We start from the raw sequence: 243,966 nt of genomic DNA, 5'->3' as shown, positions 1-243,966 counted from the left end.
CCCGCCCACGCTCCAAGGCCCGCATTCAACTTTGGCCTATGGACCTCCGAGGCCCACCCCAACCAGACCACGGAGCGCACGCGGCGAGACCGGAGCCTTCGAGCCTCCCCTCCAGGATCCCGATTCTCCCGCCACCCGTGGCCTTCCCTGCCCCAACCCCGACTCCCTGAGGGCTGGAAGATTCGGGTTGGCCTTCGGGCACGACGACTTGACTTTAAGGGTCCGGAACTAGGGGCGGGGGCGGGCGCGGTGCCTGGGTGCAAACTCTAGCCCAGGTCCCGCGCTCCTCCGGTGGGCTGCCCCAGCCTGGCGCGCAAGTGAGTGAGATGCCTGGCTTGGGGAGGATCAAGCAGGCAGAGAGGCTCGCCTAAATGCGCTAGGCCCACGCAGAAGGTCCTTGGGAGTTTAGGGAGTGTCAGGGACACTGCCCAGGATAGAGGATGCGCCTTGAGCAGGACCTGGAAGGGGAGCAGACGGGGGAAGGAGAACGTTTTCAGCGGCGCCAGCGCGCACCTACGGCCTGGCTGGGGTGCTGAGGCTGGGCCAGACCTTCTGTGCTCTCTGCCCCCTGCACTCCTCTACTATCTCCTGGGAAGGACCGTGGCCACTCCCCACAACCCCACTGCCCCAGTGTCTGAAGACCAGCCTGCTGACCGGGTCCTTCCCCTGACTCCCCCCAGTGGTGGCTGGAGGACGTTGTCTCAACCTGCCTCTAACCCAGAGAGCCCAGCACTTCAGTTTTTCTCCAACAGCATCACCATAAACGCTGGATTTGCTGACCACATGGCTGATCATGACCACCTGCCCTGTACCCACCCAGGCTTCTGGTCAGGAGAGAGGCGGGGAGGAGCTGCCCCCTCCCTGCGTCCACCATCACTCCTGGCCTGGGATCAGGGCAAGTTATAAATGGGGCCCTCTTTCTCCCTGTCCCTCTCCAGGAGGATACTCTGGGGACCACCCACCCTCATCCCTCCCCCACAGGAAGGGGATTGGAGAGGCTGTCCTGGCTCCTTTTCCCCCAACCTGTCTCATCCAAGACCGTGAGCCTGGGGGGTTGGGCTCCCTTCAGCGGACCAAGGGCTTCTGGGAGGAGGCCACCCGCCATGTCAGCGGATTGATTAAAGTCATTGTGAGGATTTTTTTAACATTTAATTTACCAGGCACGCCGAGGCTGGTCAGAGCTGTCCCCGGGGAAATCTAGACCAAGGGAGCAAAACAGAAAAAACCTCCTACCATTCAGCAGAGCCCCTGTGATGGGATTAATTGCCGGAACTCGGCTTCCAATCAGACCACAGGCAGCAATGTTTCAGGGAGGGAGGAGGACATGAGGCTTCAGTGGTCAGATTCCTTCCCTGGGTGCTTGGAGCCCAGGGCCCTCCACATCGCCATCTCTCCCCAACCTGCCGGTGCTGGTGAGGAGCCCACCCCCCCCCCACCTCTCCACACCTTCATGTCTCCATGCATGATGAGGTAGAGGGTACCCTCCAGAGCCCAGACCACCCCTGTCCACGTCCTTTCAGCCTGCAGGGAGAGAGCTAGGAGGCATCCCAGACACGCTCCCATGGAAACTGAAAACCTGGCAGAGGTGTCTGCGGTAGTGGAAAACAGGTAGAAATGACCAATCCTTACTTCATCCTTGGTGACAGTCGGACGGCAGGTGGACCCGGGACACGGACAGGCACAGCTGTGGGTAACCCCCATCTAGGCACCGAGGAAGGAGAGCTAAGCAGATTCCTAGCACAATTAGTGCCTGAAGAATATTTTAGTTTATAGTATTACTACTCAGCTATTTCCTTTTATATTATCCTTTATGTATAATCATATATTAGTTTATAGAATGAGTGCCTGAAGAATATCCTACTAATCTGTTATTTCCATATATATAATTATATTTTAGTTCATAGTCGGAGGAATGCCTAGAGCAGACACGGTACAGAGCACGATTTAGGGAAAAACAGTTATACCAGGACAAGAACCCATGGCCCAGGCGGCAGCGTTCAGTATCGTAAAGATACCCGCTGTGTGGCAGGCCTGGAGCAAGAGCCACTCCTCCTGATAAAGGAGTTGTAGGACCTTGCTCCAGTTCTTGTGGAAGGCTGCCCTCAGACCGGCAATCCCACAAGCCTCCGAGGGCTTAAAACCCCTCCGGTATAATCTCGCCTTGGTGACTGAACTTTATCAGCTCTTGTTACTGTGCTGGCTCAAAAGCAGCTTCCTATAGAACTCACTGGAAGCTGCCAGCAGGTGGCGGTAACCCCGTCAGCTCTGCCGCTGCTGTGTGCGTCAAATCGTCCTCCTGTAGAGATTCTTAGAAGTAGCCTGCTCCTAGACAAGAGATGTTGCACACTGCACCCTCTTCACTGCGCACAGCCCACCTCCATGCCTCGGGGACCTAATGGGGGTGGACCCCTTGTTTATTGCTCACGACCCTATGACTATCCTTAAAGATGACCTCACTCACTACCCTGCCCCCTAACCTATCCCCAGTAAATACAGATGCCTCGGGACGTTCAGGCCTCACCTGTCTGTGCTTATAGGTGGCGTGGCCCCCCTGCGCCCAGCTGCGCTTTCCTTGGTCATGTCCTGTCTCTTTATTTCTTGTATCCTGTGCCTCAGCACAGCGATAGGGGACACCCCGCGACCCTACAACAGCACTGTGCGGCACAGCCCCGTTCGCCTTTGCACAGAAGGTTTATGCCTGTGAGGGCCAGGGCCTTTCCTGGGACAGACACAAGAAACAGGTAACAATTGTTCTCTCTGGAGAGAGAGTGGGGGTGCAGCTAGGGAGAGGCTTCACTTCCATTTTACAGCCCTCTGCATGGTTTTTGCTTCTGTGCGTTTTTTAACCATCCTGTTTAGCGTTTAGTAAAGAGGTAAGGAAGGGTTACAGGGCCTAAACTGTCCACAGTACAATGCTCCGAGACCCATGGCCCTAGGAACACTCAGGAACATCAGACAGACCCTCATCCTCGCCAAGAGTTGGGGGGATGGGAAAAAGCCCTTCCTCACCTCAAGGAGGCCTCAGGACACTCCTCATGTTTTCCCGAGCTTGACCAGCTCACTGGGCTCCCTGCCTACCCAGCCCTCCCGGAGCCCAGGACCATGTCTGGGTGCAGGAGAGAGAGTGCCTCAGGAGGGCCGCCACAGGGGAGGCCAACCCAGCTCAGGGCAGGGCCACCTGGTCAAGCAAGGCCCCTCCTCCCCAGCACCAAGGGCAGGCTTCGGGCTGTCACTGCAGCAGTTCAGAGGGCATCTGAGTGCCTGAGGGAGGGTGGCCGGCCGTGGGGTTTAGCCAGCACCGCATGTTCTCCGGACCAGGCTCTGTCTTACCCACTTGGTGATATCCACTCATTTAATCTGCACAACAGTGCTAGGCGCGGGGATTGTCTGATCACCGTTTTACAGATGAGGAAATGAGGTCCAGAGTGGGGAGGTCAGTCTCCAGGTTTCTGCTCCTAAGCCCTTTGTTTATAGCCTCCTCCTCCCTTCCCCCAGAGCCTGGCCTCAGGAGTGCAGCTGCTGAGCAAGGGACCCAGCCCTGGCCTTGGAACCAGGACGGCCCAGGATCGAGGGCCGGTCAGCTCTGAACCAAGCTGTGGGAGCCCAGCCAGGATCCCACGGAGGACCCTGTGCTAAGGGTTTGTTAAGTAGGGAGAGACTAGGGACACTCACTGGGCCCTGAAGACGTCACCTTGTGCCAGAGGAGCCCCAGGTCCGGCACAGAGGACAGCCCAGGACGCGTGGCTTCAGCACCTTGGTCAGCACCAGGAGGGGGCTTCAGCGGGCAAGGGTAGCTGGGGAGGGGGGATGAGGGAGTGTCCTGGGGCGTCAAGCTCTCCATTAGTCATTCGCTCATTCACCCTTTCAATTCAGTCATCCTGGAGTTGTCCTTGACTCCTGCTTGCTCACCGCCCCCACATCAGATCTGTCCCCACCACCCTAATGGAATGTCAGCCCCTGGAGGGGATTCTGCAATGCCATGCCCGCTTCAGCACAGCCGCCAGGTGAGCCTTTAAGAAGGTAGTGGGCTCCTTCCACTTCTCAGCCCTGGCTGACCCCTCTCTGCCGCTCTGCCCCCAACACATTCCACTCCAACCCCAAGGGCCTCCTCACTGTTCCCAACGTGCAGCCACCCCGACTTGACTGTTTGCCCCACCGTTCCCACTGCCTGGGAGGGGTCTTCCCCCAGACTTCCACATGCCTGCCTTTCTCCAAGCCCTTCCTTTTCCTTTATTGAAATAGGGTCTTGCTCTGTCACCCAGGCTGGAGTGCAGTGGCACAATCATAGCTCACTGCAGCCTTGACCTCCCAGTCTAAACCGATCCTCCCACCTCAGCCTTCTGAGTAGCTGGGACCACAGGCACACGCCACCACACTCAGATAACTTTTTTAAATTTTTTTGTAGAGACCAGGTTTCACTATGTTGCCTGGGCTGGTCTCTAACTCCTGGGCTCAAGCTCAAGCAATCCTCCTGCCTCAGTCTCACAAAGTGCTGGGGTTATAGGCGTGAGCCATCATGCCTTTTTTCTTTTTCTTTTTTTTTTCTTTTTTTTTTTTTGATGGAGGATCTCTCTGTCTCCCAGGCTGGAGTGCAATGGCACAATCTCTGCTCACCGCAACCTCCACCTCCTGGGTTCAAGCAATTCTCCTGCCTCAGCCTCCTGAGTAGCTGGGATTACAGATGTGCACCACCACACCTGGCTAATTTTGTATTTTTAGCAGAGACGGGGTTTCTCCATGTCAATCAGGGTGGTCTCGAACTCCCGACCTCAGGTGGTCTGCCCACCTCGGCCTCCCAAAGTGCTGGGACTGCAGGCGTGAGCCACCGCGCCTGGCCCCACCAGGCCTTTTCTAAGCCAATCTTTCCCTACCAGCCTTATGTAAAATGCCAGGCCCTCCCTGCACTCTACAGCCCCACCCAGGTTTCCTGTCCCTCCTTAGCACTTACCAGGAGCTGACTTAGATGTTTCTTACTTGTCTACTGTATTATCCCTCATCCCCTTTAGAATATCAGCTCACTGAGGGCAGGAAAGGTTTGGTTGAGCATCGGGTACAGCATTGACGCTCATTCACTTTTGTTGAAAAAATAAAGGAATGCATGAACCCCAGGCTTGTTCTCTGTGCCACCAGGTCCTGCCACATTCCCCCTGCAGAGGGGCTCCTGTCCTTCCCGCCCCAGCCTTGTCCCGACCCTACCACACCCCCACCCTAGATCTCTGCTCTGGCCCCCTCACTGGCCCTACCCCCTCACTGGCCCCACCCTGGCTTCTCCCACCCCGTCCCCACCACACTGCACCTCAAGGCTGCAGGGCCAGATCCCACCCCAGGATACGTTGCCCAGGCCCCCGCAGCCCAGCCCTAAGTCAGCCAGGCTGACCTCATGGGACCTGCAAGACAGTGTGTGGCTCCCAGCTGCCCCAGTCTGAGGACACTTCCTGGGCCCAGGTGGAAGCATTCCTGATCAACCTGCACCTTCTCTGTTCCCCTGGCAGAAGTGCACGTAGCACCAAGCGGTCTCCAAAACTCCCAGCAAGTGCCCTCACCACCAGCAGGGAGAGCCCTGGCCACCAGCCCAGCCCGCAAGGCCCACAGCCTGGATCTCTCCTCACCGTGCTTGGCTCCCCTCCCCCGTCCTCCACAGGATCCGACTCCCTGAACCCCTCTCCATGCCCACAGCACTCAAGCCCTGGCAGGACACCGGAGTCCCTACCTCTCAGTCACATCTGGAATGGAGACACTGCCACTTGTGGCCAGCAGATGGCACACTTTGGCCACAGTCTGTGGCCAGAGGAAGCTGAAGAGCTCTCTTGGTCCAGTTCCCCTTTTATGCAGATAGGAAAACTGAGGCCCTGAGAGAGTGAGGGTGCACCAGGGCCTGGAACCTAGGGCTCACCCTCAAGGCCCACGAGACCGCCCTGTGGCTTCACCAGCGTCCCTCTGTGTTCTCCCCACCTCACCTAACAGGCCTTGGCTCATCTAACCCCATACCCCTTACTTCCTTCTCCCTCCTATTCCTGCCTCTTCTCCCTCTACTCCTTGTAGGCTGGGCTCAGTCTCCAGCTTGAGGACAGGCAGTGACTGGGCAGAAGGACACATGGGTGAGGAGTCTTACCGAGTCCCCAGGCACCTTGGCTGACAGTGCAAGCCGCAAAACTTTGGGAAACCCCCTAGCACAGGTGCAGTGCCTGGACAGCCTCACCGCCATGCCAGAAGTGGCTCCACTGCTTCCTGAAGAGCCCAGGGGTGAATCTCATACAAAACTCCCAGCCTCCCTCAGCTCTGGATCTCCAGGGACCAAGGCTGGACATGAAGGCAGCCTCATGAGTAGAGGCTGTGTGGTGTGTGTGTGTGTGTGTGTGTGCGCGCGTGCGTGTGTGTGTCTGTGTGTCTGTGTGAGAATGTGACGTACACAAGAGTGTAGAGCATTGATGTACCACACAGAGAGTGAGGTGCTGAATCAGTGAAGATGGGAATGCAGAGGGTGCCACTCCCTGCAGACTGTAGGGTCCAGCCAACACCATTAACCACATCAAAGACACCACACATTTCAGAAGCTACCATCCCATGGCCAAACAGGATATGGCATCTCCAAAACTAGTCCAGGGCATGATGGTGGAATTTCCTCAGAGAAGGAAAATATTGACTTCCATGAACTTAAGTGCAGAGACAATTCAGAGGACAATTTAAAAAGCACTTGGAAAATAAAAATATAACAAATAAAATTCAAGACAGAGGTTGAAAGATAAAATTTTTAAAAACCTCTCAGAAAGTAAAGAAAAAAGAGTTGGAAAATGAGATGGGAGCATTTTTTGAATTATAGAGTTAGAGTAGGAAATTCAGTGCCTGAATCACTGAGTTCCTGAGAAGGACAGAAAAAATAATGAGTGAAGGAATAATGCAGAAACATTTTCGCAGAACTAAGAGCTAGAAATCTTCAATGCTCAGAACAAGAAAAGGGTGGTGGCGGGGGGCAGGCAGGGAAGGCCAACATCTTGAAATTTCAAAATAACACCAGGAACAAACGGAAATACTAAAAGCTTCTGGGGCTGAGAGGAGGAAGGTGGATCAGGAAGCCGACTGACAGATATATGACTGCTCAACGGAAACAATAAAAACGAGATGATGGACTTTAGTGTCCAAAACTGAGGGAAAATGATTTCCTGTCTAGAATTCTATACCCAGCTAAACTATTAATATCAGCTTAGCATAAAAGTAAAGACAGAAAGGTTTGCCTTTGACTTTTTCTCTTTATTTTTTTTTTCATTTTTTAAGATGGAGTTTCACTCTTATTGCCCAAGCTGGAGTGCAATGGCACAATCTCGGTTCACTGCAACCTTTGCCTCCCAGGTTCAAGTGATTCTCCTGCCTCAGCCCCCCAAGTAGCTAGGATTATAGACCCGCACCACCATACCCAGCTAATTTTTTTTGTTCGTTTGTATTTTTAGTAGAGATGGAGTTTCACCACGTTGGCCAAACTGGCCTCAAACTCCTGACCTCAGGTAGGTCCACCCACCTTAGCCTCCCAAAGTGCTGGGATTACAGGCATGAGCCACAGTGCCCCGCTGATTTTTCTCTTTCTTAAAGTTCTTGGATAATGGACTTCCCCACAGCAAGAAACTAAACCCAAGGAAAAAGGGGAGGTGGAATCAAGGAGATGAGAGCTAACCCAAGGAAGTGGTGAATGGAGATTAAGGATATCCGCTGAACTGCAGTCCCAAGAAGTCCATAGTGGAGCAAGCATTAACCACTCTCTATAGGTAGGGAAAAAGAAAATAAGGAAGGAATTAGATTACTTGTTGTATTTGAACACATTTTGAAGAGATTTAAACTTCTAGCAATTATCATGGGGCTGAGCACAGTGGCTCATCCGTGTAATCTCAGTTCTTTGGGGGACCAAGGCAGGAGGATCATTTGTGGCCAGGAGTTCAAGATCAGCCTGGACAACGTAGTAACACCTTGACTCAACAACAACAGAAAACTAAAATTAGGCATGGTGGTGTGCGACTGTAGTCTCAGCTACTCGGGAGGCTAAGGCCAGAGGGTTGCTTGAGCCCAGGAGTTTGAGGCTGCAGTGAACTAAAAATCACACCACTATACTCTAGCCTGGTGACAGAGCAAGACTCCATCTCAAAAAAAAAAAAAAATCAAAGAGCATTGGAATTATTCACAATACAAAAAATAATTATGCCAACTTTAAAATAAAACATTTTTTAAGTTGAAAGCTGTATCAGAAAAGCACTGTGATCATAGTATGCACAAGGCTCAGCTGTGAATCATCTTTACATAGCTGACAATCCTAATGTAAACTGAATGCTGATTTAATCAAAAATTGTGGCCAAGTTATAAAATGATAGGAGTAGGGTCGACAGAGAAAATGGTGAGAGTGATATAAAATCCTCAGCCTCGATAGTAGATCCCTAGAAAGGACATAAAACTGGAAAGTAAAAATTGCAGGAAAGTGGGTTACTTGGAATACAGAAGGAAATAGGCAAAGCAGCTAAAAGAGGTCACTGCCAAGAAGCAGGACTCGGGGTGGGAGCAGGTGGGGCAGGAGGCTTCTGTTTTTCCTCCAACACTTATGCTCACTTGACTTCTTAAATTATATGCTGTTTAAATTTCATTTTAAAGTAATTATTTGCTTAATTTAAATATGTAGATATATACTTCTCAGTAACTCCTAGAAGAAATCCCAATGGAAATTATAAAGAAGGCAAGTAAATGAATACTACATATCACCATGTGTGGTCTGACACCGAAGTGGTTCTCAAAGGAAAATTAAATCTTTACATGTGTCTATTATAAGACAAGAAGGAGTATTCATAAAGAATAAATAACACTTTGGGAGGCTGAGGCAGGTGGATCACCTAAGGGCAGCAGTTCAAGACCAGCCTGGCCAACATGGTGAAACCCTGTCTCTACTGAAAATACAAAACTTAGCTGGGCATGGTGGCTTGCACCTGTAATCCCAGCTACTCAGGAAGCTGAGGCAGGAGAATTACTTAAACCTGGGAAGCAGAGGTTGCAGTGAGCCAAGATCGTGCCACTGTACTCCAGCCTGGGCAACAGAGCAAGACTTTGTCTCAAAAACAAATAAATAAAAAGACTAAATAAGCCAGACTTTGCAAAATGTGCTACCAAGTGCTGCCTTAGCCATGGAGTGCTGCTTAGCCTGTGTATTGGGGTGTCTTTCCAATAAACTACTCAGTCAGGATGATTTGGGCAAAATTTTAACTGGAACTAAAGGAAGGCTGGCAAAGAGTGAGGTGGGGGATGGGGAATCCCTGGAGAGGTCCCTCAGAAGGGACTGAGCTGGCTATATTACTTAGACACCATCAGTGGCCACTTCTAAAGGTAGCCTGTGTCCTGCATGGTACTTCTGCTGACCCCAAGCCTTCAGGGAAGTTGTTTGAGTAGAGGAAACGCTACATACACGTGCAACTTGCTTATGATCGGGGAGCACTCGTCCCATCCCTGAGCCAGCTGGTGCATCTAAGCCCCTAGTAGGTGGTGTGAGGAGTCTGGCAGATCTCTCGCTCTAAAGGAAAGCATAACAGAGGGCATGGCAGAAGCCACCAGGGCGTACCTGCAACAACATTGGCAGGCCCTGGGGACAGCCACAAATGTCTCAGGAAAAGAAATGTGGTTTTTTAGAAAAATGTCAACAGTCTACAAGTAGGAGTAGGAGCCAGCGTTCTTGGGGTAATAAGGAGATGGGTAAAGACTTTCACTCTGGGCCAAGATAAAGGAACAGAGACCAGATTTATACTCCCAGCCGAAATAACTCAAACATTGGACAAACTGCATGAAACACCAGTTTACAGGCATTGTCTATCAGGCAGGACAGGCGAGTGAACCCTGAGAGCAGGGAAACAAAGGTGAGCCCTGATCGCCCCAGCCCATCGCCTGGAGAAAGGACAGGCCTCAGCATGAGAAAGGAGGACCCAGGAGGGGCCCACAGGTGCCCCTAAACAGGGGAGACACAGTTGAAAGTATGGAAAGACAAGGGTGGCTAGAGAATACAGAACAGAGTCAGCACAAAAACTTAGCTCTGGAGATCTGCAGAGGGCGCCCCTTGAATCTTCAGCTGAGTATGGATCAACTCATGAGGGTTCATAAACTAACCAAGGCTTTGGACAAAAGTACCGGAAAGGGGCTGAGGGGAAGCTGCCCATATTCCAAACCATGCTGGGAGCTAAAGCAGGTATTTGTATAGCTATGTTCATAGCAGCATTACAGTAGCCAACAGGTGGAAGCAACCCAAATGTCTACCAGTGGATGAATGGATAACAAAATGTGGTATATCCATGCAACGGAATATTACTCAGCCTTAAAAAGGAAGAAAATTCTGACACATAGTACAACATGGATGAGTCTTGAAGTTGCTATGGTAAGTGAAATAAGCCAGTCACAAAAGGACACATACCACAGGATTTCATTGAGATAAGGTCCTTAGAGTCATCAAATTCATAGGGACAGAAAGGAGAATGATGGTTGCCAGGGGCTGGGGAAGGGGAAATGAGGAGGAGTTGTTTGCAAGATAGATGATAGATCAAATTTCAAATGTGTCAATAATCATAATAAATGTAAATGGTCTAACATCTCAATTAAAAGGCAGAGATTGTCTGACCAAAAAAAATAATAATAAGATCCAACACTGTGCTACCTACTAAAAAAGAAGTTTAAATGTAAAAAGAGAAATAGGTTAAAAGTAAAAGGATACCAAAAAAAAATTAACACTAATCAAAAGAAAGCTGGAGTGCCTATATTAACAACAAAAAGGTAAATTTCAGAGCAAAGAATATAATCAAGGATAAAGAAAGCAATTTCATAACAGTAAAAGGCTTATTTGAAGAACAGGACATAAAAATTATAAATGTTTATTCACCATATAACAGGCATCCAGAAATACATGAAGCAAAAATGAATAGAACTGAAAGGAGAAATGGGCAAATCCACAGTTATAGTTGGATACTTGAACACTCCTCTCTCAGTAACTGAAAAAACTGCTAGACAGAAAATTGCAAGGATACAGCTGGCTTGAACACCACTATCAATCAAGTTACCGTAGTTGACATTTATAGAACAGTGCTCCCAATGACAGTAAAATACACATTATTTTTCAGTACATGCAGAACATTTACCAAAATAAAACATATTATGGGTCATAAAACAAGTGCAATAAACTTAATATGACTCCAGTAATACAGAGTACGGTTTCTGACTATGATGGAATTAAATTAAAAATCAATATCTGAAAGAGATTGAGAAAATTTCAAAATATTTTGAAACTAAATTATACACTCCCAGGCCAGGCATGGTGGCTCATGCCTGTAATCCCAGTACTTTGGGAGGCCAAGGTTGGTATATCACCTGAGCCCAAGAGTTTAAGACCAGCCTGGGCAACATGACAAAACCCCATGTCTACAAAATACACAAAAATTATCCAGGCATGATGGCACACACCTGTAGTCCCAGCTACTCCAGCAGCTGAGGTGGAAGGATTGCTTGAGCCTGGGAGGTAGAAGTTGTGGTGAGTCAAGATTGTGCCACTGCACTCCAACCTGGGAAACAGACTGAGACTCATCAAAAAAAAAAAAGAAAAAGAAGGAAGAAGGAAGGGAGGGAGGAAGGGAGGGAGGGAAAGAAGAAAGAAAGAAAGAAAGAAAGAAAGAAAGGAAGGAAGGAAGGAAGGAAGGAAGGAAGGAAGGAAGGAAAGAAAGAGGGAAAGAGAGAGAGAAAGAAAAGAAAAGAAAAAGAATACACACACACTTCTAGATAATCCAAATGTCAAAGAAAAATTCAAAAGGGGAATTAGCAAGTATTTTAAAGTGAATGAACCTGAAAGCACAATATATCTAAATTTGTGTAATGGAGCTAAAGCAGTGCTTAGAGGAAAATTTATAGCACTAAAACGTCTATATTAGAAAAGATGAAAGGTCATATATCAGTGACCTCAGCTTCTACCTTAAGAAACTAGAAAAAGAAGTTGAGGCGATGTTGGTCAGATGATTCAAAATTTCAGTTAGGAGGAATAGGTTCTAGAGATCTATTGTATAACATAGTAACTAGTTAATAACAATGTATTGAACTTTTGAAAATTGCTAAGGACGTGTTCTCACCACAAAAAAAAGATTAAGTATGTAAAGTAATGCATACGTTGATTGGCTTACGTATACGTACGTTGATTGGCTTGATTTAGGCATCCCATAATGTATATGTATTTCAAAACAACATATTGTACATAATAAATATATACAATTTTATGTGTCAAATAAATAAAATGTTAAAAAAAGAAACCAGGAAAAGAGAGCAAATAAAAGTCAGAGTCAGGAGAAGAAAGGAAATAATAAAGATCAAAGTGGAAATCATTAGGGTAGAAAACAGAAAAATTACAGAGAAAATCAATAAAACCAAAAGCTGGCTCTTTCCAAAAATTGATAAAAATTATAAACCTCCGTCCAGATGGGTCAAGAAAAAAAGAGAAAACATGTCATCAACATTAAGAATGAGAAATGGTACATCACCACAGAGTCTACAGATATTAAAAGATAATAATGGAATAGAATGCATAACTTTATATCAATAAATTCAACAATTTAGACTAAATAAATCCTGTGAAAAGGCACGAACTGCTAAAACTCACTCACGAAGAAATAGATATGCTGAATGGTCCTCCATCCAGGAAGTATGTTGAATTTGCAGTTCCTTCCAACAAAGAAAACTCCAGGGCTGGGAGGAGTCGGGGAAGGAGAGAGGGATCACAAGGGCTGGATGGGCCCTGCAGGCAGCTGTGGTTGGTCTGTTTATCATCTCCACTGTGGTCACGGTTTCACAGGTGTGCATATATGTCAAGAGTCATCAAGCTGTAGCCTGTGCACTTTACGTCGATGACGTTTTAATAAACCCAAGAAAAATAGTGACACCTCCCACAAAGGCCGGAGAGCTCAAGACAGCTTTTTCTCTATGTGCCTCCCAGTGCAACTTTGCTCCCCGGCAGCCTCAGAACCACAAGCAGATACTCAGAAACCCAGTCACAGTGGCCCCGCAGCCCTGTGACAGGTCTGCTTTCCCATGGGGCTTACCTAGTCACCTAGGAAGGAGCCATCATCTGTCCTCTCTCTGATGATTCTCAACTGCAAACACATTGCTGTGGCCCGAGTGCTTGTGCCTTCAAAATTCATGTTGAAACGTAATCCCCGGCGCAACGGGACTAAGAGCTGAGGCCTTCAGCAGCTGACGAGGCCGTGAGAGCTGGACCCCATGGGCGGGATCTGTGCCTTATGAAAGGGCATGAGGGGGTGAGTTTGCCCTGCCCATCCTCTCTGCCCTTCATGCCTCCTGTCATATGAGGACACGGCGTCCCTCCCCTCCAGGGGACGTACACAAGGCACCAAACCGGAGGCAGAGACTGAGGCCTCACAAGCTATAGAACCTTCCAGCACCTTGAACTTGGACTTCCAGCCTCCAGATCGGTAAGATAAATTTCTCGTGGTTCTTTACAAATTACCCATCTCAGAGGTTTCGTTACAGCAGCACGAACGGCCTGAGACCCACATATACACCCGGATTCCGTGAGCCTCGAGTGGGCACCCCCAGACCCTGGCCTGGCAGGCTACCTGTGCATTGGGGGCTATGGACTCTTCTGGGGAAGGACAGAGAGGCTAAGATGCAAATTCTACGCTGGGCTCCTGCTCCCAGGGGAGTAGAGGCCAGGACACCACCCACGGCCACAGCTTCAGGCCTGTCTCCCCTTCCCCCAGCCCGTCTCTCTTCCTGAGGCCTCTCACCTAAGACAGCTGCCGTCAGCCTTGGGCATTTATCAGGCTCACCTGGGAACTCGGTGAAGACACAGATCCCTGCCGACTGCCCATCCTACTCACCGAGCCTGGGCCTCTGCGGTGAGTCAGAACCCCTGCCTTCCCATACTGGTTTAGCTACTTTAACAGAGACCAAAATAACAGCAGCTTTAAAAGGCACAAGGTTCCTTCTCTTATGGAAAAGACAAGCTGTTCGGCTGTCCAGATGGGCAGGGCAGCGTGTGCATGAGCTGGTCCAGGTAGGGTGATCAGCAGTCCCGGTTTGCCCCAGACTCAGAAGATCACAAGAACCTTTCAGTGCCAAATCTGGAAAAACCCAGGCACACTTGGACAGGCTGGTCAGCCTTGTGCCGGGATGCTGTGCCCTCCCCCGGCGTGGCCCTCCAGTGACACAGCCGCACGGCTCAATGCCATGGTGCCCAGTTCCACCCAGAAGTTTCATCCACCTCTATTCATACTCCCCCGGGCAGAACTGTGGCACATGTCCCTGCCAGCAGCCCAGGAGCCCTGCATGCCCAGCTTCCCTTCGGGAATTCCATGGCTGAAGGAATGGACCCTAAGGAGCCATCCCCCACCTGAGTCAGGGGCAGAGGCTGGAGAGGCCGCAGTGGAGAGGTTGGGCTGCTGGGAAGCACAGTTCTACCCTCAGCAAAGTAGGGGCCTGTCCTCCTGGTGTCCTCAGGGACCAAGCGGGGGCCTGTTGTGAGACCACACCTCATGGCCACCTGGGCCTTCCATTGGTCCTCCAAGGCCCTGACTGAAATTCGGCCTCTCCAGGGATCCCCCATCGGCCCTCCCACCATGTCAGCTCCGGTGACAGCTTTTGCTCTGCCCAGCTGAGCACTCAGGGGGTTTGCTGCATCATCTCAGAGGAACTTCCATCTAGCTCCACGTCATCCTACAAAAGGAAGAAACAGGTGTTCCGAGGGGATAAGGGCCTTTCCAAGGTCACTTGCTAATAGGCATAGGGCTGGAGTTTGAATGCACAATGGACTCTGGGTCCCCTGTAACAGGGGCAGGGAGGGTGGAGGAAGGTGCCTCTCTCTCTTCAACCCCTCTGCCCTCCCACCTTGCCCATTCTCCTGGCCAACTCCCCAGGGCCAGCCTACAGGCTCCAGCGGGAATGGGTAGGAGCCAGTAGAGACCAGTGCCATGGGTGGGGGCGGGGTGGCAGGCGCAGGCTGGAGCTCCTGAAAGTGGGGCCCACAGGAGCCCAGCCCTTTCCCCACCCTGGGTCCTCGAGGTAGTGCAGCTCAAACCCAAGGCGGGGCGTCTGGCCCAGTGGCCCAGGAGAGGTCACTGCGATGAGCAAGCTGGCGGCAGGGGCTGAGGAGGGGCCTCCTCGGAGAACAAAGTGCCAGAGGCAGAATTGAGGCTGGGGGCGGGGGTGCACCTCGGGAAAGGACCAGGCCACTGCCCCTCCACCAACCATCCTGGTTTCTGCTTCTCTGAGGTTAGAAGGAAATGGGTGGTTTGCTTACGAGGGAGAAACCACACTGAAGCCTGGGGGAAGGACAAGTGACCCCAGGGACACAGTGGTGCTTTGGAACGTGTTTATTGTCAGTCTAAAATGTACAGACGCACTCCAAACAGAATGCTTCCACGCTGCAGCTCAGGGACACAGCCGCCACCCCCCACCTGAGCCTCAGCCCCTCTCACGGGGCTGCTGAGGGTTGAGGGCCCATGCAGAGGGCGTGGGGGAACGTGCTTGTAAAATGAAATGGCCATAAGGAGCCGCGGTGGTCAGCGGGCAGCAGCTGGGCAAGACACTCCGGCCCCTCCAATGCCAGAGACCCGCTGGGCACTCCCACAGCCCCAGGCTCTGAAGTCAGAGCGAGAGAGGTGGCCACAGTGGTATTTTCTGGGCAACAGGGGAGGTGCTGGCCAGTGGTGGATGCCCCCCCAGGAACTCCACTCCCTGGGTGGCCAGGGGACTCTGCTGTCCTGCAGCTGACCCTTTCCCGGAGCAGCCCTCCACAGTCACCTCCTGCCTCCTCACATCAACCCCCCATGTGTGCAGGTGGGGCTCAGAGAGGGCAGGTGACTGGCCCAAGGCCACCCCAGCAGGCCTCAAACCCAGGCCTGTCTGATCCATCTCCTGGGATGACCCACAGCTCTCTAATCACTGGGTGAGGAGGTGGGGACTGGAAGGGACCCTCCACCACAGAGGACACAGCAGCCCAGGCAGCACCAGGCAGAAAACCCTCGTCCCTGGCTGGAGGTGGGGACAGATTCGACCCTCTGCTGAGCCCCTCCCAGGGCCGCCTGTGGCTTCACACCCAGACTGGCGCCCAGACCTCTCCGGTGGGCGCCACCACGAGGCCCAAGGAGACTCTGGCGCAGGCACCTGACATCGTGGGCGCCGCTTCTCTTCTACCTGGCTATGGTCTCCAAACTTCCTCCCCACTCCCAGTTTCTGTGCCTCGAGGTCCTTCAGGCGTTTAAAGCACACTCATAGGAGCCGCGCAGCGCGCCCCAAGGCCTCGGAGAGAGGAGAAGCTCCGGGGAGTGGGCAGCGGGAACCGCCGGCTGGCCAGCAGGGTGCGGCAGCTCCCCGGAAGCGCTGGGCAAGGAGCGCTGCTCAACCCTGCGGGCCCACCGCCAGGTCCTCGCTGGGAATCTCACGGAGTTTCGAGGTGGGGGCCCTCGGGGCGCAGGAGGGCGGCGGCGGCGTCTGCAGGCGGGCAGCGCGCCAGGAGCGTGGGCGACCAGCGCGCCCCCAACCCCGGCGGTTCCCGGAGCTCAGCGCGGCCACGCCCGGCCACCTCCCTGCAGCACAGGGCTCTGAAGCCGAGGGTCTACCCCGGCAGCAGGCGGGGCCGGCCAGGGCCCGGGGGCTGCGCGGCGCGGCGCTAGGGGCTGCCGGCCTGGAGCGCGGAGCCGGCCCGTGGGCTCCCCTGGGTTGGTCGCCGGCGCGCCCCCGGCTGTGACTCTTGACTCCAGGTCCCGCGCGGGACGCTGCGTGGCTGTCGCTGTCGCCGTCGCCGGGCCCGCCGGGTCTAGTGGTCCTAAACATTTCACAATTGCGCCACAGAACTGTTGAACTGTTAAGAACCACTGGACCCAGCGCGCGAGTCCGCGACACCGTCGGTTTGCCGAGCTGCGGAGAGACAAGCCCCGACGCCCTCGGGACCGCCCGCGGACCCCGGGGGACCCGCCCCTGCGCCCGGATCCCCGCCGGCCGAGCGCCCCCGGACCCGCTGCAGCCACCCAGCCCCGACGCCGCCCCGGACGCCTCAGACGCCCCGGCCCGGCGCAACAGGGGATCCCGGCCGCCGAGTCCAGCCCCGCCGCGTCTTCGCCGGCCCCGACGTCCCCTCGTCCCGCGAGCCCCGCGTGGCAGGCGGCTGCGCTCCAAGCGGCAGCCGCCAGCGCGGCGGCGCCTTTTTATGCCGCGCGGCCGCCCTTCCCGGCGCCGGAATGCGCCCGCGCCGCGCTGGCCCAACCGGTTTTTCCGGGCGGGGCGGCTCCGGGCCCGCAGGTCCCGCGACAGATCCTCCACGGCCCGGGACCTGCTCCGCGCGCCCGCGCGGGGGTGGCCCTGACTCAGCGGCCGCCCCGCCCCGCCCGGCGCCCTCGCCTCCAGCGCCTGGCCTGGGCGCACCTGGCCTCCCGGGGTCGGGGTCCCCGCCGGGCAGCGCCCGCACTGTCTGGTCTGGGCCTGGGGCGCTCGGGCGCACGGAGGGCCCGGGGCTCCACCTTAGCCGCGTCGGGGTCCAGGGCGGCCGGGGCAGGTGAAGACCAGGCCCGACGGGAGCCCAGGGCTGGGCCTGCCCCTCTGGGTGTGGGGCGGCTGGACACACCCACCGCGGCCCCTCTCACTTCAAAGGGAACTTCGTGGGAGGGGGAAGGGGAGGGAAAGAGAAAGTGAAACTGGAGGGAGGGAGGGAGGGAGGGGACTGTCCAGCAGGTTTCTGCTTCTCAGCCCCTGAACCCCAACGCGGCAGCCCACGGGGTGGGGGGGAGCCCGGTACCTGCCTCCTCATTTCCCACGCGGGGGAGGGGCGCCCTGCCCCCTCACGCATCAGGAGCCTGCATCTCGCTCCCCTGACACACAGCCCAGCCCCGAACGAACACCCTGGCGCAGCTGGCCCTGCCGGCCCTGCCCACTTAGTCACCTGGAGGTGTCCCGGCCTGACCAGTGGCGCCTCCCGGGGACTCTGTTTCAGCAGAACGCAGCAGTTGAGGGGAGGGCTCCGGCTCTAGGAAGTACAGAGAAGGAGGGGGAGGTGACCCGCTTAAGCACTTGCCCCAGGTCTGGAGCCACTGCTGTGCCTGTGCAGTGCTGGGCAGCAGGGCGGTGACACGCCATCCCACCGCCGTCCAGCCAGGAGCCCAGCGGCCTCTGTGCCCAGGGGCCAAGGTCGACCCCAGATCAGAACACAGCCTGCGGACCCGAGGGACCCCTAGACATTTCCACACGTGCTGTGTGTGGCTTAACTATGGCAGCCGCCCTGGAAAGGGAATCAGAAAGGTTTTGTCATTTCCATTTTGCAGTTGGGGAAACTGAGGCCCAGGGAGGGACAGTGACTTCCGGGGATTCCACAGCTCTTGGTGGTAGAGAGGGGACAACAGGCCTTGGCATCGCTGCATCTGTGGGTCTCAGGGCCTGTGTGTGGCATCCGAGCGGCTGCGGCATGGAGGTGGGGGTAGAAGTAGGGACACGGGGGCTTGAGATCCAGAACAGGAGCTTGGGAGCTCCTCCCCCTCCACAGCTGCAGGGGCAGGAAGAACCCAGCTCTCCTCTGTCACCCAGGCTGGAGTGCGGCGGTGCGATCATGGCTCACCACAACCTCCATCTCCCTGGTTCAAGCGATTCTCCCACCTCAGCCTCCAGGTAGCTGGGACCACAGAAAAAAAACACCACACCTGGCTAATTTTTGAATTTGTTTTTTAGAGACAGGACTTTCGCCATGGTGGCTGTTCTCAAACTCCTGAGCTCAAGCTATCCACCTCCCTCGGCCTCTCTCCCAAAGTGCTGGGATTACAGGCGTGCCTGGCCACCTCTCCTATTCTTAATTCTAAGCCCTGGTCTAGCCTAGTCCTGGCAGACTCCTCCTGACACACAGCCACCTGGGTGGGCTCTCCTTGCCCAGCAAACATGGCTCCCGTGCCCAGCATCCAAGGGCACTGATGAGAGAGGACAGGGAGAAGCTGACGAGCGCCAGCACCCGTGGTCCCCACCAGCCGCAGGAAACAGTGGTGTGTGACCAGAAGGGGAACTTCCTCGCGTGCATGAGAAGTCTGGTTACCTCCAGCAGGGGAGGCGCGGCCCTGGAGGGCCCTCAACTAAGGAGTCTGATTTTAGGATAGAAAATGCTGATTAGGAAGACGGTAGCCATGATGGAGAGGTGCTTCCCAGGGATAGCCCTGAGATCCGGGTGATTTGAGGTGGGCTGTAGGAAGCAAGGCCTTCCCCAGCGTGAAATTACCAGGTGTGAGCGACGCCGCCCCGCTGTGGGGAGGTGGGTCCCATGCGCACCGGGCACCCGGCTGTGCCTCGTTCCTGCGTCTCCCACGGCCTCATGCCACAGCAAGAGTCGAGGGGGCCCTGATTCACAGCCCCGCTCTGCCCTGTGCCAACACAGAGCCCTGGGCACAGCACGGGGCCACTCCATGCCTTAGCTTCCTTGGCCATGAAGTGGGAGAGGCAAGGACCCAGTGCCCTCCAGGGCACACAGTGGGGGCGAAACACACCGACATGGGCCAGGACACCACGCTCCAAGCCTGTCTGTCATGACTGTTCCCGCTGCACACCAGAGATCCAGAGGCCTCGGGGCCAGGTCACTGCCCCTCGAAGAGTCCAGGGAGCCCTGAGCAGCGGCCCTGCACCCCCTGTCACTTCTGGGTGATTGCAGAGGAGTCCCCTTACCCAGGGACCCTCTGACCTCTCCCCAAGGGCCACAAAACAGCCCCCAAGGAAGCTCCCAGACTCAAGCCTATGATTCTTCATAGCCCCCTGAGACACTGGCCAGTCCTGGGCTCCCTGTGGTAGGGCCCTGCACCCCACGAGGCTTTGGAGGGTCTGAAAATGGAGGTGTGGCCTCCTCCTCCAGCCCTGTGAGGAGCACTCCCCATCCGCCCAGCCCCTCCCCAGCCCCTGTGGTCCTCAAGCCATCTCTGCCAAACTCCGTCAGTGACCCAGTTGGAGAAAGGCCAGCTTGGCAAGTGCTCCCTGTGGGACACGCAGGCTGAGTGGCCCTTTCCACACTGCGGGACACTCACCCCAGGCATCAGCGGCTGTGTCTACACTGGCAGGTTGGCACCTGCTCTGGGAGGGTGCTGCCATGTGGGCTACAGTGAGCCACCTGCAGCTTTCACAACCTGGGGCTCCCAGGGCCTGGAACAGTGCTGAGCGGGGTGGTGTGAGTGACAGGTTCTGCCCAGCCCTCGGGACCGAGCGCCAATCAGGTGGTCTCCCCAGTCCCCACCTGCCCCAGGTGTTTTGTCCAGCTGTCCCACTGCCTCCCGAAAGGCCCTCCGAGGGTCCTGGCCGTCCCGGGACAGCAGAGGCTCCTGGCTCTCGGGCGCTGTACCACCCTCCCTGCCCCTGCAGACCCCCACGGGCCTCACCGGGGTGTGGAGTGAGGGCCTCCCCAGCCCCGCCATGCCATGCTCTCATGGCGTCACCTTGTTGTGCAAGGCCCAGGCACACCCGTGTCGGGGTGAGGACAGCAAGGATGCGGGCGGCAGTGCCAGCCAGGCTTGGGAACCAGGCTGAGGAGCCCGGGGTGTGCCTGGGTGCCAAGGACCAGTTCTGGAGTCTCACTTTTGCCCTCCTGGACCTCCAGTTCAGGGACCAGCCAGAGGGACAGACAGGAACCGTCCCTGGACAGGTTGAGAGGCCTGGCGGGAGGCAGCTCCCGGGCTCCTCACACCAGCGAGAAGGGGTCAGGGGCTGGGGGTGGCAGCAGGGAGTCCCTGACAATCCCAGGCCCGTGCATGCACACATGGCGGGAGCCAGGGGTCCACAACCCCGATTTCAGCCCCAGCTGAAAGAAGGCACAAAGCCACCCCGCAGCACCCACCTGCCCAGGCTGTGCCAACAGGCCGGCCCAGGTCACCCCTTCCCCTGCAGAGTGGCCTGGCTCACGGTGGAGGCTGTCAGGAGCTTCAGGCAGAGGAGGGGCCAGAAGGGTCCCGAGGGGCCCCCCTGACATTCACAGGCTTCTGCAGCGCTTGGAGCCCTGGTGTGGCCCTGGCCTGAGATGGGGGCCGGGTGCAGCGAAGCTGGGGTGACAGAAAACCAGACAGCAACTAGGATGGGGCTGTGAGGACTAGAGTTAAGCAGGAGCAGCATGCTTGGCCAGGGGCTGGAGGGCTGCCTGGAGGAGGTGACTTCAAGCTCCAGAAAGAAGGTGCAGGAGGTGAGGAGATGGGCAGAGGGTGTCTGGAGGAAGGACCAGCCTGAACAAAGGCAGGGCGGCAGGAAGGGGGAGGGGAGAGGCTGGGAAAGGAAGGCCGGCTTGGCTGCTTGGCCAAGTCACCTCCCCGAGCACTGCCCCACCCAGCTCACACTCACAGCTGCCTCGGGAAGGATGGGCCAAGTGCCCCCCTCACCCCCACAGAGCCCGGGCCTGCCTCCACACACAGCCACAGTCCAGACCCAGACAGACCCACTCAGAACCAGGCTCTGGGGACCTGGGGAGGAGATGCCCAGAGACTTTATTGCCATTCTGCCCAACAAAGGCCTTCAGGCATTGCCTGAGAACAGGCTGGGAAGCAGCCCCAGCAGGGGGTCATGCCTGAGACCCTCCAGCAGGTCACAGGAGGAAGGAATGGCTTACACTGCAGCAGGAGGGCTTCGGGTTAGACACCAGGCAGCACTTCCTGAAAACATGAGGGCTTATAACATGTGGAGGCCCAAGTAGTGTGCGAAGGCAGGGCAGAGAGACAAGCCCAGGCACCCAGTCTCTGCAGCACAGCCCAAGAGCCAGAGCAAACCCAGCGTGAGACTATGGGAGGGCCGTGCGACCGAGTGGGCATGGGGGTGTCAGCTGGGAACTGGCCTGGGAGGCAGGTGGAAGCACGCAGCCTCAGCGGCCCGGTGGGCAGGGCGCGGGGGCAGGGGTGGGTAAGAGGATGCTGAGCCCTGGCTGGGCCCTCAGTGCTCGGGTCTGCTCAGTTCCTTCAGGAAGCCCTCCCTCTAAACCGTGTTCCGCCCCAGACACCCCAGGAGGGGCTCTGCAGACCCCAGACTGGCTGGGATCCATCTCAGCCTCCCGCCTCTGTCCCCGTTGGTCACACCCCTGAGCCAGGATCCAGCCACACATACCAGAAGCTGGTTGCGGGGTGTCAGCCCCGCCTGGGTGGGGACTTACTGGGCCTGGGGTCTGGGCACCCTCCAGACTCTGTAGAAAGGCCACCACTGCCAGGTTTCCAGCTGCCTCAGCCTATGGGGAAGCAGTGGGGAGGGGCTGCCTTGGGCCACTACCAGCAGCTGGCCCAAGGATCCCCGTCCCCAGGACTTCCTTCCCTGCCCCAGCCCACACACACAGGGCCCCAGCAGCTCCTGTACTGTCTCATCCCCACTGCTCAGGGCTCCGAGAAGGGGACAGCGTCCCATGGTCCTGCTCGGGGAGGGCTGGGCATTTGGGGATGGGGCAAAGGGGCAGCTGGTGAATTGTCCGGGTGTCCTTCCCGGAGGTGGCAGCCTTTGGAGAGGCTGCAGGGGGAGGGGGCACTCACCACGTGCAGGGCGCTGTGCCCGTCATAACCCGGCTGCCCCAGGTCAGCCCCTGCCTGCCACCACACCTCCAGGCCTTTGAGGTCAGCCCTGGATGCCAGCCTGGGGGTGGGACAGAGGAGGAATTGTTGGGGTCCGCTGGGCACCTGTCCATCTGCCCACCTGCTTGTGCCCCAGGTGCCCTGGACGCTCTTACAAAGCCAGCCCCAGACAGCTGACCCAGTAGTGGCCTGGTCCTGGGGCAGGAGTCACTGGGGCGATGGGGCAGCCTGGATTCTGGTGTCACCCAGTGGGTGGCACTGTGACTCAGGTCAAGTGTGCACCTGCACACGCACACAGACACACCTGAACACGTGCACACACAGGAGCCTGCGCACACACACATGCACGCCCCACGCTAGTTTCACATTTCACAACACTGTTTTTCCCCGGGCAGGGTCCACAGAGGAGGAACGAATGTTCCTCTGAAGCAGCCCAGTGTTTCAGAGAGGGGGACACAGGAGCCCTGGGATGGCGGTTGGGCCTGGACCCTGGCCAACTGCACGGGGTTCCTGGCTGGGACAGGGGTCTGGGCCCACCTGCCCAGGATTGGCAAGCCAGGCCCTCACCAGCTCCTCCTCACCCTGCCACCCTCCTGAGAAGAACCCACTCCCCACCTGGGGAGGCCAGGAGCAGGCTAGGTGGGGACCCAGCAGAGAGGGCCTCAACCTGGTGTGCAGTGGGGGAAGTGGCCTGGTGAGAGAGGGGCTGCCCCCTCCTCTGGAGGGCCCTTAGGGACTCTGCTCCAACCCAGGAAACAGCGGCAGCCCTGCAGTGAGTCCTCTGGATGGTCCCATTGGCCCCTCCTGAACTCACCCCAAGAGGCCAAACCCCACAAACACACCGGCCCCTAGGAAGGCCTGGCTGAGGGGCTCATGTCCACCCAGCGGCTTGGGCTGGCCAGGCCCACTTCCCAGCAGAGTCCTGGACCAGGGTTCTGGTTCCAGCTCCCACATGACCTGACTACTGCCTCAGTTTCCCCATCTGTCAATGGAGCCAACAAGACCTGCCTAGAGTGCAAATCTGGACCGAGTCACCCCAGACATCCCTTCAAAGGCAAGCCCAGGGGTTGTGGGCCCATCCCAGAGGAGGAGCCAGGGCTGCTGGTCCACCCACTCACCACCCAGCCAGTCCACCGAGCCTCCGCCAGCACCCGCTACCCAAGCCTGGGACCCGAACTTGCAGGGACACACCTGACACGCGAAGCATCCCCACCCCGGCCACCACCTGCACCCGGCCCAGGTCCCCTCCTGCCTCTGACTCTCCCTTTGGGTCCCTCGGAGCCATCCTGGCCTCAAGCAGCCCAGGCCGGGCACAGGAGGCAGCACCAAGTCACCAGGCACAAGGTGGGGGAGGGGGACGCGCCTCTGGCTGCCACAGAGATCCCTGCAGCACTGCCCCACCTCCACTCAGCCCCACAACCAATGCCCGCACCGAGGGCCTCCCTGCGCCTCGGTCTCCCCAACAATAACATGACGTCAGAAGCCCTGAGCCTGCCTCGGTGGGCACTCAGGCAGCATGTGGTCGGAAGGCACGTTGGCCACTGGTGCCATGAGGCCAGCAGGTGGGGGCTGGGCCTAGGTCAGCTTATCCCAGGACAGGAACCACACTGGGGAGAACAGAGCTCACGAGACCTGTCACCTGCTCCCCTGTGCCCCACCTGCCCCAACCTCCCCAAATGCAGCCCCGGCCACCCTCCAGCCATAGCCCAGTCCCCCTCACACCGGACCGCCAATTCCCATACCCCTCCTCAAGGCCGCCACCCATACACACACGCGCGCACACACACCCTTGCTGGACTGTTCGCTCAGCTGGGAACAACCCCTTCCCCTGCCCCATGCCATGGTGCAGGGCAGACACCTCTTCCCCGATGGTGCAGGCGAGGTCAGCGGGCCTCTCCTCTGAAGCCCCCACACCCTGATGACTTGTCCCTCCCAGTGGGTCTGGCTTCCCTTCCCCGAGCGGTGTCCCCCACATCCCTGAAGGCACAGGTGCTCTAGCCGAGCTCACCTGCATAGCTCCGTCCCTGCCTCCTCCAGCTCCTGGGCAGACAGGGAGGCCCCGGCCGCCCGCAGCAACCCAACGATGCCCGGATGCCTGCGTAAGAAGGAGTGTGCTGACCTTCTGCTCTGGCCAGCCCAGCCCTGCTGCATCTCACCCAGGAGCCAGCAGGGCTCATGTCCTGTGCATGGGGACAGGGACCTGCCTTCCCGGGACCCCAAAGCCCGAGCCTCAGACAAGGGCCCATCCCCCTAATTCTCTGCCCCGGCCCATGTGACATCATCTCGGGGTCCCACCACCTCCATTTGTCCAGGATACCTTCCTAGGACAGCTCAGGTCTGCAAGGAGTGGGGGTCAACTCTTCGGCACCCCCGCACCCAGCCCCACAGGGGAGGGCATTGGCTCCTCCCAGCTCGGTCTCCCCCACCCATCTCAAGGGAGAGCCCAGCCTAGAGGACAGCCTCACAGGAGCTGGCGGGCCTCACTGCACACCCAAACGCTGATCATGTCCCCTGACCTCCTCGGCCAGGCCCAGGGAACACCGAATCAATCGTGCTGACTGCCCTTGGGGTGGGGTGGGGGCGGGAGCCTGGTCAGTGGAGTCTGTGGGGGTGGGGGCGGGGCTCCAGCAAGGCCTTGGAGCAGAGGCACAAAGGCCCGAAGCCACATAGTCCGTTGGATGGGGTGACCTAAGCACTGTGCCATCGTCGCTGACCGCGACCCCACCTCTGCCAAGCAGCACAAATCCCCGCCCCCCATCACCCCACCGTTAGGAGGCTGGGAAGAGGTGTGAGACGGTAGCCTCCCCAAAGTGCACTTGGGCACAGCAGGGCCAGGCAGGCGGCCTCTGGGAGCCTGGCGGGGGAGTGAGGCTGGGAGACCGGTGGGGAGGCTGCTGTGAGCCTGGTCCTGTGAGTCAGGAGGGGACGAGGGGGCGGGACGGTGTGAGCTCCCCTCCTCACCACCCACCCACGCCCAAGGACGCCCCGTCCAGGATCTCCAGGCTGGAGCACCTTCACAGCCCCTCTCCCTCCTGTCCACCCCCCTGTTATCTCCTGTTGTTTTGAGTACCCCGTCAATGCTCACAGGCCCTGGAAAGTACCTTCTAGGCCAGTCCTCCCTTCAGAAAGGGCGCCACACCCCACCCCAGGGCTCACTGCTGGGGAGGGGACCCACGACTGGGCACCTCAGGGTCACATGGCCTGCGCTCCTCTCCACGGACTCCTGAGTACTCCCTCCCCGCAAAGAACCCAGGGTCCTGCAGGCCCAGGGGGAATCTCCAGGAGTCCTGGGGTCTCCGAGCAGGCATGTGGGTGTGGGCACTGGCGCCGGCAGACAGGCCCTCCGCCTTCCCAGGCCCAGGCTGCTGGACGAAGGGGGAAATGACCCCATCCCAGCAGTGCCGGCCCCGCCCCCCTCCGCAGGGCACGTGCGCGCACTCTGCCTCTGTCGCTGCTCTGGGTTAGGGAACAGACACCTGCCAGGGCTTGCTGGGTGGGGCCAGGGACTCCCACATGCAGGGGCTGGACCTGTCTTCCAGGCCCCGAGTGGCCTGTCGCACCCCAGATCTGCCGCCAACTAGCCTGCTTCTTACTTACCCTGTCTGGCTACTGGGCCAGGGCCTTCTGCCCCACCTCCACCCCAACCCCCCATACCCACAGGCGCACGGGGATGACTCGGGGAACACCTGGGCACCCCCCGGCTTCGTCCATACCATTGCTGTTTTCTGAAAACTCTAGGTGGGGTGTTACTGGGCCCCGGGCTGGGTGGGCGGCCTTTAGGAAGCAGGCGTCCTCAGCCTCTCCCAGCGCAGCCTCAGGAGGCTGTGTGAACACAGGAACTCTTGGCCTCTCTGTGCCCAGTACCTGCCCCGAACAGCCAGCAGCAGCGGGCTGAGGCCGTCTGTGTCCCGCGCGTTCACGTCCACACCTCCCTGCAGCAGCATGGCGACTGCCTCTGTGCGCCCTCCGCGGGCAGCCGTGTGCAGCGGGGTTTGGCCATTAAAGTCCACCAGGCTCAGGTCACTGCCCTGGGGTGACACGAGGACATGCGACCCCTGAGCGAGGGCCGGGCAGGGCCAGGTAGGCCATGGGGAGGGTGGAGTCCCTCTGAGGATGGGGCCCAGCACAGCCCCCGTGCCCACCCTCAAAGCCACAGCGAGACCCCGCCAGCTGGCAGGACGGCCCCACTGCCCAGTCTGGCAGACGAGGGCTTAGTGTGGTCAGTGGGTGGATGAGAGGCCTTCCTGCCTGCAGGGGTCCAGAGCTCCCGGGCCAGGCTGGCTGGGGCTGGACCCCGGGTGGGGGAGGCTCACCAGTTCCACCAGTGCCCGCAGCACCTCCAGGTCACCGGCTTGGGCGGCAGCACAGGCCAGGCTGGGTATCAGGGCGCTCCGCAGGGCATCTGCCTCCTGGGTGGGGAAGGCAGCACCCTGGAAGCCACACCTCCCTCTGGCGTCCGACAGAACCGGCGGTCCCTGGTGCTGTCCACCCTGGTCCCCCTGCCAGCCAACACACAGGGGGCCGAGGAGCCCAGGGTGTGGGCGAGAAGGAACCAGAGCTGCCACGTCGGAAGGCATGGGCTTGAGCCTCACTACCCCACACCGCCCAGGCCCACCTAGGACCCCTGCCCCGGGAGCCAAGGCCAGGCCATGAGGCCACCATCCCGCCCTGTCTTCACCAGGTGTGTGGCCTGCCACTCACCCTCCAAGACTCTCCCACCTGTCCCCACCGCTGCTGGAACAGAATCATAAGCGTGAGGGGAGCGTGAGAAGGAGAGCCAGGCCCCTCCCCTGGAAGAAAGGCCCTGCTCCGACAGCTGCACCTTCCCAGAAGAGCCACCTGCCCCGAGCACCTGGCATCCAGGAGCTCCCCAAGATGCCAGAAGGCTCGGGTCCTGGCAGAGGCCCCACAGGTGCCACCATGCCCAGTGGGCATGGCATGGCCTGGTGACCAGGCTGCCGCCTCTGGCCCGCCTCCATAGAGCATTCAGGCCCCATGCAGCCGCCCTAACAACACCACACATGCCAGCCCCTTCCATCTGCCCATCACCCACTCCAGCAGTTGCAGCAAATGGCTCACAAGACAGGTCCATCCCTGCATGGGGGAAACTGAGGCACTGAGATCTGGGGCAGGACCCCAGGCAGTGGGGAGCAAGGCTGTCTGGCCCGCCAGGCCCCATGTCAGGCCTGGATGCTTGACCCAGTAGCCAAGGGGGCATTTGTAGGGTGCACAGAGGCCCCATCCCCCTCAGACCCCAGGCCTTGAAAACACCCCTTCCTAGGACTAGACACCCCAGTTGTGCAGAGGACATGCTCAAACGCTAACCCTCATCTCCGGGTTCAGGTGGGGGCCGGGAACCCCTGATGCTCAGAGCCTGAAAGAGCCCAGAGCAAGTACCCCCCGCCCCCGACACCCACCCGTCTCCCGGACAGGCAGCTCCCCAGGCAGCCCACACTAAGGCACTGCTGCCAGTCAGAAGGCAGCGGCCTGCCAAGCCCTGGCCCCGGGGTCCCTGCTGCGTGCCCACCGCCTGGTCCTTCCTGCATGCTCCCCCATGGACCCTGCAACTCCTCCTCCTGGGCCCCAGAACCCGGGTGTGCCTGGCTGTTTGGGCTGGAATGATGGCTACAGGGGTTCATGGGTGCCTGGTGCGTCCCGGGGGACCAACAGGGTGTACAGCCCCCAGCTGCCACTCAGGCCCACATGCCACACCATTACCTGGCCACCGCTCAGAGTGAGGAGCCAGGAGACCCCACAGCCCAGCGCGGTGCCCTGCAGTGAGGGCCAGCGCTCCTCCGCCGAGGGCGGCGTCATCTCCCCACGAAGGTCCTTGGCCAGCAGCTGGGGAAGAGAACAGAGGCGAAGTGGCTCCGGGAGGGCCGGACGAGCAGCCCAGAATATCCTGGAGGGCCAGGCTCCCGGGGCACAGGTGGGGGTGCCCTCGGCCTGAGCCTCGGCCATGTGTGCTCCATCCCTCGGGTCCCCTCTCAGGGCCAGACCCACTCCCCAGCCCTACCAGCTCAGGGGCTCCAGGGGCCCCAAAGGCCTCTGCCCAGCCCCAGGGGCTGGCAGCCCAAGGGTCTGGGGCCAGCTGGGTCTGAGCCCTACCCTCCGGGAAGAGTGGAGGCAGGGGAGGGTTTCCTGGCGACAGTTTGGAGAGCCTCAGTTCTCAGCGCAGGCTGAGAAGGCACCAGGACAGGTGGAGCCTGGGCTGGGGGTCAAGTGAGGGCTGGAGGGCACCTGGGCCCAGATGGGGCCACATCCCTCCCTTCCCAAGCAGGGCACGCCCTGGGCCGGCCCGTCTCTTCCTTCGTCACCCCAGGCATGCCCCTGGGAGCCAGCTGACACACGTGTGCACACCGAGAGGACCCCACAGCACCTCCTTCCTGTCATCCAGGCTCAGCCCCGGCTGGCCCAGCACATACGACAGCTTGGCCAGGGCAGCCTCTGACGTCATGTCGAAGCCTGAGACGACGCCGGCTTCCACCATGGCCTGCAAGGAGGGGGCATGTGGGCAGGAAGGGCGCTCGCCTCGGCCCGAAGCCTGTGACGGGGGGTCAGAGCCCACCCTGCCATCCTCTTCCCCACTAGGCCCCGCTCTCTCAGTCCTACCATGCCTGCGGCATAGTCCGCGGTCACAGTGCCCTGGAGGCAGTGGGTACAATTGACAATGACCAGGCCGCGCCCGGTCGCCACCCTCAGCTCCTGCAGCAGGTCAGGCTTGCCGGGTGCGTTCCCTGAGCCGAAGGTCTCCATGACCACGCCCTTCATGGGAGGCTGCAGGAACGCCCGAACCTGTGGGGCGGTGGGGGCTGCATGGTGAGGGTCTCTGCCCTGGGCACCACTGAGGCCTGCCCTGTGCCCTCCCAAGGAGAGGGACCCCAAGCCAGAAGCAGCTGGTGCCCACTCTGCTCCCAGGATAGTGGGGCTCCCAGCAGGCAGGCATGGCTGCTGCCATCTGGAGGGGTTGCTCCCCCCACATTCTCCCAAAGCGCTGCCCTATCTGTGGGGACGAAGGCCTTATGTAGCAGAACACCGCGGAAACATTTCAGAGAGGTGGGAGAGGAGCTGAGAAGGCCATCAGAGGCCCCGGCGCTAACACCCCTGCCCAGCACAGCAGGGGGGCCGAGCCAGCTGGGATCTGGGGGAGGAGTGCCACCCACCAGGCCCACATGGAGGACCCGCTCGTCTGGCTACGAGCTGCACACCAGCCCTGTCCGCTCCCTGAAGGCTGGAAAGCACCGAGCACAGGAGAAGGGGGACAAGGGATGGGGACAAGGGACGGGACGGGGACCAGGGATAGGGGACAGGGCCTTGGGCCAGTGGGCCACACTGCGGACATCTCAGGTCCATGTGGGGTCTTCACTGGCTGGTGAGGGCCCCAGGGAGCCTGGGAGCCATGGGAGCTGCAGAGGGCTGGGGATCAGGGCCACAGGGCAGGAGGGCCAGGGCAGTCCCTACCAGGGCAGCGGGGATCCCGGGGTAGAGGCGCAGCAGCCCCACATCCTGCTCCATGCTGCCACGCACCACCAGCTCGGCCTTTCTGCCAACCCTCCGCACCAGCTCCCTGTTGACTGCGGGGACAAGGGAGGGCCTATGTGGCACCTACAGGTCTCCCACCAGCCGAGCAGGAGACCCTCTGCACAGCTGCCTCCTCCCTTGCTTTCAGAGCCCCGAGAGCCTTGGAACCTCAGCGCCACCCCCACCCTGCCTCCTCTCCCACAGGCAAATCCCCCCAGGCCTCGGCGCACTCCACACTGTGCCCAGCTCCACAGCATGCACGGGACTGAGGAGGAGGCGCTTGCCGGCCAGCGAGAGACCCACGGCCGAGCAATGGGTGAGGCAGCCTTAAGGGTGATGGCCAGGGAACCTCTGCTGGCCAGGCGAGGGGGCAGGAGGGTCCCGCAGAACTGGAGGTCCAGCTGCATCTTGCAGGCTGCGTGGGGCTTCAGGTGGGCGCTGCAGAGGCAGGTGGGCAGGCGGGCCCAGCTGGGGAGCCACCGGCACTCACTGCGCTCGGTCACACGCGTGGGGCAGCATCATCGGGCCAGCCAGCCTCCTCCACCCCTAGCCAGGCCCCACTGTGCCCACTGCCCACCCAGTCAGTGGATGAGTGAGTGGATGAGTGAGTGAGTGGATGAGTGAGTGGATGAGTGAGTGGATGAGTGAGTGGATGAGTGGGTGGATGAATGAGTGGATGAGTGAGTGGTGAGTGAGTGGATGAATGAGTGGATGAGTGAGTGGATGAATGAGTGGATGAGTGAGTGGATGAGTGAGTGGATGAGTAAATGGATGAGTGAGGGGATGAGTGAGTGGTGAGTGGATGAATGAATGAGTGGATGAGTGAGTGGTGAGTGGATGAATGAATGAGTGGATGAGTGAGTGGTGAGTGGATGAATGAATGAGTGGATGAGTGAGTGGTGAGTGGATGAGTGAGTGGATGGATGAGTGGATGAATGAGTGGATGAGTGAGTGGATGAGTAAATGGATGAGTGAGTGGATGAGTGAGTGGATGAATGAGTGGATGAGTGAGTGGATGGATGAGTGGATGAGTGAGTGGATGAGTGAGTGGATGAGTAAATGGATGAGTGAGTGGATGGATGAGTGGATGAGTGAGTGGGTGAGTGAGTGGATGAATGAGTGGATAAGTGAGTGGATGAGTGAGTGGTGAGTGGATGAATGAATGAGTGGATGCATGAGTAGATGAGTGGATGAGTGCATAGATGGATGAGTGAGTGGTGAGTGAGTGGGTGAGTGAGTGGATGAATGGTCTTTCGGACCCCTCACCTCTGGGGCGAGAAGGCCTCCAGCTGATTCACCCCAAAATCCTAATATGTGCCCATCACCTCCTCCCCACACCCAGGGCAGGTGTTGGCGGTGGTGCAGGGCCCAGGGAAACGGGAGGGGGTGGATATATGGGGCAGTGCCCCTCAAACCCGGCGATGCAGAGGAGCTCCCAGAGGGCCCGCCTGTCCTCGAGCTGAAGGCCGCCGCTCTGGCAGCGCTCGACCCCCAGGGCTCTCCCAACCTTCCCACTCCGCTGTGGGTTGGGGTGGGGGGCTGATGCCACAAGCCCAGCCCCCAAACCCTCAGAGGCCAGCGTGGAGGATGGGGTCCGTTCCCTCAGCCCCTATGCAAACTCACAGAAACCTCCCTCTGAGCAGGGCCAGACACCAGGACTCCCACCACACTGTGGGGCATCAGAGCCTGCCCAGGGCAGTCAGCATCCTGGAGGCCCGAGAGCCCAGCCCAGAGAAACCGAGGCCTGGGGTGGGGAAGGGCCTGGGCACCTGGAGAGCCCGGCACAGTGCCAGCACAGGAACCCGGGCAGCGGGACCCCCGCACAGGGCTCTTCCCCCGCCCACAGGTGGATGTCCACCCACGTGCCCCCGGCCGCTTCTGCCAGAGCAGCTTGCATGTGATAAAAGGACTTTCCTGGCATGGTGTAGTTGAAGGGGGGAGATGTGGGGTGCTGGGGATGGGGGGAGCAGGGACCTGGCCGTGAGCCCAACCCCATCAGAGGCCATGGCATCAGCCACAGACCCACGCGAAAGCGACAAGACGTCCTTTAACTAAGGGTGCGCGTCTCAGCTGGACAAGCAGATGAGGCGTCCGCGGCGGGGAGGAGAGGCACTGCTGCCATCAGCAAAGCACTGTGGCTGCAGGGGGGCTACGCGGGGACAAAGAGGGCCACGCCCGCCCTGCACTCAGCCTCACCTCCTGAGAGCCTGTGGAGGCCACCCCTGAAGCCCCGGTCCTTGCCACTCAGGCCTCCTGGAGGTCAAGGGAATGACTGCCCCATGCCCAGGGGCAGGGAGGAGGTGGTGGCCCTATGGCCAGGCAAGGCCTGCTGGCTCGGCCCCTGTGCCCCCAGGAGGGGCATGGCCCTGTTTCATAGGGAACTTAGCGCAAGAGCCAAAGGGTGTAGTCTGGGACCTCAAAGCTGGATGTGGCACAGCTGGGGCGGCTGGGACGTGTCTGGGAGGGAGGTGGCTTCTCCCAGTGCACGAGAAGGGCTCTGGGGCTCTGCACTGGGGTGACCACAGCTGGTGAGTGACAGGCCAGTCCTGACCCCACAGCAATGCTCCCTTCTCCACTCTCCTCTGCTCCAAGGCCCCCAGCAGGGTGGGCCAGGGCCAGGGTTCAGCACAGAAGGGTAAGGGTGCTGGATGTGGCTGGGGGTGACAGTGTGGTCTCCTCGGACACAGGGAAAGGACAGGGCCAGCAGGCCTCCCTGAAGCCTCCCACACATCCCCCCACTGTGTGGCACCAAGCAGACTGCGCCAGGAGCACCAAGCCCGCCCGAGACTCCGGGACCAGCCCAGCCCTCACTTCCCAGACAATAGGTAAAAAGCCCAGGACAAGCCTTTGACAGGGTGCTGGCAGCCAGCACCCCGGCCCAGGCTGGCGTCGCTACCCCAGCGGGCTCAGGGAGGGTGGGGGTGCGCATTGCCAAGCCATGCCTCTCCCCAAGGGCCTCAGCAGCTACGCCCTGGGCAAGGCCTGGGCTTTCTCAACACCAGGTGCCGGAACCAGCCCGGCAGCCTGGCATCAGGTTCCCACAGCCACCTGCACGTGGGAAACACTCGGGGGGTGGGGGCTGGGGCTGGGGCAGCCTCCCATCCACCCAGCCTTCATGCTGTGCCCAGGAGCTGCTCTGCCACCTCGGGCCTGAGGTCAGTGAGACTTGAGCCTCGCGGCCTGCCCAGGCTTGGCACGGGTGCTGGCGGAGTCCCTGGAACCCAGAGCATGGGCCTCTGTGCCCTATGGGCGGGGTCCACCCACCAGCAGAAACTCCACTCTGAGCCCCAGATAAGGTGTGAGTCAGGCGCCATGGAGGAGCCGGGACCACAGCGCAGCCACCCACACCTCTAGCTGCTCCCTCTCCCTGGGCTGGAGGGGCCGCATACCTTCATCCAGCATGGGCAAGCAAGCATGTACCCCACCAGCACCCGCTCACAAGCCACCTCCTCCAAGAAGCCTTGTGGGCTGCCCCGGCCCTCAGTGAACACGTGGGCCCCGGCCCAGGCCCCTGAGACCCGGTGCTGTAACGTGTCAGACACGCGGATGTGTACTGGCCTCACACTCCCTAGAAGGTGCTGGAGCCAGCAGCAGGAAGAAGGCACCGGGTGAGAGCCGGGACAGGAGTCAGCCCGCAGGCCTGCGTTGGTGCCTCCCCGTGGGAGCCTGCCTCAGTTTCTCGCCTGTAGAGCCAGGCATTTTCCTCTGTCCTGTCCTGCTGAGGGGCCAGATTTCAGACGCACAGCTTGTCTTGAGAACCAAAGACTCTGGGTGCTTGTCCACAGGCCAGGGCAGAACCGAGGTGGGCCAAGTTCCAGCCAGGCACGGTGCCCTTTAATTCTGCCAAGTCGCAGCCACCAGCTCCCTGCAGCAGCCCTTCCCTGGCACCGGCCCTGGGCAGGCACCTGGCCCTGCTCTCGCCGGGCTTACTTGTGACATCAGCACCCATGGTGGCCAGAGGTGGCAGGTTCGGGGAGCAGAAGGCCGCAAACCTCCGAGTGTCCACCTTGGTCGTCCGGTTGCCCCGAAACAGCTGATTCTGGAAGAAGAGGCACACCTGCAGGACGGGAGCCACGGGGCTCAGAGAGACCATCAGCCTGTCCCCAACCCCCCGCCTTCAGCTTCCTCCCTGCCATCAATGGGGTGCTCAGACCCAGTGGGAGGCGGGACTATAACCCCACCCACCGCAGGCAGAGACCCTCCTGGGAGCAGGTAGCACCAGCCTCAGGCCCTTCCCTGCCCTGCCACCTAGCCCCAGGCCAACCAGAGCCCTCAGGGGCCTGGGAACCCCCAGGCCTTGGGTGTGCAGTGACTGGGCAGCAGGAGGGGCGCCGTCCTTCCCTCCCTTCCCGCCTGCCCACTGCCCCCACCCCTGCTCCTTAGGGAGCCCAGGACCTCGTCTCAAAGGTGCAGCGGGCGTGGCTAATCTGGAGGCCACCGCCCATGGCGAATGGGAGTCCCCCAGACCCCTGCTGGGCGTCGGGCTCTAGTCAAGCTGCTCAATGGCCTTGGGTAAAGCCCCACCCCAGAGTGGGGAGGTCTCGGTACACATCTTCCTGGGACACCACATGGAACAGGGAAAGGCGTGCAAGAGGGAAATGGCGCCCTTCGAAGCCATGATGGCTGCCTGTTTTAATGGAAACTTACATACGTATCTCTAACGTAAATATCCCTGATATCAGGCCTAGAAGACAGCGCACCCAGCTATTGGCAGTGGCGTCTGGGGAGGGGCTGGAGGACTTTGTTTCCCGGCTGTTCTCCGGAACCCGCCCCTGCCCCGCCTCCACTTGCACCAGGGTGGGTACCTCTGGAATCACATACTGGCCGGCCATGAGCAGTGCGCCCAGCAGGTTCTCACGGCCGTCGCTCCACAGGGCGTGGATGGGCACCTGGGGGAGAGGCCGGGGAGGAAGCCCGTGATGCCCAGCTCTTCTCTCTAGGAAGACCCCCAGGCCGAGCCCAGGAAACCTGGGCAGGGTGTGGGGAAGAGCAGGACAGGCAGGGCTTGGACTGCAATACACAGCCTGGGGATGGGAGTACTGGGGACGGGCGCTCAGAGCAGCTGGGCAGTAAGCCCGTCTCCAAGGCCGCCAGCCACAGCTGTCCCTGAGGACGATGCCAGCCTGCACCCAGGGCCTCAACCCGCCCACCAGCTCCCTCTACAGGTCCAAGTGCCCAGTGCTGTCAGCAAGGGCCAGCAGGTCCCCATACTGGAGAACGCATCACAGGCCTCCCACCCCAGCTGCCCAGCCTGGCTGCCTGGCCCTCGGGACAGATCCCTCACTATCCCAGCAGAACTGTGGGCTGAGTGGACGGTGATAGGGTGAGGGCTGGGTGGGCTGGGATGGGGAGGAACTGCCGGGGATGCCAGGCACAGTGCCCCTCCCGCAGCTGCCTCTGTCTGGCATGGGCAACTGTGCCCTGTGGGTGACTGAGCAGTACATCCCAGGAGGGCACAGGTGGGCAGAACTGCCTCGGGGGGCGGCGTGTCTCTGCACAGGTCCTCAGGGGGAGGTGGCCTGGCAGTGGTCAGTGCAGGGCCTCTGGAGGGAGAGAGCCCTGGCCAGGGGCGGCAGTCCTGGGTCCTGGGACCACCCTGGCTCAGCCCTCACGTGGTTCGTGGCTGTGGGTGAGCCCCTGGCCCATGAGCCTCAGTTTCCCCAACGCAGGCCAACATCAGGGTTAGGAAAACACACGTGTGAATGTTCCTGGGGCCTGTGTGCCCTTGGTCCCCATGGAAAGGCCCAGGGAACATTCTGCTCTCCTGGGGCTAGGGAAGGTCTGGGAAGAGGAGAAGCAGCCTGAGCTCTGTCCCTCCTGAGCCCCGTCCCTCCTGAGCCCTGTCCCTCCGTCTTGGGCTCCGGGGCAGGAGGCACTGCTCTGACGCTAACAGGTGTGTGCAGCTGGCCCCAGGAGACCCTGGAGGGAAGAGGGAGATGGCGCCGGGCAAGCAGAAAGGAGTGACTGAGCCGCCTCCCCGGAGACACCCGGCGGACCTCCTAGGAGGGCCTCCTTGGAGCTTTCTGGAGCTGCCACCAAGCTCAAAGGGACATGGGTACCGGTTCCCCACATGAGATCTCGGCCTCAGCTGTGGGAAAGGATCCCAGAGGGCCCAGGTGCCCATTGCCACCCACAGGCAGCGGGGACCCCAGTCGGCCCCCAGCAGACTGCCACCCACAGGCAGCGGGGACCCCAGTCGGCCCCCAGCAGACCTCCCTGGAACCTCCCCGCAAATCCAGTTTACAGAACACGCCACTGGCCGTGGCTTGTGGGATTTGTGCAGGGTGAGGGTGAGGGAGGCGGGGAAATCGTGTGCCAGGGGCCCCAGGATGGCATCACCTGGAACCATAGTGGGTGGAGAAAAGAGAGGGGCCCAGGCAGGGTGACCAGAGAGGGCAGAGAGAGGGGCCCAGGCTGCTCTGTGGCCACCTTGCTGCGCTGACGTCGAGGTGGGCAGCAGCTTCGAGGAAGCATCGGGGGGAGAGGAAGGGATGCCTGGTGCCCCCAGGGCGGAGGTGGGCCTGGCTCTGGGTGCTCTGGGGCCTCACAGCTCCCAGGGCCACCAGCAAGAGAGGACTCCAGCCCTGGGGCAGGTGGCACTGGCACCCGGGTGGGACCTGAGCAGTCAGAGCCCCAGCACCGGCCCTGCAGCAGCCTCCTCAGAAGCTGCTGGGCTGAGCAGGAAGCTCACGGTCCCGCAGCGCCAACCTGCCCTGTGGCCTCAGGAGGCCCCGATTCCTAGGAGCCCTGGGCCCCTGGGGTTACCTGGGCTCCGGTGAGGACGACGGTCTTCTGCAGGTCCTCCAGCATGAAAGACAGCACGGAGGCGGCGAAGGCCATGGTGTCCGTGCCGTGGATGACCACAAAGCCGTGGTACTGCTCGTAGTGTCTCTGCAGGAGGGGTGAGCTCAGGCAGGCCGGCCCCTCAGGGAGCGGGTGTGGGGGAGGGTGCAGCAGCGGGAGAGGGCCCAGAGGCGGAGGGGGGACTGGGGGAGGCGCCCATGGCACCCCGGCCCGGAAGGCCCATCTCTGGAAGGTGAGCCCCTGGCGTGGGGTCCTGGGACCCCCACACTCTCCCTGCCCCGAGGCTTCTGTGCCACTCAGGTGCGCCCACCACGTTGGGGCTCCCCTCACAGCACGCAAGAATGGGTCCCTCCGAGGGGCCTCTGTGCATTCCCCAAGGGTGGGAGTGCCTCTCGATGGCAGCAGGGGGCTGTGGAGGTACATGAGCCTCGCAGCCCAGAGCACAGGTCAGGCGGACACAACGGTAGGAACAGGGACCCCTGCAGGGTCCAGTCACCGCCATGGCCAGGAGCCAGCAGGTTGCCTGAATCTGGACCTGGGCAGGTGGGCAGGACACTGAAGGGCAGCAGTGAGGCTGGCCATGCAGGGACGTCCTCCAGCACCACCCCCCGGAGGGTGGCTAGCCCAGGCAATGGCTGCCAGGGCACCGTTCCAAGAGCCCAGAGCCCCATACCAAGCCTGGGCCTCCTGGTGGGCCATTGAAAGACCAAGCATTGCAGGCCTGGGAACTGCAGAGGAGCTGAGGTGGAGGAGGGGAAGGGCACCCTCTGCTGGCCACTCATGGAAAGACGGCAGGCTGGGCCACCTGCACTGAGAAGACCTTTGTGAGGCTGGGCAGGGTCCGTCCCTGCAGCAAGAATGGCAGGGCACCTCGGTGGGCCTCGAATGCAGTCAGGCCTGGCCTGTGGGGGCTGCCGGCCACAAATGGAGCAGCCTGTCCTGGTGGTGCTGCCCCCCACCCCGCTGCTGGGCAGGGGGAGCCCAGATGTTCCCACTCAAGGGAGCAGGGGGTTTGTAAGGGAAGCAGGTGAGAATTGGGACTGGAGGGGCAGGAAGCTCCCACCCAGTGGAGGCAGCTCAGGTAACACGGCAGTGTCCTATGATGGCAGAGAATGGAGAAGGGAAGCTGATGGGGGGGTGGTTCTGCCTGCGGGAGAGGGGGCAGTTCTGCCTGCAGGGTGAGCACACAGGTCGCTATAAACCACAAGACTCTGCCAGAGGCGCTGTGGTCCTAAACCCACCAAGACCCCAACTGGGAAGGGGACAGACAGAGGGCAGTGAGCAGGTCACCGGCCAGGTACCAGGAGCTTGTCTGCCCTCGAGGTAGCATTGCACACCATACCCCAGGTACTAACACGGACAGGCTAAGACAGCTGTTCCCACTGTGTCCTCGCCTGGAAGTCACCCTATACGCCCATCCACAGCTTGCATGGAGAGGGCCTCAGAGCCTTGCCCCCAGCTCTGACACGTGGACCCTGCCCTTTCCTGAAGCTGCCATTTCCAGGTGCTCCCAGATCCCAGGCTGGGCACGCCGACTCCACCCCAGACCCTGCAGCTCCTCGCCTGTCCCAGAGTGTTTCTGCAGGCCACTGCCCATCCACCAGCCCCGCCCAGCCCCGCCCATACCCGCAGCTCCCCAACACTCCACAGCCCCACCCACAACACAACCCCACCCACACAGCCCCACCCACTCCCCACAGCCACACCCATACAACACAGCCACACCCATACTCCACAGCCCCGCCCACATTCCATAGTCCTGCCCACATTCCACAGCCTCACCCACTCTCCACAGCCCCACCCACTCAGCCCCACCCACACAACACAGCCACACCCAAACACAGCCCCACCCACACAACACAGCCCCGCCCACACTCTATAGTCCCGCCCACTCCTCACAGCCCCACCCACACTCCACAGCCCCACCCACACTCCACAGCCCCACCCACTCTCCACAGCCCTGCCCACACTCCATAGTCCTGCCCATAGGCCACAGCCCCACCCACTCTCCGCAGCCCCATCCACACCCCACAGCCCCATCCACACCCCACAGCCCCGCCCACACCCCACAGCCCCACCCAGCACTCCCCAGCCCTACTACCTCGATAGTCTGGGCAACGCGAACCCACTCAGTGATGGTCATGTCACTGGAGTCGAAGAGGGGCTGGCACTCCAGCACGGTATAGAGGATCCTCTGGTTGGGGCTGGCCGGGCTGCGGAACGGGAGCAGTAGGAGGAACAGCAGGCTCCAGCTCTGCACCTCCTCCTGCTCTAAATCCCCTGACCCGCTCTGTCCCCTCTGGCTGAGCTGGGGCCCCTACACCAAGGGTTCTGCACACAGCAAGTTCTCAGCATTGCAGCTACAGGGCGCAGCACCCCTCCCACCTGAAGCCCCCCCCACCTGAAGCCCCCTCTCCCACCTGAAGCCCCCCTCCCACCTGGAGCCCCTCACAGGGGTGAGGACTTGGGCCAGGATGGGACGCTTCGACACTAGCCCCCACCCAGGCAGGAGAGGATGCCTGGAGGAAGCTGGCCTGCGTTGACGGCGGCAGTCAGCCACCACGAGGGCGACTGCCAGTTCACCCCAGCTGTGTGTGGGTCAGTTCAGGGAACCAGGCCCAGAGCTGAGAAATGGAGGGACCTCCCTGCAGAGGGCAAGGCCGCCTGGGACAGCTGGCTCCTGAGGTACAGGGTCCCTGGGCAAGGCCTCCTGGGACAGCCAGCTCCTGAGGTACAGGGTCCCTAGACAGGGGCACCGCCATCACACTTGCCGAACCAGCCTGGCTGGGGGTGTGGAAGGAGGGTGACCGGGGAGGGTGGGACCAGGCACAGGGGCACCCGCAGGCCCTGCCCTCCTCCCAGAGCTCTGCGAGGTTCAGGCGCTGGTGGAAGGCGGCTGCTGGTCAGTCCTAAAGCCCCCTAAGCTGCAGGGATGTCGGAGATGGGGGTGAGCAAATGGCTCATGTGGGCCTGGCCAGCGGTGCCCAGCCTCGGGATCGGCGCCCCCAGCAGCCATGCTCTGCCCAGGCCTGTGAGGAGCCCACACTCACGGCAGCACCAGGGTGTCCTCAGGGAGGCCGAGGGCTCGGGCGTGCTCCTCATCATGGAACATGGGCAGCGTCCTCAGGGTGGCAGCCAGGCCCGTCCCAGGCACGAGCACTGTAGGCAGAGTCCAGGTGGAGAGTGGGGTCAGGGGCCGGCAGCCACGGCCTCCTCCTCACTGAGGGGCGGGACTAGAGCTGGTGGAATGGGGCTCCAGCCTCATGAAAGTTAGAGACTGAGAGGAAGGGCTATGCCCGCCCTGGGACCCCAGAGTGAGGGCTGCTGACCCCTGTTTAGAAGCCATCGCTTCCTGCCTCGGAGCCCTTGGTGATTCCTCATTTCGCACCCGGACAGCCCCAGGAGCTCTGCCCAGGTCTCCAGCGGCTCCACCCAGGCTCTGCCCCAACCCCTTCTCCAAATGCTCAGCCCACACTCCCCATGAAGACCCCCGGGGCTCAGTCTTGGCCTCACTGTGGATGTGCTGTGGGATCCGCCTGGAAGTCCTGCCTCGTCCCCACTTCTCACACAGTAGGTGCCTCAAGGCCCAGATTAGGGCACCACCACCAGAAAGCCCTCCCAGATGCCCAGGCTGTAGTGCTGTTCCCACGTGCTCCCTCACTGGCCCTCAAGCTCCCAGAGGGCACGGGCTGTGTGTGACTCCCCCAGCTCCCAGGCCCGGAGGGGCTAGCAAACAGCGAGTACACAGACAGGGTGGCCCCACCCCCCGCAGCTCTGCCACCTTCCCGCAGTCTCTGAGTCTCAGTTCTGTCCCCTGAATGGACACCTGGCCACACCACTCATTCCCTTGGGCCAGCCGCTCAGTACAAAGCCCTGACCTCACAGCCACCCCTCCAGGGCCTCCAGCCAACCCCAAAGCCCCCTCCTGGCCCTCCCTTCCCTCCCCTAGCAGCAATGCCCCATCCTGTGCTGCAGCCGCAGCCAGGCACCTGCTTCCCCCTGCCTTCTGCAGCCATACCCATCTCCTGTCACTGGTTCACAAATTAACCCCAAAACTGGGCGTTAAAGCAGCCCCCTCTAATATCCCTCCAGCTGTGCCCCTCCCCGCCGTCCCCCCTCCACCGCTGGGTTCAGCCAGGTCTCCACATCTCCGACTGCTAAGTCGCTGGCCCTGGAACACCGGCCCATTGGCCCCGTGGAGGTTTGCGACACTCACGGTCTCCCCTGGCCTTGCACGAAGCCCCATGGGCCCCCGGGGACATTTCTGGAGGAGTGGATGATGCAGGTCGGCTGCTGACAAAATCATCCTGCCAGCAGGCTCAGCCAGCAGACGGGGGAGCCCGCGTGTGTTTGCCCGTCCAGCCTCTGAGGCGCCAAGGGCACAGCCAGGACACGGGCTGCGGGAACACAGGCCTGGACTCGCCGCCTGGTGAACCCCAAGGGCCCAACCTCAGACCCCAGGCATCCGGGGGCTCAGCATCCACCCCACACCAGTGTCCAGGTGTCCCCGTCTCATGTGTGGAAAACATGCGCCTCTAGTCCCAAGTACTCGGGAGGCTGAGGCGGGAGAATCGCTTGAACCTGGCAGGCGGAGGCTGTAGTGAGCCGAGATCACACCACCGCACTCCAGCCTGGGTGACAGAGTGAGACTGTCTCAAAAAAAAATTAAATCAATACATAAAAATAAAAAAGATGCCCACATCTCAATCCTCTGCACCTGTGGGTGTCACCTCATATGGAAGCGTCTTTGCAATGTGATTATATTAGGGGCTGTGAGGTGGAAGGTGGCCCTGGACTGTCCAGGTGGGACCTAAATGCCTCTCATGTTTCCTTACAGGAGGGAGGCCACACGGCACCGGCAGGCGGGCCACACGGAGGAGAAGGCCGTGTGACGACGGGGCAGAGCGGCCCTTGGAGATGCTGGCCTGGATGACTGCAGTGATGCAGCCACCACGCAGTGGAGGTGGCAGGGTGGCTCCTCCGCAGAGCCTCGAGAGGGACTGGAGCCCTGTGGCACCTTGGCTCAGCCCGGGGAAACCCCTCTCAGGCCCCAGCCTCCAGAACCAAGAATGAACATCGGCGGTGTTCAACCACCCGGCACGGTGGCCGCAGGAAACGAAATGTCACTCTCCATCCTCCGGCAGGTGAAGCTGGGGTGTCTGTGGAAGTCTGTGGACCCGCTCGTGGGAAGGTGGAGGGGGCACGCTCACGTTGTGCAAGGTGACTCGTGGGGCAGCGGCTTCCGGGAGCTTTGAGAACCCTGCAGAGCGGTGACACAGCCAGGCTGGAGGAGGACGTGGGCCCTGCTTTCCCTGCCGGGGAGGTGTGGGCACACAGATGAAACTGGCCAAAGACAGACTAAACTGCCTTGGTGTCCTCTTCTCTCTGAGCAAAACTCTGCACGTGTGCTTTCGCAGGGGTTGTTTTGGCTCATGCCTGTAATCCCAGGGGAGGCTGACGCAGGACGATGATTTGATCCCAGGAGCTCTGGGCAATTTCTTTTTTTTTTCTTTTTTTGTTTTTGAGATAGAGTCTCACTCTGTTGCCTCCAACCCCAGGGCTCAAGCGATTCTCGATTCTCCTGCCTCAGCCTCCCGAGTAGCCGGGATTATAGGCATGTGCCACCACACCTGGCTAATTTTCTATTTTTAGTAGGGACGAGGTTTCACCTTGTTGGCCGGGCTGGTCTCAAACTCCTGACCTCAAGTGATCTGCCTGCCTTGGCTTCCCAAATTGTCGGAATTACAGGCATGAGCCACCGTGCCCGGCCAAATTCAAACCTATACTGTCGCCAGTAAATTTTTCTTGCCAAGCTGCGAGTGGGCCACTTTCCGATGCTGGGGCTCCGATCCACCCCCCAGCAGTCAGTTACGAGCGTCAGCAGCCATTCCAACGGGTGTGTAGGGTACCAATTTGTTTTGTTTGTTTGAGACAGGGTCTCGCTCTGTCCCGCAGGCTGGAGTGCAGTGGCACTATCTCGGCTCACTGCAACCTCCGCCTCCCGGGTTCAAAGCAATTCTCCTGCCTCAGCCTCCCCAGTAGCTGGGACCACAGGTGCCCACCACCACATCTGGCTATTTTTTTTTTTTTTTTTTTTTTTTTTGTATTTTTAGTAGAGACAGGGTTTCACCATGTTGTCCATGGCTGGTCTAGAACTTCTGACCTCAAGTGATCCGCCCACGTCGGCCTCCCAAAGTGCTGGGATTACAGGCGTGAGCCATCGCGCCTGGTCAGTCACTCCCTCATCAGGGAGACAGTGGAGGCCAGATCTTTTATTGTTTTAAATAAACACCGGCTCTCACATCTAACTCTGATTTCGTAACTTGTATTACTTTCTCAATGAGGGCCTTCCAAAAGCTTCAAGAGCTCCAGAATCTGAACCATCCGGCCCCTGCCTGGGACCTCTTCCCCAGCCCAGCCAGGCAGGTGCCTGAGTTCGCTGGCGACCCGGAAACTCCTAGGCCCCCTGCCAAGCACCTGGAAGGGAGGCTCTGCTCACTAGGACAGTGGGTGCCGTGAAGTCAAGCTTAGGCATAGAGGCTGTGAACATGCAGCACCCATTCGGGAAGGAGGGCCAGGCCAAGAGCAGAGGCCACTGCAGTGACCGAGAAGCCACGGGCATCCTCCACCGACAGTCTCGGCTGCTGGGACCCTTGTGGCCAGTGGGCAGGGAGCTGCTCTTAGCTGCCTGGCCCCAAAGCTCTGCCCTCCCTGCTGTGCCTGCCAGGAGCCAGGCTCAGGAGGGACTCGGGCAGGCCAGCAAGCAGGTGGGGGTTCTCAGCTTGCACAGGAAGCCTTCAAATTTCTCGGCTGCGCAGAACGTGGCCACTGATGCCACCTTGGACTTGGGGTTATCAGCTCTTTGTGGATTCACCATACCCTTTGACCTGTGATACCCTAGATGAACTCAGAGAAGAGGTGGGTCTAGGGCTGTGCCCGCTGGCATCGCTTCTGCCCTCCCTGAACTCTGGCAGGGCTCCAGGTGTGCAGCGTTCCACCCACAGGCCACTGTTGACCAGCAGGCGCAGAAGGCATTCCAACAGCAACCAGGCAGCTTTACTGTGGCAAACCCACCACTCCCCTCGCACCTCCCCGGGAAGGCCAGAGCCCATGTCAGCAGTGCGGAGGGAATAAATCACTGATGTCCGGCGGGGCTGGACCTCAGCACTCATGGGGGCATGGAGGGGCCTGGCTCCCTCCCTGGCCTGTGAGTCCTGCCCTCCCTCCTGGAAGCCTCATCACTTCCCACACCGTGAGGCTCTGCACATCCCAGAAGGATGCCCGACTGCCGTCACACAGCAGAGCTGGCCCAAGGGCCCCTGGTCTCCCACAGCTCCCGCCCCTGGCTTCCCCACTGCTCCATGGCTGTGGGTGGCCCCCTCATCAGGGAGACAGTGGAGGCCAGATCTCCTGTCTTCCTCCTTCATCCTCTGGGCTGAGCCCATGTGCTCCCTAGAAGCCTTTCTGAAGTGGAGAGGGTGAGCAGTGAGGATGCCAGCCACAGGGGCACAGGAGGGCCTGGGTCTGACAGCAGCTTCCTCCTGGAAGCCGGCAGTGTGGAGCCAGGAGATGCTGCCTCCTCCTGTGATAAGAGAGACCCTCGCCTTCACAGAGGTTCTTGACGCTTGCCCTCGCTGGCTGGGACAGGCTGGCTGCTCGGAGCTCACGAGAGCTCGGGAGGGGCCCGTTCCTGCAGGTTCCTGGAAGCAGACGCCCCACATGGGTCAGCTAGCAACTGCTGGGGGTGACCTCAGAACCACACGAGGACAGGCTGCTGAGCACAAGCCAGGGCCTGCTGGCCTCCTCCTCTGTCCGGAGCCTGGCGACCCAGTGCACAGAGCACCGAGGGCTCTCAGGAGGCTGCTTCAGGCCTGAAGACTGGCTCCCCACACCCAGTTTCCAGCATTGAAGTCTCTCGTTCCCCACCCAGACACGGGACCTCACAGCCAGAAACACGGTGCACGCGTGTGAGTGTGCCCACAGGTTGCTGCAGTGAGCACGCGGGGACCGGCACGACGGGTGTGGGGGGGTTGCAGTCAGAGTCCGCCTGGCCCTGCAGCTCCAGCCACTCAAGACCTTTGTGTTGAGCTCAACGAAACTGCAGTTGGTCAAACACCAAGCCTGGAGGGGTAGCATCAGGGGCATCAGATGAGGCCCGGAGTCCACGGGTCTAGTCCCCACTGGGGCAGCTCTGGCCAGCTTCAGCCCGCTGGGCTCCCCCACTCTCTCCTGGCCCTCTCCCACCTTTGTCCTGCAGGCCTTGTGTCCTCAGAGAAGCCCTCCCTGGGCCACCCCAAAACTCCACGCCACCCACACACTGGGCCCTGGCAAATCCCGCCCCTGGGACTAGCTCCTTAATGCATGCCATCCCTTCAATGGCAGCCTCTGTCACTGGCTTGAGGGCCAAGCACAGGAGCCGTGTCACTCTGTCAGTGGAGTGTCACACAGGAGCGTTTGCCAAGCTGTCAATGACTTTGTCCCAGTCACAGGCAGAGGGAGAGGGCAGAATAGGCTCCCGGTAGCTGGACAGCCACGTTCCTGGTGCCTGCGCCCCTTGCAGGCGAGCCCCGCTGGGCTTTGTCTCCTGGGCTGGGCACGGAGTGGGCCTCCCAAGGGGTCTGCACCGGCCACAGTGCGGCGGGGTGGCCAGGAGGGGCAGCTGCGAGGGAACAGGCCGTGAGAATGGATAGGGAAAGGAGGGGCCGGGAAGTGGTTGGCAGACTGGCAAGGGACAAGAGAATGTTCTGGTCCTGCCAGGGGAGGCCCTGGGGCTCTGGCAGAGCCAGAGAGGGTTCCAGCTGCCTCAGCAGTGAAAACTGCGGTGGGCACAAGCAGGAGTGTGCAGAGAGGGGCTAGCCCGGGCAGCAGGGAGTGGGAGGAGGAGGAGCTGAAAGGGCTCCCGAGGGAAAGGCAGCCAGTGGACCGTGGAGGGTTGCAGAGGTTGGAGAAGGGCTGAGGGGGCTGTCCTGGCCCAGGGGAGGGAGCACCCCACATCACAGCAGCACCCGCGTAGGGGCCCCAGACTCCTCCTGGGAGCACCCGGGCATTCTGGGGGCTCCAGTGCAACCGTCCTCTCCCCATCCTGGTGGCCTCAGGTTTCCCAAGCTACCAACCTTCCTGTGCCCAGCCCAGGCTGGCAGTACCATGTGCAGTCTCATGGAGCTCAGCGCCTGTCCCAGGCACTGACCCCACCCAGGCAGAACTCAGCCCAGGTGCAATTGCTGGTCTCTGATCAACCAGGTCCATGCCGGGGCAGAGGAAGCAGGCTCTGAGGCCACCTTGGGTGTGAACGTGTGTGTCCCCGCAGGTGCCAGGCACCATTGCCGGACCAGGACCCCAGGGGATGGGGACAGCCTGCCGGGTGTCGCTGGTGAGGGGTCCTCGAAGCCTCCTCAGCCTTCTGGGCTTGTGTGTCCAGGGCAGGGGAAGCAGGTGATACCCTGGGGCCCTCCCGCCCCATATTCCAGGGCTCCGGGGCGCTGGCCCTGAGGGGCGCAGTGGCAGCCCAGGGGGCCTGGCCCCAGGGTCACAAGGCGCTCCGGAGAGCACCGCCACCGCGAGGACAGGCCGCGCCCTCTCTCCAGGTGGCGGCTCCAAACGCCGGGACGGCGGTGGCCCTGGAAAGGCCGGACCGAAGGAGAGGTACCCCAGCCCGCACCCCCCAGCCCCTCCACATCCATCCAGGTGCGGATCTGCCTCCCCCACGGCTCCCCTGGGTGGAGGACCGCCCAAGATTCCCGCCCCCGCCCGGGGCACCGGGTCGGACTCACCGCCCAGCTCGCTCCGCATGCCGATGGTGCCGCCGGTGTAGACGGCCAGCAGCCTCCGCTCGGGCCCCACCGCGCGCGCCATACCGACCGGGGACCGCGGGAGTGGACGGGGGTGCGGCGGGGACGCGGGGCCTGCGGGACTCAGGGACTGCGGGGAGGCGGCCCGGGGCGCGGAGGGCACCCTGGGAGGGCGGGGCCGGCGGGGGCGCCCCGGGGATGGGGCAGGACCTGGGGCGGGGCGGGTCCCGGGAACTGTCCAGGGTGGGAGAGAGGCGGGGCCTGGCGGGATCGGGGCCAACGGGGGACGCCTGCCTTCCCGGGGCTTTCTCTCAGTACCCGGGAAAGTCAGGTCTGCCCTCCGCAATGGCGGTTTTATAACTTTAATAACTTTAGCAGTTTTCATAAACCACCCAGGTAAATAATTAAAATAAATGTAATGAAATCAATACTCGTAAACAAACGTAATTTTGAATCTAAAGTTAAACAACAGATATCTCATTATTTGGATATTTTCCCAAAAATCAAAAAGGTATTTTAATTTTTTTTTTTTTTTTTTTATTGAGACACAGTCCTGCTCTGTTGCCAGGCAGGAGTGCAGTGGCCCAATCTCAGTTCACTGCAACCTCTGCCTCCCAGGTTCAAGTGATTCTCCTGCCTCAACCTCCCGAGTAGCTGGGATTACAGGCACCTGCCACCATGCCCAGCTAATTGTTGTATTTGTAGTAGAGACGGGTTTCACCATGTTGGAAACAGATGCTCGGTGCTGCACTGAGACAAAGGCTGTCTCGGCAAGGCAATTTGACTTTCTGCAGAAAGGGTGCTCCTGTTAGCCATCTTCCTGGGAGAGTGCAGTGAACAAAGGAAAGCAGACATATACACCTTTTACGCATTTGGGGTGGTCCTTACTGCTGTGTCTGAGCTCCCCTGGTTGGAGCTAGACCTCATAATCTAAACTAAAACTGAGTGGCTAATAACTTAAAACTTTTCTAAACAGGTAAAAGCAACGGAGAACAAAAAGGAAGTCTAGATAAGGAAGGGGCATAGGCTGCAAGCTGGGACACACCTGTGAGCTCGTCCAGCACAGATACCTGGGTTAAAGTACCAGGACAAAGAACCTATCACATGCCTGTGAGCACATCTAACAGCTATGTAGGAAAGGGCTTAAGGACAGCTACTAAAAGCAAGACAGCTTTGACAAAGTGTTTAAAACTATTATTTCTAACACTCACGACTATTCTTTAACAAGAACGGAAACTTTGAAGAGGAACTTTTCTACCTCCCGCAGTCTCGATCTCTTGACCTCGTGATCCACCCGCCTCAGCCTCCCCAAGTGCCAGGATTACAGGTGTGAGCCACCGTGACTGGTCAAAAAAATTTTTCTTATAGAAGAAAGAATCTTGTATGATAAATTCTTGTCCTAAATCAAATTAACTTGTTGTTTAAAAAGAGGGATGTTTAGGACAAGTCAGAAACTTGAGGCATGTCAGAGATTGTGTAAGTCATGAAATAATTTATGAAAGGGAATTTATGCAAGAAATGTTGTACAATTGAAGGTGATGAGGCCTCCTAAATGCTTCATAAAAAGCCACTATAACTCTTAGCTGCTAGGGAAGGCCCAGGACACATGGAGTTAAATGCTGGAATCAGCCAGATGTCACCTGCCCTTCTGTCTAAGTCCCAGCCTTCACACCTAGTACAGCATTAAAGTCCCAGACTTACCAAGGTTTTCACCAAAAGTAAAGGTTGCTAAGAGTTAAAAGTATAACGCATTTAGAACTCCTGAAGAACATGAAAGGTGTGTAAGGAAAGTAAAATATACTTTTGGTAAAAAGATGAGGAGGAGGCATGAGAATGTGGATTTTCACCTAGATTAAAAGGTTAAAAGATTGTTCTAAGTTGGATAAGATAAAAATGAAGGTTTAAGCAAGCTGTGAAAGGTTAATTGTAAAGGAAATTCTGTGTGTAAACATACTCGCTAAAGTTAAAGGGGTATCAGCCAGTTTTTCTGTAAATTAAGCATTAAAATAAAAGCACAATGGGCTGCTCTTAGAACACTAACGTGCTCTTTGACAAAAATCGTATTGGTGTATAAAAGGTCTATGAAAATCTAACCTTATGGTCAAACATTAAAATTGGATAAATGTATCTATAAGGTCTTATTAAAAATTGGGGTTACCATGAATAGTACACTAATGTAAAGGTGAGATTTGGCTTATTTGGTATTAAAGTCATGCGGAAAGCCTTGTCAAATATAAAATGGCATGTGGCTTTCTTCGAGCTCCGTTTGTATAAATGTGTTATTGGTATGTGTTCCAAAGTCACAGGAGACTCCTATAATTCTGATACATCTTAGTGTACGTTATCTGCAGTAATTATAACTGTTATGTGAAAATTACTGTGTGCTACAGGGTAACGTGCCCTTGCAATTGTGCCTTTGACCACGGCTGCCCTGAAACTCTCTGTCACCCATAAACCATTGCGTCTTGTTCTTCCCTCTCCAGAAGGTGGTTTTATACGCAGCTGCAGAGCTCTAACAGGTGCTCTTGAAAGCAGGTTTCTGATAACTTTAGAGATTGTGACATCAGAATAGAGGAAAAACGTTCTGGACTCTTGAACTAAAACATTCATTAATATCAATCAGGTCAAGAATTAACTGCATGAACGGAACTAACAGGAGACCGGAGTGACCTTTTGAACTTAAGTTGTTTTTGTTTTTTTTTTGAGACAGTGTTTCACTCTTGTTGCCCAGGCTGGAGTGCAATGGCGTGATCTCAGCTCACTGCAACCTCCGCCTCCCAGGCTCAAGTGATTCTCCTGCCTCGGCCTCCCTAGTAGCCGGTATTGCAGGCATGTGCCACCACACCTGGCTAATTTTGTATTTTTAATAGAGACGGGATTTCTCCATGTTGGTCAGGCTGGTCTCAAACTCCTGACCTTAGGTGATCCACCCACCTCGGCCTCCCAAAGTGCTGGGCTTACAGGTGTGAGCCAATGCACCCTGCCTACGTATTCTTAAGTTATGGCAATGTAACTTTTGCATAAGTGCAATAAAAATCTGTATTTTGTGTAAGTGCAATAAAAATCTGCTTCTTTTATAACTGAACACAATTGGAGAAACTGGGTATTTTCCCAGGGCTTTGACTGGAATGGCACGCTCTCTTCTGAGGAATCAAACTTGCCTTATGAAGCCAATAAGGCCGTTGGAAATTGGCCTCACACTCTGTGCACACAGTTCCTGAACAGGGTTCTGACCTGTGGTGAGTAAAGAATGCCACTTTCTGACAGGCCAGGAACCCAAGTTATCCTGGATCCTCGAGGAAAGGAATTAGCCCAACTTACAGGTATTTAATGGTACAAAGCCATAGCTGGGCATGGGCTTTAAGAAGGTCTTATCTCAGATTCCTTCTAAGGAACAAAGTTCCATCAAAGCCAATTTAAAAGGCCTAGATAAAACATGATTATACTTGACGCACTGTATACAAACAATCAGGTGTAATAAAGCAAAGTGTAATACACCAAGTGTAATAAAGCAAACCAGTCCTACCATGATTTGTCTTTTAATAAAAATGGGAAAACTGGAAAGAGAAAAATGATGTTTCACAAACCACAGTTACACTATTGTTAAATTCTAGTCTTGCCTCGTGGTCTTCAGTGTTTATTATTTTCTACAGTTTGGATTAAATTCTAATTTTTCTGGCTACAAGTCTCCAAAATAATGTTTTCAGTTTTTTTCCTTGTTTTTTTTCCCATTTTTCCTAAGGAGAAATCACTGAAACCTAAGCTATGCTTTCTTAAAGGCCTGTGAACTGAAGACTAGACTAGATTACAGGCAGCAGGCACGGCCTCTGATTAGAACAAATCACCCTCTTCCACTCCCGCACTGGGTTCAGTGCCCCACAGCAATGACGCCCCCCCGCCAAGCAGGAAGTAGCCAGAAAGAACACGGCGCCCCTCGTCCTTTTATAACTATAGAGTCTGACTGACAGACAAGAGATCACCATCTTGGACAAACACTGCCATTTTAAGTTCCCTTTGATTAAAAACGGCTAAAGTCAACACGACCATAAACCTCAAGTAACATCTCCAACCTGAAACACGCCACCCCCGAGATGACCTCCCCTCCGACCAGAGACATTCGATCCCGACAATAAACTTTCCCTCACATAGAAACATGCTAAGCTTGCGGTAAGCCCCCACCTTCCTAAACCCTTAAAGATCCTTAGTCTGTGAGATCGCTCTTGACCGAAATTGGCCAGAAGTCCCTCTCAGGTTTATTCTCCAAAATAAACCTGTCTTTGACTGTTGAGAAACTTCTCACGTTCCTTTCCTTTTTTTTTTTTTTTTTGAGACAGAGTCTCATTCTGTCACCAGGCTGGAGTGCAGTGGTGCCATCTTGGCTCACTGCAACCTCCGCCTCCTGGGTTCAGGTGATTCTCCTGTCTCAGCCTCCCGAGTAGTTGGGACCACAGGTGTGCACCAGCATGCCCAGCTAATTTTTATATTTTTAATAGAGATGGGGTTTCACCACGTTGACCAGGCTGGTCTCAATCTCTTGACCTCATGATCCACCTGCCTCGGCCTCCCAAAGCGCTGGGATTACAGGCATGAGCCACCATGCCCGGCCATCTTTCCTCTTTCTTTAACTGTTACAGAGCCCACCCTGCTTCACTCCCCTGAGAGCTCAGGAGGGCAGGGCCGTGGTGGGTACAGGGTCCCAGGAGGGTCCCAAGCTGCAGGCTTGATCCCAGGTGGAGGGAAGACCCACCGCCTCCTCACCTCCTGGGACCTTGACTGCCCAGGGTACTGAGGCACTTCGGTGGGAAACTGTGTTGCCCCCACAAGGGGCCAGCATTTGACACTGATTCCATAGAATTATTATTATTTGAGATGGAGTCTTGCTCTGTTGTCTAGGCTGGAGTGCAATAGCACCATCTTGGCTCACTGCAGCCTCCACCTCCCAATTCTCATCCCCCCAGATAGCTGGTCTCATCCCCCCAATAGCCTGGGCTAGGGAAGCTCTTCCACGTGTGCTCACCTGCATCCCTGTCTCGCCCTTTTTGGGGAACCACCCTTTAACAACCCGCCTGCCACTGTAAATCCCAGGAAACCATGTTTGGGGCCAGGCAGCCTTCACTGGCGGTAATCCCCACTGGAGTGGCTTTTCTCCCAGGTGTCAGGAGCCCCGTCAGGTTTCTGCTGTCAAAACCTTGCAAGCACCAGGCTGGACGCTGCAGCTCGGCCTGCAGACACCTCTGGCCTTTGGACGGCTCCGCTGTCCCGCTTTGCCTTTGCCTGCATCCACCTACGCCTGCAGTGTCCTCGGACGGAGCCTTCCATGCGACACGTGTTGAAGGCTGGCTCTGTGCCAGGTGCCTCCTAGGCATGGGGGACGCCACCCCGTCCTCCTGAGTGTACCTGCCGGGATGGGGGCTACAACAGACAAAAATGCCAGTGTCTGGCGGTGGCAGTGCCCTGAGGAACACTCAGGGAACAGAGTGACAGGCAGTGCTGTTTACAACAGGGTGGCCAGGGAAGTCCTCTCCGAAGGGGTGGCATTGGAGCAAGGCCAGCATGCCAGGCAGGGACAGGATGCCAGGTGGGGACAGGTGCTGAGGCCCAAGGCGGGAGCGAGCGTGGCCCCAAAGTGCCCAGGTCAGTGGGGCAACAGCACTCGGAGGGAGGGGACGTCCACTGAGTGACTGTGGTGCCAGGCGAGGACTCTCTATCTAACCCCGCAGGTGAACGCCAGCCCTGCCAAGGGTCAGGCTGGTTTGTTTTAGCCTCTGGCTACTGTGTGCAGAGAGACTGAGACATGAATGGGGTCGGGAGGGCTTTGGGCAGGACGGGGAGGGCCTGGGGGCGGGGATGTGGGAAGTGGGAGGGCCGAGAGCACAGGTCGGAGCTTGCGGGGACCAGGTGAAGAGGTGAGGCAAGGTGACTCTCCTGTCTTTAGCCAGAGCAGCCACGGGATGGGACCGTCCTTACTGAGAAAGCGGGGGCTGCAGTGGGGCTTGGGGCTGGGCAGAGGGAAGCAAGGTATGTTGAATGCGTTCTGCTTGGAGGCCACCTGGGCAGGTCCAAGGACACTCAGTGTGTGTCCTGCGGTCAGCGGCACAGGGACAGCACTAAAAGTCATGGCAACAGTGAGGGGTCAGCAGAGACAAAGGACCCAGTCCGGGCCTGGACATTCCAGCCTCGGAGGCCAGGAGGAAGAGAGAACCCAGGACCGTGAGGGAAGCCCAGGAAGTGATCTGCACGTGAAGGCCCGGGGCTTGGCAACGGAGGGCCAGAAGCTGGCCGTGCGTGAAGCAAGGCGGAGGCTGCTGCGGCCTCACCCCGGGTGAGGGGAGGGGACAAACGTCCCCCTGGAGGGACACTCGGCCATCATCGTGGTGCCTGCTGCTGCAGGAAACGCTCCCCCCAGGGGCTGGGGTAAAAAGGTGCCGGTGTGCCAGCTGTTCCCCGGCTCCTGCCCTCTGGCTCCCAGTCCAGTGTCCCCAAACTCCCCTCTTCCCCTGAACAGGCAGTGCCAGGAGTGCGTCCAGGGAACCTGGGCAGCCCCAGCCAAGCCCTCAGGTTCTGCCCACCCCGCCTTTATCAGTTTTATTTCTGATTGTTGAGAAAAAGCATTTCCTTGGCCACCCAGAGGTCTCCTCATCCCCTCTTCTCTCTCACTTCCCGTCTACACCCTCCCCAATGGCCCCCCTTAAACACAGCGCAGGAGAGCTCTCGGTGGGACCCTCCCAGAGCGTGTAGAAAATCCACCCCGACCCCAGCCCACCCAGAGGGACATCTGCCATTTGACAGCGCTCCATGGTCCGGGCCGCCCTACAGCCCTGCCGACTTGTTCCCCTCCCGGCCCACCTTTTCTGCACCCCTTCTTCTAGAGCAGGGTCCCCGGATGTGGCCCCCACGCCAGCAGCAGCACCTGGAGGCCATGGAAGCCAAAGCACAGGCCCCGACGGTGACTCCGGGTGGGGCCCAGGAGTCCAGGCTCTGACCCTGTGCCGGGTGATGCTGATACAAGTGCACATCTGGGAACCGCTGGTCTAGAACAAAGGCCGGCAAACCAGGGCGTGACCCCCAGACCTGGCACACCTGTTTGTGTAAGCACAGTTTCCTTGGAACAGCCACGCCCACTCATTTCTGATGTGTTTCGGAGATGCCGGGGGACAGGCCCCCATGGCCACGCTGTGGCTGGTCTTCCAGAGGCAGAGACGCGGGAGGAGGCGCCCGAGAGCTGAGCAAGGGGCACACCCCGCATGCTCCTGCCTACCCTCAGCCATTTACTGCGGGAGGCCTTGGTCCAGGGTGATCATCTCCACCCTGAAGCTGGGGGACCTCAGGTCACAAGCTCTGCTCTTCCATCCCCAGCTCCACACAAACAAGCCAAGACTCCTCCAGGCGAGGCGAGGCACAGTGCTGAGGCCGCTGGTGAGGTACGCAGTCCCCCCACCCCGGGTTCTGGCCGTAGCAGTGGGCCTGAGAAGGGAGGCTGGGAGGCCGCGCGTCTTAAGCTGCTCAGGCTTTGCCGCTTGCCCTCCACTGCCAGCCTTCACGGCACTGCCTAGGGGCCGGGCGCTGTTGCAGTCACCCTGCAAATCCAGGCACATCTCACCCCTGTAACCACACTGAGGCAGAGGATGATATTCCTTTTGGCGAGTGAGGGAACTGAGGCACACAGAGGGTCCCACAGCAGGTGAGCGCTACACTGGGCTTGTGGACACCACGTGGGTTCCTGACACTGTGCCCAAGTAGGGGCTGGCCCAGCCTGGGCCAGTGGGCTGGGGGGCGAACAGAGGTGTGTGGGGGCCCCAGAGAGAGGAAGCCTAAGAAACTTTCGTTTGGGGAAGAAGTCTTGGGGCCTGGGCAGGGAACTGTGTAGAGCTGGGCCATCTTCGGCAGAAGGCCGGACCCCAGGGGAGTGTGGGAACGCGAGGAAGGGTCACCATGTGAGCTAGGATCGCACCACTGCACTTCAGCCTGGCAACAGACCGAGCCCGTCTCATAAATAAATGAACAAGCACAAAGCACTTGAACAGACATTTCTCCAAAGATGATAGACAGATGGCCAAGAAGCATGTGAGAAGATGTCTGCTCAACATCACTAATCACCAGAGAAATGCAAATCAAAGCCACGTGGTGTCACCACCTTTTGGGATGGCTACTATCCAAAAAAAAAAAAAAAAAGTGTCTGTAAGGACATGGAGACACTGGAATTTGTTCTGGTGCACTGCTGGTGGGATGATAAAATGGTGCAGCCACTATGGAAACAGTCTAGGGGCTCCTCAGGAAATTAAAATTAGAACCACCATAGGATTCAGCAATTCATCTGAGAACACAGACAAAAGATTGGAAAGGAAGGTCTCAAAGAGACATCTGCACACCCACGTTCACAGCAGCACTGTTCACAAAAGCCAAGAGGTGGAAGCAACCTCCATGCCATCCACAGTCGAGCAGATAAGCGAAGTGGTATATACACAGAAAAGGAAGGAAATCCTCCCGCGTGCTACCACGTAGGGTATGCTAAGTGAAATAAGCCAATCACAGAAAGACAAATACAGATGTTTACAACGGATTATGTTCAATAAACCCATCATAAGTCAAAAAATCATTAAGTTCAACTGTGGTAAATTAGGGACCTTCTGTACAACGTGATCCCACTTACGTGGGGTGCCAGATGCTGTGGTCCGAATGCATCCCCCTAAACTCACTTGTTGGAAACTTAATCCCCAGTGCAACAGTGTTTGGAAGTGGGGACCTTTAGGAGATGGTTAGGTCATGAGGACAAGCCCTCGTGAATGAGTTAATGCCACTATAAAAAGACCTGACAGGGAGTTTTCCCCTTCTGCCACGTGAGAACACAGCCTTCAAGGTGCCATCTTGGAAGCAGAGACCGGATCCTCACCAGACGCCAGATGCCAGCTCCTTGATCTTGGACTTCCCAGCCTCCAGAACTGTGAGAAATAAATCTCTGTTATTTATAAATTACCCACTCTCAGGTATTCTGTTACAGCAACTCAAAACGGACCGACTCTCTGAGGAGCCAAACATACCGAGACAGAAAGTGGAATGTTGGCTGCCAGGGCTGGGAGGAGGAGGGACTGAGAAGCTGCTTCCTAGGTGCAGAGTTTCAGATCTGCAAGATGCTAAAGTTCCAGGATCCCTTGCCAACAAGGTGAATATACTTAACACTACTGAACTGTACACTTAAAAGCAGTAATGTTTTCTGCCACAATAAAAAAAAAAAGTGAGCAGGCAAGGATGGGCTAAAAGAAAATGTTCTCAAGACATATGCCAGACAAAGGACTCCCACAGCTCAATTAAAATACAATCAACTCCCCAAAACAGGGCACAAGGCTTGAGCAGATACTTCACAAAAGAAGATAAGGGCAAATTTTAACATAAAAGTTTGGGGACCAGGTGTGGTGGCTCATGCCTGTAAACCTAGCACCAGAAGGCAAAGGCAGGAAGACGGACTGAGCCCAGGAGTTGGAGACCAGCCTGGGAAACACAGAGGAAGTTTTTCTCTACAAAAATTAAAAACTAGCTGGGTGTGGTGGTGCACACCTGTAGGCCCAGCTGCTCAGGAGGCCGAGACAGGAGGATCTCTTGAACCCAGGAAGTGAATCACACCACTGCACTCCAGCCTAGGCGACAGAGCAAGACCCTGTCGATAAAAAAAATAAAAATATGTTTAGTTGAAGGGAACTAACTACTGAGAAGGCTAGAAACATGCCTAAAGCATACAGGAGAGAGGCGCAGCAGGCACTGCCCCCAGGATCGGACAACACCCATGTAACAAACTTGGAAGAGCCCTGCTCCCACACCCCAGACTGAGACCCAGACCTCTTTGAAGACAGAGTGCCTAAGGCCACGGAATGGCCAGAGGTGCAAAGGCTGGGCCTGGGGGGCTGGAAGCTGCTGATTGCTGAGACGAGACGTGCTGGGAAGCCACCTGCTGGCAAGAAGCACCAGAAACAGGAAGAGGCGCCCCTTCTCGTGCAGTGTCCCTCCAGTGCCCTCTGCTGGCAATGCCTAACATTGCATCAGCTGGGAAAGACGGCAAAGAAGGGTGGATTGACAGCTGAGAGATTCAAGCTCCAACTGGCACCGAACTTCAGTTTTACAACCACTTTAGAAAATTTGGTAGTTTCTTACAAGATTAAACAACCACCTGTTCCATGACCCAGTAATCCCACAACTCTTAGGGAGTTATCCAAGAGAAACAAAAATATATATCTACAAAGACTTGTTCACAGAAATTTTATTCATAATGGGCAAAAGTGAAAACAATCCGATGCCCATCAGTAGAATAAAGAAATGTGTGTGTGTGTGTGTGTCTGTGTGCGTGTAATTTTTTTTTTTTTGACATGGAGTCTCTCTGTTGCCCCAGTTGGAGTCCAGTGGCATAATCTCAGCTCACTGCAACCTCTACCTCCCAGGTTCAAGCGATTCTCCTGCCTCAGCCTCCTGAGTAGCTGGGATTACAGGGGGGCACACCACCACGTCCGGCTAATTTTTGTATTTTTGGGAGAGACAATGGTTCACCATGTTGGCCAGGCTGGTCTTGAACTCCTGCCCTCAGGTGATCCACCTGCCTCAGCCTCCCAAAGTGCTAGGATTACAGGCATGAGCCACCGTGCCCAGCCAAGAAACTGGTATATTTATACCATGGAAAAAAAAGAACAAATTATGGATGTAAACATGTATGTGAGTCTGTTTTGTGCTAACATGATTAAAACTCAAACGAACATTACATTGAGCAAAAGCAGCCTGATTTATAAAAGAGTACGTACTGTAGGATTCCACTTAGATAAACTTTTACAACAATCAAAACTACTCTATAAGCCAGGCACAGTGGCTCACGCCTGTACTCCCAGCATTTTGGGAGGCCAAAGCAGGCGGATCACTTGGGCTCAGGAGTTTGAGAACAACCTGGCCAACATGCTGAAACCTCATCGCTACTAAAAATACAAAAATTAGCCAGGCATGGTGGCGTGACCCTATAATCCCAGCTACTCGGGAGGCTGAGGCAGGAGAATTGCTTGAACCCAGGAGGTGAAGGTTGTGGTGAGCTGAGATCACACCACTGCACTCCAGCCTGGGTAACAGAGCAAGACTCTCTCAAAACAAAACAAATCTATAGTGAAAGTAATCAGAAGCGTGGTTGTATATATGGGACTTTCTGTGGTGATGGAAATATTCTGTTGTCCTAGTGGAGGTGTGGTCGCATGGGTGTATCAATTCATCAATGTTCACTGAACTAGAATTCAGACCTGTACATTTCTCTGTATGTAAATTATGCCTCAAACATTTTAAAGGGGAAATAAGAATCTGATCTGAAGCTATCTGAAAACGGAAGGAGGCAACACAGACTATCATTGCTCAAGTTCTATTTCTTACCCTACGCTACCCTTTAGTTTTATACAACCCCAAATCAAAAGTTGTTGTAACGAACCTAAACGACCAATAATAAACAACAAAACTCTTAATCTAACGGCTCTCCAAATTCTTTTTCTTGTAAGCAAACACTGAAAATGTTATTAGAACTTGCTTCTTTCTCCATTGGTTCGTATTACACAGGCTTACATATGCAGCTAGAATAGGCAAATGCAAGCGTACTTTCTCCTTTTGTTTTGGTTTTGAGACAAGGTCTTGCTCTATCACCCAGGCTGGAGTGCAGTGGCACGATCATAGCTCACTGCAGCCTCCAACTCCCGGGCTCAAGCAATCCTCCCACCTCAGCCTCCCAAGTAGCTGGGACAACAGGCACATACCACCACACTTGGCGATTTTATTTTTCTGCAGATGGGGTCTCACTATATTGCCCAGACTGGTCTCAAACTCCTGGGCTCAAGCCATTCTTCTGCCTTGGCCTCCCAAAGTGCTAGGATTACAGGCATGAACCACTATGCCCAGTGTCTTTGTAAACTTTTTTTTTTCTTTTTATAGATTTAGGGGCTACAGATACAGTTTTTTTACATGAATATGTTGCCAAGTGAAGTCTGGGCTCTCAGTGTAACTGTCACTTTAATAAAAATGTACATTATACCCAATAGGCAATTTCTCATCCCTCTCCCGCATCCCACCCTTCCACCTTTTCCAAATCCTTTCTAAATATGCCTCATGAAGTTGGAAGGAGCTAGGCTTTCTTAACTTGCCATTATTTCCAATCAATGTTTCCAATTGTTGGGGGTTTTCTTCAGTTCTGAGATATTTGCTACTACCGATAGTTTGCAAGCTAGTATATACAAAAACTTGGCCTTTTGCCTACAAAGTCAAACGCTGCAGAGGCAGAACCTGCAGTTCGAAGAGAAATGGGCTAGATGGCAGTGCTGTTCTCTCAGTGACACCTCAGTTTACGTGGGGGGAAACGTGCCCTACTCTTGAACTGGTTCACTAAAGCTCAAGTATAAGGAGCTCATTATAAAATACAACTTAAGCAGAAAATATTACGTAAGTGATTCTACGCCCCTTTCTAATTACAGATCTTCAGAAACACAGTCTAACTTAAGACTCCCCTAAAGTCTCTGCCAGTCAGATTTCCACATTATGCTACTGCCATGCACATCACCACACCTAGAGGACAGCGGTTCCGTAAGATGATGACACATTTTCCTTGTACTTTTTTCCATGGTGTTACAATTGCCTACAGTATTTAGCAGTCACATGCTATGGAGGTTCTTAGCATAGAGGAAGAGGCTACAGCAGACAGCCTAGGTGTGTCAGACACTGTACCATCTGGGTTTGCGTAAGTGCACTCCATGACGTTCACACAACAAAATCACTTGATGGCACCGTTCTCAGAACATATCCCTGTCAAGCGACACACAACTGCACTTCTCTGAGGTTATAATGGCATCTTTCTCTCGCTTAAAAACCCTGCTCAAGTGAATGTACTGAGATAGTTATTCCAATACAGAAATGAATCCACAGAATAATCAAGACCCTGCCCAAGCGTCACCTAGGGTGGCGCTTCCTCGCCCTGGGTGGCGCTTCCTCACCTAGGGTCTGGGTGGCGCTTCCTCACCCAGCGTGGCGCCTCCTCGCCCAGGGTGGCGCCTCCTCGCCCAGGGTGGTGCTTCCTCACCCTGGTACTTCGTTTCAGCATCTGCTACTGCACTCTAGCTTCCTAGTGAGGCTTAATGTGACGTTAGGAACTGGGTCGTGTACATCTTCTGTATTCCTTAGAGTGGTTACTCTATGGTGGAGGGAGACGATGCTTAATAAATGCTTTCTTACCTGAATTCTGATTACTGAGGTACCACCTGTGCTTCTAAACGGAAGCAAGCCTGAACCCTTCATGGCAGTGAGTAGGTTTGGGTCGAGTCGCTTTGAGCTTAGACAGTTCTGAATAAATAGCCTGGAAGCAAACATCCGCGAGCACGTGCAGTCCAGGTACCTCGTGTACCGTGGTCTCCAATGCCCACTTTCCATACTCCATCTGCAGCTTAGCACTTTGTGATTGGATGTGTATTGTTTTGATTTCTTGGGTTTTTAGTATATACTGTATTAAACAGGAACTATGGCTGCTTGTAACACAGACGAAACATAACAGAGGCTTTGAAAAGTTAATTTCTCTCCCGCATAAAAGAGGCCTGCAGGTAGGCAGTCCAGGCTGGCGGGACGGCTCCATGGCTGAGAGGAAATGATGGTTTCCATTCTTAAGGTCCTCTCAAAGTTGAAGGTGGCTGCTCAAGCACCAGCCATCAGGTATGCATTCCAGGGAAGAGGCAGGAAGACATCTAAAGGAACGAAGGGGCCCATACCACCTGTCTCCCTCTTAAGTGGTGAGGCTTTGACCACTTCCTGCTTTCATCTCATTGGTCAGAACTAGCCACATGGCCATGTCTAGCTGCAAGAGATGGTGGGAAGTGTAATCTCTTAGCAAGGCATACTGCTGCCTTCTCAACAAAACCAGATTGTCACAGAAGAGGAAAGGGGGAAAAACATATTATAAATTCTGCCACAGATAACAACTCATGGATTTAAGTGTCTTTGGTGGGTAAATGTGATCAGATGCATGCATTTGCATAATCATGTTCCCATCTATCCATGGCTCACCCTCTCCCTCTACCCTCATCACCACCCAGTTCCACCATCGCCCATCTCGGATGACTGAGGTCATTATCTAGAACATATCCTTCCACGTTGTTCTCTGTGCTCTTAATTCCATCCCAACACACATAAGCACGTACACAAACAGATACATCTGTGTGGGTTTGCTGGGTTTTTTTTTTTTTTTTTTTTTTTAAGACAGAGTCTGGCTCTGTTGCCCAGGCTGGAGTATAGTGGCATGATCTTGGCTCATTGCAACCTCTGCCGCTGGGTTCAAGCTATTTTCCTGCCTCAGCCTCCCAAGTAGGTGGGATTACAGGCACATGCCACCTCACCCAGCTAATTTTTTGTATTTTTAGTAGGGACAAAGTTTCACCATATTGGCTGGGCTGGTCTTGAACTCCTGACCTCAAATGATTTGCCCACCTCAGCCTCCCAAAGTGCTGGGATTACAGGCGTAAGCCACTGCGCTGGGCCTGGTTACTGATGTTCAGGAAGACAGTTGCACACTTTCGCGTCTTTCTCCTCTCACTTGCCGTACCTCATGGACACCCTTTCAGGCCAGCAGCTGCAACTCTCAACTCATTCTTCACGTGGCTGCATGGTATTCCTTGGCATTGACCGCTGTAACGTGTTTACCATTTCCTTTTGAGCGACATTCATCATTTCTAGTGTTCAGTTATTAAATGTACAGTTGTCCTGACATATCTAAGTCAAAGTAAGTCAGTTTTTATTTTTACATTTTTATGCCTGTAATTTTCACAGATGTTGGCAGATTGATTTCCAGAAGAAACTGAAAGACTTCATACATTTACCAGCACTATGCAAGAATTTCTTCCCTCCACCTCCCCAACAAGAAGCCACACAGCTCTTCTGAAAATCTTGCCAGTCTGTAGGTATAAAGCTCACCGATTTCTGATTCCCTTACTACTAAGGAATTTGAGCATTTTCACGTTAGTCATTCAGACAGTCGTTCATGTAATTGTCCTGTTTTCCTATTTGACTCATGTTCTTGCCTGACAGTTTTTAAAAAGTTCGTTTCTCAGATGGAGTCTTGCTATGTCACGCAGGCTAGAATGCAACGGTGTATTAACGGCTCACTGCAGCCTCAAACTCTTGGACTCAAGCAATCCTCCAGCTTCAGTCTCCTGAGATATGGGGACTACAGGCACTCACTACCTGTAATTTTTTTTTAAGACATCAGGTCTCAGCCAGGCACAGTGGCTCACACCTATAATCCCAGCACTTTGGGAGGCCAAGGTGGGCAGATCACTTGAGGTCAGGAGTTTGAGACCAGCCTGGCCAAATGGTGAAACCCCATCTGTACTAAAAAAAAATACAAAAATTAGCCCAGTGTGGTGACAGACACCTGTAGTCCCAGCTACTCGGGAGGGTGAGGCACGAGACTTGCTTGAACCCAGGAGGTGGAAGTTGCAGTGAGCCAAGATTGTGCCATTGCACTCCAGCCTGGGTGATAGAGCGATACTCCATCTTAAAAAAAGAAAAAAGAAAAAAGAGGTATCAGGTCTCATTGTGTTGCCCAGGTTCATCTTGAACTCCTGACTTCAAGCAGTTCTCCTGCTTTGGCCTCCCAAAGTGCTGGGATCACAGGTGACAGCCACTACTCGGAGCCTTGCCTGACAATTTTTAAAAAGGCTTTTGTGTATTATATATTAACCCATTGTCATTTGCATCAGTCTATCCAGTCCAACCTATCTACTGATCAGTTACGGTATCTTTTGCTATATGAAGTTTTTTAAATGTTACACAGCCAAACATGGGTATCTTTTGCCATATGGAGTTTTAATGCATATGTAGTCAAATATGTTTTATCTTTTTATACAGCTTCTGATTTTCCAATCTAGGTTAATATACCTAAAATATGCATATAGTAGGATTCTATTCTTAGGCTTTTATTCATCTGTACAAGTTTTGGGATACTTTTTATCCAGTTCCCAAAAGGCATTGTTGACATTCTAATCGGAATTACATTTTCATAGTAACTTGGGAGAGTTGACAAAAAAATGGTATGAAATCTTCTCAGCTATGCTTTTTCAGGGGTCTGGATTTGATTTATTTATTTATTTATTTATTTATTTAGAGGTGGAGTTTCACTCTTGGCGTCCAGGCTGGAGTGCAGTGGTACAATCTCAGCTCACTGCAACCTCTGTCTCCAGGGTTCAAGTGATTCTCTTGCCTCAGCCTCCAGAGTAGCTGGGATAATAGGTTTATGCCACCACGCCAGCTAATTTTTGTGTTTTTAGTAGACATGGAGTTTCACCACATTGGCCAGGCTGGTCTTGAACTCCTGACCTCAGGTGATCTGCTCGCCTCAGCCTCCCGAAGTGATGGGATCACAGGCGTGAGCCACCTGTGGTTAAATAACAGCCAATTTTATATCTTCCAATAAGATCTCAGTTTTCTTCATTTAGATGTAGGTCCTACACCTCTATTCTAAAACACCTTTTTTTTTCCACGACATACACAGAATGTTTTTTCCATTGCTAGGTTCTTGCTGCCATAGAGGAGAAAGCCATGACTTTTGTAGCTTTAGCTTATATCCGGAAGTCATACCCAAGTATCTATTACAGCAGGGGTCTTCCAGGTTGTACAGAATTATTATTCACACAGCAAGCCCAATACTGCTCTCCTGAGAAAGGTCTGCTTCCAAAGTTGACCCTTGATTGGCATCCAGGAGCCTGAATTTTAGGAGGGTTCCCACCATTCTCTAACTGACATGGATATCCCATTGTGCCTCAACTATCTGAATAAACAATGTGGCCTATGCTGAACTGGGAGTCTGGAATTTGGTACATGCTAGGCAGAGGGTTCCTATGGGGCCAGTCTCCAATAAAAATGTGGACAGTGAGACTGCGATGAGCTCCCCTGGCACCCAACCCTTCACCCACATTATCACAACACACTGCTGGACAAACTAAGCATGTCCTGTGTGACTCCCCTGCCAGAGGACCTATTTTTCTCTGCTCTTCATCCCGTGTCTTTTCCTTTTGATTTTTCTCCACATCCTTTCACTATAATAAATCTCACCCGTGAACACACTACATACTAAGTCCTGCGAGTCCTGGTGAGTTACTGAACCTGGGGTGGACCTGGGCATCCCCAATACGTGCATGCCTCAGACCAATGTTACGTCAGTTATTCCATCTTTCTTTTCTGATTACAACTGCTGGGACTTCAAGTCGCTGTCAAGTAATAGCAATGGTAGACAAACCTGAGCAGTTTCTAATTTTAACTGAAATGGCTTTAATGTTTTGCCACTTAAAAGAATGTTTACCATTGTTTTTGTTTGTTTTCATCACATTTCAGTACGGGCAGTCCTTACTTTACATGGGTGTGACAGGCACACTCTTCTGTTACCATAGTTGAGTAACATCGACCCCCCAACAGCACCATTCAAGTACCGGTGACCTTGGCACACAACCCTGAGAAGCCACATGAAAAGCAAGCCGCGCTGCCAACTCCTCAACCCACAAATGCGCAAACCACAGGTGTGCATCACGCTCTGTAACCCATCCCGTCACTTCTTTCAAAGCCCGTCAGAAATTGGCCACTGAGCACCCGCTATTCAGCTCACACAGAAGTTTACTGCCTCCTTGCCTCCCAGCGATAAGCCCACATGGCAGTTTAGGAAAATGGGAAGACGGAACCGGTCCACAAAGGTGAAAATGCAGCAAAGAAATGAAATGCGATTGCCTTGGAAGTGACATTTGAATCAAACCTAAGTGAGGTCACAGAGGAAACAGCTGAGGGAGGGAACGTGGACATTGCTGCTGACCAGGGGCCCGAGTGGTGCAGTCAGAGAGGCTGAGGGGGGCAGGCTGTCCACATAAATGAGTGTATTAGGGTGCTCTAAAGGGACAGAACTAACAGGATGTATGTATACATGAAGGGGGGTTATTAGGAGAACTGACTCACATGATCACAAGGTGAAGTCCCACAGCGGGCTGTCTGCAAGCTGAGAAGCAAGGAAGCCAGTCCACGTCCCCAGATCTCAAAAGCAGGGAAACCAACAGTGCAGCATTGTCTGTGACCAAGGCCAAAAAGTGCCTGCAAACCACTGGTGAGTCCAAGAGCCAAAAAGCTGAAGCACTCGGAGCCCTTGTCTGTGACCAAGGCCAAAAAGCACCTGTGAACCACTGGTGAGTCCAAGGCCAAAAAGCGCCTGTGAACCACTGGTGAGTCCAAGGCCAAAAAGCGCCTGTGAACCACTGGTGAGTCCAAGAACCAAAAAGGGCCTGCAAACCACTGGTGAGTCCAAGGCCAAAACGCGCCTGCAAACCACTGGTGAGTCCAAGGCCAAAAAGTGCCTACAAACCACTGGTGAGTCCAAGAGCCAAAAAGCTGAAGCACTTGGAGCGCCCAACATGGGACAAGGATGAAGGCTGGAAGACTCAGTAAGTCTCTCATTCCACTTGATTTGGCCTGCTTGATTCTAACATGCTGGCAGCTGATTAGATGCTGCCTATGCAGACTGAGGGTGGGTCTGCCTCTCCCAGTCGACTGATTCAAATCTTAATCTCCTTTGGCAACACCCTCACAGACACACCCAGGAACAATACTTTGCACCAATCCTTCAATCCAATAAAATTGACACTCAATACTAACCCTCACAATGAGCAAACAGTTGCGACGAGAAGGATGTAGACAGACACGGGGGTGTGATGCCAGCAAAAAACCTCACACAAAAGAACTCTGGGAGATAGATATTTTGCAACACCGGATGTGCAAAGGATAAAATGTTGAAAGCTGATCCAACCAGAAAGAAGCATGGCAGCTCAGCTTACCAGGGCCCAGAGAAGATGCTCGGCCAGAAGCGGAAGTTGTAGCATGAGGAGGTGGAGCCAAGCGCTGTGCAAACTGCTACTGACAGGCCTTTACAAAGAGACAAAATGCTTTAATCCCAATGTCTCTAATGTTTCAAATCACAGTGTGTAAATACATTAGTCTTACTGCTCTTTTCGTTTCTCTACACATTTGAAACCAGTTAACAGGCAGTGGGAGTTTTTACTGCACTGCTTCACAGGTGATGGAGCAGCCGCTCCTCATTAAGTGTGCCCTGCATAGTTCTGGCTTGCAGGACAACCATTTTTATAATCCTGGCCCTCCACACAATGCAAAAACTACTGGAGCTTTTTCCTACTTCCATTTTCCATGTTACATTTCTTCTTTTGAGTTAGGAATGGGTGCTAAACCTCAAATGAATGCCTTTTCAGTATCCACTGATAGCAGCATATGATTTTCCTGCCGTATCTACATTGGGCTTAGCCAATGATTCTGGTTACAGGTAAAGCTCATGGGACACCCGCAGGTGCATGTCCAGGCTGGACTGGAGGCCTCGTACACCCGCTGCTGCTCAGAGGTGCATTGAGAAAAAAACTTACGGCTGCAGGGTGAAGAATGAAAGAGGCAGCAATTCGAAATGAGGAAACTCCACCAACAAGGCACCCTGACTCCAAAATCACTTCCCTGCTGACATGGCTTGGCTGCGTGTCCCCACCCAAATGTCATGTTGAATTGCAATCCCTAATGTTGGGGGAGGGACCGGGTGGGAGGTGACTGGATCATGGGGGCGGATTCCCCCTTGCTGTTCTCGTGATAGTGAGTTCTCATGAGATCTGGTTGTTTAGTATGCAGCACCTCCCCCTTCACCTTCTCTCTCCCGCTCCACCATGTGAAGACTGTATCTGCTTCCCCTTCACCTTTCCTGAGGCCTCCCCAGCCATGCTTCCTCTACAGCCTGCAGAACTGCAGGCCAATTAAACGTTTATTATCCCCAAGTTACCCAGTCAGGTATGACTTTAGAGCAGTGTGAGAATGAGTGAATACTGAAAACTGGTACCAAAGAAGAGGGGTATTGCGAAAAAGATGCCTGAAAATATGGAAGTGGGTAATAGGAAAAGGTTGGAACAGTCTGGAGGCTTCAGAAGAAAACAGGAATATGGAGAGTTTGGAACTTCCCAGAGAATTGCTGAATGGTTGTGGCCAAAATGCTGACAGTGACATGGAAAGTCAAGTCTAGGCAGAGGTGGTCTCAGATGGAGATGAGGAACTTGTCGGGAACTGGAGTAAAGGTCACTCTTGCTATGCTTTAGCAGACAGACTGGCAGCCCTGTGTCCCTGCTCTAGAGATCTGTGGAGCTTTGAACTTGAGAGAAGTGATTTAGGGTATCTTGTGGAAGAAATTTCTAAGTAGCAAGATGTGGCCTGGTTGCTTCTAAAAGCCTATACTCATTTGCATAAACAAATAAATGACCTGAAACTAGAACTTAAATTTAAAAGGGAAGCAGAACATAAAAGTTTGGACATTTTGCAGCCTGAACATGCAGTTAAAAAAAAAAGTTTCCTGGGGGCAAAGTCAAGGCTGCAGAAATTTGCAGAAGAGGAGCCAAATGTTAAAAGCCAAGACAAAAGGAAAGATGCCTCCAAGGCACCTCAGAGACCTTCACTGCAGCTCCTCTAGGCACAGGCCTGCAGGACTAGGAGGGAAAATCGGTTTCGTGGACCGGATCCAGGGCCCCACTGCTCTGTGCAGCCTCAGGCCATGGCACCATGTGTCCCAGCCACTCCAGCTCCAGCCATGGCTACAAGGGACCAAGGGACAGCTCTGGCCATTGCTTCAGAGGGTGCAAGCCCCAAGCTTTGGTGGCTTCCACATGGTGTTGGGCATTGTGGGTGGGCGGAAGAGTTGAGGGTTGGAAGCCTCCACTTAGATTTCAGATAATGTATGGGAACACCTGGACGTCACCTGGACGTCCAGGCAGAAGTCTGCCTGGGCTTCTGTGCAGCCTGCAGGTGCACAGGAGTCAAGAATTGAGGTTTGGGATCCTCTGCCTAGATTTCAGAGGATGTATGGAAATGCCTGCATGTCCAGGCAGAGGTGTGCTGTGGGGGTGAAGCCCCCATGGAGAACTTACTAGGGCAGCGCAAAGGGGAAATGTGGGGTTGGAGCCTCCACAACAGTCCCCACTGGGACACTGCCTAGCAGAGCTGTGAGAAGAGGGCCCCCATCCTCCAGACTCCAGAATGGCAGATCCACCAAGAGGTTGCGCCATGTGCCTGGAAAAGCCACAGGCACTCAATGCCAGGCTGTGAACCCTGCAGCAGAGCCACAGAGGCAGAGCTGCCCAAGGCCTTGGGAGCCCAGCCTTTGCATCAGTGCGGCCTGCATGTGAGACATGGAGTAAAAGGAGACCAATTTAGAGCTTTAGAATTTAATGATGACCTGCTGGGCTTAGACTGGCATGGAGCCTGTAGCCTCTGTTTTGACCAATTTCTCTCTTTTGGAATGGCAGCATTTATCCAATGCCTGTACTCACCTTGTGTTTTGGAACTAACTAACTTGTTTTTTGTTTTACAGGCTCATAGGTGGAAGGGATTTGCCTTGTCTCAGATGAGATTCTGGACTTGGACTTTTGAGTTAAAGATGGAATGAGTTAAGACTCTAAAGGACTATTGGGAAGGCAAGATTGGTTTTGAAATGTGAGTTTAACACATATGAATCAGTATTATACCAATGATGAATTTTCACTGAAAAAGTATTTTCTTAAATGAATCGTACTAAGTCAGTTTACTTCCTTGTTCAATTTTCTAAACAAAGTAGTTTCTGCTTTTTATGTTTTCTTTCTAAAATTTCCTAAAAGATTTTTCATTGGGTTAATTCTCTTCCAGACAAGCTTTGGGGAGGCAAGTTCTGCCTATGTTTTTATTGGTTAGAGCTTCTGTGTATGGATTATCTTTGGGAGCCATTATTTTCCTGGGTCAAATATTACAAAGATGGCTGCTGTCTCCATTTTTAGATAGTAACCACTATCACTGGCTGTGGTTTTAGGATTATTCCTGTCAAGCTTACTTTTCCCCAGGTTAATTGTAACAGTTTTCAATGTCACCATTAAATGAATTCTTCAATTTTCTATAATACATTTTATCATTATCTGCTGTATTTTGTGTTTTCTACCAACTAGGAATGATATCAACGATGGGGCTGTATCTATCTCCTGGCTAAGCCAAAAAAGGGTTGCACCAAGTACCAAGGACAGGTGGTGAAGTGCCCTTCAGCAGAGCTGAAGACAAGGAGACGAGCTGAGGCTCAGTGGACCACCCTCCCCACCCCGTTGGCAAAACAAAACCAACAAAAACACTAAACCTACCAGCCAGTGCCTGTCAGGAGATGGGGTTCGCTCTACAGAAAAACAATGAGAATACATTTAAAAAATGACGAAAGCGACAACATGGACACATCTGGAGCATTAAGTTAGATGAAATAGGCAGACACACAAACCCTGCATGATCTCACTCTCATGTGGAACCTACAACAGCTGATCTCATAGGCAGACAGAGCAGAATGGTGGTTACCAGAGCTTGGGCGGTTGCAGGGGGTGCAACAGGGAGAGATGTTGGTCAACGATTATATAATTACAAGGGGCAGGATGTCCAGAACAGGCACATGTATAAAGACAGAACAGGCAAAACACAAAGACAAAGCAGAGAAGTGACTGCCTGAGGTCAAGGGTGAGGCTGGGGCGGGGAAAGGGTGGAGAAGGGAGAAGCTGGGATGACCTCAAATGGTTCCAGAGATTCTTTCTCAAGGGATGAAAATGCTCTCATGTTGATTGTGGAGATGGCTGCAGAACTCTGTGAGCATACTAAAATCTCTGGACCAGATACTTTTAAATAGGTGAATTTTATGGTGTATGAATTCTATCTCAATAAAGCTGTTTTTGTTTTTTGGTTTTTCTTTAAAGAAGGAAAACAATGTAAAGGACCTGGCTTCAAAAACACCAGGCTCTGCACCCCTGAGTTCTTCTCACTGGCTAGTGCTAATCAGCTGTGGTACTCACTCTTCCACAACTTCACTGCTAATTTTATAACATCATTATCACCACCAAGAAAAGCATCAGGCCAAATAAAGATGCTCATTGGTGGTTTAGAAATCAAACACCGTGGCTGGGCATGGTGGCTCATGTCTGTAATCCCAGCACTTTGGAAGACTGAGGCGGGTGGATCATGAGGTCAGGAGTTCAAGACCAGCCTGGCCAAGATGGTGAAAACCTATCTCTACTAAAAATACAAAAATTAGCAGGGCATGGTGGCCAGCACCTATAATCCCAGCTGCTCAGGAGGCTGAGGCAGAGAATTGCTTGAACCCGGAAGGCAGAGGCTGCAGTGAGTCGAGATCACACCACTGCATTCCAGCCTGGGTGACAGAGTAAGATTCCATCTCAAGAAAAAAAGAAAAGAAAGAAAGAAATCAAACATCTTAGCACTGGTTCTGGACACTCCAGGAAGTGCCAGCACCCAGACGTCCACATACTCCCTTGTCCCCTGGCAGGAAAGGGTTTCTAACAGTGGACATCAAGAGACGAGAGGCAGAATTCTGCCCCGCCCCGGAGTGACAGTGTACAGACTTTAGGGTACCACACACCACTTGGCTGTGGTGTATAATCCTTCTAATGTGCTATTGGATTTGGTTGCTAGCACTGTGCTGAGGATTTGTCAATCTACATTCATAAAAACATTGGTCTGCAGATTTCTTGCAGTATCTTTGACTTTGGTATCAGGGTAGTGCTGGCCTCATAGAATGTGTTAGGAAGTGTCTCTTCTGTTCATTTTTTGGAAGAGTTTGAACAGGACTGGAGTCAATTCTTCTTTAATGTTTCACAGAACGTCTGGTGGTGGAGCTGTCTGTTCCTGGACTTTGGTGGGAGAATTTTGATCACTGACTCAATTATTGTTCTTGTTATAAGTCTTTTGAGATCTTCTATTTCTTCTTGGGTAAGTTTGGATAATTTACGTGTTTCTAGAAATTTGTCTAATTTGTCCACTTCACCTAGATTTTCTAATTTGTTAGTGTTTATAGTATTCTCTTATAATCCTTTTAATAGTTCTGTAAGGTTGGTGGTAAGGTACCTGCTTTAATTTCTGATTTTAATTATTTTGAACTTCAGTTTCTTAGTCTAGCTAAAAGTTGGGATCCTGGCCAGGTACAGTGGCTCACGCCTATAATCCCAGCACTTTGGGAGTCTGAGGTGGGCAGACCACCTGAGGTCCGGAGTTCAAGACCAGCTTGACCAATATGGAGAAACCCCATCTCTATTAAAAAACTAACCAGGCATGGTGGCGCATGCCTGTCATCCAAGCTGCTGGTGGCTGAGGCAGGAGAATCGCTTAAACCCGGGAGGATGGAAGTTGCAGTGAGCCAAGATCACTCCATTGCACTCCAGCCTTGACAACAAGAGCAAAACTCCGTCTCAAAAAAAAAGAAAAGAAAAGGAAAAAAAAGGAGTTGGGATCCTTACCTCACCCCATATACAAAAATTAACACAAAATGAATCAATGCCTTAATATAAAAATTTAAACTATTAGAATTATTAGAGGAAAACATAGGAGTAAACCTTCATGAACCTGGATTTGGCAATGGATTAACACCAAAAGCAAGAGCAACTAAAGGAAAATTGGATTTCATCAAAATTAAAAACTTTTGTGCATCGAAGGGTCTATCAATAATTTTTAAAAGACACTTTACAGAATAGGAGAAAATATCTGTAAATCACATATCTGATAAGAGTGTAATATCCAGAATGTATACAGCACTCGTATCACTCAACAAAAAGACAAATCAATTTAAAAATAGCCACTGGGGCCAGGTATGGTGGCTCACGCCTGTAATCCCAGCACTTAGGGAGGCTAAGGCAGGACGACTGCTTGAGCTCAGGAGTCTAAGACCATCCTGGGCAACAGAGTAAGACCTGGTCTCTACCGAAAAAAAAAAATTTAGCCCGGCATGGTGGTGCATGCCTGTAGTCCTAGGTACTCTGGAGGTTGAGATGAGAGGATCACTTGAGCCTGGGAGACTGAGGCTGCAGTGAGCTGTGACTATGCCACTGCACTCTAGCCTGGGTGACAGAGTAAAACCCTGCCTCAAACAAACAAACAAAAAAAGTCACAGGACTTGAACAGGTATTTCTCCACAGAAGACACACAAGTAGCCAAGAAGCACATGAAAGACGATCATTATCACTGGGGATTAGGGAAATGCACATGAAAACCACAATAAGATATGCATACCCATTAGAATGGTTTTCATTTTTTTTAAAAAGGGGGAAACCAAGAAGTGCTGTCAAAGCTGTAGAGAAATGGAAATCCTCAGACACTGCTGGGGGGAATGTAAAATGGTATGGCCAGTTTGATGTCTCCTCCAAAAGTTAAACATAAAGACATAATCTATGAAATGAGAAACAGACCATCTGAATAGGCCTACATCTACTCAAAAACTGAATCAGTATTAAATAACATTCCAAGAAAGAAAACACTAGGCCCAAATGGTTTCACTGTGAATTCAATCAAACGTTCAGGGAAAAAAATGATACCAATTATCTATGATCTTTCCAGAAAAAGCAGCAGAAGGAATACTTTCAAATTCATTTTAGAAGGTCACCATTACCCTAATACTAAAACCAGATAAAGCCTTTGCCAGAAAGGAAAATCACAGATCAGTATCTCTCACGATCCTAGAGGGAAAAATCGTCAACAAACAAAGGTTGGCAAATAACATAGATGAGCAAGTAGAAGCCAACGAAGTTTTTAAAAATTATACACCACAATCAAGTGGGACTTACTCCAGTTATGCAAGGCATGTCATCATCCAAAAATCAGTGTAAACCATCACATCCGCAAGGCCAAAGAAGAAAAATCATACAATCATATCAACAGATGCAAAAAAAGCATTCGACAAAATCCAAAACCCACTCGTGATTTTAAAAACTCTCAGCAGGCTGGGCGTGGTGGCTCAAGCCTGTAATCGCAGCACTTTGGGAGGCCGAGGAGGGTGGATCACGAGGTCAAGAGATCGAGACCATCCTGGTCAACATAGTGAAACCCCGTCTCTACTAAAAATACAGAAAATTAGCTGGGCATGGTGGCGCGTGCCTGTAATCACAGCTACTCGGGAGGCTGAGGCAGGAGAATTGCCTGAACCCAGGAGGAGGAGGTTGCGGTGAGCCGAGATCGCGCCATTGCACTCCAGCCTGGGTAACAAGAGCGAAACTCCGTCTCAAAAAAAAAAAAAAAAAAAAAAAAAACTCTCAGCAAACCAGAAAAGAGAATGTCCTTAATATAAGAAAAGCCATTTACGAAAAACCCACAACTAACATCATATTCAATCTCAATGAAGGATGACTGAAATCTTTATTCGTAAGCCAGAAACAAGGCAAGGAGATCTCCTTTCACCACTCCTAGTCTACACTGTTCTGGAAGTCCCAGCTGACAAAGTAAGACAAGATAAAAGAAACAAAAGGTAAAACTCTCTTTGTTCACAGATGATATGCTTGTTTATGCAGAAAATCTCAAAGAATCCATTTTGAAAAATCCTCCTGGAATGAATAGGCGATTATAGCAAAGTTGCAGGATACAAGGTTAATATGCCAGAGTCAATTGCTTTCCTGTATTTCAGCAATGAACAATTGAAATTTGAAATTTAAAACATAGTACCATTTGCATTAGCACTAAAAAAGAGAAATACTTAGGTACAAATACAATAAAAGATATATAAGATTTATATGCAGAAAATCACAAAACTCTGATCAAAGATACCAAAGATCTACAGAAATGAAGAGATACTCTATGTTCTTGGATAGGAAGACCCACTATTATTAAGATGTTAGTTCTTCCGAAGGTGATTTACAGATTCAACAGAATCCAAACAAAAATATTTTGTGATATTAAACTCATTTCAAAATGTTTATGGAGAGTAAAAAGACCCAGAATAGCCAACACAGTACTGAAGAACAAGACGGTTTAAGATCAACATTACCCAACTTCAAGACTTACTATAGAGCTACCATAATCAACACAGTGTGGCATCGGTGAAAAACAGACAGACAAATGGAACATAACAGAGGCCCCAAAGACATATACACACAAATACAGTCAACTGATCTTTGACAAAGGAGCAAAAGGCAATTCAATGGAGAAAATACAGACTTTTCAACAAATGGTGCTGAAACAACTGGGCATCCACATAGAGAAAAATCAATCTAGACGCAGACCTTACACCTTTTACAAAACTAACTCAAAATGGATCACAGACCTAAATGTAAAATGCCAGCCACAAAACTTCTAGAAGAAAACAGAGGACCTGTGTGACCTTGGATTTCACAAGTTTTTAGTTATACCACCAAAAGCATGACCAAAAGAAAAAAAAGTTAACTTGGAAATTATTGAAATTAAAAATATCAGCCGGGCATGGTGGTTCACACCTGTAATCTAGTACTCTGGGAGGCTAAGACAGGCAGAATTACCTGAGGTCAGGAGTTCAAGACCAGCCTGGCCAACATGGTGAAATCCCGTCTCTACTAAAAATACAAAAACAGCCGGATGTGGTGGCATGCACCTGTAATCCCAGCTACTTGGGAGGCTGAGGCAGAATAACTGCTTGAACCCTGGAGGCAGAGGTTACGGTGAGCCAAGATCATGCCAGTGTACTCCAGCCTGGGCCACAGAGTGAGACTGTCTCAAAAAAAAAAAAAAAAAAATTAAAACATCTACTATGTGAAAGGCATTAAGAGAATGAAAAGCCACATACTGGAAGAAAATATATGCAAAAAAATATGATAAAGATTGTCATTCAAAATATACAAAGAACTCTTAATTAAAATTCAACAAGAAGAAGACAAACAACCCAATTAAAATGGGCAAAAGATCTGAATAGACACCTATCAAAGAATATATACAAATGGTAAATAATCATATGAAAAGATGCTCAACATCACATGTCATTTGGAAACTGCAAATTAAAACAGTAACAAAATACCACTACACATCTATTAGGATGGCAAAGATCCAAAGCACTCACACTAAACGCTGATGACATGAAGCAAAAGGAATCCTCATCCACTGCTGGTGGGAACACAAAATGGTACAGCCACTTTGGAAGAAAGTCTGACAGTCTCTTACAAAGCTAAACACACTCTTACCATATGATCTAGCAATTGCATTCCTTGGTATTTACCCAAATGAGCCGAAAGCTAATGCCTATGCAAAAACCTACACACAAATGTTCATAGCAGATTTATTCAAATTGCCAAAAACTAGAAATAGACAAGTAGCCAATTAGCATTGATAATTTTTATTGCTGGAATATTATTCAGCAATAAAAATTAGTTACTGAGTCTTGAAAAGATATGGAGGAACCTTAAATACACATTGCTAAGGGAAATAAACCAGTCTGAAATGCTTCCATATTATATTTGAACTATTAATGTATGTCATTCTGAAAAGGGTAAACCTGTGGAGACAGTAAAAAGATTGGTGGTGGCCAACGGGAAGGGATAAGGGGGCAGGATGAACAGGTGGAGCACAGGAGACTTTTAGGGCAATGAAACTATTCTGTATGATACTGTAATGGTAGATAGGTGACATCAGGCATCTGTCAAAATCCACAGAAGGTAAAGCACGGAGTAAACCCTGAGGATGTAAACTATGTGCTTTAGTTAACAATAATGTATCAATGTCGGTTCATCAACTGTAACAAATGTACCACATTAACATAAGATGTTAATAACAGGGGAATTGTGTGGAGAAGAGAGGTACAGGGGAAATCTCCATACTATATGCTCAGTTTTTCTGTAAAACTAAAACTGCCCTAAAAAAAAAATGTCTGTTAATCAACTTCTAAAAATAATATGCTAACTGAAGTTCCAGAACAGGCAAAACTAATCTGTGGAGAAAATACTCAGAACTGGCTGCTTCTCTGTGAGAGGCTGCCTAGGAAGGGATATAAGGGAATTTTCTGAAGTGATGATAATGTCCTGTATCTTGGAGTTTGTTCTATTCACTAGTACTCACTGGACAAACTTAAGATTTACATATTTCACTGCATATACATTTCACAAAAAAAGAAAAAGAAAAAAGGAAATGAACACTGTAGTTAATACATGCTAAAGCATTTAAGGAAAGTGTAATGCTTTGAAGTTTACTTTGAAATGCATCAAAAAACAAGATGGATTGAAGAACAGAGAAAGTGATAAATAAGCGATAAACAAGTAAGATGGTAATGGTAAAATCTAGGTGGTGAATATGCTGATGTTCACTGTAAAATTAACTTTGCTTAAAATAACATTTACAATAGCAACAAAAATGTGAAATACTTAGGAATAAAACAGTAGTGAGAAAAATTAAAGAAGAGCTAAATAAATGGTGAACGATACCTTGTTCATCAATTTTTAAGATGTGGTCTCCAAATAATCATAGACTCAACACAATCTCAACTGGAATTCCAGCTAGCAGTTTTACAGAAATTCACAGTCTGAGCCCAAACTTTATATGGCAAGGTAAAGATCTAGAATACTAAAACAATTTTGAAAAAAAAATTTGGAGGACTTCCACAATCTTATTTCAAGACTTAGCTTTTTTTTAAAAAAAAATCTTATTTCAAAACTTACCTTTGTTGCCCAGGCTGGAGTTGACAGCGTGACCTGGGCTCACTGCAACCTCCGCCTCCTGGGTTCAAGCAATTCTCCTCCCTCAGCCTCCAGGGCAGCTGGGACTACAGGCGCACGCTGTCATGCAAGGCTAATTTTTGTATTTTAGTAGAGATAGGGTTTCACCATGTTGCCCAGGCTGGTGGTGAACTCCCGAGCTCTGGCAATCCTCCCGCCTCAGCCTACCAAAGTGCTGGGATTACAGGCATAAGCCACTGCACCTGGCCCAAGACTTAGCATTTTAAGCTGCAATAATCAAGACTGTACGGCAATGCTGTTTTAAGGACAAACATATAAACCAATGTAACAGAAGAGAATCCAGTTGTGAGCATATATGGTCAACTGATTTTTTACAAAGTTTTCAAGGTAATTGAATGTTGGGTCAAAGTATATTCTTCTCAACGAATGTATGGAAAAACAAATCAACCTCTCATCACCATTGATCCCCCTCCCCCGCAAAACACAAAATAACCAAAAAAATTAAAAATAAAACTTGAGTTTTATAGCCCAAATATAAAAGTTTTATAGCCAAAATATAAAAGCTAAAACTATGGAACTTCTGAAAGAACACTGTAAGGCCGGTGCCTCCTTGGGAGCCGAATGGACATGCCCTTCTCTCTTCGTGCCTAAAAACTACATCATCATACTGAGCACATTGCTCAGCATTTGCCCTCTACACGCAGGCTCCCCTTGCCCATGTCCGCATTCCAATCTCAGTCCTGCACCTGCCATAAATTTTGAAAAGGCCTGCCAAGAGCCTGCCCTATGGTAGCTCCCCCGTACATCCTCGGCCAGCCCCTCGTCCGTGCTCACTCCCTTCATACCCAATGGAAATGCCCCCGCTTTGTTCACCTCGCCCATCCCCAGTCTTTTAATACCCAATAGAACTACCTTGTCTTTGTTTCCCCCACAGTCAATCAGCCACTTCTACTCCCTATAAAACCCCACGCCCCAAGAAGAGAAGCACGACTTCTCTGGCCCCTTCTCGGACCATAGAACCTCGCCCGGGAGCCGAATAAATTGGCTTTTAATTTCCTCACTCCGGTCTCTGTTTCCTCATTGAGCTCGGCGGAAAGTCTAACAAACACTTAGTGGGCAATCTTTGCAGTCCTTATATGTAAATTTTACCTCAATAAATTTGATGTACAAAATCAAACCATTAGAGTACTATAAGTAAATATAGTAGATATTTCTAATAATCTCAAACCAGGGGGAAGACTTTTTGAGAAGGCATAAAAATTCATAAACTACATGGCAAGATCAATTTTAACACAAAGAAAGCCTGGCAAAAGATATACAGAGTTTATATCCAAGGAGAAGCCAATGATCCTAGCATCTGAGGGTGCTCAGCCTCACCCATGAGGAGAAACTCCAGACTACTCATCTGCCAGAGAGAAAGGGCATCTCCTAAGTGTCCAACACTGTCCTAACTCGGAGGGTGAGATTCTAGAATGGACTGTCCTATACTGCTGCGGGAGTGTGTGTTCTATGGAGAGCGATGTGGCAACATCTAGGAATTGAGAGATTTACTAAATGCCCTCTGACCCAGCAATCCCAATCCTAGGAATTTATTTTATAACAACTTACACACATGTGAGAGGACAGGTGTACAGGACGTCCACTGCAACACTACGTACAATAGTAAGAGTAGAAACTACCCAAGTGCCCGTTGCAAGGGAAGCATTAATTATGAAACATTAATAAAATATAACCATGAAGCACTTAAAAAGAATGAGGCACATCTTTGTGTAGGGATCTAGCAGTGCAATCCATAAAAAACAGTGAAAAGTCACAGTCGAGATCAGCGTGTGCAGTATGCAAGCACTCATGAAAAAAAAGAAGCCTGTGTCCATACGTGAAGAGAGGAGCTCCGTAAGGACCCAGAAGACACTGGCTGGATTCACTTCCTGAGGTCACCAGGACACATAACCACAAACTGAGGGCTTACAACAGAAATGGATTCTCACAGTTCTGGAGACCAGAATTCCCACACCAAGGTGTCCAAGGCCCACATGCCCTCCAAAGGCACTGGGGAGAGCCTAGCCTAGCCTGGCCTGGCCTGGCCTTTCCCAGCCTCCGGCAGGCCCAGGACTTCCATGGCTGCGGCCACATGGCTGCAATCTCAGCCTCTGCCTTCACTGGCCTTCTCCTCTATCAGGACACTTTTCATTGGCTTCAGTCCCATCCTAAACCCAAGACAATCATCCCATTTTGAGATCCTTAACTCAGTCGCACTGGCGAAGACCCTTTTCCCAAATATGGTCACATTTATAGGGAGTTGTAGGGTTTGGACATGGACACAGCCCCAGGTTATGTCAGCCTCTGAGACCCAAGCTCAAGTCTGATGCTTGTTTTCATAAATCAAGTTTTACAGGAACACGGCCTGCTCATTTGTTTATGGTGACTCCTGAGCTTCGAATGCAAAGCTGAACAGCAGCAGCAGTAACCACACGGCCCACAAAGCAAAAACCAGAGTGCACACTCCCGTCCCGCCGCTTGACTCAGTCTCACAGTTGCCTGACGCATTTGAGCACTATCTACCTCTACCCGCTGCTCCCTGAGTGCAGTGAAACCTGGGCTGCTTTGCGCACAGTGGATCTTCAGCATCCGTGACAGTGTGTGAAACACGACGTGCTGACGGGTTGCACACAGGGTCAAATGACTGCTCTGAGGAGCACTAGGGCTGGGCATGAGAGAGACTTCACTAGAGACCCTTTTCTTTTCTTTTTTTTTTTTGAGACGAAGTCTTGCTCTGTCACCAGGCTGGAGTGCAGTGGCACAATCTCTGCTCACTGCAACCTTCGCCTCCTGGGTCCAAGCGATTCTTCCGCCTCAGCCTCCTGAGTAGCTGGGACCACAGGCACGTGCCACCACACCTGGCTAATTTTTGTATTTTTAGTAGAGACAGGGTTTCATCATGGCCAGAATGGTCTCGATCTCTTGACCTCGTGATCCACCCGCCTCGGCCAGAGACCCTTTTCAAATGTCTTCATTTTACATCACAGCATGTATTATTACACTAAAAATGTTAATATATTTAAATATGAGGAGAATTTTGCAAATGAAAAACCAGGCAAGTACCCTCATATAAAGATAGATAAGGAGGGCAATACAGTCGGAGTGGTACCACTGGTTTTGCAGAAGCTAATTTTCTTTACTATCTACAAATCCATGTTATAAAGCACAATGACTGACCTGGCCAGTGATACTGGTGTGACCGTGCGGGGAGAGAGGACAGAAGGTGCACAACAGTGGAAGACAGCCAATATTCATCCACTGCTCAACAGCGGATGGTTAAGGTGGCAATCACGAAAAAGTAGAACAAAAAAGTTCCTCAGCAAGATGAAAGCAAACCCGGAAAAATACAGGTAAGAGTTAGTATGGTTTCCTTTGAGGGTTGGGTATTACTGTTTTTGTTTTTAACAAGCCTCTTGGTATTTTTTTTTTTTTTTTTGAGACAGAGTCTTGCTCTGTTGCTCAGGCTGGAGTCCAGTGGCGTGATCTCAGCTCACTGCAACCTCCACCTCCTGGATTTAAGCAATTCTCCGCCTCAACCTCCTAGGTAGCTGGGATTACAGGGATGTGCCATCACACCTGGCTAATTTTTTGTATTTTTAGTAGAGACAGGGTTTCACCATCTTGGCCAAGCTGATCTTGAACTCCTGGCCTCATGATCCACTCACCTCGGCCTCCCAAAGTGCTGGGGTTACAAGTGTGAGCAACCATGCCCGGCTAATTCTTTTTTTTTTTTTTTGAGACAGGGTCTTGCTCCAGGCTGTAGTGTAGAGGTGCAATCACAGCTCACTGCAGCCTTCAACTCCTGGGCTCAGGCAATCCTCCCACCTCGGCCTCCTAAAGTGCTAGGATTTACAGGTGTGAGCTACTGCACCTGGCCTAAATTTTTAACCACTTACTAAGTTTGGTTAAAAAGCAAACAGAGGCTGGGTAAGGTAACTCATGCCTGTAATCCCAGCACTTGTGGAGGCTGAGGCGGGCAGATCACCTGAGGTTGGGAGTTCGAGAGCAGCCTAATCAACATGGAGAAACCCGTCTCTCCTAAAAATACAGAATTAGCCGAGCATGGTGGCACACGTCTGTAATTCCAGCTACTCGGGAGGCTGAGGCGGGAGAATCTCTTGAACCTGGGAGGCAGAGGTTGTGGTGAACCAAGATCATGCTATTGAACTCCAGGCTGGGCAACAAGAGCGAAACTCTGTCTCAAAAATAAATAAATAAATTTTTAAAAATAAAATAAAATAAAATAAAATAAAAAGCAAACAGAAGGAGTGTTTGACTGTTGTGAGTGTCCCCTACTGCTAAGGCCACACATAGTAACTTTGCGCACCATGGACCAAGAAGTACTCACAGGCCGGCAGAGCAAGGAGAAAATCTAATCAAAGCATCTGCTGCCTTCCCCAGAGGGCTTTCTGATGACGGGCAAAAACTTCACCTTAAAGCTGAACTAAGCCTTGGATACGCTCAAAACCTTCCAAAAGTTCTCCGTGTGTGTGTTAACTTGGTATGACCACCTCCTGTCTAAAGCTGGGAAGCACATTCCCCAGAAGGCCAGGACAGTGGCCCAGTGACAGAGGCACAGTGCTGCCCGGTTACCACATCTGCTTGGCAGTCTTCCCGCTTGGCATCTGCTAGCTTCCTGCTGCTGGCCAGCAAACCCACAGAGGCCCAGCACAGCACCAGTGCTCCCCCAGATATGACGACAGCTTCCCAGAGCTCTGACCCCACGCTGATGCCCACACACACATGCTTCTCCTGTTTCCTCACAATCTTCAAGCTGTCCACTTGGGACAAGTTGGTTTAAGCAGAGCATTTCTCTGATTCTGCAACTTCCCTCTCATGTGTGCAAGCTCAGGGCGTCTTTCACTGCTGTATTTACAACAGCTCTGCTCTTCTGACCAAATCCTGACTGATGTGCGCTGAGTTTCTAAAAGAGGTCTATATTCCTGTGTCAATTTTATAAATTCAGATTTTTTAGAACTAAATACATCTTAACCTCCTCTGACTAAAAACTGTCAGAAACAGAAATTTCATCTAATGCTTTTATTGTTTTAACACAGATAAGCTATGGCCAGGTAATCTCTGATTTCCAAAATGTAAACCAAAAAGAACTAGAACTCAACTTAGTCTTACCTAAATTAGATATTTTCCCTCATGGAAAAAAAAATCAGAAAATACTACATGCTTTTTAAGTTTTTTCTTGTACTCCTGGTTTAAATCACTGTAACAGAATAAAATATGTAAGCACATGCTGGAACTTTACATCTAAGGTTAGCTACTCATTTTTACCTTAATAAGTTTAAGGCAAAATATAGTCTTCTTTCAGAACAATTTTCCCCAAAATATTTAATACAGTGATTTTGTTTCTAGAAAAGACTAGACTTTCCAATCGTTCTCACCTGAACAAAAACACCATTCTCTGACTACCACCAAAGAGAAAAGAAGAAGGAAAGAAAAGGCCTTTCGGATGCAGTGGGCACAGACTGTAATGCCAGACAGAGGAAAGTCAGTGTGCGGAGGGAGCCTGGAATCCACCCTCCGTGGCTTCCTGAGGGTGTGCTGGAGACCGCCCGCGGGCACGCTCAGGTGCCGAGCACAACCAGTTTGTGGAGCTGGTAGAGAAAGGTGTTCTTCCCTCGGCTGCTCTCCCAGTCAGCCTGGTCCATGATCAGCTTTGGATCAACCTAATGGGGTAGACAAGAGCATCAGTTAGGCTCTGTGACAGGGCTTTTCCAGACATAAAAAACACATGCATTAACATACAGGATGCACAAAGTATAATTCAGTTCTCCAAAAGTATTTACAGAACACTTGTCTACTCTCACACTCACACTGTATGTCTGATGATTCATTTTTAATTTCATGTTTAAATAACCCCATTAAAGATGGACAAAAGGCATGAACACTTCTCAAAAGAAGACATTCAAGGGCCAAAAAAATTTTAAATGCTCCACACATCACCAATTATCAAAGAAGTGCAAATCGAAACCACAAAATGTCATCTCACACCAGTCAGAATAGCTATTATTAAAATGTCAAAAAAACAACAGATGCTGGCAAGCCTGCGGAGAAAAGAGAATGCTTATACAGCATTGGTGGGAATATAAATTCGTTGAGTCACTGTGGAAAGCAGTTTGGAGATTTCTCAAGGATCTTAAACGGAACTACCATTTGATCCAGCAATTCCATTACTGAGTATATATCCAAAAGAAAACAAAGTGTTCTACCGAAAAGGCACGTGCAGTCACATATTCACCACAGCATATTCACCACAGCACTACGCACAATAGCAAAGACATGGAATCAGCCCAGATGCCCATCAGCAGTGGACTGGATAAAGAAGATGTGCTACACATATACTGTGTGATACTACAAAGTCATTAAAAAGAATGAAATTGTGTAACCGGGATGCAGCTAGAGGTCATTACCCTAAGCAAATTGACCCAGGAACAGAAAACCAAATACTGCATGTTCTCACCTAAAAGTGGAGCTAAACACTGAGTACTCACGGACATAGAACAAGAGATATTGGGGACTACTAGATGGGGGAAGGAGGCAAGGACTGAAAAGCTACCTACTGGGTACTATGCTTAGTACCTGGGTGACGGGATCAATTGTACTTCAAACCTCAGCATTACGTCACATACCCAGGTAACAAAAGCCACACATGTACCCCTTGAATCTAACATAAAAGTTGAAAACAAACAAATCCATGATTAATACTATGGAAAGTTTTATTGAGAAATCTCCCATGCATGCCTATGTAAATGTGGACAGTAATTGCATTATAGGTCTTGAAAACATGGAAGTTTTCTAAAACACACTAACCTCAAAGTGAAATTCTGTTTTCAAATGAAGTCCTGCTAGTTCATCACCCTCAGACGCTCCAACTGAGCCTGATGGCCACAAGGGTTGGTACGGCCGCCCCTCTCCTTGCCCACAGAGCCCACACAATCCAGTCAGCTGCTAGGATCAGCTCTGGGGTCTCTAAAGAGGGACCCAGGCGCAGGGCACAAGGGGAGCAGGCTAGCCTCATAGTGGGAGCAACCTTTAGGCACAGGATGGGACACAGCCCCCAGAAGCAGAGCCTCACTTAGATCACCAAAGGGGAGAGGAAAGACTGTCTCTGCTGCTTTATATCTAAAGACATCCTTGGCTCTAGAATTAAATCTCCAAACTCCTCTGGGCTCCTTTCTCTGAAATCACGTTTTATTCCATTTCTAGCCCTACAGACTGGGAGTATCAGGGAGCCTATGAAGGGCTTTGTCCTTCTTCACCATTCAGCTATGGCCCTTGAAAATTCCTTCATTGAAGCCTGCATCCCCACTGTGATGGTATTTGGAGATAGGGCCTCTGGGAGGTGATAAGGGTTAGATGAGGTCACAAGGGTGGGGCCTCCAGGATGGGATTTGTGCCCTAAGAGAGGGTTTCTTTCTTTCACGTGAGGACACAGCGAGAAGGTGGCCATCAGCAGGTGTCCCTCACAAGTAACCACAAACTGGCACCTGCCCTAGGACTTCCAGCCACCAGAGCTGTGAGAACAAATGTCTGCTGTTCCTAAGCCCCTACACACGGTGGCACTGTGACAGCAGCCCAAGCAGACGGAGACAACAACCAGTGCAGCCTGAAAGCCACCAAGCCAGCCACGTGGCAGGAACAGCCAAGGCACATTTTATGAAGACCACCAAGAGCAGAAGGGTCCAATCCAGTCAGACACCAGTATAACTCACTGCCCGTGAGCGTCTCCAGTCAGACACCAGTATAACTCACTGCCCGTGAGCATCTCCAGTCAGACACCAGTATAACTCACTGCCCGTGAGCGTCTCCAGTCAAACACCAGTATAACTCACTGCCCGTGAGCGTCTCCAGTCAGACACCAGTATAACTCACTGCCCGTGAGCGTCTCCAGTCAGACACCAGTATAACTCACTGCCCGTGAGCTGGGAAAAAAACAATACCAGGCAGTGAGTTATACTGGTGTCTGACTCTTTGCCGAGGCATCACATAGAGGACACTGTGCAGAAACAGCCTGTCTGGTCTGAGACATCTGCCGCTGACTCCCAAAGCCATCCACTTTGCCTACTGTCTCTGCCCTCTCGGACCCTTGGCCAGCCCTGGCTCTGAACCCTGGGTCTGCCCAGGGCCCATCCCCTCCTCCGTGTGGCCTCTGCTTACATAGCAGCCTGTGTCCCACTCACCTGATTCCATTCATAGGGCTTTTCATGCCACCTGGGAACAATCTTCTTTCTTGGTTTTGACTGACAGAACAAACTATAATTTTTTTTAAAAAAAAGGAAATTATATTAATATATTAGTAACCAAACACGCTGCTGTGATTTTTAAATGATTTAAATTCTATATATTTCCCACAGAATTAGAACTACAATAAACTGTTTAAAGGTCAACATTTACACAGTTATGATCGGAAAATATTTTAATCTATAGCTTATTCAAAAGCAGAAAGAAATGGAGTGCTGCAGATCTGTAAGACCAAGTCTTGTCTCTGCGTTCCCTTAGCAACCAGCACTGCACATCACTGCATGAATGAGTCAAGTTCTCTGAAATGTAACAGGACATTTTGTACCATTAGCTCTGAAGCAGTCATGACAAGTTGGAAATATAAAAAAAGAGGGAATTTGAGCAATGAGGGAGTAAAGAGTTCTGCAGAGCCTCTCCCCCTGAAAAAAACTATAAAACAAGGCAATATTATAAAAACAACAACAACCATTTGAAGGCTCTGGAAATTAACCAACGCAAACAAGTTGAGGAGCATTCATTCATAACAAATTGCCGGCTCCGGGTGAGAACAGTGGAGTATGCGGAGTTATTGCTGAGGTAGGGGCCGCTCCCACCCCATACACCTGCCCCCGAGCCCAGCACCACAGCACTCCCAGGGCCACGAAGGCTATGTGATCTGGAGCAGAGGATGAAAAAGCCTCAGACCTTGACTTGCAGCACTGTCAGTAAAAACAGCAATGCAGGAAACAGATGGGGAAAGCCTATAGCTTTCCAGCCTCAGGCCACATTCTGCTTGGGGCCAGCAGCAGACCGGAAGACCCAGAAGGGAAGGGGGAGACCCTGGAAAGGAGGGTGCCACAGAGGGAGAGCAGGCCCTCTACATATCCCTGACTGATGGAAGGGTGCACGCATGGGAAAAACCTGGGAAGCTATGGGAAAAATAGAAGCCAGGGAAGAATTAAAAAGTGCCTGAACTACCTGAATTGAACCTTAGAAAGACTGGGGGGAAAAAAAAGTGCCTGGACTTGGAGTGCACTTTCCAACCCATACTTAGCTCCACTGGCAGACAGCAGAAGCCTTCGGGGCAGTATTTAAGCACAACTTCTGATTGATCCTGATTGATCACTGGCTGAGTGCTAAGCTGTGCAGATACAAGGACAACACCTAGGAAACTAGGCTACAAAATAAAATAAGAATCAACAAAACAAAACAGGAGCTGGGCGTGGTCTCACACGCCTGTAGTCCCACCTACTCAGAAGGCTGAGGAGGGAGGATTGCCTGAGCCCAGGAGCTCAAGGCTACAGTGAGCCACGATCACACCACTGCACTCCAGCTTAGGCAACAAAGTGAGCCTTTGTTTCTATAAAAATTAAAATTAAAAACGTAACAAAACCCAGAACCCAGATGTCAGTGATCTCACATCATGGGGGATGGACTTACACGTTAAATCTAGCATGTTTCTAAAGTGAAACAAACTAAACTAACAACCAAATCCAAAAACAACAGCTCTGGGGGAACTGCTCCAGTACATCATCTAAAGTACCCAATTTCCACCAAAAACGGAGGAGATGTCAAAGACACAGGACTGTGTGGCCCACACACAAAACAGCGGCCAGTAGAAGCTGAGTGCATGGCCAGGTGTGGGCTCAGCACTCAAAGACCTCAAGGCAGCCACTGTAAACAGGTGCTAAGAATTTTTTTAAAAAATAGGATGACCATGAGTCAGAGATAATCTCAATAAAAATTAAAAACTACCAAAGATTCAAAAGAAATCCTAGAGTTGAAAAGTACAATGACTGAAATGGAAAATTATCTGCAGCACATCCACATTGGTCTGAGATGAAATAATAAAGGATCAGTAAGCTTAAGATCAACAGAAATTAACCAGTCTGAAACACAAAGAGGAAAAAGACTGAAGAAGAAGGACCAGAGCCTCAAAGACCAGTGAGGCAGTGTGGACTGTGTTAGCGTGTGTTTAACACTAGCGCACTAACGGACGTGCAAAGCAACGTCTCCCTAAAGGAGAAGAGAGCAGGCACGACGCAGAAAAGATATTTGAAAAAATTCAAACACACAAATATACTGTTAAGTAAAAGGATAGAAGAAGCTTGCTATGCAAATGGTAGCTAAAGAGAGGCTGAGGTAGTTATATTAGTATCAAACAAAATAGACCTTAAAACAAGAAGTATTACTAGAGAGAGAAAGCTTTCATAATGATAATGATCCTGTGTGTAGGAAATCCTAAGGAATCCACAGCAACTACTAGAATATACAAGTTTAACAAGGTCACAGGATAAAAGACCAATATATAAAAATCAACTATTCCTTTGTAAAAAAAAAAAAAAAAATTAAGAAAATTTCATTCACAATAGCATTAAAAGGATTAAAATATTTAAAAACAACGACAGTGCAAGACCTGCACACTGAGAATTCTAAAACAGTGTTAAGAGAAATTAAAGATCCAAATGAGCAGACACTCCGTCTTTATGGACTGGATGGCTCACGATCGTCAGGACGGCGATTCTCCCCAGACTGACTCATAGGTCCCACAGAACCCCATCACAATTCTAACAAGGCTTTTCATGCAAGCTGACGAGCTGATCCTAAAATTTATGTGGAAAAGAATATAAAAGAGTAAAATAATTTTGAAAACAACAAAACAGGAGGACTAACGCTACAGCAATCAAGACGGTATATAGCACAGTACAGAGATAAGATATAAAATAATAGAACAAAACAGAAAGCCCAACAAAAACCCTTTACATTTACAGCCAGTTGATTTTTAACCAAGGTAACAAGGCAATTCAATGGGAAAGGTATAGCTCTTCAGCAAATGATGTCATCACAACTAGATATTCATATGCAAAAGTGACTTTAGGCTCTTATATCACACGCCATATACAAAATCATCTCACAATGGATCAAAAGCCTAAACATAAAAAGCAAATTTAAAAAAGAGAGAAAATGATTGTGACCTCAAGTTTAGCAAGAATTTTTTTTAGATATAACACCAAAAGCATAATTCATTTTTTAAAAAATACAGTAGTGTCTTAGTCCATTTTCCCTTGTTATAACAGAAGATCAAAGAGTGGGTCACTTATGAAGATAAGAAATTTCTTTCTCACAGTTCTGGAGCTGGGAAGCGCAGGAGCACAGCTCTAGCACCTGGCCTGGGCCTTTTTGCTGCATCATGACATGGCAGAGGGGCAAGTGAGTACTTGAGACAGGAGAGGCGCCGGAGCAGACCTACTTTACAACAATCCATATTCTCTTGATAACTAACCCTCTCACAATAATAACATGAGTCCAACCACCTCTTATTACGCCCCACCTTCCAGCACTGCTGCATTGGGTATTAGGTTGCAAACACATCACATTCAAACCACAGCAAGTAGATTTCATTAAAATCAAAACTTGTGTTCTTTGGAAGACATCATTAAAATAAGAAGACAAGCTACACAATGGAGAAACTAATTCCAAATTACTTACCCAATAAAAGACATGTATTTAAAATTTTTAAAACTTTCTACAACTCAATAATGAAAAGACAAATTTAAAAATGGGCAAAAGATCTGAACAGACATTTCACCGAAAAAAAAGATAAATGACTGCTAAGAGGAACAGAAAAAGTTGCTCTACATCATTAGTCATTAAGAAAATAAAAATTAATACCACAGTCAGATACTACCATACCCACCAGACTGACTGCCGTAAAAACACACTGACACTGCCGCATGCTGATGAGAATGTGGAGAAGCCAGAGCCATCCTATGCTGCTGGTAGGAATGTAATATGGTACAGCTACTTTGGAAAACTGTTTGGTCTTTTTTTTTCCAGTTGGAGTTTTGCTCTTGTCACCCAAGCTAGAGTACAATGGCGCAATCTCGGCTCACTGCAACCTCTGCCTCCTGGGTTTGAGCAATTCTCCTGCCTCGGCCTCCCAAGTAGCTGGGGTTACAGGCATGCACCACCATGCCCAACTACTTTTTGTATTTTTAGTAGAGACAGGGTTTTACCATGTTGGTCAGGATGGTCTCAAACTCCTGACCTCATGTGATCTGCCCACCTCAGCCTCCCGAAGTGCTGGGATTACAGGTGTGAGCCACTGTGTCCAGCCCCGGCCATTTCTTAAAAGATTAACATAAACCTACCAATACAACCCACCAACTCCACTCATAGATATCTACCCGAGAGAGAAAAATACATGTTCACCAAAAGACTGTATGTGACTATCCATAGCAGCTTTCTTCATAATGGCCAAATACTGGAAATAATCCAAATATTTTAACAATTGGTGAATGGATAAACAAAATGTGGCATATACAGTGAAATATTATTTAGTAAAAAGAAACATGATACAACATGGATAAACCTAAAAAAACACTAAGCTAGTGAAAGAAGCCAGATTTTACAATTGAAATGTGATGCCACCCATATAAAAACGTCAGAGAAGGCAGACCTGTAAACGGGAAGCAGATCAGCGGCTCCTGGGGCGGGGTGGGAGCAGGGCTGCGTGCAAACCTGCGATCCTAAACACAGTTCTACTGAGGTGTACTTTACATACCCTACAATTCATCAACTTTAAGCACACAATTTTTTAGTTTTAGTAAATTTATGGGGCTGTACAAATAATGGCACATTCTGTTTTAATATATTAGTCAAGCAGGTGGCATCTGTTGCCTGCTACCAAGTAGAAGACGGGGCACCCCTGCATCTTGTCTTGGAGTCGCCAAGGAAAACACACGTAGTCAGGCCCTGGCTGGAACAAACCTTTACTTACAGAGAGAGGAGACAGGACAGGATCAGCTCCAGTGATTGGCACCAGTCCCTGTGGCCAGTGGGTACCTCCAGGAAGACAAGGCAGGGCCCAGCCTGCAGGCCCCTCTCTTGTGTGACAGCAGGGGAGCCCGGTCCCATCCCTGCAATGGTGGGATCGGCCAGGTACCATATAACACACAGGATTAAGCAGGGCAGAGTCTGAATCAGGGAAAGATCTTCCCACACACATGGCAACAAGCCCCGCACAGGCTGCGAGGACCCTTAATCTTACGGGAAGGAAGCATTCCAGGCCCACAGCCTGTTCTCACATGGCAGACAGAGGATCAATAGCTGTATGTGTGAGACTGCCTTTTCCGACAATACTTATGAGTAAACTTCTTTGAATGACAGAAATGCTGAAAAGCCAGGTTGTGTTGATGGATTGCACAACTATAAATTCACTAGAGTCACTGAACTGTTAAAACAAACAAACCAATACCTATCTATGGCATAAAAGTCAGGATGCAGTTACCCTTGTCTTGGGGGTAGGGAGTGATGGTGGCTATAACTACACCTGCACACCCTAAGGACCACCTGGGCTCTGACCCAGCTGCTGGCCACATGGGTGTGTATCTGTGCACTTCATGTACGTTAAACTTCAACTCAAATTTTATATAAAAATATTTTTCTGGCTGAGGGCAGTGGCTCATGCCTGTAATCCCAGCACTTTGGGAGGCTGAGGCAGGTGGTTCACCTGAGGTCAAGAGTTCGAGACCAGCCTGATCAACATGGTGAAACCCCCGTCTCTACTAAAAACACAAAAATTAGCCAGGCATGGTGGTGGACACCTGTCGTCCCAGCTACTTGGGAGGCTGAGGCAGGAGAATCGCTTGAACCCAGGAGGTGGAAGTGGCAGTGAGCTGAGATGACCAAAGCAAGACTCTGTCTCAAAAATAATATATGTATTTTTTTTACCAGCATGGGCAACATAGCAAGACCTCATCTATACAAAAAATTTAAAAAATTAGCCAGGGGTGGTGGTGTGCACCTGTAGTCCCCATTACTGGGGAGAGGCTGAGGCAGGAGGATCATGTGTGCCCGAAAGTTGGAGCTGCAGTGAGCCATGATCACACCAGTGCATTCAGCTTGGTCAAGAGAGTGAGGCCCTGTCTCTAAAAATAAATAAATGATGGAAAATATTTTTATATAAAAGAAAATGAAGAGAGAAAATTAAAACTGGCCTTTCTCACAATTTCTAAAACAGCTATATATACCTTTTTTAAACTGCTTATTAAACTAAAAGAAACCAACCCAAAAGGCATAGGAAGGAGAGAAGTGTCACCATGATACCAGATGCCACCTACTCTCACACAGCTCCAGGTCCCAGGCAAGGAAGGACCAGGCCCTGGCCTGGGAGACTGGCTCTGGGGCAGGAGCACAGGATTGGGTAGGTGGAATGCTAGCTTCTCCTCCACCACCACTCCCACTCATGTTGGCCTTCCCGGGGCCCTCAAGCTGCCTTGGGCTCATGGGCTACACCAAGAGGAGCCCTTGCCTCTGCATTCTGGTTTAGCCCATGGAGAGTCCAGCAAGAGGTAAGAGACAAGGGAGTGAGGTAAGGATGCTCCTTCTCTCACCTCCCCTACACAGGGGCTCAAGAGAGGCCCAGCTCCGTAAGGCCCAGTCCTGCAGGCCACATTCCCCCCATCCCTAAGGCACCCACTGAAAATGGTGGGCAACACATTACCCACCGTGGCTTCCCATGCCCTGCCCACGCTGTCTGCAATGATCCCTTCAAGGGACGTACAAACACAGGACAGGAGTGCTGCTCTCCACAAGAAGAGTGTGTCTGCATTTTGATGCCTCCCAGTGCTGTCTCCAGCACTGGCACTCCACTTCGGGTGATGGACATGTCATACTGCCTACACAATTCAAAACAGCCACGATCAAGGCAGCTGAGAAAGTCGACTGGGAAGGAAAGAAGCCCACATCATTGCACAGCTTACCCTAAAAGCTTCTGACGGGCATTATCCTGAAGCTGCGCAACTCTCTCTGGCCCAAGATACTTGCATCCATTTGGTCTGTCACAGACTAGCTTGTTAACAGCCGCCCTGAGAATATTAACCTGTAAATAAACAGCAACATAAACACTCATATGGCTCCACCGTAACTGAATTTCATCTCATGTTAAACAATCCATAGCATTCAGGGTGAGTATTCTCTACCATCAATATGGTTTATCCACTTGCCTTCTGAAGGCATCTGGACTGCTCTCAGCTTTTAGCAATTATGAATAAAGTTGCATTTGACATTCACATATAAGTTCTATATGAATGCTAGTTTTCAAATATCTTGAATAAATACCTACAGATGGGATTCCTGGGTCATACGGTAGATGCAGGCTTCACTTCACATGAAACTGTCTTCTAAAATAGAGTAACTAATCTGCGTTCCCAACAGCAATGAACAAAAGGTCCCCAGTCCCCCTGCAGCACATCCTTGCCATTGCTGGTTCCCATCAGGTTTTGGACTTTTGCCATTCCAATAGGTACGTGGTGGTATCTCATGGGAGTCTTCATTTGCATTTTCTTAATGACATGGGCTTAGCATCTTTTCATGTGTCTATTGCTACCTGTGTTTTAACTGTGTTGCTTGTTTTCTTAGAATTGAGTTTTCAAAGTTCCTTACGTATTGTGGATACAAGTTACGTATCAGATAGGCACTTTGTAAATATTTTCTCCTAGTGTGCACCTTGTCTTTCCTTCCTCTTAAGAGGATCTTTTACAGAACAAAAGTTTTTAATTTCGATAAATTCTAACGTATCAATTTCCCCTTCACAGATTCTGCTTTGGGTGTTGTATTTACAAACTCATGCCACACCCAAAGTCACACCGATTTTCTGAATTTGCTCGTAGACCTTTAATCGTTTTACATTTTCCCATTAGGTCTACGGCTTAAGGAGTATTTTCAAGCCCATAAGCCCCTTCCTGTGACCGGGCAATCACAACTTAACAGCTGCAGAGACAACACCGACACCTGCCCCCAGATCATCAGCAGCTGTCTCCTCAGCTCCTCCTGCCCCCTCCCCGTCCCTTCAGTGTGGTGTGTCAACCACACCTGTCTCATGGAACTTCTAAGAAAGAAAGGTGATTGAGTACTTAGAGAGTAGCATTTCTCTATTTGTGGTGAAGGATCAGTTTTGATTTTCCTACTTTGTAAAATGCAACAAAAATAAATGACTGTAACAATGAAAGATTTTTAATGTATACAATATGAGCCCACATTTCTCATTATTAGATTCAAATGACATACAAGTACTTTGTGCACTTGTTACAGCTTCCCGTCTACCTCTGCCATCTCGCCCCAGAGCTACTGTGGTGCCCAGACAATGCTGCAAGCAGCTCAGCTCCAGGCCTCCACTCAGCATGGTCCCAGGGCTAGGAGAAGGGCAGGGGGCAGAACCTTGTGTCCTCGTTTCTCATTCCAAGTCAGGAAGTGGAACTAGCAAAGATGTTTTTGGAGAGAGACCCACAGCAGCCCTATGGCCCTGCTGTGGTTTAACTGATTGCCCAGAAAAGCTTACTATGATATGGAATGAGGGATTCAGAGAGCACCATCTATCAGGAAGCTACTTTTCACAGGAAAGATACGTCAAATTGCAAGTTGAGGAGCAGTCCTCCAGGAGGGCGACCCCAGGAGGTACAAGGAATGTGGGCATCTCCAGGACCAAAGGTCTGCACCACAAGCTCCATGGCAGACTCTGCACTCACTGTCAGGTAAGCAAAACCAGAGATGGGGTTTTGGCGCCATGATGCTGCGCCGCCCTTACCTCGACAACGTCCTCCACACTGAACTGAACATCAAATGCAAGCTCCATGTCATGCTCAGGCAGTATGGGGGCCCCTGTAGTTGGATTCCACCCCAAACCACAAAGGGCTCCAGTGTAGCATTTGCCATCGGGATCGATCCTAAATGGAATGTTTTCAGAAGACTACATTATTTCAGAATTGTTACACTACGTGTTTTACATGTAAAACTTGACCAATACAATTATCCTGAATTCTGCCAGCCCTAGTACAGCTATTAATTTCATTTGTACATTTTTTCTGCCAGTTTTTACAATAGAAATATATAGGTATAAAATATATATTTATAAGGATAGTATTTTTATTAATACTTAATACTTAATTTTTATTAATACTTTATTAAGTTTCTAATATGGTAGATAAGATAATGAAAAGAGTATTTTATCAAGAATGGGGTTTCTTTCCCCCTACCTTCAGATTCCTTCCATGGGTTAAATTCTTACTAGGGAGATTTCTGGAGAAAGGGCTACACACATATTTATGACTTGTGAAACAAGTCTAGCGCTTAGCTTAGTAAAAGCCTAAAAAAGTCTGTTCTACCTTCTAATCCTAAAACAATGGTGCACAAAGTTTTGTATCCCAGTTTTATCACCACCTTCCTCTGAGCACTGACACGCCCTGTCACTTTTATCACTCCCTAAATCTGTTAGCCTCTCCATTGCTGCTGCCATCAGCTTGGTCCAAGTCACCACCATTTTTAACCTGAACTTGGTAACAAATTTCTGACCAATTCCCCATCTCTTACTCCTGCTACTTCCTATCTTGTTTCCATAGCACACACAGGGGTAGCTTTTCAGAACAAATCCAATAATATTACTCCCTTGCCTAAGGCGTCTCAGTAGTTTCCAACCACACTGGATTACAGCAGGCCTACAAGCCACAGTATGACCCCGGCTCCGCTCGGCTATTCTGAGTCATCTCAGGCGCACCTCACCTGCCAGGCTCCAGCTCCTCTGGCTTCCTGTGGGCCTCTCTCAGCCTAAGAGCACAGATCCCTCCTACCCTCTCCTGAGATAGGCCCTTCCTCCCACACCTCCTCCCGTCTCCCTCACAGAGCCCCCCAGAGCACTCTGCCCACCAGTTCTCATTTCCAGGCATTGTTATGGGCAGGGCCTCAGCTCAAATAGGTTCAATAAGTAAGTATGCAATAAACAAACAGATATTCATATTGAATGCCTTTTAAAATATTTTCCTAATTTTGACATTTAGTCAATTCAGATTTTTTCCCATTATCTACACCAATTAGTTTTTTCCAGCTTTACTGGAGCATAACTGACAAAAATTATAAATATTTAAGATGCACATGATGGCATTTTTTGTTTTATTTGAGACAAGGTTTCACTGTCATCCAGGCTGGAGTGCAGTGGTGTGATCTTGGCTCACTGCAGCCTCAACGTCCTGGGTTCAATGACCTTCCTGCCTCAGGCTCCTGAGTAGCTAGGATTACAGGAGCGAGCCCCCATACCCAGTGACTACAATTTTTTAAAACTATGAAATAGTTCATAAACACGCTGTTGTAAGCCACACAGAATGTTAGTATACAGTATGGCAGACTATATCTTCCAAAGATGGCGACCCTAGCAGCTCTCACCTCCTTCCTGTTCTTACAATGGGAAGCAGACACCTTCCAGCAATGAACTGGGTTGGTGATTCTGCACCTTCCGTCTAGATGCAACTGTGACTACGGAAAACTCACACCGTGTGGCTTCTGCAGCTACGTTACAAAAGGTGACACAATCTTGGTGATCTGCTTAGGCTTTGTGTCTCCACCCAAATCTCATCCTGAATTGTAGTTCCCATAATTCCCATGTGTCACGGGGAGGGACCCTCTGGAAGGTAATTAATCATGAGGGTAACCACCCTCTCATGATCTAGTGATGGTGAGTGAATTCTCAGAAGATCTGATTTTTTTTTTTAATGTATTCATTTTACTTTAGGTGCATACTATATCTGGCATTTCTCCCCATGTTATCCCTCCCCACCCTCCCCTTCCTCCCCACCCCCTGCTGTCTCTCCCCTACCTCACCCCCCAACTGCCCCCAGTGTGTGATGCTCCTCTCCCTGAGTCCACATGTTCTCGTTGTTCAACATCCACCTATGAGTGAGAACATACGGTGTTTGGCCTTCTGTTCTTGTGTCAGTTTGGTGAGAATGATGGTTTCCAGATTCATCCAAGTCCCTACAAAGGACACGAACTCATCAATTTTTATGGCTGTGTAGTATTCCATGGTGTATATGTGCCACATTTCCTTTGTCCAGTCTATCATTGTTGAGCATGTGGGTTGGTTCCAGGTCTTTGCTATTGTACACAGGGCTGCAATGAACATAGGTGTGCATGTGTCTTTATAGTAGAACGATTTATAGTTCTTTGGGTATATACCCAGTAATGGGACTGCTGGGTCAAATGGAATTTCTGTTTCTAGGTCCTTGAGAAATTGCCACACTGTCTTCCACATTGAACTAATTTACACTCCCACCAACTGTGTAAGAGTGTTCCTATTTCTCCACATCCTCTCCAGCATCTGCTGTCTCCAGATTTTTTAATGATCGCCATTCTAACTGGCATGACATGATATCTCAGTGTGGTTTTGATTTGCATTTCTCTAATGACCAGGGATGATGAGCATTTTTTCATATGTTTGTTGGCCTCATATATGTCTTCTTTTGAAAAGTGTCTGTGCGTATCCTTCACCCACTTTTGAATGGGGTTTTTCTTTCTTGTGTATCTGTTTTAGTTCTTTGTAGATTCTGGATGTTAGCCCTTTGTCTGATGGGTAGATTGCAAAAAATTTTTTCCATTCTGTTCATTGCCAATTCACTCTAATGATGGTTTCTTTTGCTATACAGAAGCTCTGGAGTTTTAATTAGATCACATTTGTCTATCTTGGCTTTTATTGCCATTGCTTTTGGTGTTTTAGTCATGAAGTCCTTGCCTATGCCTATATCCTGGCTGGTTTTGCCTACGTTTTCTTCTAGTGTTTTTATGATGTTAGGTTTTATGTTTAAATCTTTGATCCATCTGGAGTTAATTTTAGTGCAAGGTGACAGGTAGGGGTCCAGTTTCTGCTTTCTGCACATTGCTAGACAGTTTTCCCAACACCATTTATTAAACATGGAGTCATTTCCCCATAGCTTGTTTTTGGTGGGTTTGTCAAAAATCAGATGGTTGTATATGTGTGGTGTTTCTTCTGGGGCCTCTGTTCTGTTCCATTGGTCTATGTCTCTGTTTTGGTACCAGTACCATGATGTTTTGATTACTGTAGCCTTGAAGTATAGTTTGAAGTCTGACAGTGTGATGCCTCCAGCTTTGTTCCTTTTGCTTAGGATTGTCTTGGCTATGAGGGCTCTTTTTTGGTTCCATATGAAGTTTAAAGTGGTCTTCTCCAGTTCTGTGAAGAAGGTCATTGGGTATCTTGATGGGGATAGCGTTGAATCTATAGATTACTTTGGGCAGTATGGCCATTTTCACGATATTGATTCTTCCTAACCATGAGCATGGAATGTTTCTCCATCTGTTTGTGTCCTCTCTTATTTCCTTGAGCAGTGGTTTGTAGCTCTCCTTGAAGAGGTCCTTTACCTTCTTTGTTAGTTGTATTCCTAGGTATTTTATTCTCTTTATAGCAATTGTGAATGAGAGCTCGCTCTTGATTTGGCTGTTTGTCTGTTATTGGTATACAGGAATGCTTGTGATTTCTGCACATTGATTTTGTATCCTGAGACTTTGCTGAAGTTGCTTATCAGTTTGAGAAGATTTTGGGCTGAGATGATGGGGTCTTCTAGATATACAATCATGTCATCTGCAAATAGAGACAGTTTGATTTCCTCCTTTCCTAATTAAATACCCTTTATATCTTTTTCTTGCCTGATTGCTCTGGCTAGAACTTCCAATACTATGTTGAATAGGAGTGGTGAGAGAGGGCATCCTTGTCTACTAATGCCTGATTTCAAAGGGAATTCTTCCAGCTTTTGCCCGTTCAGTATGATATTGGCTGTAGGTGTGTCATATACAGCTTTTATCATTTTATGGTATGTTCCATCAATATCTAGTTTATTGAGGGTTTTTAGCATGAAGGGCTGTTGAATTTTATAGAAGGCCTTCTCTGCATCTATTGAGGCAATCATGTGGTTTTTGTCTTTGGTTCTGTTTATGTGATGGATTACATTTATGGATTTGCGGATGTTGAACCAGCCTTGCATCCCCGGGATGAAGCCTACTTGGTCGTGATGGATAAGCTTCTTGATGTGCTGTTGCCATCTGTTTGCCAGTATTTTATTGAAGATTTTTGCATCGATGTTATTTATGGATATTGGCCTGAAGTTTTCTTTTTTAGTTGAGTCTTTGCCTGGTTTTGGTATCAGGATGATGCTGGTCTCATAAGTTGTTAGGGAGGATTCCCTCCTTTTGTATTGTTTGATACAGTTTCAGAAGGAATGGAACCAGCTCCTGTTTGTACGTCTGGTAGAATTTGGCTGTGAACCCATCTGGACCTGGACTTTTTTTGGTTGGTAGGCTATTGATTGCTGCCTCTACTTCAGCCCTTGTCATTGGTCTATTCAGGGTTTCAACTTCCTCCTGGTTTAGTCTTGGTAGACTACAAGTGTCTAGGAATTTATCCATTTCTTCCTAGTTTACTGGTTTATGTGAGTAGAGCTGTTTGTAGTAATCTCTGATGGTAGTTTGTATTTCTGTGGAATCTGTGGTGATATTCCCTTTATCGTTTTTTATTGCATCTATTTGATTCTTCTCCCTTTTCTTTTTTATTAATCTGGCTAGTGGTCTATTTTGTTGATCTTTTCAAAAAGCCAGCTCCTGGATTTATTGATTTTTTGAAGGGTTTTTTGTGTCTCTATCTCCTTCAGTTCTGCTCTTAGTTATTTCTTGTCTTCTGCTAGCTTTTGAGTTTTTTGATCTTACTCCTCTCGCTCTTTCAATTTTGATGATAGGGTGTCAATTTTAGATCTTTCCTCTCTTCTCTGGATAGGCATTTATTGCTATAAATTTCCCTCTCAACACTGCTTTAAATGTGTCCCAGAGATTCTGGTAAGTTGTGTCTTCATTCTGGTTGGTTTTGAAGAACATCTTTATTTCTGCCTCATTTCATTGTTTATCCAGTCGACACTCAGAGCAAGTTGTTCACTTTCCAAGTGGTTGTGCAGGTTTGAGTGTGTTTCTTAATCCTGAGTTCTAGTCTGATTGCACTGTGGTCTGATAGACTGTTTGTTATGATTTCTGTTCTTTTGCATTTGCTGAGGAGTGATTTGCTTCCAATGATGTGGTCAATTTTAGAGTAAGTGCAATGTGGTACTGAGAAAAATGTATATTCTGTGGATTTGGGGTGGAGCGTTCTGTATATGTCTATTAGGTCTGCTTGGTCCAGCTCTGCATTCAAGTCCTGGATATACTTGTTAATTTTCTGTCTCATTTATCTGTCTAATATTGACAGTGGAGTGTTGAAGTCTCCCACTATTATTGTGTAGGAGTCTAACTCTCATTTTAGGTCATTAAGAACTTGCTTTATGTATCTGGGTGCTCCTATGTTGGGGGCGTATATATTTAGAATAGTTAGCTCTTCCTGTTGGATTGATCCTTTTACCATTATGTAGTGTCCTTCTTTGTCTCTTTTGATCTTTGTTGGTTTGAAGTCCATTTTATCAGAGACTAGGATTACAACCCCTGCTTTTTTTTGTTCTCCATTTGCTTGGTAAATCTTCTTCCATCCCTTTATTTTGAGTCTACGTGTGTCTTTGTACATGAGATGGGCTTCCTGAATACAGCAGACCCATGGGTTCTGACTTTTTATACAGTTTGCCAGTCTGTGTCTTTTGACTGGGGCGTCTAGGCCATTTACATTCAATGTTAATATTGTTATGCATGAATTTGATCCTGCCATTTTGTTACTGGCTGGTTTTCTTTCCCATTAGTTGATTCATTTTCTTCATTGCATTTTTGGTCTTGGCCAACTGGTTTGCTTTTGCAGTGACTGGTACTTGTTCCTTTCCATGCTTAGTGTTTCTTTCAGGAGCTCTTGTAGGACAGGTCTGGTGGTGACAAAATCTCTCAATAATTGCTTGTCTGTAAAGGATTTTATTTCTCCTTCACTTACAAAGCTTAGTTTGGCTGGATATGAGATTCTGGGTTGAAAGTTCTTTTCTTTAAGGATGTTGAATATTAGGGCCAGGCGCGGTGGCTCACGCCTATAATCCTAGCACTTTGGGAGGCCGAGACGGGTGGATCACGAGGTCAAGAGATCGAGACCATCCCGGTCAACATGGTGAAACCCCGTCTCTACTAAAAATACAAAAAATTAGCTGGGCATGGTGGTGCGTGCCTGTAATCCCAGCTACTCAGGAGGCTGAGGCAGGAGAATTGCCTGAACCCAGGAGGCGGAGGTTGCGGTGAGCTGAGATCGCGCCTTTGCACTCCAGCCTGGGTAACAAGAGCGAAACTCCGTCTCAAAAAAAAAAAAGGATGTTGAATATTGGCCCCGACTGTCTTCTGGCTTGTAGGGTTTCTGCCGAGAGATCTGCTTTATGTCTGATTGGCTTACCTCTGTGAGTGACCTGACCTTTCTCTCTGGCTGCCCTTAGCATTTTTTCCTTCATTTCAACCCTGGTGAATTGGACAATTATGTGCCTTGCTCTTCTTGAGGAATATCTTTACGGAGTTCTCTGTATTTCTCACTGTCTTGCTAGGCTTGGGAAGTTCTCCTGGATAATATCCTGGAGCGTGTTTTCCAGCTTGGATTCATTCTCCCCATCATATTCAGGTACACCAATCAAGTGTAGATTAGGTTTTTTCACATAATCTCATATTTCTTGAAGGCTTTGTTCATTTCTTTTCACTTTTTTCTCTTGTCTTGTCTTCTCTTTTTATTTCATTGAGTTGATCTTCAATCTCTGATATCCTTTCTTCTGCTTGATCGATTTGGCTACTAAAACTTGTGTTTGCTTCACATAGTTCTCGTGCTGTGTTTTTCAACTCCATCAAGTTGTTTATGTTCTTCTCTAAGCTGGTTATTCTATTTAGCATTTCGTCTAACCTTATTTCAAGGTTTTTGGTTTTTTTGCATTGAGTTAGAATGTGTTCCTTTAGCTCTGAAGTTTGTTATTATCCACCTTCTGAAGCCTGTTTCTGTCAATTCGTCACACTTCGCGGTCAAGTTGTGATCCTGTGTTGCTGAGGAGTTGTGATCCCTTAAAGGAGAAGAGGTGTTCTGGTCCTTGATGGTTTCATCTTTTTTGTGCTGGTTTTTCCCCATCTTTGTGGATTTACCTGGCTGTCATGTCAGGCAGCTGCTTGATGAGGTCGCTTGTCTGCCTGTGGAGGCGCTACTGGGTTTCCATGGACTCCTTCAGGTTACTAGGGAAGCTTCCTGTGTCTTCTTTGTTTATACTGGGAGATTAGGCTCGCCTCTTCCACTGACCTGTAGGCGCTGCTGGGTTGTCAAGAATGCCGTCCCATTGCTACGTAGGCTTCCTGTGTTTTTTGTTAAAACATGTAGCCCAGTCCCACCCCTCTAGTGGTGGGTTGTGCCCTTCCTCCACTGGGCTGGATCATTCAGGGTTCATCTCAGACTGTGGCACTTGCTACGCAACCCACTAGAGTCAGAGCTTCAGCCCTCTGGGGTTTGTAGGGGAGGGTAGGGACCCACCCAGCCGCACCCAGCCATCTCCCCCTTTCAGCTTCCTCTTCTCCCCCCACCCCCCCACCCCCCACCCCGCTGTCATGGGGTAGGGAGATGCCCAGCTCCCTCTCCGTCCGGGTAGGGGGAGGGGGCCATAGCTCAGTCTGCAGGCTCTTATTCAACTCCGTGCTTGTAATTCCCAGCGCTTGACTGGCAAAGATCCCTTGTTCTGTGTACTGCTGAGGCTTTGGGGAAAGCGCTGTATCTGGACCAGAGTGCCAGAGGGGGGCCTCCGACTCGCCAGTCAGATGCACTTTCTGGGTGAAGCAGCACCCTCCCCGCCTCGGTCTGCCCTGAGTGGGCTTTGCTCACCATGGGACCAGCCCTGTTGCAATGTACCTGTTACCTCGGTTGGAGCTAGGAGATCTCTGAATATCTGCATCTCTCTTGCTGGGTGTTGTGCGCTGGAGTTGTATCTAATCAGCCATCTTAGATCTCCACTTGATCTGATGGTTTTATAAGGGGTTTTTCCTCTTTTTGCTCAGTACTTCTCTTTGCTGCCACTATGTGAAGAAGGATGTGTTTGCTTCCCCTTCCACCATGATTGTAAGTTTCCTGCAGCCTCCCCAGTCCTGCAGAACTGTGAGTCAATTAAACCTCTTTCCTTTATAATTTACCCAGTCTTGGGCATGTCTTTATTAGCAGTGTGAAAACAAACTAATATACTGGATGCAGTGGCTTACGCCTGTAATCCCAACATTTTGGGAGGCAGAGGCAGGTGGATCACTTGAGGCCAGGAGTTCGAGACCAGCCTGGCTAACATGGTGAAACCCCATCTCTACTAAAAATACAAAAATTAGCTGGCATGGTGGTGCACACCTGTAATCTCAGCTACCTCAGAGGCAGTGGTGGGAGGATCACTTGGAGGCAGAGGTTACCGTGAGCTGAGATGGTGCCACTGCATTCTAGCCTGGGTGACAGACTGAGACTCTATCTCAAAAAAAAAAAAAAAAGTAACAGCTGTCATCTGGCTCATTCTCAGGACTCTTGGCACCAACCCACGATGCTGAGGAAGCCCAAACTAGCCTACAGAGAGACCACTTCTGGAGGTCCTCATGGAGAGTAACTGAGGCCTCCAGCCAGCAGCAACCACCAGATGTGAGCCTGGACACCCACCTGCCTTCAAATCTTTCAGCTGGAGGCCCCAATGTAGGTAGCACAACAAGCCATCCCTGTGTGCCCTGACATAGTTCCTCACCCACAGAATCAAAGAAGGCTGCTGTAGCTCAGTCAAGTTTTGGGGTAATTTGTTTCTAGCCATAGTAGCTGGAACACCCAGTTAAACAGTGAAAGTCTCCTTTCAATCTACCCTCATTTGTTTTTTTTTTTTTAATTTTTGTGGGTACATAGTAAGTGTATATATTAATTGTTAAGTTTTAATTGATAGAACTTCTTGTTGTTGTTTAAAGATTACCCCAATCCTCTCATGCCTGTTCAGAAGCAACACCATCCCAGGGTTACAGCACTGCCCTCAACACGTGACTTATCCTCTAAACCACAGCCAGAATTTGGTAGTCTCCCCAATAGTAAAATCTGGCTCCAAGAACCAAGGGAAGGAGGTAAGTACAGTGTTCTCGTCACTGCACCAAGTAGAACATGTTCTCAGATGTCTACTCCCATCCTGGAGGTTCCAGGCTCTGCTACCATGGAGCATTCTGCTCTCCCAGGGAGGTAGCCTCCACAAGGTACACAATGATGATGCCACTGAATCTAGGCTGACACCATCAACTATTCCAACTGTTCAGGGAAAACACCTCGAGGAAGGGGCAGCAAGAGAAGTGAAGCACTCCAGGGACAGACGTGTGGTGGATCAGCTCCACAATGGAAGCAAAAGGAAATTTGGTACCAAGGTTCAGTCACCCTGAGTTACTGAGGGGCCAGTTACAAGTGAAGGTCACATGGCAGGAAGAACAGAGAGGAGACAAAACAGCAGCTAGGCCAGTCCACAGCCAGGTGCAAGGAAGAGACAGTGGCCTCCACTTACATGTCTCTGCTTACGAATGGGGGTTAACCACATATCCCCTTTCCTTTTTTAAATTAAAAATCAAGATAAAATTTTCTGTTTATCTTCCTTTCCTGCCACTATTATACAAAGAGTATGTTAGAGGTGGCAAAAAATGATCACTTAGTGGTAAAGTTTAATCAGTTGTGACAGGATAGTGACACACGTGGAGGGAGAACAGACTTTACTCAGAGACTGCGGGTTTCGTGTTTAACAAGGGGGGCCAGGACAGCCTCTAGCACAGCAGTCAGACACCCCCCCCAAACAGGAGACGAGTCCCATGCGGGTGTGCGTGAAGAGAGGTGGCTCACAAATGGAAGCAGACGGGCAAGGGTGCACGGCCTGGCAGTGGCTCTCAGGAGCTGTGGGCTCTAGAGGACAGCTACCCTCCGGAGCGTATCTAAGACACAGTGATGGGATCCCTGGGCCAGGTCTGTCCTGAAGATCCCCTCCTGCTTGCTGCAGAGAACTGAATATTCAAAGTGAAAGGAAAGGAGAATGCTCATCCCATATCAAACAGCTCTCATCTTCCAAAGTTTCTCAAAAACGATTGTTACTCAACAAATAAAAAAACAAAAAACAAAAAACCTCCAACCTGGGAGACAGAGTGAGACCCTGTCTAAAAAGAAAATAAAAAACAAACAACAAAACCAAACTTATATAACTACTCAGAGGCAGGCAGAGTTGGGAGGAAAATCCACCAGGCCCCTCTGCTGCCTTTCTGAAAGTCACCTAGTTCAGCCTATGGATTCAAAGACAACTAGTCTTAGGCACACTGTCACATAAACCATCCCAAATCTGGCTCATTTCAGTTAATTCAACAACATGAATATAAACCACCCGGCAAAGCACTGTGCATTGTTATATATAATCTTCTCCTATTAAGCTTCTGCTTTTTCCAGAAAGATGGTGTTTTAAATACCAAGTATGTCAGTATTTCTTGAACATCTACAACCTAAACACTTGCACTCTGGAGTTTGAAAAATAACACACCACATTATTCAAATTCTCAAAAGCTGGTGTTTAAAAGAGGTGAAGCAGGAGCTTTGTCTAGTTGACAAGGCAAGCGGGCCATCCACAGTGACAGGAGGGGAATGGAGCTACTTCTGTATTAGCCAAGTCTCAGGCCGGCATGTGCCCAGTGTGCTGTTTGCTCCTGAGATAATCCCACTTCTACGCATGGTTCCTCCACATCTGTCTCCCCCACAAGGGCTCTAAGATATCTGAATTTACAGAGATATTTATCACATCATTACTGCAAAATTAGACAGGCCAAATTTCAACAATTAAAGGTATACTAAATCCTTTAAGAACAAGAGCCGCTCAGAAACAAGTGCACGTATAAATAAAACAGGGTGGTATCTTTGTAAGTCATCATACACCCATTCAGTAATATATGATGCAATTATCAAAATGGATATTTACTAAGATATCATAATATCAAAAAACTCGATTTTTGTGGAAAAAGAATACAGCATAACAAGAATCTAAAATAAAAATAAAATGTGTACATACATATCAACTTAAAATAAGTATACTAAATATCGAAGTTTAAATCTATAAATTTTAAAATGTGTTAATTTTTCCCATTCAGCTTTTTCTAAGTTGTGTGTGTGTGTGTGTGTGCACGCGCGCACACAAGCGCGCGCATTTTTTTGAGATGGAGTCTCACACTATCACCCAGGCTGGAGTCCAATGGTGCAATCTCGGCTCACTGCAACCTCCACCTAGCAGGTTCAAGCGATTCTCCTACCTCAGCCTCCCAAGTAGCTGGGATTACAGGTGCCCACTACCATGCCTGGCTAATTTTTTATATTTTTTGTGGAGATGGGGTTTCACTGCGTTGGCCAGGCTGGTCTCGAACTCCTGACCTCATGATCTGCCCGCCTCAGCCTCCCAAAGTGCTGGGATTACAGGTGTGAGCCACCGCGCCCGGCAATAAGTAGCATATATTTTTATGAAAAAATATTGTTAAAACTGAAAAAAAAGCACTACACATTCTGAGATTGCACTATCAGATTCTGAACAGGTACAATGGCAGAGAGGACTGAGCAAACGGTGGGTCCCTCCACCTGCCTTGACTGAACTCAGCCCCCTAGGTCTATGGACCACCCCCCATGCTCACCAGCTGACTAGAAAAGAAGAAAAGGGTAGCTTTCCATGCCCCCGACTCCTGAAGTGCTACCAGGCCTCTACTGCAGTCTTGTCATGGCCATTTCCATCCTGCCCAGCAGAATGTGGGTTCCTAAAGCCCAAATATTACTCCTTTTCTAGCCACCCCGCCCCCGCTCCACTAAAGCCCAGGTTAGTGGTTTCCCCACAGGGAATGCTCTGTCAATCCCTAGTGTGCAAACAACACCTTACAAAGCGGCAGCCCCCACTGTGAGGGTGCCTCCAAGAGCTCTGCCATATCATCACACACTCGTCTCTATCAAACTCTCTGGGAGAAATCCTGGCTTAATCATGGCACTAAGAAGAGCCACAATCTGCTGGCAATCTGCCTTCTAATCTCATGGTTACCACAAGAAGCAGGACTGATGGGTTCTTGTTCCCAACTGGTCACCAGAAAACTTGGAATCACATTCACCGCCCATTAACAATGGCATGTCCATCACCATGACATTTATTTTCAGCCTCATTCCTAGCTCCTCCATTGTAAATTTTGCCCCACTTTTGCCTCAAGCTCCTAGGTGACACTGTATGTACCTTTACAAGCTTTTTGAGCTTCTTTCGAAATCAGCCCAAGTGTAAATATATCTATAACAATACAGGATTCACTCCAAGCAGCAAGACCTGCTATGGTCAGCTTCCATAAAGGCTTTCTTTCCAAACAGAGCAAGGAGAGGCACCCATTTTTCGCACCCAGGTTCTTATTTTACAAAGCCCACAGAAAAGATGGACGCCCATACCTTAACTCCATCACTGGTGCGAATAACATGCTGAGGAGAGCCGGGAGGCCAGGGATGGGAGGCATCAGAGAAGTTTCTCTCAGCAGCATCGTAGATCCTGTTCAAGTCACGCTCAGTCAACGCGGGGCACTAACTCGCACTGCTCAGGGTGGTGTTCCCTCCCAGCCCGCTCCCACTCATCTGCAGGCATCCCCTCCTCTGCCGAGTCTGCCCTGTCCCCACAGGCCCACCCCAATAGTAAAGGACTCCCTGTTCTCTGTTCCCACAGCACGTTACAGAGACACTCCACTATGGTGCTTAGGCTTTTACCCCACTTGGGGATAACTCTATTTGGTTACTCTTTGCATCAGGCTATTGGGTTTTTCCCAGAGCCAAGAGCTTGAATGTATTCTACTTTGAAGCCAAGCAGGGTGGAAGGAATGAAAGATCCAGGAGTCAATTATTAATACTTCCCACATCCTTGTATAAAAGGAAAAGTGAGAATGTTCCACTGCTTAAACTCACACCAGCCAAAGCACTCAGAAAATGGCCTAAAAGAACAGCAGGAAGTGTAGATTTGTCCATCAGTTATAGGATAAATTGTTCCTAGTAGCTGAAGTCAGGGTAAAGAAAAAAAGAGAGGACAAGGTATGAAGAGAAGCCTTAAATTACCGGTCGTGTTGATGGACAGGGAAGCCGCAACCAGCATCCTCTGGTGCAGGTCTTCAGGGGCATCACTGATAATGACAGAGTTGATGCTCTCCTTCTCAATCCAAACACACCTAAAAGGCAGGAGCACCAGGACATGGAGTGACTGATCCACCAACCAGGCAATGTGCTCTGCCAACTCACAAGCAACCCATTCCAAAAACACAAATGGGCAACCGCGATGACAGATGGGAAGAAATATTTAACTCCTCACTCTCCTGCACATCTCCTTTCACTGGACCACCTTTTCACACAGGAGTCCTCAAGCTGGTCCTCAGCTCTCTTTTCTCTCTACTCCTTCCTGCGTGATGCCAACCACTCCTTGGCTTAGGAACCACCCACACGCTGTGGATGACTGAACCTCTACCTCTGCTCGAGACCCTCTGTCCTGCACTGCCAACCCATAGGGGCCATCACCTGCATCCTGGCAGAGGAAACTGAGTGTGGCCCACCTCACAGTTCCTCCATCACCTCTCAGCAGAAGCCTGCCACAGTCCCAGCAAGGGCACCCTTTATTCTTCCTGTTCCCTCATCACTGACTCTAATGCAGCTCCAGCCTTCTGCTTCCGCTTTGAAAGCGCTGGTGAAGCTGCTTCTGTACCTCCTGCCATAGACTCAGTCTCCCATCTTCCCACCCTGGATTACAGCAGGGACCAGCCTCAGAAGCATGTTCCTGCCTGAGATCTTTCTATTCTGAAATCCAATGCTGGCTTCACACTAGGGCTCCTGAGACTGTAAGCACAGGCAGTTCCACAGCGGCCTTGTGGAAATGCAGGCTGGTTTGTAAGGCCCAAGGGGACCTGAGCATCTGCATTTCCAATGCGCTCCCGGGAGGACATTTTGAGAAGCCAAGGCTTACCCAAAGGCATCATTCTAAAATGCACACAGTAAGGCTCATCAACCCTTTCAGGATGAAGTCTACAAAGCTTGCCCTCATCTGCCACAAGCTCTGCATCGCCCTTCCCCCTACCCAATTCTCCAATCATACTAAACTTACTTGAGTTCCTCACATGTGCAAAGTCTGAAGCTCGGACCTATGCACTTGCCAGTGGAGCCACCCTCATCCCACCTCCCCTCTCTTCCTCCAACGCCTGCACCTTGGCTGATGCCTCTGCATCCACCAAGCCTCAGATTTCTCTGGAAAAGCTCCATGGTCTTCCAAGGGTGGCTGGCACCCACTAGATACTTTCATGATGTTCTGTGCCCTCATCAAGAGCCCTATCACCCTGTATTGTTGTTACCAACTTCCCCTACGTCTCCCCAATTGGATCCATAATGTTCACGAAGACAAACAACCGCTTCTCGTTCACTACTGTTTGCTCCAAACCACACACTGCTCCTGACACACAGTGGGCACTCACAGCTTTGCTGGATAACAATTGTAACAAGAACAGAAAAAAAAATGTAGTCTCTGATAAAAGATATGTCTTATGTAGAACGGCTTTCACATGAGAGAGAGAATACCTCAAATCAGGAGCTGGCAGAGAATGAGAGGTTAGAAAAGATAACACATTCCAACAGTTTAGATATAAAGATACATTATTTTCTGATGAGGTCTATAAATAGAAAAGCAGAGAAAAAAAATTCATGGAAAACTGCAATTCATCATACCTGAATTTGGATATTCTGGTCAAGCTATGGCACCTCAGCTCATAAGGGTTAAAAGGCCCGTGAAGTATCACCTGCGTGCACAAAATGCAGGAAGCGTCACCAACAAACAAGACAGCACCTAACATGAACTTTTAAAACGCAAAAGTCAGCTCAATCTTCAAAGAAAAAAAGACATCTCATTCATAACGTCCTCACGATTCAGTCAAGAAAAAGTGCCTTAAAGAAGGTATTTTTCTGGGATGTAGCTGATTCTCTTCAATGATTTCACTAACATTCCTCGATATATATGTTTAAGAAAGCCTTTGAACAACAACAACAAAAATCACTGACAAATAATTTAGTAAAAATACTATTATTTCAATTGCAGCAGATCCACGCAGGTGCATAGGCAGACCTGAGCCCACACAGCCAGAGGCTGGGGAAACAGAGTGGAGTCCCTGAACCAGGGGACATCCCAGCCAGCCCTATTCTCCAAGCAGGCGGGTAGCACCAGCTCCAACGGCCAGCCAGGGAGTCCAAGGCTGGGGCCAGTCCTCTGAGTTCACTCGCTGTGTTTCCTTCAGTCTGACAAAAAAGCAGGTGTCAGGACGGTTTAAAAAAAAAATAACTAGTCAAAGCTTCTCTCTAAACCCCACTAAACACTAAACTCTAGGGTTTTTTCTTATTATAATAGGATCCATTATGAGAAAAGTAACAGCATTAAAAACCAGAAAAGAAAAAACCACCACGACGACTGACTACAACTCCTAGCATATAAATGTAGAATGACACTAAGCTTTTAAATTATATTTTAAAACTCCTACAATCACCTTATAGCCTGGAGTACCCAGTTTATTGGAAGAAAAGCTCTCTAACAAAATCCGGATGAGGTATTTCTCGTCGTCTTTCACGGGAGTGGGCACAGAGCCATCTGTCATGTTTTCTACTGACTTGGAAAAGAGGCCCTTGAGAACTTCATGGCTTTGCTGAACAAACAAGAAAAGTTTGTTTTGTTTAAAAAAAAAAAAAAAAGATTACAAGCACTTTCTTCCAAACTAATCAAAATATTTCATAGGCACAGTCTTACTCTGATTTCTATGTCATTAATTAAAGTATAGGGAAATAATGTTATCAAGTTCATTTTAAGAGTCAAACAAAAGAAATAAGAAAAGACTTAGAACCTTATTTCTTCAAACAAAAGAAATCAGACAGCCTTTGTGACATTTAGCCGTTAGAGAATTTAAGAGAAATAAACTTTTTTTACAGTTTTTACAGTTTTTTGGGTTTTTTGAGACAGAGTCTCACTCTTGTCATCCAGGCTGGAGTGCAGTGGTGCAATCTCAGCTCACTGCAACCTCTGCCTCCTGGGTTCAAGCAATTCTCCTGCCTTAGCCTTCCGAGTAGCTAGGATTATAGGTGCCCACCACCACGCCAGGCTAATTTTTGGAATTTTCAGTAGAGATGGGGTTTCACCCTGTTGGTCAGGCTGGTCTTGAACTGCTGACCTCAGGTGATCCGCCCACCTAGACCTCCCAAAGTGCTGAGACTACAGGTGTGAGCCACCACACCCAGCCTACAGTTTTTTTTAATTTTCTTTTTTCTTCTCTTACTATCATTCCCAAGAAAGAAACATTTTTACAGGACTTTTTAATATATAAAATTTTGGTTTTACACTGGAAATATTAACATAATTTCCTGAAGTGTTTTTATACAAATTAAATACAGAATTTAACCAGCGCTCTGGCTAACATTTTGCTAGACTGTCCTTTCCTGATTCCCAGCACTCTTCACTCCCAGCAGAAATAAGAGGAGTAAAATAAAGGACCTTCAACATCGATTTCAAAAATGGCCTCTCTCAACTGATGCAGAAAAAGCACTTGATAAAATTCAACATTACTTCAAGATAAAAAAAATTCTCAGCGAATTAAGTATAGAATAAACATACCTCAACACAAGAAAGGCCATACATGACAAACTCACAGCAAACATCATACTAGAGGGAAAAGCTGACATCTTTTCCTCTAAGAACTAAAACAAGACATGGATGCCCACTTTTACCATTTATATTCAACATAGTACTGGAAGTCCTAGCCAGAGAAATCAGGCAAGAGGAAGAGAAGAAAAGATATCCAAATTGGAAAACAGCAAGTCAAAATGTCCCTCTCTGCAGATAATATGATCTTGTATATAGAAAAATCTAAAGACTCTACCAAAAAACTCTTAGAGCCAATAAATGAATTCAGACAAGTTGCAGGATACAGAAATCAGCATACAAAAATCAGTAGCATTTCTATACACCAATAACTAGCTAAAAAAAGACATCAAGAAAGCAATCCCATTTACAATACCTACAAAAATAAAATGAAATACCTAGGAATAAAATGAAAACTACAAAATACCAATTAAAGTAACTGAAGAGGACACAAACAAATAAGACATCCCATGTTTATGAACTGGAAGAATTTATATTGCTAAAATGACCATACTATCCAAAGCAAGCTACAGATTCAATACAACTCCAATCAAAATACCAATGACATTCTTCACAGAAATAGAAAAAACAATCCTAAAGTTCACATGGAACCATAAAAGACCCCAAAAGCCAAAGCAATCCTGAGCAAAAAGAACAAAACAAGAGGCATCATGGTACCCGACTTAGAAACACACTACGAAGCTATGGTAACCATAACAGTATTATACTGGCATAAAAACAGACACACAGATGACCAATAGAACAGAACAGAGAACCCATAAACAAAGCCACACATTTACAGACAACTGATTTTCAACAAAGCCTCCAAGAACATTCACTGGGGAAAGGATAGTCTCTTCAATAAATGGTGCTGGGAAAACTGGACATTCAAATGCAGAAGAGTAAAACTAAACTCCTATCTCTTGCCATATATAAAAATCAACTCAAAATGGGTTAAAGACTTAAATGTAAAATCTAAAACTATAAAAACTACTAGAGGAAAACAAGGAGAAGTACTTTAGCAGACTGATCTAGGCAAGGATTTTATGGCCAAGACTTCAAAAGCAGAGGGAACAAAGAGCAGACAAATGGAACTATATTACACTAAAACCTTCTGCATAGTGAAGGAAACAAACAACAGAATGAAGAGACAACGCAGAACAGGAGAAAATGTTTGCAAACTACTCATCCGACAAAGGACTAATATCCAGAATATACAAGGAACTCAAAGAGCAAAAAAGCAAATAATCCAATTAAAAAATGGGCAAAGGATCTGAATAGACATTTCTTAAAAGAAGACAAAGAGGCCAGGTGCCTGTAATCCCAGCACTTCGGGAGACTGAGACAGGCAAATCACCTGAGGTCAGGAGTTCAAACTAGCCTGACCAACATGGAGAAACCCTGTCTCTACTAAAAATACAAAATTAGGCTAGGCGAGGTGGCTCACACCTGTAATCCCAGCACTTTGGGAGGCCGAGGTGAGTGGATCATCTGAGGTCAGGAATTCAAGACCAGCCTGGCCAACATGGTGAAATCCCATTTCTACTAAAAATAACAAACAAACCAAAAAAAGGCCAGGTGTGGTGACAGATGCCTGTAATCCCATCTACTCAGGAGGATGAGGCAGGAAAATCACTTGAACCCAGGAGGCAGAGGTTGCAGTGAGCCAAGATCGTACCACTGCACTCTAGCCTGGGTGACAGAGTGAAACTCCATCTCTCTATATACATATATGTATTTTGTATACACACACAAAATTAGCCGGGTATGGTGGTGCATCCCTGTAATCCCAGCTACTCGGGAGGCTAACGCAGGAGAATCACTTGAACCTGGCAGGCAGGTCAGTTGCAGTGAACTGAGATCACATCATTGCACTCCAGCCTGGGCAACAAGAGTGAAACTCTGTCTCAAAAAAAAAAAAAAAAAGACATACAAATAACCAACAAATATATGGAAATTATCAACAACACTAATTATCAGGGAAATTCAAATCAAAACCATAATGAGAGATATCATCTTACCCTAGTTCGAATGGCTATTATCAAAAAGACAAAGTAAATGCTGGTAAGGATGCTAAGAAAAGGGAATTCTTATATACTCTTGGTGGGAAGGTAAATTATTACAGTCTTTATTGAAAACAGTGTGAAGGTTACTCAAAAAACTAAAAACAGCAGGAACATACAATCCAGCAACCCCACTACTGGGTATTTATCCAAAGGAAAGGAAATCAGTACATCAGAGATATCCGTACCCCCAGGATGACTGCAGACTGGTCACAATAGTCAGGATATGGAACCAACCTAGGTGTCCGTCAACAGATGAATGGATAATCAAAATATAGCATATACAAAATAAAATACCATTCAGCCACCAAAGGAAAAAATCCTATCATTCTTGGCAACATGGTTGAGCCTGGAGGACGGTATGTCAAGCAAAATAAGTCAGACACAGAAAGATAAACATGACATGTTCTCACTTATGTGTGGGAGCTAAAAAAAAAAATTGAACTTATGGAAATGGAGAGTAGGACTGTGGGTATTAGAGGCTAGGAAGGACAGGGGAAGGGGAGGACAGAGAGAAATTGGTTAACAAACACAAAATTACAGCTAGACTGGAGGAATAAGTTCTTGGGGTCAGTATGGCTACCTATAATGTGTATTTTCAAAAAGCAGAAGAAAGGTCTTCTATGTTTACAACACAAAGAGATAATATCTGACGGGACAGATTTGCTAATCAACCTCAATTGATCATTACACATTATATACACATATCAAAATATCATTCTATATCCCATAAAGATGTACAATTATTGTGTGTCAACTGAAAAAGGAAAAAAGTGGCCTCTCAAATGTGCAGATCATGAAAAATAACTCTAACACTAATTTCGAAAGAAATCGTTGAAAGAAGTTTTGAAATGCTTGAAATATTTGAAATATTTTATTAACTACTTCCATTAGGGAGATAAATCTTGGAATCCATTTTTAAAACTCCTCATATATAGAACGTTTTCAAATCTATCCTAAGAAGATAAAAAGCTGAATAGGAGGCTGGGTACAGTGGCTCACACTTGTAACCCTAGTCCTTTGAGAGGCTAAGGCAGGAGGATCCCTTGAGCCCAGGAGTTTGAGACCAACCTGGGTGACACAGGGAGACCCTGTCTCTACTTAAAAAAAAAAAAACTAATTTTTAAAAAGAAATAAAAAAGCTAAATAGGAGACCAACAAAAACAATACCCAGCCACCATAATTTTGTCTCAGAGAAATCTAGAAGACATTTAAATTGGTGCCACTAGTCTTAACACAAGTACAGCACAGCAAATGGTGAAGAGGAACACTGTCTGCCTCCTCCTATCTCAGTGTCCACAGAGGAAGGAAAGCCCGCCCCATTTTCTCACACAAACACGTGCTCCAGCAAGGGCAACAGCACACACCTTGGACTCATAGGACTCCTCCGTGAGCTCAGCATAGCCCTGCCGGATGAGGACGTCTCTTACGTTGATAGCATCCTGGACCCCCGAGTACTGGTACGCATCCACATGCAGGACGTTGTGCACCACAGAGAAGACCTTCACAAGAAGGGTGCAGCCGCTCACCAGAGAGGCAAACCACTGGCTGGCCCCGTCACTCCAGTGCTCGCCACAAACAAGAGACTTTGCCGATGGTCTCATTTTGCAAATCTTAAATTCCAAAGCCTACAGGACAGAAGGGCACAGCTCAAATAGCTTTATAAATGAGCAAAACACTCATCCCAAATACCACTGAAAACAGACCTTGTTCAGCTATCTTCAACAGTGTTCTCATAAAAGTCCTAATAAAACCAATTTGGGGTGGTGAGAACTTCCTAAAGAAGCTTGACTATGCTTTTTAACAATAACGATGAACATTTAGAATAATTTTTAGGTTGTCTTCGTACTGATGGTAAGGGCATGTGTGACTATGTCTCTGGCCTACCTAAAAAGTCTGTCTGGTTTTAACATAACCAGAAAACTTAGAAACAGTATTAGAAAATACTACTGGATTAAAACAGCAACTTTATTTTTTTTGCTAAATCTGAAACCTTTTACATATGTTTTGAAAAGCAGAAACCAAATTTGGTTAGTGTGACAAAACAAGTCCCTTCTCTGTCCTAGGCCTTAGCTCCGCTATCTGCAAGTCGAGGCGGGGCACCACAGGACCCTGGAATCCTATCTAGCATTCAGCATTCATTCACTAGAGTCTTCTCTATCTTACCTGGAAAGGAAGTTCAAGAAATTGACAGGGAATCTCCATCAAAAGATGTAGATCTACATGAGACCTATTGCCATAATCTACAAAGAATACCTAAAAAATAAAGCAAGGATACAGTTTAATATGGGGTCAAAAACAATGTCCTACCTGAGCAATAGCAATAGAGCAGTCTGCTCCAATCCTACAGTTATAGAGTTCTTAGAGTAACCTGAGCTTAAATCCACATATCAATGAGGGAAACAGACTACTTTGCTAACCGTAATTATTTTAAATTTAATTTCCACCTATAATTATAAAAGATATTTGATAAACTGCTGTATGTCTGTCTCATTTCCCTTCCAGTGACTCGTTACAGAAAAACATACCTCAGCAGAATTTCCAGAAACATAAAGGACTTGAGCCCTAAAGTAGCTTTGTTTGCCAAAAACAGCAAAAGGTGCCAGACAGACCAAGTCTGGATGTGGGTGAGTGGGCAAGGGCATCAATGTCAGTTGGTTGATTTCAGCAGTAAGCTTTTTCAGAATCTCTGCGTTTTTCTCATCAATCCTATATCCCCAAAAGTGTCCCACTTCAACCACCTAAAAAGGAAGAGGAGGAGCGGAGATGAAATATAGAAAGGACTTTCGTTAAGGAGGAAAATGAGCTTGAATTAGAGCTGACACCCTACGCTGCACCACATCTCAGCAGCATGCTCCTTGGAACGTAAGTATTCTATAGGTTTTTAATAGGTGTTTGTAAGACAAAAAGAGGGGGTCCCCTGGTAAACTCAGGTAAGGAAATGTGTGAAAGATATTCTTTCCTTGGAGGTACAAGACTCATTCTCACATAAAGGTTCTGAGATCATACAATCATTTCAGTCAGGCACAGCGGCTCACACCTGTAATCCCAGTACTCTGGGAGGCAGAGGTGGACAGACCACTTGAGGTCAGGAGTTCGAGACCAGCCTGGCCAATGTGGTGAAACCCCTTATCTACTAAAAGCACAAAAATTAGTTGGGCATGGTGGCACACACCTGTAATCCCAGCTACTTGGGAGACTGAGGCAGGACAATCGCTTGAACCAAGAAGGCAGCCGTTGCACTGAGCAGATATTGCACCTCTACACTCCAGTTTGGGTGACACAGCAAGACTCTGTCTCAAAAATATACGTACTTTTTTTCCCTCTAACATGTATCTTGTTAAATCTGATTATTTCAGCATTTTAAATGTACTTGATATTTTAAAAATTAACTTTGATTCTAGAATGTTTCATTTTCCATTTTAGCCACATTTCAAATTTAACAAGTACAGTGATAATTCAAGCTCACCCACATTAACAAGATTACCAATGTGCACAAGTTGTGTGTGTGTGTGTGTGTGTGTGTGTAAACTTCCTGTACATAACATGATGATTTTAGATTAAGAAGGAAAAGCTCAATTACTTCATCCTTACCTCGGTGACATCAATAGTTAGAAGGAGATCTCTAACTGTCTGGGACCTGTCTGATGTGTTAAGTGAAACTTGCATAGGGTCTACCGTCTGCTTCTGAAAGTCCACATTCACCCTATGTAATATGAATTTAAAAAAAATAAAAATAAAATTTGATAAGGAAAACACATTTACATATGCGAAATTATCACTTGAACTATTCTAATATTTCTACAAGGAAAGAACATTTTAATAAAATACCTAAGCCAGAGATGACAAATTTGATTTCATCTCAAACATTAATTTCTGCTGGCTTCTGAAGGGCTCTGGAAGGGGCACACACCCCAACAATTATATACACCCCTCCAGGAATACATTATGAAGGACAAGACTCTCAGGGAATATCTACGTTCAAGGGTATACATTCTAAATCTCAGACCTGCGATGTTACCTAACTTGTGTTTTCAAATGTGCACCATGACCTTCAGAAAAGTAGAAAAATCCATGCTTGGCTTGATGCTACATTAGAAAACAAACACGTGATTTTCCAACAAACCCCGAAAATATAATTTTCCCTTAAAGGCTAAAGATAGTAAATGCTAAACAACTGAAATACAAAAGATAAATTTGATAGAAAACAAAAATTTCCTTCCCTAATACTTTATTCTGAAATGAAGAGAATTATAAGAAAGATTGTGATCCAACTCTTTTCCTGATCTCCAGACCCATTTTTTATGAGTGACTCAGGCAATGAGTGACTCCCTGGCATTCAATCACAAAAGTAAACTGAGTCTGACCTCACTAGAGCAGGAGAGGTCTTCTCTACATGAAGGACTGAACCCACTACACTCCCAAATTCTCAGAAACCAAGTCACACACTAGGTGAAGTCAGATGGAACAGATTTCCCTTCCTCCACCAACTCCTCAGATTCCTATTAAGTTCCTCTTGAAACTGAAAACTCTACAATTAAGAAATAATAAACGAGACTTCCCACACACGTGATTATGGGGATATGGCCAAAAGGCAAGCAATCTGTCAAAAATATCATGGGTGACTTAGTGTGATCTAAGAGAAGACCCACCAGGGTGATGGCAGCTGCATGCAGCAAGGTGCCCCTGCCCTGGGCTGAGGAGCCCTACAGACAGCCCCAGCCCTGCACCACTCTCTGGGTGGGCACAGGAAAGATGTCGTTTGGCAAGGAAAGGTAGCTTGCACTGGTAAGCAACTAGGTGCCCCCAGCTGCATCCATTATGTCCCACTGTCTGCTGTGTTGAGGACAAAGAATATTCCACATTGCTTAAAAAGAGAATTCTCAAAAGAAAATGCATAATCCTATCTAGGAAGAAATGAAATTAACATTAGATTTAATCCCTACCATTTAAACTAAAATTTACATAAAATGATATCACTTAATCCTCTCAACAGCCTTCAACATTTTTTTTTTGAGACAGAGTCTCACTCTGTCACCCAGGCTGGAACCTCCACCTCCTAGGTTTAAGCAATTCTCCTGCCTCAGCCTCCCACACAGCTGGAATTACAGGCACCTACCACTACACCCAGCTAATTTTTTGTATGTTTAGTAGAGACGGGGTTTCACCATGTTGGCCAGACTGGTTCTGAACTCCTGACCTCAAGTGATCCACCCGCCTTGGCCTCCCAAAGTGTTAGGATTACAGGTGTGAGCCACCGCGCCCAGCCGGTATCATTTCTATTAAACAGAAAAAAACTGAGGTTCAGAGAGGTTAGGTAATGTGTCCAAGTACACACAGTGAGGAGATGATGCAACCAGGATTCAACAGCAGCTCCACCCGGCCACAACAGTGTTTTTTTTTGTTTGTTTGTTTGTTTTTTTAAAGATAGTGTCTTGTTCTGTCACCAAGGCTGGAGTGCAGTGGTGCGATCTCAACTGACTGTAAGCTCTACCTTCCAGGTTCAAGAAATTTTTCTGCCTCAGCCTCCTTAGTAGCTGGGATTACAGGCGTGTGCCATCAAGCCCAGCTAATTTTTGTATTTTTAGTACAGATGGGGTTTCACCACACTGGCCAGGCTGGTCTCAAACTCCTGGCCTCAAATGATCCGCCTGCCTCAGCTTCCCCAAGTGCTGAGATTACAGGGGTGAGCCACTGCATCCAGCCAAGCCAGTGCTTTTAACATGAGCTGAAGCAAGGTCAGATCGATAGCCATTTTAAAATAATATCTGAAAATGTGAAAGCAGGTAGAGCGTGTCTGCCGCCTCCCTCCCGAAAATACCTTGTGTTCCTGAGCTTTGAGATATTCCTGCCTTGCACCTTCCCTTCAATTTCCTCTGCAGAATGAATGTTGAGCTCAAGTGAAACTTTTAGTTGAGACATCTTAATTGCCATATACACTGCAGGAAGGGTTTTAAATCTCTCTGTTGGATTTCGTGAAAATTCCACAAAGGCTCTGCTCCACAAATGTAAATTTAAAAATAAATATATCAGGCATCTGATTTTAAAAAACTGCATATTCATTTCTCTCAAGATTAGACAGAAATTCTGTCACATCTCTCCTCAAAATGCCAGTAACTCTTCAATCTGTAATTAATCAATAACGTTTACTAATTTCTCCAATAGAAATTAATTTAAGAGAAATAAAAGTTACAATGACATGTCATTAAACCAAAACCGAGCATCATCCTTGTACAGTATAATGCAGAATAAACACTAAAGTCACATGCAATTTTGGGCTAAGAAATCTTACTTCATAATTACTTTCATAATTACAAAAGCATTTTCATGATTATAACAGAATGTCTTTCTTTATTCTCTTAAAATAAAACAGATACAGAAAACCACACAAATGTATGGCTCAGTGATCTTTGTAATCCCCCTTCAAAAGAACTATTAAATTTATTACCAAGGGATACAGTCTCGATCTATGTCCCTGCCCAAATCACATGTCCAATTGTAATCCCCAATATTGGAGGAGGGGGTTGGTGGGAGGTGACCGGATCATGGGCGAGGATTTCCCCTTGCTGTTCTCGTGATAGTGAGTGAGTTCTCACGAGATCTGGTTATTTAAAAGTGTACAGCACCTCCCCCCTGCTTTCTTCCTCCCACTCCAGCCGTGTAAAACGTGCCAGCTTCCCCTTCATCTTTCACCGTGATTGTAAGTTTCCTGAGGCCTCCCCAGAAGCAGCAGCCTATAGAGCCTGCAGAACCATGAGCCAATTAAACCTCTTTTCTTTATAAATTACCCAGTTTCAGGCATTTCTTTGTAGCACTGCAAGAACAGAATAAAACACCAAGTAATGTTGATAAATGCCCTCCCTTGCCCCAGCCCACATTTCCATGTCCCATTCCAGTCCCCTCTCTGGGGCATGAGTAGCAGGCATGGAGCAAAAGGTGCCTGCTGGATGTGCCAGGCATAAGAAGACAGTGTCAAGTTTACCTTGCTTTGCATGCATGTTCTAATGCTCCTGGGTCCCCACATCATCACAGAGCCACAAAAACAAACCTGGGCCCCTTTCACTACTATAAAAATCTTCCTGTAGTGAGATCTCTCCTGGAAACACCCTCAGCAGTTTGGAAAGATGTCCAGCAGGAAAGGTGTGTGGAGCAAGTACATGAATGGACCCTGACCCACTCCACCTTCCCCCGCCCTCCTTCACGCTCCATCCTCTTCACTCATAAATGTATGCCTTTTCCTTCCACCCACTGCCTGATTCATGCACTTCTGCTTTATCTCCTTTCTTTAGAGTCTCTCCTAAGACTCCTTTGAAGTAATTTTAAACTCCAGACCTCAGCATCTGCTCTTCATAGCTCCATCCTCCCCAGTATCCAGGCTGGAAAGCCAGATTACTCTTGGGCTCCTCTCTCTTCTTTGCCCGCCACATGCAAACACCAGCCAAATCCAAGACATCCTCCTTCCCATCTGTTGCCTCTTTTTTCACGTCAAATACCACCATTCTGGCTTCACATCTCAGTATCTCTGCTTTGGACTACTGCTAAGACTGAAGGCCGGCTTCTTCTCCTGTCTCAACCTTCCCCTTATCCCTGAGTAAGGTCCATAAAACACAGTTCTGGTCAGAACACTCAAAGGACTCCAAGTCCCCATCTAGTCATGTTCACACTCATCAATCTGCCACAGAAGACTGTCCCAAAGTCAGCATCTGACCTCTTCAAAACAGACTCCATCCGACACAGCAGCTCCACCCAAATGGCTGCCAGCTATGTGTACACAGTCTCGGCTTTCCACCATCAAGATCAGTTCATGCCTGCCTCCCGCTGAAACACCACCCTGACCCTGCTGCACCACCCCTGCACTGGCCACCACACCAGCCCAAGACCTCACAACCCTCCAACGTCCACTCGAGGACGTCTCAAATGAATGTTACTGCTCTGACACTGGGGCCTAGATAGAATGTCTTCTTCTGCCCTTCTGGGGCCCTCCCATGACTTCTCCCAGCAGGCAAATGTCTGAAACTAATTTGTCTCTCCACTCCTACCATGAAGTTGAAAGCTTCTTATGAGAGAATATGATGTGTCCATGTACCCTCTGCACCTCACAGAGTGCTACATGAAGTCAGCCCTCCTCTGTGCCAAAAGAAATACAGCTCTTATTCTTTAAATCATTCTATCTTCCTTTGCCTTTCCTGAATCCCAAGAACTGGTACTGGTATAACCAGAAAGAATACTGTTACTTTCCCAAAAAAAAAATTGGTATGACATTTGTATTAGGACTAGAAAGCTGGAAATATGAAGAATGAAAAAATACAGTTAAATACCTATAAAAAAAGGTCCCACACAGGCTGGGCACAGTGGCTTATGCCTGTAATCCCAGCACTTTGGGAGGCCGAGGCAGGCAGATCACCTGAGGTCAGCAGTTTGAGACCAGCCTAACCAACATGGAGAAACACTGTCTCTACTAAAAATACAAAAATTAGCCGGGCATGGTGGTGCATGCCTGTAATCCCAACTACTCAGGAGGCTGAGGCAGGAGAATCGCTTGAACCCAACAGGCAAAGGTTGCAGTGAGCAGAGATTGTCCCATTGCACTCCAGCCTGGGCAACAAGAGCGAAACTTAGTCTCAAAATAAAAGAAAAAGAAAAAGAAATTAGGTCCCAGACAGTAAGAACAAGAAACAAACACAGAACCCAATCCAGTTGTAAAGATGAGTGAACAAAAAGATGCTGCAATCTTATGGGAGCCAAGACTTCTGACCACTCAAATCAGTCAAAGGAGCATCATGCAGAACCGGAACCTCACCCAGCTGAGTGGACACACAATATTCAGGAATGAGTTTAGCTGTGTGATTCCAGCTTTAAGTAAGTGACTTTATACATGTGACTCAGAATCTTACTATAATTTACATCAGAATATTTAAGAAAAGTTCAGACACTACAAGTTTAATTCATTAATTCTCTAGTCAAAACACTTAGGAAGGTTTTGCTTGTAAGGGAGTTGTGTGTTTGTCTCATGAGGCATTTACAGGCCTATAAAGAAAATCAATATATTAGATTGAAAGTTCATAGAAATGGAACTTAAAATGCTGGAGAGAATTACTCCAAACTGAAAACTGACTTAATGTTCAACCTGAGTGAATTGGACATTAAAGAAAAAGTGTTTGTTCTTATTTACAAAGCTTTGTCAAATTAAATAAAAATTTCTACAACATTTACAGAACACTGGAAAAAACTTCTAACTTTAAACATTAAAAACTTTAAGCTTTTTGGTACATAAACATTTCCTGTTAGAAATAAAAACTCGGTGATACTCCAAAACACACCATTTGTTCCTTACATGCAGTAAGTCGGGCCAAACTGAGTTTTCACAATGTTTGCCTTCCAAAAATATTCAAAACCTATCTGCCTTAGATAACTATAAACAGATACACTCTACTTTGGAGCATCTTCATGGCCCACAAAATAACTCTTCCTAATGACTCACTGAGAAAATCTGAGGACAGGTGCATGAAAGTGAAGATCACTTTCAGAGAATCTGCCTTAGCATCACACAGAGTTACTGAGCCTTCTTGGAGTGACCACGCTTGACCACCAACCGGCAGCTTAGTTCCTTTAAGAGGCCACTTAGCAGAAAGAGAAGATAAATTGCTTCTGACTGTAAGATAAACCAAAGCTACCCTCTGAAAGCCAACTGCAGCAGCCCATAGGAAGACCCATTTCCATGGGTACTCCGTTGTAAGAATCAGCATCTGTAAACATTTGAAACTTTATGCCTTTCATAATTGCAGCTGACTACAAAAATATACTACTTACTTTGCACCATCAAATACAATGGATTTGACTTGACCACATTGTCTAAAGAGAGACTGTAGTTGTTTACAGTAAAGAAATCCATAGGGAGGAATGTGTTTCAACTGTAAAACATAACACAAAATCAGAGCAGATTATTAGAGCTAACAAAATAGCTTCAATAGTCACGAGCTCAAAGCTGCTGCACACTGTTTTAGTTTCTAAAAACATAATTTACTATCTTTAACCATAATATATAAACTCTACAGATCAGTGCATTTAATGACTTTTAAATTATAACTAAGTTCTATAATAAATATGTTAAATAAAGGCTAATTCTACCCCTGTTAAAATAATGTAAGTCGCTCATCCTAATTCCAGCACTTTAGGAGGCTGAGGCGGGCAGATCATGAGGTCAAGAGATCAAGATCATCCTGGCCAACATGGTGAAACCCTGTCTCTACTGAAAATACAAAAATTAGCTGGGCGTGGTGGTACATGCCTGTAGTCCCAGCTACTCGGGAAGCTGAGGCAGGAAAATCACTTGAACCCGGGAGGTGAAGGTTGCAGTGAGCCGAGATCGTGCCACTGCACTCCAGCACTTCAGCCTGACGACAGAGTGAGACTCTGTCTCAAAAAAAAAAAAAAAAAAGTGTAAGTCTAACACAGCAGAATTAAGATTTGTTTTCTTCTGTTTTATCTTCCCTTAAAATAATCAAGCTTATTAAATACTTTTTTTTAAAACAGATTTCTACATAAGGAATAATGGGAACGTAAGCTTTAAAGGAAAATGTCTAACTAATGAGAGAAGTGGGCATTTCCTCATCACCATAGCAGAAGGACAAAATAGCACATGATCAAATTGGCACTGATCTTTATTGTATAAACTCTCAAGGCACCACAGTGGGTTTCTGCAAAGCCCTCCCAGCACTCCATACATTCCCCGGACCAGGGCCACCCCTGTGCCAGCCCAGCTTTGCACGGAGCTCCGTGACAGGACAGGCATAAGTGAAGGCATGGGCTGGGACTCAGATCCAGTTAGTTCCTGTCTCCTCACTCCCTGAATCTGTGTATCTCCTTAGGCAAGTTACAGAGTTGCCCAGGGATCCAACTGCCACATCATGAAATAAGAATGACATGAGAAATCCCCAACTCAAAGGGTGGGGTGAGGCGCAGAGAAGAATAAAAAGTACCTAACACACAGTCTCTCAAGTGCTAAGTAAAGCTAGCTATTATTTAGCTTTTATTATGCATACACTAGGTAATTTGGAGCCTCCAGAGTGCATGTGACTAGGCTGCCTGTGGTCGAGGGATGCAGGCACAGCTGCTGGACGTCTGAGGAAGAGTACTACAGAACCCTTCCAGTCGTGCACAGCTGAGGGAAGAAAACCATCAAGCGGCAGAGGGGTGAGACAGGAAGCCAAGCAGAGAGCTTAATCAACCCTGAGGGCCAACAAAAGCACAGGTGCCAATCAAATGATCCTCAGTAGCTATAAAAAGTAATGACTTCCTTTTAAAATCCCTTCCACAGGTATCAAGTGTATCTCTCATCTCCAGCATGAGCACCAGTTCATTTCGGCGCTTATTAAAGACCTCCAACTGTAATCTCAAGTCATCTGCGCCCCTTCCTCATGAACTCTTTATTTCTTCAGGATTAGCAGGGATGGTGTAACAATAACCAGAATAAAAGCTGGCAATGACTGAGCGCATATGACATGACACAAACGAACTTCAAGTGCTTCTCATCCCCCCTTATCAGATACAGGCACATACTGGAACCAAGTGATCCAAAACAGTCCAGTCTCAGATGCTTTATTCCAGTGTGCTGGACGTCATATCATGCTGGGTTGAGACTAGTACACTGGTGAGAATGACTGATAAAACAATGCCATTACTTCACGAAAATAAATTTCTTTTTCTGGCTGCTGGGCTTTAAACAACTGGGTCGCAAATGTGAATTCAATAGTCAGGGCCTGTGGCTGATCATTAGATATGCCCAAAGTACACACCACTTAAATGCTGATTTCTAGGCCATACTTTCTAGCTCAAATCTCATGGGACCTCAGATCTGAATTTCAACAAATATAAATAAAATAAGCACTCTCTAGGTGGTTCTGTCGGGCATCCAGGTCGGAGGATAGGTGGCTTAAGCCACAGCATTCAGTTGCCAACCAATAACATTTTATTTTGTATAAAATGAAGTTGTGAATTAAGAAAATGTTCTTAAACTTGTAAGTGCTTTAAATCCTTCAACACAGCACATGATCAAATCAACATTGACCTTGAACGTATAAACTCTCAAGGCTTCCTTGTAAGGCCAGATCTGTAGAAAGGGAGGCAAGAGACTGAGGGACAAGTAGATGGTACATGAAAAGGCCAAACAAGCCTAATATTCCCTCCAGGGGAAAATTCACTTAGGACTCACAAAAACAGAAACAATTAGAAAATGAAAACGTTTTTACCAACCATACCCCAGGGAGGGCTACCTGCCCCCTGCACCTACCATGACAGTTGTCTTGGGGTCCTTGCCAGCCAGCTCCCTCACCGCCATCTCCTCATCGGGCTGTCCAAAAGTAAAGTAATTTGGATAGAAAGCACCTGCCAATACAACCTGGAAAAGAAACTTATTTTCATGAAGTAATGGCGTTGTTTTATCAGTCATTCTCACCAGCATACTAATCTCAACCCAGCATGATATGACATCTACAAGACCTTTCACCAACTAAGCAGAAAGTCACAATTCTGGTAATTTCATCTAACAGAAACACTCAAAATGAAACACTTTTTTTCACCTAACAGAAACGTCTTTCTTCAAAAGAGCTTGAGTACTCCTTAGAATGAGGTTTAGGAACAGCAAGTTGAACAAGGATGCAAACCATTCTCCACACAAAGCCTCAGGGGTTGGCCAACTTTCTCCACTTCTCCCCACACACATCTGTGTGTGAGGCACTCTCTCAGATGTTCAGATAAAACTCCAATTGGAACACTCAGACTTAGGGCAGCAGGCTGGCATCCACTGTTCACCTCTAATATGCACTCTGCAAAGAGTCCCTTCTTCAATAAAAATATACCCAATTTCAAACACACCCACCAAAGACTCTCCCCCAGCCTTAGGACAATTTTACATCCGGGAAGACACTTGCACATTCCCAGCACACCCAGTTTATAGGCATCTACCTCAATTCTGTATGCGTCAGCCAGTCCTTCTAGGAAACCCTACAGCAGAGGCAGTCTCCACCTGGCAGGACACACTTCCCTCGCTCGCTACATGCATCTAACTACTAGTCATCTGAATCCGTGACCTCCAAAGTTAAAATAATATTTTCAGCGTAGGGGAATAGCTACATATACTGAATATGAAGAGCACTTCACTTTCTTAAAAACTAAAACAGAAGGATTTCTCCTGAAGCAGTGATAACACAGGTACTCTACAGAAATACTTTCCTAGAAATTAGAAATGGGTCTGAATCAATTAAATATTAATAAATAAAATAAACAATAAATACTCTCTAGGTGAATCATCGACTCAATGACACAAATAATGCAAACCATGAAAAACAAGAATGTTTCCTGGTTCCCAAACACAGTATAAACACGATGGACCTAAAATCTCCTTTGAGGCGTGGTTCGTATCAGAAAGCAGGAGTTAAGTGCCTCTTCAACTATGAGACCTTGTAAGCACAAAGAATCAGGAAAAAACTATCCAGGAAATTCCAGCACACCTGTAGAATGAATCGCTGCTTATATATATACTCTTGGTCCATGACAGGTCGCCGAGAATCAACATGCATGTTGAACTGTGAGATTCTATTCTTCAATTCTTCATATAATTCAGCCACCTAAGAAAAATACATTGAAATCTGATGTCTTAAAGGTACATTTGTTATCAGAGCAGTAAAAACACTAGAAAGTAAGTGCACACTGGGTAAAGTATAAACACATCTACAGGATGAAATACTGCAGCTAATTAAGAATCATCTTTTGGCTGTGTGCAGTAACTTGCCTATAACCCCAGTACTTTGGGAAGTCAAGGCAGGGAGATTTTTAGAGACAAGATCTTGCTGTATTCCCCAGGCAAGACAGTGCAATGGCTATTCACAGGCACATTCCCACTACTGATCAACACAGGAGCTTTGACCTGCTCCCTTTCCAACTTAGGCGGGTTCATCCCTCCTTAAGCAACATGGTGGTCCCTCACTCCCAAGAGGTCACTATATCAATGTTGAGCTTAATGCAATACCCAATCGGCATGGCGCACTACAGCCCAGAACTCCTATGCTCAAGTGATCCTCCTGCCTCAGCCTCCCAAGCAGCTGGCAATACAGGCATGTGCCATCATGCCTGGCAAGAATCACCTTACTAGAAATTAATTAATAAGTAATGTTAAAGATGAACAATGTAACACTCATAGAAAATACCAGAATACATAACTATATATGCTCTATGATCTGTTTATAAACACATACCCCTGGCCAGGCATGGTGGCTCACGCCTGTAACTGCAGCAATTTGGGAGGCCGAGGCAGGCGGATCACAAGGTCAAGGGATCAAGACCATCCCGACCAACACAATGAAATCCATCTCTACTAAAAATACAAAAATTAGCTGGGTGTGGTGGCAGGCGCTTGTAGTCCCAGCTACTCAGGAGGCTGAGGCAGGAGAATCCAGGAGGCAGAGGTTGCAGTGAGCCAAGACTGAGCCACTGCACTCCAGCCTGCGGGCAGAGCTAGACTCCGTCTCAAAAAAAAAAAAAAAAGTGATATTAAGGCTAGGTGTGGTGGCTCACGCCTATAATCCAGCACTATGGGAGGCCGAGGCAGGTGGATCATCCTGAGGTCAGGAGTTTGAGACCAGTCTGGCCAACATGGTGAAACCCTATCTCTACTAAAAATACAAAAAATTAGCCAGTGTGGTGGTGGGCACCTGTAATCCCAGCCACACAGGAGGCTGAGACAGGAGAATCGCTTGAACCTAGGAGGCAGAGGTTGTAGTGAGCTGAGATCATGCCACTGCACTGCAGCCTGGGTGACAAGAGTGAAACTCCATCTCACACACAAAAAAAGTTATATTATGCTACAATTAATTTTTTAAAATGTGTAATGAACTTAGTGTAGCCCAAGTCTGCAGTGTTGATCAGTTCTAAAGTAGCGTGCAGTGATGTCCTGGGCCTTCACATTCCCTCACTGCTCACTCACTGACTCACCCACAGCTGCAAGCTCTATTCATTTTGTATGCCATTTTTATCTTTTACACCAGCAATCCCTAACCCTTTTAGCACCAGGGACCGGTTTCATGAAAGACAATTTTCCCACAGACCAGGGTGGGTGGAGATGGTTTCAGGACGAAACTGTTCCACCTGAGATCAGGCATTAGTCATATTCTCATAAGGCGAATATGGCCCAGGAGTTGGGAAACCCAGTTTTAGGCCATATTTTTATTGCGTCTTTTCTGTTTAGATATGTTTAGGTACACAAATACTTACCGTTTTGTTGTAATTGCCTACAGAGTTCAATACAGTCACATGCTGTACAGGTTTGCAGCCTAGAAGCCACAGGCTATACTATACGGCCTAGGCGTGTAGTGGGCCATACCATCTAGGTCTGTGTAAGTACCTTCTACGCTGTTTGCACAAGGACAAAACCATGTCATTACTCATTTCTCGGAATGTATCCCTGTCATTAAGTAATGCAAGATTGTATTCGCAGGTTAAAAAAATAAAATACCATATCTTCATCTTTTTTTTTTCCCAAGACAGGGTCTCACTCTAACACCTGGGCTAGGGTACACTGATGCAATCACGGCTCACTGAAGCTTCTACCTCCCCCAGGCTCATGCAAACCTCTCATCTCAGCTTCCCCAGTAGCTGCAACTACAGGTGTAAGTCGCCACACCCAATCTGTTTATCTTGACATATACTGAAAAGATATAACAAGACTATACGACCGTTCCTCATTAAACTATGTATAGGGAAAAAATATTCCTTAACTTGAAAAGGAATATTTATTAGAAACCCAAGTAGTTATACTGAAAGGTGAAAACACCAGAGACACTCCTACTCAACTCGGAAACAGGCAGGAAATACACTTCTTGAAATACTCATTACTACCCACGTACTTAATACGTGTTACTTCATAAATATTTGATAAGTCAACCTTATTTGTATCTATTTTGTCAAAAAACTTAACTTACCTCTCTAATTCTCTTGATCTGAATGTAATTTAACCGTCCCCAATCAAGTTCATCCTTTAAATATATAAGAGCAGAATACTCAATATTAAGGTAATAAATCAGTTTAATTTAGCTACTTTAATACATATGCTTCATCCAAAAATTTAATGATTAATGTAAATTACTGAGCTATTAAACATGTACTCAATGTTGACTGTGGCACTTCCTGGCCAGGTATATCCAATTTTACACCGAAGCCATAAAGCATAATACCCAACCATCAACACAATACAGAAATTCTTCTGAGTTCACCTGTCTCAAAAATTAAAGGTAGTCATAACTTGATTATCTTCAGAAAAGATGTCTGACAAACTATACACCAACAAGAAAAACAATACAGCTGAGTCTTTAAAAGACTTTGAACAGCTAACTCATGTACGTATTGGTAGAGATATATCTAGGCACAGCAAATCTCAACACAGAAACGACAGACCTATAAACAGTCTGTTGAACCAAATAAGTTTAGAAGAACAAAGCCTGACTAAAAAAAGAATAAAATCGAAGCTAACAGATTACATTTCTTTTAAGCCCATTATCTAAAAGAGCTGAAAACAGAAAACAGCAGGCACACGGCTCTCAATTTTGAACTGACACCCAGTTCAACCCAGTACCTACAGCGACGAAACACTCACAGCCAAAGGGGCTGCAGACACCACAGCAAGATCAGTACAACCAACGTGGGGCCGCGAAACAAGCCCCACAGCTCCAGCACAGGCCTGAGAGCTAGCAGCCTCCCAAGAAGCAATGGAAGCAAAAGGACCGGTCTATGGAGATTATGGTCTGCCACTCTTGGGACAGCCGTGCGAGCACTGTCTACAAGTGACCTGGACTCCAGCCACAGGCAGCCCCATCATGATTCACATGCTATGACCGTGCCAAGACAGAGTCCTTCTCTGATCACTCACAGCCACCTACAAAGCAGCAGGAAAGGGCTCACCAACCTTTGGGTGCCGCAACTCCCCTCTCTGTCTGCACGCCTTCCATGTCTGAAAATAAAGGATCCAAAGTTTCAAAATAATGTGCTGGCTAACTGAATTTTTTCAGTCCAGTTTCAACAAACTGCTGAAAACTTATAAATTTAATGTTTTCAATTTCATAAAATTGGACTTCTATCTCCCCCACTTCTTCCAGCACAGTTAATTTAACACTGGACACCAATAACCCTAATAATACTTTCAAGAGATAAAACATTGTCTCTCTCTCTCTCTACCTCATACGTTTGTGGTACGAAAATGTACTAATAATCTGTGGTGGCTGCTTTCATGGTTTACACAACAGAAAACTTACTCTAAATGCCTCAACAAGTGCAATACAGTCACTCTTGCTACTGCCAGAGAAATTCACTTTGTTCCTATAAACAGATAACAAACAGTGTTATTCAATACCATTAAAATACAGTGACACTTTAAAATATGAATGTTCAGTCAGTACCTATATCCATCGAGATGCTGCCGAAAGGGCATTGCAAAAAAATTCTTCAAAGAAAGAGCTGCCGCTAACAATAAAAAATAAACAAGAAGAATGTGAGACTGTGAGAGTGGTATATATAAACTTCCCATTGGCATTGATTTGTTCTCACACTTACCTATGATAAGACACTCATCTAGACATCCAAATACATGTCCAAGGACGATGAGTTTACCAAGCTGCTGATTTACCGGAAGCTGGGCTAAAACTCTTCCTAAGAAGGTCAATTCACCATCATGGGGGTTTTCATCCTCTCTCTGCCCACTCACTGCAAGTGCCCCAACCTTTATAAAATAAAATTAGTGTTATGAGCAAGCACTGACTTATGCATACTTTTTCCCCTGAAGGTGGAGAGTCCAAAACAGGAAATGAAGACCAAATTTTGGTGAAGAAGGTTTTAAGTCCATTTATGAAAGGTTGACATGCAACAAAACAAAACTTTTTAAATTTGCCCTTGAAACTTAGAACACATTTCACTATTTTTTTTTGAAGTATGATACGGGAGGTAACACTAAAGGACTTTCACAAAAGTCTACTCACCTCACCTCACTCTTGAACAAACATGGGACACACAGTACTAAGTGAAGGATCTCCCAGCTGCCACTGTCAACAAAACCTTACTGAACTATGTATGGGGAAAAAACGTCCCTAACTTGACACAATGTATTTCACAGAAACCCAAGCAGGTATCATATTTAAAGGCAGCCAAGTGTGGTGGCTCACACCTCAGTCCAAGCTACTTGGGAGGCCATAGTGGAAGGGTCACTTGAGCCCAGAGTTTGAGGCTACAGTAAACCATAATTGCATCACTACACTCCAGCCTAGGCGATAGGGCAAGACCCTGTCAATCAATCAATCAATCAAAATAAAGAAGGGAAAACACAGAGGCATCCTCAACTTCGAAGGTCATAAGCAGAACATCCACAGCCCCAGCATAGTAAGCACACTAGGATACAGCTTATACCAAGGCCTCAGTTACAAGTTCAAAGACCAGAGTATGAGTCAGGTGTGCAATCAAAGAATCCCAAGTAGGAAGAGCAGAGTTTCCAGGAAAGAAAGCCAGGAGGCGGCTAAGGAACAGAGTTAGCAGGGAAGTGAGGCGAAGACTGAGGGAGCCACAGTGGGAGAACAGAGCTCTACAGATCCCCGCTCTGACCCCACCACTCACCACTAACAACAAACAGCAAGCCAGAGGTGCTGAGCAGCAGGCAGTGGAGAGGTAAGGGAGCAGGAGTTGTGTGTTTCAGGAAGACGACTAGCAAAGCTGGCCTGACCAACGCATACAGAACCCAGACACCTTGGTCATTACACATGCTTTTTCAAGCAAATGTTGATTATTTACAACAGTCAAGATAACTTAAAGATATCCATATTATGAAATTTAGGTTCCCATTACAAAAAAACTTAGCTTTCCCCAACAGTACTAACCATCAGGCAGTCCTACCTCCTTTAGTAGAAGGATGGTGCGCTCAATGTCACTCAGACCAGGTGGGGAAAGGGCAGTGGCCAGCAGAGCTCTCGGCTCACCCATGTCGAGTAATTTCACTTTCAAGACAGTGCTTCCTAATGGACAACGCTGAAAAGAACCAAGCCTGAGATTAGAAATAATAACATAACTAAATCAATTAGCCAATTCACATAACCAGTGCTTCAGAGGGAAAGAGGGGCATAGAAGGAGAAGAGAGAAGAAAGAAACATGGAGAGTGCTGAGGGAGGGAGAGAAGAGGGGAGAGAAGGAGAAAGAACAGGAGAGAAAGAGAAGGAGAAAGACAAAGATGGGGAGAGAGAAAGGAAGAGAAAAGAGGAAAACGGGCTGAAAAGTGAGTGGGAAAGCAAGAAAGCAGGGAGAGGGAAAGAAGAAAAAAGAAGAGGAAGCCAAAGGAAGGGGAGAGACACAGAAAAGAGGAAGGAAAAAAGCTGATCCCACAATTACTCATTATAAAGGGACAGAGAAAACAGCAGCATTTAAAGACAATCCTATTACGGAGCCCACAGATACCAGAAAAAACCCTCTCATTAAAACTGTAAAATGTGGGTAACACCCTAGACAGCAGTCTGATGCCATAATCAATAGTGAGCCCAGACCAGGAGTGAGGAGGAATGTGGCCAGACAAGGATTTTTCTGGAATAAAAATTAGATGACACTGAAAATTATATTACTGAGACTGTTTGGCAAAACTATCTATAAGAAATTAACTTTGACACTTTGGGAGTCCCAGGCGGGTGGATCACAAGGTCAGGAGTTCGAGACCAGTCTGGCCAACATAGTGAAACCCCATCTCTACTAAAAACACAAAAAATTAGCTGAGTGTGGTAGTGTGCACCTGTAATCCCAGCTACTGGGGAGGCTGAGGCAGAAGAATCACATGAACCTGGGAAACGGAGGTTGCAGTGAGCTGAGATCGCACCATTGTACTCCAGCCCAGGTGACAGTGTGAGACTCTGTCTCAAAAAAAATTTTTTTAATTAAAAAAAATGTTTTTAAATTAACTTTGACAAGCTGCCAGCCACCCTGCATTATGTGACCAAGTGAGGAATAAGCAGAGGGCTCAGAACCAAAGCTGGCCCATGGAGACCAAGACAGAAACTGTTACTCTCTTGTGACTCCATCATCTATGGAGTAGCAACTCTTTTATCCTAAACACATAATAAAATTGTCCAAGGAAAGAGAGTGGACAGAGGGGTAAGAGGGAGTCTTAATTCACAATGACCAAAGTGAATTACCAACATCTCAGGAACAACATGATCAGGTATGGAGTTGTCCCAGAAATCCTTGTGTACCAGCCGGTAACAGTATCCTCTAGACACTCGTCCAGCACGGCCTTCAGAGGAGAGATGTGCAAACAGTGTTTGGCATTAATTACTTTAACATCAGCATAAAGATATATATTTTAATGGCCATTAAATATTAATTAAGTGAAGCCTTAAGCATCTTCTACAGACTATGTCAGTAAAACCTTAGAATACATTAGTGTATTCTTAATAAATTATTCTTATTTTAAATGTTATTCTAAATAAGAATGACGATCCTAAAAAATTAGAATAAATTAGAATAAGACTAAATGCTGACTTCTACCTAGTGACCAATGTAAAATCCAATGCATACTTCTGTAGAAAACAACCTTGGCCCAATATGCAACAGAAACCAAGTACACACTTCTTGAAAATGCACAGTTCATAACAGAAAGTCACGAGGTTGGTGACAGGCCCTACAATGCCATTAAGAAGGCTGTCTCAGCAGCTTATGCTTCCTATGGCTTCTGCCACCCACCCATCCTCGCCCCGCTGCAAAGCACCCTCTCAGCTACCAGCCACCCCGCATTATGTGACCAAGTGAGGAACAAGCAGAGGGCTCAGAACCAAAGCTGGCCCATGGGGACCATGACAGAAACTGTTACTCTCTAGTGACTCCATCACCTACGGAGTAGCAACTCTTTTATCCTAACATGTAATAAAATTGTTGAAGGAAAGAGAGTGGATGGAGGGGTAGGAGGGAGTCTTAAAATGCAGCTTTAAAAGAAATGGGGCAACCCAGAAAGCATTCCTTCTCCACCTGTGGGGATCCCTGCTGCCCCGTCTGCCTTCCCAGGCATCCCCCTCGCTGCCAGGAGACTGTGGAGAATCTGGGCTTCCTCCTCCACCACCACCCACCTTATGTGCAAATGACAGGATGATCTAAGAAAACCCCAAGGCATCACAAAAACAAACAAACAAACAAAAGCCCTCCAAAAACTACTAAGTTAATGCAGCAAAGACACAGGATACAAGATCAACACACAAAAATCAACCATATGTCCAGCTACTAGTAATGAACATGTAGAAACCAAAACTGAAACACAATGTCATTTACAATCACTTTAAGCCAAATGAAATACTGAGGCATAAATCTAAACAGCACATACAGGATGTATACTCTATATACATTACACACTGCTGATGAAAGCAACAGAAGATGGCCTAAATAGAGACGCATACAGCATTCAGAGACTGGAAGATTCAGCATAGTCATTATGTCAGTTTTCCACATTTTCATCTATGGGTTTAACCTAATTCCTATCAAAATCACAAAACTTTTTTGGTATCTGTAGACAAGCTTATTTAGAAATCTATCCGGCAAGGCCAATGACTTAGAACATTGAAAGCCATTTAGAAAGTGAAGAATAAAGTAGGAGGAATCACTCTGATGTAACAACTTACCCTACAGTAATCAAGGCAGTAGAGTGCTGGTGGAGGGAGAGAGAAAGAGCAACGGGACAGAACCAAGAACCCAGAAACAGACCCTGCAAGCACACGCAAGGAATTTGCTTTACAAAAATGAAAATGCAATTTATATTTTAAATATTTTTTTATTTTCTGTATAGCATGATGCTTTGGTATTTTTAAAAACCCTTGTGGTTGGGATGAGACTGCCCCTTCCCAAGACTAGCCAATTCTTAGAGCCAAGGGCCCAGCCAGGAACATGTCTTTGATATGTAAAACTAACCAGAGCCATACGTCCTCTACATGGACTGTACACCCAGGAGGCAACATTCCTCTGCCTTAATCACCCCAGGACCAGATGCCAAAAACCAGGGATCACCACCCCTACTATCCAAAGTCCACTGAAATTATTCCAAATGGTTACTAGAAAATGTGTTCTCTCATGAGTCATTCATTAAAAAAAAGTCTCCAGGGGTGGAAGTGCTTGTTTCACTAGACAAGCTATAAAATAGTTAAATAAATATTACAGATAAAATAGCATTAGACAAAACTAACTAGATTGTCTTAGTCAAAGGAATTGCACATTGATGACAATCAGATCCACTTCAGTAAAAAACAGAAAGTAATCCCTTACAAAATAAGTCACTAAAAGGCTCCTATGCACTTGATAAGAGAGCCTCATGTATCTTCTGCTACTAAACTCTAATATGACTAAATGCCACAAGACTTTAATACATTATACCAAAATATATTTCACCAGGTAAAAAAAGGTTTTCATGGTCCACCAACTAAGGACAATCATATACTTCACAATCTAAAACCCAAAGATTGACTCTTCTAAAAACAACATCAGGAAAAGACTGTACTTGCCATCAACTACAAAACTTTGGGATCTCAAAGCTTAAGTTCATAATCTCACAAATTAGAAGAGCCCCTCCAGACTCTCAAAACTATACACCCATTAGAAACCTTAAGGTAACGCTAACCAAAAAAACTTTCTCCCCAAAAGCAGACAACATCCCAGATGCGAACAGCTTACCCAAGATCACAAATGAAGACTTCTCTATCACGAGACTCTTAACCTCTAATTTTTTTCCCCTTGTTTCTGCCTCTATAAACAATAATATAAATAGCAACCTCCCTTAAAAAGGAGGTTATTATATACACTCATGGGGTATATTTTTTCAATAAGATTTCATAGCCAACCTTATACATGGACTATCTTATGCCTTAATAAACAAAAGATAAAGGGTAGATATAGAAACAAAATTTTAACAGCACCTTTGTTAATCCATAATCAGTCAGAAACAAAACACTGGTTCACCGCTCTTGACCTACATCACGGCTTAAAGAAAACACTGCCAAGAAGCCTTCACCCTCTAGATAGATATAATTAGTTAGGTCTCTTTTCCCATGGTTTAGAGTAAATGAGACTATAATTAAATATGTATCCCTCCTAATAGGCTCTAGAATAGATTCTACTACAAAGCCTCTGATTACACAACAGACTTCTTTAAATTCTCTTGCTAAAGTTGTGCTAGGTAATAAAATTGCTCTAGATTACTTACTGACTAGACCAGGGAAAAAACAACAACATACAGTTGCTGACACTACTTATTACACATGGATAAATACATCAGATATTATAAAGACTCAGTTGCAGAAGATAAGCAAACAGGCTGTTTGGTTAAAATGAGTAAACTCTTTATCTGACTCATTCTTTGATCTATTTAATTTTCATTGGTTTGGTTCATGGAAGCCCTGGCTAAAGAACGTATTCCAAACTTTTGGTATTATCCTCCTAATAGTCGTAATAGTAGTCTCCCTGGTACACTGTATTCTCTCAAAAGTTTTAAATGTTTACATACAGCCATCTATAAAATGCCAGCTGAGTGTGGTGGCTCACACTTGTAATCCCAGCACTTTGGGAGCCTGAGGCAGGAGGATCACTTGTGTCCTGTCTGGACAACACAGCAAGAGCCTGGGCAACACAGTGAGGTCCCTGTCTCCACAAAAAAATAAAAAATTAGCTGAGTGTGGTGGCACACACCTGTAGTCTCAGCCACTTGGGAGGCTGAGGTGGGAGGATTGCTTGAGCCTGGGAGGTTGAGGCCGCAGTGAGCCATGATCATGTCACTGCACTCCAGCCTGAGTGACAGAACAAGACCTTGTCTCAAAAATAAATTTTAAAAAATGTCAGTCACTCCTTCACTTAAAACAGCAAAACCTAAAAAAAAAATTAAAAATTAAAAGTGTGACCATGAAAAACACCATAGCCCATAAATAACATGAGACTAAAAACCCAAAATGACCAAAATGACAGTAACTGAGAGTGGCACTAAAGCCCCAAGTTTTGGTCACACTCTCATCTAAGTAAAACCTGACCAAAAGGAGGAAATTGTTAAACAAAATAACGAGAGGCTATTGTTTTGGACTAAATTCGGACACTAGGCTTCAACAGAGCAGGCTAATCCAAAATGAAGTCACTCATACTAAATGAAAATAATCAAACTAAAACTTCTAAAAAAAAAAAACACGGATAGATGCTAAAACAGACCAACTTGTTTTCTTCTATTAATAAAAACAAAAAATCCCAACACACAGAGGTCCCCTCCACTCTAACCCTTACAAAAAGTAACTTAAAGTCCTTGTTGCCACCTGACAAAACTCACTGTTCTGCTATTTCCCAGTGAGACTTGAGACCAAATAAACACATTTACAATGGTGACAAAGTGACATTAATGCCTAAGGTTTTGGTCAACCTCTTAATCTTGACAGGTTGACCAAAGGGGAAAATTGTTAAATTGAGCTTAGCCTAAAGATACCTCCTTACACATTTTAAGTTAAGCTTAAAAGTCCCTCTGCACATAGTAAACTGTAACCTAACTAGATGTGTGAACAGACTATACCCACTCTTATGCCAGTCACCAAGTTTCAGCCGATCAAAGGCAACCAACTGCTCAAATCGCGCCCAGCTGTAATCAACGTGGCCATTTCTGTACCTCGCTTCCATTTTCTACGTGTCACTTTCCTCTTTCTGTCCATAAATCTTCCTTGACCATGCAACAGCACCAGAGTCTCTCTAAACCTCTTCTGGTTCAGGGGCAGCCCCATTTGCAAATTGTTCTTTAAAACTCTGTTAAATTTGTCTAAAATTTTTTTCTTTTCTTTTTTTTTCCAAAACAGTATCTCACTCTAGTCACCCAGGCTGGAGTGCAGTGGCGCAACCATGGCTCACTGCATCAACCTCCCAGGCTCAATCAATCCTCCCACCTCAGACTCCTGAGTAGCCGGGAGTACAGGCACACGCCATCATCCCTGGCTAATTTTTGTATTTTTTATAGAGATAAGGTTTTGCCATGTTGCCCATGCTGATCTCAAACTCCTGGACTCAAGCAATCTGCCCACCTCATTCTCCCAAAGTGCTGAGATTACAAGAATGAGCCACTGTGTCTAACCAAAAAAAAATTTTTAACAGTGGTGCTGGCAAGGGTATGGAAAAATAGATCTCACACATTGCTGATGGAATGTAAAATAACACAGCCACCATGGAACAAGTTTGCAGTAGTTTCTTATAAAACTAAACAGATTTACCACATGACCCAGTAATTATATTCTTGGGTTTTTATACCAGAGGAATGAGAAAACTTATGGCCACACCAAAACCTGTACACGAATCTTCACAGCTGCTTTATTCTTATGGCAAGAATTGGAAAAACCTCAAATGTCCTTAAACAGGTAAATGTTCAGTGGAATACTCCTTAGTAATAAAAAGAAATGAACCACCGATACATGCAGCTTGTACTGGCTTAGATGGCTCCTAAGAACATTATGGTAAGTAGAAAAACCCAATCTCAAAAGGTCACATACTGCATGATTCCATTTTCTAACATCCCGGAAATGACAAAGCTGCAGAGATGAAGATGGGTCACTAGCTGGCAGGCAGAATGTTCAGGGCAGGTATGGCTGCGAGGGAGCAGCACAGGGCCACCCCTGCACAGCAGTGGGACAGGATAGTTCTGTGTTCTCATCACAGTAGTGGTTACACAAACCTACACATGGGATCAAACTGCAGAGAACCACACACACAGTACATGTAAAACTGTGAAACAAGGTATATACTGACACAGTGTAACAGTGTAACAGTGTTTCCTGGTTGACTGTACTTATAAAGATGTCCCATTCCAGGGGAAGATGAAGGAAGGATTCAAGGGAATCTATGTACTATCTTTGCAATATCTTGTAAAGGAAGAAATTTTATAATAAATATATTTCTAATTATAGAAATTTTGAACATACAAAAGGTAGACAAGAGATAAAACTCCTAGAATCCCAAGACTGATCCAAAGATAACCACTTTTAACATTTTTGTATATTTATTTCTAGTCATTTTTAAAGCATAGTTTTTTGGTAAGTTTAAGGGAGAAAGAGGGTAAACATAGTGAGGTGATTACAGCTTAATATCCTTTTTTCTCTTAAGTTTATAATAATATGTAACTTGACATAAGGTTTTTCCAAAGTGATGAGAGACAGAGTCTCACTCTGTCTCCCAGGCTGGAGTGCAGTATGAGCGATCTCAGCTCACTTCAGCCTCCACCTCCCAGGCTCAAGTGATACTCCCACTTCACCCTCCTGAGTACCTGGGACCACAGCATGAGTATGCACCACCAGGCCCAGCTAATCTTTTGTGTTTCTGGTAGAGATGGAGTTTTGCCACGTTGTCCAAGCTGGTCTCGAACGCCTAAGCTCAGGCAATCTACCCACCTCGGTCTCTCAGAGTACTAGAATTACAGGTATGGCCACCACACCTGGCCTCTGTGACCATATTTTAACGGGTGCTTAGTCATTCTCTTAACCCCTCTCTAGCCGAGTCATTTCAGGGGAGGCAATATAACAAAAAGGTTCAGAATGTAGACCAATGCCAGATTTCTGGGTTCAAACCTCATTCCCATCTCTTCCTAGTATAACCTTGAGCAAGCTACTATTCCTATGTGTCTCAGCTGCTTCACTAAGAAATGAGAATCTTAATTAGCATACTATGTACACACTTACCTCACAGGGTTGTTAGGAAGATTAAATGAATCAATAAAATATTTAGAAGAATGTCTGGCATATGGTAAACATTCAATCAATGTTGCCTTTATTATGTTGGGGGGTGTATTTAGTATTCTGTATTCTTGAAATCGTCTTTTATCTACCCTTCCCAAAAGGTTCTCTAAAAAACAAACAAAAAAATAAGCCACTTCTCAGTCTGCACTGAGAACACTGTCCCCTGAAATCGGTTCTTGTCACAGGTGATCTTAACAACCTGTCCCAGGTATGCCAAGAATATACCTCCACTGTGGTCAAAGCATCCCAAGACCCAAAAAGTGACCCCACACCCTCATCTTTGCCCAGTGATACATGCGGTTGATACAGCAAATCTGGAACTCTCTGCGAAACCACTTCAGGAAAACTAACCCTAGGAAGATCAAAGTTAAACAGAAATCAGATCATCAAAAATTACTGAAGTGGGCCAGGCATGGCAGCTCACATCTGTAATCTCAGAACTTTGGTAGGCTTGAGGCGGGCGGATCACCTCAGGCCGGGAGCTCGAGACCAGCCTGGCCAACATGGAGACCCCATCTCTACTAAGAATACAAAAATCAGCTGGGCATGGTGATGTGCACCTGTAATCCCAGCTACTCAGGAGGCTGAGGCAAGGGAATTGCTTGAACCTGGGAGGCAGAGGTTGCAGTGAGACAAAAATCACACCACTGTACTCCAGCCTGGGCGACAAGAGCAAGACTCCATCTCAAAAAAAAAAAAAATTACTGAAGTGATCCACTTGGTTTCCATAGTTCTTCACCAATAATTGCTTAATTTCACTTTGGGAAAAAATATAGTGTCAGGATGATGGGGTTTATCCATTATGTACAAAGACCTCATGCATTAGAAGAGAGGAGAAGCATGGATTTAAATGGACTCTCTGACAAATATGGGAAGCCATTGCTAAAAACTTAAAACTAGTTCCAAGAAAGAAAATAGCTGAGTAAACATAAAAGTGCAAAAAAAGAATATATTTTTAAAAAACACCTGAATGTGCCACTGAGTCACCACTGACTCGCGATTGTGCTTTAACACAAATGTCTTACCTTTTCTCTGATTACAGCTGGTTTTAGAGGCCCAACTCAATCGCAGACTCTGATAATTAGTATCTTCATCACAGACCAGTGTTCTAGTTAAACAAAAATCTATAACTGCCATTAAAAAAAAGGGAATGTAAACACCACGCTAATAAGAAATCATTGCATAAAACATCACAATGCATAATGATAAGCCCATTTGAAACACGCAGCCATAAGAACTAGTAGACAGGCAGAAACGTCTGGCCGCACACTGACCGCTCCTTCTGCCCGGGACAGGGAGCTGGTGGTCACACCCTTTCTTGCTGACTATTGGGAGTCTCTGGGTGTAAAGAATGGCCTACCTGGACTGCACCCAAAAGAGTAACGTTCTCCAAAAGAGCACCATTACAACAGCAGTACAGAAGAGCAACTGATGCACGGGACTACCAGAATTCAAATCCCGCATCTATGTGTGTGCCTGTGGGCGGTTCTGGGTGTCTGGGTACGTGTGCGTCTGTTTGGATGGGTGTGTGTGTCTGCATGTGTGCATCTGTATGTGTGAGTGTGTGTGCGTGTGCCTGGCTGGATAAGCTGCCGACTATCTCTGTGCTTTGCTCTCCTCATTGGTGGCCTGCCTCCTCCCCTCTACCACCCCTTTCCCCTCACACAGCCTAAGCACTGGGGATCTCCCGTTGGCAACACTCGCTCCCCTAGGCCACCTCTTCACTTACTGCCCCATTTCCTCTACCCCACTACAGCAAAGCACCTGTGGAATGTTGTCTGCCACCACTGGTTCTGGGTTCACCTCTTCCCATTCTTTCTTGAGCCCATTCCAAGCAGATACTTGCTTCCACCAAAGCTGCTCTCGTCAAGGTCACTGACAACAGCCCGCTGGGTGCTCCCCCTGACCCCCCATGGGCATCTGATGCACTCCTCCACTCCATCCCCTCAAGACCCTTTCCCACTGGGTGTCTAGGCCTCTGTGCTCACTGGCTTTCCTCCCACTGCCCTGGAGGCCCCTCTGCAGCTCTTATTGCCCACCTTTAAACACCAGGGCCACCCTCCCTCTGTGCATTTCCAGAAGAGCTCGGCCAGGTTCCTAGCTTCCAACGTTAGTCACTGGCTGATGCCCCCGCCACCCGCTCCCTGGCCCTGGTCTCCAGGCTCACACAGCCAGTTTCTTCCACGACACCTCCATCTGAGTATCTAATTGACCTGTACCTGAAATTATAAAGACCTTTTTACCTGCCGAGCATCTCTCTCTCTCACCAGGATATAGCAGCCAAGAGGACTGGACTTTGTCTTATTCACCAGTGTACTGCCAGCATTGAGAAGAGTGCCTGGCACATGCATTAGGTTTTCAAATATAAATTATTGAATGTAGAAAACTCATTGATTAAGCAATTTCACAAAGTAATCAGAGACACATTTGCAGAAGACCAGATGACAAAGTGGCCTGCTCCAGAGTTGACATGGTGTCCTGCTAAGCAACCTTCAGAACTGAGATGGCCTGAGCTCTTCCCCACACCTGCCTCCCTCCAGTCACAGAACTCCATCTGGCAGTCCCAAAGCTGTTTCTCACAAGCCCCAGTGGAATACCCTGAATACTTCCTGCAACCCAGCTTGCCCTAAAGCATGAAATGGTGTACTCAGAGGAGGTGGTGGTGAATCGAGTATGGGAGAAACCACGTAAACCTACTTTCCTAAATTTTGTCTTCCAAAATGGGAAGAGATGGGGAGGAAGAGAAGAACAATTCCTGAGTGAGGTGAATAAGCCAATAAATACAGTACCATAGTTTATGCCAGGAGGTGAAGCGGAGAAGTATCTTACCGTATTTGACATCTGGAACTGTGACAGAACTCTCTGCAATATTGGTGGACAGAATAATCTGTTAAACATCAAAGAAAAAAAGCTGACGTTCCTACTATATTCTGGACATCATTAGGCAAAGTTTTAAAAAATGCAAAAATTATTTTAAAGCTTCTGAATGTAAATACTGAACTCGGATTTCAAAATTAGCCATTTTTCTATTTTATACACACCACAACTCATCAAGAAGCCCCTGATGAATGGAAAACCAGCCACATACAACACAGCAGGAGCTTAAACACAGGCAGACAAGACACAGGCAAAGAGAGCTGTTCCTGACCGCTGCTATGGTAGCTGCTATGCTAGGGTGGAGAGGGGTCCAGGAATTGCCCCAGGGCAAAAGGCATAACCAGGTTTCTAGAAGAAGGGTTATAGCTTGTACTTGCCCTAGAATACCACCCAAGGCTGCCCCTGGGGATTCCAAAGCAATCAAGGGGAATAGGCTGTCAGCTCAGGGTCCCTGATCACCTCAAGCAGCTCTAGAAGGGTCTTGTTAAAACAACTCCATCATTCACACATAATATGAGATTTTGAAAATCCTCGTGAAGCGGCACCTAGAATATGGCTACTAACTAGAGTCACCAGAGTGGTTTCAGGGACGTCAGATCAGTCCCAAAGTTGGAGAAACGCTAAAGAAGAATTAAAAGGTATCACAATTCCTGAATTGAGGAAATAAAAAAATCTTAGCTTTTTAGCAAACTGATTTACAAAATAAAACACAAAACTAAACAACGTATCTGGCTCATTAGGTAAATTTTTTTGTTTTTTGTTTTTTGAGACAGAGTTTCACTCTGTTGCCCAGGCTGGAGTGCGGTGACATGGTCTCAGCTCACTGCAACCTCCGTCTCCTGGGTTCAAGCAATTCTTCTGCCTCAGCCTCCCAAGTAACTGGGACTACAGATGTGCACCACCACGCCTGGCTAACTTTTGTATTTTTAGTAGAGACGCGGTTTCACCATATTGGCCAGGCTGGTCTCAAACTCCTGAGCTTGTGATCTGTCCGTCTCGTCCTCCCAAAGTGCTGGAATTACAGGCATAAGCCACCATGCCCGGCCAAGGTACCTATTTAAGTGACTAACCACCAAGTACAGAATACACTGCTGAAATGTGAAACTTTTTTCTTTTATTCATTTTACTTTTTGAGACAGAGTCTTGTTCTGTCAACCAGGCTGGAGTGCATTGGTGTGCTCTTGGCTCACTGCAGCCTCGACCTCACAGACACAAGCCTCCCACCTCAGCCTCCCAAGTAGCTGGGACTACTGATGTGTGCCACAACACCCAGGTAATCTGTATATTTTTTGTAGAGACAGGGGTTTCACCATGCCACCCGGGCTGGTCTCAAACTCCTGAACTCAAACAATTCACCCACCTCAGCCTCCCAAACTGCTGGAAACATAGGCATGATGCACAACACCTGGGAAATTTTTTTTCATGAGTAGAGTCTCTAAGGAAAATTTACCTAAAGTGCTCAGAACTTGTCTTCCCAGTTTTCCTACCTTTCTGTACCCAGGCACTGGACTTAAAAATATATTATTCTGTTCTTCTAAAGCCACACTTGAATGAAGTGGATAGACCTGCAACCTAAGAAATTACTAAAATAAAACATCCATAAAGAATAGATATACATGAGATACAAAAATAAATACTGAGATAATTAAAATTATTAAAGACAGAAACAATGCAATGGTTTAGAAGTAAGAATACAGCTATATCATTTTCAACATACCTTTTATGAACCAGGTTGGTGAGAAGTTCATGCATATAGTTTATTTCAGCCAGACCTGGGGAAGGAAAAAGTAGAAGAGGGAAATAAACACGTTTGTATTTACTGCTAGACATCAACCTTTAAATTGAAATGGTATATCTTTCAAAGAAGGCCCTACCAGTTTGACTTTTTTATCCTCTTTGCCTAAATATGCCAGAAATACAAGTAAAAGTACACAGTGACATTGATTAGTAGTAACTCAAAAATATGGGGAAAAACCATATTTTTCCAGTTTTCCTTTACACAGTAGTGATTCCCTGTGGGTGTTGGCTGTATGATAATTTTTATATTTTTCCCCCCAGATTTTACAAATTTTCTATAATAAGCATGCAAAATCTTTACAATCAAAAAATATCATTTTTAAAGTCTTGGTCATGAGGATGTGCTAAACCATTTCTAACAGGCCTCCGCCTGTCTGCTGAAAGCTAGGCTAGCATGTGCTTTTGCCTCACCCTGATTCTCAAATCTGAGTCTGTTATGGGTTGAACTGTGTCCCCTAAAAAGACGTATTGAAGTCCTAACCTCAGTAATCTGGAATGTGGAGTTATTTCGATAGAGTCATTGCAGATGTAATTAGTTAAGATGAAGTTATATTAAGATGAAGGCCACAGGGTGGGCCCTTCATCCAAAACGACTGGTGTCCATACAAGAAGGGAAGAGGCGCAGACACACAGGGAATGCCGTGTGACCACAGGGACAGGAGTGATGCAGCCACAGGTCAGGGAGCACCAGGGACTGACGGCCACTACTAGGAGCTGGAAGGAGAAAGAGGCTCAGAAAGAGCATGGCCCTTCTGACAACTTGATTTTGAACACTTAGCCTCCAAACCAGGAAGAGAATAAATGACTTCTTTTATGCCACTTCGTTGCAGCAGCCCTAGAAAACTAATACAGAACTGTTCATAAGAGATCAGTTAACACATAAACATGTATCAAACTTGAATTCACATGAACATATTAAAAAGACAGCAGTCCTAAATGTAAAATATCACTTATAAATATTTTCTTCAGCCAATGTTTAGCAGGTAAAAACTTATTTATCAGCCAGGAGCAGTGGCTCACGCCTGTAATCCCAACACTTTGGGAGGCCGAGGCAGGTCGATCACTTGAGCCTGACAACATAGCCTTGGCAACATAGTGAAACCCTGTCTCTACAAAAAAATACCAAAAAAAAAAAAAAAAAAAAATTGGCCACACATAAGGGTGCACGTCCACAGTCCCAGATACTTGAGAGGCTGAGGTGGAACTATCACTTCACCCCAGGAGGTAAAGGCTACAGGGAGTCAGGGTCACACCACTATACTCCAGCCTGGGCAACGGAGCAAGACGCTTTCTAAAAATAAATAAATAAAAATAATAAAAAGTATTTGTCTCATGTTAGGTAATCTTAAGCTAGTATCAACATGGCTCTACTTTGGTGATTTTTTTCCCTCTTACTACAATATTATCGACTACAGTAGTCATTTGATAAACATTTTCCAGGGCAAATATAACACCACCCCACTGTCAGCTAACAGCTGCTCCCTGCATGTGAACAAATCCTTGTTGCCTAAGCAAAACATGACAAAAGTCTGAAACTCACGTTGCATTCCAAAATTAAATAAGCGATTTTCATTGCATGTTTTTCATTCTCTATTACTGTAAGAACAAATCCGCTCATGCTCTATGTATTACAACAGAAATATCTGAATTATTGTTATAATGTTTCATCAAGCTATACCACTTGATTAAAAAATCAAGTAATTTTGAAAAAGTACAATTCAACATAAATTCATCTTTTCAGAAAGGTATTTTAAAAGCCTGTTTTCTCAAACACTGAGGAAGCAACTCAAGGATGACTCTAATGATTCTCATGGTATTAACGGTATGTTTTACTATTACTAAGTAAGTTTTCAAGGCAAACTGATGAGTCACCTCATATTTATAACCATGTATGCAAAATGTAAATTTAACAAAGCCAAATATTTTACTGGAAATTTTGAAGGTGGCAAGACTGCCTTCAAAAAGATGAACTTTGGCTGGGCATGGTGGTGCCTGCCTGTAATCCCAGCTATTCGGGAGGCTGAGGTAGAAGAATCGCTTGAATCCACAAGGCGGAGGTTGCAGTGAGCCGAGATTGCGTCACTGTACTCTAGCCGGGGCAACAGAGAGAGACTGTCTTAAAAAACAACAACGACGACAAAATTTTGAACTCTTAATTATTAATAAGAAATATTTTTAGAAATACAAGGGTTATAATAAAAAGCCAAACTGAAAGTTACATTTGTTCACATGTTCAAAGTGTAAAAAGAATAAAGCCCTGTGGAGAATAGCATTTTCATAATCTGCATTAGGCACAAACTTAGCCTCTCTCCAGAGTATTATGATTCCAAGTCACAAAATTATGACACTCTTACCTGGCAAAAACACCAACACGCTGCTTCGCTCCGACACAAACTGGGCAACTGCCCAGGCCTTCTTCCTGTTAAAAATGTAATGTGCACAAATATTAACAAAGGCTATAGCAGCTACTGCTTCTCTACAATCTTAATATTACAAGCTTTTAATCCTGAAGGGCTCGTACAGTCATCCAAAGTAATGCTCTTCATTTTGCCTAAGAAAACATAGAAGCCTAAAGAGATGAGAAACATCCAAGGCCCCATGGTCATTCAGGGGACCTTAAGCCTTTTGATTCATTATTTTCTCCTATCAAAACTTACCATCTGCAGAAGTTTTCCTTGAAATTTAGTTATTGTAATCCAGAACTTCAAAGTAAAAATCATTTAAAATAACTACAAGCAAAAGTTAAACTTTCAGGAGTCTAAACTACTATTAGAAAGAATTTGTACAGACCAAAATCTCAAATCATCTACTCGCCTCCCTGCCACTGTCAATATATTTACTTTTGTGTGAATTTAGAACTTTCACTCCTTCATAAACCTGTGAGCCCTTCCTACATGCCAGGCCCTTCTCTGTGCAGTCAGGATACAGCAGTAACAAGACAGACAAGCTCCCTGCTCTTTGGAGCTTACATTCTAACTGGAGAGACAGACAAGAAACAAGAAACAGGCAAGGCACCTTCAGTTTAGCAGTAAGACCTAAAAGAAACACACGGGAAACACGATAAGCAGTGCTAAGGGAGGGTATGTGTGTGGAGTGCTCTCAGTAGGGTTGGCTGGGAGAGATCTCTCTGGAGAAGCAATGGGAGCTGAGGAGGTAGCCATGGAAAAGCCATGCAGTGTCAATTCAGGCAATGCCTGGGAACAGTCACTACAAAGGAGAAAGGGGTGTGAGGGGTAAACCAGCGTCCATGGTCACTGCTCCTGCTGCTCATCCATCTCTCCCTGTGAGCTGTTGAGATTTACTCAGGGTGGCTGGCAAAATGTTAGCAAAATATTAGGGAAATTATAGATTAGTCTCAAACCTTTTGGAAGGCAGAAAGGTTTTATTGGGACAGGTTAAAGGCAGCCGATCTGTTATGTTAGAGAAAAGATACGGATGATAAAAGGCTTTCCCAGTTTAAATCTATTTATCCCACCTCCCTTTGTTTACTCCTGTAAACTCTGTGCTCATCTGAGATGTTTATTACCACCTGCAGACGTTTGGCGTGCTATGATGGGTATTACATCAGGGTCACCACCTCGTCCCTATCTTTTTCCTAACATAATGGACCAGCTGCCCTCAACCTGTCCAATAAAACCTTTCGGCCTTCCAAAAGGTTTGAGACTAATGTATAACTTTCCCTAATATTTTGCTAATATTTTGCCAGCTACCCCGAATGAATCTCAACAGTGAGCCACACCTATGGCCTGAGGTGGCAACCACCACCATAAAAAACACAGGCCTGCTTTGTAGATGGGCCTGCATGGGATGCTGGCAATAGCCAGGGGTGAACACCCACTGCATCACAGCCCCACCCAGAGGAGAGGCTCACACATAGTGAGCGGGGAAGGGAGCTCTCCCAGTGAGCAGAGATCAGGCAGTCCATCTGGTGGTACCACTTCTTGTGGAAGGACACATGTCCATGAGATTGGGTTCACCCCAATCAACAGACAGAGGCTAACAGCTTGGTCAGCTGGTCACGGATGTGGAAATGACAAGATTGATAATAAGGAGATCTGATGTAGAGGTATCAATAAATGCCCACAAGGCAGTCACAGTAGAGGAGTCTTTCAGTCACCAGATGGGCAGGAGGCCCTGCCTGTGGACATGGGCCAGCCTCCTCCTCCAGTCCCCCTAGGGTTGGACGATGCAGAGTAGCCAGGTAGCAGGAATGAAGGCTTGCATACAAACTCAACACTTTCCAGAGATGAGGCTCATCTGGCTGCTACCACTGCTGAGTGCCAACCACACAACAGGAAGGACCAGTGCCCAGTCCCAAATATGGCACATTCCCTGGGGGACCAGCCCAACCAGCTGATGACAGGTTGATTCCAACATGAAGGAGATACTGATTCACCCTCATGTAAATAGATACAGATGCTATTCTGGATTCAGATCTGCCTTCTCTGCACCTAAAGCTTCTGTCATACCCCCATCCATGGACCAACAGATGCCTTTCTTGCTTCCATTGTTTCCTGCACAGCATGGCCTCCTGCCACAGTTTAGTGGTCAATGGACTCATGAAATTCAGTGGTATTACCATGCACCCAAAAGCAGCTGGCTTAAAAGAATGACGAAAATGCCTATTAAAGGCTCAGTTATTGTGCCAGTCCCACAGGAAGTCATAAATGCCATAAATAATGAAATTCAAAGACAAGGTAAAATCTTGAAAGCAGCAAGAGAAAAATGACATGCCACATACAAAGAAAACCCCAATAAGATTAACAGCTGAATTATCAGCAGAAACAATGGAAGTCAGAAAGCAGTGGGATGACACATTCAAAGTGCTCAAAGAAAAACAACTGTCAATCAAGATTCCTATATTCGCCGGGCGCGGTGGCTCAGGCCTGTAATCCCAGCACTTTGGGAGGCCGAGGCGGGTGGATCACGAGGTCAAGAGATAAGACCATCCTGGTCAACATGGTGAAATCCCGTCTCTACTAAAAATACAAAAAATTAGCTGGGGATGGTGGCGCGTGCCTGTAATCCCAGCTACTCGGGAGGCTGAGGCAGGAGAATTGCCTGAACCCAGGAGGCGGAGGTTGCGGTGAGCCGAGATCGCGCCATTGTACTCCAGCCTGGGTAACAAGAGCGAAACTCCATCTCAAAAAAAAAAGATTCCTATATTCAGTAAAACTCTCAACAATGAAGACTAAATAAAGACTGTCCTAGTTAAACAAAAAAATGAGAGCATTTCTTGGCAGCAGACCCACCTTACTAAAAATACTGATGGACGTTTTTTGTGCTGAAAACAGCTGACCCCAGAGAGTATTTCAAATCCACATGAACAAAGAAAGACAACTGGTAAAGGTAATTAGGTAATGACAAAGGATACTGTAAATACATATTTTGCCTCCTACCTTCTCCTTAGGTGATTTAAAAAGAAACTGTAAACAAAAATTAGCAGGGCATGGTGACACACGCCTGTAGTCCCAGCTACTCACAAGGCTGAGGTTGGAGAATCAACTGAGTCCAGAAGGTTGAGGCTGCAGTGAGCCATGATCACACCACTGCACTCCAGCCTGCTCAACACAGTGAGACCTTGCCTCAAAAAAAAAAAGTAAAATGCTACATTGCAAAATATGTATTAAATTCAAAAGAAAACAGTAAAAGAGAAACAGAGGAACAAAAGAACCATGAGATATACAGAAAGCGAAAAGCAAAATGGCCAAAAAAATTCTACTATATCAATGACAAAATTAAATGTCAATGGATTAAACAATCCAATCAAAAGGCAGAGATTGTTAGACTAATTTTAAAAAATATGGCCAGGCACAGTGGTTCACACGTGTAATCCCCAGCACTTTCACGAGGTCAAGAGATCAAGAGATTAAGACCATCCTGGCCAACATGGTGAAACCCTGTCTCTACTAAAAATACAAAAATTAGGTGGTAGTAGTGGCACACGCCTGTAGTCCCAGATACTCAGGAGGCTGAGGCAGGAGAATCACTTGAACCCAGGAGGTAAAGGCTGCAGTGAGCCAAGATCGTGCCACTGCACTCCAGTATGGGTGACAGAGCGAGACTCCATCTGAGGGGGAAGAAAAGATCCCACTCAGAATATGTTGTCTACAGGAGATATGCTTCAGATGCAAAGACACCAAGTAGGCTGAAAGTAAAAGAATGAAAAAATATATGTCACACAAACAGCAACTACAGAGAAGTGGAATGGCTATTCTAATACACAAAATATGTCTTCAAATTAACTGTCATAAAAGATGAGGGGCATTTTACAATGATAAAAGGATGAATCAGTCAGGAAGATATAACAGGTATGAACATATATGCACCTAACAGCAGAGAACCAAAATACATAAAGCAAAAACTGACAGAAAAGACTGAAGAAATAGGCAATTCAGTAATAACTGTTGAGGACATCAATACCTCATTTCAACAACATACAGAGCAACCAGGCAGAAGAGCAAAAGGAAGCAGAAGACCTGACCAACACTGTAAGTCAACTAAACCAAAAATACATCTATAGACACTCCATCCAACAACAACAGAATGACATTATTCTCAAGTGCATATGGAATATTCTCCAGGACAGTCTACGTGCTAGGCATACAACAAAGCTTGATAAATTTTAAAAAACAGAAATCATATAAAATATGTTCTCCAAATACAATAGAATGAAATTCAAAATGTGTAACAGGAAAAATTGGGGGAAATTCACAAATACGTGCAAATTAAACACACTGCTAAAAAACCAACAGGCCAAAGAAAAAAATCAAAATAGAAATTAGAAAATACTTTGAGATGAATGACAATGAAGACACAACATAGCAGAACTCATGGGACATAGTTAAAGCAGAACTTAGCAGAAAATATGGAAGGTGAATGAATAAACTGTGGTATATCCAGACAATGGAATTTAGCACTAAAAAGAAAAGAGCTATCTAAGTCACAAGAAGACATAAAGGAAGCTAAATACACATTACTAAGTAGAAGAAGCCAACATGTAAAGGATACATACTGTATAATTCCAACTACATACCATCCTGGAAAAGGCAAAACTATGGAGACAGATGTAGTGAAATTAGTACTGTAAAGGCTAAATCATATGGTATATGATTTTTTTGTTTTGAGATGGGAGTCTTGCTCTGTCTCCAGGTTGAAGCACAGTGGTGTGATCTCGGGTTACTGGAACCTCTGCTTCCCAGGTTCAAGTGATTCCCCTGCCTCAGCCTCCCAAGTAGCTGAGACTCCAGGTGCACAACACCATGACCAGCTAATTTTTGGTATTTTAGTAGAGACAGGGTTTTACCATGTTGGCCAGGATGGTCTTGATCTCCTGACCTGGTAATCTGCCCACCTCGGCCTCCCAAAGTGCTGGGATTATAGGCATGAGCCATTGCGTCCAGCTGATATTTTTAAAATTATAGACTCTACCCACTACTTATAACCTTAAACTGTTTCTCAGGGAAAATGTTCCAGTTTTCAAAGAACTAGCTTAATGAATAAACAGCTAGATTACAGAAGGAGATTGCTTAGGGTCAAGAATATGTCTTTTGATAGTAAATACTAGCATTTCAATTGTAAATGAAAACAAACACAAGTAAAGCGTTTCAACGGTTTCTACTAATGTAGGACTTAAAGTTTTCAGTTTTACCCCAGCATTATGAATTAGACTCCTATATATCTGGAAAAACTATCTTCAGCCTATAAATCCTAGCTTTTAAAACTATCAGTTCTAAAACTGCACTCAGCATGGCTTTGACTATTTAAAATAGAAATATCCAATTAAAAAATTCCAAATACTAACTTGATTTAAAAGTATATACAGTAACTACTGAAAACATACCTATAGTTACACCTTCTTACAAAAACACTAAGAAGTTTCCAAATGAGTAATTTTTTAAAATCACATATACATTTAAAGTGCGTTACCAACTGAAGTGTCTCTTACCCACTCTCCTTCATATCCAAGTCATCAAACATCTGAATGAGAGAGATAGCAACCTCATATATATCCTTAGTTATCACGGGTTCCTCCAGGAGATGATGAGAGAGCTAAAAACAGTAAAAGTAAAAAGTCACAATACCAAAATAGGATTACAGAAGAAAACTGGGGTTGAATGGGAGTGGCTCTGTTAGTACAATACTGTAACAAATTCTCCAAATAAAAGTTCCTGATTTTTATTGGCAGTAATGTCTGAACACGTGTCGTGTGCCAAGCACTGCTCAGGACAGCAGACACACAGAGTACCATATTTATCAACCTCCTCCCCCAGTCACCAGAGCAAGGGCCCAGACATGAACAGGCAGCATGTCTGGCAGGATGTTTATTTTGAAAACATCGATTAAGTCACACCAAATGTCTATAGAACCCAGGAGGAGTTCCCAATCTCAAAGCCAGTGCCCTTCCCTCTGTCAAACCCCTACCTTGAAGAGCCCTAAGATTTCCCTAAGACTTCATGTGTGAAAAGTAACCTTGAATATCAAAAGTACCAGAAAACCATAACATCACATCCATACCTACCAATGTCTGGTGATGACATAACCACATGATCAAGTATCCATCTGCCAAGGTTTAAGGTTCCCTGACTACTTTTAATTGTCTATTAAAGCAAAGGTCCCAAGACCAGATCATGTAAATTTGCCCCTCAGGCACTGCTACCAAACACTGAGCACCAAGCACAAGTGGCAAACTCCCCAAGTCAGGCTGTGCATTAGTCCATCTTCACACTGCTGATAAAGACATAACCAAGACTAGGCAATTTACAAAAGAAACAGATTTAATGGACTTACAGATCCATGTCGCTGGGGAAACTCTCACAATCATGGTGGAAGGCAAGGAGGAACAAGTCACATCTTACATGGATGACAACAGGCACAGAGAGAGCTTGTGCAGGGAAACTCTCCCTTACAGAACCATCGGATTTCATGAGACTTACCATCATAAGAAAGCACAGAAGAGGAGAGATCCAAGATGGCCGCTTAGGAGGAACTCGGGAATGCAGCTCCGAGAGAAAGCACAGAGGGTGAGTGGACGCCGTATTTCCAGACTGATTTTTACTGCCCACAGACCAGGAGATTCACACGCAGAGAAGCCACATGGGTCGCCAGCGCCGCTGGCGCCGCTGGCTTGAACGGCGCAGCCGCTGGGCCGGCACCCTGAGGCAACGGCTCACTGTACAGAGTGAGAGAGTCTGAGTCCCCTATAAGCCAGCAAGGGGAGCTGAAACGGGGAGCCAGGCCAGCGCCACGAATCTCAGAGCCGCGGCTTTAGCCAACGCAGCGGCTCCGGAGGCAGATCAGATGAGACAGTGTCCCCTCTTACCCAGCAAGAAGACCTGAAACACAACTGAAACCGGGACGGTCCAGCTCTGTGGAGGAGGGGCGTTCTCCATAGGCACCCTGCTGTTCCCAGGGCAATCTACCAAGGCAACCCGCCACTACAGAGACTCCGTCACTACAGGGGCCGGCCAACATAGCGGAAGCAGTTCTAACTACACCCAGAAGTTCACACGGAAGCTGGGTGGAGCCCACAGCAGCTTAGCGAAGCCTCTGCAACCTGAGTGTGACTAGGCTGCCACCTTGTGGGCAGGGAAAACAGCAACCGCACAGGGGAACATCATAAAACCGTAACTCCCTGGGACAGAACACCTGGGGGGAAGAGCAGGGGGTTTATGAGTTCTGCCACAGCAGACTTAAAATTACCAAAATCAGAGAGACAACAACTACAAAGTCAACAGGTGGATAAATCCACAAAGATGGGAAGAAACCAGCGCAAAAAGGATGAAAACACCCAAAACCAGAACACTTCTCCTCCTACAAGGGATCACAACTCCTCACCAGCAAGGGAACAAGACTGGACGGAGAATGAGTGTGATGAAATGACAGAATCAGCTTTCAGAAAGTGGATAATAAGAAACTTCCGTGAGCTAAAAGAACATGTTCTAACCCAATGCAAAGAAACTAAGAACCTTGAAAAAAGACTTGACGAAATGCTAACAAGAATGGACAACTTAGAGAGGAATATGAGCGAATTGATGGAGCTGAAAAACACAACATGAGAACTTCGTGAAGCATGCACAAGTTTCAACAGCCGAATTGACCAAGCAGAAGAAAGGATATCAGAGGTCGAAGATCAACTCAATGAAATAAAACGAGAAGGCAAGATTAGAGAAAACAGGGTAAAAAGGAATGAACAAAGTCAACAAGAAATATGGGACTATGTGAAAAGACCTAATCTACGTTTGATAGGTGTACCTGAATGTGACGAAGAGAATGCATCCAAGCTGGAAAATACTCTTCAGGATATTATCCAGGAAAACTTCCCCAATCTAACAAGGCAGGCCAAGATTCAAGTCCAGGAAATACAGAGAACACCACAAAGATACTCCTCTAGAAGAGCAACCCCAAGACACATAATCATCAGATTCACCAGGGTTGAAATGAAGGAGAAAATACTAAGGGCAGCCAGAGAGAAAGGTCGGGTTACCCACAAAGGGAAGCCCATCAGACTCACTGCAGATCTCTCAGCAGAAACCCTACAGGCCAGAAGAGAGTGGGGGCCGATATTCAACATCCTTAAGGAAAAGAACTTTCAACCCAGAATTTCGTATCCAGCCAAACTAAGCTTCATAAGTGAAGGAAAAATAAAATCCTTTGTGAACAAGCAAGAACTCAGAGAGTTCATCACCACCAGACCAGCTCTACAAGAGCTCCTGAAGGAGGCACTACACATAGAAAAGAACAACCAGTACCAGCCACTCCAAAAACACACGAAATGGTAAAGAGCATCAACACAATGAAGAATCTGCATCAACCAAAGGGCAAAACAGCCACCTAGCACCAAAATGACAGGATCGAATTCACACATAACAATATTAACCCTAAATGTAAACGGACTAAATGCCCCAATCAAAAGACACAGACTGGCAAATTGGATAAAAAGCCAAAACCCATCAGTGTGCTGTATCCAGGAAACCCATCTCGCATGCAAGGATACACAAAGGCTTAAAATAAAGGGATGGAGGAAGATTTACCAAGCAAATGGAGAGCAAAAAAAAGCAGGAGTTGCAATTCTCATCTCTGATAAAATAGACTTTAAAGCAACAAAGATCAAAAGAGACAAAGAAGGACATTACGTAATGGTAAAAGGATCAATGCAGCAAGAAGAGCTAACGATCCTAAATATATATGCACCTAATACAGGAGCACCCAGATACATAAGGCAAGTTCTTAAAGACTTACAAAGAGACTTAGATTCCCACACAATAATAGTGGGAGACTTCAACATACCATTGTCAATATTAGACAGATCAACGAGACAGAAAATTAACAAGGATATCCAGGACTTGAACTCAGACCTGGAACAAGCAAACCTAATAGACATTTACAGAACTCTCCACCCCAAATCCACAGAATATACATTCTTCTCAGCACCACATCACACCTACTCTAAAATTGACCACATAATTGGAAGTAAATCACTCCTCAGCAAATGCAAAAGAATGGAAACCATAACAAAGTCTCTCAGACCACAGTGCAATCAAGTTAGAACTCAGAATTCAGAAACCAACCCAGAACCGCACAGCCTCATGGAAAATGAACAACTTTCTCCTGAATGTTGACTGGATAAACAATGAAATGAAGGCAGAAATAAAGACGTTCTTCGAAACCAACGAGAATGAAGACACCACATACCAGAATCTCTGGGACACATTTAAAGCAGTCTGTAGAGGAAAATATATAGCAATAAGTGTCCACATGAGAAGAAAGGAGAGATCTAAAATTGACACCCTATCATCAAAATTGAAAGAGCTAGAGGAGCAAGATCAAAAAAACTCAAAACCTAGCAGAAGACAAGAAATAACTAAGATCAAAGCAGAATTGAAGGAGATAGAGACATGAAAAACCCTTCAAAAAATCAATAAATCCAGGAGCTGGTTTTTTGAAAAGATCAACAAAATAGACAGACCACTAGCCAGACTAATAAAAAAGAAAAGAGAGAACAATCAAATAGATGCAATAAAAAATGACAAACGGGATATCACCACAGATGCCACAGAAATTCAAACCATCATCAGAGATTATTACAAACAACTCTATGCACACAAATTAGAAAACCTGGAGGAAATGGATAAATTCCTGGACAGCTGCCTCCTCCCAAGCCTAAACCAGGAAGAAGTCGAAACCCTGAATAGACCAATAACAAGGGCTGAAGTCGAGGCAGCAATTAAGAGCCTACCACCCAAAAAAAGCCCAGGTCCAGATGGGTTCACAGCAGAATTCTACCAGACATACAAAGAGGAACTGATACCATTCCTACTGAAACTATTCCAAATAATCCAAAAAGAGGGAATCCTTCCCAAATCATTTTATGAGACCAACATCATCCTAATACCAAAACCTGGCAGAGACTCAACAAGAAAAGAAAACTACAGGCCAATATCCATGATGAACATAGATGCAAAAATCTTCAATAAAATACTGGCAAGCCGATTACAACAGCACATCAAAAAGCTTATCCACCATGATCAAGTAGGATTCATCCCGGGGATGCAAGGCTGGTTCAATATACGCAAGTCTATAAATGTAATTCACCACATAAACAGAACCAAAGACAAAAACCACATGATTATCTCAATCGATGCAGAGAAGGCCTTCGACAAAATTCAACAGCCCTTTATGCTAAAAACCCTCAATAAACTAGGTATCGACGGAACGTATCTCAAAATAATAAAAGCTATTTACGACAAACCAACAGCCAATATCATACTGAACGGGCAAAAACTGGAAGCATTCCCTTTGAAATCTGGCACTAGACAAGGATGCCCCCTCTCACCACTCCTATTCAATATAGTACTGGAAGTTCTAGCCAGAGCAATCAGGCAAGAAAAAGAAATAAAGGGTATTCAATTAGGAAAGGAGGAAGTCAAATTGTCTCTATTTGCAGACGACATGATTGTATATCTAGAAGACCCCATCATCTCAGCCCAAAATCTCCTGAAACTGATAAGCAACTTCAGCAAAGTCTCAGGATACAAAATCAATGTGCAAAAATCACAAGCATTCCTATACACCAATAACAGACTTAAAGAGAGCCAAATCAAGAACGAACTGCCATTCACAATTGCTACAAAGAGAATAAAATACCTAGGAATACAACTAACAAGGAATGTAAAGGACCTCTTCAAGGAGAACTACAAACCACTACTCAACGAAATAAGAGAGGACACAAACAGATGGAGAAACATTCCATGTTCATGGTTAGGAAGAATTAATATCGTGAAAATGGCCATACTGCCCAAAGTAATATACAGATTCAATGCTATCCCCATCAAGCTACCAATGACCTTCTTCACAGAACTGGAAAAAACCACCTTAAACTTCATATGGAACCAAAAGAGAGCCCGCATAGCCAAGTCAATTCTAAGCAAAAAGAACAAAGCGGGAGGCATCACACTACCAGACATCAAACTCTACTACAAGGCTACAGTAATCAAAACAGCATGGTACTGGTACCAAAACAGAGATATAGACCAATGGAACAGAACAGAGGCGTCGGAGGCGACACAACATATCTACAACCACCCGATCTTTGACAAACCTGATAAAAACAAGTAATGGGGAAAGGATTCCCTGTTCAATAAGTGGTGTTGGGAAAACTGGCTAGCCATATGCAGAAAGCAGAAACTGGACCCCTTCCTGACACCTTACACTAAAATTGACTCCAGATGGATTAAAGACTTAAACATAAGACCTAACACCATAAAATCACTAGAAGGAAATCTAGGCAAAACCATTCAGGACATAGGCGTAGGCAAGGACTTCATGACCAAAACACCAAAAGCATTGGCAACAAAAGCCAAAATAGACAAATGGGACCTAATCAAACTCCACAGCTTCTGCACAGCAAAAGAAACAGTCAATAGAGTGAATCGGCAACCAACAGAATGGGAAAAATTTTTGCAGCCTACCCATCTGACAAAGGGCTGATATCCAGAATTTACAACGAGCTAAAAAAGATTTACAAGAAAAAAACAAACAAGCCCATTCAAAAGTGGGTGAAGGATATGAACAGATACTTTACAAAAGAAGACATACATGAGGCCAACAAGCATATGAAAAAATGCTCATCATCACTGGCCATTAGAGAAATGCAAATCAAAACTACATTGAGATACCATCTCACACCAGTTAGAATGGCAATCATTAAAAAATCTGGAGACAACAGATGCTGGAGAGGATGTGGAGAAATAGGAACACTTTTACACTGTTGGTGGGAGTGTAAATTAGTTCAACCATTGTGGAAAACAGTGTGGCGATTCCTCAAGGACCTAGAAATAGAAATTCCATTTGACCCAGCAATCCCATTACTGGGCATATATCCAAAGGATTATAAATCGTTCTACTATAAGGACACATGCACACGAATGTTCATAGCAGCACAGTTTACAATAGCAAAGACCTGGAACCAACCCAAATGCCCATCGATGATAGACTGGACAGGAAAAATGTGGCACATATACACCATGGAATATTATGCAGCCATTAAAAACGAGGAGTTCGCGTCCTTTGTAGGGACATGGATGAACCTGGTAACCATCATTCTCAGCAAACTGACACAAGAACACAAAATCAAACACCACATGTTCTCACTCATAGGCGGGTGTTGAACAAGGAGAACACATGGACACAGGGAGGGGAGCACTATACACGGGGGTCTGTTATGGGGGAGTGGGGGGGGACAGCAGGGGGGTGGGGAGTTGGGGAGGGATAGCATGGGGAGAAATGCCAGATATGGGTGAAGGGGAGGAAGGCAGCAAATCACACTGCCACGTATGCACCTATGCAACAACCTTGCATGTTTTTCACATGTACCCCAAAACCTAAAATGCAATAAAAAAAAAAAAAAAAGAAAGAAAGCACAGAAGAGACCTGCCCCCAAGATTCAATTACTTCCCACTGGGTCCCTCCCACAACACATGAGAATTCAAAATGAGATTTGGGTGGGGACACAGCTAAATCATAACATTCTGCCTCTGGCCCCTCCCAAATCTCATGTCCTCACATTTCAAAACACAACCATGCCTTCCCAACAGTCCCCTCAAAGTCTTAACTCATTTCATCATTAACTCAAAAGTCCATAGCCCCCAGTCTCAGAGCAAGTTAGTTACTTCCTAGATACAATGGGGGTACAGGCATTGAGTAAATACAGCCTTTCCAAGAGAGAGAAATTGGCCAAAATAAAGGGGCTATATGCAAGTCCAAAATCCAGCAGGGCAGTCCAATCTTAAAGCTCCAAAATTATCTTCTTTGACTCCATGTCTCACATCCAGGTCATGCTGATGTAAGAGGTGGGTTCCCATGGTCTTGGGCAGCTCCTCCCCTGTGGTTTTGCAAGGTACAGGCTCCCTCCCGGCTGCTTTCATGGGCTGGCATTGAGTTGCTGTGGCTTTTCCAGGTGCATGGTACAAGCTTTCAGTGGACCTACTATTCTGGGGTCTGGATGACAACGGCCCTCTTCCCATAGCTCCATTAGGTGGTTCCCCAGCAGGGGCTCTATGTGGAGGCTTCGACCCCACATTTCCCTTCTGCACTGCCCTAGCAGAGGTTCTCAATGAGAGCCCCGCCCTTGCAGCAAACTTCTGCCCTGACATCCAGGTATTTCCACACACCCTGTTAAATCTAGGCGGAAGTTCCCAAACCCCAATTCTTGATTTCTGTCCACCTATAGGCTCAACAACATGTGAAAGCTGCCAAGGCTTGAGGCTTGCACCCTCTAAAGCCACAGCATGACCTCTATGTTGGCCCCTTTCAGCCACAGCTAGAGCAGGTGGGACACAGGGCACCAATTCCCTAGGCTGCACACAGCACAGGAACCCAGGGCAAGGACCACGAAACCACTTTTTCTTCCTAGGCCTCCAGGTCTGTGATGGGGGTACAGGGGCTGCTGTGAAGACCTCTGACATGCCCTGGACACATTTTCCCCATTGTCTTGAGGATTAACATTTGGCTCCTCATTACTTATGCAAATTTCTGCAGCTGACTTGAACTTCTGAGAAAATGGGATTTTCTTTTCTATTGCATTGACAGGCTGCAAATTTTCCAAACTTTTATTGTTTCCCTTTTAAAATTGAATGCCTTTAACAGCATCCAAGACACCTCTTGAATGCTTTGCTGCTTAGAAGTTTCTTCCACCAGATACCCTAAATCATCTCTTTCAAGTTCAAAGTTCCACAAATCTCTAGGACAAGGCAAAATGTCACCAGTCTTCTTGCTAAAACATAAGAGTGACCTTTACTCCAGTTCCCAGCAAGTTCCTCATCTCCATCTGAGACCACCTCAGCCTGGATTTTATTCTCCATATCAGTATCAGTATTTTGTTCAAAGCCATTCAACAAGTCTCTAGGAAGTTCCAAACTTTCCCACATTTTCCTTTCTCCTTCTAAGCCCTCCAAACTGTTCTAACCTCTGCCTTGTTACTCAGTTCCAAAGTGAGTCACTTCCACATTGTTTTTGGTATCTTTTCACCAGTGCCCTACTCTACTGATACCAATTTACTAAATTAGTCCATTTTCATACTGCTCAGATATACCCAAGACTGGGCAATTTACAAAAGAAAGAGGTTTAATGGGCTTACAGTTCCACATGGCTGGGGAAACCTCACAATCATGTTGGAAGGCGAGGAGGAGGAAGCCATGTCTTACATAGATGGCAGTAGACAAAGAGAGAGCTTGTGCAACTCCCCCTTACAGAACCATCAGATCTCATTAGACTTATTCACTACCATGAGAACAGCATAGGAAAGACCTACCCCCACGATTCAATTACCTCTCACTGGGTCCCTCCCACAGTGCATGGGAATTCAAGATGAGATTTGGGCACCCACGACCATGCCCAGCTAATTTTTATAATTTTAGTAGAGATGGAGTGAAACCTTGTTGGCCGGGCTGGTCTCAAACTCCTGACCTCAAGTGACCCACCTGCCTCAGCCTCCCAAAGTGCTGGGACTACAGGCATGAGCCACCACACCCAGCCATAATATTTAAACTTTATTTTAGTTTTCTACTTTATCTAAGTAATAATATTTGTCATAACACAACTATATAAAAAAGAAATAGGAAAAAAAGGCATACTTTTCACAATTTTTTAAAAAGCTGAATATAAAAGATGACAAGGACTCTCCAAAGGACACTGAAAGGGAACAGCCAGAGTTGGTAACAGAAAAACCCGGAGGGCACCACAGAACCTAAGGAGAGGGTGAGTTTCAAGAAAATCAAAGTGGCCAACAGTGCCAAATATTGCAGAGAGGCCAGGTAAGTTTAGGGCTGAGCTCTCCTAACAAGGAGGTCACTAGGGACCCTGGCAGATGCAGTCTGAGTGGGAACAGGGGACACCACCCTGCAATGAATGAATTGCCTGCGGGAGGTAGAAAAGTAGAGAAAGTGCAAGTCCACAGGCCGGCAAAGGCTGGAGAGCAGCCTGAGACCTAAGGCGGGTATTCACAAAAGGTGCTTCGGTTATGTTTCAATGTGGACAAGTAAAGGACAGCAGAAAAAGAGACATTAATGTTAACAATGGGGAGGGGGAAACAGTAGATCAGAAAAGGCTCCTAAGAAGTAAGTAAGATGAAACATGAAGCACAGGAGGCACAGCTAGCATTCCGTGAAGAGAGGGGCTTCTCCCTTGTAACAGCAGACAGTGTGGGGAGGTAACATGACAAAAGTAGTGACAAAAACACAGTCAGAATTTTAACAAAGGTCCTCTGACTCTGAAAGCTGTATAATAGGATCTATACAAAACACCATTTTTATAAGCTTAAAATTAACACAGACTGTCCCTGACTTACAATGATTCAACTTCTATTTTTAGACTTTACAATGAAATGAAACCATTCTGCTTTTTACTTTTGGTGCAGTATTTGGTGATTTTGAGTGCTCTGAACTGATTCGAGGCAGGCTAGGAGGCTAGGGGGATTAAATGCATTTGCAACTTCATGATAATTTCAACTCACAATGGTTTTATGAGGGCATAACCTCATTACAAGTCAAGGAACATCTATAGACAGCTAAGTGTTGCATAGTCATTCACTGAAGTATTTACTGAGCACCTATCAAGTACTAAAAACAATATGTTGGGTAAATTTTGCTAAAGCCAGATCCTGCTGAATGTAACCCACCCACGAGGCAAGGGGGCCCTAGGTGCCTAGAAAGCTGCATTGTCTTGACCACACTGGCTCAGACAGCAAATGGCTAGGCCCGACCCAGCTCTTCAGCAGGTCCACAAGGAAGCATCTAAGTGTTGTAAGCTCTGACAGAGACAGAAAATACACAATGAACATCAACAAGAATTAATTAGACTTCAGCCAGCTGGAAAGGAGACTGGTAAATTATCATCACTCTCACATTTCAAAAGAGTCAGAGGCCAGGCATGATTGCTGACGCCTGTAATCCCAGCACTTTGGGAGACCAAAGCAAGAGGATCACTTGAGGACAGGAGTTCAAGATCAGCCTGGGCAACATAGCAAGACCCCATCGCCACAAAAAAAAAAAAAAAAAAAATTTGTTTAAATTAGCCAGGCATGGTAGTATGCATCTGCAGTCGTCGCTGCTTGGAAGGCTGAGGTGGGAGAATTTCTTGAGCCAAGGAGTTCGAGGTTACAGTGAGCTACGATTACACCACTGCACTCCAGCCTAGGTAACAGAGCAAGACTCAATCTCAAAGAAAAAAAAATTGTCAGAAAATGCAAAATTTTTAAATGTTGTAAATGTAAGTACTACCTCCTCCCTGCCCTGAATAGAGCCTCACCTGGCAACTCTTCTCAAGAATACAATGTGGAAAGGAGACAGTTATGCACAATGGAGAAATCTGGCAACCACAACCTTTCCAGTGATCAGAGTCTGCATCTCAGTGCTATAGTTTGGATGTTTGTCCCCCTCCAAATCTCATGTTGACATTTGTTTCCAGTGTTGGAGGTGGGGCCTAATAGCAGGTGTTTAGGTCAGTGGGGCAGATGCCTCAGGAACAGATTAATTTCCTCCCTTGACAGGGAGACTGAGTACTCACTATTATGAGTTCCTACCAGAGTGCCCCCACTTTCCCCTCAGAGCTGATTGTTACAAAAAGCCTGGCACACCCATCTCCTTCCAGTCTCACCACACGATCTCTGCACATACCAGCTCCATAAGCAGAGGCCAGTGCCACAGTTCTATAGCCTGCAGAACTGTGAGCCAAATAAAGCTCTTCCTTTTATAAATTATCCAGACTGAGGTATTCCTTAATAACAGTGTTAAATGCTATTCACAATAGCCGAGATAAGGAATCAACATAGGTGTACAAAAGAAGGAGAAAGAAAATGGAGAATATATACACAATGGTGTATTATTCAGCCATAAAAAGCATGAATCCTGTCATCTGCAGCAACATGGATGAAACTGGAGGACATTATGGTAAGTGAAATAAGCCAGGAACAGAAAGTTAAACACACATGTTCTCACTCACGTAGAAGCTAAAAAACAGTTTATCTAATAGAAGTAAAGAGTAGAACAGAAGATACCAGAGGCTGGGAAGGGCAGGGGAAAGGGGGCAATAGGGAGATTTATTAAAGGACACAAAAGGACAGTTAGACAGGACGAGGAGATTCCAGTGTTCTACAGCACTGCTGGATGACTACACTTAACAATAATATAGCACTGAAATGTCCTTTGATGTGATTTAAAAAATAATAATAATAATAATATGTAGTTCCAAACAGCTATAGAAGGCTACCGAATGTTACCAACACACACAAAAAATGTTTGATACAATGGATATGCTAGTGACACTGAGCTCATCATCATGTACTGTATGTATCACATCACTATATATTCCATGAATTATGTCAATTAAAATTTTTTAATTAAAAAAACATTAAACAGACTTAAGACAACCAGTAAAAGTCATGTTGATAGTGTATACCCTTGATATGTGACAAAAATGGCATCTTGCCCCATGGTCTTCCTCCCCAAACCAATAACCTCAGTCTAACCATGAGAAAAACATCAACTGAATTCCAGTATAAGGGTGTCCTACAGAATGCCTGACCAGTACTCCTCAAAACCATCAAAGTCATCGACAGTGAGCAAAGTCTGAGATACCACAGCCAATAGCAGCCTAAGAACACATGACGACTACATCTAATGTAGCATCCTGGATGGGATCATGGAATAAAGAACATTATGGAAAAATGAGTCAAACCAAATGAAGTGAAGTTTAGTTAGTAGTTTTTTTTTTTTAAGTGTTACTAAGCAAATGTTAACTACAGAATCTAGGTAATGGGCATACAGGTGTTCACTATAAAATTCTTTCAACTTTTCTATTCTTTTGAAATATTGTAATTTTAAAAGTTGGGAAAATAAAGTGCTGTATTTAATGGCCAGAAGTGGCCTGCCTCTGACATAATTAGATCTGACAAAATATCTCTTCTTATGGTAGATGAAACCTGTTCAGCCATCTCATTACAGTAGAGACTAGTGTTTAACATCACAGACATTTTTAATAAAAGTTAAACTACACAAACCATTTGGCAGTGTCCATCAAAATTACAAATGTATATAATATTCGACCTAAAAATTCCACTTCCAAAAATTTATATTCTAGGAAGGTATAACCTACACAGGGGGTCTCAGCATAGAGGCGCTTTACTCCCCAGGGGATATGTGGCAATGTCTAGAGATATTTTTGGTTGTCCTAAGTGGAAAGGGGAGAAGGATGCTACTTGCATCCAGTGGGTGGAGGCAGGGAAGCTACAAAAAATTCTAAAATGTTGAGAATTTTCCACACCACACAGAATTATGTGGCCCACAATGTCAATAGTGCAGAGGCCGAGAAGCCCTGGCCTACAAGATACACTTTCATATGTGAGAAATGATATGTGTGTGAAGTTATTCACCGCAGCACCATTTGTAATGAGACCAGAAACATCATAGATTACTTAATAAAGAATGGGATATTTAATACACATGAAGGAATGTCATGTGGCTCTTAAAAAAGGAAGAAAAAATAATACAGTGACATGAAAATATTTGAAAAGTTAAGTGAAAAAAGGAACATGAGCATAGAATGTTACCATTTCAGGAGAAAAGAGAAACACATTTATATTTCCTTGTACAGGCATAAAAAATTGTGAAAGGATTCTTAAGAAATTGGTAACAGGAGAGGATCCAAGATGGCCAAATAGGAACAGCTCTGGATTATAGTTCCCAGCAAAAACACAGAGGGTGAGTGATAATTGCATTTCCAAACGAATTTTTACTGCCCAAAGACCAGGAGATTCCCGGGCAGAAAAGCGCCACGAGTCTCCAGCACGGCTGTTTCAGACAGCACAGTGGGTCTCCACACAAAAACTGACACAAATCTGGGCAACATTTCAACTAGCGACTGGATGCTTGAGAGACAGAGTCACCCGTTCAACTGAAAAAAGGGGGCTCAAACAGGGAGCCAGGTGATCTGGCTCAGCTGGTCCCACACCCACACAGACCAGCAATCTGAAACGCTCTGGAATGAAAGGCTCAAAGCAAGCACAGCTGGACCCGGGTTGGTCCAGCTCTGCCATTACCGAGGCAGTTCACCACTACCAAGGCAGTCTGCCATTACCGAGGCAGTTCACCATTACAGGGACAGTCCAACATTTACTGAGACAGACCGTCATTACTGAGGCAGTTCTAACTATACCCCTATAAAGAAAACTGCAAGGAAGTTCACACAGCAGCTGAGCAGAGCCCACAGCAGCTCAGCAACGCCTCTGCTGGAAGACTGTGACTAGGCTACCTCCTTGCTGGGCAGGGTATCTCTGAAAAAAGGCAGCAGAATGAGAGGAACTTATAAATAAAGCCCCACCTTCCCAGAACAGAGCACCTGGGAAAAAAAGGTAGTTACGAGTTCTGCTGCAGCAGACTTAAACGTACCTGCCCAGCAGCTCTGAACAGAACAACGGAGCTCACAGCTCAACACTTGAGCTCCTATAACGGACAGACTGTCTCCTCAAGCAGCTCCCCAACTCCCATATAACCAAAGAGACACCTCATGAAGGAGAGCTCAGGCTGACATCTGGCAGGTATCGTTCTGGGACAAAGATAACAGAAGAAGAAACTGGCAGCAACCCTTACTGTTCTGCAGCTGCTGCAGGTGATCCCCAAGCAAGCAGGGTCTGGAGTGGACCTCCAGCAGTCCCACAGCATGGAGGCCTGACTGTTAGAAGGAAAACTAAGAAACAGAAAGAAATAACTTCATCAGCAACAAAAAGGACATCCACTCAGAGACCCCATCTGAAAGTCACCAACCACAAAGACCACAGGTAGATGAATCCACCAAGATGGGAAGAAACCAGCGCAAAAAGGATGAATATAACCAAAACCAGAACGTCTCTACTCCTCCAAGGGAACACAACTCCTCACCAGCAAGGGAACAAGGCAGGATGGAGAATGATTCTGATGAATTAACAGAAACAGGCTTCAGAAGGTGGGTAATAACAAACTTCTCTGAGCTAAAAAATCAAGTTCTAACCCAATGTAAAGAAACTAAGAACCTTGAAAAAAGGTTTCACGAAATGCTAATGAGAATAAACAGCTCAGAGAGGAATATGAATGAATTGATGGAGCTGAGAAACACAAGAATTTCACGAAGTATACACAAGTTTCAATAGCCGAATCGACCAAGTTATCAGACATTGAAGATCAATTCAATGAAATAAAACGAGAACGCAACATTAGAGAAAAAAGAGTGAAAAGAAATGAACAACGTCTCCAAGAAATATGGGATTATGTGAAAAGACCTAATCTACGTTTGATAGGTGTACCTGAATGTGACAGAGAGAATGAATCCAAGCTGGAAAACACTCTCAGGATATTATCCAGGAGAACTTCCCCAAACTAGCAAGGCAGGCCAATATTCAAGTCCAGGAAATACAGAGACCACCACAAAGATATTCCTCAAGAAGAGCAACCCCAAGGCACATAATCGTCAGATTCACCAGGGTTGAAATGAAGGAAAAAATGCAAAGAGCAGCCAGAGAGAAAGGTCGGGTTACCCACAAAAGGAAGCACATCAGACTCACAGCAGATCTCTCGGCAGAAACCCTACAATCCAGAAGAGAGTGGGGGCCAATATGCAACATCCTTAAAGAAAAGAACTTTCAACCTAGAATTTCATATCCAGCCAAACTAAGCTTCATAAGCAAAGGAGAAATAAAATCCTTTATGAACAAGCAATTGCTCAGAGATTTCATCACCATCAGGCCTGCTTTACAAGAGCTCCTGAAAGAAGCACTAAACATAGAAAGGAACAAGTACCGGCCACTCCAAAAACGTACCAAATGGTAAAGAGCATCAGCACAATGAAGAAACCGCGTCAACCAATGGGCAAAACAACCATCTAGCATCAAAATGGCAGGACTAAATTCACACATAACAATATTAACCTTAAATGTAAATGGGCTAAATGCCCCAATCGAAAGACACAGACTGGCAAATTGGATAAAAAGTCAAAACCCATCAGTGTGCTGTATCCAGGAAACCCATCTCACGTGTAAGGACACACATAGGCTCAAAATAAAGGGATGGAGGAAGATCTACCAAGCAAATGGAGAGCAAAAAAAAGCAGGAGTTGCAATCCTAGTCTCTGATAAAATAGACTTTAAACCAACAAAGATCAAAAGAGACAAAAAGAAGGGCATTACATAACAGTAAAAGGATCAATGCAACAAGAAGAGCTAGTGATCCTAAATATACAGGCACCCAATACAAGAGAACCCAGATACATAAGGCAAGTTCTTAATGACCTACAAAGAGACTTAGACTCCCACACAATAATAGTGGGAGACTTTAACACTCCACTGTCAATATCAGACAGATCAACGAGACAGAAAATTAACAAGGATATCCAGGACTTGAACTCAGACCTGGCCCAAGCAAGCCTAATAGACACTTACAGAACTCTCCACCCCAAATTCACAGAATATACATTTTTCTAAGCACCACATCACACCTACTCTAAAATTGACCACATAACTCGAAGTAAATCACTCCTCAGCAAATGCAAAAAGAACGGAAATCATAACAAACAAGTCTCTCAGACCACAGTGCAATCAAATTAGAACTCAGAATTCAGAAACTAACTCAGAACCTCACAACTTCATGGCAACTGAACAACTGGCTCTTGAATGTTGACTGGATAAACAATGAAATGAAGGCAGAAATAAAGATGTTCTTTGAAATGAACGAGAACAAAGACACAACATAACAGAATCTCTGGGACACATTTAAAGCAGTGTCTGGAGGAAAATTTATAGCAATAAATGCCCACATGAGAAGCAAGGAAAGATCTAAAATCAACACCCTATCATCAAAATTGAAAGAGATAGAGGAGCAAGATCAAAAACTCAAAAGCTAGCAAAAGACAAGAAATAACTAAGATTAGAGCAGAACTGAAAGAGATAGAGACACAAAAAACCCTTCGAAAAATCAATAAATCCAGGAGCCGGTTTTTTGAAAAGATCAACAAAATAGACCACTAGCTAGATTAATAAAAAAGAAAAGAGAGAAGAATCAAATAGATGCAATAAAAAATGATAAAGGGGATATCACCTCAGATTCCACAGAAATTCAAACCAATATCAGAGATTATTAGAAACAACTCTATGCACATAAACTAGGAAACCTGGAAGAAATGGATAAATTCCTGGACACTTACACCCTCACAAGCCTAAACCAGGAAGAAGTCGAAATGCTGAATAGACCAATAACAAGGGCTGAAGTTGAGGCAGTAATTAATAGCATACCAACCAAAAAAAGTCCAGGTCCAGATGGGTTGACAGCTGAATTCTACCAGACATACAAAGAGGAGGTAACACTCCTTCTGAAACTATTCCAAACAATACAAAAAGAGAGAATCCTCCCCAAATCCTTTTATGAGACCAACATCATCCTGATACCAAAACCCAGTAGAGACTCAACAAGAAAAGAAAACTTCAGGCCAATATCCACGATGAACATCAATGCAAAAATCTTCAATAAAATACTGGCAAACCGATTGCAACAAGCACATCAAAAAGCTTATCCATCACAATCAAGTAGGCTTCATCCCAGGGATGCAAGGCTGGTTCAACATACACAAGTCTATATACATAATTCACCACATAAACAGAACCAAAGACAAAAACCACATGATTATTTCAATAGATGCAGAGAAGGCCTTCGACAAAATTCAACAGCGCGTTATGCTAAAAACTCTCAATGAACTAAGTATCAACAGAACATATCTCAAAATAATAAAAGCTATTTACGACAAACCCACAGCCAATATCATATTGAATGGGCAAAAACTGGAAGTATTCCCTTTGAAATCTGGCACTAGACAAGGATGCCCTCTCTCACCACTCCTATTCAATACAGTACTGGAAGTTCTAGCCAGAGCAATCAGGCAAGAAAAAGAAATAAAGGGTATTCAATTAGGAAAGGAGGAAGTCAAATTGTCTCTATTTGCACAAGACACGACTGTATATTTAGAAGACCCCATTGTCTCAGCCCAAAATCTCCTGAAACTGATAAGCAACTTCAGCAAAGTCTCAGGATACAAAGTCAATGTGCAGAAATCACAAACATTCCTATATACCAATAACAGACTTAAAGAGAGTCAAATCAAGAATGAACTGCCATTCACAACTGCTACAAAAAGATTAAAATACCTAGGAATACAACTAACAAAGGATGTAAAGGACCTCTTCAAGGAGAACTACAAACCACTGCTCAAGGAAATAAGAGAAGACAGAAACAGATGGAAAAATATTCCATACTCATGGTTACAAAGAATCAATATCGTGATAATGGCCATACTGCCCAAAGTTTATAGATTCAATAATATCCCCATCAAGCTACCAATGACCTTCTTCACAAAACTGGAAGAAAACCACCTTGAACTTCATATGGAATGAAAAGAGAGCCAGCATACCCAAGACAATCTTTAGCAAAAAGAAGAAAGCTGGAGCCATCATGCTACCTGACTTCAAACTATACTACAAGGCTACAGTAATTAAAACAGCATGGTACTGGCACCAAAACAGATATAGATCGATGGAAAGAACACAGGCCTCGGAGGCAACACCACACATCTACAACCATCTGATCTTTGACAAACCTGATAAAAGCAAGTAATGGGGAAAGGATTCCCTGTTTAATAAATCGTTTCGGGAAAACTGGCTAGCCATATGCAGAAAGCAGAAACTGGACCCCTTCCTGACACCTTACACTAAAATTAACTCCAGATGGATTAAAGACTTAAACATAAGACCTAACACCATAAAAACCTTAGAAGAAAACCTAGGCAAAACCATTCAGGACATAGGCATAGGCAAGGACTTCATGACTAAAACACCAAAAGCATTGGCAACAAAAACCAAAATAGACAAATAGGATCTAATTAAACTCCAGAGCTTCTGCACAGCAAAAGAAACAATCATTAGAGTGAATCAGCAACCAACAGAATGGGAAAAAAATTTTGCAATCGACCCATTAGACAAAGGACTTATATCCAAAATCTACAAAGAACTAAAACAGATCTACAAGAAAAAAAAAAAACAAATAAACACATTCAAAAGCACGCAAAGGATATGAACAGACACTTTTCAAAAGAAGACATATATGAGGCCAAAAAACATATCAAAAAATGCTCATTATCACTGGTCATTAGAGAAATGCAAATCAAAACCACATAAAGATATCATCTCATGCCAGTTAGAATGGCAATCATTAAAAAATCTGGAGACAACGGATGCTGGAGAGGATGTGGAGAAATAGGAACACTTTTACACTGTTGGTGGGAGTGTAAATTAGTTCAACCATTGTGGAAGACAGTGTGGCGATTCCTCAAGGACCTAAAAAAAGAAATTCCATTTGATCTAGCAATTCCATTACTAGGTATATATCCAAAGGATTATAAATCATTCTATTATAAGGACACATGCACACGCATGTTCATTCCAGCACTGTTTACAATAGCAAAGACTTGGAACCAACCCAAATGCCCATCAATGATAGACTGGACAGGGAAAATGTGGCACATATACACCATGGAATACTATGCAGCCATAAAAAAGATGAGTTTGTGTCCTTTGTAGGGACATGGATGAACCTGGAAACCATCATTCTCAGCAAACAGACACAGGAACAGAGAATCAAGCACTACATGTTCTCACTCATAGGTGAGTGTTGAACAATGAGAACACATGGACACAGGGAGGAGAGCATCACACATTGAGGTCTGTGGTGGGGGACTAGAGGAGAGACAGTAGAGGGTAGGAGGATGGGGAGGGATAACATGGGGAGAAATGCCAGATATAGGTGATGGGGATAGAGGCAGGAAACCACATTGCCATGTATGTACCTATGCAACAATCCTGCATGTTCTTTACATGCACCCCAGAACCTAAAAGGCAATAAAATATAAATATATATATACACACAAAAGAAACTGGTAACAATGGTTTCCTCTTCATGGGAGGGTTGCTGGATAGAGAGGAAGAGAGAAGGAAGGGAATATGTTGAAATATACCTGACTTTTGAGCCTTCTAAATGTATTATACATATGAAAACATTTTTTTTTTTTTTTTTTTTTTTTTGAGATGGAGTTTCGCTCTCGTTACCCAGGCTGGAGTGCAATGGCACGATCTCGGCTCACTGCAACCTCCGCCTCCTGGGTTCAGGCAATTCTCCTGCCTCAGCCTCCTGAGTAGCTGGGATTACAGGCACGTGCCACCATGCCCAGCTAATTTTTTTGTATTAGTAGAGACGGGGTTTCACAATGTTGACCAGGATGGTCTCGATCTCTTGACCTCGTGATCCACCCACCTCGGCCTCCCAAAGTGCTGGGATTACAGGCTTGAGCCACCGCGCCCGGCCATGAAAACAATTTTAAATCACATGCAACCTTTCATAAGAATATATTATCAATTATTCACCATTACAATACAGTCCTCCTTTAGGTTTAGATAAATACAACTTATATTAGAAAAACATAAGTTTAATCAATATAAAATTATATTTATAATAAAATTACTTCCCTCCCCAAATGAATCTATAATTTTATAACTGATCATAATCTCATATTTAATTTTTCAGCCTCAGCAGGTATAAAAGCAGGACTGATAATTTTTCCAGGGATATGCAATGTATTTATTAAGCTCATAATTTATGAAAATAAACTGAGTTCCCAGAAAATAAAGAGCAGTTCCCCTGCACATGCTCTTGCCTATAAGAGCTTGCCTTTGCTCCTCCTTTGCCTTCCACCATGACCGTGAGGCTTCCCCAACCATGTGGAACTGTGAGTCCATTAAACCTCTTTTTCTCTATAAATTACCCAGTCTCAGGTACGTCTTTATTAGCAGTGTGAAAATGGACTAATACAGTCAACATTCTTTCATGATAAAACTCTAGACAAATTAGGTATGGAAGGACTGTACCTCAAAACAATAAAGGTCATACATGACAAACCCACAGTTAATGTCATACTAAGAACTGGAACAAGACAAGAATGCCCACTCTCACCACTCTTTTCAACATAGTACTGGAAGTCCTAGCCAGAGAAATTAGACAAGAGAAACAAATAAAAAGTGTCCAAATTGGAATGGAGGAAGTCAAGTTGTCCCTCTTTGCATACAATATAATCTTATATATAGAACAACTTGGCCAGGTGCAGTGGCTCATGCCTGTAATCCCAGCACTTTGGGAAGCCAAGGTGGGGAGATCACAAGAGCCCAGGAGTTTGAAACCAACTGGGGCAACATAGTGAGATCCTGTCTCTACAAAATGCACAAAAATTAGCCAGGAGCAGTGACACATGCCTGTAGTCCTGGCTACTCAGGGGGCTGAAGCGGGAGGATTGCTTAAGCCTGGGAGACAGATGTTGCAGTGAGCTGAGATCACTGCACTTCAGTTTGGGCAACAGAGTAAGGCCCTGTCTCAACTAAAAAAACAAGAGAGAGAGAAACCTGAAGATATCACCAAAAACTCTTAGAACTGATAAATTCAGTTAAGTTGCAGGATCAACATTAAGAATCAGTAGCATTTCTACACACCAACAACAAACTATCTGAAAAATAAATCAAGAAAGTAATCCTATTTACAACAGCTATGAAAAACAATACCTAAGAATAAATTTAACAAACAAGGTAAAGAATCTCTACAATGAAAACTACAAAATATTGATTAAAGCAATACAAGATGACACAGATTGAAAAGACATCCCATGTTCATGAACTGGAAAAATAGATGACTGACTCACTAATTAAGGTCTTGTTCTGTTGCCCAGGCTCGAGTACAGTGACACAATCATGGCTCACTGCAACCTGAAACTCCCAGGCTCAAGGGATCCTCCTGCCTTAGCCCCCCAAGTAGCTGAAACTATAGGCACATGCCACTGTGCCTAGCTATTATAATGTTTTTAATTTTTGTAAAGACAGCATCTCACTAGGATGCCCAGGCTGGTCTCGAACTCCTGGGCTCACATGATCCTCCCATCTTGGCCTCCCAAAGTGCTGAGATTACAGGTGTGAGCTACTGTGCCTGGTCATGAATTGGAAGAATTTATACTATTAAAATGACTATACTACCCAAAGTGATCTACAGATTGATACAATTCCAATCAAAATACCAATGACATTCTTCATAGAAATCAAAAAACAATCCTAAAATTCATATGAACCACAGAAGATCTCACAAACCAAAGCAATCCTGAGCAAAAGGAACAAAGCAGGAGGCATCACATTACCTGATTTCAAAATATGCTACAAAGCTATGGTAACCAAAACAGCATGATATTGGCATAAAAATAGACACACAGACGACCGATGGAGCAGAATAAAGAACCCAGAAATAAAACCACATATTTACAGCCAACTGATTTTTAAGAAAGGCACCAAGAACATTCACTGGGGAAAGAATGGTCTCTTCAATAAATGGTGCTGGGAACACAGGATATCCAGATGCAGAAAAATAAAACTAAACCCTTATCTCTCACCATATACAAAAATCAACTCAAAATGGATTTAAGATTTAAACTAAATCCTGAAACCATGAAACTACTAGAAGAAAACACAGGGAAAACACTTCAGGGCATTGATCTGTACAAAGATTTTTATGGCTAAGACCTCAAAAGCACAGACAGAAAAAGCAAAAGTAGACAAATGGGATTATATCAAACTAACAAGCTTCCACACCACACAAAAACAAAACAAAACAAAACAAAAAAAACATCAACTGAGTGAAGAAACAATCTGCAAAATAGGGGGAAATATTTGCAAACTATTCATCTGACAAGGGATTAATACCCAGAATATACGAGGAGCTCAACAGCAAAAAACAATCCAATTTTTTTAACAGGCAAATAAATGATCTGAAAAGACATGTCTAAACAGAATACGTATTACTGGCTAAGTAATACATGAAAAAATGCTCAATAGCACTAATTGTCAGGGAAATGCAAATCCAAACCATACTGAGATATTATCTCACATGTGCCAGAATAGCTATTATCAAAAGACAAAAAAAACGCTGGGTGCTTCGGGAGGCTGAGGCTGGAGGAATGCTCGAGCCCAGGACTTCAAGGTTTCAGTGAGCTATGATAGTGCCACTGCACTCTAGCCTGGGTGTCAGAGCAAGACTCTATCTCTAAAATAAATAAGTAAAAATAAAAGACAAAATATGACAAGTGCTGCCAAAAATGCAAAGAAATGGGAACTCTTGTATACTGTTGGTAGGAATGTAAATTAGTATAGCCTTTATGGAAAACAGTATAGAGGATCCTCAAAAAAAATAAAAAAGGAACTCTCACATGGCCCAGCCATCCTACTTCCGGGTATGTCCAAAGGAAAGAAAAACAATATGCTGAAGAGAGAGCACCACGCTCACATTTATTGCAGCATTATTCACAATAGCCAAGATATGGAATCAACCTAAGTATACATCAAGGGATAAATGGATAAATAAAATGTAGTGTGTGTGTGTGTGTGTATATATATATACACACACACACTACACACACACATACATACATATATATACACACACACAAATAAATACTACTCGGCCATTAAAAAAAAGAATGAAATCCTATTATTCTGGGCAACATGGCTGAGTGAAGTTAGTGAAATAAGTCAGGCACAGAAAGCTAAATTCTCATTCAAATGTGGACACTAAGAAGGTTGATCTCACAGAAGTAGAGAGAAGAAAAGAAGTTACTAGAGACTGGGAAGGGGAGGAAACAGGAAGAGGATACAACATTATAGCTAGATAAGAAATAACTACTAGTGTTCTTTTTTACAAGAGATGAGGGTTCCACGATAGCTGGAACTGCAGACGCGCATCACCACGCCCAGTTTTCACGTTCTAGAGCACTGTGGGGCGACTACAGTTGACAACAACTTATCATTTACTTTCAAATAGCTAGAAAAGAGGATTTTAAATGTTCCCACCACAAAGAAATGATAAATATTTGAGATGATGGATGTACTAATTACCTTGATTTGATTATGACACACTGCACCTATATATCAAAACACCACACTATACCCCATAAATATGTACACTTACTATGCAACAATTTTAAAATAATAATTTTCTAGCAGGGCCTTACAGTCATAGGTGATGAATGCAGGTTTGATCAAATACAAAAGTACGCTCAATATAAAAGAAACAACACATTCCAATATACCTTGCTATGATGAATGTGCCCCAAATCATTAAGATAATACTCTTCAATTGAATGGGGCTTGCCTTCCACCTCAAAAACATATGCAGGATTCATCTTGTTTTGAACAGGAACGGCAAAGTAGTCTGCAAACTCTTTACAGTTGATGGTAGCTGACATCAGAACTACCTTCAGAGTAAGAGAAAACATTAAAATAAAACAATGAGAATAACCAAATTAAATATTTCTAAAACTGCAGGCTTTTCTTCTGCCTCATTACTTATCTAATAACTTTTGAGACTTTAAACAGACCATCCCAATTTAATCTCTAGTGTAATTATTACAGTTTAAACAATGTTCAGAGATACCAACTTTCACTATTTCTCTTCAAGTACCTTATCAAATGATAAACTTTATCTCCAATAAAGGTAAATTGAAACCATTATCTGAAAGAAAATTTCACATCAAGACATGTGAATTTTAAAAAAAGAATAAAGCCCAGGCAAAGACACTGTGACTCACACCTGTAATCTCAGCACTTTGACAGGCTGAGGCGGGAGAACTGTTAGAGCCCAGGAGTATGAGGCCAGCCTGAGCAACAACATGAGACCACTGTCTCTACAAAAAAAAATTAAAAATAAATTAAAAAAAAAAAAGTAAGGCCGGGGCCATGGCTCATGCCTATAATCTTGGGCCAAGAGTTTAAAAGCAGTCTGGGCAACATAGCAAGACCCTGTCGCTATAAAAACTTTAAGAAGAGCTGGGCACGATGGTGCCCTCTTGTAGTCCCAGCTACTCAAGAGGCTGAACTGGGAGAATCACTGCAGCCAAGAAAGTCGAGGCTGTGGTGATCTATCACACCACTGCACTCTAGCCTGGGCGACAGAGCAAGCTCCTGTTTCTAAGAAATAAAATAAAATAAAAATAAGTTAAAAAGAGTAAGTTACGCTATAATGTGTTCCAGAGAAATGACAGAGTAAGTCAGCAAAGAAGACAAGGAATCCAGAAAACTCTAGCTCCCAGTCAAGAAACTGGAGAAGTCCCAGGACGATAGTGGAGCAGCAGCAGAGAAGAACAACCTCAGACTGGGGCAAGATGACTGACTCCAGCTTTCGGTTTTGGCGAAAAGCAAATATGAATTTATATCCTTAAGAAACTCAGCCATGAATGACAGGAGCAGCGCTGACAGCACACGACATGCCAGGAGAAGGTAGCTGATGACCGAGGATCTCCCGGTTCAGCAGTCTCCACAGGGCTACGTGGGGAGTGGACACAGCAGTCTGGCTGCTGCTCACCACCTACTGTACATTGCAAGTAGAGTGCTCTCAGTGGAAATCCTAGCCAAAAAGTAAACTTTTTTTTTAATTTTTTGAGACAAGTTCTGGCTCTATCGCCCAGGCTGAAGTGCAGCGGTGCAATCTCGACTCACTGCAATCTCAGCATCCTGGGCTCCAGTGATCCTCCCACCTCAGCCTCACAGGTAGCTAGGACTACAGGTATGCACCACCATGCCTGGCTAATTTTTGTAAAAAAAATTTTTTGTAGAGGCAGGGTTTCACCACGTTGCATAGGCTGCTCTTGAACTGATGAGCTCTTGGGATCTGCACACCTTGGTCTCCCAAAGTGCTGGTACTATAAGCATGAGCCACCGCACCCAACCAAAAAATAAACATTTCATATAGGCATTTTTGGTGCAGTTACTGAGTAAACAAACCATCTGTATTTTTCCCTTTGGCATTAGATATAAATGGTAAAAACCGTAGAGACTAAAACTCATTTTGAGAAGAGATTTCTGAAGTTAAAAAGAATGCTCTGGCCGGGCTTGGTGGTTCATGCCTGTAATCTCAGCATTTTGGGAGTCCAAGGCAGGCAGATCACGAGGTCAACAGATCGAGACTATCCTGGCCAACATGGTGAAACCCCATCTCTACTAAAAATCCAAAAATTTAGCTGGGCATGGTGGCACGCACCTGTAGTCCCAGCTACTTGGGAGGCTGAGGCGGAAGAATTGCTTGAACCCGGGAGGCAGAGGTTGCAGTGAGCCGAGATTGTGCCACTATGCTCCAGCCTGGCAACAGAGCAAGACTCCATCTCAAAAAAAAAAAGAATGCTCTGAGAAGCCACTTGGAGTGGAAGAGTGGCTCTTGAGGGACACACCTCAGTCACCATAAATGATCTCTAAACTGGGTTTTAAGGAATTATGAGGCTACTGGACTGCAGTACACTGAGTGCAGCCTGCAAACAAGAGGCCAAGCCTGGACTGCTAGGAGCAAGGAGGATCAGCCCAGCCACCAGCCTCCCTTTTCCACCGCCTCCCACCGCCCACCCCCCAACCGCAGCCCTCTGCCTCTTCTCCAAACAGACAAGTCAGCAGCCACCCAAGACAACCACCTGTCTAGAATGGGCCTGAGCTAAGTCCAGTCAGCTAGAGATACCAGCAAGGTCAGTGGCTGGAGGATGGTATAGAGGAGGCACAGAGAGCAAGCCAGGTCAGGGGACCCACAGGGACCTAAAGGTTGACAGGGAGAGGAAAGGAAGCCTTAAAGCCCATGTGCCCGTGCTCCCACACCCAAGTCCTCCTGACAGTAGCACTCTCTTTAAAAGGTAAGAAATAAACATTTTTTCAGAGTTTTTAAAAAAGCTTTTACAAAACCATCTAGAATATGATTTCTAATTTCTTGGCCCAACTGCATGTACATATAAGTTTCTATATTGAGAAAATATGCTGCTTCACGTATTTGTTAATAAATCATGAACACAGTGAAACTGACAGACCCTTTCTTATAAGTACCAAATTCTTTACCACCATATCCATCAGTGTAGGGTTTTTTTAATCCACTAACACTTTAACTCTCTTTACCACTGAAAACTAAAAAATGTGTAATCAACTCATTATTCTGACTTGAGTAAAAAAGAAGAGTCTTAAATAACATTCAAGAAAGGTCTCAATGTGAATAATCTTCAACGACAGCTTAGTTAAGAGTCCAAAAAGGACTGAAATAGGCAAATTCTCTCATTCATTTCATAGTCACTTCAAGCAATAAGACAACTGATTCCAAATGTCAGGTTCCATTCATTCAGCATCTGCAAGTGAAAATGTGAACATTCTAAGGTAGAAGTTTCCCCACTTGGGGACATGAGAAGGAGAAAAAGAAACGTTTTCCTCAACAAATAAACACTTGAAAACAAAATACTTTATGGTTTAGAAAGCAAGTGTTTTCGAATAACAGCAATTAGCAGCCCCATCACAGAATAACTGAATATCCCAACCATATGGTCTTTTATTAAGCTGTTTCCCACAGACCTTTGCTTAGCACAGCTGGTTTGAGGTCGACCTGACCTACGAGTAGACTTGTTTAGACTGCACAATTATTCTAAACTCTATGCCCTTTTGGCCTAGTTCACACCGTCTTCCTTTTTGTTCAAATAAGATGTAAACTGTATTTATCATTCCCATCAACTTTCAGTTAACTTACACCTCTCAAATAGTAGTACACATTCTGTTCTCAAACTTCAATCCACTTTGGTGCTTTTTTTTTTTTTTTTTTTTTTTGAGACAAAGTCTTGCTCTGTTGCCCAGGCTAGAATGCAGTGGTGCAATCTGGGCTCACTGCAACCTCTGCCACCCAGGTTCAAGCAATTCTTCTGCCTCAGCCTCCCAAGTAGCTGGGATTACAGGCATGCACCACCATGCCTGACTAATTTTTGTATTCTGAGTAAAGACAGGGTTTCCCCATGTTGGCCAGGCTGGTCTTGAACCCCTTGACCTCAAGTGATCCACCCATCTTGGCCTCCCAAAGTGCTGAGATTACAGGTGTGAGCCACTGCGCCTGGCCTGGTGCTATTTCTAACACAGAGACACAGGGATTGTGGATTCATTCACATACTTTTTGTTTTGATTTTTTTTGTTTTTTGGGTTTTTTTTTCTTGAGATGAAGTCTTTCTCTGTTGCCCAGGCTGGAGTGCAGTGATGTGGTCTCGGCTCACTGCAACCTCTGCCTTCTAGGTTCAAGTAATTCTCCTGCCTCAGCCTCCCGAGTAGTTGGGCTTACAGGCGCCCACCACCACACCTGGCTAATTTTTTTTTTTTTTTTTGAGACAGAGTTTTGCTCTTGTTGCCCAGGCTGCAGGGCAATGGCATGATATCAGCTTACTGCAACCTCCACCTCCCGGGTTCATGCGATTCTCTTGCCTCCACCTGCCAAGTAGCTAGGATTACAGGAGTGTGCCACCATGCCCGACTACTTTTGCATTTTTAGTAGAGATGGGTTTTCACCATGTTGGCCATGCCTGTCTCAAACTCCTGACCTCAGGTGATCTGCCCACCTTGGCCTCCAAAAGTGCTGGGATTACTGCCGTGAGCCACCGTTGCCCAGCCTTTTTTTTTTTTTTTTTTTTGAAACAGGGTTTCATCTGTCACCCAGGCTGGAATGCAGCAGTGCAATCACAGCTCACTGCAGCCTGGACCTCCCAGGCTCAAGCAATTCTCCGTCAGCCTCCTGAGTAACTGGGACCACAGACACACACCACTATGTCCAGCTAATTTTTGCATCTTTGTCAAGATGGGGTTTCGCCATGTTGCCCATGCTGGTCTTGAACTCCTTGGGCTCAAGCAATCTGCCCGTCTTTGCCCCCAACAAAGTTCTGGGATTACAGGTATGAGCCACTATGCCACTCAGCTTCATTCACATAAACTATGGTACTTATTCAACCAAAAGCAAAGCTCAAAACCCAGCATGTCATTATAGTCAACTATTACTAGACAATTTTCTGCAGCCTGGAGAAAATATGAGAATTTAAGGCAACATAATAATCAAAAAGCATCCATACTCTTCTGATCATAAGAGAATGCCCTTTAGTCGGCTTCCTGGCAATATCTGGTGTACTACATATGATAATGAATTTTAAGAGTCATAAGTTTCAAATGTTTCTGTTAAAATACAGTCAGCCTGGCTAGGTGTGGTGACTCACACCTGTAATCCCAGCACTTTGGAAGGCCAAAGTGGGTGAATCACTTGTGGTCATGAGTTCAAGACCAGCCTGGCCAACATGGCGAAATCCCGTCTCTACCAAAAAGTACAAAAAAAATTAGCGTGGCATGGTGGCAGATACCTGTAGTCCCAGCTACTTGAGAGGCTAAAGCACAAGAACTGCTTGAACCTGGGAAGCAGAGGTTGCAATGAATTGAGATCGTGCCACTGCACTCCACCCTGGGCGACAGAGTGAGACTCCATCTCAAAATAAGTTAATTAAATAAATACAGTCAGCCCTCTGTATCCAGATTCTGCATTTGCAGATTCAACCAGCTGAAAATCAAAAATATTCAAAAAAATAAAAATACAAATTTAAAAAATAGAGCATAACTATTTACATGGCACTGACATTATATTCAATATTGCAGGTAAGCTAGAGGTGACAGAGCATATGGGAAGATGTGCATAGGTTATATGCAAATACTTTTCTATGCCATTTCATTTAAGGCACTTCAGGATCCTGAGATTTTGGTATTGGTCAGGGGTCCCAGAATCCCCTACAGATACCAAGGGACTACAGAGAGAAACAAAACTAAACAATAGATCTTAGCCCTAAATGCATCTGTTACTCACGAAATCAAACGTACCTTCACAAAACGTGAATTTGTTCTTAAGAGTTTGCGGACTACCAATAGCAGGAAATCCATTTCTTCGGTTCGTTCGTGTACCTACAAAACAAAAAAGGAGGTAACCCCCACATGGTATCAGGCAACACACATTTCACTGCTAACAGAAAGGCACCGCTAGGGGCCTGAGGACTAAACCAGTTCTCTCTGCTAAATGCAGTTCCTCAGGGGGCTGGAAAAGCTGCTATCACTCCTAGTTAAGAGAGAGCAAGAGCATCGGCCAACAGACCACAGACCACCCACACAGTCATGGTCCCCAGTGTTTCTCCTTAGGGCCCCCTGGGAGAGGGAAGGGTAATATTTGGCACCCTCATCTTTGCTCATTTACCACCAACCATGCCCCAGGTCACTGTGACAACCAGAAACCTCTCCACCCATGTCAAGCACAGAGAACCACTAGGCCAGCCTCCCATGGCCCCTGCCACAGCCCCTGTCAGGCCTTCAGGTACCCTGTCATCTGAGCAAGCAAACACAAAGACGAAGATGTGCCAGTGTAACACTGACCAGGAGCCACTTGAACCCTACAGGACACATTCCATGATGTGCATAACTGCAGTTCACAAGGGTACGCAAGGGCTGGTCCTGGAAAAGCTGGGTCAGTCACAAACAGGTAAACCAGAGCAAGGTTGGAACCTGAGGTAAGTTGCACTGACATTTGAGGACAGCAGTCAGAGAAGCAGCACCTCAGACAGACCTTGCAGCCCACCTCAGATGGAGACCTCACAGTCAGAATCACCCCAGGAACCCACAGCCCCCACTCCAGAACCAGCTAGCACCCAAGGGCTAGGTGGCCTGCTGCCATTTTTCTGAAGAAGCCAGTTACTCTACAACTTAGGAAACGTCAATGTACAAGGGTACAGTAAGATTCTATTCTGAGGACAGGAGGATCCAAGATGGCTGAATAGGAACAGCTCTGGAGTGCAGTTCCCAGTGAGAACAACGCAGAGGATGAGTGATCACCGATTTCCAAATGAGTTATTACTGCCCACAGACCAGGAGATTCCCGGGCTGAAAAGCACCACAAGTTTCCAGCATGGCTGTTTCAACTGCTGGTTTCCACACAAAAAAATCAGACAAATCTGGGCAGCCATTTCAACTGGTACCTGGAACACCTGGGAGACAGAGCCACGCATTTAACTGAAAAAAAGGGGGCTGAAACAGGGAGCCAGGTGATCTGGTTCAGCAGGTCCCACCCCCACAAAGACCAGCAATCTGAAGCACTCTGGATTGAGAGTTTTGCAGCAGGTGCAGCTGGATCTGGGACAGTCCAGTTCTTTGCGGGGAAGGGCATCCGCCATTACCGAGGCAGTCCACCACTACCGAGGCAGTCTGCCACTACTGAGGCAGTCTGCCATTACCAAGCCAGTCCGCCACTACCGAGGCAGTCCGCCATTACCAAGGGAGATGCTATTACCAAGGCAGTTCTAACTATACCTCTATAAACATAACCACAAAGAAGTTCACACAGCAGCTGGGCAGAGCCCACAGCAGCTCAGCAATGCCTCTGCTGGCAGACTGAGACTAGGCTACCTCCTTGCTGGGCAGGGTATCTCTGAAAAAAGGCAGCAGCACATCAAGAACTTATAAATAAAGCCCCACCTTCCTGAGACAGAGCACCTGGGAAAAAAGGCGGTTATGAGTTCCGCTGCAGCAGACTTAAACGTACCTGTCCAGCAGCTCTGAACAGAACAATGGGGCTCACAGCTCAGCACTTGAGCTCCTATAAGGGACAGACTGTCTCCTCCAGCAACTTCCCACCTCCTGTATATCCAAAGAGACACCTCATAAAGGAGAACTCAGGCTGACATCTGGAGGATATCCTTCTGGGACAAAGATAACAGAAGAAGAAACTGGCAGCAACCCTTACTGTTCTGCAGCTGCCACAGGTGATCCCCACGCAAGCAGGATCTGGATGGACCTCCAGCAGTCCCACAGCAGAGGGGCCTGACTATTAGAAGGAAAACTAAAAAACAGAAAGAAATAACATCAACATCAACAAAAAGGACATCCACTCAGAGACCCCATCCAAAAGTCACCAACCACAACCACAACAGGTAAATAAATCCACAAAGATGGGAAGAAACCAGCACAAAAAGGATGAAAACACCCAAAACCAAAACACCTCTCCTCCTCTAAGGGATCACAACTCCTCACCAGCAAGGGAACAAAGCTAGATGGAGAATGAATCTGATGAATTGACAGGAACAGGCTTCAGAAGGTGGGTAATAAACTCTGAGCTCAAAGAACATGTTCTAACCCAATGCAAAGAAACTAAGAACTTTGAAAAAAGATTTGATGAAATGCTGATGAGAATAAACAGCTTAGAGAGGAATATAAATGACTTAATGGAGCTGAAAAACACAACACGAGAACGTCATGAAGCATACACGAGTTTCAATAGCCAAACCAACCAAGCAGAAGAAAGGATATCAGAGATTGAAGATCAACTCAATGTAATAAAATAAGAAGGAAAAAAGAGTGAAAAGAAATGAACAAAGTCTCCAAGAAATATGGGATTATGTGAAAAGACCTAATCTACGTTTGATAGGTGTACCTGAATGTGACAGAGAGAATGAATCCAAGCTGGAAAACACTCTCAGGATATTATCCAGGAGAACTTCCCCAAACTAGCAAGGCAGGCCAATATTCAAGTCCAGGAAATACAGAGACCACCACAAAGATATTCCTCAAGAAGAGCAACCCCAAGGCACATAATCGTCAGATTCACCAGGGTTGAAATGAAGGAAAAAATGCAAAGAGCAGCCAGAGAGAAAGGTCGGGTTACCCACAAAAGGAAGCACATCAGACTCACAGCAGATCTCTCGGCAGAAACCCTACAATCCAGAAGAGAGTGGGGGCCAATATGCAACATCCTTAAAGAAAAGAACTTTCAACCTAGAATTTCATATCCAGCCAAACTAAGCTTCATAAGCAAAGGAGAAATAAAATCCTTTATGAACAAGCAATTGCTCAGAGATTTCATCACCATCAGGCCTGCTTTACAAGAGCTCCTGAAAGAAGCACTAAACATAGAAAGGAACAAGTACTGGCCACTCCAAAAACGTACCAAATGGTAAAGAGCATCAGCACAATGAAGAAACCGCGTCAACTAATGGGCAAAACAACCATCTAGCATCAAAATGGCAGGACTAAATTCACACATAACAATATTAACCTTAAATGTAAATGGGCTAAATGCCCCAATCGAAAGACACAGACTGGCAAATTGGATAAAAAGTCAAAACCCATCAGTGTGCTGTATCCAGGAAACCCATCTCATGTGCAAGGACACACGTAGGCTCAAAATAAAGGGATGGAGGAAGATCTACCAAGCAAATGGAGAGCAAAAAAAAGCAGGAGTTGCAATCCTAGTCTCTGATAAAATAGACTTTAAACCAACAAAGATCAAAAGAGACAAAGAAGGGCATTATATAACAGTAAAAGGATCAATGCAACAAGAAGAGTTAACGATCCTAAATAAATATGGACCCAATATAGGAGCACCCAAATACATAAAGCAAGTTCTTAATGACCTACAAAGGGACTTAGACTCCCACACAATAATAGTGGGAGACTTTTAACACTCCACTGTCAATATTAGACAGATCAACGAGACAGAAAATTAACAAGGATATCCAGGACTTGAACTCAGATCTAAACAAAGCAAACCTAATAGACATCTACAGAGCTCCCAACCCAAATTCACAGAAGACACATTCTTAACAGCACCACGTCACACCTACTCTAAAATTGACCACATAATTTGAAGTAAATCACTCCTCAGCAATGCAAAAGAACGGAAGTCACAGCAAACAGTCTCTCAGACCACAGTGCAATCAAATTAGAACTCAGGATTAAGAATCTAACTCAGAACCTCACAACTTCATGGTAACTGAACAACTGGCTCTTGAATGTTGACCGGATAAACAATGAAATGAAGGCAGAAATAAAGATGTTCTTCAAAACCAACAAGAATGAAGACACAACGCACCAGAATCTCTGGGACACATTTAAAGCAGTGTCTAGAGGGAAATTTATAGCAATAAATGCCTACATGAGAAGCAAGGAAAGCTCTAAAATCAATACCCTATCATAAAAATTGAAAGAGCTAGAGAAGCAAGATCAAAAAAACTCGAAAGATAGCAGAAGACAAGAAATAACTAAGATCAGAGCAGAACTGAAGGAGATAGACACAAAAACGAAACCCTTCAAAAAATTAATAAATCCAGGAGCTGGTTTTTTGAAAAGATCAACAAAATAGACAGACTGCTAGCCAGATTAATAAAAAAGAAAATAGAGAATAATCAAATAGATGCAATAAAAAACAATAAAGGGGATATCACCATAGATTCCACAGAAATACAAAATACCATCAGAGATTACTACAAACAACTCTATGCACATAAACCAGTAAACCTGGAAGAAATGGATAAATTCCTGGACACTTGCACCATCCCAAGCCTAAACAAGGAAGAAGTTGAAACCCTGAATAGACGAATACCAAGGGCTGAAGTTGAGGGAGCAATTAATAGCCTACCAACCAAAAAAAACCCAGGTCCAGATGGGTTCACAGCCAAATTCTACCAGATATACAAAGAGGAGCTGGTACCACTCCTTCTGAAACTATTCCAAAAAATCTAAAAAGAGGGAATCCTTCCCAAATCATTTTATGAGACCAACATCATCCTGATATCAAAACCTGGCAGAGACTCAACAAAAAAAGAAAACTTCAGGCCAATATCCATGATGAACATTGATGCAAAAATCTTAAATAAAATACTGGCAAATTGATTGCAAAAGCACATCAAAAAGCTTATCCATCATGATCAAGGAGGCTTCATCCCAGGGATGCAAGGCTGGTTCAACATACGCAAGTCTATAAATGTAATCCACCACATAAACAGAACCAAAGACAAAAACCACATGATTATCTCAATAGATGCAGAGACGGCCTTTGACAAAATTCAACAGCCTTTATGCTAAAATCTCTCAATAAACTAGGTATCAATGGAACGTATCTCAAAATAATAAAAGCTATCTATGACAAGCCCACAGCCAATATCATATGGAATGGGCAAAAACTGGAAGCATTCCCTTTGAAATCTGGCACTAGACAAGGATGCCCTCTCTCACCACTCCTATTCAACATAGTATTGGAAGTTCAAGCCATAGCAATCAGGCAAGAAAAAGAAATAATGGGCATTCCATTAGGAAAAGAGGAAGTCAAATTGCATCTACCTGCAGATGACATGATTGTACATTTAGAAGATCCCATGTCTCAGCCCAAAATCTCCTGAAACTGATAAGCAACTTCAGCAAAGTCTCAGGATACAAAATCAATGTGCAAAAATCACAAGCATTCCTATACACCAGTAACATAGAGTCAAATCAAGAATGAACTGCCATTCACAATTGCCTCAAAGAGAATAAAATACCAAGGAATACAACTCACAAAGGATGTAAAGGACCTCTTCAAGGAGAACTACAAAGAGAGGACACAAACAGATGGAAAAACATTCCATGCTCATGGTCAGGAAGAATCAATATCGTGAAAATGGCAATACTGCCCAAAGTAATTTATAGATTCAACACTATCCCCATCAAGCTACCTATGACCCTCTTTACAGAACTGGAAAAAAACCACCTTAAACTTCATATGGAACCAAAAGAGAGCCCACATAGCCAAGACAATCCTTAGCAAAAAGAACAAAGCTGAAGGCATCATGCTACCTGACTTCAAACTATACTACAAGGCTACAGTAATCAAAACAGCATGGTACTGGCACCAAAACAGAGATAAAGATCAATGGAACAGAACAGAGGCCTCTGAGGCAACGCCACACATCTACATCTACAACCATCTGATCTTTGACAACCTGACAAAGACAAGCAATGGGGAAAGGATTCCCTGTGTAATAAATGGTGACAGGAAAACTGGCTAGCCATATGCAGAAAGCAGAAACTGGACCCCTTCCTGACACCTTGCACTTAGATTAACTCCAGATGGATTAAAGACTTAAACATAAGACCTAACACCATAAAAACCTTAGAAGAAAACCTAGGTAAAACTATTCAGGACATAGGCATAGGCAAGGACTTCATGACTAAAACACCAAAAGCATTGGCAACAAAGCCAAAATAGACAAATGGGATCTAATTAAACTCCAGAGCTTCTGCACAGCAAAAGAAACAATCATTAGAGTTAACCGGCAACCAACAGAAGGAGAAAAAATTTTCGCAATCTACCATCTGACAAAGGGCTAATATCCAGAATCTACAAAAAACTAAAACAGATTTACAAGAAAAAAACAAACCCATTCAAAAGTGGTCAAAGGACATGAACAGACACTTTTCAAAAGAAGACATTTATGAAGCCAAAAAACATGAAAAAATGCTCATCATCACTGGTCATTAGAGAAATGCAAATCAAAACCACATTGAGATACCACCTCACACCAGTTAGAATGGTGATCATTAAAAAATCTGGAGACAATAGATGCTGGAGAGGATGTGAAGAAATAGGAACACTTTTACACTGTTGGTGGGAGTGTTAATTAGTTCAACCATTGTGGAAGATAGTATGGCGATTCCTCAAGGACCTAGAAAAAGAAATTTCATTTGACCCAGCAATCCCATTACTGGGTATATATCCAAAGGATTATAAATGGTTCTATTATAAAGACACATGCACACATATGTTCACTGCAGTACTGTTTACAATAGCAAAGATGTGGAATCAACTCAAATGCCCATCGATGATAGACTGGACAGGGAAAATGTGGCACATATACACCATGGAATACTATGCAGCCAAAAAAACAATGAATTCATGTCCTTTGTAGGGACATGGATGAATCTGGAAACCATCATTCCCAGCAAACTGAAAATCAAACACTACATGTTCTCACTCATAGGCAGGTGTTGAACAATGAGAACACATGGACACAGGAAGAGGAGCATCACACACTGGGGTCTGTTTGGGGGGAATAATGGAGGGACAGTGGGGGGTAGGGAGGTTGGGAGGGATAACATGGGGAGAAATGCCAGATAAAGGTAATGGGGAAATGGAGGCAGCAAACCACATTGCCATGTATGTACCTATGCAACAATCCTGCATGATCTGCACACATACCCCAGAACCTAAAGTGCAAAAAAAAAAAAAAAAATATATATATATATATATATATATATATATATATATATAAAAGTGGAGAGATAACTACTGTTTCAAAGAGGGAGTTCTCCACTCCTCAGTATACGAGGCCTGAGGATTTATTCTGTAAGTAATTCTATTCCAGGCCCTACTATCTTCTGAACTTCCCACTGAAAGAGATGTCTAGAGAAGCAGAGAAAGAAAAAATCAGTAGTTGCAAGGGGTTTAACATCATCATAAATCTCATGCTGTCACCTGACTTCAGAACACTTCGTCTGCACAAACATCCTCTCTTTTACTTGAGAAAAAAAAAAATCAAGGCTATTATCAGTGAACAGCCCTGAAAGGGAGCTGTCCTCAGCTTGTAGCAGCCTCTCCTGAGTTCACAGGCCCTCTACCCCACGGGATGCTGGCTCCAGGATCCCTGCACCAGCCTTTCTCTGTAACACATAAACATGTACACATCAGCAGATGTGTCTCCCCAGTACCCATCTTATAACCTCAGCCCCTTAGGAGGCACCTTCTCCATAGCAGTACTCAAAAAAATGTTTATTGAATGAATGATTTGCCTAAAGCCAGTTTATTCTTAAGAGCTGAGAATTTAAACACATTATTCCATTCTAAACTGGCTGGCCATCTTCAACTTTTGTTCTTACATTTATTTTGAAATTCAAATAATCCCATATAATGCAAATGATACTACATGTAAACCTAAAACTTTGGGTAGCTGAATCCAATTCATTCATTTATAAAGCAAATAATCATCGGAGCATGTACTAGGTGCTGACACTGCACTCAACAGTGGCAGAGCAGAAAGCTGTCGTAATGGCGCGATGGTCTTCTGTTGGTTACCACTCCATGGTAGGGCAAGCTCTTGCAGAGAGGAGCTAACTTTTGCTGAGCTATTATGGCAGAGCTTGAGAAAAGGATATAGTCAATAACACAGTATTGATGGATTTATCTGTGTCATTCAAGTATGAGTGTGCAAAGAAGGCCACGTAGACAGAGAAATTGTCAGATACACAGAAAAGAAATACAGGCACTAGCAACACAGGCTCTAAACTACCCAGGGATGAACCCAACAACATCACTGGTTACTTGTGGCCTGAGCACTGAACTTCCTTAAACTTTAGTTTCCTCTTACGTAAAATAGGCTCAATTATACTAAAAAGCCCAATGAATAACTATTATAGCCTCCATAATGCCAACTTTTGGCAAATTATCTATTAAATCTCAATTTGATCTCACCTGTTATAAAGATATTCAAAACTGCCATAAGTCGTAAAGAAAAATTCTGAAGCATATTATACATCACTCTACTTTGTAAGAAACAGTACATCGTTTTCATCTTCTCCTACTCTCCCACCAAATGGCCTACAATAATTTAAAACCAAGTGCCTGTACATAAGATCACAAACGCACTGACTCAGTTTTACCTGGAGCACATATTGTATTATTAGTTACCACACACATCAAAATAGAGTGGGAAGACACTATTCTAAACAGTTGCCCAGCCTGGGTGCAGTGGCTCACACCTGTAATCTCAGCACTTTGGGAGGCCAAGGTGGGTGGATCACAAGGTCAGGAGTTCAAGTCCAGCCTGGTTAATATGGTTAAACCCCATCTCTACTAAAAATACAAAAATTAGCCGGGCATGGTGGCGGGCGCCTGTAGTCCTAGCTACTTGGGAGTCTGAAGCAGGAGAATCACTTGAACCCAAGAAGCAGAGGGGTTCAAGTGAGTTGAGATCACACCACTGCACTCCAGCCTGGGCTACAAAGTGAGACTCCATCTCAAAAAGAAAAAAAAAAAGAAAAGAAAAAAAAACAGTTGCCCAAATGGGTTTGTCTTTCTGGTGGTGGTGGTGGTTTTGAGACAGAGTCAGTGTGGCACAATCTCAGCTCGCTACAACCTCCACTTTCCAGATTCAAGTTATTCTCCCACCTCAGCCTCCCAGGTAGCTGGGACTACAGGCATGTGCCACCACATCCAGCTAATCCGTTTTTTGTACTTTCAGTAGAGATGGGGTTTTACCATGTTGGCCAGGCTGGTCTCAAACTCCTGATCTCAAGTGATCCACCCACCTTGGCCTCCCAGAGTACTGGGATTACAGGCATGAGCCAGTTGCTCAAATGGTTTGATTTCAGACTGTATTAAACATCTACCCTCGTCTCACAACCTCTCACAAATCCTATTTATTTGTTAATGCCTCTAATTCCTCTAGAAATAAGTCAAGCTTCTCAGACAGAATTACTGATAAGGTTTAAAACACAGGAGCTTGAGGAAGAACCATATCCAAACCTCCTGGTAAAGCAGTTCAAACACAACATTCCCCAGGAAAACACTCATGTTTAAAATATAAACAAAATCAAAAAAAATTCCATCCTTACTGAGAAAAGTCTAGAAAGTAAAGGGGAAGGAAAAAATTTAAAAAGCTGAGACAAGCACAAAGACGGGGTTCACAATACTTTATGAGAGATTTTTTTAAAGAGAGGTAAATAGGACCTTTACAAGTAGATGACATTACTTACTTCATCAATGATTATATGTGTGAATTCCATCAAACTCTTGGCGCTGACTATTTTCTGAAGCAGGACTCCAGTTGTCACATAAATCAGCCTGGTGTCCTCTGTTGCTATTTTCTCTAGCCCTACCTAAAATTGGAGAAGGAAAAAAAGGAAAAAAAGCTATGTCCATTTTATTAATAAAGGTAAGAGAATAAAAAGTTATGGAATTTCAGAAGATACACAGGCTCCAAATTAAAAGTGATATCCTCAAGTCAATTATTTTCTTCTTTTTTGGGGGGGCAGGAGTTGACTTATCTAATCAAACTGCCTATAACATTTTTATGTTAAAACAATTGTGCATCAAGATATCTTCTAGATTACAAAGATATAATTAAAAATATAAAATTATAAAAGCCATAAGCATGAGAATTCTGCTTTCCTATTCAACTGGAAAAAAATTAAAATTTATTTTCAAGAATTTTTTTTTTTTGAGAGAGTCTCACTTTGTCACCTAAATTGCAGTGCAGTGGCTTAATCTCAGCTCACTGCAATCTCTGCCTCCCAGGTTCAAGCAATTCTCATACCTCAGTCTCCCAAGTAGCTGGAATCACAGATGTCTACCATCACACCTGGCTAACTTTTGTATTTTTAGTAGAGACAGGGTTTCACCATCTTGGCCAGGCTGGTCTTGAACCCCTGACCTCATGATCCACCCACCCCAGCCTCCCAAAGTGCTGGGATTACAGGCATGAGCTACCATGCCTGGCCTTATTTTCAAGAAATTCTGTCTCACTGTTTTTTACAATTATGCCACAGTTCTCTTCTTTTTTTTTTTTTTTTTTTTTTTTTTTTTGAGACGGAGTTTCGCTCTTGATACCCAGGCTGGAGCGCAATGGCGCGATCTCGGCTCACCGCAATCTCCGCCTCCTGGGTTCAGGCAATTCTCCTGCCTCAGCCTCCTGAGTAGCTGGGATTACAGGCACGCGCCACCGTGCCCAGCTAATTTTTTGTATTAGTAGAGACGGGGTTTCACCATGTTGACCAGGATGGTCTCGATCTCTTGACCTCGTGATCCACCCGCCTCGGCCTCCCAAAGTGCTGGGATTACAGGCTTGAGCCACCGCGCCCGGCCAACAGTTCTCTTCTATAAGCAATTGGTTTCTTTTTTTTTTTTTTTGGAAATGGAGTCTCACTCTGTCACCCAGGCTGGAGTGCAGTGACACGATCTCAACTCACTGCAACCTCCGCCCCCAGGTTCAAATGATTCTCCTGCCTCAGCCTCCCAAGTGGCTGGAACTAAGGCATGTGCCACCACGCCCAGCTAATTTTTGTATCTTTAGTAGAGATGGAGTTTCACCATGTTGGCCAGGCTGGTCTCAAACTTCCAACCTCAGGTGATCCACCCTTTTGGCCTCCCACAGTACTGGGATTACAGGCGTGAGTCACTGCTAATTTCCAACAGAAAATGGTCACATACTATCAACTTACATGGAAAAAATTTAACAAAATTAAGGAATAGAGAGATGGCTGGCTCTCTTAGTCCCTCCCTCCCTCCCTCCCAGTCTCACCTGGTAGCCCACCACACCCCCCAGGGTCCAGGAACGCTCTTTACTGATCCACCTGGCGATGCTGCTTGCCCCAATCTTCCGGGGCTGGGTAACCACAATGCTGCAGTAGGCGGAGCGCTGAACATAGTGGTCCAAGATATACTGCGGGAGCTGAGTGCTTTTACCGCTCCCCGTAGCCCCATGTACAATCACCACAGAATTACTTTCTATCAAAGACAAAACCTAGAAATTTAAAAAATTCTTTCAAAATCAGCACAAAATTAACAGCAATGTTACGTATCACCTATGTTAGTAAGTCTTTCAGGATTTATTTTTCTTTTATCCTATTTATTTGTTTATTGAGACAGAGTCTCACTCTGTTGCCTAGGCTGGAATGCAGCGGTGCAATCTCAGCTCACTGCAACCTCCATCTCCTGAGTTCAAGCAATTCTCATGCCACAGCCCCTTGGGACTACAGGCATGCATCACCACACCTGGCTAACTTTTGTATTTTCGGTAGAGACAGGTTTCACCATGTTGGCCTGGCTAGTCTCGAACTCCTAACTTCAAGTGATGCACCCACCTCGGCCTCCCAAATTGCTGGGATTACAGATGTAAGCCATTGCACTGGGCCTTAAAGTTATTAATTAACCACTCTAAACACAACACAAGAGAGCAAGAAGGCAACAAATGGTTGCCAGACTTAAATGCAACTCTACCACCTATTTAACAGTGATTAGTGGCCGGGCGCAATGGCTCACACCTATAATCCCAGCACTTTGGGAGGCCAAGGAGGGAGGATCACAAGGTCAAGAGATCAAGACCATCCTGGCCAACATGGTGAAACCCAGTCTCTACTAAAACTACAAAAATTAGCTGGGCGTGCTGGGAGTTACTCAGGAGACTGAGGCAGGAGAATTGGAAAGTGGAGGTTGCAGTGATCCAAGATCGCGCCATTGCACTCCAGCCTGGTGACAGAGCGAGACTCCGCCTCAAAACAAATAAACAAAAACAGTAATTAGTGATAGCTATGGAAAAACCAGACAAGGTTAACTCCAGCTTCCTGGGTCTCAATTGCTTCTGTAAAAATGAAAATGTAAAATTGGATTTCTATGGCTCTTATGAAGTTTCTATTATTTTAACATTTTGTAATGAATCTGCATGTAATTCTACTGAACATGAAAAAAGAGCTGTTACTACATCAAGTGGTTTTAAAACGTCATCTTGGCCAGGCACAGTGGCTCACGCCTCTAATCCCCAGCACTTTGGGAGGCTGAGGTGGGCGGATCATCTGAGGTCGGGAGTTCGAGACCAGCCTGACCAACATGGAGAAACTCTGTCTCTACTAAAAACACAAAATTAGCTGGGCATGGTGGCGCATTCCTATAATTCCAGTTACTCAGGAGGCTGAGGCAGGAGAATCGCTTGAACCTGGGAGGCAGAGGTTGTGGTGAGCCAAGATCGCACCATTGCACTCCAGCCTGGGCAACAGGAGTGAAAACTCCATCTCAAAAAGAATGTCATCTTAAATTCTTCAGACATATTTGTATTTATTAAATATCTGTTTATTTTAAGGCTCTAGCTCTGTCACCCAGGCTGGAGAGCAGTGGAACAATCATGGCTCACTGCTCTTAAGTTCAAGCCATCCTGCCACTTCAGCATCCCAAGCCAGGACCACAAGCACGTGCCATCATATTCTGCTAATTTTTAGGGGGTATTTTTTTGTAGAGATGAGGTCTTGCTATGTTGCCCAGGCTGGTCTGGAACTCCTGGCCTCAAGTGATCCTCCTGCCTCCAGACACATTTTAAAACAAATAACTTTCGCTTTTCCACTTACAGATTTTATGCAGCATTTTTAAAACTCCACTCAAATTCCTCCTCCAGGACTCCCCCACCTCCACTCTACACTTATTTAAGCTCTTACCCTTCTAACAATTGATACAGTCAGAGAATACAAATTAATTTGAAAACTGGCCTCTAATTTTCAGTTGCATGATTTACTCTAAAGCAAAGTAAAAATTAAATTTGAAACGTTTCTAGTTTCATCTATAACTGCTTTTTCCACAAGTATAGTTAATTAAGGTTTCAATACATTTGCTTTTAACCATGCTTAACAACATGCAAGTAATTAGGAACTCAATCATTGTACTGCTACATCTGCCTGGCATTGTTAAGATAACGGTATGTCAGTGATTGATCACATTAATCGACAGGTAGAGAAAGGGACAACACTGTAAAGAAAACTCAATGGAAATACTAGGGTATGTCATTTCCTTCATAAAAACATTTAGCAGTGAGTTTCTTTAAACAAGAAGCTCTCCTGGGGAAGACAAAGTGTTTAATTACAGATATTTTGAGGAAGGAAAGACTAGATAAAGTAAATGTTAGGAGATGTACTCAGGTGAAGACAAAATAAATTAAAGCACAGATCAAAAGAAAAACCATCGATATGGTTACTACACAAAATCATCTCCAGGTAGCCCTGACCACACCCTCCTCTTACCTACCACAGAGCCTTGGATATCACAGAAGTGTTCACCTGGCAACTGGTAACTTTCAAATTAGAAACCAAAGGTATTGGGCCTCAGACATGTATTCAAAGAGCAAAATTATAGTATAACAAAAACAATTTTACCTCTTCCTTACATCGATTTATAGGCAAATCAGGATATTTGTAAGTTGTCCCTGGGATACATGTCACATTGCTTAATTTAGCCAAAGATGACCTTGGACCTAGATTAAGACAAAACAAACAAATATAATACTATTTCTTATCTGGAAAAAGATAAATAACTCTACGTTCTATCTAAACTATACATACGGCATACACACACACACACACACACACACACACACACACACACACACGGACTCAAATACAAAAATACATTTTCTATAAGCTAAAACTGCCATCAGGGAAATAGCAAAGACATGGAACAATCAATACCCATAATAGTGGATTGGATAAAGAAAACATGGTACATATACACCATGGAATACTATGCAGCCATAAAAGAGAATGAAATCATGTCCTTTGCAGCAAGCAACATGGATGCAGCTGGAGGCCATCATCCTAAGCGAATTAACACAGAAACAGAAAACCAAATATCACATGTTCTCACAACTGGGAGCTAAACTTGGGTACACACAAACATAAAGATGGGAACAACAGACACTATGAACTCCAAGAGGAACAGGGAGAGAGGGGCAAGGGCTGAAAAACTTCCTATTGGGTACTATGTTCACTATATAGGTGATGGAATCGATAGAAGCCCAAACCTCACCATCACCCAATATATCCCTATAACAAACCTCTACATGTACTCCCCGAAGCTAAAATAAAAATTTTAATTTCTTAAGAAACTTCTTTAGTAGCTCACTATTAATCTTGCATAAAAGCCAACTGAGAACATTCCTATCCCTCTATCAGTCACCAACACAGCAAGCTCAGCGCTACCTTCTAAGACAACAGGCCTGTAAAACATGCACTCATCACTGATTCAATGGTACCAAAACAGTTAGAGAAAACTTTTCCTTGAAATTTCAACAGAATGCACCAACTTAAGTGTGCATTCCCTGCTACTAAAATAAATCAGTGGTAGCAATAAATCAATCAAACAATGTATGAAATACAGGTATCAGGAAAAGGGGCAGCTTGCCTCTGCTCAGGCTGCATGATGCACTTCTCTACCCTCTTGTAAACCTATGCCCTGCTCTCTTCTGCACTGCAAGTTCTAGACCTCTGGTCACCACTTGACAAACTGACAAATCAAAACTCACGAAGACAAACTTTTGCTGGAAAATAAGTTTTACTTCCAAAATAAACTCTTGGCCAAATTTAGCACCACATTCATTCCCCAACCCCCCACCCCCACCCCACGACTCACTTTCCTTCCTTCCAGCCCCTTGTTTCTGTCCCAGCATCTCCTGCTCTGTCACCCTCGGCCTTTCCTAATAAAACACACAACCAAACTTCTCTCTTGATTTCCTACATCTTTTCCCTACATAGATTCCCACTTTCATCATTGGTCTAGTAATAGCTTTTTAAAATGATGCTATTTTTCCATATTTGAATGAAAGTATGTGGTCCCAGTTCTCAGTTATATAAACAGAGGAGCCAGATCTGTCATACTCTCTCAAAGCAAAAATAGCTTCTTTGCGAGTAGCAGTGTTCTTCCTGAGACATTAATGGCTCCTAACTCTGGAAAGCTAAGTCTTGCCTAGATGGCTTTTTAATCTTCTAATCAACCTCACTAGTGATTGCCAAGTTCACTAAAACAGGGATTTTCTTTCCATTATCACATCTCACTTTCCTTCCATTACTTTTCTCAGTGCTATGGCAATTACTGATGCCTTCTTGTTTTCCAGTTAGTATACCTAAGCCTTCTTCAACATAATGAACGAAAGGGAAGAGAATCCTCATGACTCTTGTGAATTAGAACTGAGAGGGAGAAGCCCCCAAGTCCAGACACAGCAGGCTGACAGAAGGAGAAGTATTATAGTTAGGGACACGGTGGGAGTGAGAAGCTGAGGAAGAGCTATTCAAAGGGGAAAGAAGGTGACAAAGATTCGTTTAGAAAGACGAAAAAGGCAGCAGCCACATTCATTTTGCTAAAAGACTTCAAGCCCTGGCTCACATGCTGCTCAACAAGCCCTGTTACTTTGACAATATTGGCTTACATTACTTGATTATATGCACTTTGAAGGTTGCTACTTAAAAACAGAAATTTTACAAGAAAAATGCCAAAAGTCCTAACGGTACTACAGCCCCTTCTCCAAGTAATGCAAAACACAAGCTGACGTTTTTAGGTCACTGACTGCAGCAGACCCAGCATAAATCAAGTCCTGCCTCCACATATACTGCCAAAGGGCAGACAGGAAACCAAACAGCAGAAACATTCACAGCTGTATGGTTCTTGCACCTTTGCATCTGCAACAGAGTAAGAAGAAAAACGATCGTGGATAATTTAAGGCAAATCAACAAACTACAAACAACGAGGCAAAAATCCAAAAACGGCATGACAAATAGCTCAACCTTAAAACTGACTATTCTTATTTTCTTGCTATCTCTTCATCCTACAAGATTAACAATGCAATATTTTACATGAACTGGGGAAAGCTGGAAGCCATAAAAATTTCTAGTTCTCTTCACTAAGCCACTCCACAATATCATCATCAACGAAATATGAAATCTAACCAAAAAGTTCAGCACTTAGAGGTTCTAAACAGTATGTAAGGAATTTTAACTGGTAAGTATTATGTCAGCTCATATGGTGAACTTAAGACTTACCTTAAAATCCAGACACTATAAACATTACAGAAAATAAGCTTAATTACTGCATTACTGATTTAAACATTCTTTTGTATAGATAACTGTATACTACTTTCTCCAAGCATGGACTAGTATTCTGAACACAAAATTAACTTGACAGAAGAATAATGCTTCCCTTTCAGTTATCAGACATTCCACAAAGGCCATTCTCTTAAAATCAGAAGAAAAGCTAAAAGGGGTATGAAAACAGCCACTAAATATATCACCACGTTTAAAAGGAGGCAGCACTGCAGAATTTAATTACAATCTAAAGACACTATCCCAGGATAAATTCAAATTGTCATGTGAAAGCAACAGAACTCTTCAGGAGTCCGCAGCCGAGAACCAGGCTCACGCTGTTAGGAAAGATCTCATTTATCAATGCAATTAAATCTCAATTTTTTAAATGATTAATCTTTAACTATATAAAATGATTCTAATGTAACCTGTAGAAATTCACTGAATGTGTGTCTCTGGATTTCTATTTAGAAATAGCTTTTTAATACTTATAAGTGAAATAACACCTGTATCAGACCAAAATCAAAAGTGTTTTGAATCAAAGCAGTTTTTAACTGGATATAACAAAATGTTCATGTTGAAACCTGTGGCACTGGACTAGAATTAAAGGCATCAGTGTAATCTCATGGTTTTAATAAAAATAGACACAGAAATAGCTTTGTGTCTATGTGTATATATGTATATATATACATACACACACACACACCCGTAAGCTGACCTCACTTCTTCAATGCTCCAGAGGCACTTTTCCACTTCAAAACATTTAGCAGGCAAGACGGTGGCACGCCTATAGTCCCAGCTATTCAGGAAGCTGAGGTTGGAGGATCACTTGAGCCTAGGAGTTCAAGGCCTGCCTGGGCACATAGCAAGACCTCATCTCAAGGAAAAAAAAGTGGACAGCACCTCTCTGCCTCCTTTGGCCCCCTCTCCTCCTTCACCCTGTGTCCAAGGTATCACCAATTCCTGTCTGGTTTGTCCCTCAACTGGCTCTCCTCCTCAACTGCCATCCCCTGTCAAAGACACCATCGGGTCTCACCGGGACTAGGGCAATTCCTCCAATTCTCCTCAGGTCCACTCTGGCCCCCTCCAATCAATTCTCAAAAATATGACAAAAGTATTCCCTGTAAACACAAATCTAACCACATGACACCCCCTTCCTCCCTTCACAGTCATCCCAAGAAAAGCATGAAACCTTTCATAGTTTCCCACTACTCTGAGTATAACAAAATTCTTAGTTATAGCCCACAGGCCTTGTTATTGGTCTTGCCTATCTTATCCAACCTCATCCAATACAAGTGTGTTAGTTTTTTATTGCTGCTGTCATGCATTACCTCAAACCTAGTGGCTTGAAACATGCATTTATTCTCTTCCAGTTCTGGAACTAGAGGTCCAGAGACGAGGACAAGGTGTTGGCATAGCTGCTGGTTACTTCCAGAGGCTCTGTAAGAAAGAATCTATTCCCTTGTCTTAGCCTGGAGAAGCTGCCTGCATTGGCTCATGGCCTCTTCCCTGCATCACTCCAACTTACGACTTTTGTTGTCACATCTTCTACTGACTGCTCTTCCTGCTTCCCTCTAGAAAAACCCTGTGATGACACTGTGCCCCCCTGGAAAATTTTCCCAGCTCAAGATCCTTAACTTACGTCTGCAAAGACCCCTTTACCACGAAGGTGACATATTCACAGGTCCTGGGCATCAGGACATGGACTCTTTGAGAGGCTATGAGCCTCCAGTTGACCCTGCCTAGCCCTCCCACACCCACTGTCTATTCCCCAGCAGCACTGGCCCCTCTTCCAGGGCTGGGACACCAGGCTTCCTCCCAGCACAAGGCCTCTGCACACATTTCCCTCCCCACACACCCACACTGCCTAGGTAAAGTCTACTCATCCTCCAGCTCTGAGCTCAACTGTTACTTTCCTGACACCGCAGCCCAAGTCAAATCCTTGTTTTATGACCCTACAGAGCTGCCTTTCAGATAACTTATTTCCAAAAGCACTTATTTGTGTAACTGCATGATTAAATGATCATTTCTATAATGATCAGAGATGACCAGAGTTAAAACGTCTTCTTTACTTGCCACATCCTCATTGCCTCATACGGCCTCTGGAACACACCTTGATAAATGTTGCTGGCTGAGTAGCCAAAACCTCCACAAGTAGCCAAAGCCATAGCTGATGTGACTGCGCAGAGAAAAGCCCCAAATATATTATGACACCATGGATAAAGAAAGCAAAGAGCAGTTTCATATATGAACTTAGTACGAGAATAGACATTTTGAATTACAAGCATTCATTTGTAATCTAGCTAGTCCTAAAGAGTGGCAATCCACCCAGCATGCTACAGGCCCAGCACACAGGGTGCTCTGGGCTCCTGCCTGTGCCCCCAGGCAAGTATGTGAGTGTGACAAGAAGGATCACATCACACAGAGTCATCTGTAAACTAACTAATGTGCTTTCCAAACAAAAGTATCGGATAATGACTCTCTTTCCACAGTAACACATATGGCTACTTCATACCCCTAAAGCTGCGCGATACTCTTTCTCTATACAAATAAGCAAAGTCACCAATCTCTGTTTACTGGCATTTAAGAGATTCTTAAGACTTCCCATAGATAGGCCAGGCATGGTGGCTCATATCTGTAATCCCAGCACTTTGGGAGGCCAAGGCAGGCAGATCATGAGGTCAAAATATTGAAACCATCCTGGCCAACATGGTGAAACCCTGCCTCTACTAAAAATACAAAAATTAGCTGGGTATGGTGGCGCATGCCTATAGTCCCAGCTACTTGGGAGGCTGAGGCAAGAAAATCACTTGAAACCCAAGAGGCAGAGGTTACAGTTAGCTGAGATAGCACCACTGCACTCTAGCCTGGGTGACAGAGAGAGACTCCGTCTCAGGGGGGAAAGAAAAAAAAAGACTTTCCATCAGTAAGTAACAATTCAATAAACATTTTTGTAAGTACAACTTTGTACTTTATTCTTAGCATAAGCAGAGATTGAACCAGACATAAAATACACTGTGAATGCTCCCTTCTGATTATTCAGACAAAAATCTTCTTCCTGAGGTCAACTAAAGATGTTAGATGAAATACACAAACTTCTCCTTAAAAGCACCGAAGGGTTGAAGAGATAGCAAGGAGACATCAGGCCAAAGCCTGTGATAAGGCAAGAACACAGAAAGGGAGGCAAAGAACTAAAGGCTGATTTTATCTTAAGGTGACAGATCAAGAAGAAATTAACCAGAATAGAGCATAGTGACCAAAAAACTGAAAAACACAAAACTAAATGGAAGATTGGGGCATAGATGATGACTCAGAACTTTCCGGGACTAACTAAAAGATACCAATTGGTATAGTCAAGAAGCCTGTATCAATCCCAAGAATAATAAGGATTAATCCACTATTATGTATCAGCTGTATTTCACACTTTTTAAAAGGCTAAAAAAGAAAGTGTTACTTGAACCCACACTTGTACCCCTCACTCTGAGTATACGTACGAAGGATGGCAGGATGGGAGGCAGAGCTTCTCAACCTAACTGGAAGAAATCTACGATGGATGACCTCTCATAAAGCAAAAAAAATTAAAAGGTAACTTCTATCATATAAATAGGGCCTGGTGCTCGTAAGATAATTTGCTCAGAAAAGAAACTTCTACTCATAGAAAGTAACTGTGAACTCTGAACTCTCAATAGTTGTACTCTTGGGGACTGGGAATTTAAGAAGGACCTTTTACTTTTTTATTTTATACATTTCTGCATTGTTTACAATTTCATTTTAATATCTTTATTGTAAAAAAAAAGTAGTTTTAATTAATAGCAAGGTAAGAGATCATTATTAGTCTTCCAAAGAACAGACTATTTAGGAACCATATTCAAAATTTTAAAAATGAACGTTTTACAACCTACCATACATTCATCCCCCAAAAATCCCTAATTAACAAATAGTAAGGATTCCTTACTATGACTAAAATACTGTATTACTTTTTTTTTTTTTTTTTTTTTAAAAAAGGGTCTCACTCTGCTACCCAGGCTGAAGCGCGGTAGCTTGATCAAGGTTCACTGTAGCCTCAAACTCCTGGGCTCAAGAGATCCTCATGCCGCAGCCTCGCGAGTAGCTAACACTGCAGGTACACACCACCAGGCCTAGCTAACTTTTAGAGACAGGGTCTTGCTATGTTTCCCAGGCTGATCTCAAACTCCTAGCCTCAAACAATCCTCCTAAAGTGCTGGATTACAGGTGTGAGCCATCGTGACTGGCCACCATATTTCTTAAAGGCTTCTAAGAATTTTATATATATAAATATTTTTTAGAGAGAGGGTTTCCCTATGTTGCCCAGGATGAACTTGAACTCCTAGCCTCAAGTGACCCTCCCACTTCAGGCTCCTGAGTAGCTAGGATTACAGATGTCCACCACTACATCCAGCTAATTTTTTAATTTTTTATAGAGACAGAGTCTTACCATGCTGCCCAGGCTAGTGTTAAATTCCTGGCCTCAAGTGATCCTCCCACCTCAGCCTCCTGAGTAGCTAGAATTACAGGCATGCACTATGAACCTAATGTTGTAGCATCATGCATTCTATCTAAAATATTTAAAGAGACCTGTTTACCTGGCCCACTGGTTGGCTGGACACTGCCACATATATCAAGCTCTTGTGCTTCAAGCTGTCTGTATTTGTTAATATACTCTACTTCTGAGCTCCTCTGGCTGAGCGACCTGAAAAGAATAGTAAAAGTTAGTATGCTATTTCCAAAAAGCCAAGAAACCGTTGTGTACGAGAGAAGTTTTTCACATTAAGTCACAGGAAAAAATGCAGTCAATAAACAAACAAATATACACTCAAACTCAGTTACCAGGCAGATGCAAATTAAAACAATAACTGTTTTTTCACTCATCAAACTGGTAAAAAAAAAAATAAATATTTTCAGAATATTTATGAGGAGAGATACATTTATGGTAAATGGGTATGACCATTTATTCTGAAGGATAGTTTGCAGTATCGTTTTTTTGTTTTTTTTGTTTTGAGGCAGGGTCTCACTCTGTCACCCAGGCTAGAGTGCAGTGGTGAGATCATGGCTCACTGTAACCTCAACCTCCTAGGCTCAAGCAATCCTCCCACCTCAACCTCTTGAGTAGCTAGGATCATAGGTGTACACCACCACATCCCGCTAATTTTTTGTATGTAGAGACAGGGTCTCACTATATTGCCCACACTGGTCTCAAACTCCTAGACTCAAGCGATCTGCCTGCCTCGGCCTCCCAAACTGCTGGGATTACAGGCGTGAGCCACCACACTCAGCTGCAGTATCTTAAAACAGCCGGGCACAGTGGTTCACACCTGTAATCCCAGCAGTTTGGGAGGCAAAGGCGGGTGGATCACTTTGTGCTCATAAGTTTGAGACCAGCCTAGACAACATGGTAAAACTCTATCTCTACAAAAAAATATAAAAATGAGCCGGGCGTGGTGGTTCATGCCTGTGGTGCCAACTACTCAGGAGGCAGGGGATGGAGGATCACTGGAGTCAGGAAGTGGAGGTGGCAGTGAGCCAAGATCGTACCACTGCACTCCAGCCTGGGCAACAGAGAGAGACCCTGTTTCAAAAAAGAAAAAATTAAAAATAGGCCAGGTGTGATTGCTCATGCCTGTAATCCCAGGATTTTGGGAGGCCAAGATGGGCAAATCACTTGAGGTCAGGAGTTTGAGACCAGTCTGGCCAATACGGTGAAACTGTCTCTAATAAAAATACAAAAATTAACCAGGCATGGTGGCAGGTGCCTGTAATCCCAGCTACTCAAGAGGCTAAGGCAGGGGAATTGCTTGAACTCAGGAGGCAGAGGTTGCAATAAGCTGAGATCGTGCCACTGCACTCCAGCCGGAACAACAGAACCACACTACATCTCAAAAAAAATAAAATAAACAATAACCAAAACTTAAAACAAACGTCTCCTACAATCCAACTTTTCCTCAGAATCTTTCTTAAAGCAGTATCAGTACATTTAAACAAAGCACATGCAAAGACATGCATAATAACATTGATTTGTTCAGCAAATATTTACTGAACACCTACTGCACACAAGGTACTGTCTCAGACACTAAAGGTACAGCAGGAAACAAACTAAAGTCCTTGCCTGCATGAAACTGCCATTCTTGTGAAGCAGATACAGTAGATATGTAACATGCTGATTACAGATATGTAAGATGCTGATTACAGATTAATTTTACCAAAATTAAAATTGGGTGACAGTATTAAAAATTCCAGGGAGGAAGGGTATCTTTTCTTAATATTTGTAATAATTAAAACCTGAAAAGCATGTCCAACAGGGGACTAGCTAAAATGATGGCATACCTTCGTTAATGTGTATCTGTGGTTTTCTTTTTTTTTTTTTTGAGACGGAGTCTTGCTGTGTTACCAGGCTGCAGTGCAGTGGAGTGATCTCGGCTCACTGCAACCTCCGCCTCCTGGATTCAAGCGATTCCCCTGCCTCAGCCTCCCAAGTAGCTACGACTTCAGGCGCACACCAGCACACCCCGCTAATTTTTTTAGTATTTTAGTAGAGATACGGGTATCACAATGTTGGCCAGGATGGTCTCGATCTCCTGACCTCATGATCCGCCTTGGCCTCCCAAAGTGCTGGGATTACAGGCATGAACCACTGTGCCCAGCCCCTAATGCGAATCATTTTTAAAGAGTGTTATGGCTCTATTCATGCCAATAGATAAACATGTCCAGGACATTAAGTGAAAAAAGACAATCGTGCCGGGCGCGGTGGCTCAAGCCTGTAATCCCAGCACTTTGGGAGGCCGAGGCGGGTGGATCACGAGGTCAGGAGATCGAGACCATCCTGGTCAACATGGTGAAACCCCGTCTCTACTAATACAAAAAATTAGCTGGGCATGGTGGCGCGTGCCTGTAATCCCAGCTACTCAGGAGGCTGAGGCAGGAGAATTGCCTGAACCCAGGAGGCGGAGGTTGCGGTGAGCCGAGATCGCGCCATTGCACTCCAGCCTGGGTATCAAGAGCGAAACTCCGTCTCAAAAAAAAAAAAAAAAAAAAAAAAAAAAAAAAAAAAAAAAAAAAAGACAATCGTGATTTGTGTTATATGCTATCAGCTATGTTTTCCTTACCAATGTCTAGTTTAAATGCACTGCTGTCAAAGAGGCTATATGATACTAACTCTAGAAATTTGTGACAAACTTTATGTAATAGTAATTTAATGTCAGCCTGACTGGGCCAAGGGATGCCTAAATAGCTGGTAAAACATGTTTTCCTGGCTGTGTCAGTGAGGGTGTTTCAAGAAGAGGTTAGCATTTGAATCAGGAGGCCGAGTAAAGGAGACCTGCCCTCAGCAACGTGGATGGGCATTACCAAGTCCACTGAGAGCCCACCCCCGTAGAACAAAAAGGATAAGGAAGGGTAAATTCTCTATTTTTGAACTGGGACATCCAGTCTCTCCTGCCCTGGGACACTCGAGTTCCTGATTCTCAGACCCTCAGATTCTAAGACTCAATCAGCAGTCTCCCATCCCAGGTTCTCAGGCTTTGTCTTAGAATGGGAGTTACAGCATCAGTTCCCCTAGTTCCCAGGCCTTCAAAGTCAGACTGAATTTCACCACAGGCTTTCCTTCTTCTCCAGCTTACAGAAGGTATATAGTGAGACGTCTCAGCCTCTACAATCATGTGTGCCGAGTATCATCAATCTCCTCCTCTTACAGATCTAGATATGTCTTTTTAGCCCTGTTTCTCTGGAGAACCCTGTCTAATACACTTTAATAAAATGCTGTTTGCATCAAAGCCAACTTTAACCTGTTCCAAAATATCAGCATTCCTCTGGTTACTGTTGCCTGACATTTACTCATTAATTCATTCAACAATAACAGTGTACCAGGTGCAGCTGAGAGAGTCAAGAGGCCTGGGTGGCTCCCACAGGAGGAGGCAGGAAGAGGATAAGAAACGGAGAAGAGCTGGAGGTACCAGGGAGGAGCTGGGAGTAATTATAAAGATTTGGCTTTTGTTCTGAGTAAGATGGGTTTTGAGCAGAGACAGAAATAACAGTATCTGAATTTTAGTTTAACAGTATGGCTCTGACCAGGTGAAGGGAAGCAGGTAATCATCTGAAAGAAAACGTTTGCAGCAAAAGAGTTACGAATTCTTGGCTGGGCGTGGTGGCTCACGCCTGTAATCCCAGCACTTTGGGAGGCTGAGGCGGGTGAATTACGTGAGATCAGAAGTTCAAGACCAGCCTAGCCAACATGGTGAAACCTCGTGTCTACTAAAAATACAAAAATTAGCTGGGCGTGGTGGCAGGCGCCTGTAATCCCAGCTACTCAGGAGGCTGAGGCAGGAGAATTGCTTGAACCCAGGAGGCAGAGATTGTGGTGAGCTGAGATCAGGCCACTGCACACCAACCTGGGCAACAGAGTGAGACTCTATCACAAAAAAAAAAAAAAAAAAAAAAGAATTTCTATAAATCACTAAAATAAGAAAAAATGCACAGAAATGTGACTTTTAATTTTGAAAGGTAAATGCATTAGTATTTTAATTAAAATACTGAAAAAAGAAAAAAAGAAATTTGATACCAGTTTCTCCTTAAATATTAACTGTATTTTTTTCAATCTTTTTATTGTGGCAAATACATATAACATAAAACTTATCATCTTAACTTTTTTTTTTTAGAAATATTTCAGTTTATTTAAATTGTTAAGTAGAATATGAAACCGAATTTGTAGCTAGTACCAGAGAATGGACTTAACTATATGGTGTTTAAGGAGAATAGCTTCTATACAGGATCCCAAGGGACTTCCAGAAAGGGGGCAAAGCCCTAATATTAAACAAATAAAACTCATGCTTCCAACAGATTATATAAAAATTGACTTATACTTCATTTCCCTTTTTTGGTATTTAGAAAGTACAGATTTAACAAAAGGCAATCATATCCTTTCTATGTACAATGCCAATTACAATTATGCAAACAAACTGCCAATCTGTTACCCAAAAATCCCAGTGTTTAGCTTTTAAACCTTAAGTCATGGAATTGAATAAGAATTAAAGAGCCAGGCGCGGTGGCTCAAGCCTGTAATCCCAGCACTTTGGGAGGCCGAGGCGGGTGGATCACGAGGTCAAGAGATCGAGACCATCCTGGTCAACATGATGAAACCCCGTCTCTACTAAATATACAAAAAATTAGCTGGGCATAGTGGTGCGTGCCTGTAATCCCAGCTACTCAGGAGGCTGAGGCAGGAGAATTGCTTGAACCCAGGAGGCGGAGGTTGCGGTGAGCCGAGATCGCGCCATTGCACTCCAGCCTGGGTAACAAGAGCGAAAACTCCGTCTCAAAAAAAAAAAAAAAAAAGAATTAAAGAGAGTTAAAATAGGCCGGGTGTGGTGGCTTATGCCTGTAACCCTAGCACTTTGGGAGGCCAAGGCAGGCAGATCATGAGGTCAGGAATTCAAGACCAGCCTGGCCAACACAGTGAAACCCCATCTCTACTAAAAACATAAAAATTAGCCAGATATGGTGGCACATGCCTGTAATCCCAGCTACTCAGGAGGCTGAAGCAGAAGAATGGCTTGAACTGGTGAGGCAGAGGTTGCAGTGAGCCGAGATCACACCACTGCACTCCAGCCTGGGTAACAGAGCGAGACTCTATTTCAAAAAAAAAAAAAAAAGAAAGAAAGAGGGTGGCTGGGCACAGTGGCTCACACCTGCAATCCCAGCACTTTGAGAGGCCGAGGTGGGCAGATCACGAGGTCAAGAGCTCAAGACCATCCTGGCCAACATGGTGAAATCCCATCTCTACTAAAAATATAAAAATTAGCTGGGTGTGGGGGTGCGCAACTGTAGTCCCAGCTACTTGGGAGGCTGAAGCAGGAGAAATGCTTGAACCCGGGAGGTCGAGGTTGCAGTGAGCCAAGACCGCGCCACTGCACTCCAGCCTGGCGTCTGGTAACACAGCAAGGCTCTGTCTCAAACAAACAAAAAAAGGGTTAAAATAAAGCTAATGCCACATTTCAGATAAAGGGAAGCAACAAATACATTAATCAACAACAGTAAGTTTAATCTAGATTTTTCAAGAAGCTTAATATCATTTCATTTTTTTTTTTTAGTGGAAAATTAGGGATTATTTGGCAATGCTGCTTTATGCTAGTAGTCAACAATGATAAAGTCAACTGCAGGAACCTAAGAATAATAACCAGTGAGGCATATAAAACTGTTTTTTGGGCATTATCCGAAAAATTCATGGATTTTCATAGCAGATACATCCCTATGTTGTTTGCTTATGTGAGCCAAGAGGTCATTAAAATATTATTCACAACACATAAAGACTTCTCAATGGAAGATATTGTCCTAAACTCACCCTGTGCTAGAAATGAGTCATGCTATTCACAATTCTTTCAACAAAGGTATCATCCATCTTTTTTTTTTTTTTTTTTTTGAGACACAGTCTCACTCTGTTGCCCAGGCTGGTGTGCGGTGATGCAATCTTGACTCACTGCAACCTCTGCCTTCTGGGTTCAAGCAATTCTCCTGCCTCAGCCTCCCGGGTAGCTGGGTTTGTATTTTTAGTAGAGACAGGGTTTCACCATGTTAGCCAGGATGGTCTCTACCTACTGACCCCATGATCCACCCGCCTCAGCCTCCCAAAGTGCTGGGATTACAGGCGTGAGCCACCACGTCCAGCCATTTTTAATTTCTTTCAGCAATGTTTTGCATTTCTCATTGTTTAAGACTTGCATTTCTCATTGTTTAAGACTTGCATTTCTTTGGTTAATTCCTGAGTATTTTATTCTTTTTGATGCTATTACCAGTAGAATACTTTTGTAATTTCCTTTTTAGGTTGATTCATTGTTAGGGCACAGAAATAAAACTGAATTTTGTGTGCTAACTTTGTAGCCTGCTACTTTGCTAAATTCATTTATTAGTTCTGACAGTTTTGTGGAATCTTTAGGGTTTTCTACATATAAAATCATATCATCTGCAAACAGAGATATTGTTACTTCTTTCTTTCCAATTTGGATGCATTTTATTTCTTAATCTTACTTGATTTCTCTGGCTAGAAATTCTAGTACCAGGTTAAATAAAAGTGTTGAAAAGAGGCAACCTCTCCTTGGTTCCTGATCTTACAGGAAAAGCTTTCAATCTTTCGTCGAGTATGATGTTAGTTGTGGGCTGTTCATATATGGCTTTTATTATGCTAGTAGTTTCCTTCTATTCCTAGTTTGCTGAGATTTTTTTAATATGAACAACTCCATAGAAATGTACTTTGTACCTAAAGAAAAATGAAACAATAACCAAGAACTTTTAATTCAGGAGCAAAATGAATTGAAAACAGGCTGGGCACAGTGGCTCATGCCTATAATCCCAGCATGTTGGGAGGCCGAGGTGGTAGGATTGCTTACACCCAGGAGTTCAAGACCAGCCTGGAAAACATGGTGAGACCCAGTCTCTACCAAACATTTAAAATCAGTCAGGCATGGTGGCACGTGCCTATAGTCCCAGCTACTTAAGAGGCTGAGTTGAGAGGATCTCCTGAGCCCAGGAGGCCAAGGCTGCAGTGAGCTATGACCATGCCACTGCACTCTAGCCTAGGTGACAGAGCAAGACCTTGTCTCAAAAAAAGAAAAATAACACAGCAAGATATTAGTCTTCCCACAATGAAAAATCCTTCTTTAATTGCAATCAAGTGCTGCTGACTACTATATAAAGCAGCTCTGACTGTAATATATAAAATGTTATACCTGGCTCATTAGGCTGCTTTTCAAGGTTCCAAAATTTTGTCTTTCTAAACTTTTTTCTTTTTATGTACTTCCTTACAGATCTTAAAATCTTACATAGTACACACACATATTATCCATGATATGGACCTATTTCATTTCAGGTCTTATAAAATTTAATACTACTTAGCTAACAAGGTGTAAACTAGAAAACTATGACAATGACCAAAAAGCAAATGACCTAATAATAGCTTAAGCTTTATGTGGTCCACACAAAATATCCTACTAAGTTTGCAAATCATTTATTCAACTCACTAAAATGTAAGATAAATACAATACAATCCAAGATACTTCCTTACCCTTACGTACAAATATTTATATTCTCTACCTACATAGTAGTAGAGGAAATACTGTAATCAGAGAATGATGTACGTCTCTACTTCAATCTGATAATCAAGGAAACAGGACAAAATAAACTTTATACGGCAAGTAGCACACATTAAGTAGAAAAAATGATTTGCACAATTAAGTTCAAAGGAAGGTGTACTCAATGTGAATTAAGATGGTAAGAAACGTTCTAAAAAGGTCAGTCTTGGATAATGGTTTCAATGGCAAGACAGGTGTCAACAAGTGGAGACGGTAGACTGCCATCAAGAAGCTCTTCCAGTAGCTAGCTCAGTCATCTTTAAATCTCTGTTAAAAGGACACACCCTACCCACAAAGGTCTTCTCTGACCTTCAGTTCTAAGTGGGAGAAGGGCTTCAAGTATATTAATAGATTATGGTCATCTATAATTACCTTACTGGATGATCTGTGTACTTATATTTGTCTTCACATTTGAAGACTGGCTCTTTGGGAAGAGGAGCTAGGTCTGTCTTATTCGCTGCTACACCCCAGCCCCTAACTATCCAGACCCTCGCAGACAGTCAATAGATATCTGCTGAGCGACTGAAAGCCAGCAATCACAGTAGAGGACAGAGCAGGATCTAATTGGAAAACATTAGGGAAAAGGGAAAACAGGCTGGGTGCTGTGGCTGACACCTGTAATCCCAGCACTTTGGGAGGCCAAGGTGGGCGAATCACTTAAGGTCAGGAGTTCGAGATCATGACCAACATGGCAAAACCCCGTCTCTAGTAAAAATACAAAAATTAGCTACGTGTGGTGGCCCATGCCTGTAATTCCAGCTACTCGGGAGGCTGAGGCAGGAGAATCACTTGAACCCAGGAGGCGGAGGTTGCAGTGAGCCAAGATTGCACCACTGCACTCCAGCCTGAGCGACAGAATAAGACTGCATTTCAAAATAAAAAGCATTGGTGGGGAGAGAGAGAGAGAACAGGAACACAGACCAAACCAGTCTTTCTGTAAGTTCAACAATAAAGATAAATAAAACCAGAGTTCAAAAGAAAAGTAGGCCCAAGGAAGATGTTGATATTGACCCTCAGATTGAAGGAAAAAAATGAGTTGGTATTTCAGCTGGTCCATGAAAAAGAGAATTACTAAGTAGATATATGAAGAAGACAAAGAAGAAGCTTTTCAGAAGAGAAAAAACAGTTGAACCAAAGCTGAAGGATCAGAAGTAAGCATGGCAAGTGTTGGGGGCAACGTGGCCTGTCTGAAACAAAAGATGTGCTCCAGGGTGAAGTAAGAAAGCAAGCCAGGTAACGAGTCAAGTGTAAGACTGCAGAAGGCCTTGAACAGAAATTTGGCTTAAGTTTCATATCCAATGTATTGATATTTTTGTTACCATTTCAGAGGAGAAACTTCACGTAGTAACAAGGAGGTTATTCAAAGGAAGATGTGGCAAAATCCAATGAAATTTTAGTATAAAATTTGGTAGGACATTTCTGTCATGAAAAACTTGACTCCTTTTCTTCTCCTAATAGTACATTCGATGTAATGTGAAAACCTTCTAGCTGACAGTAATGAATCCTGACATCTGACGTTTCCTAACATACAAGCAATAGGAGCTGTAGGATGACCACACACATCACTCTGATCATGAACGGCATACAAGTCTGATGGAAACAATGTCTATTCTTCATGGCTCATTTGAAGGGAAAAGCAACAGAAGAAACAAACACTATAAAAGGAAAAACCACTATGCAGTCGTTTAACAAAGAACTGGAGAGTAAAAGACCTTTTATACTCTATCTACACTTTAGCAAAAGACAAACACTTGCATAGAAAATTAGCACGGGCCGGGTGTAGTGGCTCACACAGCACTTTGGGAGGCTGAGGCAGGAGGATGACTTAGCCCAGGAGTTTGAGACCAGCCTGGGCAACACAGAGAGACCCTGTTCCTAAAAATATATATATATATGTATAATTATAGATTTATATATTTATATATATAATTATATATAATATATATGTGTGTGTATACATATGTGTATGTATATATGTATGCATATGTAGATATACATACAATATATATGTGTGTGTATACATACCTATATAAATGCATACGTGTGTATACATATATAAAATATATGTGTATATCATATATAAAACATACATATGTGTAAATATATAAAACATATATGTATATATGTGGTTTTTAACTAGCCAGGCATGTGGTGGCATGTACCTGTGGTAGCATGCACCTGTGGTCCTGGCTCCTCAAGAGGCTGAGGTGGGAGGATTAATTGAGCCCAGGAGGTCAAGGCTACAGTGTGCTGTGATCATGCCACTGCACTACAGCCTGGGCGACACAAGACTCTGTCTCAAAAAAAAAAAAAAGAAAAAGAAAATAGCACAATAACGACCATTACAAACCAATATGCACCCAAAGAGTAAATACAAGGCCGGGCACAGTGGCTCACGCCTGTCATCCCAGCACTTTGGAAAGCCAAGATGGGAGAATCATCAAGTCAAGAAATCAAGGCCATCCTGGCCAACATGGTGAAAACCCATCTCTACTAAAAATACAAAAAAAAAAAAAATAGCTGGGCATGGTGGTACACACCTGTAGTCCCAGCTACAAAGGAGGCTGAGGCAGAAGAATCACCTGAACCTGGAAGGCAGAGGCTGCAGTGAGCCAAGATCATACCACTGCACTCCGGCCTGGCGACAGAGCAAGACTCAATCTCAAAAAAACAAAGTAAATACAAGTTTTTCATCCTCAGGTCCAAAAGAAAACATGAAAATGATTTTTCTATGATGAATTATAAGATTTTGTTTTGAACTTTGTATGCTCTTATGCCTCTATTTTTCCCTGACAACCAATTACTGCCTTATTACCATATTTTCAGAGATTACAAAGTATATTTTAAAGTTATCTAGTTAAGTGTTTATTATGTCCTCTAGCATTTTAACTTGTTTAAATATATAAATTTAACTATTTTGCAAGAAAAACCAAAATGAATACAGAACGTAACATTTGCTAAATATTTCACAATTATGATTCACATCAGCATTTTTACCTATTTCATTCAATTACAATGAACTTTCTCAGAACGCATGTTTTGCAAATAGTCACGTCTGATCTATTTTTCCTGTTTTAATTAGAGGGGACAGTGACTCGACTTCTAAATGGCCTGAAAGTTAAGCTGAAGAATAAAAGCAACATGGTTATTTTTAGAGCTCTGTGGGCATAAAAATACAGCACTAAACTGTGACCTACAGCTACGCACAGCAAAGCATCACATCATGCGACAGTCCTCACTTTAGCTAGGAGCGCATCTGCGGTGCTTCAGACGACCACTCTTCATTTCATTACCAAAGACATGTCGGAATGCATTTAGGACCAGCATCCATAGCTGCTGGCATTTTTTTCAAATAGACTGAGCTACATTCAAAAGGCAGACGATTATATAACTTGTGAAGATTAAATAGTAAGTTATTTTTGTCATTTCTTCTAGCTTACTACAAGGTGAATCAATGAGCATTCTCTCCAAATGAAGACATCACAACCTCATTCCTAACACAGCAAGTTATTTATTTCAAATACAATTTCAGTGGGTAAATAAGGCGGCACATTCCTTCAACAAAGGACACATCCAGGAAAGCAAGATATGTCCGAGTGAAACACAGCTTCGCCACCAATTTCATTCAACCCTGGCAACATCGCGTCAGCCCATCAACTTAGCAGGTAAGCTTTAAACCTTTTCTGTACACAACACAAATCAAAAGTATCCGTAGCACCTGCCCCAACATTAATATTTTAAGTCTCCTGAGAACTTTCAAGAGCAAGTGTTACTGTTATTTTCAGATATTGTTCAGTCTGTAGATTATCTCTGACTTTGTGTATCTAATTTCTGCTTAGCTACATAAAAGCATTCTCAAAGCTTGGTTTCTGCCACTGACCCAGTTAAAAATTAAGACGTTAATCCATATTCTAATCTTATTTTGACCTGCATATCTCACCAGTGAAAAAAATTATGCATTTTTCAGGCAAATTTATTGTAAAGAAACAATAACATCAGAACCATAACATTTTGTGCAAATAAATGAAAATATTTCCATAGGCTAAAAATGCCACTTTTTGGCTGGATGAAGTGGCCCAAAAACGATTCCTACAAACCTACACACTATCCTGGCTCAGATGTAGTGACAAAGACTCTGTTTCGGGAATTAAAATGGCACCTAAAGGAGAGAGAGAGATTAATACAAGAAATGGAAAATGAACAAAAAGTGAAAAAAACAGGTGTGGATTACAACTGGCTCAGAAACTACCAGAATCCCCACACAACTATCCCAGTGACTGAACAAAGACAACTTGAAGTTCTTTGCTCACAAGTTCAACCTTGCCAAACTGGAACTATTCTCAGCAGGTAAAAATACTATGTTCTCTTATGATACTTGCTACTGCTAAGTCTAAGTTCCTCATACATTTTGACTGGAAATTGTATTTCTATCATGTAAATTCTTCAACTGTGTAGATATCTGGTGAGAAATTGTTTTAAATTACCTTCAAAATTTCTTCACTAGAAGCATAATTTTATTTTTTATTTTTATTTTTTTCATCCTCCCACCACCAGTATAGAAGCATAATTTTAAAACAACATGCATATTACTCAAAAGGTAGGTAACTAGTATACAAGTACATTATTCAAGCTGTATTCTGGAGATAAAGAGATAAAACAAAAAAGGTTCTAAACTGAATATTCATTACCACATTCCTCTAGATTTCGAGAAGTTTTGGCTGAAAATGATGTCTTGCCATGGGAAATAGTCTACATCTTCAAGCAAGTTCTGAAAGACTTCCTAAGCAGCTCTGACAGAGGGAGTGAGCAAGAGGACCTGGAGGACTCGGGGAGCATGGACTGCCTTGCTCCTTCTGCGATCCCAGGTGAAAGCTCCAAGAGGGCAGACAAAGATGAAATACCCACAATTTCCAGTTACGTAGACAAAAACACAAAAGATAGGTTCCCAGTGTTCTCACACAGAATATGGAACCTACCATATTATCACCCATCTAGTTAAGTTACTTATAACTAGAGGAGTTTTTATGACCTTAGAATCAGAACTCTTACTGTTAAGAAAAAGTAACGTGACTTTAAGTTTCTCTCCGTTACAAGGTCAGTATCCTGTGGATGTATCCTATATTTTAAATTGTATTCTTTTTTCAACCACTCTAAACACGCTATGTTTTCATTGAATAGTATGCTTTTAACTAAAATGTTTCCTAAATATTTTGAAAAAATATTTCAAGTATTTTCTTATACCTCAAACCCACCTCACAGGAACTAAAGCAACTTTATTTAGTATGAAGTTTGACAAATTCTGTACAAAACTTAGATATTTACCTTGACTTTTATTCCAAAAGGAAGCTATGTATAGAATTAAATAAATGATTAATGTGAATCTTATCTTTACAATACAACAAAAAAGAGAAGTCAACATCCCATTTTGTGATCGTCATTCTCAGCAGGGGTTGGGGAGAAGGGTGGTGAAGGAGAAAATACCATGTAGTTTAAAAATAAAACAGGGCTTTAACCCAACACTCAGCTTTGTTTTTTTGTTCAAGAAGGAGTCTCGCTCTGTTTCCCAGGCTGGAGTGCAGTGGCCCGATCTCAGCTCACTGCAACCTCTGCCTCCCAGGTTCAAGCAATTCTCCTGCCTCAGCCTCCTGAATAGCCGAGATTACAGGCACATGCACTACACCCAGCTAATTTTTGTATTTTTAGTAGACACGAGGCTTCACCATGTTGGTCAGGCTAGTCTCAGCTTTGTTTTAATCACAGTACTTTTAAGCTCAACATTAAGGGAAAGTATAATAAAACTCACCTCTGTATTATATCAGTAAAAATAAATAGACTGATTTAGCAACATGAGTAGCTGCTAATCTCAAAGAAAAACATTCACTGTTGGTGAGTAATTTAAACTTATACTCAGGTAAAACAGCAAAATGTACAAAATCTGCCTTTTATTAACTTTATTAAAAGTAGGAAACTATATATTAGTCAGATTTATTCTTTTGATAAAGTGTTAGAATTCATTATTAAAGTAGGTCTGGCCAGGCATGGTGGCTCATACCTGTAATCCCAACACTTTGGGAGGCCAAGGTGGGCAGGGATCACAAGGTCAGGAAATTGAGACCATCCTGGCCAACATGGTGAAACTCCATCTCTACTATAAAATACAAAAATTAGCTGGGCATGGTGGTGGTCACCTGTAATCCTAGCTACAGAGAGGCTGAGGCAGGTGAATCACCTGAACCCAGGAGGCAGAGGTTGCAGTGACCCGAGATCGTGCCACTGCACTCCAGACTGAATGACGAAGCCAGACTTCATCTCAAAAAAAAAAAAAAAAAAAAGGTAAGTCCAAGAAATCTAACTGTAACTTTGTATTTGAAGATTCAGTGGTTTTCTTTCATCTAAAAAGAAAAACATGTATGTATCAAAACTGGAATTACCTGGGTGTGGTGGCACACACCTGTAGTCCTGGCTACTCAGGAGGCTGAGGCAGGAAGCTCACTGGAGCCCAGGAGTTCAAGGCTGCAGTGAGCTATGATCGTACCACTGCCCTCCAGCCTGAGCAACAGAGCAAGATCTTGTCTCAAAAAAAAAAACACCTTTTTTCAAAAAGACTAGAACTAAACATACACTACAAAAAAAATACCTTCTAACTTTATTCTCCCTGCATTCTTGGCCAACTTCTGTACTATTTTCCACTGACCTCAATTTGGTCTTAAATCCCAATCATGTAATGCAACCACCTGATTCGGGTTTAACAAGACAATGTAAACAGAAACACAGTCCCAAGAAGATTTAAAATAAAGACATCTCTCATTCTTGCTCTCAAATTTTTCAGTTTTCATACATACTACCTTTGGCTTCTTTAGTCACTGTAAGATTTCTTAGAGTGGAAACCATTTGTGGGAGAGATAAACGCCCCAAAAAAGTATACAATTGTTTATTGTGCAGGAGGAATTAGGAATATAGAAAGTAGCAAATGTGAGTTTTAAGAAAATATCATTGCCTTAATGGTGAGAACAAATTTTTCATTTAAAGAAACATGGAGAACGTGAAGTTTGTGTATGAAGGCCAGTACCAGAACTGGTCATCCCACCATACATACCAGGAAACACATGCCATGAAGAGGCGCGAATCATTTCCGTCTTTCTCCAAGGCTCCTCAGGCAGCCACTGGACAACACCAGACCACTTTCAGGAGAGAGTCATCCTCTGTATTCAGACAGGAAGGAATAACTCCCAGCAAAAATCTTCTGGTGACAGAAGCAGCTATGGACAGTTATATCACTCCACTAGTTCAGGATGAAAATGAATCCCAGCCCCTCTAAGTTCACCCACATGCAATTAATTAATGTTCCAACCGAGCTTGAAAAGAGAAAAGAAAACTACATTAAGTTTTGAGTTTCTATCTCTCACTTTGTTGTTGGTAAGCCTAATACTCATATCCTGTGAAAGTATTGGTATATGTAATTTAAAACTGTAGTTATTTCTGGAAAACATATATTAAAATAGAAATTTTAATACAAATAACTTCCTGAATATTGACAGATCCATGTTTTTATACACTGGGCTATTTATAATACCTAAAGCTGGCAAAGGAATCAGGATCGAAAATATAAAGAGGGGCACAGGTGGGAAGGGAAAGACTGGGAATGCTTCAGGTGTGTTTTATCAAAATAAAGTAGCATTAGTTCAAGAGCTACAATTTTTAGCTGGGGAACAGAAAGAATAAATGAATCCACATAAAAGCATCCTGCATAATCCGTGACATACAATAGATTCTCAAGGTACCATTACTAGCCAGCCCAATCCATTTAATAATATTAATGTAATTCTTTTACATGCCAGGCACATACTAAGCACGATGAGTGTATTCTCAGTTAATCCTATCCTCGTAAAGGAGGTGGTATTATTCCCATATGACAGATGAGCAAACTGCCTCAGACACATCCAATGGCTTGCCGGTGCAGCAGTAACTGGCAGAGCTGAGACTGACATCCAGGCTGCCGTGTGCCTCTCCCAACTTATCTCTGAGTTCCAAATGCACAGAGCCAATTGCCTATGTGATGCCTCCTCTTAGATGCTCACAGGCAACTTAAAAATCAACATGTTCATCCTTCAGTACACTCCATTCAAAAAAGAAAATGTAAAAAAAAAAGAAACACCAATATGTTCAAAATCAAAGTCACAGAGGTTTTTTTTTCCTCAAAGGACAAACAGAATTCAAGAGAGGCGCCAGCTAGTACCAATACACGCACACCCCCTAAAAGCTTAATTCTTCAAACATCAGCTAGCTTGTTTGTTTGTTTGTTTGTTTGTTTGTTTGTTTGTTTGTTTGAGACGGAGTTTCACTCTTGTTCCCAAGCTGGAGTACAATAACGTGATCTCGGCTCACTGCAACCTCTGCCTCCCGGATTCAAGCAATTCTTGTGCCTTCAATTAGTATTTTCTATCTCAGTAAATGACACCACCACCTATCTACTCAATTCTACGAGCCAGGAATCTCAAAATCATTCTGGTCCCCCCTTGGGATGGGAGACGGGCCAAAAACACAATCACAAATCACAGCAGTAACTGGCAGAGCTGGGTTTTGGCTGTCACAAACAAGAATGGATGGAGCCAGGAGTTCAGTGCTTGGAGAAGGTAAAAAGTTGTTTAAAAGACTAGAGAGACGAGGAAAGAAGGTAGAGGAGGGCTGCTTTAGCTACGGAGGTCACAGGAAACTTCTTTAAGGAGACATCTGAACAGGGTCCCAAATGAAGAAATGAGCCTGTCATGGGAAGGGGGCGAGGGGAAGCACTGAACACAGAAAAGTCAGTGTGGAAGCTGCAAAGTGGGAATGAGCTTGCTATCTTCAAGACAATGTGACCAGAGTGCAGCAAGAGAGCAGCAGATGAGGAGATGCCCAATGGAGGAATGCTGGCCAAGCCTAGATGCAGAGGCAGACGAAATTCTGTCCTAACAGCAATCGATGCCACAGGAGGTCACACATGTGCTCAAAGAACCTCAGGTGTGAAGATTTACTCAAGAATCTGTTTGTTCAACAACTTTTTAAAAGCGACAGGCTCTTGCTCTGTTGCCCAGGCTGCAGTACAGTGGTACAATCAGAGTTCACTGCAGCCTCGAACTCCTGGCCTCAAGTGATCCTTCCGTGTCAGCCTGCCAAGTAGCTGGGACTGCAGGCAGGCAACACAACACCCGGCTAATTTTTTAATATTTTGTAGAGACAGGGTCTCCCTATGTTGCCCAGGCTAGTGTCGAACTCCTGGTTTCAAGTGATCCTCCCACCTCAGCTTCCCAAAGCACTGGGATTACAGGCATGAGCCACGATGCCAGGCCACCATTCAACAAATATTAACTAAGCATCTACATCACGCCAGGGATTCTTTTAGGTGCTAGATTATTGGGGGTTAAGGTTGAAAAGTCAGGAGACCAAACATAGAAGGTTTTTGCGATAATCCAGGCAGGAGATGATGGCAGTGGTTTGGTCTAGGCGGTGACGATGTAAACCATGAGCAGCACTCTTATTCTGGAAATATTTTATCGTACACTTGCCAGGATACTGTGATTTTTATTGTTTGATTGTATACCTATATACACACTCTGATACGCTCCTTAGGAAAATCCACTATGGCCAGAAGAGTAAGACAGAGATTTATGATTTGATCCAGACAGGAATGCATGAGGAAACAACTCTCACCATGTCTAGAATAAGGACATGACATATTGTAGACATTCAATAACTGGGGTCTCCTAGGTTGAACAAGGTGGCTCATGCCTATAATCCTAGCATTTTGGAAGGCCAAGGTGGGAGGATCACTTGAGCCCAGGAATTTGAGACCAGCCTGGGTAACACAGTGAAATCCCATGTCTACTAAAAAATTTTTTTTAATTCGCAAGGCATGGTAGCATGCACCTGTGGTCCAAGATACTCAGGAGACTGAGGTGGGAGGATCACTTGAGCCCGGGAGATCACAGCTGCAGTGAAACGTGATTGCACCACCGCATTCCATCTGGGGCAACAGAGCAAGACTCTGTCTCAAAATGGTAATAATTATCCCCAGTCATTACCTTGCTTCCATTTTCACATAGTAAATAGGTAAAATCACTCTGCCACACTTATCTACTCACAGACCAAATGCCCTGCCTTCCCTCTAGTAAAAAAAATATTACTGTGAACTCCTAGGCCATTCATTCAAGCAAATATCCGAGTTCCTACCATGTCAGGTACTGCACCAAGAGATCGAGATTCCATGATCATCTATAACCTTAATAAGTGGGAAAAACGGCCGGGCGCGGTGGCTGACGCCTGTAATCCCAGCACTTTGGGAGGCCGAGGCGGGTGGATCACGAGGTCAAGAGATCGAGACCATCCTGGTCAACATGGTGAAACCCCGTCTCTATCAAAAATACAAAAATTAGCCAGGCATGGTGGCGCGTCCCTGTAGTCTCACTACTCGGGAGGCTGAGGCAGCAGAATCGCTTGAACCTGGGAGGTGAAGGTTGCAGTGAGCTGAGATCACGCCACCGCACTCCAGCCTGGGTGACAAAGTGAGACTCCATCTCGGGGTGGGGGGGTAACTTGGAAGCAACCAAGCTCTCCTTCAGTAGATGAATGGATAAAATGTGGTACATCCAGACAGTGGAATATTAATCAGTGCTAAAAGGAAAGAAGCTATGGAATCACGGAAAGGCATGGAGGAACCTCAAATGCATAACTGAGTGTCAGAAGCGCATCAAAAAGGCTACACATACTGTGTGATTCCAACTACACGAACCTGGATATGGAATGAATATGGAAACACAAAATGGTGGAGACAGCAGAAGCGTCAGTGGTTTCCACGTGGTGCAGGGAAAGGGACGCATGAGCAGGTGCGGCCGAGAGGGCGTGCAGGCCGTGAACTCCTCTGTACGCCTGACGTCAGACGTTTGTGCAAACCCGCAGGACACACAGCAAGCACCGGCGGGAGCCCTCCCGTAACGACGGCCCCCGGTGCACACACTGCCGCAGACGCTCACAGGGGAAACTGCGGGAGGGAACGGGCCTACGGGACCTCTGCCCTCCGCTGCATTCTTCTGGAAACCTAAGAGTGCCTCAAAATCTAGTCTTAATTTCAACGTTAAGAACCAAAAGAAAAACAAAACACAAACAAACAAAAAAGGCTCCCGCTGAGCTTCCTTGCGGGCACCGCTCCCGACCGCGGCTCGCCCCGGACGCCAGGGGACCCTGGAGCCCGCGAGAGGGCACGGGCTCGCGAGAACGGGCTGTGTGGCCCGAGCCCTCGTCGCCAGGCCTCGCCCGGCCGCCCTCGAGCCGCCTCCGCCCCGCCCGCGTCCTACCTTCCGAACGCCGCGGCAGGCCGGGCCGGAGCCTGGGCCGTGGGGCCCGCGCCAGGGGCCACGACCTGGCGCTGCGCCTCCTCCCTGGCCGCCTCGGCCGGGAAGGCGGGCGGCGCGCCCAGCAGCTCCACATCGGTCACTGTCTTGCCGATGGTGAACCAGTCGTTGATCTGCTCGAGGGTGAGCTTGCGCAGCATCCTCGACGCCCGGAGGTCTGGACCCCACAACCGCCAGGTCTCCGCGGCGGGAACAGGCCACGGCCGGAACGCGCCCTGGAAGCCCCGCCCCCCGCTTGAGGCCTCCCAATCAGAACGCGCCGCGCGCCGTTGGAGGCGGGCTCCGGCCCGGCGCGTGCCGCCTGAGCCGCCTCGGCCTCGTGCCGCCGCCCTCGTGCCGCCGCCGCCTCGTGCCGCCGGCCCCGCCCCGCCTCGCCGCGCTAGGCCTGCCGGGAGCCGCCGCGCGGGGCGAGCCCAGGATGCTCCTCTTCAGGACCGCGGGGGAGGCTTGAGCGCCGCGGCTGGCCCGGGAGTGGCCCCTGCGTGTACAAAAAAATGGCCTCTGGGCATTCCCTGGCCTCCCCCTTAAGAGGCTGCTACCTCGTAGGTTTGTGCGCTTCCTGCGGACCAGGGCCCTCCAGGCGTTTCTCGAGCACCTCAGTGTCGGGAGTTGGACGGCAAACAGAGAAGGGATTTCCGTTCGCGGGGCAGAGGCACCAGGACGACCTTGCACCTAATATGGGGGGAAAGGGGCAAGAAGAAGGTCAGGAAGGTCTTGGAGAAAATGGCGCCAAGTGGACGGACCCCTGCAGGATAACCGGGAGTGACCCAGGATTACAGGGGCGGCCGGGCGGCCCCGATGGCCAAGGGGAGGGTCCGGGAGACTTCTCGGTAGCTGCATCGTAACTGAAGTCATCTTCCTGCCTAAACCTGCGTCTCAGGTGGCAGTGTCAGAGACACAGCTGGACACGCAGGTGCGGGCAGAAAGTCCAGGTGAGCACGTGGACAGAAGATACAGGCTGAGATGGCCCCGGCCGAGCTCTAGAAGAGTGAGGGTGGAGAAGGGAGCCCTAGCAAACTCCCCGAAAGAAGGAGCAGACGGAAGAAATCCAGCAAAGGATGCACAGGAAGGCAGCCACGTGTGCCAGGGTAGGGAGGGTCAGTAGAGAGACACGGTCGCCTGCCCGGGGTATGTCCCCTCATTGCCCAGTGCAGGATCTCTCTGGCCCGTGTGGGCTCCGGGAAGAGCCGTGTGAACAAATACGGAGGCAGGATCGAGAGCATGGCACTAATCAGCAGGGTGAAGCCTGAGCAGTGAAGAACCAGAAAGTGCCCCGTGCAGTGGCAAGTAAGAGGGCGGTTTGAGAACAGTGTAGACGGCAGTCAGCCAGGTAGGTTGAGATGTTGGTGTCTCAAAGAATGAGCCGGTAATCATACTCAGCTGGGAGTTCTGGACCTCGTATTAGGACTTTGCCAAATACGACAGCTTCCAAAAAGTGCCTCAGCACACTTTGCCAGGGAGAAATAACTTGTTTTTCTTTTTCCTTTTTTTTTAAACAATACTTTTATTCCATTCACTGAATTATTGCCATAAAACTCCTAATATTTTACTAACTATAGCTCATTTAACATTATAAAAAGTAATACAGTAAACAAATTTATGGCTACAACATTTCTTCTTGTACTTGTATATGTGACGTATAGTAGCTCTTTTTTTTCTTTCTTTTGAGGCAGGGTCTCACTCCTGTCGCCCAGCTGGAGTGCAGTGCTGCAGTCGGGGCTCACTGCAGCCTCAACATCTGGGGCTCAGGTCGTCCTCCCACCACAACTTCCCGCATAGCTAGGGCTGCAGGCTCACACCACCACCACACCCAGCTAATTTTTTGCATTTTTAGTAGAGACAGGGGTTTTGCTGTGTTGCCCAGGCTGTTCTCAAACTCCCGGGCTCAAGCAATCTGTCTGCCTTGGCCTCCCAAAGTGCTGAGACTACAGGTGTGAACCACCATGCCCGGCCTTGTTTTCCAAAAAATAAGAAAAAGTAATAAAGTAATTGACACTCATGGTATGTCATCCAGCACTGACTGGAAAATAGTGTAACTTCACACTGTATGTGAAGGCCAGGACATAATTCAAAACTTTACAAGATAACTGAAACCACTTGAAGCAACTCCAGAACTCACTGGCACGTGTTTTCCTAGTGTGTTGCTGTTCCTGGGCGCTGTCATCCTTGTCGATGTCACAGTGAATACGGATTTCAGTGGAAGGTGATTTTCAGAAACTTCAGTGGGGGGCATTTTCTATGTTATTCGGTCTTTTGGGGCTACTAGCTGATCCCCGAGTTGTTTTTTTTTTAACTGCCATCTAAAGATACTCTCTTGATGCTGCTTCAGTTTGGAAGTTTGCCCATTTGGAAAGTTGCCATAGTGTTTTTTGACCAAACACTAGTTAATGGTTCTGACCAAACACTAGTTGACTATTGACCATTATGAAAAACGTTCGGAATTGTCACAGACTGAATGGCTTTGAGCGCCCTTCGTTTGATTCAGTAGTTCTCGGTGCTCCCTACTCACTTGGTCAAGTTCATCTTGCATTCCTGTCTAAAGTTCGGAATTAAAAGAAACAGCTTAACATCAGTCAGGTCTTCATGGATTTGTCACATCTAGGCCAGAACACATGGGAAGGCCACTGAACCCCTAGTGGGCCTTGGTATTTTGGGAAGGTTTTGCGTATTTGCATTCACTAAGCTGTCGACCAATAAGGGAAAACTTAACAGCTGAGAGCAGTTACAAACGGTGTTGGTGCCATTAAGCAGCACTCTCCTTAAAACCGAAGTGTGCTCGAAGTATCTTGCTGTCTTCTCCAGCCTTCCTAGCCACAAAATGCAGCATTTGCACTTTGAATAAATCTGCTGGAGTGGCCCTTTCCTTAAACACTTTTCCATTTTCAAAGATCTCTTAGTGTCTAGTTGCGTGAGAAACAGCTGGATTCTCAAATCTGTTTCTGTAGACATTCTGATGTCATATCACAAGTCACATGACCTCTAGAAAACTCCACTGTACACTTGTGAGAGAATCCTAGTGAAAAAGACAAAGCCAGGTGCAGTGGCTCACACCTATAATCCCAGCACTTTGGGAGGCCAAGGCAGGTGTATCACTTGAACTCAGAAATTCCAGACCAGTCTGGGCAACGTGGCGAAACCCTATCTCTACCAAAAATACAAAAATTAACCAGGCATGGTGGCACGAGCCTGTAGTACCAGCCACTCGGAAGGCTCAGGTGGGAGAATCACTTGAACTCAGGAGGCAGAGATTGCAGTGAGTTGAGATGGTGTCATTGCACTCCAGCCTGGGTAATGGTGAAACCCTGTCTTAAGAAAGAAAAGGAAGGGAGGGGCAAAGACTATTGACCATTATGAAGAAAATAGTTTTGACCCACATTTGAAGAACTGCTAGAGCAAGTTTGCAAGCTTTCCGTGCAGTTTCTTTGATCCTAAGCTCTTTTCCCTTTCAAGCAGAACCATGTTCATTCGTCATTCCTTCTGCACCCTCATCCTTCCATCTGTGAACATTTTAGGACCTTCCAGATTTATTAAGCTGAGGGGAAATGTTAAGCCCTGGTAACTGAGGCAGGTAGCATGGCTATTTTTCTTCTCTAGTGCATGACATTTGCTTTCTGACCTTTGTGTTGAGATGTTACACATTAACCATACTCCCTATTCTTCATTCAAACCTAGGCTAAGTGACATTGGCGATAGAGAACCCTGGGAACTGTTACCTCTCTACAGCGGAAGTAGTTCCCCTTAGAGTGTGATCAGTAGTACTCAAGTCTTCTATCTATGTTAGCCTTTGTATGGACAATGTAACTCAGTTTTCAGCACCTGCTTTTGCCTGTGTGAATGATCCTCACTTTCTCCCACAACGAAAGCCCTGATCACCATTCTTTGGTGTTCACTTGTATCTAGACACCCTCACACTTTGTGCTTGAATAAACTATTTTACTGGATCCTGGCCGGCCGTGGTGTCTCACACCTGTAATCCCAGCACTTTGGGAGGCCGAGGCTGGTGGATCATGAGGTCAGGAGTTCGAGACCAGCCTGGCCAGCAGGGTGAAACCCCATCTCTGCTAAAAATACAAAAATTAGCCAGGTGTGGTGGTGCACCTGTAATCCCAGCTACTCTGGGAGCTGAGACAAGAGAATCGCTTGAACCTGGGAGGTAGAGGTTGCAGTTAGCTGAGATCGCACCGCTGTACTCTAGCCTGGGCAACAGAGCAAGACTCCGTCTCAGGGGGAAAAAATAAAATAAACTTTTAATTGGATCCTGAACCTTTTTTTTATTGTAACTTGACACATCTGAGCTCGTTTTCATTGTGCCTGAATAATGAACATTTATTTTACTGTGGATCTGCTTGTGATTATTTCAGTCCTAGCTACACCATTTTATAAACCCCCCACCATTTCACAGACCCTAGTCAGTGAAACATTCCTTGGGGACTCCAGCCGTGAGAAACATCCTGCCCAACCGCCTGACTGCAGGAACAGCCTTATCACATCCTGCCAGGCAGCAAGCCATACTGTCCAGACCCTCCAGCCCAGACCTATAATTGTCCCAGCCTGTAAGCGGCAGTGGGCTCTGGCATTAAGCTGGTTCCCCCCTCCACAGGGTTTTGCTGGCAATAAACCTGTGTTGCTGCTGAAGCCACCAACTAACTCTCTCTCTCTCTCTCTCTTTCTTGCTCGCTCTCTGTGTTTGTCTCTTTGTCTGTCTTTAACCTTCGCCTTCCCTTCAAAACCTAACAATTTCCTCTTCTGTTTTTTCTTTAGAGATGGGATCTTAATATGTTGCCCAGGCTGGTTACGAAATGCTTGGCTCAAGCAGTCCTCCCAAAGTGTTGGGATTGCGAGGGTGAGACGCCACGCCCAGCACGATTTCCTCCTTCTTCGTTTGTCCTAAACTATAGTCTGCCTTCTTTTCTGAATGCCAGTCTCCTTGTGTATAGAATTCTTGATTGGCAGTTATTTTCTTTGAGGTTTTATCTTTATCTTTTTATTGTGAGATTTCAAGGTATTGATTTATTTTTATTTATCTGCCTGCTTGGTTTCTGGAAGGCTTTTGGAATCTTTGACATGATGTTTTTCTCATTACTTTTGGAAAATTCTCAGCCATTAGTTCTTCAAATATTTCTCCCCCACCTCTTTCATTTCCTTCTAAGACACCAGTTACCTATATGATGGCGTTTCCTGCTGTATCCTCTTATTTTCTGAATAGCTTCTTCTATCTTGCAGCTCAGTAATTCTTCAACTGTCTAATCTGCCAAACTCACTTAATTTTTTTTGTTTTGTTTGATTGTTTGAAACAGAATCTCACTCTGTCACCCAAGCTGGAATACAGTGGCACCATCTCGGCTCACTACAACCTCTGCCCCCCAGGTTCAAGCGATTCTCCTGCCCCAGTCTCCCAAGTAGTTAGGATTACAGGTGCCCACCACCATGCCTGGCTAATTTTTGTATTTTTAGTAGAGATGGGCTTTCGCCATATTGGTCAGGCTGGTCTCAAACCTATGACCTCAGGTGATCTGCCCGCTAAATTGTTTTATGATTTCTAGTTCTCTACTGGAAAATATTTCTGAAAAAAAAATTCTATTTTTTTTAAAGACTGTTAAGTCCAGTGTCTGGAGCCCCTGTGGAAGTTTTATATTATCTGTTGAGAAGAATATGCACAGAATACAGATATAAAAATTTGCAGAGCAGGCCAGGCACAGTGGCTCACGTCTGTTTTCCCAGCAATTTGGGAGGCTGAGGCAGGTGGATCACCTGAGGTCAGGAGTTCAAGACCAGCTTGGTCAACATGGTGAAACCCCATTTCTGCTAACAATACAAAAATTAGCCCAGTGTGGTGACGGGCACCTGTAATCCCAGCTACTCAGGAGGCTGAGGAATGAGAATCGCTTGAACCCAGGAGGCAGAGGTTGCAGTGAGCTGAGATCACGCCACTGCACTGCAGCCTGGGTGACAGAGTGAGATTCCGTCTCAAAATATGTGTGTGTGTGTGTGTATGTCTATGTGTGTATATATATTATACATGCAGAGCCAAATAACAATACAAAGGATCAAAACACACCACTAAAATGGGAGACTGGACTTACTTTAACCTAATAGTAAAGAAGGTCCCTTTTCTTAGGCTTACCAGCCCTCCCGGTTTGTCTAGAACTTTCCCGGTTTCCGCGTTGAAAGTCCCACGTCCCAGAAAACCCATCAGTCGTGGCAAGATGTGGAGGGTTAGCCACCCTGCGTGACACACGCGGCACACCCCCAACGCCCCCCCCCGCGTCCCTTCTTGCCTGCGGCACCAGGGCGGCCGCCGGGGGCGCTGTGGTGCACCGTCGCGGCCCGGGGAGGCGCTCTGGCCTTGCGGCGTCGCTGCTACTTCCGCCTACCCGGCAGCCCCTGCTCGGCGACCTTTCTCAGTTGGGTGCGGGTTTGCGTTGCTCCTTGAGCTGTCTTTCCTGCGCCAAGGTGAGTGTGAGGACCTCGACCTGGCCCCCGAGGTGCGAGACGGCGGGGGCGGGAGGGCGAGAAGCCGCCTTGGCCTCAGCTGACCTTGGGATCACACCCCTCCGCCGGCACGCGCCAGCTTTTCCGCCCTGTCTCCCCTTCTCTAAAGGGAGGTAGGCCTGGGTCGGCTGCCGGAGGAAAGCATCGCCTCGGCCCGCGCCGCGCTTCCCTCCTTGGCCTTAACGCGCTGGGTGCACCTGTGTTCTCGCCTGCTTTTGATAGCGTACCCTGGCCTTGAGAGGTCCAGCTGCCCAACCTAGAGGCTACGCAGACAGAGTTAAGGAAGCCAGAGTCCAGGCCAAGAACTCTGACTCCACGTCCAGTGCCTTCTCTCCTTTATAACTCAGGTTTCCTTGCACCACGCTTGTCCTCCACGTTATCCTGTACGTGACAAGGACTTGGGTGAGGCGGCAGGGAAACTGAGGCGAGATCATATGGTGATGATTGAAACCGTATGGAACTCGCGGGTCAGACGTTTCCCGTTTCCAATGTAAGGTCAGGTAATAGTTTGCCCTTAATGTAATGTGCCAGAACTTTGCAGGTTTAAATGGATACAGTAGACACCCGTTTGACCTATGAATAGGATGCATTTTTAAAAGATCTGATGCTGTAAAACTGAGACAGCTAGGAAATATGCCTGGACAGAATGGACTCAGGTGGAGATAGGCAGGCCCTCGTTTTATTACATATTGGGAACATGTCACTTGTCCAGGCAAACATGGCAACTAAAGTCAAAGGGAAGGAGGGGGAAAGATAGTTGCAAGCTACTGTATAGCAGGCCCCTGTCGTATTGGGGACCAAGGGTAATTCTGTAAGGAGACCATACCAGGTTGCCTGGGCCCTGAGCAAAATGTCAGGATGACTCAGTTTCTTTCATCCCTTCTCTTTTTTCCTTTTTTTTTTTTTTGAGACAGAGTCATGCTCTGTCACCAGGCTGGAGTGCAGTGGCACAATCTTGGCTCACTTTAACCTCCGTGTTCCTGGTTCAAGCGATTACCCTGCCTCAGCCTCCCAAGTAGCTGGGACTGCAGTCTCGCGCCAGCATGCCCAGCTAATTTTTTTGTATTTTAGTAGAGACAGGGTTTCACCATGGCCAGGATGGTCTCGATCTCCTGACCTCGTGATCTGTCCTCCTCGGCCTCCCAAAGTGCCTGGTAATACAGGCGTGAGCCACCGTGCCCGGCCAACTTTTTTTTTTTTTTTTTTTTTTTTTTTTGAGACAGAGTCTCGCTCTGTCTCCAGGCTGGAGTGCAATGGCATGATCTCAGCTCACTGCACCCTCCGCCTCGCGGGTTCAAGTGATTCCCCTGTCTCAGCTTCCCAAGTAGCTGGGATTACAGGTACACGCCACCTTGCCCAGCTAATTTTTGTATTTTTAGTAGAGGTAGAGTTTCACCATGTTGGCCAGGGTGGTCTCGATCTCTCGACCTGGTGATCTGCCCACCTCGGCCTCCCAAAGTGCTGGGATTACAGGTGTGAGCCACCGCGCCCGGCCCCCGGAAGTGCTGGGATTACAGGCGTGAGCCACCGCGCCCGGCCCCCGGAAGTGCTGGGATTACAGGCGTGAGCCACTTCGCCCGGCCTCTTTAGTCCATTCTTCCCGTAGCCATTGCACTCTCCCAGTTTACTTTGCCCTTTTCCTTCTAGACCCTCATCTGACCTTCTCTGCCCAAAGCCCCTCCCTGGCCTAAATGAGGGCATCTTAAGTCTTCCTTCTGTTAGAATCTCAGTGGCTTAGTGTTAATTATAGCCATCAACTATATATTTGTAGCAATTCTGTTACTGCTGTGATCATTCACTCAATTTTTTTTTTTTTTTTTTTTTTTTTTTGAGAGAGAATCTCGATTTGTTGCCCAGGCTGTAGTGCAGGAGTGCAGTGGCGTGATTTCTGCTCACTGCAACCTCCGCCTCCAGGGTTCAAGCGATTCTCCTGTCTCAGTCTCCCCAGTAACTGAAATTACAGACACACGCCACCACGCCCAGGTAATGTTTGTATTTTTAGTAGCATGTTGGCCAGGCTGGTCTCGAACTCCTGACCTCAAGAGATCTGCCTGCCTCAGCCTCCCAAAGTGCTGGAATTACAGGCAGGAGTCACCATGCCCAGTCCATTCTCTGAATTTTTTTTTTTTTTTTGGAGACAGAGTCTTGTTCTGTCGCCAGGCTGGAGTGCAGTGGCACAATCTTGGCTCACTGTAACCTCCGTGTCCCTGGTTCAAGCGATTCCCCTGCCTCAGCCTCCTGAGTAACTGGCACGCACCACCACACCTGGCTAATTTTTTGTATTTTAGTAGAAACGGGGTTTCACCATGGCCAGGATGGTCTTGATGTCCTGACCTCATGATCCGCCTGCCTCGGCCTCCCAAAGTGCTGGGATTACAGGCGTGAGCCACCGCGCCCGGCCCATTCTCTGAATTTTTATTCCATACTAGGCACTAGGCTGGGTCCATTAGGTTCCTCCTTGAATTGCATTGAGAGCCCTGTGGAGGCAAGTGGAGGTATCCATGTTTCACAGAATAGGAAACCTCCGAAATAACGGCTAAAGGGGCTTGCCCGCAGTTGAGAGCTGAGCAGGCAGAGCTGATGTTGGAGCCCAGGATTCCCAGGCTTCCAAACCAATGGGTCCCGTGCGATGCTTCCTTCCTAGTCGTTGCTGAGAGACGAGGGATTCACTCCATGCCTCTGAACTCTTCTAGTGCGGGGCTTCCAGAAACCTCCTCTGGGTTTTGTTTGGATCATCTGTGGCACATTCCCAAAGCAGGGCTCTTGGTTTCTTGGAACCTCACAGTTTGTCAGAGTATTCGAGTACAGTTTAAGGACAGGAAATTTGAGGACGGACATATCTGCAAGGTGTTCCAGGAGAAGGACACAGTCACATCCTGCAAGGTCACACCTTGGGCCAGCCTTCACCACTATCCTTGCCTAAATAAATAAGTGCGCTCATAGGGAAGGGCAGGAAAGCGGTGTCGGAGGCAGGTCCTCGTCATCGGAGCACGGCATACAGATTCGGTGTGAGCAGTCCTGCCAACCTCCTGCGAGATTGTGGGCGGCTTTCTCCAAGTGCCCACTTTATAGGGGTGGGAAGCAGTGTAGGAAGTAAGTGTGTAGAGCACTTGAAAATGCTGTTAAAGAGCCGGGCACAGTGGCTCACACCTGTAATCCCAGTACTTTGGGAGGCCGAGGTGGGTGGATTGCCTGAGGTCAGGAGTTCATGACTAGCCTGACCAACATAGTGAAACCCCGTCTCTACTAAAAATACAAAAAATTAGCCGGGCGTGGTGGTGGGCGCCTGTAATCCCAGCTACTTGGGAGGCTGAGGCAAGAGAATCACTTAAACCCCGGAGGCGGAGGAGGTTGCAGTGAGCCGAGATCACGCCCTTGCACTCCAGCCTGGCCAACAAGAACCAGACTCCGTCTCAAAAAATAAAAAGTGTGAGTTCTGTGTGTGAGTGCAGAACAGGCCTAGCGCAGGCAAGGCTCCCTGTTGGGTAATCGTGGGAAATAGGGTTGAACTTAACATAAAATCTCTTACCAGTTAGCTTTAGAACAATAATCATTTTAATTTCTAATCCCTGTGTTCATTTTCAGATGCTTCAAAATTTTATTAAAAATACGTGGCTGCCCTTGAAACCCTACTATACCCAAGTTTACCAGGAGATTTGGGTGGGAATGGGGCTGATGGGCTTCATCGTTTATAAACTCCGTGCCGCCGGTACGTTTCTTTGTGTTTGATTTTTTTTGAGGTCAGAAAGAAAAGTATTTTCAAAAAGAATTACAACTCACATTGTAAAGGAGCTATGGGTCTTAACTAGCTATGAACATCAGAACTACCTGCAGTCCTTTGTAAAAACACAGGGAGCACGTGTCAGCTGTAAAAGACTTTTGGGGACAATGGGAATTTTTTTTACCTCTTTTTCTTTTTTTTTTTTTGAAAGAGAGTCTCACTCCAGTGCCCAGGCTGGTGTGCAACGGCACAGTCATGGCTCACTGCAATCTCAGCCTCCCAACTATTTGGGACCACAGGCACCTGTCACTACCTAACACCACCACACCTGCAAACTTTTTTTGTACTTTTTTTTTTTTTTTTTTTTTTTTGGTAGAGACGGGGTTTTGCCATGTTGCCCAGGCTGGTCTGAAACTCCTGGGCTCAAGCAGTCCTCCAGCCTTGGCTTCCCAAAGTGCTGGAATTACAAGCATGAGTCAACGCCTGGGCCAGCTGGGGAAATTTGAAAAAGACTTTACTATCAGAGAATTGTGAGTTTTCTTAGGTGTGAAAGTGGTATTACATTGTTTTAAGAGATGAAGGCTTAAATAGTTAAGGTATGGTTTGATGGTATGTGGTATTTCATTGCACCCTTTCAACTGTTCTGAATATTTGAAGTTTGTTTGTAATAAAATTTAGAAGGGGGAGGAATAACCACTTGGTTCTCAGTAGAACAGAGCAGTGCGGCCCAATCCCATGTTAACTAAGCCATTGGTTACGAAGACGAAGGAAAGAAACCTTCATGCTGCAAGACTGGAGTTTAGGACGTTGTAGAGGGTAAGGAGCCCTGCAGCTTTGAAAGGGCTCTTAGCTGTTGATAGAACATCTCCGGTAGGGATTTTACCGTGTCTTGGCTGTGAGACACTTCCTGAAAGCTTCCTGTAATTGCTTACCTAAGCTACGATGCCTTCAGCTAAATGTTCATTTTGACAAAGGTATTTTTGTGAAGCATTGATATGACTGATTTTTCCTTCCTTTTATTTTAGATAAAAGAAATAAGGCTGCAAAAGGTAAGTTTTTGCTGCTTAAAATGGTTGGGAATGGAAAACCCCATGTCTTTTCAGGACAAGGTGTATCATTGTTCTGAATTGAAATTGATACATGGTTCAGTAAACGTGTAAGATGCAGTTGAAATGCTTCACAACTTGAAGTTTGCTATGCATGCTGGAAAAGAGAATTCTGAATTTCTGCTTTTTTTTTTTTTTTTTTTTGCTTTTTTTAATGCCTGAAGGATAAGAATGTCTGTTTTTTATAGTCAGGTGGATCACGTAAAACTTCCAGGAGTAATAGAGGAATGGATTGTTAACTAGAGGTAGTCAGCATCACCAGCAGGGAAGCACAAGTGAGCCGTGCAAGTGTGCTGTCCTGGAAGTTCCCTCCTTCACTGCAACCTCCGCCTTCCGGGTTCAAGCAGTTCTCCTGCCTCAACCTCCCAAGTAGCTGGGATTACAGGCATCCACCACCATACCCGGCTACTTTTTGTATTTTTAATAGAGATGGGGTTTCACCATGTTGGCCAGGCTGGTCTCGAACTCCTGACCTCAGGTGATCGCCTTGGCCTCCCATAGTACTGGGATTACAGGCGTGAGCCACCGCACCTGGCCTTTAATGTATTTTGAAAGAACGCATCTAGGAAATTTATGCCCTAGTGCCAATGAAACTGTAGCCATTTGAGTGTTGCACAAACCCAGGACTGGCTACATGAGTTTGAGGAAGAGGTGTTTCCCTGCCCTGTCTTCTTAGTGCTGTGGGTGGCTGCCAGTCTGCTGTCATTACGTGAACCCTTAAGCACACTGGGTCTTCCATATAGAAATATTCCTACTTTTTAATACTATCAAAAGTGTCGTCTGTACTTCTGAACTGTTGATCAACTTTTTTTGATACTTGTATAATAAATTACGTCCTACTTGTTCCTTCCTTCTTAAATTGTATTTATGTATGCATCTCTTTCAAAAGCTGCAGCATCTGCTCGTGATCATCATTAACCAGCTTACTTGGAGTACCTGTGAAAGAAAACGTCAGTCTGCCTGTAAATTTGAGCAAGCCGTGTTAGATGGGGCACGTGGAACATCACTGTACACTTGTATGAGTGCCGTTTACTTCCTGGCATGAATAAATGGACCTGTGAGATGCTCTGCTGCCTGGTGCCGCTTACTGTGTTCCGCGCTCAGCTCCCCCCAGTGCGTCAGGCACACTCTTGGTAGATCATTTGTCATGCAGCAGATGCAGTCAGAGTCTCGCTGAGCCACCCGTCACTACAAAATCATTATCTCAGTTGTCACAGGAGCTGGTGATCAGGATCCAGGCACTCACTGCTCAATAAGTGTGTATTCAACTTGATCCTGCTACTTGTGACCTCTCTGAGTCTCTGTTTTCTTATTTGGAAAATGGAGATATTAATTATGTAAGCTCTAACTTACAGGTAGGAGGATAAATAAGAGAAAGAGTTAAACTATGAAATGTTTTAGAAATAAGGTAGCATTCAATGACATAGTTGAAATTATAAGCTCTAGGAGAAAAATGCATCAGGAAATAATCACAAGGCAAAGTACATAATAAGGCCAGTTGAAAAAAATAAAGCCAATTGATTCTAGTTAGGCTAAAATCAAATGCATACTGCGTAATATTTATCTCCATCTAAGACAATTACCAAGATCCCTAAAATTGTGTGCTAAAAAGATTCTAAAGCAGCAAGCGTGGGGGTAAAGGTGAGTTCAGTTTTAAATCTGGAACTTGCAGGTGGGCAGGGAGCAGCTGTGGAATGGGGATGATGGCTGCACCCCGGGTGTCCTGTCCTCTTGGGACCATCCTGTTTCTCATCTATGTCTCTGGCAGATGACTGGGATCTCTCTGAGCCTCAGTTGCTTTTGTAAGACAACCAAAACCTGCCATGTCTTTCTCCAGCAGCCTCAGCATTGTTGGACTCTGTGAGAATTGTGCATGAAAGCATTACACAGCATCAGTGGAAGTCAGCGTTGGGTCGTGTGAGGTTCAGAGGGTTTGGTTCTGACACGGGAATCATATTCTTCCTGCTAACGCATTTGGTTCTCTTCTGCCTCCAGAAAATGAATCTGCTATGTTACAGAAAGTCCCTGCCTTTAAAATTATCCATCTGCCCAGCTGTTCAGGCTTGAGGATGCGTTAGAATCACCTGGAAGGCCATGCCGCAGCTGGCAGGGCCCCCACGCTTCTGATTGCACCGCTCTAGGAAGGAGCCTGAGAACTTGTATGTCTAGCAGCCGTCCAGGTCGTGTGGATGCCAGGAGCCCCGTTGGAAAATTTCTAATGACACAAAGAGCCCAGGCCTGCCCTACCACAGCCCTCGTACCCACTGCACCGGCCCCAGGCTCCAGCCCTGCGTCACAAGTCTTAGCACATTTAGTCCACCTTAGTGAGGCATCAGTACAGGCCTTGACTTTCAGAACAGGAAACAGGCTGAGAGGCAGAAACACGCCAAAGATGCTGCAATTAGCAAGCACTGGGGCTGGGGCTTGCACCCCAGGAGGCTGCAGTCTCGTCCAGAGGGAGGTGAGGACAGGCAGGAGCAGACGATGTGTCTGACCCGAGAGGGCTCCCCCTCAAAGGCTGGGCCGTTCCTCTTCTCCCTTTACCACTTAAGGGTTCCTTCAACAAATTACCAGGGTAGGCTGGGCACAGTGGCTCACGCCTGCACTTTGGGAGGCTGAGGCAGGCAGATCACTTGAACCCAGGAGTTTGAGATCAGCCTGGGCAACATGGTGAAACCCCATCTCTACAAAAAATACAAAAATTAGCCAGACGGGGTGGTGTGCGCCTGTAATCCAGCTACTGGGGAGGCTGATGCAGGAGGATTGCTTGAGCTTAGGAGGTCAAGACTGCATTCCAGCATGAGCAACAAAGCAAGACCCTGTCTCAAAAAGGAAAAACAAAGAATTGTATTTGCTATCCCAGAACTCACTTACACAATTCCTCAGGGTTTTGGAAACAACCAGGTCTTATCCCAGGCAGCCTGTAGGTGGAGCCAGAGGATGTCACCTGGGCTTCCCTGTGGGCATGGAGCACGGGGCCCCAGGGACCTGTTTAAAGGTGCATTTGTGGGGCGGTGCCAGTGGGTAAGAGGTATGCAAGTGAGCCCCGGGAGCGCACGGGACAGCCAGTTCGGGAAGGAATCCCAGAGGCTTTTTGTCCCAAAGCCTGCACGTTCTCCTCTGATTTAACGCAGTGCTTTACAAAGTGTGCTACAGAGTAGCCCCAGAGGCTGGGAGGACAGAATGTGGCTCCCAGGCAGCTGAAGGTGTCATCGTAAACCCCGTGCTCTCCTCAAGTGAGCCTCTCGGGGACGCACGGTGTTTCTTCCTGCTTGTCACCGTGTATCCCAGGAGTGCACACACCCCAGCCAGAGGCTTCGGAGGGTGTGCTTCCTGCCATCCTTAAGGGGGTTGTGTCTCTAGAGGTACCAGATAAAGAGCTCCGGGGTACCAGGCCGTGGTCCGCTTCATACTTATCTGCACAATATTCTGTGAGCTCATACCGTCGCCCCACATCACAGCTGAAGAAATGGAGGCCCAGACAGGATAAGTAGTTCGTATTAGAGGATAACTACCTGGTTAACAAACTGGTAGACCAGGGTTCAAAATCTGACCCGATTCAGAATTGGGACTGGGACTACAACCCGGCTTCAGACAGCTCCTTCCCCTGTGCTGGGCGTGTATCACCGTCGGGGATGCAGTGGTGGTTAGCGCAGACTCCCTTCACTCAACCTGCAAACACACCGTGCCGGTGCTTGGCAGGCACGGTACTGAACGGCTGTGCTGTTAGGAACCGCCTGACGGGCGCCGGCATCCGGCCTCGCTGCACACGGGCCTGCGGGCAAGCCCAGCATCTGCTCAACAGCCTCTGAGCATGGCCCCGGCCTCCATCCTTCAGACAAGCCAGCCACCTGGCGGCATTGCTGGTACACACAGGGAAACTCGAACATGGGCTGGGTGTTAAGTCATGTTGAATTGTTAATTTTATTAGGTGATCACCACAATGGTATCGTAGTTATTAAAGAAAACGTCTTTGGTTTTAGAAATGCAGGTGCAGTCCGAGCACGGTGGCTCACGCCAGTAATCCCAGCATTTTGGGAGGCCGAGGTGAGTGGATCACCTGATGTCAGGGGTTCAAGACCAGCCTGGCCAACATGGCAAAACCCTGTCTCTACTGAAAATACAAAAACTAACCGGGCGTGGTGGCATACACCTGTAATCTCAGCTACTCGGGAGGCTGAAGCATGAGAATCGCTTGAACCCAGGAGGCAGAGGGTTTCGGTGAGCTGAGATCGCACTACTGCACTCTAGTCTGGGCAACAGAGACAGACTCCATCTCAAAGAAAGAAAACAAAAGTCGAATAATTTAAAAACCAAATTTGAGCATTTGGTATTTGGGTGTCTTAGAAGCCATCAAAAGAAGAGCCAAAGCTTTAGGCAGCTCAGAGTTCCAGGAGTGAACGTCAGACTTGGCACTATTGTAACCAAGGGACCAGCTCAAGCCAGTTAGCCAATGCTGAAGTTACTAAGCTGACGCAGAGCCAGAATTGCCCAGGTGTGCGCAACGGGAAACGCTTCCACCTTCTCGTCCTTAGCAGCAACCTGGCCAGCCAGCTACGCTGGCATCACCTGGGACATGCTAGGAGTGCCATAAAAGCCGGACCCACCCCCAGCTCAGGGAGGCAGAATTAAGCGTTGCCTCCTGTCTCCTTGCAGCCCATTCGCAATAAAGCTTTTTCTTTTGTCAAAAGCCGGTGCCCTAGTGTTGGCTTCTATGAGTGTCAGACAGCGGGCCCACTGCTGGGTGACATGTCATCCTCCTGAGATACAGTCACTGCCCTGCTAGCTCCTTGGGATTTCAGAACCAAATTACAGCAGGCAGCAGGCAGAGTTTGATGTGACACCCTTGCTCCAGCATCCGGAGGAGGGGTGTTTCACAAAGTGGGAAAGAGGATATTTCAGAGAGGGTGTTATTCACTGCCAGCCATGTCTAACCCCGAGCAGTTCGTGCGCCCAAAGCAGTTCACCAAACCCCACCGACTCCAGCCTGACAGCTGCACTCCGGGGACGTCTCTGTGAGGAGGCTGCAGACTCCCACAGACTTCACCCTCCCTCCCCAGGAGGAAGCAGCGGCCAGCACTGGCCTCCCTGGCACCGCTGCTACCACTGCCGCTGACACCAAACGCAAGGCGTGGGGAAGAAGGTCGGGGTCTTGCCAGGGACAGTGTCCATCGGGAGCAAGTAAACAATGCCGCTCCCACCTCAGTGAAAACTGTTCATTGGGTCACGATGTTGGAGTTGGAATATTACAAGTGTTTGCAGAACGAATGAAAATTAGGAGTGGTAAAAGAGGAATACATTTTAAAAATCATAGTAAACCTCAAGTAAAAGGCACACAGAATATCATTCTGGTTTTATTATGCCAGGTAAAAAGTGTTTCCATTAGTTGCAGTCTTTGGGGACAGTTTTACTAAGGGTTTGATATTGTGGCAATTTTTTTTAACTGTCAAAGTAAGTAAACTTTTTTTTTTTTTGAGATGGAGTTTTGCTTTTGTTGCCCAGGCTGGAATGCAATGGTGTCATCTTGGCTCACCGCAACCTCCGCCACCCAGTTTCTAGTGATTCTCCTTCCTCAGCCTCCCAAGTAGCTGGGATTACAGGCATGCGCCACTACACGCGGCTAATTTTGTTTTTTCAGTAGAGATGAGGTTTCACCATGTTGGTCAGGCTGGTCTCAAACTGCTGACCTCAAATAATCCACCAGCCTCGGCCTCCCAAAGTCCTGGGATTATAGGCGTGAGCCACTGCACCCAGCAAATCTTTTTTTCTTTTTCTTTTTCTTTTTTAACCTAGGCTGGAGTGCAGTGGCAGGATCTCAGCTCATTGCAACCTCTGCCTCCCAGGTCCCAGTTCAAGCAGTTCTCCTACCCCAGCCTCCCAAGTAGCTGGGATTACAGGCGTGAGCCACCATGCCCAGCCCCTTTTTTTTCCCTTTAGAGACAGAGTCTTGCTTCGCTGCCCAGGCTAGAGTGCAGTGGCACTATCAGGGCTCACTATCCCAAAGTGCTGGGATTATAGGCATGAGCCAACGCACCCCACCTTCCACACACATTTGAAGTAAAAACCTGCCAGGCTTTATTTCAATAATTCGGCCACGTTAAATAGCATGTATCTCTAGTAGTGTATATTAAAAGGAGATTTTGGCCAGGCATGATGGTGCATGCCTGTAATCCCAGCACTTTGGGAGGCCGAGGCTGGTGGATCACAAGGTCAGGAAATAGAGACCAGTCTGGCCAACATGGTAAAACCCTGTCTCTACTAAAAATTCAAAAATTAGCTGGGCATGGTGGCACGTGCCTGTAGTCCCAGCTACTCATGAGGCTGAGGCAGGAGAATTGCTTGAACCCAGGAGGCGGAGGCTGCAGTAAGCTGAGATTGCACCACTGCACTCCAGCCTGGGTGACAGAGTCAGACTCTGTCTCAATAATAATAATAATAATTTTAAAAAAATAATTAAAAGGAGATTTCTAGGCTGGGTGTGGTGGTTCACATCTGTAATCTCAGCACTTTGGGAAGCTGAGGTGGGCGGATCACTTGAGCCCAGGAGTTCACAACCAGTCTGGGCAACATAGTGAAACCCTGTCTCTACAGAAAATACAAAAATCAGCCAGGCATGGTGGTGCGCCCTGTACTGCTAGCTATTCAGGAGACTGAGGTGGGAGGATTACCTGATCCCAAGAGGTTGAGGCTGCAGTAAGCCATGATTACGCCACTGCACTCCAGCCTGGGTGCCAGAGAGACTGTTTCCAAAAAAAAAAAAAAAAATTCTGAACCAGGCACAGTTGCTCACATTTGTAATCCCAGCACTTTGGGAGGCCAAGGCAGGTGGATTACCTGAGGTCGCGATTTCGAGACCAGCCTGACCAAACAGTTTAGTAGAAATCCCATCTCTACTAAAAATACAAAATTAGCCAGGAGTGGTGGTGCATGCCTATGATCCCAGCTACTAGGGAGGCTGAGGCAGGAGAATCGCTTGAACCGGGAGGTGGAGGTTGCTGTGAGCAGAGATCGTGCCATTGCACTCCAGCCTGGGCGACAGGAGCAAAACTCCGTCTCAAAAAAAAAAAAAAGCTTTCTGCAAATGCCTTATTTGTGCACAGCCTGTGTGCCCCTGTACCTTGGATCATTCAGACAGGTTGGATTCAGGTTCCAGCTGGAGCTACTGCTCAGTGCCTGTGTGGCCTCAGGCAAACTCTGTAACTTCTCTGGGCCTCGGCTTTCTCATCTCTAAATTAAGACCTCCAGAGTCTCCCTCAGCTCTGTCATTCTGTGGCTAATGGATTTGTAATGAACCTAAATTGCATCATCCAAAAACAAAGTGAACTATGAGGCAACTGTTGGGTGATGGATGATAAACTGCAGATTTATGTAAAGGACATGAATTTATCTCTTGGAAATCTGATATTTAACAAACTTAAGTAGGCATTTATAGTAGGTACTCATATCTTTTAATGAATTTAATTAAATAAAGATGCCAATTAAAAAGCAATTTCCTTTCTTGGTAAAATAGAATAAGGGATATCTTTAGTGACTATTTTACCAATTACTCTATTATTAATGACAATGAGAGAATGGTTTCTGACTTCCTGGCCAGGCCAGAGGGAAGGACCACGCTCAGTGCAGCTACCGTGGTCCAGGAACCTGGTAGCGCTTTCCATCGCCAGGGCAGAAATCTGATTTCGCCTGTCCTCCAGAGCTAATCTGTCTGGAAGCAACGAGTCTCGCATAACTGAACTCCAAGCTACTGATGCTTAACTGACTCCACAGGGTTCACTAACAGAAATAAAACTGTTAGGTGGACCAGATATGAGACATAAGAAACTACAAAGAAAGAGCAAATTTTTCCCAAGCCAAAGATGGGAAAGAGAAGAAATTAGATGTTTCGATGGAATAGAAAACAGCCAGGCACACTGGCATGTGCCTATAATCCCAGACTCAGGAGGCTGAGGTAGAAAGACTGCCTGAGCTCAGGAATCCAAGACCACCCTTGGTCACATAACAGAACGCCATCTTTTTTGTTTGTTTGTTTGAGATGAGGTTTTGCCCCTGTTGTCCAGGCTGGAGTGCAGTGGTGCGATCTCAGCTCACTGCAACCTCCACCTCCAGGTTCAAGCGATTCTCCTGCCTCTGCCTCCCGAGTAGTTGGAATTACAGGCACGTGCCACCACGCCCGGCTAATTTTTTATATTTTTAATAGAGACAGGGTTTCACTGTGTAGCCAGGATGGTCTCAATCTCCTGACCTTGCGATCCACCCGCCTCGGCCTCCCAAAGTGCTGGGATTACAGGCATGAGCCACCGTGCCCGGCTGCAGGACCCCACCTTAAAAAAAAAATGAAATGACAAACAGAAAAACGATGGAGAAAGATCGATGAAACCAAAAGCTGGTTCTTTGAGAACATCAATAACATGGGTAAACCACTAGCCAGACTGATGGAGAAAAAATAAAGGAAGGAGATACAATCAGTGTCAGGAATGAGAGATGCCGTCTGGTCCTGAACTCCTGGGCTCATCTAAGGGAAACACGGCAGAGACGGAGGAGGAGAGACTGTTTACAAAAAGGCAGGAGGAAACTTTGGGGAGGGGCGGATCTCTTCATTTTATAATTGCGGTGATGGTTTGACTGTGTGTGTGTGTGTATATATAATTAAATTGTGCAATTAATGTGAAGCTTATCAATAACCTCCATATTATGTCATTAAATTTTTTTTTTACTCCAGCTCTCTCCTGAAAAAAATAAATAAAATTTTAAAAAAGAAGAAAAAAAATTTTTTTTTTTAGCGATAAGGTCTCACTTTGTTGCCCAGGTTGGGCTCAAACTCCTGCAAGGAGCCCGTGATCACCCGAGTTCTTTGAACGTGGCTGCAGGGGAGGTGGGGACTAAACAGACGTGTTTCTCACTCAGCAAGGAAAGCAACCCTTGCGAAGCCCCTGGTTTTGCTGCCAACTCCCTGCTGGTCTGGGGAAAGCTGATGAGGGTGGCCTGCCATGCTCTGGTTCTCAGGGCAAAGTTTGCAAGGTGAGCCCAGCATCCTGGCAACAACCACCCCCCGCTGCTCCATGACCCCCGTAGGAGTGATGCATAAACACGAGGCTGGCGGTGGTAACAACTTTCTTCCAGGAAATTAGGAGCTTGATGGCCTGGATGGAGTCACCTGTTAAAGGGTAACTTATACCCCATATTACACTCAAGTCCCAGGAGTACGTATCCAGGGGAAGTGTTTATTTTAATGGGTGAACAAAGCATCCTTTGTCGGAGACTCTGCCGGCACCAGGCTCTCCTTTGATGGGAGCTGTCTGGCCCAGGCCTGGGGAAGATACAGCCTTGAAGCTACCAGTTAGCCACGTTGGGCTGGGTTATCCTACACAGGTCCTTGCTCTCCCCAGAGTGAGGGATCACATGGGCTGGCAGGAGACTGGAGGGGATCTACCTGTCCCGCCCTGTCCCCTGACAGGCCCACAAGGTGGGAAGGAAGGCAGGATCCTTCTCCACATGGCGGGGAGGAAGGCTGGATCCGTCCCCGCGTGGCGGGGAGGAAGGCGGATCTTTTCCACACGGCCAGGCTCCACCTTGTGGTCTCTCTCCTGTCTGGCAGGAAGGCAGTGCTTACCCCTCGGGGTGGGGCCATGGCAGTACGGGCATGCCCATGTCCTCTGGGGTCTCAGCACGCCTCACAGATCCTCCTGGAAGGGGTGCTACAGGTCAAGCACTTACCCAGCCTTCAAGTCTGGCAGAGAGCATTGCTACAATACAGCCTCTGGGCCCAGCCCGGGCCAGCCGTGGAGTGGGGGGCCAAGTGCCTGGAGGAGGGAGCGCAGGGCTGGCCAGTGCCTGGGCGATGACTCTGAGTCTCACTGTGGATGACTGAATTGCATTCCCAGGGCAGTGCGTGCCACTAGTCCTAGTTACTTAGGAGGCTGAAGTGGGAGGAGCTTGAGCCCAGGAGGTCGAGGCTGCAGTGAGCCATGATCACACAACTGCACTCCAGCCTGGGTGACAGTGAGACCCCGTCACTTTAAAAAAAAATGCTCCCCACAAATTCATCTGTATAGCCAGGTTGGGTAGGCCAGGAGTGAATCCCACGGGATTTGATGGGACTGTGGCCACGTAGGAGGGGACGCTGGCTCAGACAGAAGACGGCGCCACAGCCCCCCAGTGCGGGAGCCTGCGGCTGACTTCGTTCCCTGAGAGCACAGGGTTCTGCCTGGTCCAGGTAACAGCTGTGTGAGGCTGGGCTTAGGGTATCCATTTTATAGCTTAAGAAACCCACAGGACAGCTAGGCATGGTGGCTCACACCTGTAATCCCAGCACTTTGGGAGGCCGTGGCAGGTGGATCACCTGAGGTCAGGAATTCAAGACCAGCCTGGCCAACATGGTGAAACCCCATCTCTACTAAAAATTTAAAAATTAGCAGGGCGTGGTGGCAGGTGCCTGTAATCCCAGCTGATTGGGAGGCTGAGACAGGAGAATCCCTTGAAGCCGAGAGACGGAGGTTGTGGTGAGCCAAGATCGCACCATTGCACTCCAGCCTGGGTGACGGAGAGACACTCTGTCTCAAAGAAAAAAGAAAGAAAGAAAAGTAACCCACAGGACCACAGGTAGACTGTCCAAGCCACACCACCAGAGCAGGGGCCTGGGCACACAGGCCTACCAATCACACCCACTCTGTGGAGTAGGACCCCTCCTCCCTGGTACCGATCCTTTGTGCAAACATCCCGAGTGACACAGAGGCAAAGCCTGGCCGCCATGGTGCCACTGAGCCTCCAAGCACTGGTGGCCTCTGAGTGGGATGGGAATAAGGTGGCCAGGTGGAGCCCAGCCCTGGGGAAACCAGGCCAAGGACGCTGTGCCAGGCTTGGCACCAGGGACACACCCTCACCTCACCCTGAGTGCCTCCCCACCCCAACCCTGGGGGCGCCCTGACCTCCATGAGACTCATGCCGTGGACTGGAGGTGGGTCAGCTGAGACAGCCGAATTTAGGGAGAATGGGGCAAGGCCTGCAACCTGGCAGATGCCCTCAGTGTGGGACCCTTGGGTGATTTCTGGCCGACAGACAGGCCAGCACCGAGTCAGAAGGAAACCGCACTTGGGAAGGCCAGAGGCCACTTCCGGGTGCTCCTCCCTCTCCTCGGGAAGCTGCCCTAATTGGCACCTTGACCACAGGCGCTTCATGGGAAGCTCAGCAGGTTGCATTCTCCGCCCGCCCACTGGCCTGGCCTTTCCCGCACGTGCCTGGTCACCTAAGTCCTACAGGGTGGACACCCAGCCCCATGCTGGCGCGGTGGTAAAGACTGATGATCTCCCATGGAGATGTGGGGGGCAGGGCCCACCCCCGGCCCACTAGGCATGAAGGGGCTTCCACTTGTCCTCGAGAGCAGCGCTGGCCTGGTCACCTCCAGCCCCGCACACCTACCCAGCCCAGGCCAGCCGAGGAGGTGGGGAGCCAGGGGCTTGGAGGAGGATGTGTGGGGCTGGCCAGTGCCTGGGTGATTACTCCAAGTCCCCGGAGCACGCAGTGTCACTCAGTGGCCGCACTGCAGCCAGAATCCACAGGCTTCCCAAAGACCCTGATGCCCCCGCCCCCTCCAAACGGGCTCTGGCTTTCGTCCCCGGGCCTGCCACGCCTCACCTCGTGCCCCGCCCCGGCTCATCAGGCCTCTCCCCTCAGCCCTCCCAGACCTTGGCCCTCACTGTGGGTGGCCACCTTTGATAAGTCACACAACATTTATTTTTTTTTTTTGAGATGGAGTCTTACTCTGTAGTTCAGGCTGGAA

At 46.7% G+C, this 243,966-nt stretch overlaps 3 protein-coding genes and 1 long non-coding RNA gene across 6 annotated transcripts; 2 read left to right on the top strand and 2 right to left on the bottom strand.

Moving 5' to 3' along the window:
• Positions 1–21,456: 21,456 nt before the first annotated feature.
• Positions 21,457–46,789, bottom strand: ASPG (asparaginase). 2 transcript variants are annotated; one of them, XM_064374514.1, is made up of 16 exons: positions 46,640–46,721; positions 39,920–40,028; positions 38,971–39,082; positions 36,831–36,956; positions 34,871–34,954; positions 33,996–34,122; positions 30,006–30,118; positions 29,157–29,339; positions 28,924–29,037; positions 28,263–28,385; positions 26,858–26,953; positions 26,409–26,572; positions 24,553–24,639; positions 22,506–22,605; positions 22,139–22,210; positions 21,563–21,647 (listed from the first exon to the last, which is right to left on the bottom strand). In XM_064374514.1, exons 1-16 carry the CDS (start codon positions 46,719–46,721, stop codon positions 21,627–21,629), a joined length of 1,713 nt encoding a protein of 570 aa, XP_064230584.1. In that variant the 3' UTR covers positions 21,563–21,626. The 2 variants fall into 2 exon arrangements, with proteins under 2 accessions (XP_064230585.1, XP_064230584.1); XM_064374515.1 differs by lacking the exon at positions 22,506–22,605 and having other exon boundaries at positions 21,457–21,647; positions 46,640–46,789.
• Positions 46,790–81,654: 34,865 nt separating this feature from the next.
• TDRD9 (tudor domain containing 9) lies at positions 81,655–221,011 on the bottom strand. The gene is made up of 36 exons (XM_064374513.1): positions 220,815–221,011; positions 201,955–202,061; positions 194,657–194,754; positions 192,043–192,264; positions 190,499–190,621; positions 180,776–180,856; positions 175,180–175,344; positions 151,394–151,497; positions 145,800–145,864; positions 143,366–143,420; positions 143,136–143,220; positions 141,601–141,658; positions 139,797–139,901; positions 132,187–132,284; positions 130,907–131,038; positions 129,581–129,746; positions 129,427–129,490; positions 129,283–129,346; positions 128,937–128,981; positions 127,957–128,010; positions 125,491–125,607; positions 124,272–124,379; positions 121,793–121,893; positions 117,804–117,977; positions 115,577–115,688; positions 114,511–114,723; positions 114,149–114,238; positions 113,350–113,610; positions 108,778–108,933; positions 107,969–108,039; positions 106,322–106,431; positions 105,671–105,767; positions 93,038–93,176; positions 91,215–91,333; positions 84,411–84,483; positions 81,655–81,896 (listed from the first exon to the last, which is right to left on the bottom strand). The coding sequence occupies exons 1-36, from the start codon at positions 221,009–221,011 to the stop codon at positions 81,795–81,797; spliced, it is 4,131 nt and encodes a 1,376-aa protein (XP_064230583.1). The 3' UTR covers positions 81,655–81,794.
• On the top strand, positions 212,715–214,922 carry RD3L (RD3 like). The gene is made up of 3 exons (XM_012471151.2): positions 212,715–213,149; positions 213,526–213,831; positions 214,186–214,922. The coding sequence occupies exons 2-3, from the start codon at positions 213,533–213,535 to the stop codon at positions 214,481–214,483; spliced, it is 597 nt and encodes a 198-aa protein (XP_012326574.1). The 5' UTR covers positions 212,715–213,149; positions 213,526–213,532; the 3' UTR covers positions 214,484–214,922.
• Positions 221,012–227,234: 6,223 nt separating the features above from the next.
• LOC105730147 (uncharacterized) lies at positions 227,235–234,200 on the top strand. Of its 2 annotated transcripts, XR_001110392.2 has the most exons (5): positions 227,235–227,324; positions 230,949–231,072; positions 232,110–232,133; positions 233,080–233,545; positions 234,186–234,200. It is a non-coding gene; the product is annotated as an uncharacterized LOC105730147 (long non-coding RNA). The 2 variants fall into 2 exon arrangements; XR_010342152.1 differs by lacking the exons at positions 232,110–232,133; positions 234,186–234,200 and having other exon boundaries at positions 233,080–233,256.
• The last annotated feature ends 9,766 nt before the right edge of the window (positions 234,201–243,966 follow it).

The sequence above is a fragment of the Aotus nancymaae genome, unplaced genomic scaffold, assembly GCF_030222135.1.
Source record: "Aotus nancymaae isolate 86718 unplaced genomic scaffold, 86718_ANA_hifiasm-v0.15.2.pri h1tg000011l, whole genome shotgun sequence".
NCBI classification, from domain to species: domain Eukaryota; kingdom Metazoa; phylum Chordata; class Mammalia; order Primates; family Aotidae; genus Aotus; species Aotus nancymaae.
Note: the sequence above shows the minus strand (reverse complement) of the source record. Positions and strands in the feature narration are given on the sequence as shown.

Coding starts and splice junctions, on each gene's coding strand:
- ASPG (XM_064374514.1), bottom strand. CDS start 46,721: ATGGCGCGCGCGGTGGGGCCCGAGCGGAGGCTGCTGGCCGTCTACACC. Junction 34,955..36,830: donor TCGTCCTCACCGGAGCCCAG/GTAACCCCAGGG, acceptor CCTCTCCCCCAG/GTGCCCATCCACGCCCTGTG. Junction 22,606..24,552: donor GCAGGGACGGAGCTATGCAG/GTGAGCTCGGCT, acceptor TCCCACCCCCAG/GCTGGCATCCAGGGCTGACC.
- RD3L (XM_012471151.2), top strand. CDS start 213,533: ATGCCACTTTTTGGCTGGATGAAGTGGCCCAAAAACGATTCCTACAAA. Junction 213,832..214,185: donor ACTGGAACTATTCTCAGCAG/GTAAAAATACTA, acceptor ACATTCCTCTAG/ATTTCGAGAAGTTTTGGCTG.
- TDRD9 (XM_064374513.1), bottom strand. CDS start 221,011: ATGCTGCGCAAGCTCACCCTCGAGCAGATCAACGACTGGTTCACCATC. Junction 114,239..114,510: donor TTTCTGGAAATTCTGCTGAG/GTATGTTTTTCT, acceptor TTTATTTTTTAG/GTATTCTTTGTAGATTATGG. Junction 113,611..114,148: donor TTCTTGAACTTCCTTTCCAG/GTAAGATAGAGA, acceptor TCTGTCCTGTAG/GCTTTGGAATTTAAGATTTG.